The sequence below is a fragment of the Channa argus genome, chromosome 7 (assembly GCF_033026475.1).
Source record: "Channa argus isolate prfri chromosome 7, Channa argus male v1.0, whole genome shotgun sequence".
Taxonomy (NCBI): Eukaryota; Metazoa; Chordata; class Actinopteri; order Anabantiformes; family Channidae; genus Channa; species Channa argus.
The window spans coordinates 14,158,106-14,438,602 of NC_090203.1; the positions used below are offsets into that span (position 1 = coordinate 14,158,106).

General features: G+C 39.4%; 21 protein-coding genes across 65 annotated transcripts in view; 9 read left to right on the plus strand and 12 right to left on the minus strand.

Annotated features, from left to right (window-relative positions):
* fhod3b (formin homology 2 domain containing 3b) overlaps positions 1 to 10,636 on the plus strand; it is a 77,742-nt gene extending 67,106 nt beyond the window's left edge. For 4 of the 6 annotated variants that reach the window (XM_067509651.1, XM_067509653.1, XM_067509654.1 and 1 more), the window contains 12 exons: positions 1 to 66; positions 158 to 1,071; positions 2,495 to 2,653; positions 3,376 to 3,558; positions 4,025 to 4,144; positions 4,905 to 5,066; positions 5,183 to 5,373; positions 5,552 to 5,744; positions 6,783 to 6,806; positions 7,286 to 7,472; positions 7,740 to 7,901; positions 8,024 to 10,636. The exon at positions 1 to 66 is cut by the window's left edge and continues 489 nt beyond it. In XM_067509651.1, coding sequence (XP_067365752.1) covers positions 1 to 66; positions 158 to 1,071; positions 2,495 to 2,653; positions 3,376 to 3,558; positions 4,025 to 4,144; positions 4,905 to 5,066; positions 5,183 to 5,373; positions 5,552 to 5,744; positions 6,783 to 6,806; positions 7,286 to 7,472; positions 7,740 to 7,901; positions 8,024 to 8,106 — 2,444 coding nt within the window. In that variant the 3' untranslated portion in view covers positions 8,107 to 10,636. The remainder of the gene's footprint in view (positions 67 to 157; positions 1,072 to 2,494; positions 2,654 to 3,375; positions 3,559 to 4,024; positions 4,145 to 4,904; positions 5,067 to 5,182; positions 5,374 to 5,551; positions 5,745 to 6,782; positions 6,807 to 7,285; positions 7,473 to 7,739; positions 7,902 to 8,023) is intronic. The other 2 variants (XM_067509652.1, XM_067509655.1) reach the window with 1 other exon arrangement.
* A 97-nt stretch (positions 10,637 to 10,733) lies between these two features.
* Positions 10,734 to 18,616, minus strand: rxrbb (retinoid x receptor, beta b). 4 transcript variants are annotated; one of them, XM_067509661.1, is made up of 12 exons: positions 18,457 to 18,616; positions 17,050 to 17,242; positions 16,709 to 16,862; positions 15,791 to 15,970; positions 15,447 to 15,500; positions 14,127 to 14,275; positions 13,804 to 13,933; positions 13,008 to 13,134; positions 12,886 to 12,927; positions 12,669 to 12,760; positions 12,481 to 12,586; positions 10,734 to 12,314 (listed from the first exon to the last, which is right to left on the minus strand). In XM_067509661.1, exons 2-12 carry the CDS (start codon positions 17,188 to 17,190, stop codon positions 12,167 to 12,169), a joined length of 1,323 nt encoding a protein of 440 aa, XP_067365762.1. In that variant the 5' UTR covers positions 17,191 to 17,242; positions 18,457 to 18,616; the 3' UTR covers positions 10,734 to 12,166. The 4 variants fall into 4 exon arrangements, with proteins under 4 accessions (XP_067365762.1, XP_067365761.1, XP_067365764.1 ...); XM_067509660.1 differs by having other exon boundaries at positions 14,127 to 14,278; XM_067509663.1 differs by lacking the exon at positions 15,447 to 15,500.
* A 5,615-nt stretch (positions 18,617 to 24,231) lies between these two features.
* Positions 24,232 to 37,835, plus strand: c4b (complement C4B (Chido/Rodgers blood group)). The gene is made up of 41 exons (XM_067510059.1): positions 24,232 to 24,387; positions 24,578 to 24,767; positions 24,852 to 25,017; positions 25,103 to 25,173; positions 25,261 to 25,349; positions 25,430 to 25,512; positions 25,616 to 25,703; positions 25,819 to 25,942; positions 26,306 to 26,447; positions 26,769 to 26,881; positions 26,968 to 27,126; positions 27,210 to 27,377; positions 27,473 to 27,664; positions 28,039 to 28,182; positions 28,269 to 28,392; positions 29,232 to 29,303; positions 29,398 to 29,598; positions 29,708 to 29,822; positions 31,428 to 31,498; positions 31,579 to 31,718; positions 31,822 to 32,037; positions 32,171 to 32,222; positions 32,318 to 32,407; positions 32,497 to 32,703; positions 33,415 to 33,493; positions 33,647 to 33,836; positions 33,969 to 34,064; positions 34,291 to 34,453; positions 34,713 to 34,903; positions 35,042 to 35,200; positions 35,300 to 35,359; positions 35,441 to 35,531; positions 35,608 to 35,779; positions 35,890 to 35,980; positions 36,155 to 36,229; positions 36,302 to 36,404; positions 36,505 to 36,594; positions 36,686 to 36,793; positions 36,915 to 36,998; positions 37,112 to 37,244; positions 37,331 to 37,835. The coding sequence occupies exons 1-41, from the start codon at positions 24,320 to 24,322 to the stop codon at positions 37,470 to 37,472; spliced, it is 5,112 nt and encodes a 1,703-aa protein (XP_067366160.1). The 5' UTR covers positions 24,232 to 24,319; the 3' UTR covers positions 37,473 to 37,835.
* Positions 37,836 to 40,882: 3,047 nt separating this feature from the next.
* tnxba (tenascin XBa) lies at positions 40,883 to 47,935 on the plus strand. Of its 2 annotated transcripts, XM_067510061.1 has the most exons (16): positions 40,890 to 41,008; positions 41,548 to 41,596; positions 42,065 to 43,650; positions 43,738 to 43,836; positions 43,971 to 45,131; positions 45,249 to 45,371; positions 45,489 to 45,632; positions 45,726 to 45,845; positions 45,929 to 46,084; positions 46,183 to 46,295; positions 46,396 to 46,528; positions 46,605 to 46,756; positions 46,850 to 46,946; positions 47,039 to 47,200; positions 47,308 to 47,471; positions 47,571 to 47,935. In XM_067510061.1, the coding sequence occupies exons 3-16, from the start codon at positions 42,195 to 42,197 to the stop codon at positions 47,667 to 47,669; spliced, it is 4,179 nt and encodes a 1,392-aa protein (XP_067366162.1). In that variant the 5' UTR covers positions 40,890 to 41,008; positions 41,548 to 41,596; positions 42,065 to 42,194; the 3' UTR covers positions 47,670 to 47,935. The 2 variants fall into 2 exon arrangements, with proteins under 2 accessions (XP_067366161.1, XP_067366162.1); XM_067510060.1 differs by lacking the exon at positions 41,548 to 41,596 and having other exon boundaries at positions 40,883 to 41,008.
* Positions 47,936 to 48,268: 333 nt separating this feature from the next.
* cyp21a2 (cytochrome P450, family 21, subfamily A, polypeptide 2) lies at positions 48,269 to 52,688 on the plus strand. 3 transcript variants are annotated; one of them, XM_067510162.1, is made up of 12 exons: positions 48,269 to 48,446; positions 48,940 to 49,131; positions 49,248 to 49,337; positions 49,411 to 49,565; positions 49,713 to 49,808; positions 50,041 to 50,151; positions 50,255 to 50,341; positions 50,673 to 50,756; positions 50,953 to 51,066; positions 51,156 to 51,322; positions 51,933 to 52,036; positions 52,204 to 52,688. In XM_067510162.1, exons 1-12 carry the CDS (start codon positions 48,314 to 48,316, stop codon positions 52,455 to 52,457), a joined length of 1,587 nt encoding a protein of 528 aa, XP_067366263.1. In that variant the 5' UTR covers positions 48,269 to 48,313; the 3' UTR covers positions 52,458 to 52,688. The 3 variants fall into 3 exon arrangements, with proteins under 3 accessions (XP_067366263.1, XP_067366262.1, XP_067366264.1); XM_067510161.1 differs by having other exon boundaries at positions 49,411 to 49,808; XM_067510163.1 differs by lacking the exon at positions 49,411 to 49,565 and having other exon boundaries at positions 49,633 to 49,808.
* A 2,198-nt stretch (positions 52,689 to 54,886) lies between these two features.
* LOC137130269 (uncharacterized) lies at positions 54,887 to 57,820 on the minus strand. Of its 3 annotated transcripts, none has more exons than XM_067510173.1 (8): positions 57,157 to 57,329; positions 56,516 to 56,871; positions 56,139 to 56,414; positions 55,987 to 56,046; positions 55,711 to 55,890; positions 55,565 to 55,618; positions 55,396 to 55,458; positions 54,887 to 55,297 (listed from the first exon to the last, which is right to left on the minus strand). In XM_067510173.1, the coding sequence occupies exons 1-8, from the start codon at positions 57,216 to 57,218 to the stop codon at positions 55,287 to 55,289; spliced, it is 1,062 nt and encodes a 353-aa protein (XP_067366274.1). In that variant the 5' UTR covers positions 57,219 to 57,329; the 3' UTR covers positions 54,887 to 55,286. The 3 variants fall into 3 exon arrangements, with proteins under 3 accessions (XP_067366274.1, XP_067366276.1, XP_067366275.1); XM_067510175.1 differs by lacking the exon at positions 57,157 to 57,329 and adding an exon at positions 57,720 to 57,820 and having other exon boundaries at positions 54,889 to 55,297; positions 56,516 to 56,845; XM_067510174.1 differs by having other exon boundaries at positions 54,896 to 55,297; positions 56,516 to 56,845; positions 57,157 to 57,327.
* Positions 57,778 to 59,446, plus strand: LOC137130271 (allograft inflammatory factor 1-like). The gene is made up of 6 exons (XM_067510179.1): positions 57,778 to 57,918; positions 58,073 to 58,134; positions 58,270 to 58,336; positions 58,439 to 58,480; positions 58,563 to 58,728; positions 58,936 to 59,446. Exons 1-6 carry the CDS (start codon positions 57,903 to 57,905, stop codon positions 59,021 to 59,023), a joined length of 441 nt encoding a protein of 146 aa, XP_067366280.1. The 5' UTR covers positions 57,778 to 57,902; the 3' UTR covers positions 59,024 to 59,446.
* Positions 59,447 to 59,507: 61 nt separating this feature from the next.
* LOC137130270 (casein kinase II subunit beta) lies at positions 59,508 to 64,076 on the plus strand. 2 transcript variants are annotated; one of them, XM_067510177.1, is made up of 7 exons: positions 59,508 to 59,625; positions 60,051 to 60,126; positions 60,631 to 60,733; positions 60,828 to 60,943; positions 61,042 to 61,117; positions 61,225 to 61,414; positions 61,738 to 64,076. In XM_067510177.1, exons 2-7 carry the CDS (start codon positions 60,055 to 60,057, stop codon positions 61,826 to 61,828), a joined length of 648 nt encoding a protein of 215 aa, XP_067366278.1. In that variant the 5' UTR covers positions 59,508 to 59,625; positions 60,051 to 60,054; the 3' UTR covers positions 61,829 to 64,076. The 2 variants fall into 2 exon arrangements, with proteins under 2 accessions (XP_067366278.1, XP_067366279.1); XM_067510178.1 differs by having other exon boundaries at positions 59,541 to 59,625; positions 59,944 to 60,126.
* LOC137130263 (uncharacterized) lies at positions 62,626 to 95,458 on the minus strand. Of its 18 annotated transcripts, XM_067510143.1 has the most exons (34): positions 95,440 to 95,458; positions 94,203 to 94,424; positions 82,908 to 84,151; positions 82,034 to 82,321; positions 81,792 to 81,896; positions 81,566 to 81,684; positions 81,038 to 81,256; positions 80,740 to 80,827; positions 80,207 to 80,359; positions 79,699 to 79,796; positions 79,351 to 79,523; positions 79,129 to 79,245; positions 78,285 to 78,497; positions 77,889 to 78,020; positions 77,111 to 77,743; positions 76,672 to 76,902; positions 76,386 to 76,538; positions 76,071 to 76,295; positions 75,706 to 75,939; positions 75,396 to 75,608; positions 75,020 to 75,211; positions 74,626 to 74,856; positions 74,221 to 74,412; positions 73,798 to 73,989; positions 73,031 to 73,236; positions 72,679 to 72,747; positions 72,524 to 72,568; positions 71,823 to 71,885; positions 70,323 to 70,502; positions 65,898 to 66,266; positions 65,227 to 65,349; positions 64,911 to 65,030; positions 64,741 to 64,821; positions 62,626 to 64,347 (listed from the first exon to the last, which is right to left on the minus strand). In XM_067510143.1, the coding sequence occupies exons 1-34, from the start codon at positions 95,441 to 95,443 to the stop codon at positions 64,318 to 64,320; spliced, it is 6,957 nt and encodes a 2,318-aa protein (XP_067366244.1). In that variant the 5' UTR covers positions 95,444 to 95,458; the 3' UTR covers positions 62,626 to 64,317. The 18 variants fall into 18 exon arrangements, with proteins under 18 accessions (XP_067366244.1, XP_067366242.1, XP_067366241.1 ...); XM_067510141.1 differs by having other exon boundaries at positions 76,071 to 76,538; positions 78,297 to 78,497; XM_067510140.1 differs by having other exon boundaries at positions 76,071 to 76,538.
* On the plus strand, positions 95,248 to 99,054 carry LOC137130265 (potassium channel subfamily K member 5-like). 3 transcript variants are annotated; one of them, XM_067510166.1, is made up of 5 exons: positions 95,248 to 95,510; positions 97,027 to 97,138; positions 97,533 to 97,699; positions 97,811 to 97,979; positions 98,062 to 99,054. In XM_067510166.1, the coding sequence occupies exons 1-5, from the start codon at positions 95,493 to 95,495 to the stop codon at positions 98,790 to 98,792; spliced, it is 1,197 nt and encodes a 398-aa protein (XP_067366267.1). In that variant the 5' UTR covers positions 95,248 to 95,492; the 3' UTR covers positions 98,793 to 99,054. The 3 variants fall into 3 exon arrangements, with proteins under 3 accessions (XP_067366267.1, XP_067366265.1, XP_067366266.1); XM_067510164.1 differs by lacking the exon at positions 95,248 to 95,510 and adding an exon at positions 95,806 to 96,316; XM_067510165.1 differs by lacking the exon at positions 95,248 to 95,510 and adding an exon at positions 95,816 to 96,316 and having other exon boundaries at positions 98,092 to 99,054.
* On the minus strand, positions 98,904 to 105,586 carry LOC137130268 (serum paraoxonase/arylesterase 2-like). Its single transcript, XM_067510172.1, has 9 exons — positions 105,460 to 105,586; positions 105,169 to 105,236; positions 104,880 to 104,935; positions 104,529 to 104,694; positions 100,451 to 100,574; positions 100,151 to 100,351; positions 99,958 to 100,039; positions 99,349 to 99,477; positions 98,904 to 99,277 (listed from the first exon to the last, which is right to left on the minus strand). The coding sequence occupies exons 1-9, from the start codon at positions 105,540 to 105,542 to the stop codon at positions 99,116 to 99,118; spliced, it is 1,071 nt and encodes a 356-aa protein (XP_067366273.1). The 5' UTR covers positions 105,543 to 105,586; the 3' UTR covers positions 98,904 to 99,115.
* A 476-nt stretch (positions 105,587 to 106,062) lies between these two features.
* Positions 106,063 to 109,699, minus strand: LOC137130267 (serum paraoxonase/arylesterase 2-like). 2 transcript variants are annotated; one of them, XM_067510170.1, is made up of 9 exons: positions 109,441 to 109,699; positions 109,228 to 109,298; positions 109,089 to 109,144; positions 108,687 to 108,849; positions 108,124 to 108,250; positions 107,746 to 107,949; positions 107,575 to 107,656; positions 106,833 to 106,961; positions 106,063 to 106,721 (listed from the first exon to the last, which is right to left on the minus strand). In XM_067510170.1, exons 1-9 carry the CDS (start codon positions 109,515 to 109,517, stop codon positions 106,560 to 106,562), a joined length of 1,071 nt encoding a protein of 356 aa, XP_067366271.1. In that variant the 5' UTR covers positions 109,518 to 109,699; the 3' UTR covers positions 106,063 to 106,559. The 2 variants fall into 2 exon arrangements, with proteins under 2 accessions (XP_067366271.1, XP_067366272.1); XM_067510171.1 differs by having other exon boundaries at positions 109,228 to 109,363; positions 109,441 to 109,698.
* Positions 109,700 to 110,812: 1,113 nt separating this feature from the next.
* Positions 110,813 to 116,718, minus strand: LOC137130266 (casein kinase II subunit alpha-like). 2 transcript variants are annotated; one of them, XM_067510169.1, is made up of 16 exons: positions 116,597 to 116,718; positions 115,751 to 115,841; positions 115,602 to 115,644; positions 115,434 to 115,510; positions 115,094 to 115,222; positions 114,852 to 114,963; positions 114,652 to 114,753; positions 114,504 to 114,554; positions 114,347 to 114,406; positions 114,145 to 114,228; positions 113,923 to 114,033; positions 113,664 to 113,765; positions 112,376 to 112,476; positions 112,116 to 112,264; positions 111,842 to 111,931; positions 110,813 to 111,660 (listed from the first exon to the last, which is right to left on the minus strand). In XM_067510169.1, the coding sequence occupies exons 5-16, from the start codon at positions 115,192 to 115,194 to the stop codon at positions 111,545 to 111,547; spliced, it is 1,179 nt and encodes a 392-aa protein (XP_067366270.1). In that variant the 5' UTR covers positions 115,195 to 115,222; positions 115,434 to 115,510; positions 115,602 to 115,644; positions 115,751 to 115,841; positions 116,597 to 116,718; the 3' UTR covers positions 110,813 to 111,544. The 2 variants fall into 2 exon arrangements, with proteins under 2 accessions (XP_067366270.1, XP_067366269.1); XM_067510168.1 differs by lacking the exon at positions 115,602 to 115,644.
* A 3,474-nt stretch (positions 116,719 to 120,192) lies between these two features.
* On the minus strand, positions 120,193 to 121,453 carry tyrobp (transmembrane immune signaling adaptor TYROBP). Its single transcript, XM_067511895.1, has 5 exons — positions 121,086 to 121,453; positions 120,937 to 120,957; positions 120,696 to 120,839; positions 120,527 to 120,594; positions 120,193 to 120,397 (listed from the first exon to the last, which is right to left on the minus strand). The coding sequence occupies exons 1-5, from the start codon at positions 121,120 to 121,122 to the stop codon at positions 120,341 to 120,343; spliced, it is 327 nt and encodes a 108-aa protein (XP_067367996.1). The 5' UTR covers positions 121,123 to 121,453; the 3' UTR covers positions 120,193 to 120,340.
* A 494-nt stretch (positions 121,454 to 121,947) lies between these two features.
* Positions 121,948 to 124,741, minus strand: hcst (hematopoietic cell signal transducer). The gene is made up of 5 exons (XM_067510117.1): positions 124,608 to 124,741; positions 124,078 to 124,154; positions 123,872 to 123,892; positions 123,545 to 123,679; positions 121,948 to 123,353 (listed from the first exon to the last, which is right to left on the minus strand). The coding sequence occupies exons 2-5, from the start codon at positions 124,121 to 124,123 to the stop codon at positions 123,310 to 123,312; spliced, it is 246 nt and encodes an 81-aa protein (XP_067366218.1). The 5' UTR covers positions 124,124 to 124,154; positions 124,608 to 124,741; the 3' UTR covers positions 121,948 to 123,309.
* On the plus strand, positions 124,587 to 134,883 carry LOC137130249 (NF-kappa-B inhibitor delta). Its single transcript, XM_067510111.1, has 13 exons — positions 124,587 to 124,717; positions 127,430 to 127,644; positions 130,131 to 130,267; positions 130,365 to 130,398; positions 130,499 to 130,689; positions 130,789 to 130,952; positions 131,460 to 131,565; positions 131,665 to 131,811; positions 131,906 to 131,957; positions 132,120 to 132,277; positions 132,592 to 132,708; positions 132,839 to 133,003; positions 133,103 to 134,883. Exons 2-13 carry the CDS (start codon positions 127,629 to 127,631, stop codon positions 133,172 to 133,174), a joined length of 1,359 nt encoding a protein of 452 aa, XP_067366212.1. The 5' UTR covers positions 124,587 to 124,717; positions 127,430 to 127,628; the 3' UTR covers positions 133,175 to 134,883.
* Positions 134,823 to 145,845, minus strand: LOC137130250 (FXYD domain-containing ion transport regulator 6-like). 5 transcript variants are annotated; one of them, XM_067510113.1, is made up of 13 exons: positions 145,455 to 145,844; positions 143,624 to 143,683; positions 143,506 to 143,532; positions 141,827 to 141,850; positions 141,588 to 141,611; positions 140,714 to 140,788; positions 138,916 to 138,952; positions 138,519 to 138,554; positions 138,373 to 138,408; positions 137,261 to 138,293; positions 136,415 to 136,450; positions 135,476 to 135,513; positions 134,823 to 135,380 (listed from the first exon to the last, which is right to left on the minus strand). In XM_067510113.1, exons 1-7 carry the CDS (start codon positions 145,459 to 145,461, stop codon positions 138,918 to 138,920), a joined length of 252 nt encoding a protein of 83 aa, XP_067366214.1. In that variant the 5' UTR covers positions 145,462 to 145,844; the 3' UTR covers positions 134,823 to 135,380; positions 135,476 to 135,513; positions 136,415 to 136,450; positions 137,261 to 138,293; positions 138,373 to 138,408; positions 138,519 to 138,554; positions 138,916 to 138,917. The 5 variants fall into 5 exon arrangements, with proteins under 5 accessions (XP_067366214.1, XP_067366216.1, XP_067366213.1 ...); XM_067510115.1 differs by lacking the exon at positions 138,373 to 138,408 and having other exon boundaries at positions 143,624 to 143,680; positions 145,455 to 145,845; XM_067510112.1 differs by lacking the exon at positions 138,373 to 138,408 and having other exon boundaries at positions 145,455 to 145,842.
* Positions 145,846 to 146,427: 582 nt separating this feature from the next.
* Positions 146,428 to 160,398, minus strand: LOC137130253 (IgGFc-binding protein). The gene is made up of 23 exons (XM_067510118.1): positions 160,315 to 160,398; positions 160,188 to 160,235; positions 157,969 to 159,210; positions 157,462 to 157,808; positions 156,789 to 157,368; positions 156,092 to 156,690; positions 155,429 to 155,996; positions 154,903 to 155,168; positions 154,485 to 154,823; positions 153,755 to 154,328; positions 153,446 to 153,645; positions 153,088 to 153,229; positions 152,598 to 152,926; positions 151,933 to 152,512; positions 151,248 to 151,846; positions 150,332 to 150,899; positions 149,629 to 150,227; positions 148,973 to 149,540; positions 148,684 to 148,883; positions 148,152 to 148,532; positions 147,742 to 148,028; positions 146,881 to 146,931; positions 146,428 to 146,776 (listed from the first exon to the last, which is right to left on the minus strand). The coding sequence occupies exons 2-22, from the start codon at positions 160,231 to 160,233 to the stop codon at positions 146,922 to 146,924; spliced, it is 9,024 nt and encodes a 3,007-aa protein (XP_067366219.1). The 5' UTR covers positions 160,234 to 160,235; positions 160,315 to 160,398; the 3' UTR covers positions 146,428 to 146,776; positions 146,881 to 146,921.
* Positions 160,399 to 175,859: 15,461 nt separating this feature from the next.
* On the plus strand, positions 175,860 to 187,283 carry si:dkey-262k9.2 (uncharacterized). 3 transcript variants are annotated; one of them, XM_067510384.1, is made up of 9 exons: positions 175,860 to 175,976; positions 176,258 to 176,437; positions 180,743 to 180,794; positions 181,232 to 181,267; positions 182,116 to 182,145; positions 183,171 to 183,254; positions 183,409 to 183,477; positions 183,665 to 183,707; positions 184,941 to 187,283. In XM_067510384.1, the coding sequence occupies exons 2-9, from the start codon at positions 176,420 to 176,422 to the stop codon at positions 184,984 to 184,986; spliced, it is 378 nt and encodes a 125-aa protein (XP_067366485.1). In that variant the 5' UTR covers positions 175,860 to 175,976; positions 176,258 to 176,419; the 3' UTR covers positions 184,987 to 187,283. The 3 variants fall into 3 exon arrangements, with proteins under 3 accessions (XP_067366485.1, XP_067366487.1, XP_067366486.1); XM_067510386.1 differs by lacking the exons at positions 175,860 to 175,976; positions 176,258 to 176,437 and adding an exon at positions 176,733 to 177,259; XM_067510385.1 differs by lacking the exons at positions 175,860 to 175,976; positions 176,258 to 176,437 and adding an exon at positions 178,156 to 178,304.
* fxyd5 (FXYD domain containing ion transport regulator 5) lies at positions 186,374 to 193,333 on the minus strand. 4 transcript variants are annotated; one of them, XM_067510379.1, is made up of 9 exons: positions 193,123 to 193,304; positions 191,743 to 191,785; positions 190,079 to 190,135; positions 189,810 to 189,932; positions 189,035 to 189,109; positions 188,633 to 188,662; positions 188,478 to 188,552; positions 188,351 to 188,396; positions 186,374 to 187,971 (listed from the first exon to the last, which is right to left on the minus strand). In XM_067510379.1, exons 1-9 carry the CDS (start codon positions 193,174 to 193,176, stop codon positions 187,947 to 187,949), a joined length of 528 nt encoding a protein of 175 aa, XP_067366480.1. In that variant the 5' UTR covers positions 193,177 to 193,304; the 3' UTR covers positions 186,374 to 187,946. The 4 variants fall into 4 exon arrangements, with proteins under 4 accessions (XP_067366480.1, XP_067366483.1, XP_067366482.1 ...); XM_067510382.1 differs by lacking the exon at positions 189,035 to 189,109 and having other exon boundaries at positions 193,123 to 193,317; XM_067510381.1 differs by lacking the exon at positions 191,743 to 191,785 and having other exon boundaries at positions 190,051 to 190,135; positions 193,123 to 193,313.
* Positions 193,334 to 195,261: 1,928 nt separating this feature from the next.
* nphs1 (NPHS1 adhesion molecule, nephrin) lies at positions 195,262 to 230,939 on the minus strand. Its single transcript, XM_067511836.1, has 30 exons — positions 230,834 to 230,939; positions 228,261 to 228,365; positions 225,474 to 225,668; positions 221,990 to 222,112; positions 216,619 to 216,741; positions 215,882 to 215,963; positions 214,919 to 215,022; positions 213,062 to 213,183; positions 212,670 to 212,841; positions 211,229 to 211,386; positions 210,113 to 210,254; positions 208,825 to 208,949; positions 208,576 to 208,744; positions 208,254 to 208,383; positions 207,914 to 208,086; positions 207,060 to 207,200; positions 206,379 to 206,519; positions 204,992 to 205,113; positions 204,235 to 204,394; positions 203,925 to 204,081; positions 203,379 to 203,530; positions 200,697 to 200,808; positions 200,440 to 200,621; positions 200,253 to 200,303; positions 199,817 to 199,939; positions 199,264 to 199,312; positions 198,817 to 198,949; positions 197,860 to 197,938; positions 197,565 to 197,731; positions 195,262 to 197,397 (listed from the first exon to the last, which is right to left on the minus strand). The coding sequence occupies exons 2-30, from the start codon at positions 228,322 to 228,324 to the stop codon at positions 197,308 to 197,310; spliced, it is 3,741 nt and encodes a 1,246-aa protein (XP_067367937.1). The 5' UTR covers positions 228,325 to 228,365; positions 230,834 to 230,939; the 3' UTR covers positions 195,262 to 197,307.
* Positions 230,940 to 280,497: the final 49,558 nt, after the last annotated feature.

The following is a 280,497-nucleotide window of genomic DNA, read 5'->3' on the forward strand; positions in this document are numbered from 1 at the left end:
CCTCAACGAGTAGCACTCTGGAGAGGGAGGAGCGAGAGGAGAAGCTCACCAATGACCGTGAAGCAGGTATGACTGATGCTAATTTATTGAATTGCTTTAGTAATAAATAACGTAAAATAGATTTCTCTCAATGTAAGTATTGTTTCCACATCAACAGGCGAATGGACTCCATGCATTACAGACGCTGACGTAAATGACGAGTGCAGCAAAATTCTCAATAGCAAGCGCTTCATGCTGGACATGCTCTACGCTCAGAAAACAGCCACCAAGGACGAAGGGAATGCAGGGGAGTCAGGACAGGAAAATTGTAAAAAGGAGACAGAAGTCAGTGACTCCTCTGTGGCTTGTTTGGCCAGCAGGATCTCCACACTGGAGGCTCACAGACAGGCCAGAGAAGAAAATGTCAAAAAAATTGAAATGGGACATCTGGACAACCAAGGCAGTGTTCGATCAGTGGCAGAAAGGTTTGGAGATTTGGTCAAAGGCTTAACGTCTCCTCCTGAGATGGAGACCTCAAAGGAGCAGCAGCAGACAGACAAATTATTATCTGCTGTCTCATCAGCTTCACCCCCTAAGAAAGAGTCGGATTATATCTGGGATCAGCTGATGGCCGCATCCAGGGAGCTGCGGATCAGAGAAATGGACTTCACAGACCTGAGAGATGAGGATGATGTAGACATTTTAGATATGGGCAGCATGATGGGGTCAGGGGACCTGATTCCTCCACCACCCCCCCCACCATGCAATGCTGCCCTGCCGCCACCACCACCCCCATTTGGTTGTCCCCCGCCACCTCCCATGCTTGGCAAAATGATGCCGCCACCCCCACCATTCATGGCCCCTGTTCCTCCACCCTCACCTCAGCTGAGTCGAGGGGAGGTGCCTCTCTTCCAGAAAAAGAAGAAGACCATTCGTCTTTTCTGGAACGAGGTTTGTCCTGTGGACTGGCAGTGTAAGAGCCATAAATTCTGTAAAGAGTCCCTCTGGTCTAAACTGGAGCCAATTAAAGTGGACACATCCAAGCTAGAGCAGCTGTTTGAGTCCAAATCCAAAGAGCTGCCCGTCACAAAGGTAATGTACTGTTGCACAGTGTAAAGCTATACAATATTAACACATGCTAAGGAGAAACCACCTCTATTTTGTACTTTTGGTTTGTTAAATTTCCTAATATCTTTCATAGCAGGAGAATTGTCATGTTGGGTGTCTCAAACAAACAATGATGCACAGGTTAAAGTCTGCATTTAAAATTGTGAATTGGTATATTAATGACATGGAAGAGGCCGTTACACAAAATAGATTAAAAAAAGTAATTGGAAAATGTCATCCTCAAATTATGAATTAAAAATGACACTCTCTTTGCTAATTTGTGGTTACATTTCTGTGGCCCAGAAGCTGGTTTTGATTGAATTACCCCTCTAAAACGCGGGACCCCCAGAGCAAATTGTCAGATATTGAAGAGCACCTTTAATTAGTTAATTCAGTGAATTTCTCCATGGGATTACCGCTGCTCATTTCTGGTGACGCCTTTCATCCTGGCAATTCCAAAACACATTGTTTCTACTTGTACATCAAAGATCTAAACATTTTGAGTCGTGTGTTTCTCCCAGGGCCACCCTCCGACCACAAAGTAAGGAATAATGTCATGCGAATTAACCTTTTTTAACCTTAATTGTGACTGAGACCTATTAGCAAGCACTCCCAGCAGTACAGAGGTATTTGCTTCTTGATTAGCACGTTTTGTAGCATTCTTAAATATTGTAATTTCATAATCACGACTAACTAAAATGCTGTTCAGAGTTCGGCAGAGTGTAGCAGATGAGGGCTTGGCAGAGCAGATTAATTTTGACTCTTATGGTATGGCTGGGTTCAGGTGCATATTGTAGATGTAATGCTCAGCAGAGGGGCTTTAACTTTTTATTAATGTGACTTTCCCTCTGATGCCAATTCTTCACCCACCAGCAGTAACAAACTAGTAAAATTGTGTTCGTTGATCCATCCAACCATTTTTCTAATGTGCATTACAACCTCTCATTGCCACTGAAATGGTAACAGGTAAACCAGAAAAATGATGAATGATGAAGTCATAGTTGCTAACATGAAAGTTGCTAATATTGATTTCTTGCAGTGATGAATATTTTTCTGTACATAAAATAAAAATCACTCATTACATGTTAATTGTTATGGCAGATGTTAAACGTGGTGAAGGAAATATTTGGGCATCAACTCAGGCTGATCTCATGTTTTCATTCTCAGTTAACTAGAGATTTATCTTGTTTTATTCCTTCTATCTATCCATGGATCATCCAGGGTGTTAAAAATATCTGTTGCAGAGAAATGAGTAGAGGTATGTTTAGACATGTGTATATGACATGTGTATGTTTAGACATATTTGGTGCATCCACAAAGTAAGACCTAATTCCACTACTCAAGATACATGAAAAACAAAGGTTTGATATAAGTTTAATTAATATATATTGTTTTATATGTCTTGTAGAAGGCAGCTGTTGATGGCAAAAGACAAGAAATCATAGTCCTGGATTCAAAACGCAGCAATGCCATAAACATCGGGCTGACTGTCTTACCTCCTCCCCGCACCATCAAAACCGCTATCCTCAACTTTGACGAGTACGCACTAAACAAGGAAGGCATTGAGGTAGGCATTTTAAAAGACATCCTGTCTTAAGACACACGTAGATATACGCTGGTACTGCATATTGTAAGTATCGCCCTGTCTAGTGCTTTTCTATCATATAACACCCATTCATACTATTGGTGTCCAAAATAAACATGGTTTTCCTGAATCATATTTACTGAGCTCACCGAAATACGCTGATGGGGTTCACCAAACAAGAGAGATTTAATTCATCCAGGAGAATTATCTACATTGCTGCAATATCATGTGATTTTCTTTCTGCTTAGATGGCTTTCTGGCAGATCTAGTGCAATTAATCACAGCGGTGATTAAAGGTTAGCACCACAGGCATACTTTCAGCTCAATTTAAAAACCCTGTTATAGGCTTTTGAAAGGCTTCAGCAGATAGTGATTAATGTTCATCCTTTTGGTATTATATAACCTGTAGTTTTTAGGGTTTCTCTTGGAGTCCATGCTCAGCAGAGAGGGGTATTTGTCTTTTGAGGTTTTTTCAGTCAGACAACAAAAGCGAGGCTGTATGTGCAGATGTCAAAAAGGTTTTGACGAAGCTGGAAACATCTTACATCAACACAGCTAGAGAAGAAAGAATGTGTTGCCTGTCACTCTTTACAATACAGTCTTGACATGTGGATACTTTACACAGACACTGACTAAATGTTTGAACTGATCCTATAAGCCTATTCCTTTCCCATATCCTTCTTATTTCTTCCTTTTTCTGCCAGAAAATCCTGACAATGATCCCCACAGAGGAGGAGAAGCAGAGGATCCAGGAGGCTCAGCTAGTCAACCCAGATATTCCCCTGGGCAGCGCTGAGCAGTTTCTCCTCATCCTCTCCTCCATCACAGAGCTGTCTGCTCGCCTGCAGCTGTGGGCATTCAAGATGGACTATGAGCTTATTGAGAAGGTCAGGCACATTCATATTGACTCCAACCACATTCAGGTATATTCCACTTTCTGGAGTACCATAAGTTTTGTCTTTAACTTTGCATGATATGTATTTGCTTTCTCACCAGCCTAGTGCTAGATTCATATTCGACATATCCACCAAAGTGAATAAACATATATCTTTCAGAACTATTGCTTTAATGAGTAATAAAAATCAACGCACCTAAACCGGAAAGATTGTATTTTTATTCCACATAGCCTTCTTTGTCAAAATCCAGACCCTACATTACCCCGAATTCAATGGAAGCGCTGACATTTTTGTTAGAGATGAAGTTGCGTTGTGCTTGCAGGAGCTAATGTAGCCAGAGATTCAGGCTACTGAGGTTTAGCTCACTGACATCATCAGAGTTTGCCAAGCTCTCTGTGAAGCCACATAAGATTTGTTAAATGTTTTCAAGATGTTTACACAAACATGGGTTTTTTAGGAGGTGGCAGAGCCTCTTCAAGACCTGAAGGAAGGGATGGACCAGCTACAGAAAAACAAGACACTCCGCTACATCTTGAGCACGTTGCTGGCCATCGGCAACTTCCTCAATGGCTCTAACGTGAGTAACCCTCAAAAAGCCCTTATTGGGCTTAGAAGTTCCTCCTGTTCTACTCCCCCCAACATATCTATTTGCCATAGATAACAGTGGACTGTGTGTGTGGAAGAATGTGCTGTCTGACTGTAAAAATGCTGTTAAGGTCTCTGCTGAACCTGTCTGTCCGAGAAGCAAAAAGCAGGGGCGTTGTGTCTTGTCTGGATGTTTTTATTTGTCTGGTTTGTGTGTGCACTTCCATCTGCGTTTCCTTTTTTTACGATGGGGGTTTCTGTGTTACTGCAGCCTTGCGTGCGCCAATGTGTTCATGCATCTGTGCACAAGTCTAAGAATGAGTGAACCTCCGGGAGATGGGAGCCAAACATGCAAAAGGGGAAACATTAGTCATTGACATCAAAACAAGTAGTTCCGATAAATAATGGCTGCATTTATATTTTGCAGTAAGCCATTTAAAACTGGCAAAAGAACAAAGGAGATCCTGTTAGGATTATGTCTTTCATGATACATTCTGGCTGTTTTTTTTTTTTAGCTTTGCTGTGGTGAACAAAACAGTCGGCCGAGACTAAAGCAGATTGTGGTTACTGATAAAGCCTAATGAATCTAGATACTACATATTTTACTCTGCACCCTCCATTGAGCCCTTTTGTCTGACTGTGCCAAAAAGGAAATTCACTGCAATTTGGTCCTCAAGAATTGACCTCTTGCTCCTTAATTTAAGATTGTTGTTTCCATCGCTTATACAGAGTGTTTTGCATTTGTCTCCTAGGCTAAAGGTTTTGAGCTGGGCTACTTGGAGAAAGTCCCAGAGGTGAAGGATACGGTTCATAAGCAATCTCTGCTGCACCACGCCTGCTCTATTGTGGTTGAGAAGTTTCCAGACAGCACTGACCTCTACTCCGAGATAGGAGCCATCACTCGCTTGACGAAAGTTAGCTCTGTTTACCTATTAAAAACAAAGCTTCACATTTCCTCAACTTATCATTTTGTTTTTGAATATGCAAATGCATAAAAAGTTCTCCCTGTGATTTTGGTGGATTGATTCAGGTGGACTTTGACCAGCTTCAAGACAATCTGGCCCAGATGGAACGCCGGTGCAAAGCATCATGGGATCACCTCAAGGTCATTGCGAAACATGAGATGAAACCAGCATTGAAACAAAGAATGTCTGACTTTCTTAAAGACTGTGCAGAAAGAATTATCATTTTGAAGATTGTGCATCGAAGAATTATCAACAGGTATGTTCAGGTGTTAACTGCAATAACTACAAACACATTTTTCCTTGCATTTGCGTTTGTATGTGTAACATTTAACGGCATTTGCATTTAATGGCATTTTATTCGTGTTATTTTTGGAAGCATGTTTAAAAGTTAAAGGGTCTTTGTACACCAATGTCATGTTTGTCTGCATGTGCAGGTTTCATGCCTTTCTGCTGTTCTTGGGCCATCCAATATATGCAGTACGTGAGGTCAGCATTCATCGCTTTAGCAAGATCCTGAGTGAATTTGCCCTGGAGTATCGCACAACAAGAGAGCGTGTGCTACAGCAGAAACAGAAGAGGGCCAACCACCGAGAGAGGAACAAGACCAGGGGGAAAATGATAACAGATGTAAGTGTTCTTCACCAACAGTCAAATGTTCACTTTCTCCATTTCCTGATCCCTCGTCTTCGTTTAGTTTATTTTTTTCTTTCTTTTGTGAAACAATATGAACTCTCCCTTGACGGTGGTTATACCCTTAACCTGGTTAAAGCACCAAATGTAGCTGGAGCTGACAGACACGGTATAACATTTGCAATGACATCGACACGATCTTCAGTATTCATGTGTTTAGGTTACTGTAACAACAATCGGCGAGCTGTTTTAAGTTGATCTCATTCTGTAGCTTCAGCAGCCTCAGAAAGGCCAGAGCAAACACCTCTCTGCGTGATTAAAATCCTCTAAACCCTGAGGAGCCAGCTGGTCATAGTAGACTCTGCTACATGCCTTGGCAGGGCCCCACTTTCTTCAAAGGCACCCTAATTCAATCACTGTGTGAAAATGTAAACCTTTGCATGTCCCTGAAAGAGAAATAGCAGGACCCACACCTCAACCACACTCTTACACAGTTGTCCAGTTTATCCTCTTCCCTTCCACAGATTCTGTTCTGTACATCTATAGTGTTTTTTTTGGGTGAAATACCCTTATTCACATTCTAGCTGATAATTAGATAAGGAGACTACAACTCTTATCTGTTTGTTCAAATGCTGATGCTGGAACCAGGAGCTGGTTAACTTAGCATAAAAACTGAAAGCAGTGGGAAACAGCTAGCTTTGCTCTGCCAAGGGTAACAACATCTGACTTCATGTCAGATTTTGGTCTAGATCAGACATTTAACCGTTGTTTCCAGTGTTTATGTTGAGCTAACAGTTCAGAGTCATATTTACCCTACAGAAAAAAGAGTAGTATCAACCTCCTTATCTCTCGACATAGAACCAAATACACGCCATTCCTGAAATGTCAAACTATTCCCTAAATGTTTACAGTATATTTTACGGTTTACGTGGAATTTTCAGTCTCTACATGAAACCTTTGTTATATGACACCACCGGTATACTGTATGCACAAAACACCTTATTGCATTCTTTTCCATGTCCTTCACCTGTGTAGAGTGAGGATGAAGATGATAATCAGGTAGGACAGTAACTGTATGCAAACAAGTGCAAGTACACTTGACGCTGTGACTAACATTCAGCCAAGTTGTGTAACTTTGGACATTAACTGGTGTAAATGTGGTGATTAACAAAGGATTAGTCATTTGGAGCATGACCAACATTTAGAGGTTCTTTGTGTGTGTGTGTGTGTGTGTGTGAGCGCGCGTGTGTGCATCAATGTAGAAGCTCAGGGACACAGAAAGTTGTGTTTATGTGGTGTCACCTGAAGTTATGGTGAAATGGAGGTTCTACATTTTTTATGTCCAGAATAAACATGCATGTCTAACATCTGACTCTGAATCTGCTCTATGCCACTAGAAAAAATTAACCTGTACAGCAAGGTTGACGTTTTTCATGGTTCCTCCCAGATACTGAAAGTGCCAGAGCATGGACCTGACTTTCACCATTTTCAACCAGGAGAATGTCAGATATTGTAACCATATGTCCTCCCTTGTACAGAGTGGTAAATTTAGCGGTGCCACATCAGAAGCACAGGAGCGTCAGCCTCAGGGTATCCAGTATGCTGAAGATGCAGCTGAACATGAAAACATGAAGGCCGTACTAAAGAGTAGTTTGCAGGGTGGAGAGAGTGGGACATCCACGATTCCAGGTCTCCGTACACGCACCAGAGCCAGCAACACCAGAGGTCAGTCTCAAAAATATGTGCCCTCCTTAGCTCTCATATCATCATCATTACACTCATATTTCCTTTAGTTGGTCCACATTTGAAAGTGCCAGAGCACTTTCACCATTTAGTTGGTGGATGACTGACAATGTATCAACAAGTCAGAATTTTTTTGAAATTACGGTTCATGATGCTCAGTAAATGAATCCTAAGTCTTATATTCTTGAACCCGTCACACTACACAATATTTTGGATAATTTCATATTAATTTGGACTTAACTGATTTAGGGCGCATTCCCCCATGGTACTCTGCCAATGATGACCAAGTGAACTGCACAGATGACACTGCAGATGAGATCATGGAGAGGATTGTGAGGTCAGCCACTCAGGGGCCCAGCCAGCGGACGCAGCCTCGAGAGAGGAGACGATCGAGAGCCAACCGAAAATCACGTGAGTCATTTATTATCATGTAAAGCACAACGCTATCAGGTCGATGTGCAGACACTAAAAGACATTGATCGAAAGCTCATCAGATTTTTCACTCACTTGTATTTTTCTCCCTGACTGCACAGTGAGGAGGACACTGAAGAATGGACTGACGACAGAGGATGCTAATGCTCTAGGCTTGTCAAGTGGTTCAGAGATGCAGGTGTGAATGGGACCAGGATCCGCTGGACATTAAGATGCTGGAAGCCCTTTCACTGCCCCTCCAATGCCTGTATTCAACATGGAAACCCACTCTTCTCTTTCTAAAAGCCCCCCAGCTTTGATGAGTCAATCCAATCGTTATGTGTTTGGTTTACATAGGCTTGACAGTGCTTCCTACGGAAAGTTGACAAAAGGCAGAAACAAGATTTTGTTTGTGAACTGCTGAAAACAGACAGCAGCAGCAGTATGAGTTAAGCTTTGCTATTGCTGGACAAGACATTGATGCTCTGCACTCACAAGGCTTAATTGCAATCTTTCTTCTAACACAATATTGCATACAAACCCACAAGCAAAAGTGCATTTCTTAAGGCATCAAAAGAGTTGGTTGTGCATATGCTTCAATCTCTATGGCCTCAGTGGAATTCAGAGGTCTAGAAGGTGAAACATTGAATTGACAGACACTTCATCTATTGAATAGATGGCTTTATGCAAAGGGTTTCCTGATGTATACTACTGTGGTAGTTTTGTGTTTCTATTAATTTTGCTCAAGAAGGTGCTCAAATAAGGAACAATTGCACTGGATGTAAAAGTTGGATATCAATGGAATGTGAAATCCTTAACACTGATGAACCACTGACATCTGAATCTGAAAACAGCTTAACCAGCAATTCAAAAGTAGCACAGTTTTTTAATGTCTAATCAAAGCGAACAGATTCAAGCCAGATGATGCCAGTGCATGAGTTTACTTGATAAGAAGGAATTTATCAGAGAAACAGTGCAAATATTTTTTTAAGATCAGTCAATATTTCAGTAACTGTGGGTCAGACCGATGTTACCACTAGCAGTCCCTCCAGGATTTTATGGACATTTTTGTGATTGTTGCTGCGTACAATGCTTGACTTCATGACAGCTTTTCTTTAAAAAGTTATAATAAATCATTGTGATGCATGTTTAATACAAGTTGAATAATTTGTTGCATTTGCAACATGGCAAAATCCTGGAGGGACGGGACTATTTTGTGTAGTGCTTGCTGACATTTTTAGTTGGAACCAATATAGGCAGGTTTTATGTGACCTTTTTTCACTAATGGACTTAAAATGAACTTGGAGACAATTTCAAGAAGAAAGGAGTGATGTTACAGATGAGCAATCTTCAGAGTTATGGAGTTTTTATTTTTTAGGAATTGTGAGCTGGACATTTTCAGAGTGCCTTTCAAAGACAGTTATTTATTAAGATGTTTTCAGGGACATATAACCAAGAAAATGTTGCTAAAGATGTGCAGTCCATCAGGAGTGAGAAGATAATACTGCAATCATTCACGAGCTGTGATTTAATTTTAACCAGTGTTTAGAAATTTGTCCTGACATTTTCTTTCATGTTACATCTTAAACAATTTGTTATAAAGATAGCTTTAAAGTATTTATGACAACATAGGGATTGGTTATGCACAATCCTGTTGCCTTACTGTAGAATATGAACACGCATTGCTCCGCTCTAAGATGTAGGTTAAATATAATGGCTACAAATAGACCAGGACAAAGTAATGCATAGTTCTGGCATCACTGGAGATCTTAGGTTTGCCATCTAGAGGACAGAAAATAGCCTTTTAATCTTTAATCAACAATGAATGTGAACATCAGGAGTTACTTAATTAGTAATAAGGAAGCACATTAAAATTTCCACAATTCATTTATTTTGAAAACATGTAAATTTACTGAAGTGGAGGAAGCATTAAAGGCATCCTCAGCATAATGTTTTGGTTCTGTAGGTGGTTTTCAGCTGTCATTGTGCTTATAATCAGTCTGAAATGGCCTTGGCTAAATGTATGACATGCACACATACTGTTTTTTAACTTGCTCTCCACTTACTGTAATGGAGACAGCCATTCAAACAAGGATTTAGTGAAACATTACGATAAAAGCTACACCAGCAATATATTTGTTTTTTGGTTTGGTCGGGTTCAGAAATTACTGAAAACTTTTCAGCACCTTAGACTCAATGTGTAGCATGGAACTTAAAATGGGAGCAAAGGCTCAATTCACAAATTGTACTGATTTGTCAAAAACAAGATAATAGATGTGTAAATGAATATAGTGGAATTCTGTTAAATGTTGTACATGTCATTACAATGTGTTTTTTTGTTTTTTGGCTCCATGTGTAGAATAGTGTATTATAGTTTAAAAGCAGTATTATTCTAAATATAATTTAAGCAAACCAAGCCTTGCATGGTTTACAAAGGCATCACTTCTGATTGATACAGTGGGAGGTTCATTTTGAGTTGTAGGATTTGTGTTATTAAATCTTTCAACTTCAGACTGTTTCAATTTACCAGCTACTCCTGTGAAATCCCATATAAGCCTTTAATTTAATTGCACTCAACCTTTTCTTTTAATGTTAGCCCACCACACACATTGCTGCCTGTGCCATAACATTACTGTGGAACTTGGACACAAGTGCTGTACAACCAAGGCTTCTATTGCATCTACACCCACGGCAAAAATATAGGTTGCATCTACAATAAAAATGCTCATAAAACATGTTTTGGGTATGTTCTGATTATCTTTCTGGTGTTGTTTTACCTTTCAAATGCAGATTTCCAACAGGGACACTTTCACAGAAGAAAATACAAACCCCTCCAAAAACTTTAGCCTCTTTATTTTTAGTCCACACAACCCATGCTTATAGTCACTTTCATGTTCAAGAGCATATAGGGGTCAGCAAAAAGCTTACCCATAAAGCCCATCTGGTGTTTACACATGGCCATCATATAGACCTCATTTGGTCTTGTTTAAAATTCCTATGTGTCCAGGTGTTATGGATCTGAATGGTATTATGCTTTGCTTTTAATAAACTGCAGAGACATTAAGACAAACAAGACAGCTATCTAAAAAGGGTACAAGTAGGAAATACAAGTGAGCATCAAAAAGCACAAAAGAACAAAAACAGCTGAAACAGGCTCAGCAAATCCAGTGCAACCCAAGACACTTTCTGCTTCATACTAGGTAAAAACTAAAAACAAGGGCACTTGAAGTCTTTCACTTATTTCTCCTGATCAAAATTCTAATTTATCAATATACATTATCCCTGAACAATTGCTTTTGCACAGTACCTTAGAATTGAATAGATAAATTATAAAATGGAAAATTCCCTTTCCACCATATTTTTTTTGTAAAACCCCTGAATGAAAGACAGGCAGAAAGCTCATATGCAGTTAACATCTGATATTGCTCCTTTTTTTTTTAAAGATTAATAAAAGGGATTATCAATTTTGCATATTTCTTCAGGTTTGTGGTTTGGTGCTCATCTGCCCCAATAACGTCAAACGAGCTCTGAAATAGCACCAAAAGACAATCGCCTGATCATTTAGAGGCCAGGCATTTCTTAAAATTAGCTTTTAGAAGTAGAACATAGCAAATGTGCAGTGCACTCTGTTAACCACAAAGTGATCAGATTTCTAAAACGGCAACGTAAATGACACAGTATATTACAAGACACATTAAGCTGATTAAGATGGACAGTTTGAACAAGTGACTTATCTTCTTTCCCATGGTCACTTTCAGGATTTCATATGTTACATTTTCTGCAATTTATATAAGTGAACTGTTTAACACAGTTCTCTGACTGTTCGCTACAATAATACGCTTGAATCTGGTCTGAATTACAAACAAAATTCAGGTTGTTTTCCTTTAAAAAAAACAAACATGTTTTAGTGATCAGCTGAAGAAACAACTGAAGCTTCTTTTTTGAGTTGTCTAGAAAGTTGATATAAAAACGAGTACCCAAATTATAGTTATTTCTGTAAGGGAAATATGCAAATACGTAAAAATACGTTTGTATTTTTTTCTAACCATAGTTACTCATAACAATATATCGACATATAGCACCAGCTTGTAGATCATGCCAAGCCTTGGGTTTGGTCTAAAGAGCAAATCTGTGATGCACTGAAATAGTGTAACCCAGACAGCAGTGAGACAAATTGACAAATCTTCAAACAACTTAAAGTGCCACTCCAGTCCCACTTCACCTTCCCAGACTTCAGCTATCTAACCACAGTACGCATTTCCTATCTAAGACAACTGATGGGGAGCTTCAAGCATTTCCATAAGGAAAGTGTCAATAGGCGTGTCACCGATCAACTTGAAGAAGAAGAGATGCTCCAAGCACTTCAAGCCAATGGATCGCAGTGCTGGCAGTCGAAGGAGGAGCTTAGCAAACCTTCAGGGAGAAAAGAGGAAATTGTTGAGTTTGACAACATAGAAAATGATTGAATTGTTTAAATTGTTTAAAATGTTTAAATTGTACACTTTACATTGCAAGATAAATGCAGCACAGCCAAAAACACTACAACTATACTGGCTTTAATGGAGTTTACTGCATTTACCTTCCTTGCTGCTCTGGGTATCTCTGTTTGCAATAGGCTTCCAATGATGCATAGACCTTTTCTCTAAGGAGCTCCACCTCACTGGTGTTAGAAAGACCTTTGGCATCTGTTGAAAATACATAGAAAATATTTCTATTATAATCAATTCATCCTAAATTGTAAAAAATAAATCTTCATCTGACAAGCACCTGGGTTGAAGAGGACGATGGCTCTGAGGCAGCCCAGCTCTGTTTTGTCCATTTGCATATCTCTCATTTTATTGACAAGCTCAGTAAGAACCCTAAGTAATGACAAACATTGGAAAATAATTTTCTTTAAAAAAAAAAACAAAGGTTTCACAAGGTAATCTACAAAGTGCAAAAAAGGATAATCATAAATGTAATTGACTCAAAGATAAAACATTACCTGTCAAATATGGCTCCAACTTCTGCACTCTGAACACGCTCCCTGCAAAAAAATGTTGTTATTAAGACATTTCAAATGTGTGAATCATTACATAAAGGCATTCCAATTCTCTATCAGTATACCTATCAAAAATGGCTCCAACTCCTCCATCATGAGCATTGTCGCGCTGCAGCTCAGATGCCAGAAGAACTCCATCCTTTAAACCAATAGAGCGATGGGAGAATGAGGCAATGAGAAGCTCATTCCACCCTGACAAAAAAAAAAATAATAATAATATATATTAACTGATGATACAGTTCTTATAGTGAAATTACACTGAAAGTATTTCAAGTCCAAAATTCTTTCCTTTCCTCAGGTTGAAACCGTACGTGTGATTATTCTCCCACTGTTCTAAACACTACAATTTCCCAATGAGATTCACATCGACTGGGTCCTAACGTCATGAGCCAGTATAACATAAAAAACCTAGGATATTACCAGCTTAAGCCTGTTTCACATATGAACACCAGATCAGCTTTGGATCTCTCTTTGTGAGGCCACTGTTATCTCAGTACCAAGAATCATGCTTATCTTGCCACAGCCACATTAGTTGTGGCTGTGTGCAAACCTTGGAAAAAAAAAAATGGATTTACAAAGTATTCTATTAATTGTTAAAACTGTCCACATGTTCTAGCACAGTTGTACAGTTAACGTTTCATAAAGCCATGACACTGTATACAAAAGCTCTAAACTAAGAACATGAAACAATTTTTTTTTGTATGAGCCGTCAGCCCTGTTGCCTGCTGTCTAATTTGTCATATTGCAACCATCATTACCTGCATGTGATACATTTTCAAAGACATTTAATCCACATTAATTGTGTTGAATTTGATTACACTTTCACACAGATCTGCAGACCTAACTGCGGACTGATCATACCTGCACGCAGAAGGATGACCTGATCATCAAGAGGCAGTTCAGAGAAATGGGGGATTCTCTTTGCCCATTCGACCAAGGCAAACAGCTGTTTGTCTGCTGTCTGACAGATGTTGGTAACTGCATCATGGGGCTGAAATGAAATCACATCATAACTTCACAGTGATATTTCCAAAATAAAGATTTTCAAGAATTAGAGTGAGCCTGTCTATTTAAGCATGTTTTAATCAAGCTACTTTAGAAAATGGAGCCAAACCCTAGTAAATGACTGTGGAAAACAGATGTTTAAAAGTTCTTTAAATCTATTGTCTGTTCCGTCCACTCACAGAGCTGCCTGCATCACAATGAAGCTCAGTTTTCTGCTCAACAGCTGTCTCTGCCTCTAAGATCTTTTCCACAGGCATCTCTTCATTCACTCCAACATTGAACTCCAGGTCCCCTTCGCGCTCTCGGTTTCTCTGGCGCTCCTCCTGGACTGCTGCGTATATAATGACAAAAGTGGGGGTGGGGAGTGGGGGGTGAGATGGTCATTAAAAGACTTCTGAACAAAGACAAGACTCTGGAGAATGTAAGCAACAGCTGAAATACATTTGAAAGTTCAGATAAACAATTATAACTGAAATATAGTGTTGGCAATGTCTACAATAAATTCCCCAAGATTAGAAAATGGTTCCTATTGCACAACTCACTTCCATACCTTCTCTGCTGTGCACTAATTCACAATTGCATATTTACGATCAGTTATGACAAAAGTCTGAAGAATTTAGTACTTAAAGTTGTATGATTATTGACAGGTTGAAGTTACATTTGGCCATTATTATACTACTGGACCAGATTAACTTTGTAATACTATTTGCATTACTGCATCATTAAAAGCAGAATCACAATGCATCTAAAAATCTCTTTTTTTTTTTTTTTTTTTTTTTTTTTTACACCCACCTCTAATGAAGTGCAAATTTGTTTCTGACAGGTTCTGTACTAAGCACAAAGGACCGTGAAGACAGCTGAAGAGCCTAAAGGCTTTGAGCATTTTCAGTTTTGTACTTCACAGCATTTCAAAAAAAGCAAATCTAAGTTGTCTATAGCAACACAAAAGAAGTCCACCTCTTAAATTTGTAAAGGAACAGAAGTTGCTTTTGCAGATAAAAAGTATCTCAACGTAATCTGTCTTCAGACAAACCAGGCATTAAAAACAAACAACTGTCACGGGCAGATCGGATGGTCTAAGAAAAGTGACATACTAAGCTGACACAGGAAACCAAGCATACAGACATCAATTATAGCTGAACAGATGTGACAGAGGCATTAACTCTCTAAATCTTTGTCTTTGTCCACATTTGCCCTATCCTTTGTGCCTTAAAACCAACCTTGTGGACCAGTAAAACCTTTTCTATACTAAATCCATTAGATTCTTTACTGCTTCAATACTGATCCACTCCATTAGATATTATATACTGTTACATACTTTGAACAAAGAACACCAGCTGGCTGACTGCTGATTTGAAATTAAAATTGCCAAAAACCACAGTGCTCATTGCTCTGTAATTCCTTTCCATAAACAGATCTCCCAGTCAACTATATTACATGTCATAGTAGAGGCTAAATTAACTTTAACACATAGTATCTTTAAAATTTTTTTGTCATACTCATCCATCCCTCATCTTTTCCATCTTCTTTTATCCAGTTTACATGTTTGATCACTATTGAAAGATGGAGAAAGGGTAGAATAGGGGAAGTGAAGGGAAGATATGGAGAGGGGTTAGTTATATAAACCAGCCCCACTTCACCCATCTCTACACTTTGGTATCTAATCAAGCATCCATCCTCACCTATGCCAAAAATATTGATCAAATCCAATTCTATTTAATTCAACCAGACTTCTTTTGCCATAATTATGTGTATTCAACACTCTGATGTATGCAACCTTCAGAAGCCTAAAAGGTTCATAGTGTAAACTTAGAACTCTAATGCAACCCTGTTCCTTGCATACCTTCCCTCTTCATACCCATGGCCAGGCACTTCTGGTAGCGACAGTACTGGCAGCGATTGCGCTGGCGTTTGTCAACCAGGCATTCCTTGTTATCCCTGCAGGTGTAGCTCAGGTCTTTGCGCACAGTTCGCTTGAAGAAACCTTTGCAACCCTCACAGCTGTATACTCCATAGTGTTTGCCTGTCAATTTAAAAATAAGCAAATGTAGAGAGATGAGAAAGCAAAACACATCATCGAAGTGAAGATAAGAGTCTGAAGTCTTGTTTAGATATGAACTCCAGACACTGTCAGCCCCGGATATTGTCCGGAGTTGCATTTCACACATGTAACAAGCAGCAGGTGATTTTCCAAGGCAAAAGCATCCCCATGTTAAAAACTCTGCTTGATTCACAGACGGAGGAGGTGAATACGGGAGGCAAAACAAGATAGAAAACTTAAGCTGTGGAAAATGGTTTTTTGTTTGCAGCGCATCACAGCCGTGCATCTAAAAAACTTTTTATCACTCTACTGCCAGCAGACTGACAGAAATGCTGTTAACATGCCAATTCACTGGCTTTAACTCTTACCAACAATTCAGTGCAGCATGCTCCATGCACAGACTCACACAGATAATACAGACTTTGTACTAGTAGGTTTGCAGGATTAAAGTCCAGATAATCTAGGGAGCATCTCATTCAGACATTTATGTTCTCACATACACCATCTCCGGACAAAGTAAGGAAAATTTAAAGATTGTGAAAGAGGCTTGACACAAATTTTGTATGGTTACTGGGAAAGAGATCCATTTTGTAGAAAAAACAAAAACAAAAAAACACAACTGACAGGCAGTGATAACACATACTAACATTGCCATGAAATAAAACAGTTTCCAGCTGATCTTTCACTTTTGCAAATCTTGCTCTTAGCGCACACACTCACCAGAAGAGCGGTCTCCACAGATGACACACATGCGTTTCTGAGACAACATTATTCCAGGGCTGTGAGGTGGCATGGGCCTCAGGCCAAACGGAGGCTTGATATCCTCTGAGCTGTTGATTGAATGCATTCCTAATATGGCTGCTGAAGAAGATATCTGGGTACACAGTGGAACCACATAAACCAATTAAAAGTATGTCATGTTGTTGGTTTATTGTATGCAATTACCGTATTATCTTTTGTCATTAGTATCCAATGTGCATACAAAATGCTTACGGTGACTAGCATTATCAAAATATGCTTCCTCCTCTTTTGCAAAGCAGATTAACCTCTTTATTACATACCTGACTGCTGCTGACGGGTCCAAATCCCAAAGAAGGTGATATCACGGGGGAGTTTAGTGAGGGACTGATAACTGAGAAAGGAGAACCTAAAATGTGAGTGGGACTGTTGGAGGCTGAGCTGTTGGGCTGCTGTGAGGACATGTTTAGTATGCTACCCAAAATAGGAGATGATGTCCGTCAGAAGGCTATCAATCTAAAAGAAAAAAGAATGATAAATATTAATAATATTTAGGGTGTTTTTTGACTGTGCTTAAAATGAACATATTCCTTTATGAATAACTGATTGGGATTATGTGTTATGTGTAACGTATTCCTAATAATCTGTCCATTATATAGGTAATACATTCATTGCTGGAGCCTTTCTATCATCACAGCAAACGTAGGAATGTGTTGCTTTTTTGTGTCTTTTGTACAACTAAAATCGAACATTTTGTTTTTATCGTTTCACATAAATCTAGAACAATTGATTAACGGAGTAAATCTTTTTATGTACAAAGTAGCGTTGACAAATTGTGCAACACTCAATACTAGCCAAATTAAATTAAGCATTATAGTGCAAAAATAAACCTGACACGTTTTTAACCCCTGTTCACACAGAAAGAATTCTGTGTGCGCGGATGTGACTGGAACAGCATTTGGTAGCTGACGGAAGGCCCAAATCCAGTGTGTTTTACAAGATTCGCCATGATAGTTAGGCCAAATTAAAGGAAATGCGTAGCGATTTAACAACATCTTGTGTGTTTTAAGTGAGAATCGTCGTACAATTACACAAACTTATTCATAATACATCAACATTTGTTCACACAATGTAGTGAGACTGTAACGTTGGCTGGCTACGGTTGGCACCGCGACACGTTTGCTAAATGTCGCTAAAGACACGCAGTAATGTTGACATCCGCGGTACTGCGCGGAGAGACCTACGTCAAGCAAACGTTACATGCTAACAGCAAGCTCCACTCTAAATATTCAAACCTGTTTTCATGGATCCATATTAGAACTATATATTTCTGCCCACAATACATTAATAATGGCCAGTGTTTGCTTTTGCCGTTAGCTGGTTAGCTGTAATCCATTTAACGATCAAAGGACGCAGGCGAAGTAACGTAACGTTAACGTTAGCTTCCATTGCTATACGTCTGATATAGCAATCTGCGGGGTTTCCTAAAACTATGATAGGAGCATACCTTCTAATTCATCAAAATATAAAAGTCGATACGTCGACAATGTTTGAATCACAGAACTTGCGCAATGTTTTCTAGGTGGCTAGCTAAGATTAGCTCGTTAGCTGCAATCACGGCTAACTTAGCTAATATAGCTATTAGCCTAATGCACGGTTGAGGGCGATACTGTGGAGATGCAGTGGTTGACTAAATTAATCACAGTCGTTTAACGCTTCGGAAAACTTACCAGATACACCTTCGACGCATTGCTGAAAACCACTTCACTGTACTTGTACTTCACTGTACAGCCGCTAGACAACAGGCAGACACTCCAATCCGCTTTACTCCAACTTGACGATGTTGTTGTTTACAGGCCATCGTGGCTCAGTGCCAGGATCCCTTGAGCCAAAATGTCTCGTGGGACCACCCATAACAGCTCTGTCACATGACACTGCTGCAGGAGATGTGTGAATTATAACTTGTTAGGTTTTAGAGCATTTGCCTTAATGATAGTACAGCTGCTGATTTGTTACATATTTATCACTATGTGCTTTTCTGAAATGAAGTATTTTTCTTTTAAAGAAAACCCTCTTATTACACACACATGAAATTTTCAACGCCCAAAAAACTCAAGTAAACCTTGTATTTTTATTTTGTTTTTAAGTAGTGCTCACTAAAATGTATGCACCATGTGGTAAACATAAGTGTTGTGTGGTTGCGGGCAGCTTAATTATGGCACAGTTAGATCTATGAGCAAGGTTTCGAACAGCCCCACCTACTAGATGTGCTGGAAGTGTTGTTTGCGTTTGGTAGGAGGAGGACACACTACTGCACAATGTGTTCTTACTTCAGTCATGTTGTTTAGTAATATTTTCCACTATCTACATCTTGAACACAGTGTTCTGTTTTTGAAGCTCACCTTTATTCTATTTTGTTTGGCAGAATGAAAAATGGGTTGCACCCTATGTTTTAAGTTTAATTTAGTTTATTAAATGTACAATTTTCTTTAACCTTTGGACGCCCAATTGATCTGTATATTTATTTTATATTTGCTTTATTTCACATTATTAAATTGATCAATTGCATATTTTGGAACCTTGAAAGCCATGCCAAAAGAGCTGCCCTAAGTTTCATGTAGCACACTCTAATCTGCTGTCAAAGACAACAGCAAAAGATGTTGGTGGATTTATTAAGTTTTCCAATTTTGATTTTTACATTTTATGAATGGTGTAGATGTTATATATCACATATACATATATCATATTATATATCTCAAACCAGAAGCCTATGTAATGTGTGTGGAAAACATTTTTGTTTAAAAGAGTCACGTAACCTTTTTGGAATCAGAATCATCTCAGGTCATCTCTCCAGAACTGGAAACCTTATCACCAAGTAGCCACTTTAAAAAATCTGATTGTATAGGGGCAGTAGAATGATCAGACATGTAGATGCAATCTGTGGTTGCTTCTACCAATCAATGGCAACACATACTATTGTTACCAGCGAAGATGCAGCAACTGCCATTGAACTTGCAGCACCAAATATCACAAATCTTACTGTATAGCATGTACAGCACCTTAAGCACTAAGCTCAACAGTGTACCTACAACATTGTCAACAGTGACAGCAGTAACAATTGGAAAGAATGCCACGTTACTCTGTGTTTGACTTGGTCAACTAGTAGCTGTTACCAGAACTGAGTCGCTGCTTATGTGTGAAGAAGCATGACTTTGGTGTGACTTGGGCCATCAAGGCCACTGGGAGGCAGCATTGGGTAACTTTGGTTGAGAGAAAAACGAAATTCATTGTGAATATGCTGGATGAATGTGGAGGATTGGTTCCGCCCGAGAAAACAAACAATATAGCAGTTTTCATTGTGCCATATGAATAAATTAGATATTTATGTTGGTGGTATTTACATTTTTACAGCTCTTGTAATATCAACCTAGTGAACCCATGTGATAGACTTCAACAGAGATATCAAGATTATTTTACGACACACTTATGATGTCATACTTTGACTTTTGTTGAGATACAGCTGCCTTTTCTATTGACTGCATTTCATTAAATATGATAATCTCATGTGATGTGCAGGAGTGCGCACTCAAAATCCCAGGCAGAAAGAATAATGTGAGAACATTGATTTGCTCTGTGCCTTTCACTCAGGGGTTACTATTTGCATGTTGACCCCCTGGGTTAGGCCCCAGTATTGTTTCTTTAGACCACCGGGGTATGCCCACAATCCAGACGGCCTGCTGCCCTCACTGACCTGACCTTCACTAGCAACAACATGACAGCCAGAGCTCTCAGATGCTCACCTTACAAGTCTGAACCTTTGAGATACACAAAACATGAACATCTAACCAAATCTATTATTATAACTTGCTTAATATCTATATCTGAAACAAAATCTATCAAATAATTGGAGATGATTTCACACACGTTGTTTTACTGTGTTCTTGCTGCCCCTCTTTCTCCAGACACAAAAATGGGTTTTAGCAGTTTATTCTTCTTCTGTTCTGTGTACAGCTAATTTATACTTATAATAAGTTAGTAAGTTAGTTGTTTTTTTTGTCCTTTCGGCTTTTCCAGTGAGTTCAGGGTCGCCACAGAGGATCATGGTCCGCATGTTGATTTGGCACAGTTTTTACGCTGGATGCCCTTCCTTACGCAACCCTCCCCAATTTCTACCGGGCTTGGACTGGCACTGCACAGCTGGGGAGGGGAATGGGCTGTTAGGGGTTCAGTGTCTTGCCCAGAGACACTTCGACCTATAGCCAAGGCGACTGCATTTACCAACTGAGCTACAGCCGCCCCTTAGTAAACGGCCACTAACTGATAATAATACTACTGTATATCTGTAGCTCAAAACATTCCTATAGGCCAGTTTTTAGAAAGTTACACTATTATTTTCAGCCTTTTAACCTGTATTATACACTTTTAAGGATGTTACTTATACAGATTTAACTAGTACACAAAATGTTTGCTCAAAGGAATAAAATATTCTAATATGACCAGTACTGAATACCAGTATGTGTATCTTGTAATCCACTGCTACATTTTGAAAACCGCTGAAAACAAGGAGGGTCTTGTCACTTGTCAATTACCATGGCCCATTACACATGAGTATGTCATTGCTCAGTTCTTCCCTGAATGGGCTGGTCAGTAAGCCTCCAATCAGTTCAATGTCCCATTGGGTCCAGTCAGTCGGCCTCTGGAATATTCACTCACCTCCTTTTCTCACCCTCATCTCCTCCTCTCTGTCCAGCTGGCTCTGCCCTCTGACCCTTTCATCCTCACTCCTGACCCCCAGGGACATTCCCACGCCACACCCTTTTGTGTACATCTCCCTATGGTCACTCCCTCTTCATTTTTAGAGATTTTGGTTATAGATATAATTGTGACTCTTTCATTGTGATCAGTGTAATGCCGCTTTATTTGGCCAATAGCCTATCCAAATATGGGAAGTTACAAAAAGATATTTTTATTGAAGAATTTCTGGCAAATACATATTGAAACACAATACAAATATGTCATTTATTGTATATATTAGCTTATGATAATCCTATCATCCTATGCTATTTCTCTCTCTAAATACCATACACAATTTTATGACAAAATATGTTTATTAAATCAAACGTTTAGGTCAAACATTCCGTTTATCAGAAATCATGGTCATCAAACAGACCCTTTGGGTATCAATTTCTCGATATATGACTTTAAAAGTTAGTGCAAAGGTAGTTTTCAACTTTTTATGGCTCTACCTGCTAAGGTCACTTCTGTCGTTTCCCCCTCTCCTTTTCTTCTCTGAGTCTTCACTCCTCCGTAGATCCCTCCCTTCCTTTCCTTCTGTCACTTTCACAGTTAATTGTAGAAAAAGAGATTTTCTCCATTGAATTCAAGTCTCTTAGGTAACCCCACTCCTGCATGAAATGAGATGGATTGAGGGGAAGAGGTAGAGAGGGGCACATGGAGAGGCAAACCCCACAAGTAGCAATTGAGGATGGAAGCAGAGCAGAGTGGACTTTACATTATTAAGAAAAAGTGGTAAAGAAAAAAGAAAAGCCTAATATTTCATATGCATAGGGACATGATTAATAGCTGATTCTCTGGGACTATTATCACTGTGTTATTGATGATGCATAATGTAAGTATAAAATAGTTTACTTTTTCAGTTATTTATAAACGTCTATTTATATATATGTTTAGACATTAGAAATAAGGGCTAATGTTAGATATGTATAATCTGGTTTATCTGGATTCCATTTGTGAGTGTATACAATTATTTAATTCTCAAGTTTCCCAACAAGCAGCAATGTCTATAGTTCTATATTATATATTTAGAATATTTTATTATTTCTGCATGTGTTATTCATAATATTATATCAAACCCACCATCCACCACAGGTTTTACTTCTAGTACTAAGAGATGCTATTGCTGTTCCAAGGTTGGGCAGAAAGTCTGGTGTTGATTGTCCAAATGCAATTCTTGTAGTATTTCTCCATATCCAGGAGTTGTGGATGGACATCATGCCCCAGACTTTCCTTTACTCCCTATTTCTTCTTGCTGGGACTGTACAGAGATCAACATGATAAACAATCATGCAGGTTTATGGAAAGAATAGATGCACAATGATTTTAAAAGTTTTACATTGCAAGGCCCTAATTTAAATTTAAAAAGTAAACACGGCTGAAAATTTGGCTCTTGGCTTCAATTAAAAATGTTCAATCTGTGATTCAAAATGAGTTTCCAAATGGTTGACTTTGTAGGTGACTTACTCTATAAGGCTGCAGCAGTGAACTGAGACTTTCGTGTGTTTGTAAATACGATACTATTTCAAAGAAAAAGGAAACAGCAATTTGACATAGTAACGTGTGTATATGTTAATTTGTATCCCTTCACACAGATGAACAGATTAAAAGATTATTAATATAGTACACTGACAATCTATATTTTTTTCAAATTCCACTTTCTTTTTTACATAGGTACTTTTAACATTGACTGTCTATGGAGAAAAAATTACTTAATCTGCCCTGAAATCTTCACACACAAATAGAGAAGTCTATGCTGTATGTCTAAAGTAAGATGTAGCATTAGTGGTCAGTTGGAGTCTGCAATCAAAGTTCACTTACAGTGTTATTATGTTTTAAATGTTTATTTATGAAACAGGTAACTTTCTATTGTAGCAATATGTTTTATGGTCAATATCATGATAAATTTAACTTGAAAGACATATATGATTTCATTACCTTATTAACTGCATCTTTGACCAAACTGTTCATATTGAAAAGAAAAAATAAAGTTTCTGAAAGTTTCATGTCCCTGTTGTTTTTTTATAGTGCACCATTTATCCAGATCAGTTCACTGTAGACATTACAAGTAAGCTATGACAAGTAAGCTATACAGGATTTTATTAAACATTAAATAAAGAGCTTATTAAGTATTGTTACAATATAAAAAAATCGAATTTACTAAACCAATGAAGCTGGGTGTTTAGATTTACTAGAGCTGCATTTTCACAAATAATCTGTAAACCATTTATTATAGAGTCAACAGCAGTCAGTTCAACAAGAGCCAAAACTTGATTTCTTGTAAATCACATGATTTGGAGGAAATCTGGCTGACTTTCACTGACCAATGTGGGGATAGTTACACATTGTGAAAGAGAAACAAACACTTTCCATTTCCCAAGCAAAGCAGTGAATGATTTTTTTCTAAAGTCAAATGTTATAGTCTAAAACGTACTGCATATGTAGTTCACTACGATGCAATGTGATCCCTTTAATTAATTTGTTTATGTTAAAGACTTTTATCCGTGTAGATATTTATACAGTGTTGTAACAACCAGTATTTCAAATGTGGGCACATCACTATAAATAGCTTATCCGAAAGTATGATCATTATTTTAGTTTATGTCAAACAGCACAAGACCTCATACTAAGGAATAGCATATACATTAGTAAGTCAGTAGTAAGCAGTAAAGTAAAACAAAAAAACAGGAGGACACTGTCAGATCCAATGATTGAGAAATACGGGGGGGGGGAGAACTTACAAAACTCCAGTAACTCAAAACCCTGTGGCAGAGCAGGCAAAGAAACAGGAGTTGCACAATGAAGCTCCACATTATCTCATTCCTGCTCCTCTTTACTGTGGAATCAGACTGTTCAACAGACAACAGGTAAATACAGAAATAGATGCATGAATCGACATTTTGTAACATTTACTGTCATGTCAGCCTATTTGTGCTTAATGAAAAAAGGGTTCAAATATACTGTCTGATATTTTTTTTATTGTTACAGTATTTAAATGCTGTTCAGTTTGCTATCTATAGACATACAATAGAAGTTAATAAGTGCATTTTTTGCCAGATTCTTCATCTCAGCCCCTAATGTGTTTCGAATGGGCGTTAAAGAGAAAGTGTTTGTCCAGCTGGGAAAGCGTCATCTTAATAATCTTGTTACTCTCTACTTGGAGCATGAAAGTAATGGTGTAATTGTGTCTGAGAAGAAAACTACATCTTGTAATGATGAGAAGGACACCAAAACAGTTGAGCTCATGGTACGAAAATTGCCACACTCATGCAAAAAGCAATGAATTTAGACAGGACAAATATGGCACTCAACCAACCTTGCCTCTTTGTAGATAAACAGACAAATCATGACAAGATTTAAGGGCACACGTTACCTTTTGCTGGTGGCAGAGAGCCCAACCTTCCCTGTCAGGAAGTCAACAAGGGTCCTGGTATCTGAACACAGAGGATATATTTTTATTCAGACTGATCAGCCGATATACAAACCAAAAGACGAGGGTAAGTAAAATAACAAATAAATATGTATGGAAGGATTAAAAGTGATTATATTAAAAGCCATTTTGTGATATTTTCTCTGTTGCAGTGAAGTACAGGGTATTCACTCTTGACCACACATTCAGACCTCATGAGGAAGTGTTCCATTTATCAATATATGTGAGTAAATATATTTTCTTTGGGAATAAAGCTTGAAGACTTTAAAGAGCTACACAAATTAATTATGTGTTTACCATTTTCTATCAGAATGCCGCTGGAAACAGGATCATGAAGTCCCTTAAGACTGCAAAGGGAGGGATTTTCAAAAGCACATTTACCATACCTGATGTTGCTAAGTATGTTAATAAAGACTTTCAATAAATACAAAGCAGAGAAAACTTTTACATAATAACACTTGTGCATTTGGTTTATAAAGAATGGGCACATGGAATATTACAGCACACTATGAAGGTGATGAAGCAAATGCTGTTTCTCGAGAGTTCAAAGTTAAAAAATTTAGTAAGTTACAACTAAGATCTGGTTAAAGCATTTTACTTTTTTAATAACAGATAATATCTTTTAAATCTAACAAAAAAAACTTTGTTTTTGTTACGCACCTTAGTCTTGCCAAGTTTTGAAGTGAACATTGCAATGGAGCAGAACTATATATTGTTGAGTGCTGAACAGTTTGTCTTCACCATCTCAGCCAAGTAAGTGTTTTCATCTCCCATTAGATCTACTGTACTGCAGAGCCTTTAGCGTTAGCTAATTTGACTACTGTTAAAAAACAACTGCATCATTCACAATTTTACTGTCTTTCTTTAGGTATTCATATGGTGAAAAAGTTACAGGAGCTTACCACTGCCAGATTGGAATGGTGAACAAGACTACAACCCATGGTCAAGAAGTAACCCCTGTCTTTATTAAGGATCTGGAGCAGACTGGTTCTGTAAGGAAACAGATATCTGTTCAAAATTTAAACTTGAACTACAACCACAGTTCAAAAAAGTTGGGAGGATGTGTAAACGTAAATAAACAAAGAATGCAATGATTTCCAAATCTCATCAACCTATATTTTATTCAAAATAAAACATAAACAACATATCAGATGGTGAAACTGACAAATTTGACCATTTCAAGGAAAATATTAGCCCATTTTGAATTTGATGATTTTGCAAATCATTGCATTCTGTTTTCATTTATGTTTTACACATCTTCCAACCTTTTTGGAACTGGGGTTGTAATACCAAGATCTGCAATCAGCTATAATGCAACTCCCAAGTGTTACATTAATATATGTCATGTCTTGCAGGTAAAGAACGAAACTGCAACAGTTTCTCTCAGTCCAGCAAAGATAGACAAGCAACTCAAAGACCACCATAACAGAACCCTCTCAGATTTACAGCAAAGTGGGGCACAACTGTATTTGGGAGTGTATTTCACCGATATACAAAGTAAAGGACACATTTTTACACTATATTCAATATATAGTATGTAGTGTTGTACAAAAGCTCCTAGAAATGTCTAATCACAACGTCCATTATATGAAAAAAATTCAAATAAATTGTTGAATATAACCAGGTAGAAATTCTTTAGAAATGTGTCACTGACACCACAAGAGATAAAAACATAACTTTACATACATATTCATGCATTTATGGAGAACCAATTCTTTTAAATGTCCCATTTTGTATTTAAATAATATTAGAAATTATATGAGGAAATTATTGAGCTTTTGCATTGCAGCTGATATTGCTTTGTGCATTTTGGCCCAGGTGGACAAATACAAAAAGCAGAAGCTTACCTTCCCATCATTTCCCACAAATACACCATGGATCTTTCTCGCACACGCTCACACTTTGTTCCTGGATATCCACTAGATGTGTCGGTACGCATTAAAGTAAAAAACAGTCACACAACCATGACATGATGATTTTGTATGTAAAGATATAAGATGGTTTGTTTGTTTATCAGGTGGTCATGCATCTCCCAGATGGCTCTCCAGCAGCTGGTGTGGAAGTAAAAACTGATGTACAAGCATCGACAGAGAAATCTTTAAGGGGCATCACTGACCAGGATGGGACAGCATTTTTTCTCTTTAATATTCAGAGTGTATCTCAGATTACTATTGACGTTAGTATCCCCAAACTCAATTCAGGGTGTTAATGAATTTGGTTTTGTTCAGTTTTAATTTTTTCTACCCTGGGCTCCAATAGGTGACTGCAGATGACCTGCAACAGAGAAAAGTATTGAGAAGCATTACATCTTCAAGTAACAGCTACCTTTACTTAAGTTTTACCAACAAGGTGTACTCTGTGAATGAATTACTTAGCATAACATACAACACCATGAATGGCCCAGGAGCTGGCTTTATATACTACATGGTGAGACACATTTGATCATATACAGTATGTTATGTGCTGAGAAAGAAGAGCAGCAGTTTGTTATGATTAATATTTTTTGCTTGTCTTTGTTACAGGTCCTAAGCCGTGGGATACTAATAAAACAAGGTCACCTCACATTTGGTAGTTCAGTAAAAGACAACCTGCCAATAACATCAGATATGGTTCCATCCTTCCGTCTGATTGGCTACTTCTACAACCAGCAGGGCAACATCATTGCTGACTCTGTGTGGGTAGATGTCAGGGATGAATGTGGGATAAATGTCAAGGTGGGTAAACATAACAGATAGGCCTGTAGCCTGAGCAGACAGAAAGACTAGAGAAACAGAGGTTTACAACTGTGTGTGTTTTTAAATTGAATTTACCAGGACGGGTAGTGGGGAATTAACAAAATATAGAAAGATTGTACATGGATGGTGTCAAATAACTAATCCACAATTTCTAACACTGCTGTTGTGCATCTTCTTAGGTTGCACGGTTACAATGGTAATATGAATAAGCTGAATAATAGCTGAATATAGCCAATGTGCTTACAAGCCTATGTTTATATTTATATATATTTTTTTGTTTTAATACATCAATTGAATTAGCCTTGACCTTGGACAACAGCATATAATAAATTCTGTAATATCTTTAAAATCAGGTAGAGCATAAAGGACGATATGAGCCAGGAAGACAGGCAACTCTGGATTTTGATTTACATGATCAGAGTGCCACAGTGGCAATTCTCGGTGTGGATAAGGCCATGTATGGTCTCAAAGCAGATAATAAACTCACAGCCAAACAGGTAAGCATTTCACCCACTACACACAGTTGAAATCAACCTAAACTCCATGCATACATAGGCCTACATGTAAGCTCTTTATTCCACAGGTGTTTTCCACTATGCAGTCATACGACCTTGGCTGCTCATATGGTGGAGGAGCTGACTCTGCATCTATACTAGTAGATGCCGGACTGTCATTTGTATCTCACACCCAGTCAGCAGGGAGGAAGGGTATGAGAAAAACATAGGAGCACATATATCCTTTAATCCAGTATACTCACATTTCATGACACACATAAAGTTTTACAGTACCATATTACAGAGTATGAAGAGGGCAGGTTTAATAAGTTGGTTTGCCCAGATAATTATATTAAAATACATAATGCACAGTTTCTCAGTTGTCTCTGGTGGTATTTAGCCATGTAGTTTTGGTTTTGTTCAAAACTAAATTTAACCATCAATAGCAAGTGATTACAGTTTTCGAACTGGCCATATGGACAGTGGTAGCAGTGTTAGTAGTGTTATGACGTTAAGACAAGCATGAAAAGCAGGTAGGTATTTAATTCTATCCAGTAGTTTAATCCACTGGAAATACTATTGGTTTTTTCTTTACATGGAAACTGCAGTTAGGAAAGTGATTCAATATCACCAAAATCACACAAAACCATAGAAAAAAATTACAATGCATCAAAATAAGTAAAACATAAATAACACAAGAAAGATAACACTGGTATGGATTGTGCCAAAGGCAATGGAAAAAACTGTCATCTGCAAGTAAATTGTTTTTAGAGCTTTCCATAAAGATATATGGATAAGAGCTGATACCTGCACCTATGGATATTTGGCTAGAAAAAATAGCAATGGTGAAACTTGCCACCTCTGGTTGTGGGTAATGGTGAGCAGAATGCGCCACGGTTTTCAGAATCTGCAGCTATTAATGCAGATATTCCCTTTTTAGCAAATAATTGTTGACATAATGACAACAACTACCAAACTCAGTATTAAACTGAGTTTATTTTTATCCCATGCTTACTATTTGTGCTGCTATACAGTATATACAACTTTTTCAGGTTTTGGCTGTGATTCACAATCTGCACGACAAAGACGCGATGTGGACCTTCAAGAAGAAATGATGGTCTTAAGTAAGAAAGCATTCTAGCATTAGATAATGTAAGACACTCCTGCTAAGAATATGCTGTAAACTGTGTATTTTCTTTTTTTATATGTCATTTCCAGAATCTAACTTTTCCAATGAAAAACTGCAGGAGTGTTGTGTTCGTGGCTTTTCTCCAATCCCAATGAGACTAACATGTCAGGAAAGAGCAAAGAGGGTCTTTGATCCAGCTTGTGCAGACACCTTTTTAACATGCTGCCTTCAAGGAGAGCGCCTGAGAAAACAAAAGATACAAGAAAATATCCAGAAAGAATTCAGCCGGAGTGAGATGAGATTGTTATTTGGACATTACACAAATAATTATGTAGCATTTAATAACTGCATCCTTAGAATTACAGTTTTAATAGACCTCTGTTAATTTCTCATTTTTAGGTGCAAGCATAGATGACATTGAACACTTCTTCTTGGACCCTGCAGCACAGTACATTCGGCGATATTTCCCTCCAAGTTTTGCATTTAAAGAGTTTCAAGTAAACGGCAAAAAGAGGTAAGTGGATGGTGAATTTCCATAATTTCTTTGGCGATATTTTTGTCCTGCGAAATACAGTGGCTTACAGCCATTAACATCTTTATGTCCTTTACATGTGTTACATTTCTTGCAGCTAAAATTGCAAAACATTTATCTACTCATTGTAAGTGAAACCTGAGTCTATAGTTTAAACTATACATGGACAAACCCCATTTCCAGATAAGAAGGATGTTGTGTAAAGGTTTAATGAAAAATCAACAAAACAATGCATTATTAATCATATGAAACCCGCTGTGATTGTTAGTAAGTACAAAACTCCTCCAATGTTGAAACTAAGAATTTCTATTGTAAATTTTCATTTTGAATTTGATGCCACGGACATGAAAATTGGTGTAAAAAAAGCCTGGATAATAATTTAATATAAAGAAGATAGGAATTTCATCAGCAACAGTTCACAATATCATAAAGGAATTAGGTAAACCATACAAATTGACTATGCAATCTGCAGAGCCAAAAAGATGGCCATTATATTCAGGCCCTGAAAACAGCCACAGAAAAACTACTGTCAGTGAACATGGTGGCTGTATCCCCAATGCAAGTTAAAACCCCCCAAAATCCAGAAGTGCCACCACCTTCTCTGGGCTCTAGGTCATTTAAAATGGTCCGTGGTCTGACAAATTTAAATATAAAATTCCTTTTGAGTATTTATGCTAAAGAAGGGACCAGATTAAAGGACATCATCTCTGATGCTGTGGTGGGGCATTAATGCACATGACACATCTGTGAAAGCACCATTAATGCTTAACAATATGTACTGGTTTGGAAGCAAGACATTCTGCCATCCAGATGACATCTTTTTTTCTTTTTTTTTGTCCTTTCGGCTTATCCTGTGAGTTCAGGGTCACCACAGTGGAACATTTGTCCACATGATGATTTGGCACAGTTTTTTTTATGGCGGATGCCCTTGCTGAACCTCCCCAATTTCTAACGGGCTTAGAATCGGCACTGCATGGCTGGAGATGGGCTGCAGGGGGTTCAGTGTCTTGCCCAGGGAGACTTCTACATGTGGTCAGGAAGTGCAAACCTCTGACCCTATGGTCAGTAGGAGGCCACTCTACCAACTGAGCCACTGCCACCCCACGATGCCAAACCACATACTTTATGTATTACAACAGCATGGCTCCATTGTAGAAGAGTCTGGGTGGAGTCTTCTCTGTCACCCATTAAAAATATCTGACACATTATGAGCCACAAAAATCATAGAAAAAGAGGGCCCAATTTTAAATTAGCTTTTAAATGAAAGGGAAATGGCCTTCTCAGTTCCCAAATGTAAAGTCAAGCCCATGCAACACATAGGTTTATGTGACCCAGTCCAAATCTTCTGAGAGGTGTTGCTGGCATAAAATTCAAAGCATACATTTTTTCAAAGGAGTCACTTTTTGATATGTTGTCTTTGTATTATTTACTATCATCAATAGGTTTCAAATGGTTGGTTTTATTCATTTTATACTAATGAAATGTCCTAACTTCTTTCTAACTTTTCTAAACACTGTTTGTATTTGTCAGATGCAACTGCAACTGATACTGACTGTATCATTTTATCTGAATTTTAAACTCGTTTAGCTATACTTTTACTCTTCCTGATTCCATCACCACATGGGAGATTCAGGTCCTCACTCTGTCCCCAGCCACTGGTAATAATAGCTTCTAACTTTACATTTGCAACTTGGATATTTTGATAAAGTAATTTCAACTCCCTCTATTTTTTGTTCAGGTTTCTGTGTAGTTAAGCCAACTGAAGTTAAAGCATTTAAAAAAACATTTGTGTCCCTGCGACTGCCCTACTCAGTGAGAAAATATGAGCAGCTATCTATTTCACCTGTTATCTACAACTATGGCAATGCCAGACTGGAGGTGGGTATTACCTAATGTTGCCTTTATGTGCCATTTAAACCAGTAACCGTAAATTTCGATGGAGTTTGTAATGTTATTGTCTCTGTCGTCTGCATTTTTAAAGCTGGCAGTTCATATGGAACAAGGCGAAGGACTTTGCTCCCCTGGTTCAGCCACCACTACAGCTTTTGTTAACATTACTCTGGAGCCAGAGTCCTCCCAGTTTGTCTCTTTCTCTGCTGTCCCCATGGTGACTGGCTTGATACCCATCAAAATACGCCTCTATGATATAGAGAATGAGAGTGGAATAGATGCAGTCGAAAAGCTTTTGAATGTGTGGGTAAGTAGCAAAGATAAAGACACTGTTATCTTTCTGCAAAAGTGATTATTTTATGGCAGAGGCCTGGCAGACTAAACAACAATGGCATCAAGACAGAGGTGACACAGTAATTGTCTGTTATCTCATATTCTAGACAGAGGGATTAGAAAAGACAGAAGAAGAAACTCGAGTGGTTAAATTAGATGGTGAGTCTTTTGTGTGAGTGAGAAGATACATTTGTCATATTTACTCCTTATTGTATTATATTTCCTTTAAACAATGTATTTGTCTGTCATGATAGGAAGAAGTACAAAGACTTTCACTATTGATGGAACTTTACCAGATGACACAGTCCCCGGAACCAGCTCCAACATTTTCATTTCAATGGAAGGTTTGTTCTGTCAGACCCAGTTTTTCAAAGATTCACGATTCACAGACATTTGTAAATCACATTTGCTTCCCTTTGTGTTTAAATGACAGGAAATGGAGTTTCCAGTTTCCATGTAAAGAACCTTCTTTTTCCTGAGAAGGTTGCTAAGATGATAGTATTGCCTAGAGGATGTCAAGAACAGACAATGTCAAAGCTGGTCCCTACAGTGCTCGCTCTGCGCTATCTTGACTTGAGTGAGCAATGGTTTGGCCTGCCTGCTGGTACTAGGGATGATGCTCTGGATAAAATTGAAGACGGTGAGATCATGACAAATAGCTAATTTAGTGGAAAAAAAATCAAGTCAGCTGTATTTCTAATACAATAGGTAAGAACTTCATTAGTGTGCATTGCTGGTGCTCCTTCTGCTTGTTGCCTGTCACATAAGAAGAACTGAATCCAATTCAACAATTTTTCTTAACTGCTTTGATACATTTCTCAAACTGTCCTTAACATTTGCAAAACAGTAAGTGTCTTTCTTGAAATAAGTTGTACAAACAGCACCACAATAGATTATCTGTGGTGGCTAGAAACTCAAAATTATTTGTTTACCATAGCTCTCTAAAGTAAATACTTATGTCAGTGAACATGTTGGTGACAAGTCCTTAGGACATTTTTCACATCAAAAAAGTCAAAATGTCACATCATGTTGTAAGTACAACAGTATACTTTATATTACAAGTATTCAACAGAGAACCAGTACATAATGCATTCTCATTATTTTACAAAAGATATTTGCCATTTGTTCAAAAGAATGAGAAACTTTTTAAGTGCCACATTTGGCAGGTGATATGAAGGTTGAACAGGTAGATTTGAGCATTGGATTTGTGTTCTGAGAAGATATTTAAATTGGGGAACATTTATAACTAATGTAACGTCTGTTTTATCTACTTCTTGTTTCATATTATTCTTGTAAAATGTTAGCAAAGCTATGACATTTTTTTGAAGAAAGTAAAAACTTTCTTTATCAGGCTATTTGTGGTTTAAAACAAAACTCACCAAACGCTTTGGATCTTATGGAGTATTTACATCAGTGCCAGACAGTCATTGGTGAGTACTGTATTTGTTTGAAGATACTGTATGAATATTTACATCCTATCACTTCCTGTTTCCCATGTGTTAAATCAAATCAAACAGCATACCAAATTGTCAACCAGCTCTTTCCTTCCATTTTGCTCCCATACTTCAATTTCTCATTCTCAGGATGACTGCTCATGTAGTGAAGGTGCTATCAATGGTGGCAGAACGTCAGTCAGTGGCTTTTGGAGCGCAAGGCAGAAAAGCCAGAATTGTACCTGAAGAAGAAATCAGGATCCCAGTCAGATATTTACTCTCAGCACAAAAAGCTGATGGCTCATTCTCCGATCCACACCCAGTGCTGCACAGAGCCCTGGTAACCTCTTCCAAAAACTAATACACTGTCTACATGTGTAAACATCTATATGTCAGTAGTATTAGATATGATGAAAATTGCAGTAAATTGCAGTGATTTGATTGTAGTGTTATTTTTGTGTGTTTAATCTAGAAAGGTAAAGAACAAAATGCATTCATGACAGCTTTCATTGCTCTTGCACTGAACCGGTCTCTTCAATTCCTGCCAACTGACACACGCAACGATGCGGTGAGACAACGTAAAAAACTTACTGTCCTGGATAATAATTTAGACATGCTGGTGATTTAGTTTTAAAAAGACAGTTTGAGTCCACTGTTTTGGTCCAGACTGAAATATCGGAACAACTACTAGACTTGGTTATTAGTGTAGTTTGCTTTTTAATGTATATGAATACATGCATGGAGTCAATGTGTAATGCGAAAAAAAAGACTTTCTTTTTGTTACTTCCCAACAGGAAGCAAGCATTTCAAGATCGACAACATATCTCCTGTCAAGCTTTCCGGAGCTTCAGCATCCCTATGCTGTTGCCATTACAGCCTACAGCCTCTCAGTTTGCTTGCCTAAAGGAACAGATCTTTCAACTGTATGGATAAAACTTCAAGGAATGGCTACTAAAGGTATGTCTGATCACAGCTATTTTTCCTAAACTTTCACTAGATATAGGCATATTGCTAAATATAGGATAAGTTATGGATAGCAGACATTTGATAGCCATCATGGTATCAGTAGCATGGCAGAATGTCCACCCAGTGACAACATTTTATATTCTTCCAGATTTCCATATCACTCAACCAAGTTGTTTAAAAAAGTGACAGTTTGTGTGAAATTTGTTACCAATTTCCTAATTTTTACTCATGTTTTTGCTTCAAATTTCAGATAAGAATGACTGTTATCTGTGGCCAAAGGATGCAAACACAAATCACGAGAAGGCAGATGCTATTACAGTAGAGGCCTCATCCTACGCCCTCCTAACCGCAATGGCTCTTGGAAAAAATGAGTGGGCAAGACAGGCAGCCTGCTGGTTAGTCACCCAAGAAAACTATCAAGGAGGTTTCAGATCAACACAGGTGAGATTGAGAATTATTTAAACCTAACGAATCCTTGTCTATATTGTCTTTGTGGTCCCACATCATTCAGTAAAATCTAAACAAACTGTCACACTACAACAAGATAACACACTATTAATGTTTTGTCACAATGTCTAGGATACCATCCTGGCTTTGGAAGCACTCTCTGAATATGAGCTCTTCAGGTCCACCAGCCCTGAAGCAAATATCATTGCAGAGTTCACAACACCAGGAAAGAACGACTTTGTAAACCTCATACTGGAAAATAAGAAGGAGAAAGTGGAAACAGACCTGAGGGTATTGTAGAACAAAATGAGCAAGACTTAACACCGAAAACATGAACAAAAATTAACCTAATTCTGAAATAGCTTGCTTTCTCTTGTGTTTCTGTTACAGAAACTTGCAGGGAACAACATTGTTGTGCATTTAACAGGAAAAGGAGAAGCCAAGCTAAAAGTATGTTTGCTTATCTCAATGCCTGTATAGTTGCTGAAAGAGCTATATCATTTACAGTAAATAACCCTTCTCGCTTTTCAGGTTGCAAAGACTTACTATCTGCTAGATCCTAGTACCAATTGCGATGAACTGTCCATCAGCGTCACAGTGGAGGGGAAAGTGAAGTACACTGGTGAGCTTTTGTCAGTTCTAGCAAATCAAAAACACATTTTTGGTAAAAATTATAGCGTTCTCCTTTGTTTCCCTAGCCAAGATTGAAGAAAATTATGAATACTATGATGACTATGAAAATGAGAAGGAAGCTGATGGACGGGTGCCACGATCAGCGATTGAGTGGTTTGATGCTCACACTCGAAACAGGAGAGATCTTAAATATGACTTAATTTCAGAGGAGGCTGTCACCTACACAGTCTGTGTTGGGTTAGTCGACTGAGATTTACATTGCATTTGTTCTTTATAAGTATCTGATATGATCTCTAAGAAGTGTTCAAAAATCCTGAAACCTGTTTCAATTGATTTCATTTGTGTAGTCATACCCCGAGCTACAATCTCACAGGAATGGCCATTGCTGACATCACACTTTTAAGTGGATTTGAGGCTGACACTGAAGACCTGGACAGGGTTAGTAGGCACCTCAAGTCAAGGCCCATTAGTCTTTTCCTGTGACTTATGTATTTTCCAAAACTAACATTGGATATAGGGGAAGAACATCCATCTGCTTTGCAACTCTTTTGAAATTACAACAAAATGCCATTTTGCTTTAATATCAAAAGTTGAATTCTTTTCTCCTCCCAGTTAACACAACCCCCTGAACAATACATTTCCCTTTATGAAGTCTCCTTTGGAAGAGTGCTGCTCTACTTCAATGAGGTAAAGCTGAAATCTAGTTACATTTACCAACAATTTATGTGTTCAGTGCTAGAAAACTTCTTCTCATTGCAGCTTTTTGAAACAAGGGATTGCATCACATTTGATGCCATACAGCGAGTGCCGATTGGCCTTCTACAGCCTGCTCCAGCCGTGTTCTATGACTATTATGAACCAAGTAAGCTTTTTTGTTTTGTAATTATGGTCTTTTTATAATAATAGCTGGGACATCTTCATTTTATTCACCTTTTCTGGGGCTATTTGTGCTTTGCTTGCAGACAAAAAGTGTACTGTGTTCTACTCTGCACCGCAGAGAAGCAAGATGGTCTCCAAACTGTGCTCAGAGGACGTGTGCCAATGTGCAGAACGTAGGCCATTACTGCAACACTGACAAGAGTAGCTTTGCCCTTAAACATTGTGATAATAATTAAAATTTTAACATTTTCATCTTTTCTTTAGGACCCTGTCATAAACAAAAAATGACATTCAAATTGACTGAAAGAAATCGAAGACTCACAAAGAATGACCGTGTAAAGCATGCATGCTCCTTCCCTATAGTAGATTATGGTCAGTGTAAAGTATCTCATATCAACTTGACTATAATCTCAAATCCATTCTCTTAAATAATGACAGTCTACCAAATATATTTAAAATTAATAATTGATGAAAAATTCTTGTTTTATTTCAGCATACATTGTTGAAGTTGTCAGTCTTTCTGTGAAGAGTAACTTTGAGCTGTACAAAACTAATGTGATCGAGATACTGCGTTTACGTAAGTAAACAGGACCCAAGAGACTAGTCAGACCTTTAAGTTGTTATGTGCCATTTACTTTCTGCTTTGTGGACCTTCCATATAAATGACTATCATCTGTCTATGTCTATCAGATGGAGATGTGCATGTGAGCCAGAATTCCGTTCGTGTGTTTGCCAATAGACGCCAGTGTAAAGAAAAGCTGGATTTGGGAAAAGAGTACCTCATCATGGGCAAAGATGGCTCCACAACAGACTCCAATGGAGCGTGAGTATTCTCAATGATATTAACAGAGGTATAATTTTATGCTCATGAATTCTCATTCTCTTTACTTTCACCCCCATGTTTTGTAGGATGCAGTATCTGTTGGATACAAACACCTGGGTTGAAAGGAAGCCTACAGATGAGCATTGTAAAAAATCAGCCCACCAAAGTGCCTGCTTAGGGTTTTCTGAATTTATAAGTGATTACAAGATAAATGGCTGCAGACAGTAATTTTCCTTTTCAGTCAGTTTCTTTTGCTGATTTTTTTCTACAACTCAGCATTGGTGTTGGATATAATTCTTTAGTGTTTATTATGTTAGACCTCTACATACAAACTACTTTGTCATAAAACAGAATAAGAATATGCATAAGAACTAATAAATCATAGCTAACCTAAATGAGACAGAAGGTGGAAAACTGATTAAGTCATACTCCACCACATTACCATTTAAAAATGGGACCAATAATAATTTCTTCTTGTCTAAGCAGCTGCCACTGTTGAAATAAAAATGTAATGTTGTCTAGCAGATATGTTTGTATGTGCACATGCACGTTAAGGTAATTATTTCAAATAAAACACAGCAACACGCAAAAGGAGTGTATCCACAAATTTGCTATTTTATATTTTTCCTAATGATTCACTGTGGTCTGTTGGTTTGATTGACTTTTTCTGCTGAATATTTATTTTTTAATTTTGTATGTATATATTTCTCTTTTACTGAAAGTAAAGAAGCTCAGAGGGGTCTCTGTACTCAATACAGCCCCCCTTAAAGTCTCCCCCTCTATACTTAACATCTGCAGGATGAGGAAAAGGGGAGATGTGAGGCTCAGTGCACATGAGACAGGTCCACTTGGTCTTGGTGATGTTACACATGGATAAGATTTGGTTCAATCATCATGTTATAAGGATAAAAGCTCTGCTAGAGAGAGTTCATGTGTCCTGTCTCTACGTGGTCAACATGCAGGAGAAACAGTCTGCAGCCACAGCTACAGTTGTTTATTCTCAAACTCAAAAACCTGTAACGCAGAGACAGGTAATGTAGGGAAACGTGAAGGAGTGGGAGGGAGCAGAAGGAGAAGGAGGGAGTTACGGGTGGAGAGCTGAGGAACAAGCACAGGCTTTTATGCTTATGTTATTCTAATCTCTGGGGCAAGGTCTAATGTAAGCAACATGGGAGGACTGACCATCACTTCAATCACAGCCAGATCAATGCTTGCAGTGTTTTAGCATTCCCATTAGACATTTTATTAAATCTGACCCAATAAAGTTTAAATAAATATTCAGATTCAGCGTGTGACACTGTTGCACATTTTCATCTCAGGATTACTTTACTTCACCGTTAGTAGCCAACAGCAACAGCACATTTGAAAAAAGTGGTCCTCTTTTAGCCTTCTCAAAGTAATGAGTTGTCATAGCTAAGCAGTGTGGATGCATACTCACAATTAGAATCACTATACAGCAAAAAACACAAAGAGCGTTTCCAAAAGTAGAAATAGCTAAAGTTTATCAAAAGCAGTAATTTACACAATATATTTTCTTGACCGGCTGTTTATATGTTTACAGATAAGTTATGTATCAGGCTGTTTGTGCAACACAATAAAATGACAGATTTATGTTTTGGTAGATCTGTAGATGGCTATGAGAGATTTACTGTAATTACTCAGTAAGTAGAGGCTCATCTTCTCTGACATACCGAATCTGCTTGATCAGCAACTGTGAAATAGAGGGACTTTGAAATGTGCTTGTGTGACCAGGTGTATTTTCTTAGGTGTGTAGCCTAAGACTAAGCTGCTGAAGGCATGTCTCCAACCATTTTTGCAAAGGCCAAGACAGGGTCAGTGGTCTGAGGGTGGTCTATGATGCAGAAAGGAGTAGAGTGAAGGTGGACTGTTCCTGGAGACTGCTGCCATCAGATGTATGCAGTGATGGAGTGGGACCAAAAACTCAGGAGTCCACACTGACAGTTATCTTTTGTTTTTCATCTTGATATCATTTTGACATCACAAGAGTTAAAATAGAGGTTTACATATTAACTTTACTGTGGAAAATTGTAATTTAGCTTCCATAGATCAAGGGTTCTGACAGTGTGTTACAGTGTCACGGCTAATTGAAAGAACAGCATCCCAGTCTATTTGTAACACAAGTGGGTTTTCTATTATTGCAAATCAGAATATCACATGAAAAAAAAGAAAAGATTATTACAGACATACAGTATGTAATACTGTATTAGGTGTGTGTGTGTTTGCATACAGCATATGGGGACTCAACATGCACATAAAGACACCATATGTTTATGCACAAATCAGAAAAAAAGAGATGTGAGTATTTTAGTGTCTATAGCATGTGAGTACATGTTTGCATATAACCACAGTTCCTACATTATTCAGCAGTTTTACAGTATCAGAATATGGTCTACATGTCAAGAACTTCTCTCTCAACACATTTAAATTGTCATGTGGGTTCCTACATCTCTGCACTGTAGTAAAAGATGTAATTATATGTAACATTGACAGAACATAAACGTGACTACTACTGACTAAATAATGTATAGGAAAAATATATTTTACTTTTATCGATATCAGTACAGGTAAAAAAGAACTCATGTAGGATGAGTGGTTATCACATTTTCTTTGTCAGACTGATAAAAGAAGCTTTATTGGTGCATATTCAAACTTTTTCAGAGTAAACGTAGGCCTTTAAATTAATACAGTTTTTTAGGAGCTGAGTTTAGGAAGAACAAAAATAAAGATTAACTATGGCCTGTTATTGAAAACACTAATGTTTTAATCTCTGCTGTGTGATTTCAAAAAAATATAGAACTCATACAAGAAGAAGCACACACACACACACACACACACTTTTGTTCTTGGTCTTCTGTTAATTTAGGAAAATGTGTGCCTTGTTTGCTCTAAACTCTTGACATACTTGTCTTCATGTGGTTTACAAAAGGTGGGTTGGTGGGTGGCCATTTGGTCCGAGATACAGTGCCTTCACAGATCGTTCCTTAAATCTGGTGGATATTTGGTCACTTACATAACTCCCACGTAGTTACATCTCATTACTTACAACAAACGACCGATTCACATGTCGAGAGCTTCCTGTCCCCCAGAGTCCTCACTGAATACCTGCAGTGTTACGGTATGTATTCCAGCTGAATCATAATTCTCTGACCAGGTCTGTGTATTGATGTTAGAAAATGTCTGGTATAAGTTGAGTTACATACAACAGACAGCAACAAATTACTGTCATGAGCCCAGCTAGGCTGAATGCAGGATATTGTTGTGTTACAGTACATGAAGGAACGTGATAAATGCTCCATATTTACAGTGACAAAAATCTCATTATTTCAATCCTAACTCCTAATCAGACAAAAATAGCACAGAAAATGCTATTTGTTAAAACTCTGATTTAATAGGTTCACATTGGATAATTTCATGTTAAATTTACCAGAAGATGTACATTAAGCATTTATGATTAAATACAAGAGAGTATTTGATAATTTTGGATACACTGTGTAAAAGCGCAACCCTTTTTGTAAGTCCAATATAAATATTTTCCATGGTGGATGAAAGCGTGGGATGACTAGGCGTGGAAGAGGGGGGTTCTTAAGTAAGAGCGCACTTCATCACAGTCCTGCTTTCTAGTGGTGGTCCCTTTTCTCACATCTTCCCTTCCAGATCACATCTAGCACATCTATGTGAGCTTTCTCATCACATGGAGGACGCAACACAAAGACAGTTATAACATCTGCAAAATTATTCTTCTGGTAAGTGATTTATTTTGCCATGTAATGATTTCTAAATGCTAAATGCAAATATTTGAATTAATTGGTTTTATCCTCCACTTTGAGTTCTCTTGATAATATAAGCCATTGCAGATCAAAGCTGAATACTGTGAATGGGCCTGAAGGATAGAACATAATGGTGCTGTTTACCAATGTGTTTTAGTTGCAGAAAAAATATAAATATATCATTGCAGCAAGTGCGGAATGTGATTTGTAATATTTTGTGTTCACCCTAAAGTTTAGTATTGTGGTTTCTACTGTAATTTACCAGAACTGACCTTATTTTACAGTCTAAAGATTTTATGCAGTGAAAGTAAAGATGTAAAAAGTGCCTTTTATTTAATTCTATCGGCAGCCACTTATTGCACACATTTCAAGAAAACATTTAAAAGTGAATGTGCTGTGTAGCAAAATATAAGCAGGGTTGAAGGATTGAAGGATTATGTAACCTCTATAGAGAAAGACGTACAGTGTCCCACAGTTACAGTACATACAGTGATGCTCTGTTTCCACTGCATAAGGTGGGTTTCTGGATTTCCCAAGTCACCTTTCTTGCTTCCTGTTCAAAATGTAAGTTAGATTTTACTGAATTTTGGCAGGTCACTGAATGTAAACTATTATGACTGACTGCAATACTGCTGTAATTGCTATATTTATCCATCACCTTTTATTGTTATTCACTTCCAACATGCACAGTTTTGAAGAGTGCATAATATATTTTTAAATGAACATACCTGTATTGTTTAGTTTGTTAATGTAAAATTTGTCAGCTTCCCAACATGCTGCAGTGATGATTTAGAAAATGAATTACTGCAGGAAAAAACTTGTAAAGAAACAGGGACATGCAAATGAAAAACTATTGTCTTAGCCTTTGCTCTCAGTTCACTTCAGAGCAAATGAAACCTGAAATTGCTCCAAGCATGTACTAAAAAGAGCAAATAAACACAGTTAAGTCTTTCTTGGGCTTAAAAGAAGGTCTACAATTATTTTCTGTATTAAATTCAGTTACAACTCAGCTCTTTCTTTTTTCATTTCTAGGAGAGACTTGGCAAATTCTTTATTACAAGTGGTCAAAGAAGTACAGAGGAAGGAGTTCATATTTTTACAATAACATATAAACAGATTCTCCAACGCCCATACCAATTCTGGCAACTGCTGCTGGCTCAAAATGCTGTTTCCTATAGGACTTCTCCTCCTCCTCACCCCATTTTCTTCATTTCAAACCATGACCAATGAGAAAAGAGAGTCCACGGGAAGCAACATAACCAAAACCAATGCCGTTTTCCACCTTTCAAAACCAAAATCCACTGCTCCGCCCGCAAAACAGACCATTCACTTTGCCCTAAAACCAAACACAGTCAAACAAACAGTTCTTCCCACTACAGCCACGAACCAAAAACTTCCATCAGTCAACATTACGACAACAACCAAGAGCAAGCTCACCCCGTCAGTAATTCGAACCATTCCATCAGCAACAGTAAAGGCCACTACACCTAGTGCTACTGTCACCAAAAAAGACAAGCACATACCCTCTGTGAATCAAACTGCTGTATCTAAATCTCACTCCACCAATGATGTGAAGAACCTCAAAAGCAGGCCTGCCTCCAATACACTTAAAACTGTTTTGTCATCTCCAGCAAAGGCAGTTACAAATGCTGCAGCTGACAACCATTATGTCACAGACTCTGCATTAAAGATTAAAGACAAGCCCCAACCTTTGGTCAATCAGACTGTTTCAGTAAACTCGCCTCCAGGCAGTGAAGTGAGGGCTAGGAAGGACAACCCCACACCCACTGGAACACCAAAAGTTCAGACACAATCCGCAAAGTCAGCTTTAACAAGTGGTGTGAAAACTGCCAAAGAAAAATTCCAGCTTTCAGTCAATCAGACCGTTTCACTAAAATCACCTTCAGTCAGTGAAGGAAAATCTACCAAAGACACGCTTGCACCCACTGGAACACCAAATGTTCAGTCAAAATCTAAAAAGTTGGCTTTAGGCAGTGGTGCTAAGACTTCCAAAGAAAAACTCCAGTCTTCTGTCAATGAGACTGTTTCAGAGAACTCTTTAACCAATGATGGGAAGATTGGCAAAGATAAGCCTGCCCTCATCCTAAATCAAAACATTCAGTCAACATCCACAAACTCTGTTCCTGCTAGTGGTGCTAAAACCATCAAAAACAAGCCAAAGTCCTCTGTGAATCAGACTTCTGTAGCAAAATCTCCCTTAACCAGTGATATAAAAAACTCCAAAGACAAGCCTGCCACCAATGCAGTTCAAACTGTTCTGTCAACGCCAGCAAAGGCTGTTAATGTCAATGGCTCATCATCTGACAAGGATAAGGTCACAGCCTCTGCCAATCAGACCGCTGTAATCAAAGCTCCCACAACCACAAGAAAAAACCCTGCTCTTTCACAACCCCTCAAGGTGGTGATCAGTAATGGCTGTGACTCAAGCAACGCTAAGGAGCAGGAACTGAAGCTGCAGCCTGGTGCTCCTCTTGTAATGACACATAAGATCAGCTTGTTGCCCAGTGGCTGCACTGGGGAATGTGAAACTGAGATGTCTGCACTGAAAGGACGAGTGGCCCGACTTGAAAGAGAGATGTACCTTTTAAAGGAAAAATGTATGAATTCGTCATATTCATAAGATTATATTTGACACAAATCTAGACAGGGAATTAATAGCTTCTGTTATTTTTGTTGCTGCCTAGGTCCATGTTCTGGAAATTGTCCAGATGACTGTAGTGGCAATGGGGAATGTGAAAAGGGGAAATGTGTCTGCCATCAGGGATTCATGGGTCCAGACTGCAGTAAGTTTTCCGAAGTGTCATAGAGTGTTATAAAAGAAAGTGAACGTCTGCACTGTTATATGGATGTGGTAGCATTTGATGTTATTTGCCTATTTATTGATTCTTTGATCTTAACCTGTACTCCAATATTTTAGCAACTGTCAAAGGCAAGACTAAGGAAAACATGCAGGAGAAAACCACCAAAGTGGAGCACACATCCAAGAAGAGGACCGAAGTCACCAGACCCAAAGTAGCCTCTAATGCTAAAACAGATGTTGTTAGAACACTAGCAAACCCAGAAGCATCTGGTAAGAAAATAACTATTGAAGTTTCCTCAAATGCCACAAAGACCAGTCGCCCAACTGTTGGTCAAGTCTTCCTAAACCATGGTGTAAAGAAGCCTGAAATGGCCCCCCCAAAAAACCACACATTTGTGATTTATAGTAAGGATCCAAAAAAAACGAACCTTGAGATGGTTAAGGACGGAGCTGCCAATAGAACAAGTAAACATGACCAACTGAAAGATGAACCTCAGTCCAATGTAACACAGAGTATTGAAAGGAAATCTAAAGGCACAAATAAAGTTGTAACTATTTTGACCAAGGGCTTGGGAACAAACAAAACCAGAACAGGGAAGGAGAAGCTGGAGCAGTCAATTTTGGCTGAGAAGAATGTTACCCAGTCATCTGGACATAAAAGCAGTAAGCCAGCCAAAGGAGAGACTACAAATGTACAATCTGTTGACAAAGGAAACACAGAAGATGTCAAAATTGGAAAAGAGAAAGCCACACAGGACAGTCGGCGTGTAACAAATGCAACTGTCCTGTCAACGTCAGACACGGCGAAAGTTCTGCAAAACAAAACAACTCTCCATGTGTCTGGAGTTGCAAGAGGGATAGGAGGGTCTGGATTGGGTTCGGTGAGGGTCGTGAACATCTCCTCCTACAGCTTCACAATAACATGGTTAGCACCTCAGGGAATGTTCAAGAACTTTACAGTGATCAGAAGAGAACCACGGACAGAGGGCGATGAAGACGACCATGATGAGGTTGAAGAGGAAGCTCTTGAGGGAGAAAAGACCTCTGTGGCTAAGAACTCAACTGAGGTCCAGGTTCAGACTGAGAGCACTGACACTGTTGGAAAAACTGATGGACCGAGAAGTAAAGCTGACACCAAGAGGATCTCCATTGTGGTCCCCGGCAGTGTACGGTCTGTGCAATTTAGTAACCTTCGGGCACACACGCGCTATACCCTCCAGATATATGGTACTGGCACTGAGAAAAGGTCAAAGATTCACAGAGTAACTGCAGTCACAGGTAATAAAAAGTTGTTTGTGTTTAGTTCCTCTATTATCAAAGACACAATCAAAGAGTACATATTCTATGATTTCTGACCACAGATGTGAATAAAAGATTCCACTTGTTTTCTCTCAGGTCCTGAGCCAGCCACAAACATAGTATTCAGCAATGTAACAGAGGCTTCATTCAGTGTGTCCTGGTTCAAACCAAAGACCACATTTACAGGCCTCAGGGTCACATACACCAACATTGTCACAGGTCTGTAAAGGTCGTCTTTACATCTCAGGTTATAATTTTCTTGCTGAATGTCAGTCGGGGTGCATCTTTCTTTGACATTGTTTGGGTGCGGTATTTCATGATGGGTCGTCTTTCTAGGTGAGAGCCACTTTGTGACCGTGGACTCTCGGCAGTCTCACGTGGCTCTGTCCAAGTTGTCGGCTGGATCTTCTTACATTGTCTCTGTAACTACTACACAAGGCAGAGCCCAGAGCGATGCTCTCACCTCAGTTATCACCACAGGTTCGTAGTTAGATGAGCTTACTGATATGCGCTACTTTTTGGTTGGCTTGCAGTTTGAAAACGGCGAAAACCATTTTTGACTTTTGATTGCAGTGCCTGCCCCTCCAACGCATCTTCAAGTTATCAATGTGACAGATACCAGAGCTGTGCTACAATGGACCCCCAGTCTGGGCAAAGTGGACCGCTTCATCATCAGCTACGAATCCTCCAAGAGTTAGTATGGCAACATTAACTTAAGGACTAATGACAAAATGCCAGTGACCAAGTTCAGTTATTACTTCTTTGTTTTGTTACAGCTCCTAATGTAACAGTGACAGTAATGCTGTCTGGAAACTCATTGGAGCATCAACTGAGAGGCCTGCAAAGAGGTACCTTGTACACAGTCAAAGTCCTGAGCCAGAAGGACAGCCTCCAGAGTGTAGCCATCGCAACTACCTTTACTACTGCTGATGGTTAGTAGAAAGAGAAAATAATATCAGACCTGTTTATTTGCTTAAGTCTAAAGAGTCTGTGTGTCAATTAAATGCCTTTTGGTTGTTGTGTCCCTCAGTAGTTAAAGCTAGTGAAGTGGGCCCTCGCTCTGCAGTGATAAGATGGAGAACTCCTACTGTTGTTTATCACAGCTACAGATTGATCTACCAGGTGGCGGGAGAGGAGAAAAGGGTGAAGAATGTCCTTCTATCATTGGCACATACATTACAAAACAGAGCACTGACACGAACAGAATTAACTAAGAGATTGTATATTTCTCCCTAAAAATTAGGAGGTGATCCTGGAACCAACAATCACAGAGTACAAAATGACAGGGTTGTTACCCATGTCCCGCTATATAGTTCTCGTGCAAGGCGAGAGAGATGGACAGTACACATCTGTTGTCACCACAGAATTCATTACAGGTAATACAAGTAGATGCATTTCTCTATAATACCTAATAAAAATAACAAATTAATGCATTTTTGTTTTTCTCTTTAGGTAAATTGCGATATCCTTTCCCTAGTGAGTGCTCTCAGGAGCTCCTGAATGGAGCTCTAAAGTCAGGAGAAGTGGACATCTACCCACGAGGAAAAGAGGGACAAGCAGTCAGAGTCTACTGTGACATGGAGACTGATGGAGGCGGCTGGACAGTGAGACACGCTCTCTCTTGAATTTTATTTACCACCAAATAAATGGCAGATTGGATATATAGAGTTGGCAAACATGTGGTGTGTCTTTTTTAGGTGTTCCAGAGGAGGATGAATGGGAAGATGGATTTCTACAGAAACTGGAGTGAATACAGCACAGGATTTGGAAATCTCAGTGAAGAGTTCTGGCTTGGTACAGTTGGACCACACCTTTGTTATTGTAGCATCTGCACTAAAATATTATTCAGTAAATCAGCCTAATCAGTGTGCCTTTACATACTTTAGGAAATGAACTTCTTCACAATCTGACCAGTGTTGCCCCTGTAAGTCTGAGAGTGGATATGCGATTTAGAAATGACACTGCTTACGCTCACTATACCAACTTCTCCATTGAGTCAGAGGAGAGGCACTATGCCCTTACTGTGTCCGGCTATACAGGAACTGCAGGTGAAAACTGTATAAAAGTTGAATTTAACAGAACCTGCAGTGTAATCTATACCAGTCTATAGATGCCTAATAATTTAAACCACATTGTCAATATTTTGCTCTGTCAGGCGACTCTATGAAGTACCACAACGGACGTCCATTCTCTACCCAGGACAAGGACCCTGATTCTCTGGGGATCCACTGTGCCAGATCTTACATGGGAGGCTGGTGGTACAAAAACTGCTACAAGACCAATCTCAATGGTCTTTATAGCATGAACAGTAATAATCAGGTACAATCAATCTCTAATGAATTATATTATAAACAGTTGTATCTTTTGTCGCACAACACACTAACCAAATATCATCACTCTGTGATTGTTCTAATACAGGGAATAGTCTGGATAGACTGGAAAGGAAAAGACTCCTCTATCCCCTTCACCGAGATGAAGTTCAGACCATCCAGCTTCTCTCTTATAACTCATGGCTAAGGATGCACCAGAGTAAATCAATTCTCCAACCTGAAAAGTGTTGCTGCATATCACTTTCCAAATTAAAAAATGCATAAAATGCATGTACAGTGGTGTACAAAAATGTTTTATTGTAACTTTTTGTATAATGTGTTGACCCACTCATTTCAACACAGTGTTGTTTTGACTCTTTGTTCACCATCTTTGTAACCCACCTGACTACTACTGCGATTAAATATGCACTGCCTTGCTCAATTTGGAATAAATGTGGCTAATGTGGGTCTGAACTGTGTGGGTTTTTTTTTTTTTGTTAAATTAAAAACACCCTAAATCATATGATTAAAAAGGGTTCTGCATTTTCTGCACTTATTTTCTACAAGTAAAATAAACACCAGTACGACTGACTGTCTTTGTCAAATGTGATGTGTTATCTTGTCCTTCAGCAAGCCTCTCATGTTTGTCTGGCTTTCTCTTGGTAAATGTTAAATGCATTAATCTTATCATCACATATCTTGACCTAAAAATATTTAGATGTCCTTGATTTGAGTGAAAACGCCAACATTGTGTCAAGACAACGTGCCACGAGACTGATCAGAGGGCTATAAATGGGATGAGCACTGAGATGACCAACTTTCTTAAGTGGGACACCAGCAAGAAAACCCAAAATGGTAATAGAAATATCAGTTACCAATCTGGGAACTGTAGCTCTAGTTATCCTGCTGATATTGGTACTGAGTTGTATTTCTGATCAGAGACACAAATATGCACAGAGAGACCACCACGAAAGCAGGTCTACAGGTAAGCATGATTTTATATGTACTGTCCAGTTTGGTGCACATGTTTGACTACTCTTACAGTATTTTGAAATGGCAAAAAGACATACATAATATTTAATTCACAATTATCTCATAAAATGTTTATTCCTCTGTAATTCTGTTCATTTGTGTTAATTTATAAAAGGGAATGCAAGCATTTGCCTTAATTTAACTCTCAGTATTTAACTATAACCTTTTAATACACTGCTTGACCATTTTTGTTTTTTACTTCTGATGATAAAAGAACATTTGTACCAGGTAAATATGGATTTTTATTATGTTAGTTTACAGTTAAGTTAGCTTTGCCTTACACTGACATTGCATGTTTTTTGTGTGATTTCAAAACAAAGGGACACACTTCAGAGCAGAAGAAAAACTTGATAATTAATGCCACTAGTTTATAAAATTAAAAATAATCATCATTATACTAATCATCTCCTCCTTGTCTTCCATTTTCCTCTTCTATCTCGATTTAGGAGTTCAATCTAGGCTTCTTCATTATCTCTACCAGCTCCTTCCCTGCTCCTCATCTTCTTCTCTCCCAGGTCCTCCTACCCGCTTCCTTATAGGTAACATGATGGAGCTGACACATGACCACCTGCCCATTCACCTGACCAATTTGGCACAACGCTACGGAAACATCTACCAGCTTAAATGCGGAAACACAAGTAATCATACCATTAAGAGGTTTTTTATTTATTCAATTTTACTGCTCACATGCAAACAGGCAGATTAACACTTCAAATGATCACCACACAAAAACTCTGTTGTGTTTTTTTTTCAGCTATGGTTGTACTAAATAGTAGTGAAATCATAAGAGAAGCACTGGTAAAGAAATGGTCTGACTTTGCTGGCAGACCAGTTTCATACGCAGGTAAAGCACTCAAACCTCCTTTCTGTACTGGTATGCTTGAAGTGTTATAATGATCTCTAATGAATTATATCAGGTGATATTGTTTCTGGAGGAGGGTGCTCCATTTCTTTGGGGGACTATGATGATGTGTGGAGGGCACATCGACGTCTAGTCCACAGTGCTTTGCAGCGTTGCTGTCAGCTATCTTTGCATGATGTAATAGAGAGACAGGCACTGCATCTGCGAAAGGTAGAGAAACCAAAAGGAACACACTGTACAGATAAAACAGCATTTTATTTAAATCCTATCAAAGCAGGTATCGGCTTGGCAAACCACATGTTGGGGTATTTCCAAAGTGGTCACAAAGGGATAAAGGATGGTTTGTTCACACTTCAGGTTTTGATGGACTATCAATGCAGTGCTGTGGATCTCTCGGAAGATTTCACAGTGGCAGCCAGTAATGTCATCACTACTTTGGCTTTGGGAAATGAAGTAAGTGTCTTACCACTAGGTAAAATTGGTATAAACTAAACTGCTTTTCATCAATCGACAGTTGTGCCTGCGGCAGAGCTGTGCTTGGGTTTGTGCTTAAGACTGGGCAGTGGCACCATTTACGTTGTCCTTTTTTAGTAGCGTGAACGCATTCATAACATGCTATTTAGTTACTGGACGGTGTATTTGACCTGTGAGATGTATTTAAAACATAAAGCTCTGTGTTTTCTAGTATGACAAGAGTTCACCTGAGCTGCAGCAGTTGCACAACTGTTTGAATGAGATTGTTGCTTTGTGGGGCTCAGCTTGGATTTCTGCTCTGGACTCATTCCCACTGCTCAGGGTCAGTAGATATTATGCATATTATGAGACTGAAAGTTACAGGGCTGACAAACAAACAGCTTTTGAACGTATTTTTAAACATTACGTCATCTGCTCTCTCAAAGAAATTTCCCAACCCTGTGTTTTCCCGTCTCCTGAAAGAGGTGGCCAGGAGAGATGAAATTATAAAACAACATCTCAACAATTACAAGGTTTGTAAAATAAAGAGCGAAGCGACTAAAATGAAGACATACAATGAGAAGGTCCAATAACGCAAAAATATTCAGGTCATTGTAACTTAGTGATTAGATAACACTTGTAATACATTCTTAACCAAATGTCAGAATCACACAAGTCAAATCAAGCAGCAATAAAATGAAATACATTATCTACTAAAGCTTTATATTAAAATTGCCTTTTCAGGGAAGAAAATAAGAAAAACATTAAATAAATTCAAACTTTTCAGAGTTGATTTTCTTTTAGTTTCTAAATCCCTGCTCTTAGATGTAAACATTTATCAAATATTACTTGTTATCTGCGCAGTCACAGGACAACAAACACAAGGTTGCCATCACAGGATTTCTCCTTCAGGGGCTTGACAGACATCATAACACAGAAAGTGGAGTGGTAAGTAAAAATATCTTTGAACAACTGAACCACTTGACTTTGATTTGAATTTGTGCTTTACATATTGTCCCCTGCTTGATGTGAATAAATAATAAATGAATTTTAATCAAACCTCACTGTATTTAGGGCTTAAACTGCAAGCCTTTTAAACAGGTAATAGTGCAATAATAATCATGTCCTCATAATCTATCTCCAGCTCCTTACAGATACTCATGTCCACATGGCCACTGTGGACCTTCTGATTGGGGGAACAGAGACTGCTGCAGCCTGGCTGAACTGGACTGTGGCCTTCCTTTTGCACAGACCGGAGGCACACTTTTAGAAAAATACCTTTAATGAATATGACATCTACACACGATGAAAGTCATCTAAGCAGCTCTCTCTTATTTTAATCCTTAGGTGCAGACTAGGGTGTATGAGGAGTTGTGCACAGTACTAGAGGGACGATACCCCAAGTACAGTGACCGACACAGACTCCCTGTTCTGTGCTCTTTGATCAATGAGGTGCTGAGACACAGACCAGTTGCTCCACTAGCTGTGCCTCACAGAGCCATCAGAGACAGCAGGTCAGCTGAACAAACAATCAACAAAAGGACAAATAATGCATATACACAGACTAACTTCAAATCTAAAAAGGTTGTGGTTCAGTACCATGACAAGTATAATGAATTGTAAAATATTCTATAGTTCATGCTGACTTAATGCAAATCCCTACCTAATATATGATGTATAGGAAGAATGGCTAAAATGAAAAAAGAAACAGAAAGCTGGACACATCCTGCTGCTATCCTGCTGTAAATACAAGGGAAAATCTACATCCGGATCTATATATGAAATAAACTACTACGGAGTAAATATGATTTTACAGATGAAGTATGTGGCTCACAGATAGAGTATACTGTCATATCTACTGTATATAATATTATTACATGTTTAACAAGGCCAAAACTTTCGATTCACCTATTGATATATTGCAGTCTAGTATGACTCCACCACCCACTGTAACCACAACAACAAACACACAGTGGAATTAGAGTATCATATTTCTGACTGTTTCAAAATAAAAACTATGAAATTCTAACTTTGTAAAAGTAGAATTCATGACAGAGCAGCTGTATTGTGTTGCATTAGATTATACAGCTGTTTCTCATCACTGCATAATCTCCACTTGTTTAGCATTGCAGGTTACTTTATTCCTAAGAACACTGTCATCATTCCTAATATTTTTGGGGCTCACCACGATCCTGCAGTTTGGTCTGACCCATACAGCTTCAAACCAGGTACTGCTTTTTCTCCTGGATGAAGTGCTTTCCTGCTGCTTGGCTTAGCAGATCTTAAATAAAGTGGCTACTCTGTCTGTCTCTCTCTCTCTCTCTCTCTCGCTCGCTCGCGCTCTCTCTCTCTCTCTCTCGCTCTCTGTCTTTCTCACTCTCTCTCTTTGTTTCAGAGCGCTTTCTGGAAGGAGGTGGCGGCTCCACCCGTGCTCTGATCCCTTTTGGTGGGGGTGCTAGGCTCTGCCTGGGGGATTCTGTTGCCAAAATGGAGCTCTTTCTGTTCACTGGCTACTTGCTAAGAGATTTTCAGTTCATCCTGCCTGAGAGCGAACCCTTTCTCCCTGACCTGAGAGGAATTGCTAGTGTTGTGCTCAAGGTCAAGTCCTATACAGTCATAGCACGTCCAAGACCAGTAACTAATGTCTGACTCACTGCTTACTTGTTGCTGCCAAACATCCTGCATGCAAATGACTAAACTTTTACATATATGTATTTATCAGAACTTAATTTTTTTGCCTGTATCCTGAATAATTAACGTATTCTGTCAATGAGTTCATAACACTGCATTCACTTGATTCTTAACATCTGTGGTTAGGAAATACAAACTGCATTTTTGCTGTTGAATGTTGAAGAATTAAATGTAAGACGGGGAAAAGAATGGTGGGACAGATTATTTTTTTTCCAGAAAGAAACTGAAAAAGAGGGATGCATACAGAACTGAAAACTGTTACATGTGAATCAAAAACTTTACCGTGCACTGAAACTGGAACTGGTCAAATATGAGTAATGCTGCAAAAAGAAGTCATGGAGGCTGACAGCAACAAACACTCAACATGCTGGTAAAAGTCAAATGATCCACAGTTACTATTTAAATGTTGCTATTGTATTTACATTTTAAGCATTAATAGCAATCTGATGAGGAGAACACTGATGAAAGAGATTAATTAAAGTTAATGTGGCAAACACAAAAATATCACATAATTACCATAAACTGCACTGAATACCTGAAACATTTTGGGTAGTGCTTTTCTGGGTTAATGTGGGTAAATTTAAATAGAACTGATTCATTGTTATTTCCTGTTTAGTTCTGCTAGCAGAACATATAACAATCAGAAGATAATATGTGACCTATGACAGAAGGATGATTTACTTTACACTGTCAGAACGTCTCCTTTTTTATACACATGCAAATGCTGAACTTCAGTTATCTGGAAGTCATTTAACCAAAAAGAAACTTTTGTTTAGGATATAATTTAATGCTCTACCTCTGCATTGACTAAACAGTCAGGGGCTTTATGAGGCATTTAAAAACAATTATTGAATTAGTTAACAATATTACAGCAGTCACACACACACATATATATATAAAGAGAGAGAGTTTTTTTTTTAGTTTTTTTCATTGATCATTTAGAATCTGTTTCCTGTTGAGGGAACAAGGGAGCTTCGATGTTTCCTCAATAACTATAAAGGGCACGTCGTCTGTAACAACACGGATACATATCGAGTGGAGTATTGGGGATTATACACCCCTAAATGGAAATAGGTTTCATTTTGAAAATCCTTCTGAATTCTTCTCCAAACTGATCATCAATAAGAAGCCGACATCATCATGGAAAGTGGACATGTCAACTACTCAAAATGATGAGGGTAAAGCCAGCATCACTTCTACCACAACAGATACAGGTACTAAACTGTGTGTACAAATGGAAAATGCAGTTTAATGTGTATAATAACATGTGCTCCTTTTCCCTCAGATGGTGTAGAGGAACTGTTTGTTGCAGTGGGTGAGTCAGTGTCACTCTCTTGCAACAATACTTCCTGTCTTGGTATCAGGAGTATGATGTGGACTGTGGGTGGAAGGGCACTGACAGATAATATCTTGAAAAGGCCAATCAGAGGCATTTTATGCAAATAAAGACTCATAACTGTTCATTAGCAAAGTGAGTTCTCTGTATGGTGCAGACTACTAGTGCTCAGAGTCCACTCATCTGAAAATGTATTTCACAAAGTCAGACTGCACCTCCTAGATGGCGGGTGCTTAAACTCTTCAACTGACCCAAACAGAGCCTGACTTGTACATAACTGCTATTTTAACATTTCCCCTCGTGCTCATCTTTACAGTTATTTCAGGGTTAGGGCTAGATGGAGACAATCTCACCTTGACTAGAATGCTTCTCTGTGCTAAACAATGCAACAAAGACTTCAGTTTAACTTGGTCTGAAAGTTGTTGTCAATAACAATGAATGTCAATAACAAGCTATTTCTCCCAGTTTGTCCAATGAGCTCAGATGAAATAACCTGCTCTGTGCACATGATGTTGTTGCCTGCACAATTTTATCAGCACATTAAGGCAAAACAAAAATTATTTAAAGTCGACAGCTCTGCTGATGCTCACATGGTTCGCCCTTCCTCTAGGCCTCCTGATTTGCGTAGTTGCTGCAGGGTTCTACATATACACAAAGAGGAAATGCAACAAGGATGCAGGTACTGAATCTGGTCAAGGAACCAGAAATTCAGATTGTAACTGTTTTATAATTGTGTTTTGACTGGGTTGATGAAAATTAAATATTGCTGGTTGACCTTGTTCCTCCTTTAGTTTGCATCAAATTAACAGTCAAGTATAAGAAAAGTAAGAAGGAAACACTTGAGAAATGATAAACTGCACTGCTGAATAAAAATGTTTAAATGCTTTACTTCTTTGTCAAGTGCACACATGAATTAAGGGCACTAGTGTTTTTTTTACAGACTCATGTTTATGATCCTTTTCAAGATGTAAATAATGAGGAACCACAGCAAAGACCAAAACCAGCCATCGCAACTGGTAGTTTCTATGACTTACTACAACCTGTGAACTAAGCCTATTCTTCATTAGTAATTTTAACCACTGGTCCACTAAACACAAGTTTTCTACAAACCTATTTTACAAGGCAATAGTTTTGTGCTATAAACAGATGAGTAGAACAATGTTTTTGACTCCCTTGTCTTGATTATTTCCCTTTAATCAGATATTTGATCATATTGGATTAAAGATTTTATTGAAAGATCACATTTTAAATATGTCTGTGTCTAGTTTAAAACAATGCAGATGATTTATACGATACATTAAGACATACTGAGAAAAAGGCAAAAAAAAGGAGCTGTTTACCTGATGTCACATCATCTTACATAATGCATAAATGTTAGCACGCAATCCAGAAAAGACAAAGAGAAAAAACTAAAAAGAAAATCTTCATTTTCTCGAGTGGACTGTGAATCACTAATAGTGAACTGTAACAAAGAAAAGAACATTTTATCAGGCTACTTAATGTGATGATAAATTAGTTTTATAATACCAGTAACAATTAAATACTTTTACTACTACTTACAGGTACACAAGTTACCATCCTCATATTGTTGGTATATAATATTTTCTTGTTGGTGTAAAGAATCTGTGCAATAAAAGTTGAATGTTGTCAGTGAAATGGTGAACAAAAGGTTTCATAGTGGCCAAACTAAAGAGGTAATAAAACAATCAAAGGATCATGTGGTCCTTACCCCTTGGGCCTGCAAGATTCACATTGTCATAACCATCAGAGTCCCTAACACACCCTGATTTGAAAAAAAGAAAATATGATACTATGATAATAATTCACTGCAATGGGTTAGGAACATAACTGGACAACCTTTGAAACATATCAAACCTGCTTGGTGGTTCCAGGCTTGCTGTGTCACTCTCAGGGTGTTGCGTCTGTGGTAAATGAAAATTCCAATCAGTGCAGAAATTATAACAGTCACAGTAATGACTGAAGCCACAACTGCAATATATGCTTTAGTGCTTTCCTGACTCGTGTTTGCCAATATAGGATCCATCTTTGTCAGTGCTGAGGAACAAAGAAGTAAAACAAAGTCATTTTTGCAACAACAACAACACACTGTTAAGTTAGATTTTATATGTCAAATATTAAATGATAACAGACCGTCCTGAGTTGCTGCCTTTAGTGTAATTACTGGGACAAATGTGGTCTTGACATTTTCCTCTTCAGAAAAGAAATAGTAAAGGCACTGGAGTATAGATTTGTTTTCATTTCTTGTTGATGTTAATATTAAATGAAAAATTTTAAAATCTTACCTTGGACAATCAGCCTAATGTCAAAGCAGGGCTGAGATTGTTCTAATGGGTACTGACATCTGTACCAATCATTGTCATTGTCATTGACAGAACTGATTATCAATGATGTGTCATTTAAGTTAACCCGTTTCGAGTTGACAGATTGGGGTTTGCCTCCTTTCAGCACTGACCAGGACACATTTTTGAGCCCCTGTTGTCCTGATACCATTTCTGCTGGGCAGTTTAGTATAATGGATGTTCTGGGTGCTGCCCTAACTGCTGGAGAGATTTTGCAGTCTGAAAAAGCAAGAATTTTAAAAAAAAGAAAAAGATTTGATATGTGAGGGGGATTCATTTGTAAAATAAGGTGAATACAATGTGTATGTGTGTATTCTTACCTTTTACTTTTAAAGATATGTTTTTAATCAGATTACAGTCCCATCCTTGACAGACTTCACAGCTATACTGTCCTTCATCAGATTTTTGTAGCTTGGTCAGGTAAAAATGCAGCTTTCCGTCCCCACCAGTTTCCCATTTCACACGGTTGGCATTCTGCATATTTTTAGGCCAGGCAAAGGAAATCTTCTTCACTTGACTCCCATCTGTAGCGTACTTTATCAGTCTGACCCTGTAGCAACCCTTTGGATCCATCACAGTAGAGTTGAAACAAGGAAGAACTGCATCTTCTCCTTGAGAAGCTGACACTGTATCAGTGATTGTTTGGTCGGCTTCAAATAATAACAAAGAATCATAACTGTGTAAGAAGCAGATAATGCATATAGATATTGTTCACAACTGCATTCAGCATCCAAACTGTAAGGCAGATAAGTCAAGATTGAACAATAAATTAAATACATATAAGTTATTAATTTCAGTAGGAGGTTTGTTCAATCACAGAGTTGCAGTATAGTGAACACTTCATTTGTCTAAATACATTAAAAAAGAACTGAACTTGTAAAATTCATTAATAATTAATAATTCACTCAATCTAATAAAGATTTGCTTTATTAGATTGAGTGAATCAGTTTCAGTTACTCACCTTTGCACTCTGATCTGAATATTAACAGAGGTAAAAACAGGAGACAGTGTAGATAAAAACATGCCATTTTCTATGTATGTAGTGAGCACCGAGATAAATGACTATTGCCTTCTGATAATCTCCAAGCCTTTGATTTTCCGCCTATTCTCAGTTCTCTAAGTTAGAGACAGAAGTGTCAAAATGAAACGGACACAATTGTAAACAAGTTTAGACCACCAATAGTGCCTCCATGTGTCTAGTACAAAGATTACATCAACTTGACCATTGTTGTTTTTTGCTGGGTTCACATTAGAGGGCAGTTAAGAAAGTCAAAGAGTAACTTTACTCCTTTCTCATTACCACCAAAAAGGTTCCCTGATACATTTAACTCCAAACCGCAAAGCAGAATGTGTGAATAAATGTGTGAATAAGGGAAGAGTGAATAAAGAGCTGATTTTTTCCATATAGTATGTATTGGAGTTTGGAAAGTTGCGAGTCAGTATTGAAATTACACAATATGTATGCTGCATGCAAACTAGCTGGACAAAAAGCTTTTCAATTACCCTCTTTGGTAAAACACTGACCTGTGAGAATGTTATGCATTGCATTCTTCTTTTGAGCTCATTGTGGTGTAAATAGGAACCTCTATAATGCTAACTGAAAGTTTGTTAGTCCACTTCCTCTTCTAGTTCTATTTACAGGAAAGCCACTACAACTTTTCACATACTCAGTGAAAATCTCATAGTTGCTCAGCACTGTACACAGAAATGGACACTGTTCAAGGTAATTTTCCCACTTTCCAATAACATCTGCTTATGGTTTTACTATATTTACTATCTTCAGTGTCATGTAAAGTGTAGATTGAAAAAATCTATGTTCTCTATTTATAATGAATCACTTATTATAATTCTGTGTGTTGGTTGTTGCTTCCCCACAGGCGGTAAAGCATATGGTGCTCTCAAGTCTCAACAGGAAGAAAAACTGAACTCTATCAATGAGGTAAGCTGGGCTGTTAAGGCAAATTTGCCAGGTTACAGTAGTGATACATGTCTTCTGCACACAGGGTCTGGCCGCAAAATAAAGCACCAATGCAAAATATATGATTATGTCTGTCATTTTATTACTCTCCACTAGGCTTTTCTCTCAGATACAAAGTATGCAGAAGAGGAAGACCTTGCCACAAAGCTCGAAATGTTTAAAAGTAAGAATTAAAAAGGCAAACAATTAGTCCTCTGTGAAAAGTTGTATAATTTCTTACAATATTTTAAGCATTGGAATGACATTTCATTTGCCTATGTTGCAGAAAAATACATGGAGTTTGATCTAAATGACAAAGGGGAAATAGGTAAAACTGTTACTTAGTAGTATATGCAGTATATGTTTTCACAGTTTACAGCCCTTCATGGATCAATTTATCAATTTTATAGACATTATGGGATTAAAACGAATGCTTGAAAAACTCGGGCTGGCCAAGACACATTTAGAGCTGAAAAAGATGATGTCAGAGGTGGTTGGGAGTGCATCGAAAGACACCATAAGCTACCATGACTTCCTGAACATGATGTTGGGGAAAAGAAACGCAATACTAAAACTGTGAGTATGACATCTGGGCATTTCAAGAGTTGGGTCATAGGAGGATTACAGCTAATGGGAATTTAAGTCCCCAAATTGTTACAAAGTGAAATTTAAAAAAAGTACCTGAAAGACATACTGTGCCTAAAATGTCTAATGTTCAATGAAAAATCTAAAGTTTGCAGTAATGTCTTGTTTAACCACTGACATGTTGTTTTCCTTATTTAGGATCTTGATGTTTGAAGGCATGGGTAAAGAACAGGAACCAAAAGAGACTGGACCACCTAGTCGTAAAACCTTTTCAGACCTGCCCTGAAAAGCTCTCCATCCTGCTGGCAATGACATGACATTTTTTTCAAACACTTTAAAATGCTTTAAAACACACACAGTTAAAGGGTTAGTAGTATATGAAAGAATATACATAAAAATGTTTATCTTGTGTGCATCTTGTGTGACTATGTGACAATCCAGATTTTTGAAATTATAGAGTTAAATACTTTGTACATGTCATAGTACAATACACTCTATGATGCTGCTTCGGTAGCCTACTGAATTTACTACAAATCATAGTCTTATGGTGTATTAAACGATAATATGCATTTTATCTAAAATGTAGTAGTGACCTACATTTTGAAACAGCTTTTATAATTATAACATTTGTAAGTAATTGACATAACGGTCCAATCATTTAAGATACGTTGTTGTAACTTGACTGAAAATAAATGTAAGTGAATAGAAATTATGTGTAATTGCTTCCCGTTCTTACCTACTTGAATTTTACTTTCATTGCGGTTGCTTAGGCAGCATGAGTAGCAAGGAACTTTATTTTGTAAACCCCGGAAGCCATACCTCTCATCCCGGAAGCGAGGATAAACAAGCCAGGTTTGGTAGTTAATGTGTTAACTAATATAAAGAAGGGTGAGTAAGGGTGACTTTCTGTAAACATATACATTTAGGAGACTTCTATACAGATGTTGCTGTTCTAAAAAATAATTTTACACAACTAGCACTGACTCTGACGATATTTGTGTTAACGCCAACACACGCTAGTTTAGCAAGCTAACGTGTAGCTAAGTTAAGAGCTAATGTAGGTGGAAGGTTAGAAACGCAAATTCATGTGAAACTGAATATTATAAATAACATAACCCTTTGCCGTCATTTCTTCGGCCATCCCAGTATAATACCGTCAGTATATTGTACCTATGTTTTAACCAAATACTTGATCCCTGATTGTAGAGTTGGACGTCTTCTCATTTCAACTGCTGGTTCAACCGCTAGCTATTAACATTAGCCAACCAGTGAGAAAAATCCTGGTTCATCCCAGCTCTGTTTTGGTTTGTCAGGAGGATGAGCAGCTCAGAAGAGGTGTCTTGGATTTCCTGGTTTTGTGGGTTGAGAGGGAATGAGTTCTTCTGTGAGGTTAGTACCCAGTGTTATTTTTGTTATTCCCAAACTAGAATTCATTCATTTATACTTCTAAATGTAAACATTAGCCAAAATCATGCATAAGGTTTATGGGTGGAAAGAGATTGTCATAAGTCATCTACAGGTGCTGAACCAAGAGGGAAAACCATCATTTTTGACGAATATTAAATGCCATTTTGGAGATTTTACATTAAGACTTATTCTATAATTCATAGTAATGAATCTCTTTCATCTTGACATGCGAAAGGAAAACCACCTAAAATAAAAATCCCAGGAAATGTGTGGCCAGTTTTAGCATCAGTGTGTAGGAAAGTGGTTTGTCACTCACAATATCCAATTCTAATTTTAACTCATTTGGATCTTTACTGGCAGCATTGTAAGTAGTCCAGTTATGCTATTATGTAATGCTTCTACATCAGTATGCAGTAAATTTGTGCTGGTGGGACAGTTATTTATATAATTATTAGCCGTTCACTGTCTTCTGTTGCTGTATTGTAGGTTGATGAGGACTATATCCAGGACAAGTTTAATCTGACGGGCTTGAATGAGCAGGTCCCTCACTACCGTCAGGCTCTGGACATGATTCTTGACCTAGAACCAGGTACGAATTATTAGTTATAGAGTTATTAATTGCCTTGTAAAATTTAATGAAGCAGTCAAAGTTCAGTCAAAACTAAATTAATTTAACTTGACAGATGAGGAACTTGAAGATAACCCCAACCAGAGTGACTTGATTGAGCAGGCAGCAGAGATGCTTTATGGGCTTATACATGCACGTTACATCCTCACGAATAGGGGCATTGCACAGATGGTAGGACATTACATAATAAATTCTTACATGATCCATGATAAAAATCTGCATTTCTAATTTGAGTACTTCTATATGGGTAATTCTAAATGTCTTGATAGTTGGAAAAATATCAGCAAGGGGATTTTGGCTATTGCCCCAGAGTCTATTGCGAGAATCAGCCGATGCTTCCTATTGGTAAGTATGACCTTTGTTTAATTCTCGCTTATGCAAGAACCATGCTGGCATTTATCCTTAATTATAAAGACATACTTTAACTATCTCCTTACCCCTGATCGGTGTAGGGTTGTCAGACATCCCAGGAGAAGCAATGGTGAAGCTTTATTGCCCAAAGTGCATGGATGTATACACCCCTAAATCTTCCAGACACCACCACACAGATGGAGCGTACTTTGGGACAGGGTTCCCCCACATGCTATTCATGGTGCATCCAGAGTATCGTCCAAAGCGTCCAGCCAACCAGTTTGTGCCGAGGTTCATAAACATTATACCTTGTGATTCATCATTTATTGTAGCATTAAATAATTTCTACATACAGTATACTTTATATACAGTGTAGGGGGCCAAAAGTAGGCTTGTCAAAAACTGCTTAGTACAGAAAAATCACATTGTTAACACACAGGCGGATTTCTTGATTCTTTCTTGAATCATACTTACTTTTCTAAATCAAAGTGCTTGCCCATTTTAGTTTTGGTATTAGTATAAAAACATTTGCTAACTACCAACTCTTGCCCTCAAAAGATGCAAAAAGTACATTTCATTGTGTCCAACAAGTCATTTTACCCTTTTCTTTCTAGGTTATATGGTTTCAAAATTCACCCAATGGCTTATCAACTCCAACTTCAGGCTGCATCAAGTTTCAAAAGCCCAGTGAAGACAATTCGCTAGAACTCAGCTTTAATGAAGGCAGAGACTCTGTTATTTACTCCTTGTTTTAAGCAGTGGATTATATACTCCCAATAAATGCCTGTACAGTTCTTCAATCTCACCGCTGTGTTGATAGATACATTGGGACTCAGTCACCATCGCTGTTGCAGTTGAGGAAAGCTTGTTTTTCTGTACTTAATGTTATTATAACAGAATTCTTCTCCCACATTACTGATAAATCATTTTCTCACACCCTGTTTTAGACATCGTTTCTCTTAGCCAGAAAAGTGGCTTTAACTCAGTGATAATAAAGGATACAGCTTGCGTTCTGATGTAATTGGAGGTGATTGAATGTAACTCTTAACACCAGCCCTGACCGTTTTGCCTGGTCAGTCAGCACTTCTAAAAGGTAAATCACATTAACTTGTGGCAGAACAGACGCTAGAATGTGCTCACGTTTTTTAGTTTGAAAACCTCTATGTTGAAATATGATAAGGTAATACAACAAACAATGGGCAAAAAATGAAAAAAGAATTATAGACCTATGCTTAATTTCAGTTTTCTTGTATAGTATATTCTTCTGTATAGGCGGCTGTGTTTGCGCTTTATTATTAAGACAACTGAAACAAATGTTCCTAATAATTCTGTATTTGTAGCTTAATGTTTGTTATACATCTAATAAGATGTGTGATTTTTCCTCGAAAGTTTGGTGTTGAATGAACATGCAACAGCATCCACTATGAAACAAATGGATGGCATTAAATAGTTATTTCTTACCAAAACCTCATAGTTTAAGTCATATGCTTTACACATAAACAGCCCGTCACAATGCAAAATAATGAATATTTTATTTTTTCATAAAAAGACAGGGAAAAGTCACAAAGCAAATATTTTCTTAGTCATCTAAAACTTTTCTTAATGTGAAATTCTACTTTTTTCATCCAGGAGAGGTTGCTGTCGTCCATGCAGCTACAATAAATGGCTTCTTTTTGGGTTAAAAAACATTTGCTAACAAACAAGCTTACTAAAGTGGATTTATGTTTTTAGCAATTTCTCTATAGAGAAGTACAGGGGAAAAAAAGCAAGTGATAATCTACTTAGACTATAGGGTAAAGGGCTTGACAAACTTAGTTGGAAATAAATGCAGTATTTAACACTGGCATATCTAATGGAAGTCTGGAAACCAGCTTGTGTTGAAATATCACAGCACACTAAATCACAACAAACAGTTCCTACTTTACAAATAAATTACTGTATAGTAGAACATAAAAAAAGAGAAAAGCCACACAAACTGGGACAGCTGCCTTCTCTTAACACAAGTGGTTACTATGACAAGCTTCTATGTTAAATTCACCTCACTTGTTTGAACATAAATGTACATTTAAAGTACAGATGGATATACATATATGGACATTACTCATACAATCATATGGAGGTCTGTAGTCTTACAAACAATATCAAAACCTGAGATAAACAGACCAAAGCTTGTAAAACATCTTATCAACCAAATATATTCAGAGCAATTCTGACTTCTATGCTACTAAACAAATCAGGGCAGTGGTAAGCAGTCCATTGTCATGTAAGGTGTGATGTTTGACAAACTTGGTGAACTACAAAAGGAAACAAATAAGAATGATTCAAGCCGTCAGGCAAGACAAGTAAGCAGGTTTTACATTGTCGAGACAACCAAACTCTGTAAACAGCACAATTGTAACCTACAATTTAAGTAGATTAGTAATAATAACTTAAAAACCTCAATTTGTACAAATACTATAAAAGCATTGGTTCAATAAGATAGAGTATGTCAAAATATATCAATTTTTAATTTAAAATGTATAATAATGAGTAGGCTACTGGTTGTTGGCTGGTTGGGAAGGATTTGGGTTGTTGTGTTTGTACCTGAGCAATGAACAAACCCAAACTGTCCAAATTTGAGGACAGAATATCTTTTTCCATATATTTGACACGAGGTATGTAATTACAAGAAATGTCTCCTGAATTAAATAAAGACGTAAACAACAACAGTAAGAGTTCCCTTGAATGTAGTCTTAAAGTTTCCCTAGCAGCACCAAGGGAATAAATGCTGATAACGGTGCCTAAACTACAATGAAAACAGTGCATTTGTATAAAATTGACAATGTATAACCACTGGGAGAATAAAAGCATTTAAAAGCAAGCCTAACTGAAACCACTCAATTGTAAATAGAACTTTTTCACCAATAAAAAAAAAAAAAAAATTGTATTGTATTTACTGATAAATTGTATTTACTGAGCTTTTGGAAAACACCAGGATGAGATGAGACATTGGATCAAAACAGCCCTCTTCTACCTAAAACGAACAGCTATACTGAAACAAAAGAAAACATTAAAAGACCCACCAAGACATATCTACCATTAAAAACATTTCTATTTGGATATGTGTGTGCGTAGACAGGGCTGGTCAGTGTGTGTTGAGTGCTGGCATGTCAGATGAAGAGATGTCAAAGGAATGAGTGAGTGTGATGATTCAGTTACAACGCTGATGCTCCGCCTTGTTTTTCCTGAAAGACAGACAATATGTGTACTTGAATTGGTAAAGTTGTAATTGTCTTCATTGGATGGCAACACTTATGTTGCCACTTTTTATTATGACACCACAGGTTGCAGTAAGACTAGTGTGACTCTAGCCAGGTATTGCTCTCAGTCATGAAAGAAGTAAACACCTCCCCTAAACTACGAGCTGTCCTTTCTATGCTCAGATTTTTAGATTTTTTTAAACAAACAAGACACCATGTGATAACCATGGGTTTGGTACATACATACTCTGGCTGTAGCTTCATTTTTAACAGACAGATATGAAAGTTGTACTGATCTTGTTTAACAATTTTCAGGAGAACAAATAAATGTATTCCCCATGTGCTGTCTCCTCCTGTTTTGTTTCAAGGGGACTGTACCTCATCTTGGTCAATGTCAGAGTCGGCAGTTATGACAATTCTTTTCTCCACACGAGTCTCTGAAGATCCGTCTTTCACTACCTGGTACAGGACAAAAAAAGTTTTACTGAAAATGAAACAATTTATTATCATAACCAGATAAAGGCATGAGCTCAAGTTGCTATGCAGACCTTTGAGATGTGAGTGGTCGTGGTGGTGACTGTGGTGCCACTTGTGGTCTCGGAGGTAATGGTCTTGGAGCTGGACAAAGCCGCTTCATCTTTGTCCTCATCTGTCCCATCAACTGTCACCTAGGAAAAGCACACAGAAAAGACAAAGACTGAAAAACACTTTATATGAAAGGACGCTGATCATTGCCCAGGGAAGGTGTTATTTTGGAGCCCCTGGCCTGGTCGTCCCAGACCTGCTTGTTTATGCAGCTTGTACTGACATCTCCTCTGTGCAATATAGCTGAGATCTGGGCTGAGCAGGTGCTGGAGCTCCTACCTTTGAAGATTCATAGGTGAAGGTCTTGGTTGGGACGATAGGGACCTCTGTGGTGGTGATGCCACTGGTTAAGGAGTTGGAGACAGCTGTGATGGTGACTGTCTGGGTCTGCACCAGAGGGGGCTGTGGATGGGAGCATAGCCCCATGAGTGGCTGTTTAACCAGGCACTTTGCACCGCACCGTAATCATTTCATTTCACACCATGCGTTACTTTCCAAGTTACTGCCTGAGCGCAATGATTTTTAGTGCAACAGCCCTTTCATTCCACCTATTCGGTTCGATATGATCAATTTTTAATCAAAAAACAGAATTACCTTGTCACTTTCCTTCCCACCACCAACTATTACAGAGGCAAAGTCCTATTACGCCATAAGTCGATTGGAAACATTTTGTGGTAGAGATTAATGTACACGTGTACACGTAATGTACACATCCATCACCACAGTGGTAGATTTACCACAAATCCTGCAACACCTTTGCAGCAACCACACGTACATCTGACTTGAATGAGCATTATCCATACTGCACTTACATACTACCTGTAGTAGATTTACACTTTTTGACTTATAATGGTGCTGCAAAGGAGTGAGGAAGTGTGACAGTTATAAAAATCATACAGAGGCCAAGCAGAGGCAGAATCAGCATCACCCTTAGGGAGTCAGGAGGCTACCTGAAAGCAACGTATGACCTGCGGACCATCGCTTCTGAAATAGGAGGCTGGGGAGGATCCAAATATTCTCCCAGAATACTGTGATACTCCAGGATGTGATTCTTCTTCCTCCTGGATCACATCTAAAGCCTTACAGGAGCGGTTGAGAGAAGGAGGCAGCTGTGCCATCTCCACCTCTACGATGGGCACCAAGGAGGTTTCAAAAACTACAATCTCATCTTGATCAAATGACTTGTCCTCAATAGGAGCCCGGCTGGCTTCAACACTCACAAAGGGACTGGGTATGCCTGAAAAGCCCACAAGGCTGCTGGTTTCCTCTTCTGCAACCTTTGTCTGTGAACCCTTGCATACAGGACTAATGCACACACTCTAAAAAAGACACAACATAGTCACTAAGTGATCATGGGTATGTGAAGTATGAGGAGTATAATATGGTATATTTATACCTGGATCATTAATTCATATGCAACATTAACACTCCTCTATTGGACAGAGTCAGCATGCGAGCTCCAGTCTACTACGTTATCATGTTTACATGGAACAAATCAAGCAAGAACAATTTAAATAGCTTAATGCAACTAATTATATAAAGTTCCAAGGTCACTTGACTACTGGAGTCTCAAAATTATTCAACTCCCTGAGCTGAATCTCTCAAAAGATGACACAGTTGAAAATCAGGTTATGTCTCAAAGACACCTGATGCAACTTATCAAGGGCTTCATTAGTCGTACCAGATGTGCTTAAGATAGAGCATATCAAATACCTGAGTTAGGGGTTTTGTTGAATGTCATGTTTGAATGCATGTTGGCCAAATATGGCCAAGTCAAAAGAACGGTAAAGAGGATAAAAGAAAGATATCTATGCGTTTGCCAAACAAAAAGGACACAAAAAGACAATGAAGGCACTGATTTTACTAAAGGACACTGGTGAAAGCATAGTTCACAAGTTCAAAGTTAAATGAACAGTGCCTACACAACCTGGATGTTGTAGAAAAAGAAAGCCATCAAGGGCTGCTACCACATTTCTGAAGAGACAGGCCTGCAGCAAGACTTCAGGGCAACAGGTACTGAGGTTTCAGTTTGCACAGTAAGAAGCATGCTAAACTCTGAAGGTTTCCATGCCACAAATCCGGGATCCTATAAAATCCTATAAAACTGCTGACCCAAAAGCACAAGAAATGTTTGCTCTAGTATGTGTAAAATCATATTACCAAGCACCCGAAGTTTTGGGATTCTGTTCTGTGGAGTGATGAAATATAAGTGAAGCATATGCTGAGGGAAACACCCTGCCTATAGTGAAGTATGGCAGTGGCTCAGTGATGCACCGGGGCTGCTTTGTTTCCTCTGATATTGGAAACCTGCATTGTGTGGAAGGCAAGATGGATTTATTCACGTATCAGGACATCTGAGGAGAAAACATTAAGCCGTCTGTGAGGAAGCTGGAGCTTGGGCGTCATTTGACCTTCCAACAAGATAATGATCCCAAAGCATACAGTACCTCAAAATCCACCATGGCTTGGTTACACAGAAGAGGTCCTGGAAGATTCAAGAGTCACCCAACTTAAAACTGATAGGATTAAAGACAGAGGTTACCGCATGTAAACCAAAGATTCCTCAGGAATGTTGCCAGAAGCTGGTGTCTGGCTATGCTTTATGTATACAGCAGGTCAAAACTGCAAAAAGATACTCTACTGACTACTGAAGATTCTCGACATAAAAGGCGTGAATCATTTTGAGACTACAGGAGTTGTCAAAGGTTGCGTTTTGTGTTGACTTTGGAGAAACCACTTGTAACACCAGTTGTGTTGAGCAATTTAAATTGCTCTTGTTTGTTTGTACATAGCAAACAGCTTAATGTTTATGAATTTTGCCAAAAGAACTAATTTATAATGGGGGTTGAATACATATTAATGCAACTGTATATGTAAAAAAATACAGTACTTTTGTTTAAATAAAAGATTCCATTGCTTCACACGAACATTCTGCATATCGAATGCCTTTTATTCTTTGGTCAAAGTTGATTGTCAAAAAGTCATGCAACAAGAACTCTCCTGCAGTTGCTACGTAATGCTTTGCCAAATATTAGTGAAGAACAAAGAGATTAATAGGTATAACAATACAGCTGCCTCGAGGTCACCCGTCACAGGAAATACTACATTGTGACCAATATTGCCAGTAATCAGACTAAAATGCAAGTCTTTGATTAGTGTTTTCTCATGCCTACTTATGTGGTTTCAGGAAAAAATGGTGTGTGCATGTATATTAAAAATCTCCACACATCACAGTGATCGGCTTGTCTAAAAACAACATCCTAAGAAACCTAACAATAAAAATGCATCTTAAAATGTGTATAAAAGTAGGCTCAAGGTGACATGGTCAGACATTAAAAATGTCCAGATAAAATGTCATCTGTTTAGTAACATTGGTTGATTGGTTTATAGCTTTAAAGTCCAAAAGATATGCTGGGAAATTCAAAAACGTAGGGGATTGATTGTCATTTCCAATCGTAATCAGTCTTTGGAGATCAGGTCTGTTTCGGGCTGGAGAAGCAAGGAAAATGATGCTGCAGTGAGGAAGAGAAGAAATAAGTCTTGTTCCAAAGAGGCCAGAAGAAAGGGACAGCTTCTAAAGAGGAAGAATGCTACAGTGATGCTGAAGAGGAGATGAAGGAAGGATGAGGAGGAGAAGAAAACGCTAGAGGATGATGGATGGATGGAGTAGTTGCAGTCTCCATGGGTCACACTCACACCCGTGTGGCGTTTCGGCAGGGTCGAGATGGCCCATCAGCTGCGTTTGGAGTAGAAGTCTAGCAGGGGGCCACGCGGGAGGCGTACAACAAACTGAGGGGGGGAGGAGCAGGAGGGGGGAGGAGGAAAGAGAGATGAGACGAAGGAATTCTAAAATTTTTGCAATGAACGATCAGAAATTGCGATATAACAGCATGCCAAATGTGTTTCAATGGGGGTGTGACTTTGAAGGCAAACTTTGCTGTCCTGAGCATGGAAACTTTACTGGCAAAATCATTTTAACATGCATTTTTTAAATATTCATTTCCATGTCTTACATTTCACTTAAGACTGAAAAGACAGAAAGTCATCCACATTTGTAGAATCTTAATTAAAGGAAGGAGAGACGCTTTTAAGGATGGTGAATTTGGGGCGGATAATTTGTATGTTAATGTATGAACATCATCATGATCATCATCACGGTAGGAGCCTGAAACACAATCACTTTCGCCAGCAGCTAAGTAGAAAAAACAATCTGGACATATGTCAAGTATAAACAATGTGTGTCCACTCCACAATGCAGACAATACTGTCATGTTGTTGATCGCTGCAGTCAGATTGGCTCAGACTAGTTTCCTTACAGTTGTCACTTTTGCTTTGCTTTTATTTTAGTGCAGCTCTAATGCTCACAATATGATGCACAAGGGCATTGACCTCTGAACAAAAGTGGTTTATGTTCAAATGTTTTCTTTTATGCACTTGGAATATTGTCTAGCTTAGCTAAAAGACAAGCAAGATATAAACAGTGGGGCAGAAACTATTAATACAACTGTGAATGAGGACTTGTCTCTTCAATAAAAAAAAAAAAAGCATCAGCCATAAAAAATGCTAAAGTGGTATGAAAGGGGGACAAAGCAAAAGTATTAAAGGCAGATAGAAAGCTTAGCAGCGAAAGAATGACAGAAATGAATGGGAAAGGTAGATTTCTGCTCAGTGTCAGAAAAACGTGCAAAAATTATCCGAGTCATGCTGTACATTTTTCCAGTCCAGTCTCTCAGTCATGCAATACCAACATGTCAGAGCACAGAGGCGTCCAATCCAAATCAGAATGAGTTCTCAAAGTATGGACAACCTGTCCCTTGGTTGCCTCAATTACATACCTCTCTTAAGTGAAAGAGCATAAGTACAGACCATATTCAACAAGTGAAAACACATTCCTCATACACATGCATTCGTTATGCACCACATGCGTCTTGAATTGGTCTGAATATGCACGCAGTTTATTATACTTAAAATGTAACAGAACCAAGAATGATAATCAGAGGAGCCTCATCATCTCTATCACTTTCATTTGATTCTATGTAAACAAAAGCATATGCAGTTATTACAGTGCAATTCAATGCTTAATATTTCACAAACCTAAAAATTACTGACACACAAGATGGTATGTGTAATTTCAGGTTATTCTGTTCCATTACAAATTCATGCACATGGCTCATTTGTTCAGTGACGTTTTTTAATCAAGTACAATAACAAAGACGCAAAACCAAGCAAAGCAAATGTGATGAGGCATGTTAACGCAAATTGACCAACTTAGTTCAGAAACTAAGTCAAATTACAATATTGTAATTTCTTTCATTTACAATCCCTGAACTGACTTACAAGTGTTTAGAGGCTGGTGGTTTTTGAGGAGGACTTACCCCATCTGCACTAGGCAGTGGCTGACCATTGATGCCCAGGGTGCGGAACGGAGAATGTGTGGACAGGCGTTTGTCCCACTCACTGGGCCTGGGCTCTGGAACAGCTTCCATGAAGTTCCTCTTCAATTCGCTGATATTGGCATGATGCTTGAGCAGGTCCTCCTGAGGCTTTTCAAAGTCCTATATAGAACAACGTGGAGAAGGAAAAGACAGTGTGGTGGCGAGAGGCAGGGAAGAGGAACCCAAAAAATGTTGCAGAAAGACAAAAGGGGCGAAAAACAAACAAGGATGATACAAAGTGAGGATATAGAGGGAAGGTTTGATGGGAAGGAAAGGTACAAATGAAGGATAATGTTTATAGTTGGGAGAGAGGGAGAGATCGACAGACAGAGAATCAAGTCAGATTCTGTTGCTTTTTGAACAATGTGTGTACATACTGCAAATCAATAAATAAGCAGAAGCTGGGTTAATTAGTGATTCTGAAGAAGCAAAAGTTAGAAGGCAACTTGCAAATTATATCTAGCAAAATCTGAGGAGTCTGCCACACACAATTATTTTTTAAGTTTTGGTGCATTACTTGGATTTCTGGATGGGCAGAAGCTGTTAACTGCACACCACAGCATTCATAATCTGTATTTTATATCATTTGGTTTGCAGTGAAACACATTGTGAAAACAGGCTGCAAATCAAAGAGTAGAACAGGTGATGATAGCCATCATGGTACAAATTGTCAAAAATGAAGGCTTGTTATAAAGACAAACCTGTTCCTTTAACACAAATAAATAAAAAGCATCAGTAGAAGGCTGGATGTGGCAACATTTAGCACAGAGTTGATCTTTATGGATAACTGCAGGAAACGGGCAACTTACCGTCTTACCAAAAATACTGCAGACAGTGTTAAACTGTCAATCAGGACTTATTGCGAAAGGTGTTAAAGAGCAACTTAATGATAAGTGTTTTTCCAAGCATCATTCCTGTAACAGTACAGCTGTATACTTAAGTTGATTTTTATTTTTATGTGCACAATATGTAACGTGCATAACAGCTGAGACTATGCAAAGTATTAGTGGCAATGAGATGGAGGTAGCATGAGCAAAAGCAGGAACAGGAGAATACTGATAATCTGGAAAAAATCTAGACATTTTTATGCTGTTTGTATATTATTAAAACTTGCTGTCCCTAATTAGCTCATCAACCACATCACAAGGCTGATGACTAGGGACATTTAAAAAAGCTATTCAGTGCAGCATAATAATGAAAGCAAGTGTAAGAACCCTGACAATAACCCAATACTTCTTTGTTGTAAATTCAACAGCACTCTCCTGACACAACCAGATTAGGCTTATGTTGCCACACACACACACACTTATTCTGTAATCTACAGGCAATCATTTACGCTGATGCAAAAAAGTGCAAATCATGCCACATGCAAGCGTGATATTAAACAGCAGCCAGAGAGCAAGTTAATCAGCTAGACACATCTCCAGAAGGGATACAAACCTCCAACATTAAAAGGCTATGTCTGATATAAATTGAGTCACCCTCATTTCTCTTATCTTTTTTCTGTGAAAAATAAAAAGAACAAAAAAGGATGGGTTTGTTTTTGTTTCCCCTTATGTTGGCATCAAACTGCCGCACCTTGGGCATGCATACTAACAAACAAACAGCGATCACTGTTAATACAAGAGACAAAAGGAGCTGTGAGGAGTCTGCATGCAAAATAGTTTGCGGCCAAGTGACCGTTAGGGCTAAACTGCAATGTACTAATGAAGCCCAGAACTTAAGCCTCTAGTGGATAATTTAAACAATGAGAAAAGAATTGAGTGACAAATGTTATAAAACACCATCATGCCTCTTTTTAGTAAAGTGCACTTCACAATCAATAACCATGCATGTGTCCATGACATAGCAAGCAATTTGAAAAAATGTAAAAATGTAAACAGCTTTTATGTGTTAAATAGATATTTTGAGGCAAGCATAATATATCATATTTAAGTTCTATTATTCTGTTAAAACTAGTTACTTACTGTTTAGATATTCTTACTATTTATATATTTTTCCCAGTTCTATTAAATCAAACCTTATGTGGGTTTCATTTAAGACATATCTGTATGGAAGCACAATAGTTTGAGAAGCTTGATGTCCTCAGAATGGAGGTGGAGAAATGGCTACGGAGACACACATGAGTCTAAGAATCTGACCTTTCGCATTTGCGCCATCTCCATGCTCGCCACCTCAGACTTGTGCTAACCCAGGGAGGAGAGATGGACACACGTTAGCATCCTTGGCTTGTCGGCTTTAACACTCACAGCCATAGCAGAAACATGTCTTCTGAGAAGCTGACACTGACACTAACCTGAATGTCCCCATTGATGGTAGAAAACAGTGAAGAGTCTACTTCTCTCTCTTCCCTCCACACTGCTGGCTACAGCAGCAAGAGAGACACAGTTTACACTCAGATACAGAGGAAAATCTCTGCTTAGCATTTTTCTTATTAGAGACTATGAAGCATTTGCATTAAAAAGTTCTGAATACAGTCAGTATGAGGAGGACAATTCATAACTGTTGTATGTTTCACTTACACCAGCTTTACTGTTAGATGTACATTGCATACATATACATGATGCAACATTTTTTTCTGCAGATAAACCTTTAGATCACACATTACAAACACACACTTACTGAGCAGTGATCAGAAAAAAAAATACCTTGACCTCAGCTGCAACCTCAATTTTTGATGGCTCCACAGCTTCTACAGTGACCTCCAGCTTTCTTTCCGCAGTTTGACTGGTCTTGATTGGAGTTGAGGTCTGGGGTTGCTCAAAAGGAGCCATGGGGATTCCTGCCTCTGCCAAAGCAGCCTGGGAGAAGACCGGAGCACTGACAGGACGGGTGCCTCTCTGTGTGCTCACCACTGGATAAAATATAAAGAAAAGTGAATCATTCAATCATCAAAATATAACATGCAGTAATATTTAACAGGGCATTGATGCGAACAGCCACATCATACTTACTGTTAAGCTTCACTGTTATCAAATGAGAGCAAACACTGCAGGGGTATACTGTACCATAAATGCTTCGTTGACTTTAAAAAAAAAAGCACACATCAGAATTGGAGCTGGGCGAAAAGCGAATATCCACAAACTGGAAATGAGCTGAAATGCAGCTTAGTTCTTGTGATGATGCAACGGTGGATGCAAAAGCAGATGACTATTTGCTGCAAAGAGCTAAAAAGCTCAAGGAGGCTGAATTTATGAAATGCGGAGATTAAGAAAGCGTTCTTCAACTGCAAAGCTGAGCACTGCCAGAGGTCCTTAAATGATGGTGAGCTGCATTGTCCCACGTGGACAAATTTGCTTGTGAACAGAAGTTAGTGTGTCCTTTTAAATGTTAATAAGCGTTTCGTGGAACAAAGAAGTCACGACCACGAGCGAGCCGCTCATCTGCAAAAAAAACCCAAACGTGTTGAAAATACCTGACTCTTTGAGGCCAACATCTAGTTGAACAAACCAATCATCACGGAAATGTGTATGTGTGACTGGGTATCCTTCCTCCAGGATCCGTTTCTCAAACTGTGGTCTTGTCTCAGAAATAATGGTCATTGTTTTTGCCACAGCAGCTGGAACACCAACATCTACTGGTAGCTGGATGTGCTCAAGGACAGTGACTAATACAAATATAAGAGAAGATATTATTGTGAAATAAACTGCAAAATTTTACGATACTTGCATTTGCAATTAAATAAACCTAAGCAAAACTGTAAAATGACGAAACAATTGGTGCATGTACTAGGAGTGGGCAGATCAAATGGTAAAGTATAACTATACATTGCAAAACAAACTCAAGTAGAAAGATGTAGTTTGTAACAATAGCTGGACTAAGTCTCACTTGATTATACCTGATTTCTTAGGGGCCACATCTAGAAGAATAAACCAATCATCTTCCATCTGTCTGACTGCTGGATGCAGTTGCTGCTGTACCAACTTCTCCTCCACGACAGTTACTATCTGCTGTGCTCTCTGCTCTGTAGTTGTAAAGTCTTTAGCTGGACTTATGTCAGGATACATACTGACAGATTCATCCACAGCAACTAATGCAAAATACACAAGATACCTTGACAATAAGTTCAACCCCAGCAACAAAATAAAATACGCAAATGTAAAAAACACATACTGCATATGTATGTGTGTATTTATATGTATGTATGTATTTATTTGTTTATTTTAAATGATTAAATATGTTTTAATATTCTTTTAATACTTTGTATAGCACATTGCATAGACACTTTGTCAGGAAAAGGTACCTGTAGGAATGACAACAGGCTTTTCTTGGATGATGTTGAACAGGACAAACCAATCATCTCCTCGTTCTGTCTCTGACTGTGGTATAACTGGACTCAGCCTAATTTCAGACAAACGTGTCTCATCTTGCCTGTTGTCGACACCAATTATCATCTTCTGTGTTCTAGTCTCAGCAGTTGTCACCTCGACCTCAACCACCTTCCTCATATCCAAAACAATTTCAGCAGGAGTGACTGGGACAAACAGACAAAGTCAAAAGGAACTGAGTACCAGTAGTACCATCTACCTCACAAATAAATAGTTTACAAAAGTCGAAAGAAGAAGAAAGAATGAACGCCATAAAAAAAAAAGTTCAGGAATAAATTCTGATTGTCCAAGACATTTTGGACTGAATACCTGACGGTCGTGTAGCTGCCTCTTCACGGATAGCATCGTAAAACACAAACCAGTCATCACTCTCTGGCATCAGCTGGGGAAGGTTTGGTTTAATCTGTTTCAGCTGAACCTGCTGTAGCTCCTGCTCTAAGCTTATCACTTCAAACTGAGGTTTAACACTGGGATAAATTTGGCTCGGTACTGTCAGACGACCTGAAAACAACCAGAATTTGCACTTGAGCTTTGACCGAAAGTGGAGCATCTGATAGAAGTATTTTATTTTTTACATAGATAGTTTGCTTAAAAACCCAGGTTATTTGTTCAGTGCATTTGAAAATAGGTTCCTTTGATGTAGCCTATGTAAAGGAAAATAAAGGCATTTAAAGGCTGTGCGTACCTGGAAGAACATCAGATGTTTCTCTGGGAACATCGAGCAGCAAAAACCAGTCATCATCTCTCTCTGTCACTAACTGGGATATTTTCAGTTTGGGGATATTTACCACCAGAGGCGCCATTTGCTCTATTGGGAAATAGCCCTCCGGTGGTCTTGTTTCAGCCCCAGGAGCAATGCTTTCTTCAGGATAGGCCTGAACATATGTGGCCATGGTAACTGTAAGATGTTTAAGCCAAAGGAGGTGACAAAATAAGTGTTTAAGTCTTTATAAAGGGACATAAGTAGCAAAAGCCCAAGAGAAAGCTGGCAGTACCTGGTGGCATTAATGATGTTTCTTTAATGGGAACATCCAGCAGCACAAACCAGTCATCTTCCATCTCTTTCACAGACTGCAGCAGCACCACTACCTTCCTATCACTCAGCTCTGGCTTTATATTTGTGTCTTCTTCACCAAGCTCCACTGTTTTTACTCTCTGCTCCACAGCTGTCATTTCAATCAGAGAGACACCTTCTTCTGTAGACACTTGAACATGCTCCCCAACAGCAACTGAGACAAAAAGAGTTTTAATACTTAGACGCTATGCACAGTGCCAGAAATGTGAAAGTAAGACAATCTGGCTCCGTAAATTTGCTTTCTTTGATAATTCTGTGGAGCACTGTAGGGAATTTTGGCAATACCTGGCTTTGCATATGTTGTCTTTCTGGGAACAACATCCAGCAACACAAACCAGTCATCATCTCTGTCTGTCACTAGATGTTGTGGGATTTCTTGCAGATGTCTTGGCATCTCTCTTATTATCTTTCTCTCTTCAACAACTACTTCTCTAATCTTCTCATCTACTGCAGTTCCAACCATAGTGATATAGCTTTCTGCATCCATGTAGCCGCGTTCCTTTAAGATGACTGATACGAGCAGAAACAGTTTCAACACAAGTAAAGCACAAAACAAGACCCAGGGAAGCCGAAAAGCAAAATGAAAGGGTTTAGCAATACCTGGTGGTACATCATGTGTTTCTCGGGGAATAACATCCAGCAACACAAACCAGTTATCATCTGCCGCTGGCTGTTGTGGGATTTCTTGTAGACGTCCCGGTGCCTCTTCTATTAACTGTCTTTGTTCGACTACTTCTGTAATCTTCTCATCTGCTGCAGTTCCAACAGTAGAGACATAACTTTTTTCATCCATGTGGTCTCGTTGCTTTAAGATGACTGACAGTTTTAATTCAAGAAGCACAATGCAAGACACAAAAAAGCAATAAAAGGGGCATTATAGCAATACCTGGTGTTACATAAGGTGTTGCCCTGGGAATAACATCCAGCAACACATACCAGTCCTCATATCTGACTGTGAGGGCCTGTGCTGATGGAATCTCTGGTGCATGTCTTACTTCCTCTTCTCTTATTTGTCTCTCCTCTACTAAACTTTTCATTTTCTCCTTATCGGCCGTAATCTCAGTCTTTGAGGTCAAATATTTGCCTTCATCCGCTTGAAAACTTTCCAAAGTTGTAACTAATGGCGAAAGTAAACACAAACAATCTTTGAGCGTGGGTGCAAACATGCAGCGCCAAACGGCACAGAGTGAGATAAACAGGGTCTGGGAAAATATTTTCCACATGAATTTAAAATGTTTTAATTGCCAAAGAGAAAGAAACTGTAGTGCTATTACGACTTTAGAAAGATTAATAGAGCTTTAAAGCTGCACGATGATTTACTCTACCTGTTGATTTGAAAACAGCTTTGTGTGGAGGGTGATCAAACATTATGAACCAGATATCGTCATCTTCAACCTGCTTTTGCTCCTGAGGCTTCTCTTCTCTTCTCACCACAGGATTGTTGCCAACATCATCTGGAGAGCCAAACCTCTCCCTTCCTATCTGGTGTAGTTTATCTCTCAAACTGTCATCTAACAGACTTTCACTTTCCTGCGTTACCTCTTCATCTTCAGGTAGCAAGCCTTCTAAAAACACCTGCTTTATTTGCTCTTCCAACTCATCCACTTCATCTTTTTTTGTCTCTATCCTACTCACAGATATCTTTACCACTCTTGTCATACCTTCCATTTGTTTTTCCTGCTCAAAATCTCCCACTTCTTTTCTTAACTTGTCTACCTCCTCCTTCCCCAGTTTTTCCTCTATCTCATACTGAAGTTTCTCTGCAATAGCATCCACTTCTTCAAGCTTTTCCTCTAAATACTTCATTTCCTTCAGCCTCATTTCCAATACATCCACCTTACTCAGTTTGTCTACTAAAGTCACTGTATCCTGAAGCTTCTTAATGGCCTCCTCTCTGGTTAATTCCTGCATGCCCTGTATATCCTTCTCCAGGTACTGGAACTCGGCTAGGGGAGAAACTGGGAAGAGTGGTAAAATTATGAACCACGAAAGGAGCACAATTTTGTTAATATCGCAAGCCATGAAAATGTTTAACTGGCGGTGATCAAATTCTTAAATTGTCTTAGGATGCATTTCCACACAAAGTCACACAGAGAAACTCACATGGATTTTCACCACCCTCAAGTGAGGTTAGGCCAAAGGTTCGATCAAAGTACAGAAGCCAGTCATCTTGCGGTTTTATCACTGGATCCAAGAGCCTGTCGATAGAGCTTGGTTTTGCCGAGCCGAACTTAACTGACAGCATCAGAGAAACAAGACCAAATGAGCAAATTCATATAAAACTTGAAGTGGAAAATCAAAACAAAGCAGAAAAGCACTGCACGTGTGACTTCTGTGAAAGCCCTGGATGATTTAAAAAAAGCATACGTGTAGTGGCAACATTCACAATGAAAAGAAATGTATGTGCATATACTATACAAACTCAGAGTTAAACAGCTATACAGACTTCAGGCAGTAGTGCAAATGGCAAACTTAAAAAATTTGTTGATGATACAGTACCTGGCTGTTTACCTAAGTCAGGTGGGACAAAGCCTTTTCTCTTCTGTTGTTGCTCATCAGATGCCAGTTCCTGCAATTGCTGGCTGACTGACTGGGTGATTATTTGAGAGTCTGTCTGCGGAATCTCATTGTCCTGCGAAGTTACTGTGACTGTGTGAACCGACTGTCCCTCTACCCAGGACTGAATGAAAGTCTGCTTAGACTCACCTCCGGCTGTGAAAAAAATGACGGGGGTCACAGCATATATGCATTAGTCTAGCTATGGAGAGGATGGCGGCTGTAATTGCGTCACAGTGCTTTAAGCACAATTTTGACCAAAGCATTTGTAACCAGACTATTGGAAGTCCAGGAAACTGAGGTTAGTATAAAGCCGTATGTAAGATGTCCATCATTCTTCATAGTAGCAAGAAAAATGAGTAAAAACTTTCAACGTTTGGCGTTCCATTTTTTTAATGATAGCCGCTGGAGTAGTAATTAGTGAGTCGGCAAGTGAACGTGTTAAAGTAAGACACAAGCTAAAAGCAGATGAAGGAGGAAGCGCCTCAAGATCAGAAATGACCAGCATGAGAGGAAAAGCATGAGAGGAAATGCCTTATTATGTCACAATGGCCAGAGCCACCCTGGGATGATGCCAGGGAAAGTGTGTGTCATAATTTGCTGACATGTTGCTGTTCTGTATGAAAGCTGAATCGCAGTGTATTCAAGTTTTACAGGCAGAGAAGCAAATGAGCCAAAATGGATGGGGATGTTAAACGATGCAGCGAGGCTGTTTGTGAGTGAGAGTAAAATAAATTCTGCAAATATGCCAAAAAGCACTGGTGCAGCTCCACACAGTTCCTGGTACCTGGAAATGCAGTAGAAGACTGAGGCTTGTCAGATGTCTGCATCCATGACCATTCATCAACCTCAGATCTGGTTGATGAGGAGAGTTGTTCCAGAAACTGGAGAGTCTCATCTCCAGCTGCAAGAGTGAAACGGTTCTGGGGGTTGCTTATCGAACCGATGCTTTTGTTACAAATCACACAATAACACTGACATGAACAGTGGTTCACAAACTTGCACGTACCTCCATCTAGGTTACGGGAGAGCCTCTTGCTTGCAGAGCGTGTGAAGCGAGGGGCTGGTCGATCTATCATGGAGCTTGCCTGGCGGGTCTGGGCCTGAGTGCGGCCACTGTACCGGAACTTTGAGCCCAAGACAAGGAAGCGACGTGATGAAGGAGGCTCTACTGTTGAAACCCTGAGGGGCAGAAATGGTCATTTAACTTTTATTTAACTGCCGTTTTATCAATTTGTCAAGTTTACCCTAGCGCCAAGCTAGGGCTTCAAATATAACATTTATCATATTTCAGGATTTTGTATTCCCTAAAAGTAGAGGTGTCGATCAGAATAAAATGCAAACAACCTGATCTTACCTGAAGAATGTATGGTGTTCAACACAAACTTTCCACAGCTTCTTTGATGCCTTGTAGTTGGGCAGTTTGAAGCCTATTGTGCTTTCATACTGCTCTTGCTGTAGGTAGACACAATTAAAATTCAAAGTCACAGCAATTACATTATTCTACCTTGCTGCATGAAATAGGACACTGTATATCCTAGAGGTGGGTTGAATTCATATAATGTAAAACTTAAACTCAATTCTGAAATGAGATCTACTACTACTTCAAATTGAGAGAAATAAAAATGCAGGTTTGTCTGAATTTATTAACTTAAATAAGTGAATTAATAAAGCTAGTCATTGAGTTTAGTAAGTCCAAGGAATGTTCATGATTAAAACCAGTGGTTGAGCTTCAAGGACTAACAGACATCACATTATTCTAAGGCGAATGAACCAGATAAATAGTGTTGGATTCTGGAGGAACTATTAAAGAAGGGGCTGTGTGGGCGGGATGACCTAGAAGACAGAACTTAAAAACCATGTACCTCTGATGGCCTGATTTTGATAAAGAAGCTGCTGCGTTTGTAAGAGATCTTGAGCACTTTGGGCCAAGGGAAACGGTTGATTCTCAGCTTGTCCTTGTAAACCATCAAACCACTGGAGCAAACTCCCAGTGTTATGTCGACACCTTCAAGATCCTACAGGCACAAAAACATGGTCAAATTGTAACACTGCACACCTTCACCCTATGCCTGCATTTACAGTAAATAATCACTGGGAGGCAGACTTGCTCAGACATTGAGGCCATGGAGTTTGAGGTCACAGAATTAAAAATGTTCTCTTATTTCTCTCGTTTTTTTAAAAAGGGGGCTGACATCAATTTTGTAATTAAAATCTGGATGCGACTGATGCAACACATGGGTGTAATAAATACACTCAATTTAGGAAACAAAGGAAGTCCGTAGCACATGTTTGAAATAAAGATTCATCATTTTAGACATTCGATGAAAAATGTGCACCCCTAGTTATCCCACAGAGAATTCATGCAAATAGGTGAAATCATCTGAAATCACTCCACCTTGGCTTCATGCAGATCAACCCCATACATGGCGAGTTTCTTGGCATTTTCCAGAAACAACATGTCTGCCTGGGCTGGACTCATTGACCTGGAAAGACACAGATAAAAGGCATGAAACCTCTCTTTAGAGACATAAGGACATAATCATCAAATTAAAATCGGCACATAAACATTAAAGATGCAGAAGCGAGTTTGTGTCTGCAGAATTGTGATTACACAGAACTGACGCAAGTTGCTGGAGGCCGTGCGTTAAAACATTGCTTTATTGCTGTACTTATTTCACATCCCGTTTGATTACCTGTACGTACGGTGTAGCTCCATCACTTTTTCTTCAAGCTCTTTGCTCTGTACAGGGGCCAGGCTCAGATCTTTAACGTAATCGGTTCCATGCAGCTCTGGGTCATACTCTCCAAGCTCTGATTGGGCTGTGTAGGAGCCCAGCAGGGACAATGTGACAAATGAACAGGGAAGAACCCCATACATAATGTCCTTCCTCAGTTGGAGGCATAGGAAGTACCTGAAACAAATACATTTCATGAGAGAGAATACTTTTTATGTGGTGATGAGACTTATATTCATGCATCCTTGAGACTTACAAGGCTGAGGCTGCTCTCAGTCTGCTTGTTAAATATGATGCTTAAGGCAGGATTAGACATGATCAGCCTTTATGCTAAGCTATCTGGCAATGGGCCTGAGCTTAAAATTGAGAGAGACATGCCTGAATGTCTAGCAAATTGCAATAAATCTCTTACCAATGTCTCAGCAACAAAATGAAAGTGTAGCTTGCCAAAATGTCAAATATTCCTAAAACACTAGAGACATCTACCTGGTGAGGTCTTCAGTAAGCTGTGCTGGATCAGGAGGGTAGAACTTAACACTGAAGTTAAAGTTATACACAGAACCTGAAACCTGTTTCCGGATTTCTTTTGTGGGCTCCAACCACTTCTGTGGATATTATAAGAGAAAAAAAAAAAAAGCTCACAACCAATTGCCTTTAGTGTCATGTAAAATATGTGCTTACACTTCTGCGTTGTAGTTCAAACTAAACGTACCTTGCTGGTTGGGGTTTCGCAGTGAGAAAGGCCAAAATAGTCTCTCTCCAGCAGGTTGACATGGTCACACACCTTTGTAAAAAGTTCCTGGACTTTAGCATGTTTCTAAATAATAAAGAAAGATGCAGACCGAGGGAGAGAGAGAATTATTTTTCAGTTTTCATAACAAATCATTGCTTAATTGGGCCAATGTCTGTTACACAAACAGAAGAGAACATATTGTAACTTGGGAAGTGGCTTACGTCCAGTTCACACTCAAACTGAGTGTCGTCCAGTAAGGTGACGTTGCACTGCATGGTTTTCTGACGTTTAGAAACTTTAGAGTCTTCTGTCTTTCTCTCGCTCTTCTTTTCTTTTACAGGTGTCTCCTTCTTCACCTCCTCTTTTGCCTTTTCTTCTTCTTTGACTTCCTCCTCCTGTTTTGTTGTTTGTTGTTCCTCTCTCTTCTCTACGTCCTCCTCCTTCACTTCTTCCAACACTTTTGGCTCCTTCTGTGTCACAGCGTCTTCCTTGTGTTCCTCTTGAGCTGGCTGTTAGAGTCAACACAAGATATTGTCAAGTACAGAGGAAAGAATGCAGGCAATGTGTACTAATTCAGGAAATGATGAAAGCACTACAATTAAATCAGAAATTAATAAGCAGCAAATACACTGCTGTTGACACTAACTCCAGTTCAAATCAACATTGGTTATTTTTGTTTTGGACAAAGTGCTCAGCTCTAGCCAGCACAGTTACTTTCGCTGAGCAAGTGGTCCACCTCATCAAATATTCATTAGAAACGAAAGACAACACATTCTTCTGCTACCTTCAGATCTGCAGTATGAATCTGTATATAGTTTTGGCCTTTTGTTCTTGATTCTCACACAAATGATTAAAGAAACATTTTGCATTTGGAGTAATGCATGCATTCGCTTTCTTGCTGAGAATCATGCTCACGTCTAAATGATGCTGCAGGAGCTGGTTAGCTTAGCACAAAGAAAATGGTTGAAAACAGTTGCTCTAGCTGGAAATTTTGCTTACAGGCATGAGAGTGCCTCTTATTGCTCTCAAGAATGTTTATTTCACAAAATCTCAAACTATTCCTTGAAGTGTAATATTTGTTGGAGTCACACTCGCCTGAGTCTCTGTGCTGCTCATCGAATGCTGATCGGGGGCCTGTTCAGTGTCTGGCTCGGTTTTAAGCTCAGGCTCTGGAGCAGCAATTGGCGCCTTCACCTGCTCCTCACTTGGCCCCTTCACCTCTTTTCCCCCCTTTTCTTTGTTCTTTGCTCTTTCTGTTTTCTTCCCCGTTTCTTCTTCCTTCTTCTGCTTTTCTTCGGTTTTTACCTCTGTTATTTGCTTTTCTGTCTTATTTCCCTCTTCTTTTACCTTTTCCTCTTTCTTTTTTGGCTCCTCCTGTTTTTCTTCGTCCTTCTTTTTTGTCTCCTTTACTTTGTCCTCTTCTTTCCTTTTTGCCTTCTCCTCTTCCTTCTTCTTTGCTTTTTCTGCCTCTCTGGCTTTTTCTTCTTCTTTCTTCTTTGCTTTCCCTTCTTCTCTCTTCTTATTTCTTTCTTCTTCCTCCGCTTTCCTCTTTGCTTTTTCCTCCTCCTTCTTTTTTACCTTTTCCTCCTTTTCTTTTTTCTTGGCCACCTTCTTGTCTACTTTTTCCTCATTTTCCTTTCCAGCCTCTGTCCCCTTCTCTTCAGCAGTCTTCTTTTCTTCTTTTATCTCTAGTTTCTTCTCCTCTTTCTCTACAGTATGTTGTCTCTCACCCTTTTGCTCCTCTTTCTGATTCACCTTTTCCTCTTGCTTTTTTACTTTTTCCTCCTCCTTTTCATGTACTTTCTTCTTGCCTTCTTTCTTTTTCTTTTTACTGCCCCTCTTTTCAGATTTATCTTCCTCTTTCTTTTTCACTTCTTGTTCTTCCTTTTCATCCGTCTTTTTTACTGCCTTAACCTGAGATTTTTCCTCTACTACTTTAGCTTCCTTCTTTTCACTTTTCACCTCTTCCTCCTTTGCCCCTTCTCCCTTTTCAGCTTTCTCCTCTTTATCTGCCTTTTCTTCCCTGACTTTCTCTGCCTCAAACTCCTCACCCTCAGAGCACTGTGAGCGACGCTTGAGGAAGGAGGCGAAGAGGCGAGACAGGCCTTTGCCAGCGGAGGTCCTTGTTCGGGGTTTCAGCTGTTCCTCTTCAGGGGAGGTATCTAAATCAGCAGGCCCAGGCTCAGAGGAATGTTCCCGGGCCTTCTTGCTCGACTGCTCCCCCTCCGGCTCAAATGTTGATGCCTCTGGTTTTTGCTTGTTCTCTGGTTCAGGTTCGGGCTCAGCACCGCTGGCCTTCGGCTTGCCCTCAGTGTCCGCCTCACTCACTGCAGTTGCCTCTGTTGTCATGGTAGCCACTGGGAAGGAGAACAGAAGGGAGTCATAGAAAGAGAAAGGTCACGATGCTGCACACACTGTGACAGTGCACAGCATGGCTATACTTGGAACACAACAAACAAGATTAGGAGCAGTGGACTATTAGCCTGTGTATAGGAAACATTACACCTCAGCTTGCTGTAAACAGCAAGTGAAAGCAATACGTGGACCATGCAATACTAAAATATGAGATGTGCACTATGAGATTGTGAACTGTGAAAAAACTAGACAGACACATAATAATTTACCAGATTTTTCAGTACAAGAACGCCATATCAGTTTTACGTAAACTGCTGCTTTTTCTGTTTTATACCATTGTTAGTAAGTGAAATTATTTTAGTTTTTGGAAAAAAATAATTTATATATATATATATATATATATATATATATATATATATATATATATATATATATATATATATATATATATATAAAATTTCTGTTTATAAATAATCTGTTATGTAAAACAAAACAATAGATGCATTAATTATTCTATAATTAGTATAATTATTTGAAAAAAAGTTATTTGCAACTTTACAAGCAATAAATAAATAAAATAATTAAAAACCTTTTCCGGGTTGACATCCCAAATGATAATAGAACATGCCTTTGTTTGGAAAGATTTCATTAGAAAAATATGGTAATTGATGAAAATATTCATCAGGGGCAGGTGGGGAATGGTAAGCTGTATGAATGCTTTGTTATCTACCGTAATGTTTATTCATTTTAGCTGATGATCTAATCAAAGCAATTTATCATTATTGCAAGTGATTTTTCAGCTATTTTTTTTTAAATAGGGATGTCAGAGAGAAGTGTAATGACATTTATGTACCTACTAGAACAAAAAGAAGCAAGTTCAAAAATCCGTAAACTCAAACATTCACAAACACCCCTTCATTAGACAATAGCCTTCCTTGTTAAAGAGTGTGTCTGTATCTACATGAGGTTCTGAGAACAAACTCACAATACTGTCTATCGCAGACTCATTACATCTCTCTGACACAAAGGAGGCATTCTGCTCTGGAGCTGCCCATTAGCACCGCCTGGATCATCCTCACCAAACATGCCTGAGACTCACACAAGCCAGACAGGTCATCTAAACCATCTTCATACATACAAATAGAACTTGGCAACAGAATGATATGAACAAGATGATAGAAAATCTCTCAACTAACGACTTTTTTATACTACTTAGTTAGTTTTATATTACTTAGTTATAGTAATATTTCTGGGTAGATTGCATCATTGTGGGCAATGCTGGACAGATATAGCTTGGTATTCAGCTGGGTTAGCCCAAAACAATATTCCTTTCTGTTATTTGTTTTATGTATAAACAGTTTCTAAATTGATTTTCCAGACACACAGGCACTAACTAATTAATTGGCTAGGTAAATATATCGATATACCAGTTTCTGAGTATATGTTTGCCAATCAGTGGCAAGATAAAATCTCACTATATCTGCCACAAAAACCAAAATGCAATCATAAAGTTATATTACGTAAACTGTCTTGTCTTACTGCTGACTAATATGGCTGTTTTGTCTATGCCTTATGTAGTTCAATGTCCCACCCTGTCCTGTATGGATTGGGGGGAGGGGAAAAGCTAGACAGGCAGACATTCATGCAGGCCAACCTTCCAGATGTACAGGGGTGCACCCTGGCCCTCTATACCATACCGATCCTGCTGGCACCACGGAACAACGGGGGGAGGAGGGGGTACACACACAGCCCAAATCCTCTTTAGCCCTCCCATTGTTTGTGTCCAGTGACCAATAACTGTGCTGCACACTATAACTAATCCTGTGTTCCCTTCCCCCCACAAGACACCCCCCCCCCCCCCCCCCCACACACACACACACACACACACACACACACACACACACACACACACACACACACACACACACCACCACCATGGGCCTATCCCTAGGTCACCCCACACACCGCACCCCCCAACCACACACACACGTATGCCTCAGTGCTCACGGGCTCCTCTGGGTCTTTTAAAGCTCTGTCATCTCAATTCTGATTGTCAGGAAACAGACATGTTCCTAATGGACCAGCTGAGCTTGTGTCTGCTGCTTCCTCCATTTTGTGTTTTCTTTCTAACATCTCTGCTATCAGCCAGCTGAGCAGGACTAACCCTCATCATGACTGACTGAAATAACAGCAGCCACATCACAGGAGCTTCCCAAAAGGCATCAATCACTCCTAACATGAGGCTATGTCTTTCTCTTTTTTTGGGGGGGTAATTAGATAAAATATTGCTGTACTGTAAAATCTCCCCTCAATACTACATAATTAGTGTCTCTAATAAGCTAAATTATACTTGAAGTAGGCTACCCTCTAGCAAGCCTGGGCTGGATCAGGTGCAAACAGCAAGGCTTGTGTTGAAAAAAAGATGTGATTTAAAGCATCTAGGACCCCTGAAAGGGAACAGCTGAAGGGTAAATAAGAACAAGGTCCTTTAATTGAATTTAATGTTTCCACAGGAAAACAATTTGGAATTTGAAGAGGGCTCAGTGAAAATCGCTTAAAGAGAATCAAATCAAATTTGGTGTAAGCTGACTTTAAACAATCAAATGACATGTATTTTGGGAAAATATATTTTATATACTTAAATATAAGTAATAATGACATATGAGCTCAATTTATCTATGGTTCTCCTTAAAGTGATGCAAATAAATTCAAAGCCAATGACATCAATCCAAATCATCAGGTTTCTTTTCAGGAATTTGTCTAGATACCAGACGCTTTATATTGTTTGCCAGTGATGCTGCAGTGCAGTGTATGTGTGATAAAATGAGACAAGAGGGCTCAGTGGGGAAGAGCTTGCAGTGAAGGAGGAAGAGGTATTGTTCATAAATAGCTACATGTGCTCAGAATGCAGGGACTCATTAGACAGCCTTTACAGACACACTCTATTTCAGCATACAGTTTACTTCACACAACACGCATACGCACATGGATATACATGTGTCCACAGCCACCAACACATGCACTTAGCACATGTGCAAACAAACTTTAGGACAGTCAAGAAACATCTCATTTGTTTTGAGGCAATTCACTGCTCCTGCTTTACAAACATTGGTCAACATACACCCCAAGTTCCAAAATAACTTTACCTTGAAGGCATACTGGTACATAAAGAAAGCATGTTTCCTGGGTACTCAGAGTAGGCTTAAGGATTTAAAGGGAGTTTAGAGTTAATCGACCCCAAGTGACTAAGTGAGATTATCTCCATCTACCTGCCTACTGTATCTACCTCAGTCTCCCCTCGCTCTGACTCTCTCTCTTTCTCTCTGGGTGTGTGTGTGTGTGTGTGTGTGTGTGTGTGTGTGTGTGTGTGTGTGTGTGTGACAGAGAGACAGGGTGGAGCTGCCAGAAGCACAGTGGTGATCAGCTGTGCTGATTCATGGTTTTGTGTGGGCCCTGCCTACCTGGCTGCCCATCAACAGAAATGAATGGAAGGCCAAAATATCAGTCAACTGGCCACATGGTGGCTCTTATTAACCTCTCTAAGCAAACAGAGACACACATGCCAACAAACACGCTAACATGTGCCTGGCTAAACTGTTTGTATGGTCAATTAGTGCCTGCCCAGCAACATCATGAATACACACAAAATAGATACTGGGGTTATTATTACAGTGTACACATTTATTTACAGATCATGTCTAAAGTACATCTACAAGCTTAGAAGATTAGGAAGAGACATATGTAGTGAGCGTCTCTTGCAAAAAATTAAAAACATGATCAAACTTTCATTGAAACACTGTAATCAGGGATACCCAAGCAAAAAGTAGTGGGCAGAAGAAGGTTCATTTTAGTGTAGTTCACTGAGTAAACTGATCCCAAGGTGCTCTAAACTAATCAATACTCACAGATGGTCTGTGAGCCAGATGCTGTAACACGAACCAACATGGGATAAGAATGAAGTAGCTTCATTGATTTACTGTGGTCACCCTGAAAGCAATTCTGAATCCATTTCCACTATCACCTCAGCCAAAGCCCACTGAAGGAAGAGCCTTTCTGGACATCAGTGCACACTATAAAACAACTATGTTTGGCAAACACAAAATCCTGATCTTTGTACATGGTAAAATTCCTTAGTTGAAGGATACAAAAGAAGAGGTATAATTATTCAATTTACTTTGCTGACATAAAACAAATTTGCAATTGGATCTTAGAACATGTGGAAAGTTTTTTTTCTTACATTGTCTTAAAAGGCAGTCAAATCCACAAGCTTCTGCACGAGGATCTATTATGGAGCCTGACTGTGTATTTAGTATGCTCACACTGAGTAGGAGTCCAACTGCACGAACGGATCATAACTTCCAAAAGAGGATTACCAGCAGCAAGCTCTCCTGGGACCTTAGTGACCTCACTCTCACACAGAAGAGCCAAAAACGTTCTTCAGCATCACTTCAGCAGCTCCATGTTCACAACACCGCTAATTCAGCAGTACAGGAGACCCGGGGCACCCAGGTCTCACTGCTGTTATTTTTAACCCCTTTTTACATTCTGCTGCTGATGAAAGCACTATTGCAGTGATGCTGCTTCCATCTCTCCCTCATACTTTCTATGTCTGCAACGCATCATAAAAGATTATGTAGCTATATATATCCACCAGTATCATCAATGGAGATAAGGCTTATTGGATGAATCCATTATGGCATTGCAATTTTGTGCATGCACAAGAACACACACATTCACATGTGCTGCCCTGTAGCAAAGATGGGAATTTTTAACCCATGCACTCCTCTGAGGATGAAAGCAACAGGGGCAGGTATACAGGCGGGCCAGGGGTGGTACTGGTGCCTTCATTCTCAGAACGAGAAGGTGGTACGTACTTGCTGCAGAAATTTCAGCACAAGAAGATTTGACCAAATCTTAAGCCAAAATAAAGCAGTATGATTATAAATAAAAAACAATTAATAACATTGACTTCTATGCACATTTATGGTGCTTACATATATTTTGTCAAATTTGATTTTTTTTAGCTGTTTTAAAGCAGGCGGATTATCCCTAAAAGGGATGGATTTTTCCTTCTCCCAGACCTTTTTATATCATATGTTTTGACTATTTGGAGTTAAAAATGGTAAATACAAGCATGCAGCATTTCTTACACCAAACAAACACACATTGTTGATATAGAATCTATTAATTTAAAAAAGTTCTTAAATTTTGAGTTTAAAACCTTTGAAGTAATTTTCCTAATGTGGTGATCTATTTTGAGCTTGTGCCCAACTCTGTCCACCACTTTCTAGATCCGAAAAAAATCAAATCCAAAACCGGAGCCATCGCTGAAACAGCATTATTAAAAAGCAACAATATCTGAACATCCGAGTAGATGTTGCTGTAACACACCTGTCACAGAAGCATTGGACACCGAGAACATCCTGACACGAGCATCATCTATTAAACAGAATTACGTGAAATGATGCTGTTGATTTTGTTTTGTTTTTTTGTTTTTGTTTTATTGTTTTTTTTTCCGCAGAAAATATACTTAGAAAATATGGTCTAGGCACAAAAACTAGTTTCTAAAAGTGAGCTTCCCCAATATGCAAGACGCCCAGAGTGATAACTTCAACTGCTTCATCTTCCACCAACGCAGCCTCCACTAACAGGCATCGACTTTGATTTAGAGAGATGTAAATTGCTTTTAATTTTAACAGAGCAGGGGACATAAGTTTGTATTTGTCTTAATTTGCCAAATCACCCTTTAAATGTTGCACATTGATACACCGTAATAAGACTTCAATTTCCAACTTTATTATTTCACTAAAACCGCTAAACAGTGGCGAGCTGCGTCGGGCTTACGTGCCAGGGTATTTAACCAATCTCTGTATGAAAATGGCGCCGAATGGACAGCCAAAACAAACAAACACTAAGTCATCCCCACAACGCGAGGAACATGAATCTGAAATTTGGCTTACCTACTCTGGGATTAGCATCAATGGGGAAAGCAAACAGCACAAATCCGACAAAATCCTAAAGTCCGCCCGTTCGGATGAGAAACAATGTTGCGGAGCGACACATGCTTTGTTGTGCTGAAGGTGTCCGATGCTCGTAAAGGGGTGGAGTCTCCAGGAAGCTTGGACTCGAGTTGACCAACTGAGGACCGCGCACCACGCCTCTTAACCGCATGCCGAGGTGGAGGAGATGGACCCAACTTTCACAGCATGCTGTTCTGAAGCGATCCGTGCTTTCTTATAAAAATGCTGCACTAACCTACATATGACAACACAAGTGCAACCAATGATCTGCAGATAAGTGACAGATCAGTGTGCGCTTTCTGCTAATATGTTTACACCAATCACCCACTTTTAATACTGAACAGAGCTCAATACTATGCTTCAAAAATAGACTGAGCCTCCTAACATAAATTGCCAACAGGCACAGTGGTCGATGTGCCAAAGAGTGCAATCATTAGTAAAGTATAATGTGGAGGCAGAGAGGCAACAAAAATACTATTCAGAGTACTGTCCTGTTAATCATTCATCATTGGTAAGAAATTTTAAAAGGCGAGGTTCATGAGCTGAAAATGATCCGTCCAACAGCGGGCCCACCCTCAACCTCTGTTATTCTTAATCTAGAAACTCAAAAACAAACAAGCACACACATGTGCATCGGATCACTTGCACACACATACACACAAGCTCTCTCTTAATAAAACGTGGCATGGTCCCACCCATCTGCCTGACCCCATTAGGGCCATAGGGCTCACAGGCAGAGGAGGGATGGAGGGGGTTCATTATTCTTCCAGCTACCGGGGGTTAGTCACCTTTGTCTCACAGAGACAAGTTCATGTGGCAGCGTCACATGCCAATTCTGGACAGTTTGTATGCTATTCGTTGAAGGAAGTCTTACCAGTTTAAAGGCTGAAAATCCAGTTATTTAGATTGTGGTCCACAAGTAGTCCAAAGCAGTTAACAAGAAAGAACAGAGATGCTAAATGAGGAAAGAATCAGAAAGTCTCTCTCTCTAACACAATAACAGTTGATAATGGCAGTAGTTGTTTTTTTAGACTTTGATCACAGGGCAAAGTGACGACACATCCGCAGTACTACAGAGCATTCAGACTGGCAGTGTTAAATATTTACTTGAATGTAACGTATTAACAGGAAGAGACTGGGTACAAACTCAAAGCAAGAGTTGTTCTATATAGCTCATTTGTGCAGTTTCTGATTTTCCCTACGTTCGTTTCAGAGGGTACGAGCACATTAGGCAGACAGAGGAAAAGGGAGGAAGAGCAACAAAGACTATGTGAAACTACTCATGTTGCCTCCAGTTGCTTAGGAAGCCCTGCCCTGCCGTGTGCCTACTGCAAAGAGCAGGTGTGGAGCTGGACCCAGGAGAGGGAGGCACTCCCAGACCCGCACTCCCTTGAGACAGTGACAGACTGGAACCACAGACTCTGACACAACGTACACTAACACAATAGACACACCCAAAAGAGTGACGAACACCTTCTGCTTCCCCGGCGCTCTTCCTCATTTGTCCAAAAGCATGAGCAGAGAGGCACATATAACGGTGCAGTGCATTACTCCAGCTGAGAGCATGGGGGTTTATGTTTGTTTGGAACATCTTTATCCCTCTCTGGCTCCATCACTCACTGATTACATAATGTCCCATACCACTTCCACCCAATTCATCTCTCTTTGACTTTCAATACCGCATCTGTGTAAGCATTACACTCTGCACAGCCTTCCCGCCCGTATCTTATGTAAAACAACATTTGCAGATCTGAAAATACTCAAGATACAGATATGATTGCAGCAGGAGGTTTTGTTTGTGCTCAGGATCTGAATTTTCAGGAGCACTAACTGGATAGATGGGAACAGTGCATCAATATTCATAGAGCACCATTATGATATAAAGAATTTATGAACCGGGAATGTTCCATGCTTCTTCCCTTTTTTGCCTGCAGCCATGTTGCCCCTCTTTCCTGTTAGGCCGAGTTTGAATTTTCTCACACCTTAGAGACTTTAAATTACACAGTAGGGTGTTTCTTTAAAGGGAAGAGTCAGGGCACTAGGTTTTAAAGGTTATGTGCTACAACTTAATAAAACACGACAGCACAACCCACCAGTCAGGCAGTTTTTTTCAGCTAGCAAAACTGTCACAATCATTTTCATCTGAAAACAAGTCAAGTTGAGCTTTGTGGGTCAGATAGAAAAGGAAATGATTATATGAATATGCACACACTTGGATGTCATTTGAGACTTAAAACCATTTTTTTAAAAGGCACTGTTAAAACCCTGGGGCTCACAGTACAATGAGCAAATTGTAGCAGACATTCTAGGCCACCTAAGTACATGCTACATTCATCATCCTACACTACTGTAAAGAGCCAGGCTGTCTCAGTTTACACTGCCACCTGGTGGAGAAATAATAAACCCTTCACAAGTGACTTGACAGGACAGTCAGATTGATGGGACTAGTGTAAAAAACGGCTAACTAGCTTCTTTGTGCCATAGCTTACAATATGTTAAACACTGCACCTTATGTACACATTTAATGTTTCTTCTAAAGTGGTCCCTTGAAATACACAGTCCAAGCTGTCCAGAGTATTTTAGTATTGAAAAAAAAAATACACTGTAAAAGATCAGTCCCCATTTCAATAATAATTATATGTTGACAGAGATTAGTCCTGTGAATTCCAAATTCCACTCTACCTTATCGCTGAGCTGCTGTGTATTCTGGGAGCATGTGTTAATAAGAGATAAAGATATGTTTGCATCCAGATGCTTCAGGGTGACACAGTCGCTGCACCCCTCCCAAATCTAGTATGATGAGGCCACGAGCAGGAGCAAGAACAGGCTTTCATAGACTAAAACTCTCTTTTTGAATCCTTCAAACATTCTTGTCTGAATCAGTTTAACCCTGAATGTTAGAGGGGAGGGATGTTGAGCATTTTACACAATAAACAAAGTACAACATATATTTTCTTTGTAAGACCAAGAAATTGTATTCATCTTTTTACCAAATAAATGAAGGATTATATTAGTAGAAACATTCTAACCAGGTACACCTACAGTGAAATTATGCATGCAGATACAGATTCTACAAGTCTGCTGGCAAATCCCGCAGGGAGCGGCACATCAAGCCATCCAGAATTAATATTTAATTGTCTCTATGAAGACTTATGAGCTATGACTATGAAAAAATGCTTCATAAATAGAAATGAAATGCTTCTCTAAGGCTGAGAGCAGGGCTATTTTATAATATAGACTTTTAAAATCAGCTATTTGTACATATTTTATACAGTAGTATAGTGCATAAAAAATAGCAGTACAATAACCATCATATCATTACCACAACACCTCAAAAGCTTAAATTTTCATACAATTTGGTGTGGTATTTTATACTCACATCATGTTCATGCCGTTGTAAAACACACGATCGGTCGCAGACGGTGTGGTCAGGTCAGAAGAGACAGAGACAGAAAATAGGGTGTCAGTGCAGTAAAGTCACATAACAGACAGTATACACAGGTAACACTTACAGAATTTAGGTGATGCTCTATTTTGATTACCACATTGCTACTGTAGCTCTGTCCTAGGTGCATAAACAGCAATAATTCATCAAATATCTTAAGGGCTGTAATCAGAATATGTGTGAATGTGCAGCATATAATACTGGTGCCATTCTGAGAACAATACACCCAGGGTATAGATGACCCAAGTCAAAAAAGCCTAATTTTATACCCCAAATCATCTATATTGCTCAAAGCGTCACTCTGACAGGATTGCTGCTTAGTTTTGAACCCTCTGTATCTGGAAGCTGGGCTACTGAGGTGTGTTTGTTTGTTTGTTTGTTTATTTGTTTGTTGAGGTCTTTAGGAACCTGCGTCTCTCGGCAGGTGAGCCTCCTCACCACAAACCTCTTGCAGACACGTCTTATCATATACCTCCCACGACCCCACAGTAGATTGTGAGTCCTGTGTCTTACTTTCCGTGTAGGCTAACAGCCCAAACATCCCTGACCTGGTTGTGTTTGACATAATACCTCTAAATTTGGTGCAGTGGACTCTCAGCGACGTCCCGAGGACATAACAAGGTGTGCGAGATGAGTGAGTAGGCGAGCCGTACCTGAGCAGACAGCTGTGTCCTCTGTGTCTTTTCTCCACCTTTATGCTGGTGCCATAATTCCGGTGTTTCCCTTCAGAACAAGTTGGAGACTTTCGATCAGGTTTCCACAGAGAGACGGTGACGCAGCAATGACGAAGCACTTGGTGGGTGGAGATAAGAGGTGCGCGAGCGTTACTTTTAAACCTTGATGCTCTTTTGCTTTTGAGCGTAATGAAATACTGGTTGCACACGAGAGCACATACAGCATCACATTATCCCCAGTCATACCCAGGAATTTCTGATTATTCAATGCGCGAGACAGGTCCAGGGTCATTCCTGCACCTCAGTGGTTGTTAGTGCAGTAAATTAATCCAAACAACCTCACACAGAGAGGGGGTAAGTTCCAATAACACTGATCATGTCGTACTACCTTCTTTCATGTATTATATCCGGTATTACTAGTATATATTCAGCTTTATTCTACTGCTGCCAACCTTTCTGACAGGTTTACAGTGGCCACTCACACTCTCAATATCTGTCAATATCTGCACAAAGAGGCCTTAGAGACTGTGTGTGTGTGTGTTGCTATTTATTACAACAAAGTACGCAATCAGTTTGTGCCATTTGATGACCTTGGATATTTCCTTTGTGCGTACCACACCTCAGTGCAGCAGCTGCTCCAGCTGGAACATCTGTCTCTACCTAGTGGTTGGTTCTGGGAATTATGAATATAGGAATACTCAAATATATCAGGGTTTAAAGGTGTACTACCGCAATTTAGTAATGTGCTTTCGGAAAGTGTAGTTAAAGAGTTATTCACTTAAGAAAACAGAAAAGAAAATGACAAAATTAAAGTAAAAGCCAAGGTATCCTGACATTTACTTCACAGGTCAATCTCTTACACTAAGGTAACACTACTAGATAGACGGACAGACATACTGACAGACAGACAGGCAGACAAATAGATACATAGATATATAGATCCTTCAGTCCTTTAACGTGCACTATATTTGCACACTGAGAAGAACACCTCTAATCACACAGTGCAGCCAGGATCCACCCAGTACAAGCAACCTAACACACTGAGCTCCAGCCTTCTGGATGGTCGCTCGTGAAGATAAGACAAACGGTCCTCACACACACACACCACTTTACACACATTCGTGAATACTTACACATAACTATGCGAAAACCTGTGGTCTACTAAAGACATGCTGCCTCCTGTTGAATGCCTCCACAACTGCAGGTAAGAAAATAAAAAAATGACAGACAGACAGAAAGCTAAATAGATTGATAGATAGATAGATAGATAGATAGATAGATAGATAGATAGATAGATAGATAGATAGATAGATAGATAGATAGATAGATAGATAGATAGATCAAAGTCAAAGGGTGTATATAAAAAGTTGCAGTAAAATAAAATCAAAATTATGTATAGCTAATTGTGCATTTAATACTAAAAAGTTGTTTATAGGGCGTTACAAACATTTGCACATGACATGCACATGCCATTTTGTATAGAGTTGTATTTGGTGTAGTTTAATAATATTTGCTAATTTCGCTAAAACTGCTTACACGGGCTGTAACTACCAATGAATGAAGTAAAGAATTTAATGTCACCTGTGAGCAAAAATACGAAGATTGTTTAAAGATCAACTGGAAGAAAAGTGTTTTACAAAGGGTTTTACGGTGTCCGGGAAACGGTCTCACGGAACAAAGGAGCTAAGTTTGAATCGGTCCCGGCAGAGAGCAGTAAAGTTTTAGCAGGAAGCAGGATAGGATAAAAGGAAGGATAAAAACAGCCCTCTGTAGGAACAGCCTTTGAGCTCCTCGGCGTCGTTGGACCGAAGTTATGACTTTAATATGGCCGATAAGGGTCCTCTATTAACTTCATGCATTATTTTCTACCTATCGATCGGGGCTGCAATATTTCAGATTCTTGAGGAGCCAAACTGGGTGTCTGCCAGAGACAAATACATCCAACAGAAGGAAAACATTTTGAAAAACTATGCCTGCTTAACAAAGGAAGGTCTGGATGAGATCCTGGAGGTAGGAGCACATCTGTTTTCCATAGCGTGAGAGAAACACCGAAGCTGTTTTTAAATGACTTCTCCGTTTGTCATAAAAAGAGCAAACTTACATTTAACTACTGTTCTGAATTTGGAGATCCAAAGACTTAGTGAAAAACTGCAATCTGCTCTCAAAACTTTATTAGACAAAAGATATGAGGTCGAATAATGTACAGATGTTGCCGAAGCCTATAGGATTTTTGTCTATAAGGATAAGGACATTTGAGCGTGTAGACACTGGGAAAGAGTAATTGAGCAGCCTGTGGCCGCCAAACCGCAGAACTTGTTTTTCCAGCACAGGACTAGGAAACAACCCTCAAAAGCTGTCTGACGCTGATCATGTCACGATAAAACGACTAAAGGCTGGTTTGAAAAAAATCTAATCAAATAAATGAAAAAAGAATCTTAGTGTTTCTTTTCCACGGGGAATTCGTTAAGTATTTACCATCACATTTTAAACAACACGTGCTGCTGCCTGAACGTGATACTACATGTCGCCTTCACCCACAAATATGTGGAGTGTTTGCACAAGGTGTGTCCCTGCTTTAATGAGTGCACGAGCTGTGATATTTATTGGGCAAACCATAGGCAATTTTCAATTAATCTGTTATCAGTATCGCCAAAGAATCGTAGTAGAAGTTCGAGTAGACGGATTTTGCTAACTATGATTTACTGTGTTTACTCGTGCAGATTGTGTCAGAGGCTGCAGGCCAAGGTGTGACTATCACTGGGGACAAACATCGTAATACGTGGGACTGGGTAAACTCTGTCATATTTGCTGCGACCATTGTCACCACCATAGGTGTGTATGGCTAAGTTGATAAGAAAATAAATTAAGAATATTTATCAGCGCTTGTCATCTAAAGACTCGCATCCCTCATTAATAACATTTATAATGCGACATTAGATGTCTTACAATAGTGATAAGTAACGGATCTGTAACTAATTCTTTGCCAGTTGATTGTTTATTAGAGATCTTAGAAATTAAAAATAACAGCCATAGTCATAGTAAAATATGATACTCAGTAACCTTTTCACAACTCAAAAGTCTATATTGATTTTTTAATTTCCACATGTAAAGGATAAAGACACTATTATTAACCAATAAAGAAAAGTCAGAGATAAGTTATAAACTCTGAAAATAAAATGAAATGTTTCTTTCTATGTTGTAATTGAATTTTCTCCTTTGCCATTAGGTTATGGTAATGTTGCTCCCAAAACTGAAAGTGGCCGTGTGTTCTGCATTCTGTACGGACTTTGTGGGATCCCACTGTGTCTGGTTTGGATAAGTGAACTGGGTTCGTTTTTTGGAAACCGAGCCAAGCGTTTGTCTCAGGTTCTGATCCGTAAAGGAGTTTCCGTGGTAAGAAATGACTGAACGCTGGAGTTTTTGTTGGTCTAAAGACTGTGTTAAAATGTGGATTTTAAACGTAGTAATAGCACTTTTTTACGTTTCTTTTCTCTCTTCTATCAGAAAAAGGTGCAGTTTACTTGCACGGCCATATTTCTGCTATGGGGGCTGTTAGTGCATCTGGTGATCCCTCCATTAATTTTCATGGTAACGGAAGGATGGACCTACCTGGAAGGGCTCTATTTTTCATTCATAACACTCACAACTGTTGGGTTTGGAGACTACGTTGCAGGTAGTTCATAATGTTCATTCATTCTGACTTCTTCTCAGTGGTTATTCATAGGTCTGACATTTTTCTTTCCTTTGATATGAAGGTCATGCCAGTGCATCTACTTCTATTTCAGGTGTAAATCCAAACATAGAGTACTCCAGACTGTACAGAGTATGTGCAGAGTTATGGATCTACATGGGCCTAGCCTGGCTCTCTCTTTTCTTCAGCTGGAACGTCCACATGGTGGTGGAAGCTCACAAAGTGCTAAAGAAAAGAAGACTAAGGCACAAACACATTCATTATGAAGAACCCAAGGCCGTAGAGGTCAAACCCAACCAAGATGTAAAGCCCACTGTTGTTGACATCTTCAACTTCCTATCTGAGAAAAATGATGACTACAGCACAGTCATCAAAAGTATTGGAATCACAGCAAAGTTAAGAAAGCCTGCAGAAAACATAAATCGCTCAAAGAGCTGCAGCGACATCTTGGCCATCCAGACCCTGGAGCAATCGCCAAAGCACAGACGGAGGAACAGTTTCTGTGAACTGTTCACGAATGCAAATACTGAAATGGAAAACGGTGATCAAGGAGAGGAACTTCCTCTTGACACACAAAAAGGCAATGGTGACCCTGAACCTGCTGAATGTGTGAGGACAGCTAATGAAGAGAATATGAACAGTTGGATATTTGATTCAGAAAGTGACAGTATCACCTTTATTGTACCGACCAAAAACACTGTGGAAGGGGAAAGTTTACAACACCCTCGTGGTGGGGGGACTAGGTTTACAATATGTAAGGTCGAAGAGGAAGATGTTTTAAAGGATAAAGGTTAAAACTTTGTTTCTAAAACCTCCTTCACGTCTCCAAAACTTGTGGAAGGGGTTGGATATGAAATGATCATAAACACTGTTAAGAGAACAAATGATACTGCGTTGGTACAGATGTTCCTCCAGTTTTTTACTTTGCAATCACATTATTTTATGCAACTTTACAACATTTTTAATGCACCACACAAAAAGCCAGTGCATGTATCAGGTAAAATATTGGCATTCTTCATGGAAACAGTGAATAAAGATTTTATTTTTTTTAACCACATTCAAATGTTTCTTGTAGCTTTTCTAAACTGTAGTTAAAAAAAAAATGTGGAATACACACATTACTTCAAATTACAGCACAGGGCTTTGTGGAAAACAGAACCAATAAGCAACTTTCCTTCGTAAGGAGCTGCTACTGATGAGGCCATGATGACTTGGCCATTGTCAGTGTACTCCTGGCTCACCACTGGATGCTCTGAGTGTATTTTCTTGATCTGGATAACCTATAGGACACATGAATACCTTTTTTAGATAACCTGAAACAGTGCTGAAAATATATGATTTAAACACTTACCTCAGAGCCAGGTGGATCTTCAGGGTCATACTTGAATAACTTCACGCCATTTGGATGACAGCCCAGCCATATGTCGCCTGTTTTGTGGTCCACTTCAATGTTATCACAAAGTGACCCAACAGCTACAGACTGGTGAAAAGCATTACATGCAGTAAATTAAATTATGTTCTCTATAATTATTAATACAAAATGAGAAATAAAATCTTGTAGCCTATGATTTCGCCTTCACTATCAAGTTGTCAAAAAGCACAATGGTAGTGATGATTTGTTTTTTCTGAGATATGTTTAAAAATGAAACAAATTTTATAGGTTAAATATATAGTTACAGACAGTCTCTGGTAAGCTGAGAAACCACTATCTGGGCTCTGTTCACATGTAAGGATGTCCACCTAACGACACTTCTAAAGGTCCATAATTTAAATGGTTTTACCATGCTTGTTTAATTTGTACAAAAATGAACGAGTAAAACCAGAATTAACCATCTTCTGCCTCAAACTTTACATTAAGCTGACAGATGTGAGTGTCTGTGGAAAGGAAAAGGACAAAACGGAAGATTGTTTAATGTTTTGTTTGCGTGTAAAACAAAAAAAAGAGAAAACAGCATATTACCTTAACATACACCAACTGTTGCCCTTCTTGTCTCTCAAAAATGTCTATCTCATGGTCTAGAATGTCTGAAACATATATATACCTGTAAAAAATAATTGTATTTATTTATTTCAGATTTACATGGGAAACATTTTGCTGTTGAATTGATCCGTTTTAAAATATGCACATGGAAATCAAACAAACTAATAGTAACCGTTTGTCAGGAGATATGTTGATGCCATTAGAAGACAGAAATCCATTGGCTGCCACTCTCACTTCTTCTGGACTATAGAACACCACATCACACCAGGGCAGACCGAGGATCATGGTCAGAAAGTGAAGTGCATCACTGGGAAAGGAGTTATGATTTGTGGCATAGAAGCTTTCTACTCCGACTGCAATAATATCATTCACACTGAAAGATGAAAGGATAATTAAAAAAAAACATTTAGAGATTGTTGAATGCAAAGATTTGTAATAAGGTGAAAGGGTTATTATACAGTATTGTACATACCTGTGGAGGAGGGGATGAGTTATAGTTTTTAGGTGCACAAGTGTGTCCTCCTCCACAAAATGGAAGATCTCTACTTGGCTTTTTTGCTGAGGGTGATTGACAACAAACAGGTATACAGAGTCATCTGCAAAGAAACAGTAGTTTGTGGTTGAGCTTTCTCTATCGGTGTTTGACAATAATTTCTTGTTACAGTCTTAAAGTCAAGCCACAGCAATTTTAGGTTTTGAAGTTGCTAATGAAAAGTTTTGGTAAGAATGAACCACTGTGACAAATACACAGCATTTCCTGAGTCTGCTTCATAACAAAGTTGGGTAGGCATTGCCTGTGACTTAATACTGCTTTGATATGGCTGTACAGGAGAGTGAACATTAAACAGTCAGAGTGCTACAATTGAGATCAAATTACAAACAGATGCAGTAGATTTTAGTGCATTCCTGTCAATTCCATGGAAATCACCATCACCAAAATAGAATTGTAGAGGTGTTTAGCATATAAAGTTTTTTCAGTGGCCTGCTTTATAATCTCTGAGGCTGCAGAGTAAAATCCTACAAAGCTACTGTAAATGTTATTACCTATTTATTCCAGGCCACAACTTGCACTGAAATTAGCATATTTTGTTAAAAATGGGTGATCTCACCACCACCAAACTTATAAGCACATGAACTTTGATATTTGACACAAAACGAACAAAGTACTAAATACAGTATTCACAGAGCTTAGTTAAAGTTGACCAGGAAACAGGTTACAACTGGCTTCCCATAAACTGGTTTATTCTATCTGTAACATTATACCTTTACTGTTCGTAGCAAACCCCAGACACATTTTCAGTCCATTTCATTTGATGAATAGGGTACTTATAACAACCTAAGTTATTTGTCATATTGTATTTTTATACATACGTATATGTATGTTCGTACATACACACACAACCCCAAAAACTTAATGCAATGTTAATAGTAGCTCATTTTGAATTTGATTGCAGCAACACATCTCAAAAGTTGGAACAGGGTGATGTTTGCCATTTTGTAGCATCCCCTCTTCTTTTAACAACTGTCTGTAAACATCTGGGATGTGAGGAGACCAGTTGCTGGAGTTTTAGGAGAGAAATGTTGTCCCATTCTTATCTGATGCAGGATTCTAGCCTTTTAATAATCCTGAACCCTTGTTGCTGGATTATTTGTTTTATGATGGACCAAATGTTTTCTATTGGTGAAAGGACTCTTCTCCTTTGAAGCCATGCTGTTGCGATAGATGCAGTATGTGGGGCAGCATTGTCTTGCTGAAATATGCAAGGCCTTCTCTGAAAGAGATGTTGTCTGAATGGGAATATATGTTGGTCTAAAACCTCTATGTACTCTTCAGCATTGATGGTGCCTTTCCAGATGTTTAAGCTGCCCAAACCATAGGCACTAATGCACCCCCATACCATCAGAGATGCAGACTTTTGAACTGTCTGCTGATAACAAGCTGGATGGTCCCTCTCCTCTTTAGTCCGCAGGATACAGTGTCCATGGTTTCCAAAAAGATTTAAAATTGAATTTATCTGACCACAGAACCATTGCCATTTTGCCTCAGACCATTTTAAATGAGCTTTGGCACAGAGAACATGGTGGCATTTCTGAATCGTGTTCACATATGGCTTCTTCTTTCATGATACAGCATTAAATTACGTTTGTGAATTTCAAGGAGAACTGTGTTCAAAGACAGTGATTTCTGGAAGTGTTCCTGAGCCCATACAGTGATGTCCAGTAGAGAATGATGCCTGTTTTTAATGCAGTGCTGTCTGAGGGCCTAAAGATTACACACATCCAGTTATGACCTTCAGCCTTGTCCCTTGTCGTGAGATTCCTCCTGATTCTCTGAATTTCTTTATGATATTGAATACTTTAGACGGTGGGCTCTTCAAAGTCTTCACAATTTTATCTAGAGGAACATTTTTCTGAAATTGTTCTACAATTTTAAGCACAGTTTGTCTCAGATTGGTGAACGTCATCTTTACATCTTTACATTCCAGAGCCTCTGCCTCTCTGAAATGCTCCTTTTTAACCAGTCATGTTACTGATCCCTTGCCAATTAACCTAATTAGTTGTCAAATGCTCCTCCGTTTGTTTTTGATTTGCGGTAATTACTTTTCCTCCCCTTTGTTGCCCTTCTTCAAACTTTTTTGAGATGTGTTTCTGTCATCAACTTCAAAAGGAGCTAATATTTTCAATGAAATGGTAAAATTTCTCAGTTTCAACATCTGATATGTTGTTTATGTTCTATTGTGAATAAAATATGGGTCGATGAGATTTGCAAATCCTTGCATTGTGTTTTTATTTAGGTTTTACACATCCCAACGTCTCAGGAACAACATCTGACATCTCTGTCCAGAAGATTGCAGACCTAGGAACATCTATGATATTGCACATGACCCTCCAGCTCCCAGGCTGCTAGTAGAGGAGCAGAACTTGAAGGAAAGAAAAAAACTACCCCCAAAGGCGGGCAAGTGGGGCAATTATTATGATCACATGAAAAAGTCTGTACCCTTTTTTTTGTGTGTAAAAACAAAATCAGCTGATCATAGCATGTCTTAGCAATAGGCAAATGTAACCTTGGACAAACAACATATCACTTTTTCCCCATCTTATTATTTAACAAAAGTTAAAATTAAATGTGGAACATGTGGACAATACTAAGTATGCCCTTACTGCTTCCATAGGATTAAAGAGGGGTAGTTGCAACCTCTATTAAAGCAGATGTTTTGGCAGTTTGCTTGTCTGGAGCATTTAGATGTGTGTTAACAGCTAACAGTGCCAAGAGGGAAAGAAATAAGCAATGGTCTCTGTAAGCAATTGTTGCTGCACATCAATATGAAAAGGATTATGAAACATTTCCAAACAATGTGGAGTTAAACGTTCTACAGTGAACCTCCCCGGGAGTGGACGTCCTAGCACATTCATTTCAAGGTCAGGCCATGCAATGCTCAAAGAAATACAAAACACCCAAGAGCTACTTCTGAAAGCCTACAGCCTGACTGAGCATGTTAAATATTGGAGTCCATGACAGGACAATTAAAAAAAGACTGAACAAGTATGGTTTGTTTAGATGGGTGTCCAGGAGAAAGCCACTTCTGTCTAAATAGAACATGAAAGCACAACTGAGGTTAAAACATCACCGGACAAACCCTTAGACGTCTGGAACAATGCCCTATGGACCAAAAGTGAAGTTGTTCGGCCTTAATGCCCAGTGCTTTGTTTGGTTAAAGACAAAATGCAGCCTTTCAGCAGAAACACCTTATACCCACTGTCATGGCGGAGGAGGGGTGATGACTTGGGCTTGTTTTGCAGCCACTGGACCTGAACAAAAGAATCAAGGTGTTGGAAAGACCTAGTCAAAGTCCAGACCCCTCAACGCAATTGAAATGCTGCAGGGAGGGACCTTAGACATTAACCAACTCCAATGAATCTTTCAAGTCCGTAGCTGTTCCTCTAGGGTTCTTTTAACCTCACTTAGCTTTATGTGTTGTGCCTGATCATGGCTGGGCAACCACTTCTATGGAGAGTAGCGAAAGTACCAAATGGTCTCCATTTATCGCCAATATGTCTAGGGTGGACTGATGAATATATAAAGTCTTTGAGATTACTCTGTGACCCTTTCCAGCTACATGCAAATCAACAGCTGTTGATCGTGGATCTGCGATCTCTTTTGTGAGGAATGTCTCACATCAACTGATGCTGGCTGTGACAATTACACTTAAATTTGTCAAGATAGTTCTAAACTTCTTTAATATGTGTGTTCAATAAATCCTTGAAAGATTATGACTAATGTTTTATGTTTTATCAGCATAGAAATATTCTGTTTGTTAATATTCTCAACTTTGGTGAACATTGCATTTCATGACCAATTTATGCAGAAAACCAGAACATTCGATTTGTGTAACACCTGAATTTAAAATATATATTTTAACAAATTTGCATAAGTATACAGTTGAATAAAGAAACAGTAAAACTGCTGTAACAGTAAGAAACAATGTTAATCATTTTATGCACAGATTTTTTGTTTTGAGAATTGACTCCCAATTGATACTGTATATCACCTGTTTCATCAGTGTATACACTAATCCCATGTGGGTTGAAAGAACTGAGGTCCAGCTTTCCTTTGATTTGCAGCTCCACTGGAGTTGGCCATGGGTGCAGCAGATCCAAAACATAGATTTTCCCAGGTTCATCAGAGAATGTAGGCAACTGAGGAAACTTCAACCCCTGAGTGAAAAACACTGCATGTAATAGAAATCTTTCAAACTGTGATGCCATTACAGATAAACTTAAACTAAACTGACAACCCATATTTTGAAATAACAAAGGATTTATTTAGGAAATGTAATTGAACAATTGAACATTTTCAGAATCGTCTGGCTTTGCATGGATCATAAAAATAAAAAACATACCGTGCTTAGAAAGGCCAGTCCATCTTTAAGTATTGTTATATCCTCTGCCCCAAATTCTGTACAAAACAAAACACAGTAAAACATGTTATCCTTTTCAGTTCCTACAAAACAAAATACAAGACCAGTGACACTTGACCTACTAGCAATTTTGTCAGTTTAAACTCTTCAGTTGTGATGACATTTGCACATAATCGCCTCTAGTCCAAATGTATTATTAATAGTAAATGTTTTGACCATGTAAATGTAAAAATTAAGAAACTGGCATGAAAATAAACCCAAAAATGCATACCAATGTTATCCAAGTAATGACAGTTGAGGTGCTTCACAGGCACTTGTCTGGAAGCAAGGCTCATTTCTCTGTAGAGCAAGGTTAAACATGTCAGTCTCTCAAAAGAAAACAAGTCCTGCTAGTTTACCTTATCTTAAATCTGTCGTTATCTAAGTTTGTATACAGAAAAAGTGCTCCCTTCCTGCATGCCCACTGTAGGAAGCAAACTATGAACACTTATGAAGCAGTTTTACTAAATTACTAAACCAACTCATCAACTCTACAATATAAAGTAATGTATGAATGTCTTACTTTAGTTTAAACAATCTATGTCCAAGAAAAGCTACAAATGCAGCAACGGTAGCAGCAAGCAGTGTTTTCTTCATGGTAGCCATGTTTAGAAGTCAAAGGTTAACCGAGCAACACATTCAAAGTACATTTATGTGGCTGCACTAAAGGTGGTGCTAAAGTGTACTTGCCAGGACTGAGCACTTCAAGAACATAGATGGGGTATTTCCTGACGTCCATCATAATTATACCAAAGGAAAACACCCCACTTCTAACATTATTTTCCAATTAGAATCGAATGTCACCTTTGTATAAAATTATAATAGGAAAATACAAAATTACTAAAAAGCACTTAAAGCAAATTATTTGTGTAAAGACATAACAAAACCTGGGATTAATTAAGATTAACTTGACTGTACTGTATTCACAGGATACAGTAAAGAAATTAGAAAATGATGCTTATAAACAGGTTGAGCAGGGCTGAGTTTCTGATTATTGGGAAATATATAACTAATGAAACTAGTAGCCTATTTATATTCAATTTATTTCATGCTTTGTGCAGTTTCCTATCTGACCAACTGACTTTGTTAGTGCATATTATTTTGAATCACAAGAACTAAAGCACAATTGTAGTGTGACTCTTTATTGTAACATTTTCAGTCAAAACATGCAAACATTCACAATTTGTATTAACAGCTGCAATTATACCATTTAGGTATAGAGCACATTGAGTTCAGTTTCAAATGACCAGTGAAAATATTCTGTTACCCAGCAAAGCAAAAAGCATTTTTACATTTCACTGAAAAAAGAGTATTTCCCAAATACATATTTCACAGTAGAGAAAGAATCTAAAGAATCTGTGCATTTCACTAACTTCAATATCTGAACCTACTTTTAAAATTGTGATCCATCATTTTGAGGCAAACTTAAGCAGACTGACAGACTTATGAGTCTACGTAAACATCCTCTTTAGTACAATGGGGTCAATTGCGCTGTAAAACAAGTGCAGCAAATCAAATCCAAAATATATTTTTTCTTTAATTGAACCAATTAAATTAATTCTACATTAAACTTTGACAGTTTTTAAAACCCTTCTTACTGATAATAGCTTCAAGAGTCATCGTCTACTTCAGATCACATACCACAGCTTTATGAAACACCGAGCCAATAACTAACTTTCCCCCATAGGCAGCTGCTACAGATGAGGCCATGATCACCTGGCCATTGTCAGCGTACACCTGAGTCACTACTGGCTGATCAGCATGAATGTTTTGGATGTGGATTACCTATAGAAAACAGTCATGAGAAAGAATTAGTGTAAAAAGGACATTGAACATATTTCTTTGCCGTCACCCTCTTATTATCTACTGTCTGGGAAAAACAATGAACAAACCAACCTCTGATCCTGGTGGGTCCTTGGGGTCAAACATTAAAAGTTTCCATCCATTAGGGTGACAGCCTAACCACAGGTCACCAGTTTCTGGATCGACCTCAACATTGTCACAGAGTGAACCCACGGCCACAGACTAGTGAGGGTATAATTATACAGTCATCATGGTGTTTTCATTACCTTAAAATACAACAACTGGTGTTTTCTACTTCCTGAATTCCTTGTTTAACATTAGTTTAATACATAAAGAGGAGACTATTGGTTTAAAGCAACATGCTTACCAGCCATATTTGACACAACTATCACAAGAAACAGTGTTTCTGTAAAAAATTCTTGCATTAGAAATTCTGCTATTATTCTAAAAGTAAAACTGTCATTCACAGACTCAATGGAACTCTCTTCAGACCATATGGTCATATTGTGCAGTTTCAGCAATTCAGTTAAAAAAAAAAGTCAGTTATTAAAACATTTGCGTTGCACTTTTTTGCAATAAACAGTTTGATTATTTAAATGTGGGATTGCTGTGGGATTTTGCTTTCTGTAATATAAATTTAGGAAATATTTCCCTCCTAATATCATGTAACTGGTCGCATCCATACTGCCTGGTGTCAACATACACGAAACAGTTTATAAGGACAACTCCTTTCTCACTTGAAAACATTAGTTTCAGGGAAATTCAACAAATATAGAGATGTTTATGAAGAATACTAATGGAAAACAGAAATAGAAAATGCTATAATATCATTCACCTTCACTGAGGCCAATGAATTGTTTTCTTTTCGCTCCAAAACGTGCAGACTGTGGCCCAATAGATCCACCACATATATGTGCCTAGAAATGAGAAAGAATATTACAATGAAAAAAATTCACATATTCAAACAAACCAAATCCATATGAATATCCCTGCAGATAATTCTTACCTTTTGTCTGGTGAGATGTTGATGCCATTTGGAAAGTAGTAACCCTGAGAGACCACTTTTACATCCGTAGGGCTGTAGTACACAACATTAGCCCAAGGCTGAGCCAGAAGAGGCTCCAACATACTTTTAAGGATTTTATGGCTAAAATAGTGATCATTGGTGGCATAGAATGTATCCACTCCCATTGCAACAATATCATTTACACTGGAAAGGCAAATTAGAATAGAACATTTATGTTACTTATGTACAATAATAACAATGAGCACTATGTATACATTATTAAGTAAATTATGATTAGGAATAGTTTCACAAATATTGTTTCTGATTAACTACAGGTTTCTAATCAGTAACACAAACACATGTGTCATCATACTGTACCTATGAAGAAGTTCATGTTTTATGGTTTTCAGATGGATCAAGGAATGGTCATCCTCAACAAATCTGAAGAGCTCTACTTGGCTTTGGTGATGAGGATGATTGACAACAAACAGGTATATTGAGTCATCTGATGAGAAACAAGTAAGGCTTTGTAAGGCAAAAATGAAACACAATTAAAGGATGTGTTCCAGATATGGTAAATTCACATTTTTAATTGTATATTTTATGAAAAAAAAAAAAAAACCTGTGCATTTTCCATACACCTAATTACATTTAAAACCACTGCTTTATAAAGTGCAACGCAGCAATCCACTTTATTTCTATCGGACTAACAGGATACCTATGGATGCTTACATCCGGTACACACGAGCAAAACGTAAATATAAACTGACTTTAGTGGTTATGCAGTCTTCCAAAGTAAAAATAAAGCAATATTACTAAAATAAATTTACACACACACACACACACACACAAATACAAAAAAGTGAATCAAACTAAGAAACCAGTGAACCACTAAAGCATGTTTTTTGGTCTTTAGGTAAAATTGTAGCAGTGTTTTTTACCTCTTGGATCAGTGTATACACTGATGCCGTGAGGGTTGAATGACTCCAGGTCAAAGTTTCTTGGCATGCGAAACTCCATCGGTTTCAGCCGAGGATCTTGTAGGTCAAGGTAAAAGATCCTTCCCATCTCATCTGAAGATGGAAGTCCAGGGTACTTCAGACCCTTGGGATTAAATTATTATTTTTTAATATAAAAAGGACAGTACACAATAAACACCATACTAGGATGTTTCTAGAAATGTTTAGTAGAAATACACGTTTATTTGAGGCTGTGCTAGGTGAAAAGGTCAGTTTAAAACTAAGGCTTTGACTGAAATACTAAACTTTTTACAGGCTTGAAAAACGTAGTCAGACGAGTTTGGTCAAGTCCCAACTTGGCTGCTCAGTAACTCAAATACTCACAGTGCTGATAAAGGCGAGCCCGTTTCCAAGGATCGTTATATCCTCCGACCCATAATCTAAAAACACGATGGTTACACTGTTACTTGCAATGTTCGTCGAAGCTCCTTTTCGCTGTATCCATTTACCCAGATTGACCTACCCAGATTTTTGAGTGTAACACAGTTATGGAGGTTTTTCTGGATCACCTCCCTGTTGGCCAGAGCCATTTTCCTGCAATATTTTCAACATCAAAATTACATTAGGGCAGCAGCTGTTGGGTGGCAACAACAAAGCTTCTGTCCAAAACAAAAAAACAGGGGAGTAAACAAGAGAACGAAGTCGACTCAGTATTAATGGTGGTACTCGCTGTTACCTAAAGTTGACAATCCTGTGTCCCAGCAGTGCTGCTAAAGCAGCTACTGCAATCGTGAAGAAGACTGCTTTCCCCATTGTGGACTATGGGTAGCGGAGTTCCTGCAAACCGTTTAAAAAGCGCCCGACAGCTACTATCAAGGAGAGACACAGTAGGCGTGACGCATGCGGATTTGACGACTATCGGATATGTAAATGGTAAATGGTCTGCACTTATACAGCGCTTTTCTACCTATTGGCACTCAAAGCGCTTTACACTGCTTCTTATTCACCCATTCACACTCACAATCACACACCGATGGGGGGAGCTGATATGCAGCTGGCCAACGCTCACCGGGAGCAACTAAGTTGGGGTTCAGTGTCTTGCTCAAGGACACTTCGACATGTGATCTGGAGGAGCCAGGGATTGAACCAACAACTGTGAGATTGGTGGACAACCGCTATACCTTCCTGCGCCACAGTATGTGTGGACAAAGTTTTTTTCTTTGTTGTTGTTGTTGTTTGTGATTGCTTAATATTCCCATCTTGTTCTTTGTGCACTATTGTGAGTAGTAATATAAAAATACTGTTTACAGTGACATGTTGCGGTTCAAACAGCGGCGTCGGTCTTTCGATTTCCGACATTTAAGAAGGTATTGAATGCACCATCATTTTGAGTAGCCGCCGGAGCCAATTACTTTTAAAAAAGAGCTCTAATGCTACAGATTCACTTGACTGCATAATATTTATGGTTTTGTTCTGCTTCAAGTGGTGGTTAGTGTTTATGATATTAGCTTGTATCTAGTAATTACAGAATATATAAATCCGCAAAAGCAATTTAATGGAAGTTAACAATAGTCTCCTTATAATTGCTTGCAACAACTGACCTCTTGACCTACATCCGTTCATGTGTAATATTAGTCATTTCTTGTCTAATTATAACCTTTGCTAAAACTCTAGCAACACCATGACGCTTTTTGGTTCTGCCTAGTTTGTAGTAGTATTTTATTTATGTTTAACATAACCCAGGTGTCTTTCACCTCCCCTTTACAGTAATTTGTAAATTTAAATGATCTGGGAGGTGCTTTTTTTTTGCTCTTATTCCTACATTCAGCTCACATTATTTAAATCTGTCTACAAATATGTACATGTATCATTGAAAATGAGTGCACTTGTATTTTATATCTGTACAAAACATTGGTCAGATACATTCAATGTAAATACAGGGGTGTGAAAGTATTAACATAGGCTGATAAGCTTTGGTGCCAAAACATTTTACAAGACCTGTACCATTTTCTATTTACTATACTGTTAATTAAATTCACTAATACATTGTATTGCCAATGAAAACTGGTCAACAGACATGTGCTCAATAACGTGTAGTGCCTGCAAAACCCTGTTTAAATTGTTTATTTTTGAAGTTGTTTTTTGTAGGCGATGAGTCCTCTGAACATAAAACAAAAAAGTTACAAAATTGTCTATGTAATCAAAATCATGTGTAAGAGATTTCATAAAAAACAAACATGAACACATACATACTTACAGAAGTGAAAGTAACATAAATTGGCAAACTATTGACCCTGTGATACTCAGCATTGGGTGCATGCAACCTGACAGTAGCTGTAGAATATCTACAAAAGTCCAATTAAAGAATGGTAGCATCTAACAACTTCAAAACATCTACACCTCCTGCACATTACATTGTGTGCAACCAGCGAGCACTGTTAGGTGGGGCACACCAGATTCCTGACTCTGTGTTGTGAAATTGTGTAAAGGTTCACAGTGTAATACAGCAGGATCCCCATCAAACAGTTTCAAGCAAGACTGTATATTTGGAACATACAAAATAAATTTTATTATCCATTCTGTTCATGTCTACATCTTATTAGAATTTCTAGACAACGGCATTTTCAAATGACACACCCAAATCAATTTTAATAATCCTGACAGGTGCAACAATACATTTCTGTCAAGTCCTGGTGTCAAAATATAACTGAATGTGAAAAGCAATTTAAATCTTCTTCTTTGTTATTTTCAACATAAAAAGGGGAGCCATGGCCCTGGGCCCCAGTGGGAGCTAGGCGAGACACGGCCATGAGCACACAAACATGGGTAAGGAAGCGGCTTCAGGGCTGGGCTCCAGTGGCTGCAGGGACTTGTGTGGCCAGAGTGTTTGGGGCAGAGATGACTGGTGATCCAGCGATGTTAGCCAGTGGCTGTGAGGAGGACATTGAGGTGATGCCTAGGAGAGACAGGAGGCTCATTTAAAATCCTTGTATACACATCTAATTAGAATCTAAGTTAAGATATTTCACTTTCATGACAGCAATTTCTCACAACCTAACTATTTGTTAATTTACATTTTTTTTTTTTTAAACAAAAGAACAAGTAAGAGACTAAAAAGAACATGGGTAATAGCTTACCGGCCATCATACTCGAGGAGCTGACTGGTGTGGAGCTGGCAGCCATTCCTCCAGGAGTGGCACCCCTTCCCTGATCTTTAACGATGGGATCTGACAATAAAAGTGTATTTGAGCATCTCATGAACCAATTTTGCAACTAAGACATATAAAATACTGCACTGAATTTTGACTGTAAAGCAATATATGGAGGCAAATGTAAGAAATGTTGTCCGCATTTCTTGCTCAACTTCCATTTATTGGCTAGTTGATTAAGCGAAAGGGAAAACAATCTTACAAAAGTAGGGATGCTCCATGGCCTCTCTGGCTGTGAGGCGGACTTGATGGTCATAGCGCAGCAGTTTGTCCAAGAAGTCTAGAGCCTCTGTGCTTACCAGGTGCTGGTTCTCACTGTGCACAAACCTCTCCCACCTTTTGCGAGAGTGTCTAGAGAACAGAACAGAAATAAAGTTTTAATGTAGCACTGATAAGACCAAACCTTGAGTCAGAAAAATATTCTCATACTTTTTTCAGGGCCAAACAGCCACAGTGTTTTACCTCCCCAGGATGTCATTGAACCGTGGATCCAATTCAATGTTGTACTTATCAATGTAGTCGTACAGGTCCTCAGTGCCAAGTACTTTTGCAATCCGCACAAGCTGGAAAATATAAGACACAGTTCAACAATTTACAGAGTACAATTACACATTTGTTCAATTACAAGAAGAGTTCTGACGTCGGAGTATCTATATATAGTTAATTGGGTAGTGGTTTTGTGTGGGGTTTTGCAAAAGTATTAACTTGTGGGAAACAAAGTATATAGGAATATATTAACAAGTAAAATTGATTCATTAAATACTTGTGTAGTCAGATAACATGCAGATTTCATCAATAGGACAATCTCTCACTAACTAATAGCTTGTTTAATGACCCATTCTAATATGCAAATAAATAACATTATCAAGCCATCATTAGACAAACCTAATTTCCATTAAAGCAAACTATTCTTCATTCAACACTTATTTGTATCATGAAATAATACATTAATAAATAAACAGTTTGCCTAAACCAGTTTTAGTATTTAGAATGTGTAATTGTACAAATGATAGAGAAATATAACGGATGTAATGGTGTAGCAATGAAAACGTCATTTAATTTCAATAGAGTGGAAGAAAAGTAGAAGTCCATATAAGCCATGGAAAACAGTGGAAATTCAGTGTTTTTTTCTTTCCTTTTGGCTTATCCTGTGAGTTGCACATCAGTACCACTACTATCGTTATCGTATAGTTCAGGGTCGCCACAGCGGATCATTGTCCGCATGTTGATTCGGCAGTATTTACGTCGGATGCCATTCCTGACGTAATGCTCCCCAATTTCTACCAGGCTTGGACCGGCACTGCACAGCTGGAGATGGTAATGGGCTGTTGGGGGTTCAGCATCTTGCCCAGAGACACTTCGACATATAGCTGGGGATTGAACCATTGACCACTAACCATGGATGACTTCCTTTACCAACTGAGCTACAGTGGAAATCCTGTACGGGCACCATTTTAGAGTTGGTAGGTAAAGTCCATAACACAAAAAACACATCCAGTTCATCAAGATGCCAAAAAGTTTCAAATGTCTGCCCATAAATCAGCAACCCCCATGTGGTTAACCCAGAGAAAGACAAAAATTCCCAGAAACTCCAGTAGGGGGATGGCTGTTAGCGACATTCTGTGTGAGAAGATTGCGGTTTGTTTGGGTGTAAAGAATACTCAAAGTTATTACATGTTTCAACAAGACAACCCTAGACGCACTTGTATTTAAGCCACAAAAGACAATGAAAGTATGTAAATCTTTATACCTGATCATAATTGTCATGACCATGAAAGAAAGGTTCCTTCCTAAAGATCATGCTGGCGAGCATGCAACCCAGACTCCACATGTCCAAACTGTAGTCATACATCTAAAATAAATCATAAGAGAAAAATGCCATACAATTACTTCATGACTGCATTAAAAAAAAATCTGCTCTTTAATAATATAAATCTTATTTACCATTAGGCAAACCTGTTTAAAACTGGTATGCCTGGACACGTAGAGAAAGAATATAAGGGCCTCACCTGGTAGTCTACCAGAAGTTCAGGTCCTTTGAAGTACCTGGATGCCACTCTCACATTGTATTCCTGATTTGGGTGGTAGAACTCTGCCAAACCCCAATCAATTAGGCGGAGCTGAAAGTTAAAAAATATTAAAGTAATAGATTAAATATATAATGTGCAATTACCTGACTTTAAAATGGAAAAACGAAAAGTTACGAAAATAGCCAAAACATGTAATAATACCTTTCTGTGTTCATGATCGATCATTACATTGTGTGGCTTGACATCTCTGTGCATTATCCCCATACTGTGACAGTAATCCAGAGCCTAAATAAGTAAAAAAGGAAAAGTATTAGACACCAAAGGCTTGTATGCATCTGAAGTGTGCTGAAGAACCAATGTAAACAACAAAAAAAGGTAATCAGTTCCACATGCTGTTTCTTACCTTTAAAATTTCATACATGTAGAACCGTATGTCAAAGTCAGATAGGGTTTGATACAATTGCTGGAGGAAAATAACAATTAATTTAAAATTTATGAGGGAACATATTTGTATAAGTATGTGCAAAAATTAAAAAAGGTAAAAAACAAGAGATGTTTACCTTGAAGTCTGTGTTGTTCACATGTTCAAAGACCAAAGCCGGAGTTCGTGACTAGAACATAAAAGAAATTAACATTTGGATATATATCACAGTTTGTACATATACAAGTCCTGGATGGTTACAGGGGAGGTAAAAACCTGAAAATTACCACAGGATCCTTAACGATATCTAACAGTGAGATGATATTGGGACCACCCCTCAGATTCTCCAGGATCTTTATTTCTCTCTTGATTTTCTTTTTCTTGACCGGCTATAAATAAAGAGATTAGGTAAAATACATGAAACCATAACTGAAGTGACAAAAAAGTAAGGAATTTTATATTTCTATGATATTAATCAACTTCATACCTTCAGTATTTTAACGACCACTTTTTCATTGTTTGTAATGTTTATGGCTTCGAACACTTCACTATATTTTCCTCTCCCTAGTTTTCTGACTAACTGATAGTCGTCTTGGTTGCTATAAAAAAAAAAAAAGATAGATAGAAGAAAGAAAACAAAACAGAAGCCACAATTAACAAATGGTTTCCCACAAAAAAACCAACAAAAACAAATGTAACTAAATGGCCAAAAATTCGGCATTGCCGTACCCCCATTCAACAACATGGGATTCATAGTCCCAGTACTCCCGAGGTCTCTGTGTGTTTACGTCAGGGTAAACTCGAGAGCGGCTTGGAACAGGGCCAGACATATTCTACACAGGATCTTCTCTAGAACTCCTAAAACAAAAGAGGAACAGACAAACAAGGAAAAGAACATTTGATCAAATCACAGCAGCATAAATGGATGGTACTGACCAAGAAATAAACATGAATAAGTACCTGTACCCAATATTTACAAATTTCAACGTTGGCATACACGTAACAGCCTTAAGTAAATTGGGGTTGGGGGATGATAAGTGGTAATTTCTTAGATATAAAACAACAATACCTGGGAGGTTTCCTCCAGGATGATGGCGATAGATGAATTAAAAGGAGAGTATTTAAGATGCCTTTATGGTAAGAAAGCTGTGGAGACAGATGAAAAAGGGGGTTGCCTGCTCATTGCAACTGTACAACACCAAATGTAAAAGAGAAATGTTTCTTCAAGCTTTCTTACATTCTATGGAAAGCCAAGAATATTAATCTACAAAGTAATAGAGCTGCACATGTAAGGACAAAAATCAATAAAACAAAAACAATTCGAGTCAAACTTAAATCTTGGAGTCTGGTGTGGCTAAATATGGTGGCGTGTGAAATGGAAGAAACCTGAATGTTAAATGGGGCCTCCAACCACTTCAATCAGGAGGTACGGGGTTCAATACAGTCATCACTGGGGGCTACAACAAGGCGGTTTATCCTGTTGATTAGAAAAGGCAGAAGACAGGTTAATTAAAATCAATTCCGTCAATTAGTTCAGCGAGCATGAGTGAACTAACACTGCGATCCAATGTACGCCAGCTAATACGACTAGTAAGCTGAATGAATGTTTGGTGTTTATGAGAAGAAGCTAATGGAAAAATGGTCTCTCTAATTCGAGTCTCGTTCACTTACGAGTAAGTTTGCTCAGTTAATACTTAAAATGAGAAGGGGGTGTACGCACGTCTGTGGTCGAAGGCCTGCAGTAAGTGCACTGGAGCTAAAAGCTAACAGGCAAACCGGGCAGCTGCTTAGCTGCTTAGTTGCTAGCTAGCTAGTTAGCATTAGCCCCTCAACAGCGGAGGGAAAAGCCGGCACGAAAGTCACAACTAACGCTAGCTCTGAACCACTATATGCGACTATAACAGGAACAAACGAGCAGCTGGGACTTAACGAGTCAATGAATCGTAATAGTGGTCGTTAATAACGTAGAACTAAGTCACATGCTTCGAAAAACACATTTTTCAAAGCTGAGAAGTGCTAAGCTAACAAGCTAGGGGAGTGAATAGCCTGCTGGCTGCTTCTGGCGAGGCAACTGGCTGACAACGCCTTGAAAAAACACCCTACAAACGCCGTGATCGAACAGCGGAGCGGCGCCGAGATGGTGCTACACGTTCCCAGCTTCTCCTGACATGTAAAAAAACCTCAATAGTATTTCCAAACCTACGCCGATTTGTGATCAAATAACACGATTACCTCTCAGCGTTGTTGGGACGTCAATATGGCGATGCTTGGGATCAAGAGCTTAGTGCGAACGGCCTCTCCCGCAGAGGGCGCTCTTCTTTTTTTCCTTTACGTGGGGGAGATCGCAGCTCCGTGTGCCACCAACAGGTCTGAGTGGGGCACGAACTTTGATCTGCGAGTGGTTGTGGGCCTGTGTGTTCTATAATGTTTGTTAGCGGTCTCCTAAAACCCATTTGTTAGAGGCTCAGTCTCCTTCATATGAACCTACCACAGACTCCACAACAAGCTTTGCATTATAATAATGGTGGCAGATATTAAATAGTGACCTGTATACTTGGAATCTGAGTACAGCAGGTGCTGAGACTATAATAGGTCAAGATAAACACATTCATTCCCTGATTCTGCCTGCCTGCCTAAAAGAAGTCCTTAGCAGGCGCCTTTACCTCTACAGAGACACATGTCATAAGTCAATTGCTTTTTATCATCTGATGAATGAATTATTGTGCTCTACATTTCAGAATATTCCATGAGAATTTTCTATAGATGTATGTTCAGTGGGGCCTATTTTTAAAGGTCTTTGTTAGGAAGAAATATAAGGCAACAATGGGCAAATGGACAATGGTGAAATAGTGACACAGAACAACACACAGTCTGTACATGTTCTCATAGGGTCATATGTCTCATACAAGAGGTCATAGAAGAGGCCAGAGCCAATTCCTACGGCAACCGACCACCTGTAATCACCACAAACAAAGACAAATCCACTTTGTGGGAGTTAAGAACGGTTGCTTTAATTTTGAATTGATATAATGAATAGGTCTTTGTGAACTTATCCGGACCCAAAGCCTAATTGTTGCATCTCTGGCTGCAAGTCGTGCACCGTTACACAAAAAAAAAAAGTTTTAGATTATAATCTCAATTTGATACTTCTTAGAGTCTATAATTAAGTCAGTCAAGGTTTTTATTAAAGGTTATATAGCCAGATAAATAGGTAGTGCATAAAAGCTTCCAACACTCTGGCAGCCAAACAGTGGACAAGAAGCTGTACTGAAGTCAACAATGAAGCAGTAAGTTTTAGAACTATTGAATAAATATATTTGTCTTTTCAATTATCAGTCATGAAGATGGATTTTAGTTTCCAGTTGTTAATGTATTAACTGTGATTTTTGATGTATTTTTTTGTTGCAGTTTCATTTGTTGTTTCCTAATTCTTCTCTTTGCAACTATGGGGATAACCGGCCCAGTCAGAGGTAAATCGACAGAACTATAATATGATTTAACTTTTGTTTGGAGTTATACAGATTTTGCAATGCAAATGTTTATTTTATTTTGTTTAGCTGATGGGAGAGGCTTAACATATTTTCTTTACTTGTTTTTACTTTCTTTCTTATGAAGCCCAAAGTGAAGGTGTGTTAAGCTTCATTAATGGTAAAGTTTTTGCATGTTATTTAGCTAATGTTTTCTTCCATGTTTTAAAACATTAAAATCTGTCAACTTGTATCAGAGGGTTTTTTTTTTTTTTTTTTTTACTATTGTCACAGATGCACTTGAAAGCATAGGAGCTAATGAAAAGGCCATACCTACAAATATTACAGGTCAGTGTTCAAAATGAAGCAGTTGGGTGTAATAGTCAGTTTTAAAACAGGAAGGTCTTTGCAGAACTTTTTGTTCTGCAAAAACACAACTGAGAAATTCAAAACCCAGGTCAGAAAAGAGAACAGAGACATGTGGTATTTGTGCATCTTTATCATTACCTCAATCTTAAAGGTGTATTGTAGCAAACAGGTTTGACTTCCAACAACCCCCATGGTAATAACTATTGTCTCATTTGTGCAGGATATAAAAACCCTCCAGGTAAATCTGTAACAAAGGACTCAGAAGGTAAAAATTAGTGTGTTGCATTTGTTTGTTTAATAGATAAAGCATCAGTTCAGTTTGCAAAGTGTCATTAGCAGCAAACTCATTCATAGATACATCAGAGGAATGGTCTGCAGAGAGTTTTGCCATGAATGGTCATACAGGTTTGTGGGCTTTATTTTAAATACAAATGTAGAAAAATCATTCATTACAGATAAATTAAACAGAAAGGTTTGGTAATATTCCAGAACCTGAAGTATCTGACAGAAATGAAGGGAAATACAGATACGCTACCTTAAATCTAAGCTATGAATTGCAGTTATTGTAGTGTTTCAAATTGTGCTGATAATACAATGATACAAATGTTGTAGCAATAACTTTTAGTCTATGCAGATGCAGTCAAAGACCTTGGCAGTGATGAGGTCATGAGTCCTCTGGTCTTGAAAAAAGACAAGGGGCAAAAAGGAGCTGACATAAAGAGTGTGGGGCCGATGGACACAAGCAGAAAGCTGGTTCAGGACCCTTGGAGCATAGAGCAGATTGGGCCTCAGGGGCCACACCGAGCAAGCAGAGAGTGGATTGATTTTCACAGTGAGGAAGAAATGATAGTTGTGGCTCATGAAGTTTCACAACTACCGGGACAAAAAATTATCAATCTGCATGCAGACAAAGTGACAGGTGGCACCAGTCAACGTGCCAACATCCAAAGAAAGGCCGGAAGAGTCGATGTGTTGAATGGCATGGTGGCGCAAGATGAAAGCAGAGAACTGGATAGGGATAGTTTAGAGGACAGACAGAACAATGGCAGACCTTATCCAGTGGGCAACAGCAGGGACAGAGACTGGGATGGTAAGATCATATCCTACATGGCATAAAACTTTTCCAAGTGTTATTCTCTGAGCAATTAAAGGCTGATCTTCGTATTCCCACAGAAACCCAAGAATGTATCAGCTCTGAAACACATTCACAAGGTAAGAACATTTTTGTTTGGCAGTAGTGAGTGTATCAAATACACAGTGGATATAGTCACTGGCCTCCTAAAACATCTGACATTTGGTGTGATTCTCTGTTTCTCACAATGTACGGTCTTTAGCCCCCCCACAACAAACTCCTTTTAGCTCATTTGTTCCAGCCAAGAGTCAAGCCTCCTGAGGATCATACCAAGGTGTATTTCCTTGGCATTTGAATCAGATGGATGCCTTTTTTGCTCATATCTCTATTTAACCACCTTATGTTGCTATGTGGTAAAATCCTTAAATTTTATTTTCATCTATTTACAATACAATGCTACAATGCTTTATGAATGACATGTTGAATAACAATCGATTTTCTTCTCTTTTTTTCAGGTTCTGTTTTTTTCTCATGTTGAGTCAAGGGCTGTTGACTCATAGGAGGCAGACTGTTTCCTAATATATAGTTGCTACTGGAAATTTGATCCATGTTTAGATATTTGCAAGAATGTTATGTGATCATGTGAACAGATATAGGAAACAAATATGTTATGACTATTTTATGTTGCTCGAGCTCCTCGAGCAGTTAAGCAGTAGAAGTTATGATTTTTACGACTTGTAGAATCTACTCTATTGTTGTTGGAGTTTCTTGTATTTTGTTGATATGTCAAAATGCGTGAGTAATCCCTTGGAATATTAATACAAAAGGAAAGAAAATGTAAAGGATGCATATTTGGTCATTTCCTTAGTTTTAAAATGTAGTTTAATTGACAATTGTATACATACAAATACATTTTTAAAGATAGCTTAAAATTTACAGACACAAACCCACACACACACACCTACATTTAGTACAACAGAGTAAGCAAAATATAAATTATAAGTGGCAAAACAAGATGTGAATACAGCAATAAACACAAGACGTTGGCATTTTTATAGCTCCATTGTTTCATTTCCTAAAGTGTCGGAGCTCACTGTACACATCTGATTGGACTCCGTGTAACTCCTACAAAGCAGTAAAAGCAATTTATCATGAAGTACAAATAATATATCATTAAAACATTCAACTATATAATTTCCCAGTATAATCCACATATTTATTGTCTTTGAGGTTTAAATCATAATGCAGCTCTACCTGGTAGGGAGATTCTGTGACCTCTGTAGGCATTTTCATTGATATTGATGATGACACGTTTCTTCTACCTGTTTAAAATATAAAAATGACTACTCACCTGTTCTAGCATCACTCAGCACAATTACAACTACACAATTCACAAAGTAATATTCAAAAATCTAGGTCTCACCATCATGAGAATCCCATTCCCTCCTTCTGTTGTGATGAGTTACAAAGCAGAACACAGAAATCGTGATGAAGATGGTTAAGATAATATCAGATGCAATAATGGCCATAACAGACCCCATGTTTATTAGGTAACAGGAGCCACATTCTGTGAAAAAAGTGAAAACACAAGATTGAATATAAAGCCACAAGACACAGCTTCATTCTTTAGCTTTCAATAGGAGCAAAAGAAAAAAGAAAGATACCTTGCTGTCCTTCTGTGGAACCTGAAAGACAAAAGGGCAATAAAACCTTAGATCATATCAACAACAGTTTGAGAGACTGAACACTCTCATTTACTATTATTTCATCAATCGTCCTATTTGTAAAATACATTAAACAACACATCACTTACCAAACAAGGAACCCACAATACAAAGAGCGTCGGACATCTTAATGTTGGTTTCTGGTTGAGCAGGAAGTGAAAGAAGACCACCAGTCCTTCTATTCTCTTTCAAATGGTTGTGTTGTCGCAGCCATAAACAAGATGTTGGAAATGAGAGGAAGAAGTATCAGGCAACGCTGTCAGTGTTGTCAGGGTTTGTCTGCATGTAACAGTGTCAGATAAGGAGGAGGGAGTCCACTCAGAGAAGAGGAAGCTGCTGTGTTTCTTCTCTCTAATGCCACATTTGTGGATTTTGGGTTGCTAGTCTCTCAATATATTTACTTTGTTGTAGGTGATCATGAGATTGAGTCCTTCTTTTAGCTTTTTAACAGCATACCAATACTTCAAATTATGCCCAGCTAAGGAGATTTATAAGGTCAGGTTCATTGTATGTCAGTTTCTGCTAAAATAAGGGAAATCATATCTCAGAATAGAGCATTTCCTCGTGACCTTTATTTTAGTGCAGATAGCTGGCCACTGCCACTGCTACCTAGTCTCTGTGTTGTTAAACCACAGGTTTATCTTTAATCAAGCTGTGCTTCACTTCCTTTTTCATAAAAGGATACTTTGTTATGTTATTGTGAAACAGATTGATTCAAATAACACGGTATACACATAACACCAACAATGTTTATTTAGATGAATATCAAACTTATTACATAAAAATACAAATGGTTATAGTAAACATAAAAAAACAAGGGCAAATGTTAATAAATTGGCTTGAAACAAAAATTTGAGTTTGATTTATTTTAAGTTTGAGTAGGATTTTTTTGAATTTATGTTCTGACTTATACATCTTGAATTGTTTATTAATTAGTTTTTGCATAAAGAATCTACATCTGCACATGCAATTAGTAACTACAGCTGTAAAAGCTGTAAAAAAAAATTGCAGAGTACAATTACTATATTTTCATCTGTATTTGGACGAAAGTCAATGTAACCTAAAATGGAAATACTGCATACTACTGTGAACTACACTACTTAAGTAAATATACTTAATTTCTTACTACCTCTGTACAGGTTATAGGGGTGAAAACAAAAAAACTAAAATGCAGACAAATAAACTATTTTATTGCTAAGTAAAACTGTAAAACTATTGGCCAACTGCCAGTGTCTACATATCATACAATGTTACATGGTGTCAAAAGCTTCCCTTAAGTTTAACAGTCATGTTACCTCAGAGCGATTACAAGCTTAAGTAAAACATAACACGACTTTCTGTGAACATATATTGAGAGTCTTTAGACCAAAACATTACAACACCATGCCTGGCCTCTTGAGAAAAAATCTGCAGTGAAAGTAATTTCCCTGTCTGTTCGAGCCAGTTAGTGATTACCGTTGACCCCTAGATCAGACAGATAATTTACAACTAGCTTTGGTCCAGAAACCACAGCATCGTCTTAACACACGCCATGGGACTTCACGTCATCTGTCCCAAATCTGATTTCCTGTATTAGTCACAGCTCAGATGTTGCATGCATCCACAGCATTATGATTTGTATGATGTGAACAACCTTTGGCAGCTAAAAAATATATCCGAAAAAATAAAAAATAGAAACTGACCAACATTTTTACACAATACACAAAAGTAGTAAGTAAACACAATATTTGCTGAAAACTTTGTTGACTGTTAGTTTGACAGATGCAACATACATTATGAAACATCTATGTAAAATCACTACGTGTAATAAAACATAATAGACATTAAACACTGCTTTTAAAATTTTAAATATTTACAGATTTAGAGCCAGTAAAACTATAGGTAACTCATTTTGCCACAAAGTTCAACTGCAGAGGGCGCTGTTTGGTGCAGTTACAGTTGCAACACATACAACTGCATATCATTCATTCCTTTATTCATTTATTCGTTCAGATATTTTAATCAGACTGCAGAATTTAATTAGCAGACATGAAGTTTCTGTAGTACAGCATAATACACTTTTGATATATTGAGGTTTATTAAGGTAACTCCTAGCAGGAAGCTGAAGAGCACATATGCATGTGTTTGCACGTAAAAGGTCAATGTAGGTTTTAAATCGTTGGCTGATGGTTTATTGCATGTCTACATATTACTCTTTAACAAAAACCCAAACTCTACTAATGTTTAATATTCAAAACAAAATACAAAGCTTTATAGAGCCGGATCTAAAACAAGAAAGTCATAATTATTTTAAGGTGCTGCACCATCTTTGGTTTAGCTCTTGCAGTTGGCCCGGACATTCATATAAACTTTATTAGCTGTGAAGACATAAGAGAATAGAACTTGTTATTGAAAAACAGAAATGAAAGCGAAAAGAAAAAAGTAAGGGTGTGTGAAATTACCAAAAAACAACAACAAAAAACAGACCAATCCTCAAAAGACGTTGAGAGACCAGACATTCACAATATAAACTACAACAATGAGACCCCTTTCTGAATTTACACCTTACCATTATCTATCTTTTGACGTCGAAAGCTGGCACAGCGGTAGGTCACAATGACAATGATGAGTGTCAACAATACGTCTGCACAAATGATGCCTGCTATTGTGCCTGGCTCAATCCTGTAGCAAGACACAGTGTTGTCTGGCAAACACAAGACAGATAGTGAGGGAACAGGAAAGAAGAGTGGGATGGAGGAAACGAAGGATGTGAACGTAAGTGGAAACACTGATTCATTCTACATGGTTGGTTTGCATTTTTTGAATTGATAATGAATTAATAATTAATAAGAACTGTATTTCAAGGGTATGTGCATTTTCTTCTTGCTATACTCACCTGTTAGTGCCTCAGCCAAGTCTGCAGACCAGAAAGAGAAACAAACAAGACTCAGTCAGAGCTGATACTTTTTTGCCTATAAAACCATGCAGCAACACCTCCTTCAGTTAAGTTTCCGTCGTGCAAACTAAATGTCTGTGGTTTCTTTTTTCCTGTGTAAGACCACCCAAACAACTGTGTCTTTGTGTGTGTGAGCACATACTTACTGCTAAGAAAAAATAGGCCTGCAATGAAGAAGCTGTTGTACGCCATGGCCAAATCTGTCAACTCAGTTAAGTGCTTTCTAAAATACAAAAAGAGACCAAACTTTGTCCTGTGTTACATGCTTTACAAATTTACAAAATTATATTTTCTTCCTTCATATTACACTGTATTTCCTTTCAGTGTTAAAGGTAAATGAACTAAATTGTTTGAAACAGATTCAAACTATTTCTTCTGCAGTAGTTAATAGTAAACATTTCCAGTGTCACAATGAGTCAAAAGTTTCTGTCTGGGCATTTCCCATAAAGAGATGAGAAAGAAAATCATCGTTAGATGATTTCTTTAATATTATTAAAACGTTAGATTAAAAAACATTAAGCTTTATGACATATACTTCCTGTAGCAAGTTCTATATTCACATTTTGTTTAAAATGGCATTATTTTTGTATGTATCTTCTCTTCACACAAACCATTGCAATGTGACAGATACTGAAAGGTTAAAATGTGGAATAAAGAAGACTTAAGATCCTCATACCTGCTCCGCTCGCACTGATGTTCTGCCTGGAAACCACAAGATGATGTGACTCTTATTTCCCATTAGTATTCACTTTTGAGAGCTGACGTCAAAACTCTATCCTTCATCAGGTGGGCTGAAATACCGCCAGTTTGTTTTAGTGCAAACTCAACGCAGATTGGCATATTTGTGACTCCAAATTTAATCTGCCAGAATGTATGGTTTGAGAAGGTGTATTTTAAGATTTCAATGCAATCTAAAATACAACACTTTTAGTTAAAAAAGTTAAAAATGTTTTGTGCGATTCTCCACATCAAGAAACTTTACTATATCTTGTTGGCAGAAGTTGGTATTTACAGTAGAGGACATGACCATGACCATCACTGTGTGTTTTTAGACCATCTGAAAATGAATCATGAAGACAGGAAATCTTAAGTGTGATAGCTGTTTAAATGTCAGCCCTGTGCTTTAAGTGTGACTTTACTGACTCTTAGTGGCCATGCACCATCAATACCAAGGCCTATTTTACTTTAACTGTATTTTATACACAACCACTGAAAATGACATTTAAAGATTTATAGTTTGGTTACTCAAGAGACTTTTTGTTTTGATACTCGTTCATCCAGTGAAGTCCTTTGTCCAGCCAGTCAACATCTTGACTTATGAGTTTAAAAGTCTTGAATGTTGCTGTCAGCTGGAGTTTGTATGACCAGCAGAGAGAGCTGTGAGACTTCCTATAGCCAGAGTGCAACTTTAAAATTTGATCCATTTGAAACTGAAAATCTCTTTATAGCCTGCTTTCTTTCCACACACTTTTGCTCTCTGGTATATTTCTGCTATTTCAACTTCCACTTCTTACTTTGGACTAAAATTACCTCACTATAAATAAAAATGACATCAAGATTCTGTATTGATCTAAAAAATAATACACACTAGATTGGAAATAATTTTCCATTTATAAGTAGTTCACATAGTTATGTTTTCCTATGCCACAAAAGAAATGTATAGGTACATTTACATAGACACACAGACAGAAACATTGATGTATGCATCCATATACAATAAATATTGTGTCCAGACCATAAGAGATTAATGTAATATTATTTAACTTTCAACTCTCTGTCTGGGAATTAGAAACCAAGCTAAAAGTAGGGTTAGTGACTAATCACACTGATGTGGTTACATTGCTAATTGTCTTTCATTATTTCTTTAATTATTGGCCACACTTTGTTTTTTTTCTTTTTGTCTGTAAATAAAAAAATGCAAATGATAAGAAAAGCAGAAGAGGAGGTGGAATTTTAAGTTTTCATAAGTAAGTTGGAAGTCATGAGCCTAACCCCTAAACCCATATCATTCATGTTTCTCATTAATTATTACCTTTAAATCCATGCTGTCCTCTGGCCACTTATTTGTTCTCTACAGAGGAGCAGCTTTAAGTGTATATGTTTTTACCTTTCAAAAAAGTGAGATCCTAGGGCTGTGTTTAGAATACATCATTTCACCTTTCACAGAGTTTTATCAATGTTATGGAGTTTCTTTCTCTGAAATCAATTTTCCCCATCAACCCTTTTAATTCTTCAGCCTTGGCTGAATTATTATTTCATTAACTTGTAGCATAACACACAACTTGTGTTTGATTTCATTGACGTTCAAATGTATTTGAGCAAGATGGAAAAAAAAAGTACAATATTCTGACATACGATTTGTTAATGTGCAAACACAGATTCTACTGATGGACTTTTGTAAATATTCATTTAGGTTTAAGAAAACCTTACATTTTGAAACACTGTTTTTAGTATAAGGTTGTTGTTTTGTTGTAGTGTTTTATTATTATCTTCATTATTATTTTGAGTTTGTTAGTGAAACAAAGAAACTGGCAACTCATTAAAATGTTGTCAAGTAAAATCTCTCTCTATGAAGTTACAGGTTTTGATAGATTCGTTGAGTTGCCAAAACGCTTGTTCTCACATTTTGTAGCATAACAAGTGACAAGTATTGTACGTAAGTACAGAGACCTAACGTTTCAATTTAATAATATACCTAATACATGAGATCAGCTTATTAAACATGATATGTTAATTAGTTAAAATTTGTTTAAATTTAGGGAGCCTCGACAAACATTAAAATGCATCAATATGATTTTCAATATGATTGTAGGAGCCATTGTCCATGATTGGTACAAATACATTTAAAGCTGTAATACATTTTAAAGATGGATCGTACAGGTGATGGAAAGTAAACTGCACTTTTTGAGATCCAGTTTTGATGTGCTTGTACTAAATTTATGCATTTCTATTTCTTCGAAAGCTTTTCCTTCCATACATAATAATCCATGAAAAAATAATGGTAGCTATTTTTTTTTTACTCTGACATTTATCTGATAGCTTTAGATTCAGATTATGTATTATTAGATGTTAAGACAAGACTTGTTGATTCAGAAAGGGAAATTCACAAACAACTTAGCAGGATATAAGGTAATTAAAATTATCCCCACCTTTACCAGCAGCAGCATTACAATGATGCATCAATAACTATAATCAATTCATATAATAGTCAGAAAATGAGTCATCCTATAAAATGACTGCTTTTCCTTTTGGGACTTTTACTTGTAGATTGTCAGTGCCGGACTTTTACTTGTTATTAACATTACATTGTTTTTTTACATTGTGGCATGTTTCTTTACTGTTGTGAATCATAATGTCCCCATTTGTATACTTGTAGTAGTTATTGTTTACATAGCTAGTAAGTGTATATCCCAGCTCTTTTTTCTCACATTCTGTTCTCTTTAATATAACATGCCTTAGTTTGAAGCAATGTTAAATGTGTGGCTTCCCCTTTGCTAGAGGGCGTGGAACACAGCTGGGGGCGGTGATGGGGAACAACGTGCTCTGTGTGTACAAGCACCAGACACAGACTTCAGGCTACCAGAGCATCTCACACACACCACAGATCCCTCCGGCTCTGTCGGTTTATCCAGCTTTGAACAGATCGGTGACCAAGAGGAAGACCTGTTGAAAACTTCAAAGCAAAACCGTTTCTGACATGCACTTTGATAAGTGTGAGTATACATCTTTTCATTTGTTATTTATGGCTGAATACAAGTTACTGCAAAAATCCTACATTTTCTTTATTTACCATGTTTATGGAGAATATACAATGTTGTACTTTTTGTCAGCATTCATCAATGGCAGCATCATAATTCAAATTTAACTCAAATATATCTAAGATTACACACATCTACTATTATGTTGAAAACATCTTTGAGTTTTTATTTTGAGTTTGTTTGGGACAGTGGATCCTAAATCTGAGTCAAATAACCCAGTTTTTCTAAGTAACTATGTCTTACCTATTTGCTGATGGGCTACTATACATCAACTCTTCATTCAGTCATTTCCATGATACCTTCATGTATCTGATGTTCTCTCGGTTCTCATTGCATGAAAGCTATTTGGGTGAATCCAAGAGTTGGGTCATCATTTGGGGAAACCCTGATGCACCTCCACCCTCCATTACTTGTTTTCATTTCCCGTTTTCATTAATGCCAGACTAGCGAGCTGTGTGACGTGATAGCTTTACCTGCTCTGCTTAACATTCTTTGTTCATGCCTTCTTTAACACAAGCCTTAGTGGTGACATATTTTGTTATGTGTGCTGGGTCTGTTAAACCACAAAATGAGGAAACTGACTGTGCACTGCTTCTTTCTTTCTCTGAGATCCGAGCCAAAAGAGAAAGGTCGTCGGAATCCCCACCCTCCCACGCACATGACTCAATGTCCAGGGGTTTCCACAAGCCTTATTTGAATAAAGAGCAGAGTAGCCCAAATACAGTGTGGGGGCAGTTAGTGTTTACCCAACATGGGAGTGTCCTCTTAGTCTTGGATAACAATTAAAAAGCCATTTGTGCCAGTAAACCTCTAGCTTCTCTCAGCTGATGTGAAATTGTGAGACACTTCTATTATGTGGTGGTTTGCTTAACTACAGTTTCATCTACATTGTGTAGTTATTAAGTAATCTATAAAAATGCCAAAGGTGGCTTTTTTTTAAAGATCAAATGAGTCAGGATTAAGTAACCTAGTAGAGTAACACTTCTGAACCCGAAAATGAAACTTGGTGTCAGTGAAATGTACTGACTGATGTCATTTATTCTGATAAAGTGACCTTTTCGTGGTAATGGTACATCACGGAGAACAGCACAAGGGTTTATTGTTAAGGGCAGGTTTTCAGCTGGAAGTGAGATAGTTGTTTTTGAGAAGAGAGAACCACCAGTATACTGGCAAGTCCATGAACTCATATTTCTTTTTCACTCGAATTTGCATTTTTTTTTTTTTTTACACTGTCCTTGTATTTGCTCTAGTGAACAGAGCTGTCTTGTCTATGTTTGGCTTACCACAGCTCACAGCATTCTGCTGTAAAAAGAAAAAGAGAAATGACAAAAGAACACACCACTCTTCTTCTGCTCTGCCTCCCAGACATCAGTGCAATAGAAAGCACAAGGCAACTACACGTGTTGAGGTGACGTGCCTGCAACACAGTAAAGGCAGGAAGATGTGGTTTGCTTTTTTTGTTAGCGTAACGGAGCGAGACAGGAAGCTGTCATAGAAAATAAGCAGTGGCAATCCCATGCAGGTTTTCTGATGAATCTTCTGGTTTGTATGGCCACATGAACTGTGTTCCTAATGGAGGAGGTTTTGTCAGAGCTTTATCTTTGTACTCTGGTTCCACAGACAGGGTGGAAATATCGCTTTATTTTTCACATGTGGGGTGAAGAAGTATTTTAGGAAACAACCTGTGTGGTCAGATTATGTCAGCTGGAAACATCAGAATTCTGTTTTGCAATGTTATTTTCCTATTTTTCTCCTTTCCTTTACCTGTTAAATGGAAATTACAATTATTTTATTAAAGCTTTCTTGCATCATCAGGTGGAAACAGAACACATAATATGATGGATTTGATGTTGATAGCTGAAGGTGAACAGAAAAATGCCATTGTGGAGAAACTGAGCAGGCAGAAATAACAACTGTAGGCTTATTAAAAGGAGTTCAAGGCCGCAACATGAACATGTTTCATATTTCTACTCTCATCACAGCCAAACATCTCTCAATGGGATGCAGATTAAAACTGTTCCTTTTTTTCAGTGTGATTAAAAAGACAGAGAGTCTACCCAAAACCCATTTGACATATTTTGTGATTCAGAGATTCAAAAAGAGAGAACTTATTTTCAGCAGTAAAAACTAAAAGTTTGTCTACATATCATTAAAGGGTTTTATCTTTTCACTTTATTAGTTTTTAACTGTGGTTTTTATGATGTGACTGGAGAAACAGGTTTGCAGTTTTTCTTGTATGATGAGGGATGCAGCTGTTTCCAGAGTTGATGAATTCAGTGATTGACAGAAAATAAATGGCAAACTTTCATAATAACTAAATAATTAACTTCTGGATCAAGCCCGCAAAATCACCACTGATCTGCTGTATAAAATGCAAGCGTTTTGGACCTCCCTCAGCTTTGAAACATTGTACAATTTTGTCCAATCCTTGTTTTTTGCAGCGCCAAAGGAGAAGCCGTGTTGCACTCTGCCCACAGTAAAGAAACTCTTGGAAGAGAAGAGAAGGCGTGAGACATCCTCTGTGCCACCTCCCTGCTCTACAGCCGGCACAAATCCCGTTCCTCCGAATACTGTTACAGTACGTCCCCACACTGAGCAGCTCAGGACTTACTAAAAATTATATCACGTTTAAAGATGTTGTTGTTCATAATATTCCCCCCCCCCTCTTCTTCCAGCAACTGTCCTTGTCAGAACCATTTACCTGCACAGGTAAGAGTCGGACATGTTGTGCACAGCACAATAAATGTGTTTGTAATTATTTTATATTAAGCATAATGACTCACTGCTGATGAATAAAACTCCATCCTAGGTGCATCAAGCAGCTACACAGACATGGCAGTGAGCTATGAGCAGTGGAACCCGACACCAGAGCCTACACTCAATTATTTCACTAACCATCCAGGACCCAGCCATGCAACAGGTTACAGCCTCCCAATGCAATCTGAATACAGCCCACAGCAGCAGGTCCCAGAATTTGGAGATACAATGTTTCCGACATTTGTAAGAGAACTTCCTTTGTCAGCCCTTTAGTTAACATGCTGTATTTAACTGGAAGTGCATAAAAATACTTTTGCTTTTCTTTGGTTTTCTTTTGAACAGATGTGCCCCATGACAGTCCCAGATCCCAATATGGCTTCATCTTGGTCCCTCACACAGCCGAGTTTTACTTCGTCGATAGATACCACCAAGCTTGCAGAGGCCAGGATGTTGCTGAGCAGGATGGACCACAACAGAGCTGCTGGACAGGATGAAGATGGAGACACGTAAGTGCTTATTAGTGTTTGCGTGCGTGTGAGTATATGCTGTTAGTTTATACGAGTCTGCAAACTATCCCCATGAAAAACCTGGGAAATATGGACCTATACACATTTTTCTCTGGGGTAGTAGATTGCAATATTACAGACTACACTGAACATTGGGCTTTTACCATATGTCATGAAAGACTATTCAGAACAGTGCAGTGTTTCTGGATTCAAACACTGCTGACATTACAGTTTTGTATGAATGTGCAGGCAAAATGTACTTACTTCCATAGGAGTTTCACTTTCAGTCACAATCTAAAAGTGGCAGCCACGTGCAATCTGGCAATCCTAGAAAGATAAAGAAAAACAAAAGATATCAGTGAGTCAGCCACTCATGTTTGATGACTAGAAACTAAGATATGACAAAAAAAATGGAGTAAGTTGAGTATTGTGACATCTGTTGCTGAGATTACCATGATTCTTCAGCCATATTTCTAAATAATTTGTTGCCTGTTCTCATTCTATCAGCATTCTGCACATTTACACTGCCAAGGGGTATAGGGAATGTGCCTTTGCTGCTGCAGAGAGGCTGAAAGAAATAGGGAAGCTTGATGCCAAAGAACACAAGGGAAAGGTATGAAAAAAAAATCCAAAATGTGTGAATAGCTTTGTTTGTTGCGTGTTTTTATTAGACAAATAAAATAATTTGTGATTAATGAATGTGCCTGTGCAGACGGCTTTACTAGTGGCAGTGACAGCAAACCAGACAGAGATCGTGCAAGATTTGCTGTTATTAGGAGCCGACATCAATGCCTGTGATCTTAAAGGACAAACGTCACTTCATCTGGCTTCCCATTATGGATTCCCTACTGTTCTGCAGGTAAATGGCAGCATGACTGAACTATGTCTGAGTAAATCGTTATTACAGCAGGTCAGAAAAGCTATCTACATACTGAGCAAGTCTTTTCTCGCAGGTAATTCTATCTTGCAAACCTGGCGTCAACCTGGAGGCTCGCAATTTTGAAGGTGATTCAATGTTATATACTGGGTCAATGATCAGCCAGAAGGGACACTGTGTTACCATACGTTCGAATTTGGGCCTGGTTTTAAATTCAAGTTTAATGGAATCTTTTTCTCTCTTTTCATCAATAAAGTCTTAATACATACTAGTCTTTGTCTTTGCCTCAGGTATGACTCCACTGCACTGTGCAGCCATTTCTCACAGTGTCACCATGAAGGCCTTGTCTGCCAGTGGGCTGCTTGATGTTAGCCTTCAGACCAAGGCGACGCAGAAGCTTTCATGTGTGCAGATGCTGCTCAATGGGGGGGCATCCCTGCATAGCCAGGTACAGTCCTGCTTTCCCTATTTTGAATGTCACATGAGCTGTTGTTCTGTCATAGAGAACTTATAGATAGCTGAATGTAAAGATCACAGAAGCACTAAAGTCCAACACCCTAAACCATGACCTTTTGTTGTATACACAGTTCACAGGGGAAGTGCCCAGGTTTTATCTAACCATAAAAATATCACAGTGGGAGCCAAACCTGCCCTACTCTTGCTTTTGTTTTCACTTTCTTGTTTGACACTTGAAGGTCTCAATCTGATTTGTGGTTTCATTATGTTGTTAATTTTTCATCCCTTCCAATTCTCGGATTCCAGGAAATCAAAAGTAACAAGACTGTGCTGCATTTGGCTGTTAAGGAGGGGAACATTGAGCTGGTGCGTTATCTGCTAAATATTCCCCTGCCCCACATGAAAGAGTTTGTCAACATGAAAGTGAGTCCCACACTGACATGAAACTCAGAACTGGATTTCATGTGTTTAATTCTTTACACAAATATACTCATTGTATACATGCCTGACTTTACACAGTCTGAATCATGCTTCATTTTCACTCTTTCTATAGGCTCATGGTCACACCGCTTTACACATGGCAGCTGGTCTCCATGGTAACCCCCACCAGGAGGAGATCCTACGGCTGCTGCTGAACAAAGGAGCCGATCCCAGTATCCGCAACTTGGAGAATGACCAACCAGCTCACCTGCTGCAGAGTGGCCCACAGGGAGATCAGGTGAGCTATCAATAGCTTCAACTGTAAAGTTCTGCATCGGTTTGGAGGCCAGTTCAATCCCAGTTCTTTATTTATTGAAGTCTATCTTTTAATTTTTAGCTCAAGCTCATGCTGAAGAAACGAAACGCTTCCTCTCGTCGACGCAACGTGTCCTTGCAGGACCAGGAATGATTAAAAACAATAGTAATCCCAATTTGGAGGGAATGAGTCTATGATGTTTCCTCTGTTGAGAAGGGGATTTACAGAATATTGCTATGAGATTTTGGGAGTCTCTGGCCTATATGTTGTAACAAATTCATTTGGCATAATAATACCTAGATATAATTCACATTGGATTACACAAGTGATGCTTTACTGCATAAAGCTTAAATTACCTGTGATTTAGTGTCTGTAAAGAAATAGTTCCGTAATTTATTTTTCCACGCACAGGCTAAAGTATTCAAGTGCGGGCAAAGCATTTCAATCCAAGATGTATTATGCTCCAACTGAGGCTTTCTTTACAAAATGCTCCTGCCGTTCCTGACTAATATGTTTTTTTTAATTCAAAATGGATATTTAATATTATAAACAGAAAATGAAAAGCATTAGTTACCTTTAAAAAGTAGAAGGTATGGATGGTGCTGTGGAAAGTGGAGTAATCATTTTCCAAATAGGCTACACTCCCAGTTTAAAGTTGATTTCTATGAAATCGTCACTTTGACCTCTAGGACAATGTCCCTGAAACCTTTCTAAATCTCTTGTCAAAACCCCCCCATCATAATATGTTATCATATTGATACACTAAGTGATGGTTTTGATCTTAGTCTGCATGGGTGCTTATGTTAAGAGTATGTATTTTACAAAAAATGAAACAATTATCACCAATCTATTACTGAACTTTATCTCATACTTGTTACATTATAGTTGTACCATCAGATACAATTTATTTTCTTTGTGGAAAAACTAACTTTACTATGTAAAATTATTTGAAAGTGATTGTGACAAAGAATGTCCTTTGTTATTACACACATTACATGAGTAAGTGCGGTGACAAATTGTCATGGGCAATGAATAATAGTACAGTAACAGTGTTCCATGTGACTGTTTTGATTTTAAGGGCACACACAGAAATTAGAATAACGGAAAATACACCGTCCCACTAAAAAGTTGTATGAGCAGCAGTCACTGTGTGAGCTGCAGTCACACAGAGCATTCATTTTTTTAAGCCCCACTTCCATCGACCTTTATGGCTGTGACCTGAACCTTAGTCACAGGTGAAATTAGGTTTCATTCTGACTGTATTTTGAGGGATAAATAGTTTGAGCTGCGTCTCATCTACAGTATGTGTCATCTATTTTAGCAGACATGTCATACATTCCTGTAAGCACAGACAGACAAGAGATCTGTCTCACAAGTAAACAATAATGAAATATTGTCTAATTTTCTCAAAAAATTGCTCATAAATTGCTGCATTACATCTGCTGAGATAATTACTATTTCTGATTATTAAAGGAACTGATAAAATCATGTTGAGTGGCTAAGACCATTGTTTCGAAGATTGGTCTTATTCTTTAGGTTTGACATCCTATAAATATATTTTTTTTATACTTTTGCCTTCAATGTAAAATAGGGGACAATGTTGATAGTATAACATCAAACCAACATGTTCATACCCCTTGTATCCATTGTAATATAAAAACATTTTCAAAATGTAATACAGCACTTAATGCCATCTTTTAATATTTATCAAGACATTATGGTAGCTGCTAAATTTTGGCACATGATTTATTTTTGGTCTATTTTATTTATTTATTTTTTTCTATGCTATGATGTCTTACTGTTTGTTTTTGTTTTATTGTTATTGTTTTTTTTTTTTTTTTTTTTTTTTTTTTTTTGCTTTTTAAGCCCCCAAATAGTGGAAATATACAGAAAGATGTTGCAACTGCAACAATGTAATGCATGCGGCTGATAACAATGATCCAAAATGGGGAAATGGGAAATCAAACTCCTAATTTTACTGTTTTACAAGAGTAAAATGTAAAGAGGAGAGTCAATAATTGATGTATTTGAATAAATCAACTAGTCTAATGTTTGGGAGTATCTTTTGTGTCATTTTACATTTCTGTAGACCTCACACAATACGGTGTAATCTATAGACATTCAACCTGAACACTTACAGTCTGTCCTCAGAATTCAGAAAGGCTAAATGAAACCAGCTTGGGATGCATTGGAAAATCCTGTTTATTGATCATCTAGCAAACAGAGGTATATTAGCTGTAAACCAATGTTTAAATCCAACGTGTGCATGTATTGGCTGTTGTGGTTCATGTGGGGACTTCCTCTCTCTATTTTTTTACTTCACCCTTGCACTGTATGTTCTATACAGTTTGAGGAGGTACTGCAGAGGAAGAAGAAACTAATTAGAGAGAACCACAGAAGCAAAAAAACAGTAGATCCAAAATGAAACATTCCCCTTCAGTGAAGTGAACTTACCCTCTGTCTTTGGAATTTGGGTACCAGATGAGCTGGAACTGCAAACGGAAATTAAGGAGTCAATAAAAATGTGCATTAACTTGATCAATAAAATATTGTTGTGCAGTTTGAAAACTGTGGCCACGACTTCAACTTAGAGTTACATTTTATTACGAATATCCATTGTCAGGTTTACAGAATCCAAAGTCAGTCGAAGCCACAGGGTTCTGAGGTAATTGCGTTGTCAACCCCCCTCTTTCCTCTGCTGTGGCCATACACGCATGCAATTAGCTGAGAATATATACTGCCCACACACTACCAACACAAACACAGAGATAAGGAGAAGATCAAAAGCACTACCCACTAGTTTGTCATACAATCTTCTGTGAAAACTCTCTAATGTGTTGAAAGTGTGATTTAGGTTGTGTATGCAGTACAGGAAGGGGAATTAAGATAAGAGGCATCCAGGGCAGGGATAGGAAAAGCTGTGGGAAACTCAATTTTAGTCAAAAAACAAGACTGAAAATTTTATATTTTTCCACACTGGTTGGGGTTCCCCCCGCAAGTCAAGTTCATACAGCATGCACAGGCGGATCATCCACTGAACTTTGCAGAACTCTTACTTGGATGAGGATTTTACACATTTTGTGAATTTTTTACCTGTTTGAGGAATAATAGACTTGTTACAAAGGTCAAATTGCTTATGAACATGCAATAATGTATCTGCACATAGGTCCATTTGAGACTTACTCAGGGCTATCAAAATCCCAGAGACAAACATAACAACAGCGAGAATAACTCCTGTGGTCCGCAATGTCTCATAATCTACAAAGGACCAAATCAAATAGCAATTAATCATTCGGATTCTTTAAGGTTACAATTAACTTAAATCATACTGTACTGAAAAGTGTTTTAAACATGGTGCTGTATTTTTAAATTGGCAAGTGGTATAAAGCTTACCATAATCAAAATCACTTCGGTCTGGAAACATTGTCTCTGCAAAGAAAGAGTCAGGTCACTTATAGAGCAAATAAAAAATTGTGTATTTTCGCGCACAGGGCAGCAATAAGCTTTTATTTTTTAAACCCAGGAGAAAGGACTGCAATCTTTGCAGCTCTCTAGATCTGCAGGCTTGGCTCCACAACTCCTCAGGCATACTTGATTCCTCTGAGACATGTTCAATGCAGCATCTTTGCTCAGCAGAAAAAGATGCACTATGAAAAGTGGGTTACAAGCCAGCAGCAGGATACAGGGTTTTCATTACAACAGCAAAGAAAATAAGAGCAAATACAGGTCAGAAGGTTTAGTAATATTTAATGCAGAATAACCAAGAGACATGGTCACTCCTGACCAATGCAGCAACTTATTTTGCAGATGTGTGTGGCAGGCTGCAGCCTGTGCCAAACTGTTTGGATGTTTGAGCATCAATAATGCGGCTTTTATGTTGCTGAAACCTCGCTCCAAAGTGGCTGAGCTGGCAGTTTGTATTTCTCTTTCCAGTTTTTCCTCCACTACAAAGACTAACTTTTAAAATTTCTATAATTGTGTATTTGTTTTGTCCATTTGGAAGTTCACTGAACTCCTTTTGTTATATTGCTATTTTATGCTTCAGCAGTTAAACTGACTGTCAGTGTAGCAACAATAGCTGCAGGCTAATTGACTATATAAAAATACACAAGAAAATAAAAGTTATTTACGTAGAGATAGAAAAGACAATAAAACTATTACATTTGTCCATCTTAAGATAATAGTATTCTTCTCTATGTGCTACACATTTACATATCCTATTAAAAAGAAGAAACAAACCTGTGGTGGCCATGGCTGCACTGCAGGGATGTAGAAGATCTCTGTCTTCCAGAAGTGTTGCTGGTTTGCAGTGTAAGATGAATGTGAAGTGAGGTAGCTAGACAGGACAACGGGCTGAGCTGCTCAGTAAAACTCATCAACCCTCTGCTGGTCACGCTAAAACATTACATTCACAGTAGTGCAACTCCCTTGTGATAAATATGTAAGGGTGTGGACTACAAGGGGGAAGTGGGCCAAGTCAGAAGAAAAAAATAATTTAATCCTACCAGAAAACAGACAATTGAACTGTATTTAATGAGCCATGAAGAGTGAAAAATGGAAATATGAATGAATATTTAGTGTTTGCTGGTATTATTTGTCTGCTTTTGGCTCAATTATTTCTTAAAGTTTATAATGTAAGGCGTGTGGAGTTGTATGCTCAAATGCACCAGTTTGTTTCACGTGGTGTCATTTGTGCAGTGCAGTCCCCTCTCTTCCTGCAACTCCAGGGAGAAAATATACCCTACACATGTGGCTTTTACCTTTGCAGGGGATTCTAGGCTCACTAGTGGGAAAAGTCTGGCAATTAGCAACACTGATTTGTCAGACTAAGTGTATTTTTAAAGAGATCCTTCTCCCAGAGAAGCACAATGCAGCACTTGACTCAGGCAGTCACTGCTAGTAGTTAAGTCTCCCAACTGCATGTGCAACTGAACTGTCTGCAGTGTCAGCAGCAGGAGTGCACCATGATAAAAGGGCTATGTGAACTGGTCTACTTCTGACAGCCTAGAATACAAACAATAGGCAATAACCAACTGGCAATGACTGATGTTTATAAATGAAAATTTATTTTGCACCAACCTTAAAGTCACAAAAATACAAATCACAATACTGCTACCATATATTAAATTTGGCATGTCATTGATGATGAACACATTAAAAAGGGAGCACAGTAACAATATGAAATTGAAGGAAGCTTATTGTGTTCATGGAAAGATTGTCCTCAGCTGTGATCCTGATATTTGCTGCCATCTACTGGCACTAGTCAGCAACACTGTGGAAAAGAGAAAGATAAATTCAATTCTGAAACAAATAGAAAAAAATAGATGGACAGATGTTTGTGTGACATTTACCAGATTCAACTAGTCATTGGCTCTGTATCTACTAAGCTGGAGAAACAATTTCAGTTTCAAAATAATATAATTATAAATAATATAGTTTTAAAATAGTAATATTCTGACATATCAGTTATTATTATAGAAAAAAATATTATTTACACCTTGTAAAACCAGATTCCACATCTGCACCGCTGGATCTGTGGAATGTTAAAGGTTTGTTACATTGTAACACTGCAATCTAACATTTACATATACACTACTCATAAACAGTTAGGGATATTCAACTTTCGGGTGAAACATATGTAAAATGTAAAAAGTTCATGCTACAGTGTTATTATATCCTGAAATTAGGGCATTAAAGTAGAAGCATGCAATGGTAATTTTCTTGTCTCAAACGATTTATTGAAGCAAAAGCTAACAGTTGTGGGTACACCACAACTAAAAATGTCAATGTCTCAATAACTTGTTAATTGTTATGTGTCATCTTGCTCTCATGATGTCAAATCTTGAAAGAAAGAGTGCAAAAGAGTGTGTTTAATCTGACTTCGATTAGCTTACCTTCACTTGTCTCTCCTTGAACAGGTACATTTCCGGCCTGTTTGGGGAGGGACACACAAGAAACATGACCAAGTCTATAACTTCAACTTCATCGTTGGACAGAAGAGACACAATCTAACTACAACAGTATCGATAACTCTGACACAGTCCGAAACAAAAGATGTTGCTTAAGGCTTTAATGGGTACATAAATATAGTCTTGAGCTTGTCTATATATGCAGCCATCATGGCTCAGGACCCTTTTAAGTGTGCAGCTTGTTGATCCCAGCTCAAGACTGTGTTTATGTAATAAAATCACAGCAAATTAAAAAAAATGTTTTAGTTGAAAAAAATAAGAGCCAGTACCATAAATATAATTGTATATTGACATTTAACCTCTAACCCTTCAGATGTGTTTATGCCGCTTACTGCAATCACAAAACATCATCAAGAAGCCACTCAAGGCTCTTGTGCTCTTGAGTGAGAGCACTGTTGTATTGAGGTACTGTATGCACCAAGCAGGATTTCTCATTATGGACATAAACCTAATATCCAGTGACATCTTGAGCTTCTCCAAAATACAAAGGTAACTTCAGAGAAGGCTCAACATTTTAGTTAGATCAGAATTATGCATCGAAATTTGCTTGAGAATGTAATCAAGGTTCATCATGCAGCCAGCAAAATAGCTGGGAAATCCCACACCAGGGTAGTGACCTACATAACTCTCAGAACTAAGAATAACGCTGTAAGCCATTTGAAAGATAACGTTCATACTCTATACACTCACTTTGACACTGGGTGGCGCCAGAGGTTGTCTCTACAAATGATGCATGTTATTTTAAATCGCCAGGGCAACCTTTAAAATGTCAAACAATAAACCCCCAGGGATTGCTCTCTTTATGTACTCTTTTTATTTTCTGCTTTTAAGACTTCCCTCTGACCCTGGTGCCAATCGATGTCACTCTTTCTAAAGTGATGATTAAATTAAGATCGTCAATCAAACACATCAATTAAACAATGTTATATGCAAGTTGATGTTGTTAAAAACATAAATGGTCCAATTGGTACATTTTACAATCGCATAAAGTTATTTTCAAATATGTCATTTTGTTGAAATTTACTACGTTTTTTTTGTTGTTGTTTTTTATTTTACATTTTTGCAGTAAAAGTGGAAAATCAGTGTAGTTTTTCTTAAGCAAGGCACAGCTGACAATTGGAAAACAGATTACTTCACTGCTTACAAAGACAGCAGATGTAAACAAACATTATAAGTAAACGGTTTATTGGATTTGACAGATATCTTTCGTGCTATCTTCGGTTAATGTATGACCTGTCTTTCAATTTTGGAGTGATAGCAGGCTCCACTGTTGTTGTTTTGACAAAGTGGTATTGTTATTTAATTATACTTTCACCAGCTAGCTTTTATATTTTTGTGAATGGATCAGTCTTAACAACATGTTACAGTCACTGTTCACAACTCTTAGAGAGCAGTTAGGAATCCACTGTGGTCTTGACCCACAGAAGCAGAAAAGGAGTGCTGCATGGTGTGTGGGTCTCACTTATTTATTTATTGGTTGGTTTTGATTTCAGGGCTTCCACTGACAGTAACAGTATGTGCTGGCAGGTAGGAGGAGGAACCTTAGAAATACGCTATGCGTGAGAAAATGTACAAGGTATAAAGGTCAAACTGCTGTGATACACAGAACATGAGGGTGTTTGCTTCCATACCAGACCTCTGTGTGATCCACAAGCAAAGATTGTTTTACAGTGACACTCAACATTGCACATCTGCTCTGTTCTTAAAGTGGATATACACTTACTGACAATAAGAGCAATACCCATGATGAACAGTACCACTGCGAAAACCAGGCCACCGATTCTCAGAGATTCATAATCTGAAAAGGAAAAAAAAAAAAAGACCTTTTGGTGTTTGCAGACATTCATGGAGGCATATCCAAGTCTACAGTTAAAAACTGAACTAACAAATGTTTTTTGTTTGATATCTAACCGCATTCTGACACAAGAGCAGCATTGCAGAATTATTCTGCAGCCCCCAGTGGTCATGCTTGAGCACTACAAATTCCTCAGAACTGCAGTCACCAAAACTGTAAACGACACAGTCATCTTTAACCCCTGAGTTGCATGTCTTATTAAGGCGGAATAAAATGGTGCCCAAACAATCAGACTTGTAAAATGCTTACACCCCAAATAAAAGATAATGTATGTGTTTCCATGAGGAAGGCAGCAACAAGTATGGGAATGCTATTAAATCAGATGAGTTATTATGACATAACTCTCAAAAAAAGGAGTGAAAACCTAGGACCAAAAAAAACCACACTGCTTGAGTGGTCTACCCAGAGGACATAGACAATGACTAGAATGCTACAATGAAGGTATAGAGACCACTACCAAAAACTGAAGGTGACTGATAGTTATCATATTTAATACATCACTGTTCGTTCTATCAGGGCTCTTGGTGGTCTTGGATGAACTGAAGTTCAGAACTACAGCACAGTGACCAGGATTAGAAGTATTTGCCATGGGACTACTTCATAGGCTTTTCCTTAGGGGTGGAAGTTTTCCATCACTTCTGGAAAAACAAGTGGAAAAATACAAACTCCTCTCGACCTCCCAGATGTTTCCTGTGCAGAGGGTGGGCCATTAGAAGAACACAGTCTTCTGCTCAGCACTCACCATAATGAAACGCACTGTCGTAGTCTGGTAGGAGAGAACAGAGAGAGGAAACAAATGAGAAGCAGATTTACCCACTGACACACTTCAGAGAGCACTCATCTTATGGCTATTCGGCAGTTTTAGTCATTCATCTAGTCATTAGCCAGTTCGGTGCCACCACCAATTTATATGCCGGCTAAAACAACTACACAGCTTATCTTAATGTGACTTTTCTAAGCTTCTATTCAAGTAATACCAACCTTCATCCTCATTTGGTCCTGAAGCTGTGAGAAAAGAATAAAAATCATTAGTCTTTAAAAGAAACTAACATGGGTGCAAAAGGACATTTCAGCAGATAATGAGATTAATTCGAACTGCACAATACACGGACTCCAAACCACAGCTTGTCTCTATGTTAAAGTGTACATACAGGATTCAAGACGAATATCTTACTCAAAAATATTTAGATCACAGTCTCGGTTGTGCAATATTTTTGTCACACACACCACCTTTTACATAATGCATTTGTTATAATCAAATTCAGCCCAACGTTAAAAAGACTTCAGAAAACATTTTGCAACATCAAAGTGCAGCAGAGCTCAAAATTAACAACTGTATGGTTTTCCTTTAGATTTATATTTGTTTACCTGCAGCGTATGTATTTGATTGACCTAAGCTCAATGATGTGGGAAAGTACAGACCCTTCTGACCTGTCACATGTCTGCGTTCCCATTATGAAAAAAATACTGGCTGCAGTCATGTTGTGCCTCTAGTTTTAAACATCTTGTTAGGACCTGTAGTTGGTAACAGGCTTAAGTGCAATTCCTCCCTAATGTTCACTGACAAGCAGAATAATTAGACACATTCACCTGTTATAATCATTAATTCACAAATCATTGATGAACACCAGAGAACGTAACCTTGGCGAAACACATTGTAATGTATGTTTGTACTTCAGGTTCCATAAATACTTCCTCATTTGTGCTAGGCAACATTTCACTTCCTCAATGTGTTTTTTACAGCTTCCACTTAAATATTCAAACTGATTATGAACAGGATTTTAAATGTCAGACCATCCTAGTAGTTTTTTTCACGTATGACCTTTACTACTGATGCTGAACACAGTAAAATCATAATCTGTAAGATCATCACCACAGGCAAATAGACTTGAAGTGTAAGTTTGACTATTCCAATTTATGCCAGCAGCTCGTGAACATAAATTTAGATTCCAATAAGTCAAGATATAATTTGGACACCCTGTACGGTAAATAGTGTCATCATATATCATTCACATAAATGTCGATATTAACTGTTTCAAATGACAATAAAATAGAGTCAGAGATATTTTTTTTATACTTGCATCCTATTTAATGCAAAGCAAGGGTTGAAGACCTGGAGTTCACTTTACCCTCATTATCCAACAGTAAATACTAATGTTAGGATCTTCTACTGCTTTGCAAAAACACATTTTACCATCTTGTTGCTGACAAACCTCTGAAAAAAAAAACGTCTGACTCTAAAAGACCCAGGAGTCAGAGAAGATTTTAAAAAATCAGTGTAGGCAAGTCTGCTTAACATCATGCTCAACTGATGGCAGGCAACACACAGAGAAGCGAACCAAAGACCAGGGCCAGCATTAACAATGGAAAACTTGGCAGTCGTCTGAATAAATGATTATTTAAACTGCAGCAGAAGGAAAGGTTTACACTATTCTGACATGGCCTTTTCTCACAGCACAGGCCTGATGTACAATGGTTGAAATGGAAAATTTAAATGTAAACAACTATCTGTGTAATGCTAAAAATATAATGTTATTTTAACCAAAACAAGTGCACGACAAGCTGCTATACCAGCATAGGTAAGCATCTGAATCCCCCCAAAAAATAGCATATCAAAGGGCCATGCTGTGTCAGTGACAGGTCTAATGCAAAACACTTACCTAACATTTCCCTGCCAAATGCAGACCCTGTTATATAGATAGATCATCGTGTTTAGCATGGAAACTAAGCTATAGAGACGGGAAGAAACTGTGGAACAAAAAGCACCGCTAAGCTCACCCAGTGCAGGAGCCACCCAGGAGCAGAATGCCACAAACAGCAGAAGATTCATTGTACCTGCTGATAAGAAACAAAGCTTGTTAAGGATATAACAAGGACAAGTAATAAAAGATTCCTTAGTTAGGACAAATAGTGAGGCATCAGAAAAGAGAGAACCTGCTTTGTTTTATAAGGATTAAAGCGTTTCTTTACACATTTATAGCTTGTTTTTGTTTTTTTAACTTTGGATAGCTCCTTCCAGAGCCACACATTTTACAACTGTTCTCTGCAGAGTACGTAGCCCTCTGATGAGACCATTACTACTGGGGACACTTTACATCTCAGCTAGATGTTACATAAGAGGATCGTTTACAAAATGTGTCTTAATAGTATGACCCAGTAACACTGGTTAAGGAAAGGTCTATTTTAGGCTCGGGACCACAGAAAGTCGGGGTTGGGTGTAGAGAGGTCCGACTGACTGGTGTTGAGTTGCACTAAATATTGGGTCACTGGGTTTGGACTGGTTTTGCTGGTTTATCTTGTTCACACACAGAGCATCAGTCTCCTGGGGCTGTTCATCTGTCTATATGTTATCTAGGACATTCTTCAGATCCCCTGACACTCAAATGTTTACAGGCTAAGGTTCTAAGGGGGACTGCTACTTGTGATTGGATGAGTTGTAGGACACCCACAATTTTACACCACTGACCAAAAAGCATATTGGTGACAGGTTTGTCGGAGCCACATTACAGCAATAAAATCCCAAGACATGACAACAAAAATATAATTCAGGTAGACACTCATTTAGCTCTCTATAAAATCTCTAAAATCTAAGCCATGGAATAAAATGTTTTGTAATGCAAACATCAAAGCTTACATTAGCAGAGCCAAGGTTTCCCTCCCTGGCCCAGAGCACTGCTGGGGATTCATGCATGACTAGAGTGTGGGTGTGAGCAGAGAGATGGAGCAGAGAAAAGTGCTTCAACCCCAGGAGCAACATTAACAACACAGGGCTGCCAATCAGGTTTAGTCGAAGAAATGCAGTGTGAAATATTCTAACAAGAACCAATCCAATAATCTTGTTTGTTAACTTTCTCAGTGATGAAAAGGAATATAATAGGGAGCCGGGAAAGAAGCCCAAAACGAGGTATAAAGATTTTGCTAAAGCAGAAATTGGTATGCGGAGTTTACTAACAGTTTAGTAATTAGGAAGAAAAAAAACTTGAATTATTTAGATCACAATGAACAACTTCAAATGTAAATAGGTAAGTGAATAATACGACATTTAGGGATAGATACATCGAAATTTATAATTTTATGTTACCATTCTGAGTAGCTTTCAAGTCAGTAAATCACGTGAGTTTACGTTCTCACCAATTATCGCGATACAAAGGGGAACACTTTATAATTAGTTTTTGTTGGTATCGCTCGGTGTAAAAGTGTCAACTGAAACTTGGTCTTTTCTTGTGCCTTGTTTAAAGCAGGATAGTACGTCAGCAATCAAATGAAATGTAGCACACTTACATAATCACCATACCACACACCGGTAAATAGGAAAGAAAATACGCTGAGGCGGTGCGTTTATGAGCGGTGCACAAGCGAGAACTTGATGTAATTAAATGGTCACATGTTCACATGGGCATTTAGCTGGAAGTTGGGGGTTGGAAAAAGTTAATCTGTTTTAAGACATGCAAAGTAAATGTCCCTGAGAGACGGAAGTCTTTTAAAACGCTGTGTTTTAGGTCTAAACTTCAGACTGGAGGTGTTTTAAGCTTCTAGCCGCAATGATGCGTTAACGTGTTGAAATGCAGTCATGTGAGAGGAGCAGAAGTCTGAACATTAATGAACTTACCGTGCATCTACTTAATATGAGGTCAACTCTTTATACGACTTCTTTCCGCCCAGTGAGCCAAGTTTTCCAAAAAGAAAAGGGTTTTCCAATTGTCACTCCAGCTAGGAAATAATATATGAACTGCTAAACCTCTCTTGTGCGCTGTAAAGGTTAAACATCAATTATTCTCTATTGCAATCTGTGCAGATAATTCAACGGTATATAGGGTCCGAGTGTGACTAGTAAAGCTCTGTTCCCCCGTCTTGTCTCTGGAATGAAGGTGGTGGGGGTGAGGGGGGTGGGGGTGAACACCAAGCCACTGAAGTTACTCCCAGAAATTACCCAGAGCTTCCCTGCACAGAGGTAAACAACACGGAGAGGAACAGCACTGTACTGTTAGGGGGGATTAGTCCTCATGTGCAGTTTCGTACAAGCACTGGTAATAAATAGTATTCATAATAACCTTAAATCATATTCATGTTCCCCCCATGGCCAAATATAAAAGACACATGCAGCATCAAACAGTGAGCCTGTTGTAGCTTTCAGTGGTTATTTACATGCTTTGGAAAGAAAAAGAAAACATGAACACTTATGTGCTTTCATGACTGCAGTAGTCTCTCAGGGAGACTTTTCTCTAAAACATGTGAAAACTGTTTTCCCAAGGTCTTTCCCACACCAAACTACTAGATTCCTCCCCCTACTAATAACAAATAAAGATCTTAGTGGACTATGCTTTGATGGCAGCAGGCCCTGTCCCAATATGGTGAATGCGAATTCCATGACTGTACTTTTTTTTATTTCCTTCTACACTTAGGGCACTCTTATTAAGATATCAGGTTGACATTATATTTTTTTCTCACAACAGCTGTGGCAGATGCACGAGGAGCTACACACACATTACCGATATAGGAGTAATGCATTTCAAACTTATATAAGTTGAAGTACATATACTTTATAGAAAATAATAAACAAATAATCTAAGCACACACTGTAACACAGTAAAGAAAAAAGTATTTATTGGTCAGAACAGTGATGAAAACACAAATGTTGTAAAACACACATTTTTTAAAATTAACAAGCATTTGATGGAAGATATGTAACTTTAATTCCCAGCTGCAGTTATATGGAAATATGGAAATTGTGCTATGATCTCATTCTCCACCAGATGGAGATGTTGCTCAAGAAAGAGAGATTTCTTTATGACTCCAAAGTGAACAATAGAAGACCAGGCCAGCAGTAAACAACCAAAACCATTTTATGAATCAAGGGGAAGTGTAGTAGTATGAGTAAGACTGACTGTAAACAAGAAACTTAAGCCAAACGACTTCACATTCTTCTTCATCCTGTTTGATCAAGGGAAAAAAAAAGAGGTATGAAAGGTACATTTTACAGCTGCTCTATACACGAGAAAACACCAGTTCACAGCACAGAGAGGAATCGTTTTTACCTGTGTACCCGATGCTTTCAATCACTGCAGATACAACATCTCTACAGGCCACTAAAATGAAGAAGAAAATAGGCAGTCAAGAGGTAGTGAAGCAAATAAGTCATGATCATTCAGGCACAATAGAGATTACATGCAACACGTCTGTATTTTAAAGGCCTATGCAAACACTCAGGGCCGGCACTGTTAATGGGAGAAATGTGTTGTTTACAGTCTGGTGTATCGACACACACACACACACACACACACACACACACACACACACAACAACTAGACTACTACGCTGAATGAAGTCAGATGCACAAAACTTAATTCTCCAAGGGATTGACTTAAGGCTAGAACACAGAACTAAAGACAAGGGCTCAAATTAATATTGCACCCAGATGAGTCTTAAGTGTCCTTGGATGACAAGCAGTGATTGGATTGCAAGCTTGGTAGCTTTTGATGGCCGTGCCTGTCAGCCTCACCTGTTTTTTAATCAGTAATTACCATAGGGGATTCTCTGGCATTTCTTAATTAAATTGGACCAAATGCAATTAAAAACCACACTCTCATTCCTTTAAAGGGGCTCTGTGGAGTCCTTGTTTGCTTCTTGCTGTTAAGAGAATAAGCGGTTGAATGGCCATAGCACCATCCCATCTCTCACTGATCTGTACTTGATTATTTCAGTGGTCAAATTAGGTTTGTAGTTTGCATAATAAAGGGCAAGATAGAGTTTGAGATTCAAACTTCCACTGTAACTACAACTGAACGTTAAAAGTGTAGATGAGCAGGCAATGTTGTATGCATTGTATTATTGTAGCACAATTATTACAATTAAAATTACAATTATTCAGAGGGAATTCAACACTTTAAAATACTCACCATCTGGAAAAGTCTCCGGCGCTCCAGGAACTGACAACTACAGACACATCAGTGGTAATTTTCCCATCTGAAGTCGTCATATCATCTTTGGAGTTGTTATTGTAGTTGCCACAGGCACCGCACATTTTATCGGACAGGCTGCTGTCAATAATGATGCTGACCTCCTGTGAAACCGAGTAAGTGACCCGCACAGCAGATGCCCTCTCGATGATTACAAACTTTTCTGAGACACTGACAGATATTTCACCCGTTACTTTGCTAGGAAGAGACACTTTCTTGCCATTTACCTGCAGGAAAGTAAAAAAAGACATAAATCAGCACAGGGCCAGAGAAAAACAATCTACTACCTTAAAATGATACTACCATGATTGAACATAAAACAATTGCTTAGCTCTCCCAGCCCTTCTTACCCATGTCACATGCTGGCTGTTCACTGTGATGATGGCTTCCTTGAAGAACACATACACAGTGGCAACAGTGGGCGACACCCCTTTACTGCAGACCCTGACATCCACTACCACACGGAACCACAGTGCAGCTGTCTCATCACACAGAGATGCCACTGTAAATGCACCTTGAGCTCCTATTTCTCCAGACATGCCATCAAAGGAGCTGAGGAGGCTAACTTGGCTGATGCCACACTGGCCTTGTTTGACATGGCAACCTCTGACCCCGTCTCTTACGTCACACACCTCCCCACTGGCACAGGAGAGGTTTTCACACTTCACCAGACCAGAGGCCTGGCACACACACTTAGATTTACAGTCTTTGTCTGTCACTGCTTGGCCCACCTGGAAACATAATGATAAAATCTTTATTCCTAGAGGTTGATCCATACTTCTCAAATGCAACTACCAGAACAAAAGTACACCCAGTTTTTATTTGCTGTTTGTTTGATTGTATTACTATGTATGTAAAAGTGAAATCATTGTTTTGTCTTACCATCAGATATTTGCCGTTGTACACACACCCACAGTTGTCCAAGGAAACACATTGGACGCCATCAAAAACATAACCGGCATCACACTGACATCCTTCAAAACAGCTTTCAGAACAGGTAGATGGGTAAATAAAGCTTGCGCAGGTTCCATCACAGGTGTCTGCGCACACCTCATAGTGACTGTGTGGCGGGCAGGAAGCAGCTACAAGAAGGGGAGGGCAATTGTAATGCCTTTTATGTGCATCTGAAATATGATAAATAATTCTTTAGTTACAGTTATTTGTTACTTACGGCAGAAGGAGCCACTCCTCCATGGCTGGATTTGAACACCTGCACTCTGGCATGCCAATGCATAGGCTTGCACACTGTTACACAGGGTATCTTTGTTGCCATCCACAGCACAAACATCAAACACACAATGTGACACGTATACTGCTGGGTCAATTTTACTGTGGCAGGCTTTGAATGGCCCATTAGGTGCACTTATGATGCCACAGGACTCTGGTTTTCCATACAAAGTAGCCTTGGCTTGGTCACATACTGGGCATTGACCTCCACAGCCCCCACACACATACCCAGGGAGGTCCACCACCCACGCCTTCCCAAAGTCATCAACAGTATTTGTCTGTTTGCCATCAGGAAGTATGAAGTCATCACCACCATTGTTGTTGTAGTTTCCGCAAAGACCACACATCTTATTCTGGTATGTGGAAGGCACGATCACCTCCACATAATACACAGTGTCATAGAGGACTATCAGACCAAAGTCAGTCCGGACAATTATGTTGCGACCTTCTTGGTTGACTCTGAGACGCCCATTGTCCAGGGACAGAGGAAGATTTAATAGTTCATCATTTACCTGAGAGGAGGAAAAAAAGTGTAAATACAGAGTTTTGTTCAAAATAAAATAAACTCAAGGTTGAACACTTAAATGTTGTTTAACTCACAACGACTTTCCATGGCATCCCCTGTTGGATGTAAATGACGTAATCATAAACTGCCACTGCAACTGACTTTGTAACAGCCACTTTTCCATTTCCATACTTCTCATTCCCCTGAGTTACAGTGAATCGCGGAAGCTGACCACTGTCGTCGTCACAAACCTTGGCCAACACATAGACACATGTACCTTGGAAATCAAACCGCTTTCCATCAAAGGAAATGTAATGAGGGTCGCCTGAAGCCACACATTTGCTTTGCCCTTCGGGGTGGCAGCCTTTCAATCCATTTTTAACCTTACAGATCTCTCCCGGGCGACACTTGGCCTTTTGGCAAGATACAGCACCATTCTCCCCACAGATGCATTGGTCCACACATTCTGTTTCAGGGTAGAAGATGTCTCCTTTCCTGTAGTATTGACCATTGTAGGAACAGCCACAATCTCTCACAAGTATGCAGGTACCCCCGCTCAGTAAGTAGCCTTCATCACACTCGCAGGCCTCTGCACAATTCCTGCTGCATGCAGCGTGGGAGGTTAAGCTGGCACAGGTGGCTGGGCAACCCGTAGCACACAGTGTATAATGACTGTTAGCAGGACACACCATTGCTGTGGCAAAGGATGGGAAGAGAGAAAGATGAACAAGGTAAAAGATTTAAAAATAGGAGTTGAGACATATTAAAACAAAAAAGTGAAGATGACATCAAACTCACGACAGAATGTATCTGTTCTCCAGGACTGGATGGTGATTCCTAGGCTCTGACAGGCAGAGAGATACACTTTTACTGCATCACACAGTGTTCCATGGTGACCTTTATATTGGCAGACATCATACACACAGTCCTCCATGTAAGGAGCAGGATCCACACGGCTGTGACAATCTTTGAAAGGCCCTGCCTTGTCAGCGATAATGCCACAGTACTTCTGGGCTTGATACTCTTTTTTCTGGGCATCTGAGCAGGCCTGGCACCAAGCCCCTTGGCAGGCTGATGAACAGCCTGGTACAAGGGCCACCTGCCAGCTCTCCCCAAGCTTGGCTCCGTCCGGGGCGTTCTGGCCGTTCGGCATGGTCAGGTCATCCTGCGCTTTTCCATTGTAGTTGCCACACAAACCACAGACTGCACCTTGATAGGTGCTGGGCAGAGTAACACTCACCGTACTCTGCCAGTCAAAGGTCACGGTGATACCAGCAACTGTCTCTACTATAGCTGTCCAGCCGCTGACAAACACGACCAGCTCATTATTGTAATCCAGTGGCAATAAAGCAAGCTGCCCATTGAGCTAAAGAGTGAAAAAACAAGGGAAGGAGGGAGGAATATTTTTAGGAGATTATAGATTTAATAATTCTGTGGTCCTTGCTAATCCATTCTAATGTGCAGTTAAGTCTTAGTTTAATTAAGTCTGCCTGGATCAAAAATTTTAATATGCAATTAAATATATATGCAGAACAGCATGAGGGATGTCAGAATTAGCACAATAATATTTGAATTAGGCTCTGTCCCATTTTTATTTTTAACACTGTAGCATTTTTGTCACATTTCTTCTCCTCACTCCTAATTACTAATTCCTTTTTTAGATCACCTATATGCTTCACATTATTTCCATTTATATCCATACTTCCATACATACCAGGATCCGGTAGGGGTATTCTCTGCTGATAGTGATGGTGATGCCGTATATGGAAAATGTGACAGTCCTTGTGTAGGACACGGCCAGGCTTCCCCGGTGGTCATTCTGCACAGTCACCTTGAACGGTACAAGCCCTGGCTGCTGAGAGCATACTCCCACCAGTTGATATACACATGTTCCCTGGAAGTCATACCTCTGGCCATCAAATGTGCGGTAGTGTGGGTCACCTGAGGCTGTACATGTGGCGTGACTAATGGGTTCGCAGGCACGCTGTCCATTGACTACAGTGCACCTTTCATTGGCAGAGCAGGATGCCTCACGGCATGTCACCATGCCCAGGGTGGCATCACACTCACATAGGCGACCGCAAGCATCATCAGCCCAGAATTTCTGGCTTGGCTTGTAATAACGGCCCTGATATGAGCAACCGCAGGTTTTAGCAGGCACACAGACACCAGCACTCAGGACGTAACCTGAATCGCACACACAGGCCTCAACACAGGCACCATTGCAGGTTTGCTTTTGCTCAGGGAATGGGCAGGATGGCTGACATGGGCTGGCGCAGTCTTCATAATGACTGTGGGGCTCACAGTTCATTGCTGGAACAAAATTTAAAGGCATTAACCAAAAACAGTTAAATATTTGAGTAAAAATGTAAGAATAAAAGCTTCTGCCAAATACTTACGACAGCCAAACTTTTTCCTCCAGTCTTTGATTATTATTCCGTTCTCACGGCACTGTTTACTGTAGGAGGCCAAGGCCTGGCACAGCATCTTCATGTCTCCTTTATTCATACACACATCATACACACAGCTGTTCATGAAGGCCTGGGGGTCCACTTTTCCATGACATTCTTGGAAGACACCACTAGTCTTGGCTGCAAGGGCCCCACAGGAAGCCTCAGTCTCATAGAGCTTAACTATGTTACCGTCACAGGTAGGACAGTTTTTCTCACATGTGTCCCAGCAAGGATGATCCTTGTCCTGGTCAGACGTTTGCCAGCTCTTGCCCCACTCTATTACTGAACTGACAGCTTTCCCAGCTGGATTCTGGAGCTCATCACCAGCGTTACCATTGAAATTTCCACATAGGCCACAGACACTGTCGTAGTAGCTGCTGGGAAGCTTAATGATTAGATACCAGTTCCAGTCGTAGGAGACAATCAGGCCAAAGTTTGTCTCCACCAGTGCATTGGGACCACTTTGAATCACTGATACTTCACCATCACCCAGTCTTACAGGAAGATTCAGCAGCTCCCCATTCACCTGAAGGAAGAGATCAGAACAATATATAGTATAGTGTACAACCTGATTTACTCCAAGTCAAACACTTCAAACACTAACATCTTACCTTGACTTTACCAATCAGGTTCTTGACAATTACAATGGAGTACCCATAAACAGACACTTCCACTTCCTTGACATAGGAAACGACTGTGGATCCTCGATTATCATTTTTCTCAGTGACTGAGAATGGTACTAGCCCATCCAGGTTACCACAGGTCTTGGAGATAATGTAATTGCAGGTGCCTTGGAAGTCATAGTTGTAACCATCAAAAGTGTGGTAGTGCGGGTCTCCCCAGGCCCAGCAGATGCCAGTGTACTCAGGGGTACACACAGCTTCACCGTTCTTATCCTGGCACTTCTCTTTGACCCGGCATTTTGCATCTTTGCAAGGATCTAAGCAGAATCAACAAAGAGAGTTCAACGTGAAAAATTCTAATTTAACTCAACGTTAAGTTAAATTTGACTTCACTTATGTTAAAACAGTAAATATTCAGAGTTTATAGGTCAAAAATAAGTGAGATGGGTAAATAAAAATTAGGATTCATTTGTCTTGCCTGTGTTGTAGCACGCCATGATTCCTTTCTTGACCATACATTTGGTGCTTTGAGGGCAGGAGTGTTTTTCACAAACAAGCCCTGTAGCTGGGTTACAGGTGCACTTGGTGCTACAGTCATCTTCATACACAACATCACCAGGCTGAGGACAGGAAGAAAAATAACAGTGTAGAAATAAGGGTTCACTTTCTTACATGCTTATTTTACACTATCAGCAAACAAAACATCATTGTAAAAAAGTAAAGGCAACATTGTTGCTATGTCAGCATGAATATTGTTGTTTATTATTTATTATTATTGTTTAGGCAACTTTTTGTAAATTAGATAGAGTATGAAATGGCTTTTTGTGTTCTTTTACCTTGTAGGTTTTTCCTTTCTCATAGCATCCACACTCTGTCTCTTTAACACATCTCTGTCCATTAAATAGAAAGCCAGCATCACACTCACAGCCCTCTGTACAGCTGGTGGAGCACTGGACTATCTTTGTGAGGCCTGGACAAGCTGCAGAGCATGCATCTGCACACACTTCATAGTGACTGTTGCTCGGGCATTTCATGGCTGAAATAAATTATCACAAGACAGGGAATACAACTAGATTAGAACGGGGCAGACAAGAAGATGCTGAGTTGTAAGAAAAACACAAAATTGGATTCCCCTTGTCACTTACGACAGAAAGAGGCCGTTCTCCAGTTTTTGACGTCCACTCCTGCCATGTGACAGTTGAAGGCATAGGCTGCTATGCTGTCACAGAGCACCTTCCCATCACCGTTGGAAGCACACACATCAAACACACAGTCATTAAAGTATGGCTGTGGGTTCAGTTTACTGTGGCACACTGCAAAAGGACCGCTGGGTGCTGTAACAATACCACAGTAAGTGGGCTTTGAAAACACAGCTTTGCGAGCTGGGTCACAGTCAGGGCAGGTATTCCCTTCACAGCCATTTTCACACACGACATTGGGAATGGTGACCTTCCATGATTTTCCAAATGCATTCACGTCGTTGGTGAGCTGGCGGTTGGGCATTTGGAACTCATCGTTTGGTTGACCGTTGAAGTTGCCACACAGGCCGCAGACCTTATCACGGTAATTTCCAGGTACTGTGACAGTCACATGGTACACCAGGTCATAAGTGACAACGAGTCCAAAATTTGTTTCAATTACATAATGAATGCCTTCTTGATAGATGAGCACTTCTCCATTATTAAGCTTCAGAGGAAGGTAGTTAAACACTCCATTTACCTGAAACAAAGTAGTGGTTAATGGAAAAACCATCATCCAAACAAATAAAATATATATTTAAGGTAATTTTACACCTCTCAGTTATTTTATTGTATTCCATATATGGATATTGTTCAAATGAGGGACATTAAGTGAAAATAAAATGTTGTTGCTCACCAGGACTCCAAACATATTGTTCCTCATGATGAGGGTGAAGCCGTAAACTTCCACAGCAACCAGCTTCGTGACAGAAACTATTTTGTTCAATACCTGGTTCCACTGCACATTCTCCACCTCAACAGAAAAGGGGACCAAGTGGGTGCCCTCCAGTCCACAGCTCTTTGAGAGTGTGTAGGTGCAAGTGCCCTGGAAATCAAATGTTCGTCCATCAAAAGAGCTGTAATGGGGGTCACCAGAGGCATGGCACACACCCTTACCAACTGGGTGACATTTCTGGATGCCATTCTCTACTTTACACTTCTCATTGGGGCCACAAGCAAACTTCCGGCACACAGTCTAAAAAAAAAGGAGGGGTGTTATAAAATCCACTATGTGAAAAAATTGTGTTTACATAAAAATCAGTTAATATCAGTACTTCTCCATTTTGCGTGCAGTTGCATTCCTCCTGACACTCCCCACTGGGATAAAACACTTGGCCTAACTGGTAGTAGCGGCCATTGTATAAGCAGCCACACTGTGAGAAGGGAAGGCAGACATCTCCACTGAGGATGTATCCCTCATCACAGGAACAGCCCTCCTTACACTGAGCTTTGCAGCCCTGCGGAGGAGCCAGACTCTTGCAAGTGGCAGGACAGGGAGTTGCACAAACTTCGTAATGGCTGTTGATTGGACATTTCACAGCTGAACAAAAAATGATTCAGAAAAAATGATTAAGAAAAAACACTGGAGATGTTTGAATTTACAGACAGACTCAGTGTAGACAGGTATTACAAAGCTGCATGAAATCATAGACACTGAAGTAAAACTAGCGTTCCACTCATAGAACTATGAAACAATTCATATTCATGTTTTAAAAATATTGTTACTGTACTTCCTACCCTTCCACAGTAAATAGTGCTTACTAAGTCTTTTGATTTAATTAAAGTGAATGGATTTCTCACCACAGAACTGGCTGGTTCTCCAGCTGTACACCTTGGCTCCCACAGTCTGACAGGCAGACATGTATGCTGTAATAGCTTGGCACAGCACATCCTTCCTGCCATTGTACAGGCAAACATCATAAACACAGTCTTGAAAGTAGCCACTTGGATCCACCGTAGCATGACAGTCACGGAATGGCCCTTTGGGGTCCTTTAATATGCCGCAGAAATCATTTTGTTCATACTGAACCTTCTGGTTAATGTCACAATCAGGACACACACCCTTACAGCCTTCAACACAGCCTGGGATTTCGGCCACTCTCCAGCTGGAACCAAAATCTGCTGGCGAGACCGGTTTATCACCATTCTTTGGAATCAAGTCATCCTTGGATTTGCCGTTATAGTTGCCACAGAGCCCACAAACAGCTCCCATGTAGTTGCTTGGGAGTGTTACATACACAGCACTATCCCAGTTAAAGGAGACTTTAAGCTCAAAGTTTGTGGTGACAACAGCAGACCAGCCGCTTTTATACACAGACACTTTTCCGTTGTCCAGGGTGACAGGGAGGTTAACCAGTTCATCATTTACCTGAAGAAGAACGCATTGTGCATATTTACATACTGACAATTTTATTTTTATTAAATTATTCATCTTTCATATGCTTAAAATGACGTGGTTCTTACCAAAATCTGGCCTTGGTGTGTCTTAGTAATAACAATGCTGAGGGAGTAAACCTTGATCTCTACTAACTTGGTGTAGGAAACAACCTTGCTTCCCCGGTAATCATTCTGCACCAGCACTTCAAAAGGCACTAACTCGGGGTTTTTAGCACAGAGTGCAACTAGTTGGTACACACACGTGCCCTGGAAATCAAACCTCAGCTGGTCAAAGGTCACATAATGGGGGTCACCTGTGGCCTGGCAGGTGCTGTAGGAGACTGCCTGGCACTTTCTTATGCCCTCAACCACCTGACACTGTTGCCCTGCCCCACAGCCTTTATCCTGGCACTCCACACGTCCGCTTCCACCAACACATTTACACCATCGCTGACAGCCCTGGTCAGCCCAGAATGACTCCCCAGCCGGGATGTACCTACCCTCGTAGGTACAACCACACTGAGCGGCAGGCACACACTGATCTCCACTCAACACAAAGCCTGCATTACAGGTGCAGGTTTCCACACAGGGTCGTTTGCATTTGGAGGGAGCATTAGGATCAGAACAAGTGGCATGACAGGCACTGCCACAGAGTTCATAGTGGCTGTTGGCAGGACATTTAGGCGCTTTAGAAAAAAAGATAGAGAACAAATTGTGATAAATGCTTGAAACAGCAATCAAGAAAAAGTGTATTTTGCAAATCATTTGGCATAACAATACTTACGACATTGTGCAATAGTCCTCCACTCTTGTACTTGGATTCCAGCAAGCTGGCAGGCTTCAGTGTAAGTTTCCAGTGCCTTGCAAAGGAAATGTCGAAGGCCTCCTCCCATGCAGACATCATATTTACAGTTCTCTAGGTATGCTTGTGGATCAATGACAGCGTGACATTTGCTAAATGGCCCGTTTAATACAAGTGTGATGAGCCCACAAAACATATTACCCTCCCAGATCTTTATCAGGCTGTGCTCACAGCTCTCACACTTGCCCACACAGTCATCATTGCACATAGCATCTTTCACCAGTCCTGGCACCTTCCAGCTGCTCCCAAAGGCCACAGCCCCATCTGCCTGGGTGCCAGAGGGTGTAGTGAAATCATCACTGGGGTTTCCATTGAAGTTGCCACAGAGACCACAAGTCTTACCAGCATAAGTACCGGGCAGATTGACCACAAGGTAGTGTTCCCAGTCATAACGGACAGTTAGACCAAAATCAGTCTCAATTACCACAGAGCGACCACTCTGAAACAAAACCAGTTTGTTGTTGTTCAAGGCTACTGGCAAACTCCACAGAGTGTTGTCAATCTGCAACAAGAAAAGAGAATGAATTAAAGCATGATATAATATTTAAAATATATTATAAAACATCTTTTAGCAAACAGAAACAGCAGGTCTTACCCTAACACGTCCTGTCTCAGACCGAACTACCGTGATGGTGACACCATACACCTTGACTGTGACCAGGGCAACATAGGACACCCTAAGGCTTCCTCTGTTCTCATTCTGGGCAAGGACTTCAAAAGCTGGAAGCTGATCATCCTTTCCACAGTTTTTAGCAATCACATATGTGCATGTACCCATGAAATTGTAGTATCGTCCATCAAAGGTACGGTAGTGAGGATCCCCCATGGCCCAGCATGTGCCAGGCTTGTTTTCTGGTGGCTTGGGGACACAGGAAGGATACCCTCCCTTCATCTCACACACCTCATTGGAACTGCAAGTGATACTGCTGCAGGTAAAAGATCCTTGGAAATCACATAGAATTTTTATTTAATGCCCACATTATTCCAGATAAATCATGTGAAATAATTAATCTCTTAAATCACTATACTGTATGTATCTTTTTGGGAAATATTTTTGGTTAGCATAAGAAATTCTTTATCAGCCATATAATGTGCACCTCACCTGGCTGTATACATTGTGCTGGGGCACCATAACCATTCATCTGGCTGACTCCTATGCTGTAGATAGCAAAGTTGGATCCAGAGCTGGACACCTTGTGTCGGTTGTTACCAGATATGTATTTGTAGGACATTTCTGCCCAAGAGAAATCTGTCCCTCCAACCTTTTTCCACTGGACATTGCTGGGCAGGTTTGCACCATCAAAACGCAGCTCTGCCATTGCATTTGTCTTCGCCACAATCAGGGCTTTGTTTTCAAAGCCCTCCAGAGCCTCTAGTGAAAAGGAGGAGCAGAAGCGGTCTGTCGATAGGATGGTCATCAAGAAAGGGTCATAGTATTGGAGCCACCCTTGTGTGACACCATTGAAGAGCATGAGGACCTGGATGCCATGATCAGACTGAATGGACAATATTTCAGGATCGTGGTACTGGATTTCCTTTGTTTGCCCCCTGGTCAGAGTCAAAACATCTTCACGGTTACCATATTGGACGTTGACTCGGGTGGGCTGGGAGGCCTGGATGTAGACACTGTCATATTTTTTCTGAAAGCTGAGGGGAGGAACAATGAAGCTAGATCCCCAGCTGCTAACTGGCAGCAGCTGCTCATAAACATGGTTACATTTTGAGAATTGCCAGGTGCAAGTGTGACCCGTAAAAACAGCAACAGGGCGCTGGGAGCTAACTCTGGAGCCAGACAGGTCGTATGCACTCTGGAGCTGGACACTCTCATATGGCTGGAGGTCTATTACCATGGAGGTGCCACTCTCATAGACGCGACCTTGGTAATTGATTGAACCTTGTGGGAAAATCTCCACTTTGTTGCTCTCCTTTCCATTTGTCACAGAGAACTCTTTAAATGAGCCAAATGGTGATCCAGCAGGTGTAAATATGAAATATTCTGTACCCCACTCAGTGGTTGGATACACCACAGCGGTATCTGCCGTGTAAAGCTTGTAGCTGAAGGATGTTATAATCACATCTGCTGAGGCTTCAATGCGCACTGTGTTGGGAGACTTCTGAATGCCATACATCTCAACAGTATTAGGGAGACAGATGGTCACCCCTTCTCCAGCATTTAGCGTTTTCTCTTCCTTGAAGTTTAAAGGAGGAACCTGCACTGTTACTTTAGCATTTGCCTGAACAGCAGTGATGTAGAGTTGGAATCGAGGACTATCATAATTTCGATCGTAATTCTGCATGTACGACAGGGCAAATTCCCTCCCTGCCCATCCAGCGTTAGATGGACCTGACAGACAGTCAAAGAAACATGGAAAAGAAAATCACCACAAAAGAAGACTTCATTTCAAGTTAACTAATATGAAGTAGTCGGGTACTGTTTTGTTCTTCAAAAATCTTGAGTGAATGACACAATTTGGGCCAATGCAATCAAATGATACACAGACAGGCAACACAAAACATAGCTGGAGACTTCTTGGCTCATGTACACAAAGAAACAATATGACACCTAGGACAAAATAACTGAAAAACACATTTATTTCAAAGTTAAAAAGCAAGGATGAATGCAGGTTTATAATGGATGCATTTCTATTTTCTTGATACCCCTTTGGAGAGATTTAGACAGAGGAATATTCACTTGACTGCTTCTCACCAGCACTCAATAAGTTACCTTTGCAGACAATATAATTGCATAATGGAAATATGATCAATATCTACGCCTTTGCTGTGAAAAGAATGCTTTGTGTGCAAAGTCAGGGCCCAAGGGATTTAGATTACACTCCCGTTTCACTTAGTCAATATAACGGTCCCTACTTAATGGCAGCTAAAGGTAAATGCTATTCCCAACAAAAGCAAATTTCAATTTAGATGTCTATCCTTTATGTGCTGCACTCACAAATTATTCACCTGTTTAACAGCCCGCTTCATTCACACGAGCACCCCGTATGGCTGCAAAACAATGCACTCCACTGATCAGGTAGACTGTCTGGATAAATTGCTTCACTGAACGATTCTTTGGCTTCATACCCAGCTGGGGAATTTTGAGCAACTTTTTGATGAATGCTGGTGTGAGTGATAAACTGAGCAAAGCAAATTAAGTCAGCCTTAATAGTAAGCATGTTTGTTGTGATTTTTATTAAAGAATTTATCTCTGCTGTGTTGACAGCTTAAAAGCATAGCAAACTGGAGAGAAGGTAACAGGAACATTCACACATTTCTTGTCACAGTAAAATACAAGAAAACTATGAGTATTTCAAATATACTTACAGCTGAATAAAGCCCCCAAAGCACAGAGCAGCAATAGAATTCCCATCACTGAAACACATACAATGTTTTAGTTGGAGAAATATTAAAAATGGTCTTAAAAATCTATCACAGAATGAACAGAACTCACCTGCTGAGAATCTTTTTTTTTACAGATTCATCCTCTTATATACCCTGATGGACAAATTCACAACCAATCAAAATGTTATAGCAAACTTTCCCAACAGGGAAAAAAAAATAACCTTCCTCTAAAACAAATTAAGGCAGAACTTGGCAGTGACTTGAAGGTCCTGCTGTATGTTTACATAGGTGTAAGGTGCAATAACTACATGTGTCCAATGAATAATACTACACACCCAATGACATGTACATAGTGCTATTTAACTTGTTCCTATGGATTGATCAAGGATTCTGCATGACTGTCTAGATAATTTGTGTTGCTGTGTAGGCTAAAACAAATTATGTACGGGTAAAACTAAATTCTACATTTCTACATTCATTCTACATTATTTCTATAAACACAGGCAGCTTTTTTCTGCTTCTCTCTAAAGCTGAACATTTACAATAATCTGAACAATACATCTGAGTAATAATGAATACATCATGCATCAGTCAGTTATTAATTGTTTTATTGTGATCCTGCTTCTTTACTGTTTAGTTGATGTAAATTATAATGTCTCTGAACTCCAGGTAGGTACAGGTCAATTTAATTTTTCACCCAGATTCAGTTGTATTGTATATTCTGGTGTAACCAAATAATATTATCCATTTTAGAGTGGGCATGGCAAGAATGTGATAAGGCCAAAATAAAAAACTTATCTTTAAAGTTTCCCAAGAGGGTCTAAGCTGACATCCAACAGTCTAGCTTGATAACAGGACTGGGTGTGAAGAATGCAAAAAAAAAAAAAAAAAAAAAAAAAAGGTAATATTTATGTCATATTACTATTTTATATCATGTCATGGATTTCCAAAAATTAATTATTAATTAATGTCAGTCAGAACCATTTCCTTCGATTTCCTTTCCACTTCAGAAACGTATCAGAAAGTGCCAGGGCAAAATAATGGACAAAGTTATTCCCGTACAGATCACTGAACCAATTCTTGATTCTTCCTGAAAAAATATTAAATTAAAAGCAAACATCTTATGTATAAATTCATGCCTTTAGTATGTCATGGTAATGTGAAAGAGTGTGAATATAGATTTATTATTGCTTATATAACAAGTATATTTGTTGTTACCCCTAGAACACTTCATTGTATAGAGTATCATACAACTTGTGATCAGCCATTCCACCTATTTAAATTAAGAAAAGTAGTCGCTCTGCTGTTTGGTATTATTGAATTCATCTGCATTTAGCACAGGGTAGCTTGAAAAGGATAACTGGAGTCACAGGTTCTAAAATCTTATGCAACTAAATAGTAGGTCAAGGATACCATCATTTTTGTTCGTGACATTTTAATTTTTGTATTTAAAATACTCTGTTAAATGAAAGTACAAAAGCAAAGTCTCATTTTTGTTAATAAGGAATAAATGATGGCTTATGCTACATTTATCATCTTTAATTATTTTAGAGAAAATTGTGGGTTCTTTATTTGTGGAGGGGTACCATCAAATTTGTTCTTGTCAGTAAAAGTTACATTTTGCTAAACCTTGTCAGTAACGTTACCTTCTTTGCTTTAGTTTCAATTTTGGTATTCATCATTAAAAACATATCAGTAATCACACGCCCTATTATGCATCATATTGCATTTGCAAGCCCTCCTGAAATCACAACTTCTGTCAATATTTATAGCGCCCTTTATTCATGTTCTTCCTTGTAAACAAAAATGTGTTTCTTACAAAGCTTGCAAAATGGGTGGATAAGTTCATGGAGCTCATCACTCGTCCCTTAATTAAACTAACATTTCTGTGGAATAGCAGTTGTTGGGCTGAATGGATGGTTTCTGTTGGTTTTGTTCTCCCTCCAAGAATAAACAGCGTGTACGCGAGGGTGCAATAATAATTTGCAGCAGACTAAAAGTAAATATAACTTGGCCATCAAAAGTTTGCCTTAGGTTTCTTTACAAATAGTGATAATAAAGGGCGATAGTGAGCCTGGTTTACTTAATGTAGATTTGGATAAAGGTGTGCCTTTTTCATTGGACCATTATCAACACTGACCACAGATGACCTTATATAAATAAGGTGTATGAGGTATGTGATAACAGCGCTGCAGCTATTATGTAAAAATGTGTAAGGTGGTCATAGATACCCTCCTAAAGAGGTTTGTAAGGTTTCAGTAACTTTCAAACCGGTAACACATGGTAATCTCTCATCTCCAGCTGTGGCTTCATCCTAATGTCCCTCTTCAATATCACCATAACCTCCATCTTGTCCTGGTTCACACCAGATGACAGGACAAGTCTGATGAAAGTGCAAAGGAAGAACTTGTTAGTTTCTGTTTAGAGGCTTTAAAACCCTTAGTAGATTTGTACCTTCGCCAGTAAATAAATAAATAAATGATAAATTATGCACAAGGATCTGACACATGGTGACAATCCTGGAAGAGCTGCAATTACAGGTTCGTAGTTAAAAGAATCAGACTGAACCACTAAAAACTAATCAGAAGGTCACAGAGGGGCATATGACGGCTTCCGAACTAAGTTGCAGCCCTCACGAGACTTGGAGATTCCCCTAGAGTTCTTGTGCCCTGGACTGCGGCCTGCCTTCTCACAAATCCCACCACTTGAAAGGTGGCACCAGCATCTCTCGGTACAGGTCCCAGGGTACATCTATATAAAAACATAGGGGCGATAATTATTTTGAAGAACTCTGTGAGCTTCAATTTGCAATAAAACATTCCCTTGAGAACATGTATGACAGTTTCTGTCATACAAGTTACAAGTGACAAGTTACACACATTTCCTCATTAAACACATTTGCATAACTGTACCAGCAGCTTGCTGAACAGTTGCTGAAGCATCGGGCTTAAGAAGAGCAGGGCAAGAGTTAGAGCTGAAGTCACCGGGCTCCCTTGGGCTGTTGTGGTCACAACCCTGGAGAGCTGGTGGTAGAGTAAAAATTATTTAGATTGGAAACACGATTATACAGCAAGGAGCATGCTAAACATGCAGTGGTATGCAGCCTTGTGCCTTGCACCAGCACAAATTGTCCTGATGCCATGTGTAAATACTACATGACACACCACTGTTTTAATAGTGTCTGAATTCAATATTCTTCTTCTATCCAACAGGATACCACATGGCATCTGAGTGTGCTTTTTGTGAGGACAGGTTACAAGGATAACACTCCCATCCCACTTGGCAGAGCAGTGGCATCCAGGAGCTACTGCTGCCTGTGCAAGATAGCTGTAAAACTTCCAGCAAGACGGCTGATTTTCAGTTTCATCTCATCTTGCCTGTGGAAGATAGCTGTAAAACTTCCAACAAGACGGCTGATTTTCAGTTTCAAGTCATCTCTTATGCCTCTCACTGAAGACTAAAACCCCAAGCTGTGGTGTCATATACAGTTGCAACTAACCTGCGGTATCAGGTAGAGGACACGTCAAATCCAACCCACATAGTTTCATGATGATCAGTCTGCTGCCAACTTGTATTCTTTAAGATATGCCAATGTTAAAAGCCAAGCAGTTGACGATAACCATAAAATATTTGCACTATTAACTAAATAAATACAGATTGCTAAACCTGATGTATTTGGGATATAACTGCAGGGTCAGTGGATATTTCCTTTGAAAGCAAACATAACATATTTCTGCAAGTTGTAAAATGCCCTTACTGCCCATCTAAAGAGCTACAGTATGACTACTAAGGTAGAAAACTAAGCTAAACTAAGTAGCAGAACTAAGTAGCAGAACATATTCATATATATCTTTAGAGGAGAGGCCTGACACTACATAGGCTTAAACTCCATGTTGAGACAGAATAACAGCAAAACAACTGAAGTCAAAGTCAGCAGACACTTAGGATACTGCAAATTGCCAGGCAAGGTGATTATTTACTGAACAGAATCCCATGGGACTCTCCGTGGATTCTCACAGCTACAGTTTTGGCAGTATTCTGTAGAGTAGAAGTAGCCAGCAGGTTGATACCATTCCTAATAAATGTAGCCCCAGTCCAAAACCAGCCCACACTGTCCATCGCTTAGTACATGTCCAGGGTCCTCTTCTACGGTTTGATGGAGAGGAGATCCCAGTGCACACATGCATGTGCATGCACACACACTTAAAGAAGAGAGAGGAAATAACATACTTCCTTATTCAGATGTTTGTTCTTATACATTTTACCTTAATCATACAATGGTTCCAGAAGGTATTAGGACATTAGGAGATTTAAATGTTTATTGAATACATGTCTGATTTCACACATCAATTTACTCTCAATAACCCATGGTGACAAAGTGAACACCTGCAGACTTTCCCTTTATTTACTTTTGAGGTGTGTGTTTGTGGTGTGTGCAGTGCTGTTTCAGCCTTCAACTGTTACACATTTTTATTGTTACAGTGTTATGGATTATGGACATGATTAAGTCATTTTCACTTTCTATAAAATGTTCATAAAAGTCAACATGTGAGTTATCCAGTAAACACTGAATAAAAAACAAACAAATAAAACTGACCTAAAATGAAGCCTTGTTAAATTATGTACCAGGATTATAGACTTACCATAGCCAACTGCAATTGTCCAGTGGTTGACTATCAAAGGCCCACATTACATCCCACAGTGCCCAGAATTGTCGTTCTGCAAAATCTTGGTTTTTCATGCAAAGTAAGTTGTATTTTTGTGCAAACACTAAATGGTTACAAGAAGAGACAGTCTTCTTGGTTGGGTGAGGGGGACACAGCACAAGCTACATGTCTATTCAGACCCAGGGGGAAGGCAGAAAGATGCTGTATCATGTTTTACTGCAGGATAATTCTTTGTCAAACTATTTCAATGGTGGCTCAAAGAAGTCAAGATGTGATGGGGCAGGTCATCTAAGGGAACGAATATTGTATTTCCCATAGAGGTCACAGGTCGTCTTAGGTAAAAGGGGATCTTGAGCAGAACTGGCTTTGGTAGATCTGAAATAAATTTTATTCGACATTGCTCTGAGCTACTGTCAGGTAGGTTATAAAACCCCATTTAGGGCCTACCTAGGCAAATAAACTTGTTCAATTCTAATTCACAATAAAGTTAGTGGAAAAGTGAAAATTTAAAATGCATGCAAAAATGTAACAGATAAATCATGTTGATGGTTGGGAAATCATTCCATGAATTATCTCAAATTCTTAAGAAAATCTTTTACTGTAAGTACACTTTACTTGCAGGGAGCTCTACCTACATGCTCTATAGTTGGCTTGTACAACTATCATAACATGCTTCATATCCAGTTTCTTGTGAGAGCATATCTGCACTAGGGTATAAGTATATGAATCACTAAATGCCTTCCATCAAACATGGTGTACGGGTATCTAGTAACAAAAGGGTTTGCCATTTTTGATTTGGGCTCTTGAATGCTTCTAATAAACTTATATTCTTAGCTTCGCAACAGAACCTTTCATGTCTCTCAGCATCATATAAAAAGCTTTGTTCACATGTACATACCTTGTATCCTGCCCTGAGGTACGTTGCATAGCGAAAGCTGCCCCAGTTTTCTGGACACACACAGGCTGCACTGTGAACTAAGCGTGGTTCACGCAGGCAGTTCTCTACAGTGTTTGGGAGCATCTCTATTGTACTATTCAGCCAGGCAAAGCAGAAGTGAACTGAGAGAGAACTTGTGTTGTAACTGGTGGTAGAGGGACAGGATGGGTTTGAGGATGTGCAGAGAAACATCAGTCACTTAGGGCAGGAAGAGAGGTAAATGTTGTAAAGTTTAGGGTTGGCCAGTGATGCATTAGTACCATCTAGTGGTCCAATAGCAACTGAACCATTGTAATCTCAATACCAGTGTCACTGCATTTAAAAAAAAAAAATCTAGGTTGAATTTTTAACATAGCTACACAAGAAAAGAAGCTGCCACATACATGCCTATATCTGATTTGCATTCCAAATAATCATCAATCTGCTCTTTTTCAATACCAGTAACAGCATACACATGCTGAAATGTTGTGTGCTTGCATTGGCTTCTGCAAACTTTCCATATTTCATTTGATGTGCAATGATGCTGAACTGCAAACAGCATAGTTGCAAATGTAGAGAATATTAATTGAATTCCCTTGCACAACAGAGTGGGGATCACACTCACAGCAGAATCCAGGACTCCTCCAGGCATAAAAACAGTAGCCTTGTGGAAAAGGCAGACAGCTGTATACTCTGCCAGGGGGTGACACGGTGCAGGCTTGAGACCTCCATGAAGACACAGGTCACTGGTGCAAAACTTGTAAAAGCTTAAGGGTTCCACTTTGCCAGAACAATGTTGGAATGGTCCATTAACTGTCAGAACCTTTTTGCAGGGCTCCAGGTCAGTGAAGCAGACCAGACACTCTGATGAACATTTTGGAAAACGCCCTCCTAGATGGACCTCCACGCATCAAGTTATTCTATTCAATTCTCCAAGCTTTACTAAACTTCTCGGAACTGAGATGCACATGTGTGCGATGAGAGGACATCACCAGGATCAGAGTTGAAGTCACCATACAAGTAGCATTAGCATATTAACTGGCGAGACTAATGCTGACTATGCCCTCTACGTTGAGACTAAATTCAAAGCCAGTGTCTGTGCCCCAGAGAAAGCCAGTGCTGCAGAGCTGCAGTGATAGGGCACGGTCCTCTTGACACCATCAACCTGTAGGGGGTGCCAAAATTGCATTCAAAGTCTCCACTAGGCAACAAACTCAACAGTAATCATTAAGTTTTGTTTAATTACCAGATTCACAAACTGATTACAGTGTCAAAAACGATGGTGTGTGAGTGAGATAAAATAAACAGCTCAATGTTCTCAGTGTTTTTGATGTTCACACACAAATCAGTGCTGACTTTTCTGTAAGTGTCCATCTTTCTTTACATGAACCTTAGTAGCACCAAGGCCTTGTTCTGTCTTTGCAAATCATAGTCCTTCTCATAAAACATGACTATGTTTGGGGTAGATGCATATCTGCTGGATGTGGCACACAGTTCCTGAATCTATTTTGACACTAGTATTCGTCAGGGTTCCAAGAATCCAACTGGCAGTTTGTATCAGGAAATAAATCACTGTTAAGTCCATGCCTTATCAATCCAGAAGGTCTGGTTGCTGTAATAGCGGTATCTACTCTTAATACAGTAATACTAGGACAAGGAGACATGGGTGTCCCAAAACTATTCTTGTTAGTGTAAAGAGAAAAAAAGATTATGCTTAGTCTGAATTAAGAAGGAAGAAATGGTCACATCACCAACTGAGCCTTGCCGTCAGTTCAGATTTAACCATAATTCATCAGTTCTTCAATACTGTCTTTAAATATACTAAAATATTGTGTTTTTGACTGTGTAAATACAGCAATATACACCAATATTAATAGCATTCAAAATTCATTCAACCACAAAAATTGCATGAAAAATGCATTCAGCAGATTGTGAAGAGGCATGCCTCTGTTCTGTTCTGCTGAAAAGTTGCTGGGGGAAAATGCAGCCAGTCAGGTCCCTTTGCATGAGTAAATTTGGTCACCAAGAAATATTAACATTAAACTACACTACAGTCTCCACAGCATATTTGTGCTGTGCTCTAGTAATGACACTCAGACACCCTTCGCCTGATCTTGAAGGCCCATGCTACCCCTGCCAGAATGGAGTGTGGAGGAATAGAAATCTTATGCCTACGGATATTTGTTCCTATGAATCACATTTTATGAAATTGTTTCTTGCATTTTAAAAAGACTTACATATCACAACATAATTAATTGGTTACAGGTGTCTTGTTTCTTCCCATTACACGTGCCTAAAATGAGACCTTAATAAAATATTCATAATTACAACTTTCAATTAGCCCAAATCCCTCTTATTAGACTATCAGCTGCTTCTGTAAAAACTATAAATAAATGTCAGGGAATTTATGATGATTAGTCATCTTTTTGCATTCACATCACAATACTAGCAACTCAAATCATGAAAGAATCCTCAGCTCGGAGTAAAATTTATACATTGTGCATCTTTAAAACTCTATGACTGCTGCCAAGATGCCAAGCTAAAACATTTAAAGAATATATTATATTTTTTTAATATTATATTAATAGTATTTTGATGTATATGCCCCTGTGAGTTAGCGTTGGCTTAAGCCTTAGATCATTTCTCACAACATGAGAAATGATCTATGATTAATCCTCCATCATGCTGAGATTGGTTGTGCATATGGAATAACTATCTTAGGCATGTCATGCTGGAAGTATTTATTTGAAGAGTCTCTGTCATCCAGGTCATAACATTCCTGACAGTGCTATCGGGAGGCGCTGTTGGGAATCCTATTGGAGATTTTGTGATCCTTACGCTGTAATTTAGATTGAGTGCAGAGAGGCTGAGAAGACTCAAAGCCTTTGAAACTGGACTAAATTTGATTTAAAAGAGAGTTTTCTGAACAGGCTGCATCTACTGTGGTCATCACATTGACCCAGCTTGGCTACATGTTGAAATGTACCTTTTTAAAGCAGATTTTACCTTAGACAAGCTCATGTTGAGCTCAAAGTCAATAGGCTTTAGATTTCAAGGTCTATAAATAAGTTTACTACATCTATATCTTATCTATATTTTCCTCTTCTGCTACCAACAGCACTTTCCTTACAGGTTGCAACTTAATACGTAGGCTTTAAAAATTGAATGGAACATAAAGTCGGAGTACAGCACTTTATCATCCATTAAGAAAATTCAAGTCTGCTAAATGATGAATGAGTGAACTACGCTGAACAAAATGTTATAGTGCTAACTTATTGACTCTTTTCTCCACTTCAACCCAGTATCTTTCACTGCTGCTGCTGCTGCTATTTTTTAAAAGATAAATGGACATTGTCACACATTAATATTTCTAGCTCCACTGGATTAAAAATGGCAGCTCTGCTCTTTATTTACCAATTCCCATGGTGAATCCTAGTGGCATCTGAGATCTAGTGATGATGGCTTTTTCTCTCACCATACACATGCTTAACTTAGATTTAACATGATTGAAGTGACTCTCATCTGCTGTGCTGAAACCATAAACTCCCATCTCAGGTTAATCAACTCAGTTATAGTTAATATATAATATACTAGTTGGACAGAAACATGCAGACAATCACCACTTAAAACAAACACAGTAGATGAAAAAGTTAAGTTCAAGTAAATTAGTTTAAGCGCAATGCTTTGAAGGCTTTTAACTGAAAATAAAGTACAATTATAAAAACTGCATCATTACTTGTGATTGACAAGTAATGTAATCATGCCAACACCTTTAGGCAGACAGCAGATTTAAGCACATAATGAATGATTTAAAGGGGTGAGGGGTTAACCACAAAGGTGAAATAACAAGACACATAGAAAGACCTTTTGTACTGTGTTTAAGGTTGCAAAACACTTCTGAGAGGAAAAACAAAGTGACATATACAATCTCATAATGAAAAAAAGGGCGAGTGTTACCTGGTGCATCATCCTGAACAACAGTTAGCCTGTGAGGAAATGTCACCCAACCCAACAGAACCAGCTGGGCCTACCTTTCCCTGCATAGCCCCAGGTATTGTTCAGGGTGTAGCTGTCTCCCTGAAGGCAAGAGGCTGGCGCACAGTACGTGGTGGCAGCAGTAGAGCAGCTAAACTGCTCAGAGCATCCATCAGCCCACAATATCTCCACAATCCAAAAAAAAAAAAAAGGAAAAACACAGTGAGTCACTGTTAGTGTGTGTTTCTCAACGGTCCGGTAAATACCAAGCAAACAAACAATTCAGGACAAACAAAGGCCTAAAACTTCATGATTAGTCATGTGTTACACATACAGGTAAGAGCTTAGGGTTGGTAAGACATTATTGAGTCATGTTATCAACAGTGCATGGAATATCTAAGGCTTGTCATTTGTTTAGTTCAACTGTAGCAACCTGTTTATAACTGAACCTGCAGTAGGATCACATGTAAATGTGTCATAGCTTCATACCCTCAGTGAACCAGCAAATTCATCAGAAGTCAAGCAAACCCAATACCGTTCACATCAGGCCACATTTCAGCTATAGACCTTCCCTGAATTAAGCTGTGATAAAGAGAACATGTACAGTTTACACTCACTCGCCACTTTATTAGGTACACCTGTGGGTGGTGGAGTCATAATGGAGTGCATTATATGATTCTAATTCTAATGTTTTTGTCACCTTATTTAAAATGAATGAGGGGGCCAAAACTTTAGAACCACCTCTTCTTATAATGCACTCCATTTCCCACTATGACCTCAATAATAAACAGAGAGTAGAAATATTCATGTCAGAGCTATTCATCCAGAGCTTGGATTAGATTGTACAGGTGTACCTAACAAAGTGGCCAGTGAGTGTATACTGTACATTTTCATGATCCAGCTTTGAGCCAGCTATTTCCACTCTGCAAGCATCCAGAATTATACAGACATCCCTTGTAACAGGGCCATGGGCAGGGGATACTGGAAAAAATACCACAGGACTCAGGGCATACATCAACACATGGCAGGAAAGCACTGTGGGAGCAAACACTCTAAAGCTAGCCCTACATCAGTGTGGCAACGTCACTATTTAGAGCTTGGCAAAACTCTTTTAACTACAACAGAAGTATACGTGAAGACCTGTCTCATTTACATGCACTGACACACAAAACAAAGTAATGAAACAAGACATGTGCACGTAAGAGTCGAGATTAATAATACTCACAGCATTTCTCATCCCTCAATGGTTTCACTGTACCTCCTCCCTCCTGGCATGCAGACAGGTTTTCCCTCACACCACTGCAAAACAATTCCTCATTTGCATTAGACATACACAAGTCATGCACACAGTTCTGAAAAAAGGGCTTTAGGTTCCTGGTGGTGTGGCATCACCACATGCTCTTGCATGAGAAAGCCATCTGCCACAGAAGTTAACGGATGCAAATTCAGATGTCATGGTGAAGTTGCACCCTGAGCACAAACCTCTCATTCTGTAGAGCAGTTTTTTCCAGGTCATGAAAGTCACAATGACGATGCAAAGATGGAAATACCATTTCCGAGAATGCCAGTGTGATATATTTGAGGTGCTCTATGCGTAAGAACAACCCCAAACTAAACAAAAGTCCAGAGGTACAGTTGTCCTGCTAGATAATAACTATGAAGTCATATTTTTACCCATTTTACACATACTAAATATTCAAGTAAAGTTACATCCGCTATAGATGATTAAATGTTTACCACCCATGATTTAAGAGACTGTGACGCATGACATGACCTGTGGCCACCTTGGATGGCCCTTCCTGCTCCATTTGGACGTGCGTTTGGTACATGTCTAATTGTGCCTCATACAGACAGTGCAGATGACATCGCCCATTAGACGAAGGCACTCACAGATTTCATGGTAAACACCATTATATATGCAGCAACATTCAGTTTGGTACAAACACTGGAACAGCCCTATTTGCACTCCACTGCTTGAGAACTTAGGCTGTTTTCCCACACACTGAAGCATGTGACTCAGAGCTGGTATTTATTGAAAAGTGAGCAAGAAAGATCCAAGGAGGACACAAACAGAAAACAATTTTATTTAAGGATTTATGTCTTGTCCACATTAGCATTAAACCCAATAATATGTTGATGGGGTTGCTTAGGAAGACCTCCATTCTCTCATTGACATGTAACTACAAAACTGGAGAGAACTGAAAAAGTGGTCTGGTCAGCATAACAGAGGCCATGAACATGTCATAAAAATCTTGTGGATTTACGACAGCTCCTGAGAACCCCTAATACCTACTGTAGCAGAGGTGGCAATTAACCAAATACATATACTTAATCAAATATACTATACAATTTTGAATTACTTTACTGGAGTATTTCTAGTCTATGTTACTGGTATGCCACTACAATTCAGAGGGAAATGTTTTACATTTACTCCACTGTATATGACAGTTTTAGTAGCTACTTTTCAGATGCACATTCCCAATACAAAATATGAATTAATTAATATGTGATAGTGTACAATTATAGATTAATGACCTGTCAGCACAGAAAGTGATTAAAATTAGCTTCACTTTCCCAGCAGCTGTTTTGTTCCACACCAAATCTCTATAGAAACACAGGTCTTTTGTGCTAATTTCTTTCCATTAATTGCTATAAAGGCTTCTTTGCCACGTTTTTCACCTTTAAAAGTTTGACAAACCTAAAGGGCTAGACTGCTATCGACTGCAGCAAATACTGTTTAAAATATATTCGCTGGGTATTTAATGTATGTATTTGTGTACCACCACTGGTATCTAGTCAGCTTCATCAGAAATCATCTCTCTGATAGTCATTCCCTGATAATAATAATGATAATATTATATTGATCCCCACAGGAGGGGGTTTCTGTGTCTCATGCAAGGACACTTTGACATGTGGTCAGGTGGAACCAGGAGTGGAACCACCAACCTGGGATTCATAGACTGATCCCAAGCCACCCATTTGTGGTTTGCAACCAGAAATGTTCATAGGCACATCCACAGAGTGACTTCTCATTCACTAGTATTTAATGGTCAGAGATACTGGACTAGTCATCAGACAGAGAATATCTGAAGTAGTATTTAAGTTCCCTTGCAGATGACCAGAACAAACCCTTGGAAATTGAAAAGTGGGAAAACCGAGCTGTACATCACAGCTATGCCGAGGTCAGTCTATGTACACTTGAAAAGTCCAGTCATACAGTATATAACTAGCAGGGAGATGGTAAGAACCTTGGTAAAGACAGGTACAGGTAATATACACCAGTCAGTAGACATTGCCTGTTGCATTGGCATATTTCCACACGGTCGAGGGAGCAATTATGAGGGGCCTCTGGGTTGTCACAAAAGGCATTGGAAGCAGAAGTACAACACTCATAGTGACTCACAGGGCGTACCTAGCTGTAAAAGTAACAACACATTCTTTTTTTTCATTAAACCTTGTTGATATTATTTAAAATATACATTTTAAAAACTCAAAGCAGTTGGCTATGGTTCTCCTGTGTTTGGCTCTAGCTCAAGCCTCTGGCAGATGTTGGTTTATAGCGGGCTGTCAAGACTTTGCATATTGAACAGGCAGCTTCACTGATACAGAGGCTGTTTATTCTACTACTAACAATGACTCAGGATCAATACACGTGTAACAATCTGTAAAAGGTCCACTTCTCCTCTACAGTAGAGCACATGCAATTCTCAAGCAGTTGCCTTTTGGCTCAGGAAATATTTGGTTTGGCTTTGAGTGCAAACTGGACATTAAACAAAACAACTGCAATTAAGCCAGGAGTATGTGCCAATGTTCACCACCATGGAAGGGTCTCATGAGTACCATCAAAGCCAATGAGATCTAAGGAGCTTTGATCACAATGTGGATAAGAAGCAGATGACTCCACACAGTTCTGGGTCAACTTCAACCTAGAGATGGTGCTTCATGTTAAATGCAGGGTCAGGGACCATTTTTTTAATAAAAGGGGCATGTTCTTCTATCGATCTAGGAGTATAAATTCAGAATCAGAAATAAACATGAACACATAAAACAACTACAAATATCTACCAATATGAGTTTATGCTAACTTGAATTTTGTCGTATTTAACTATAAGTACTAACTATCTAACTATGCTCGTTAGCTCTGTATGTCTGGTGGTGACAGTTGCACTGTACAAATATGCTTTGGCTGTTAATCTGTAGAACAGATTAGATTCAGAGAACAAAGTGGTTTTACAGCACTCTCGTTTGTAACCACAGTGCAACTCAGTTTACAGGGGGTATTTAGTCTGCCTCACTTCTGCATTCATTGTATTGTATATTTGTAATAAATAACATTTCCCCTTTTGTCTAATCAATCTACATGAAATTCATATTTTGAAAATAAAAATATGTTAAAAATTCTTTAAAAATATGTTGAAACTGAAACTAGCATCGCCACCAGGCCTCTTTATAGCTGGTCATCCTGCCAAAAGGAGTAAGCATGGAGGACTGGGACTTGATGGGAAAAGTGACAAACAACTCTAACAGAGGTTTAGAAGTCCTTTGTAAAGATGGATAGCCTGCTGGCAAGATGACCATCTCAGCAGCACTACAGTCAATAAGGCCTTTATGGTACGGGGGGATATTTAAAGCCACTCTGTGTAAAAGGCACATGAGAGCCAATCTGGACTTTGACAAACAGTCCAACCAAATGCAGACAGAAATCTGCACTAAATTGCATGCAATCTGAGAGGGGAAGATGTTCACAACAGCTTTCCATCCAATTTCCTGGAGCTCGAAAAGATCTGCCATAACAAAAGGGAAAAACTTCCAAAATCCAGGTGTGAAAACCTTGTAGCCTATAGATGCTGCAAATGCTGACTCTTTATGGAATTTGATTTAATAGATTAGGCAAACTTAAACTTCTTTCCACCTGATCGTGGGCTATTAATTGTAAAGTGAAAGGCAAAAATGGCAGTTTATAAATTTGAGGTGAAATCTCAACACTAAGATTTACAAGAAGCGAAGAAAAACATCTTAAAGTGACTATACATCTGTTGCAACCGATTAATGAGACAATAATAATAGTAATCATATAAAGTCACTCAAGAAGCATCAGCACATATTTTCCTTGCAAACATAAATGTAGTTGTCTTTATGGTACTTGGTGTCCAATGTCTGTGTCTGTGGAAAGAGGAATGAGAGCTGCATTATCAGGCAACTGAGAAAAGTTGGCTCTGGAAGAATTATAAAACCAGACCCTAAATCTCCAGAGTACGGGTTGAAGTAAAAATGTTCAAGAAGAGTGTCACTGTGAATGTGGATTTTATTCGTGGTCAAAACTGGCATGACCTTCACAATGCCACTAAAAGGGATGTTTTTTCTTTTGTTTGTAGTGACATGCAGATCAGATTTGAGAGTATTGCCAACAGAAACGTGCAACACACTCCTGTTTACCAAGGGAGGGATGATGTAATCACAACTCCAGTGCGTGACTGGTTTCAGTTCAGCAAATCCACACAGGCAATCCTGAGATGCAGGTTTGGAGCAAGTAAAACCAACCCCAACCCCAACAGATCAGCTTCCTTCCAGCCTCTCTGAACTTTGAGGATACACACTCTGCAGCTCCCCTGTATATTCAACTTGCACACACTATAGGTGGTTGCAATGTGGGTAACAACAGTTTGGTAGAAGTTAGGAGTAATGGGACAGTAGAGAATAAAAGGTGAAACCTCTCTGACCGATCAAGAGCCAAACACCAGTGGCTGTTTAGTTACTCTATGGCAAACAAACAAATCAAACGGAGAACCTCATCAAACATTACTAATCAACATAAGACATTTGAATATGTTCACACATCACAATTGCAGGAAATGTGCACATGGAGTGAAAAACATGGTTAACAAACAATGATAACTGTGACAGCACTTTTATGATCGTAAACACATTTGCACTAGAGCGATTGCATCTACAGCCGTGTATTCACTGTTGACAGTGAGCAGGTTTTCCAGTATGCACAGTATGTCACTTGTGTAACAGAGATAAGACCAGTGGTGTCATATTTCAACAAGCTCACCAGCCAATAAAGAACATAGTTCCTGGTTCCTTTCTGAGTACACCTGTATTAACGTACACACTCACTCCAGCAGTTTCCATGATAACAAGGATCTTTGCGTGGGAGCAACAACATACCAGCGGTGTATAGAAAACGACCCTGAACAATATCATTTAAATGTAAGTTTCTTTTTTTAAGCCTACATTCTGGGTTACTTGCATAACTTTTGCAACTTTTTTAGGGGTTGATCTTTAAACAGAAGCTGACATTGTATGAATCGCCACTGCTGTAAGTGGTTACTATAAAACTGTTTAAAAGGTTATATTTTAAGGCACTACAAGATCAGCAGCAGATGGCAAACTGGCTGTTGGTGTGGTGGCTTTTAAGAGGACAGGTGCACCTCCCAATGCAAAGAGGGTTTCTTAAGACACCAATTACTAACCACAATTCCCTTCAACAGTGCAGAGATTAGCAGGCTTTATTGTTCCAAGGGCCAGGACATAGCTGCACCCCATTCACTCAAAACAACTGGAACTTCTCAGGCTGGATAACACAATTGCTGAGACTTGAGTCTTGCAGGTGAGAGAGGACAATACTACTGCAAGCGTCCTGCAAATTACCAATGGAAGTGGGAGTTAAGGTAAACCTGGAGTACAGAATGAATTTATGTGATCTCAGTAAACAATCTTTGACTGTAACTACAGCTCAACACCCACGAACAATAGCCAATTAAACATTGCACTCAACTAAGCGCGACACATGGAGCATGAGTAGGCTGCACTCTGCAAAAGCGGTTGAATTAAATATATGCATCAACCTTATTTTCTATGCAATTAATACTTTTAGGCCTAGGGAAAGTTTTTTAAAGTAGCAAATTTCTCTCCGTGCGCATCACCGTGGTCTAATTTGGCTGCAGCTGTCCGGTGATAGTCATCAGCTTTACTAATGGACTTCTAATTTTACAGGAAGTTTTATTCTAAACATTTTTGTGTACTTTTTATTTGTTTGTTTGTTTTCAAGTTTTGGCCCGGTTAAAAAAAGAAAGAAAAGAAGAACAATTAACCTTGCTTAGTCTCCCACCTAATCTGCTATATGTCTCCACTTTACTTTTACATTAGTGCTGTTCATTCATGCACAGGCAGCACCTCAGCGTTTGTTTTCAGGAAATTGATATCTGAACATATTTTCCGCAGTAGCAAAAACTTTTACTCAGAAGCAGTTTGGTTCGGCGGCAGTTCAGCGGTAAATGATGTGGCTGTGAATCCCCTGTAGGTGAGAAGACTGAAGACTTAGGGCCGCACGGCAACTTACATCTTTTCCTGTTAACGAGTTGACTCTGATATTAATCATCCAAGCGAAAGGCGTGTGATTGCGTGTGAAGTTTAAGGGCAGACACCGAGAAGGAAACACGGGGATATTAATTCACAACCGTATTTTCACGAAAAGGGATTACACGTGGCAGGTAAATAGTTGTTGTTTGACATGTTAACAGTCGTTTTTGAGAAGCGACCATTTGGCTGCAGTGCAAAGTTCTCACGATCTTTCCTCCTTCTTTCGATTTTTCTGAGGCTTATTCAGCAAGTCCATCCAAATGCAGTTGTAGAGTGTAAGTTATCTGTAGCATCCTCGGCGTCGTGGAGGGGAGATCTCCGCTCAAACAGCAGCTGTTGTCTGTAAAACAGCAAGTGAGTGCGAGAACTACTTGATTTCATCCACTCAAATGTACTGAGTGACTAGGAAACGCGGCAGTTTGCAGAAGGTATAGGGGCACCATGAGTTTAAAAGCCTGACTTGGCACACTGCAGCGCCCTTATCTCACTTATGTATGTGCAAGATTGTGAGGACGTTCACTGCTCCCGGGTGCCTTGTTGCTCTTAAATATTCATCTGCAAATAAACAACAAAGCCCCTTTCTGCAGTTAACCAGGCTGTATGCCAAGGAATCAGGGGTCAATCAGCAGCACTGAATCTTCCCTGAACCTTTTTACATATTTTCTTTTGCAGAGTTTTAAACCATTGTGTGTTCCTTGTGTTTCTTGGAGGACTGATGAGGCTGCATTTCATACAGATTGGATTGTGGAAAACCCTCGATGTGACTAGGATGGGTCTTGTGATAGTCCTGTTAACAAAACAAAGGGATAATAGCTTGGTCTCCATCAGATAAAAAAGTAAAACTGCGGTGTATGTGCCCAGAGTCCTTGATGTCCTAATTCTGCTCTGGTTTGTATTAAGTTGTAAATGCTAAAGAAATATGTGGAACCATACTTGTCCACTCTTGGGTGCATTAACAGATAACATTTTTCTACCACTACATGCAGTGTGAGAGAAATGGAGAGAGAGAAAGGGGCATGGTCAGTACAGGATATGTATCTCTGAGACGTGAGTTATCGTCAGACTCCCTCACATTCTCTCCAAGTCATCCACACACCACTTATAGTCTAAGTGACTGCTTAGTTATCTAACACTTTTACCCATTGTGGATCACTGGTATGTGTGTCACCAACTGAGGTAATGTGAGTTTCACTTTATTTAATGTTATAATTAGTTTCTTTTATTTTGCCCTCCAGTGGCATATCTGGTTGGGGTTTTCCCTCCTCTCCACTATCTCTTTTTCGTTGTTGTTAGAAGAAGTCTATTTTAGCTTTGACACATCCTACACAGTAATCATAAACTTTTTGATTTGCTATCTTCTCCCCTCTTTCTCCCTATTATTCCTACTTGTATTTATTTTTCTATGAACTCTCTAGGCCATAATTCATATATCTTTGCATGTTACTGGTTGTTATCACTGGTGTCAAACTCCTGTCAGCAGTGCACAGTGTCTGAGCAGAGGCATGATATCTGACACACTGCCAAAACAGTGAGAAGTCTGTGTCTGCTGTTTCTGTACATGTAGTGAGTAGTTAGCTTGTGTGTGTATTTGTTTGTGTATTGAATGTATGCATTTAAATGAAGCCTAGTAAACAAGATCTGGGCGTCCTGTTGACTCGTCAAACGAGTGTGAGGTACAGGGTTAATTCTGTCAGTGGAAAAATGGAACAAAAGCAAGATGCATTCACCCTCCAGCAATAGTACAGAACAGTATATGGCCTCCTTGCAGCACAGCATTCCACTTTTGATTTGTAGGTTTCTGCATTTGCAATCTATAATCTTTGCATCTCTAACCAAAAGGCAGCTGGCATGTCTATTTATAAGCAAGCCACTGTTTATTGTATGTTTCAAATTGCGACGGGTATTAAACCAATCGGGATTCAAATGTACAAGAATATATTACCCAATCTGAAAAATAATACAGGCGTCAAGAGCTGTGGACTGGGCTGATAAATATTTCCAAATTGAATCAGCTTATTATTTCACCCAAAGCGACTCTGAACAGCAAATTGGATAAAGAAGGGGGTTTTATTTGCAGCTTCTTAGGTTGTTTGCATTTTGAGAATTACTGCTGCTATTCAATAGGCCAGAACAGCCCACATGACACTCCCTCTCCAATCAGCCTCGGTGGTGTGATTAGCATCTTTTTTTCCCCCAACTTAGAGTCACCAGAACAGTTCTTGATAGTGTGCTGCTGATTTGGCATCAACATAATTTTGTTGTGGACTGTGTCATACTTGTTCCTGTGGAGATTTTTCTCCCATTAAGTTTATAGACATGAATTACCATGGCAGCATTTATAAATAAGATTACAGCTCATGGCCAGATTCTTGATGCCCACGTATTTAATAAAACTGTCAATAAACCTATTTAAAAAACTAACGTTGCGCAATGTCTTCATGCCTGATGACATGTTCGTTTCTTTATCACTTCTATTTGCCAGATATGGTAATTGGAATCTACTTGCCAAATGGTGAGCATAATCCACTTCCTAAATTATATTAATGCTCACTGTAGGAAACTGTAGTCGACAGTTGAGGTGTGAGGGTGGGTGTGCTGCGGTCCCTCAAAGCTTAATTTTGTAATCTGCACCCTAACAATGCAGGTCACCTCAGTCCTTTTCACATCGTCATTAACTATAGAGGAAACAAGGACACAATGGGCATGTCTAACAATGAAGAGCCGCCCATATTATAACATTTGGTGCAAAGGTCAGTGGCACAACTCCCTCTGTGTACAGTATGACTACTGGTTCCTGATCCCAAGCCAATTTCAGTGGATAAATCTAACCAATGAGGCTTCAACTGGGACATTGACCGGAAGAGAAGTCATTCCCATGTTTTCCCATTTAAAAATATCACCATTCATATTGTGTTGGATACAGCTGGGGCTTTGTTTGGCGGAGTAAGCACATCTGCATTTCACATCTTGGTGGTTGTGAATGGGAGCAGAGGTAGAATTTGTTTTGTGCCCTTTGCTAAAAGGAAGTTGTAAGATTTTCCCTTAAGAACAACAACACACAGAAAAGGGAATCTGTGTGAATCACAGCGTTTCTGTTATAAGGCAAAGTTGACAGATGAGTATGTGTTAAAGGTAAATGAAGCCCATCGTTTTTTCTCGCCTCTACCAGTGGCCCTCCTTGGACACTTTGTGTTGCTTAACCTCTGGCATTGCCCTTGGGCTTTGGATAGAGATTGGAAAAAAATGGTGAATAGACACTTGTTGCCAGCTGACGGTGACAGAATTCTCAGAACAAAGTTTTCTGCTGAGCGCTACGGGAAAGGTTGTTTCCATTGACCCTGTCACCACTCACCTCAGATCACTATGTAGATTGTCATGTATACTCTTGAACCACTTGGAATAACAAAGGGCTGACTGGCTTAGAAATTGTACCGTTCCCATAATTTCTAGTATGTGATACTGAAACCCGAAGTAAGAGACAAGCCCCAATAATAGACAGCATTGCAGCTTTCTATCCCACCCTGTCTCCATCCCAAAACAACCAAGATTCCACACACATCAATCACTGAATATTAATCACGGTTATTTTTAACTTGCTTTCTTTCCCCCTGCAGTATTTGAAGATGATGCGATTGCTGTTCCTGTGTCTGCTGCTGCTGCGAGTTGGTATGTTCTCATCTCTGATGCTTTCAGGTGATAAACATCTAATCAAGGTCTTTGCATCCCTGCGCCAACAGGTTTTTCTCACCTACTTACGTATGTGCACTCTCTGCGCTATATTGAACAGGAATAATGTATTCGCTCCCTTTTGAATTATACAACCCCCTAAAAGAGAATGTGCTATCTCAAAAGAAACAGAAGAATAACATTAAGGCAAAGCATGCATGGCAAATATAACAACCATATTCCTATGGCTTTCTCGGTATAACAGATATAGCAACAGAAAAAAAACAGCAAATAGCTTCCATCAAATGTTCCAAATATGAATATACTCTTAAATGTAGCAGCATTCTGGAGCAGAGTTGTGATGAATATTTCAACTTTAAAAACATTAAAAATCACAGTATTGTGATTAGATTCTAATTTTTTACTTTTTTTCCCAGCTCTTTCGGATGAGAGAGAAGGTTCTGGTGATGTCGGTACGTAACCCATCTTTTGTGTTTAACAAACAAAAACAGGGATACTACATGAAGGTTTCCTCAGCTCAGACCAACTGTTAAGCTTATCAACAAGAGCATGGAGCTGGTTCTTTAAGTAAATCTGGGCCTAGCTCAAATAAAAATACAATTTAAATCTCGTATTAAACTGACCAACTTAAAGCTTACATCCACATGCACCAACAAAGAACATATTTTCTTTATATGTTTTGAAAGGATTTTTCATTCACTGGTTCTTTGCTTGTTTTTACTTGTTTCTTTTTAAAACATCTTGTGCCCTCTTGACTTCTGGTTAGCTTGGTGGGACCTTCAGGCAATATATGAAGTAATTAACAGATGTTAAAGCTGGAACCAGACATGTTTGTCATAGACTAGTGATCTTCATGTCAAACAGAACGCCTCAAAACATGACGTGTAGATTAAAAATAGAACCCTCTGGTCAAGTGTCAATCGCTTCCTTAGTTATGTCCACGGCACAATGATTTTGTGTATTAACTTTCTCCTGAAACGCCCATTTCTCTTTTACTGGTTTCCCTTCCTCATTTGATATTTACCCATATTTGTATTCAGTTGTTTGCGGGAATGGTTTCTTGTTTGCAGCTATTGCAGTTTAGACATCTCAAATGGTTTTGGCTGTCTATGTACAATATTGATCCTTATTTAGAGTTTCTGTTGTTGTTTTTGGTTCTCCCACTTTTTGACCCTAAATTGTTAAAAGATCAAAGGTGTTGGTTATATCCTGGCTACTGTACATTAGAACAACAGTGATAATATTTGCAAGAATAATAATATAATATAAAACAATAATCAGATTTCTACCCATTTTACAGAAACCGATGATGAAGATTTTACGACACTAGGTGAGTGACTATACTTTTCCCGAGTGTATAGGAGAACAGCAATAATCTGCGTCATACTCACAAACACTGTAATGAGAGCTGTCCAGAGGAGGATGGAGGAGAATGTGATGGTTATGGCCTATGTAATTATTGTCAGTGGGTCAGCATTGTGTGTAGGGTGTTCTAGTCTAGTGAGATACGTGATGGCCTGTGCCCCCTTTGCCTTTCGTTCCTCACAACCATTAAGCCCTGAATGTAATCAATTAGTTCCCTGGAGGGGCCCTGTGAATTCCGCCGAAAGGCCAGTGAACACGTTGACATCTCCGCCATCCTGCCAGTCAGCTAATCAACATTGGCGTTCCCATTTTCTCTTCACAAATCGCTCTGTCACTCCTCATCTTCGCTTTGATGGACATTTGATAGAATTACAGATGTTTAAAAAAAAAGCAGCAGCCAGCTCTCAGAAGCAGTCTTTTTGCAAAGAGCTACGATTCTTCTGAAACCTCAACCCATTCTCTCTCTGTAGACACAAACTGCTAAGTCCACATATTTTTCAATTTCTTAAGCACATTTTAAATAAGTTGGACAACACTATAGTCAAAATAATCAACTATGTAACTTAAGCCTCTTTCACACATGCACAGAAACTCTGAAATACTCCTGACTTTGTCCAGAGGAAGTGCATGTGAGAGCTCAAATGTTGGAGTTAGACGCTCCTGATATTACATGGAATTTATCCCTTTTTTTTTTTTTAAATTAAGATGAATGCTCATGGCTCTGATGCGCTGTAAACAAAATACCTATGTATGTGCACTGACCACACACATGAACGGAGTTTCTCCCGCTGTGTCAAGTGCAACTCCAGACAGTGTCAAGTGCAACTCCAGACAATGTCAAGAGAAATCAGCCTTGGACATTGTCTGGAGTTGCGCTGAACCAGAAACCAGTTAGCATGGTTAAAAGGAAAATGGCAAAATCGACCGACGTACATGAAACTAAGTGAAGGTTTTGGTTCACATTATTACAACATAACTTCACTTTTTCAGGTTACCTTGATCGTTCAGAGCGTAAAGTCGCATATAACGATCTGAAAGTTGCAAATGAAGCCAAAAGTGAAGGAGAAGGAGAAGGTGAGTCACATGTTTTCATGAGTGTCTTATAATTTAAATGTATGCTTTATAAAACTTATAATACTCAAAAATGTATCATTATATCCACTGGTATCATGTCAGCATATGTATATGCATATTTAATACACTTATACAACTTTGTTTTTTCTTTCAGATAAGCTCACAGTGATCATCATTGTAGTAGCTGCAACTGTGTTGGCTCTTTCAGTTGTAGCAATAGTCAGTAAGTATACTTTTCTCCAGATAAAAGTAATCAAATGTGAAATGGTGATTTTCAAATACAATGCTGCGAATCTTTTCAGAATCACTGCTGTTCCTGTGTGAATTCTGAAGGTTTTAATATTTAAACTTTTTCCTTGTGTAGCTGTTTTTTTTTTAAATGTTTTTTTGTTTCTTTTTTTTCCTCACAGCCACACTGTTGGTGAGACGTCGCATGCACAATCGGCAGCAAGGGTAAGGTCAAATATCTTTACATTGATAGAAGTATACTGTCTTATGTTCTTTATTTTCACAATCTACCCGTGAAACGCATGGATTTTCTTTATATAGTCAATTCTCAGTCTATCAGTGCCTTACTAAGAAGCACATGTTCCACTTGCTACTAAGTCAGCCTGCAGGTGACAGAACCAGTCTGGTGGGTAACAGCTTTTCTGCTGCTTTGCCAATTTTTCCTGCTTCGTCCAATTCGTCAGCATCAAAACCCGAGAAAAACACTCAGGTGGCAAAAGGCAACCAGCATCCGCCCCTCTAAGCCTGCCGCAGCTTGTACAGCAATTAGTATTACAGCCTGAGGCCCGCCGCCGCTGCCACTGAACACTCCCCACCTCTAGCTCTTTGTATCTTAGCCGTCAAACAATAGCCTTAAGACAGTGCTACTGGTTCTGTATGACCAAATAGGACAGGACCTAACCTGTTCCAAAGCTTACCTTATGTACTGTGGCCGAACTGAATGACTCCACTCAGGAATAAAACATGTCTGTAAACATGGTCCTGGCGTCCTGACAACAATCTGTCATCAGCAGTCGGACTGCAGAACAGCCTAAACAAGTTATGCAGAGAGACAATTGCACTTTACACGTTGTCTCTCTTGCACACTTTTTTTTTTCTGTTATCTTTTTTTTTTTTTTTTCACCACTTAACTCTAGTAAGGCTTTCTGCAGAGTAATCAGTTCCTTTTGTTCTGGGGTGAAGTAATACCTGGCCTACAAGTTGGCTCAGAAAGGTTACACAGTTCAAATTGGTCTCTAGGGATTTTGAGGCAGCAGGAGAGCTACTACTATGGGTTAAATTCCTCCATAGGATTACAGACTGCCTCCTGGGGCTGCAGTCAGGTCTTGCAGTGTTTGGTGCTGACTGATCGCTCTGCTGAAAAGAGGCTTAATCACACAGCAACCTTTGGTTGTTGGATCAACAGTGCCTTGCCAGGTTTATAAGTCCCACCTGGGGATGAGCTGTGTTTTGAGGTGATGCAGTCACTGTGCAGCTGTCAGAGCCCTGCAGCATGAGGAAGACGTGCCATTTCCTGAACTTCAACAGGCTTGCATGTTTTTTTGTATGTTTGTGCTAACAAACTGAGAAGGAGCCTAAAAATATCTTAAAGATGACATACTTTTGACTTTGCCCTGTCTCACCTCATCTCGTTACCCCTCTGCCTATATTTCTTTCATGTTCTCCCTCTCTCTTCAGGATTTACTCTGTGCCTACAGAGCAGGACAAGAAGGAGGCCATCTAATTCCTGGTGGTGCAGCCATCCTATAACACACAGGCAGAAGAGGAGTGTTTCACCAGGCCATATCTTCTCCCCTCTTGGACTCAGCAGTTAACCATCTTTGCACAGCCTGCTTCTCACCCTCCATTCATTGCATGCTCTTGCACATATTGTCAGAACCTATGCAGTATATCGTGTGGGTTTTTTCTAACTGTTGTATACTTTTGTTTGTCCCAGCTGTTTGTAATTCACATCGGTTTAGCCTGGGACATTTGGAACACATTCAAACCTTCTAATTGGATTCTATTTGAGGAATTCAAATCAAAGCTAGTGAATATGGCTTAAAGCTTCTTTTGTTAAAAGGGATAATTTAGCACAGCCAGAGCTACGTGAAATAAGAAATTATTCCCACTAGCTAGACAGTGAAACTGTATTTTCATTAGATTTGGCGCGTGTGGAACAGACCTGTCAGAGTGAAATGTTGGTTGAGTGAGACAAACCACACTAAGCCAACCTAGTGCTCACTTCATTGTCCTAGTCACTCATCTGACATCTTCTGTTCCTGGCTCATTAGTAGTGACACAAGGCAGTGCAATAGGAAGAAAAAAAACCTGTTCCTCCTCATCTCCAACTCAGTAAAAAAGAAACAAGTGGCCAATGTGAACACCTTGTCCACAATAATTTTTTTCTTTTCCACTTCTTTTTTTTCTTTTTTTTTTTTTGTGGGGGTTAAAAGGCTTTCACTTTAGTCTTGCAGATTGTAAATATGTCTCTGAATGCTGAAGAGGGTTAGATTAATGCCTCACACATGGTTAGAGAAAAGCTTGGCGGGAGGAAGGGTAAAATCTCACAAATCGAATCAAGTGTTGGGAATGATTGGAGAAAAATAACAGCAATACCTTTGTTTCATTCACATGGAGTAGGATGGCTTCTCCGTTTTCATTTAAATGGAAATCAATCATGTCCCAGGAAGGAAAGCCTTCTATCCAACAACCCAAGGCACTCCTTGCCTTATTTGCTCCAAACTGAGTAGGGGTCTTTACAGAGAATGAACCACACTCTATTTAAAGAGGGGTTTTTCATTTGCGGCTTCATGAGGATCACTTATTACGGAGTCAGCAACACTGGGAATGGCTACAACAGGTTAAACATTGGATTTGTCAAAGGGAAACTCACTTGGCTCTTTCTGTCACTGCTGGGGGCAGGGTTTGGCTCCAGTCCAGGATTCAGAGCAAAAACAATTGTTTTTTACGTCATCATCCAGGTTCAAAGTGACTGTAGCTCTGTGCTTCTTAAATGGTGCATCTCAGTTTATTTTAACACGGACAAGCAGATTGGCAGATGTGATTACTGTTTGTGCATTGTTTTACTTTACATGGAGCACTGTGTTTAAACTGTTTTTCGAGGAGTATAGCATTTCCTACTCAGCCCCTAAAAGTGGGTAAGCAGTTTGAAGGGAGAACAATTGGATGAAGGTTGTGTTACAAAACATTTCAGTTTTTTAATGTCTGTTTGGTCTATTCATATCTAGACATATTTACTATTTCAAACAATTTACAATGCAACAACAAATGGATGTAGCAGTCTTTTCTTTGAATATTTTAACCAAGTGTCTAAATCAATAAACTTGATACCAGATTTGATAGCAACAAAACAAAAACAAATATATTCTTGCCTGATCTATGTATATAAACCAAACTCTTGACTATTCCCTCTTTTAAAGGCTCTGCTGTGACACTATGTATCCCCCCCCCCCAGAAACTGGCCGGTTCACTTCTGTAATAGCTAAATGCATTGTATGACCTCCTGCGATTATTCTAAGTCTTATATTATAATGTATAGAAATGTTATATATCAACAAATTTACTGATTTTATGTTGTCCCTCAGCTAAATATGTGATACAATGACTAAATAGTCTTAGAAGTTGTGGTGGGTGGGAGTCATATATTTGCCAAAAAAAACTTATGTAAAGTATTTGTATTTTATTGTCAGTGCAGCAAAACAAACATTTGAGCTGGGACCTAATGTTTAATATATACATTATGCCTATATACTGTATACTTGTGTGTGGAGATTAACCCTTTGTAATATTTGCACCAAAGACAATCACTGGTTTTTATGATATAATTGAGTATGCAATAAATGACCGTTTCAAAGGAAACAGTAGGCGACTGTGGAATATAAATTAATAACCTTTGTACAGCTGAAATCTCCTTTGTTCCAAAAGCAATTGCAGCAGTTATGTTGCTACAGTATGTTAAATTCTGGATTGTGTTTATTTTGATTTTAAATCTGTTATAAAAAATGTGCTTAGTCTGTCTCAGTTTGTTTCCATAAAGATGCGAAGATAATGTGCCAGTGGATCTTTTTTAATCTAGAGCTTTACTCACAAGCATAGAACCACTAAGAGGCTTAGAAACCCCTTACTAAACATCACGTTTTTGTTAAGATTGACAGTGTACATAGAATGAAAAATGAGAGTGACCCAGCTTCATTTTTACATCCAGATCAAAAGTAAACGTGTGAGGTTGTCAAATATGGAAAGCTGTGGGTTTTTTCTTTATAACCTTTAATAATAATCCTGGCTGTGAGACACTGCCTATGGTGGTGTTATCAGTTATATAATACAAATGTCATTAGAACCAAGCTTGCTTCATGGTTGAATGTGTGATTAAAATATGAGTAATTTCTTCATTATTTGGCAAGATAAATAGTCACTTCTCAAGTGTAGTTTTGCTAAGGACAGAAATAACACAAAGGTTAAGTGGGTGATGATTCCACATTTTTTCACTTGTCTGCATGATTAATGTTTTTTCTGTTTATTCAGTTTATTTCTATGACACTGTTACTAAGCAGCATACAGCAAGTCAGTCCACATGCACACACAAGTTATAAGGTGTTGGTTGAGTGTTTTTCCTCTGATGAACTCCGATTGGTGTTTTGCAGCTCTGTGCGTTCATCGCTACACACAAACTCTCTCTCTTTATCTTTGGACTACTTGGTACGACCTGTGAAATAAACATGCAGAAGATTTTAAGAATCAAACACTATTTGAGAAATTAAAGTACAGTATGAAACACAGATATGAGGAAAACAATCAACATGGTTGGCAGTTGGTCTGCTGTTGTTTCGCCCAATTTAATTATAATCCTTTAAACCTATTAATCATCAGTGATATTTTAGTCAGCATTCTGTTGAGCTATTATATGTCTGACGTGACTGATTGTTTTCCATACATCATCCAGTAGCCTGTGGTATAAATTACTTAAATGCAGTTTCCCAGCAGCATGATAGCACAGCTAAGCTTCACGCACAAAAGACTGAAAGTTATTTACTTTTATCTGTCAGCTTTCATCATGTTTAAGGATTTTACTTGTAAATACTTACCTGGATGACCTCTTCTGGCACTTGGGTAGCCGACAGACCTTGCCACCTAAAGTTAAGAGAAAAGGTAAATTGTGAGATGAGTGGCTAATTTTAATTACACAAAAATGATCTTCAGAGTAACACTTACAGCTAATGACCATTATGCCCAGGATGAAGAGAAACGCTGCAATGGTCAGTCCAGCATGGCGCAGGGACTTATAATCTAGACAAACACAAGTCAAATGCTCAACCACAAACACAACGGACAATGACAGAAAAACTCAGTTAAGCCAAGCTTCTTACCATAGGTAAAATCTTGTTCCCACTTTGGATCTGTAAGAAGTAAAAGTAGAAAGAAATGTACTGAATTTAGTTTGACAGTTGAACACAGGAAGCCCCTAAAGGACGAAAATAGACAGATGATCATCAGGAAACAGTCAGAGATGGCATGACAAAGCTACTGGCCCCATTGACACGCTGTTGATGACGTATCAAACCTCTATCTATTGAAAAGAAGCGCATAAATATCTTTTCTTGCAAAAGGTACAATCAAGCAGTAATCTGTTAATCTGAGAGGAAGCGAGGAACTATCTTCTCTCACTCAAGACAGGGAATTCTGGTACTGACAGTCTGTCTTGAAATAATGATAAAACTGCAATGCCTGTGGCATTTAGGGTAACTGTGGAGTAGAACATTTTTAGATACCGGAGATAATAGCTTGATAGGTCCTAGCGTTGGGGGTTCTCTCTTTTGTGGATGGGGTGGGTGACGTTGTCGATGCTGAAAAAAGAAAGATTGTAAAAACATTTTGTCTTGGGCTTTTGTTTTTCTGAACCCCTTTTACTTTGTATTCAACATTTTAAAAAGTTTATAATACACAGCTTAATGATACAAAGCATAATTTTATATATTGTCTATTGAAACATATTTTTTTCGGGGACACACTGACTCCTTATCTTTGCCATACCAGTCCATACATAATTACTTCTCATTAAATTCAAGGTACACTCCTATGTTGAACTCCACTTTTAATTGAATTTCTGAATATTTCAGTCTTGTGACTCTCAGAGGAAATTTAGGCTGACACTTTTAAAAGCATATCAGCACTCTGTCTGTCTCTCTCACTCTAGTTCTCTCTCTTTCCCTGGTGCAGTAAAATGCAGCAGAAATACTCCTCTATATATATTAACAAGGACAGCGAGTTTAACATTTTCTAATTACTTCATAATTACTTTTGAACCATTATGCACTCTTGATGGGAAAACTTTCTATAGGCCTTTGCCTATAGAAAGGAAAGACAGACATGTAAGGGCAAGAGGACATGTTGTAACCTACTCAGTGTTTATCTACCAAACAATCTCAATGGCTCCACCAACTGGAGGTTTAAGCATGTATGGGCTATACTTGGTTGATGTGGGTTTTGTTTTTGGCTTTTTTGTGTTTTATTGGCTGGAAAGGGGGGGGGGGGGGGAATACACACCTTTTGAGGTCATAAATTGTGAAGTTGTGATAATGTCTGTGCTTGGTCCAACACTTGAAATTTCCGTGAAGGAGACAGCATTAATAGTTGTCACTGTGTTTTCATCTGTTTTTCCTGTTAGGCCTATAAAATAACAGAAATACACGAAGGTGATGGAAAGTTAGATATTGATTGATTAAATGATGTTATTTGTACTTAAGTTATGGGTGATTATGGGTTGTAATGGTTCAGATTAAAATACAGGCATTTTCCAGAATAGCCACAAGTACCACTGGGAGTTGAAGCAGAGAAGTTTTCCATTTGAGCTGTGGGTGTGGAACTTGTATCTGCCAGAAGAAAACAGACACATTAATTACCTAAACATTCAGATGAAGGCTCATAGCAGGGCCTCAATATAGTACACTTTACAGGAAGAAACAAAGGAAAGTGCTATTTGTCCCACTGACTTCCTCAAACAATGCAGCGATGTATTCCTGACAGAAGCTAGAGTCGAGAATGTGTCTCTTATGAAAACTCTGGCTACAACAGAGCCGGATTGTTATGTGAGACTCCAGGACAGTAAAGCCATTGTCTGTTTACTCATTCAACACCTTCCAATTAGTGCTGATGCTCTACCAGACCCCTACTTTGCGGGGATACTTTAATGAACCCATGAACCCATCTCTACATTCGCCCTATATTATAAGGATAATCCACCCTTTGATTACTGGACTTATTCCATCACCCCTAAAACAGCTGCTATAATACCAATTAAAAAAAATTAAAAACGTGTGCCGACCCCAACAACCTAATAACTTTCATCCAATTTCTCACTTTCCATTTAAGAAAGAAATGTAAGAAAAAGTAGTTTTAGCACAGATCTATGCTCATCTTACATCTTACTTGACAATAATCTGTTTGAATCTTTTCAGTCTGGGTTTCATCCCAAACACAGTACTGAAACTGTCAGGGTTTTGTATCGGACCCAAAAGAAACACTGCGAGAGCGAAACGCAAGTGAATTTATTACAATGAACAAACAGGGAGGAAACAAACAAATTAAACAAAGACTTGGCTGAATGGGTCATCAGTACACAACACAAACTACTAAAATAGGGGAAACGAAAAATCAACAGTTAAATACAAATTCTAAGGAAACATAAACCAGGAGGGAAGGGAGTACCAGACAGGGCAAGGATAACATAACAAACAAACATAAAAATAACAAAACCACAAACAAACAAAACCGGCGGGAAATCAATTCGAAAAGTAAATCGGGTGACAAACAACTAACAACAAAAACAGTGACAGAGCTAATAAGAAAGAGAAAAACCACCACCAAACCTCAGACCAAGACACAGGTGACAGAGGTGCACATGAACAGAGTCCAGATAACTCTCAGTCTCTGGTCACTTCCCATCTTGATTTCTGTAATGCTGTGTTATCTGGTATTATCTGGTGCACACGCTTCTCCATAAACTTCAGCTGGTTCAGAACTCTGCTGCTCATATTATAATCCAGACTCCCGCCATACAACATGTCACCCCTACTCTTCAACTACTTTAGTGGCTGCACATAAAATATCAAATTGACTTTAAAATCATCCTCCTTTCCTTTTAGGGCATTAATTACACTGTCCCCCCATCTTTGGGATTCCCTGACAATATTCGTAACACTGATTCTTTATCCCTATTCAAATCCCGACTTAAAAATCACTTTAAAATTGCTTATTCTTTGTGATTATTTTTGTAGCTGACTATAGTTTTGATATGTCAGATTGTCCTTCACAAGTCCCCCAAAAGTATCAAAGCAACAAAGTAAATCCCTTCTGTAACCGTGTAAATAGACTAGCTGATTCCAAATATCCAACTCCAATACAATGACATTTTTCATTGAAAATTATTACCTAAATATTATTATTAAGTTAAAACTTGGTTTTCAATTTTTGCACTCACCTTTAAACAGGACAAACAGGAAAAGGGTCAGGGACAAATAAATCTGAGAAGAAAAAGCATATAATGAGAAAAAGACATAAAAGTAGGTGAAGAATAACCCATGGTATAGCTCAACTAGTGTCTCACTAAACTGTATTGAAAGGTATGAGATTGTAAGACACGTCATCCAATCTACAAAGTAGCTCAGAACCTTTTTGATATTTCAGATCAATTTTGCAAAGGATTGGAGCAAATACAGTAGGAAACATTCACACAAAATGTCTGCTCTTCAGTACACAGAAAGACACTGTCAATTAAAAGAAGCAACACTAATAATGTTAATAATGTAGTTTAAGGACTCAAGTACAAGCAAAAGCAGTAAAATAAAGAATAAAGGATAATGATTAAAGTAAGACAGCATTCACTCTGGAACATTTTGTACAATGCACGCTACAGCCTGAAGTGCAGTCTAACCGACAGGAAGATGCACTCATTGAGGTTAGCAGCACATGGCCACTTCTTCTTTTTCCTGTAGCAAACAGCCAATAACCCACACTCCTCTGGCAACATGAAAAGAAAAAAAAATGTCACTTTGAATGTGAAGCTTTATGAGACACACATACCATAACTGTAGGTTTTTTTTAAAAATGAGCGATTGAGGTTAAGCCTCATATAGAGTCCTCCCACGTGTCTTTGCTAAACTACTGTATAATTGTTGTTGACCTTCATCGCACTCTTTATGTTTGCTAGTGAAACCAGTTAAAATGGCATTGGTGGATGTGTCACAACACTGGAAACACTGTGCCGGTGAGCAGCACTCACTGAATCAGTAGAATAACACACTTCTTCCTTCCGCTAACTAAATGTTGACACAAAACACTAGAAAATAGAATTAGACTAAAACCTGGCCAATAGTGTAGGAATTAATGGGAATGCAAAAAAAAAAAAACTGCTAAGCAGGTACACACAAGATAGGCAGGGTTACAGTTGGATTTCTAGGCCAGTGGCTCGGTTTGAATCCAGCCCAGGCAGAAAATTAATCTTGATCTTTGACCTGCTCTGGTGGCAGCTCATCCTCTGGGCTTGGAACAGTGTGACAGGTGAATTTCTGTAGCCGTCATGAGCTGCGACAGCTCAGATTAGCAGGTCATGCCAATCTTCATTTTACTCCAGAGCATATGTCAAAATGAGGCCTGATTCCCTAGGGCCGTACAGGCGTCTTTCCCTTCACCCAGCCTGACCCGCCTGCCTGTTTGTCACATCGAGCACTCTCACTCACTCTCTGTTTGTCTGTTCATCCATTTGCACGTCATCCTCCATGAATCTCCTTTCAGCGCGCTTCACTAAAACACACGTTCAGCCCTCTGATATTTAGTCATCCATCCAGGCACTTATGCTTACCTTAGTTTTCATTCTGTGAGAGGGCCAAGTGCAGAGGTTTATCCACAGCCTCATCTTCCACGATGCTTCCCTGTATGTCACGTCTGAAAGGGTAACTGCTAACCAACCACACCCATGTGCTCAACATCACTACTTCCTCATCTGATTGTCAGAACTGGGTTTCGCTCTCTTGCTCACCCACACTCTCTCATGATATGGTCTTCTTGTACTCTGGCTCCCAGTTTTTCCACGCTCACTCACTCTGTATGAATGCCAGCTGCAGTTTAGCAGTCTCTTTGTTGTCCTGTACAGCTGACTGTCTGTTTGCATGTTTATATTTGAATTCACATCAAAAATGCAGTATAATGCATAAAATTGCAACTTGTGGAAATTCTAACATTTGTTGGTGAAGACTATTATTCACCATCTTCTTTTGAATGCAGTGGCACTGAGAATGCTGTGATATATGTGTGGCTCTTAAATAGTAAATAGCTCTAACCTGTTTGGCAAGTATCTAAAGGAGCAATTCTGTTTCATAAGTACCATTTAAAAACTTCTGATTTGATTAAAACATCTCCTTTCTACAGTCGCCAACACCAACTCCATCACATGCCACAGAAAATGTAAGTGGTCTAAGATTATCACACTGAATAGCGGTTAAGAAGTGACATTACCAACCTGGCTACAGGACATGTGTGTGTGACTGTGACCCATCAGCATGACCCAACCAAGAAGCACAAGCCTAGACTGTTGTTGCAGACAAAGCCTGCAATTCATCCACACTACTCTTTGTCCAGTGAGCTGGGGATGCTTTTGGATCAGTTTGTCCTCAAACATTTTGTCACATTTCTATGGCTGCTGCAAGAAATCAGAAATACCTTTATATAAGCATTGTCAATACAGCTAGCATTTTGACCCTCATTAGTAAAAAAAGTCAAAGTATAACCAAACTTGACTTGCTTAAAGCACATTTCCTACAACATCACACATTTGGACATATGTGTAACAGCAGAAACAACCCAGCTGGGATAGGCTGCAGCACACAGCATACATTTAATATTTTATTAAATAATATGTTGTGGAAAAAAAATATAATAACGCCACAACTGTACAATTGATTTGCATGATAAATGTTAAAGTGCCTGTGTGCCCAATAAATGTCCAGCATATTTTTGTTTTGACTTTACTCTACAGTCAAAGCTATCAATATTTCAAGAGCCTACCACATTATGTTAATGTCAACGTACCTTCAGATCCACTTCCATCAAAAATTAACAATTCATTAATTGTTTTTACTTTACCCAGTTTTACTTCATGCAACTGTTTATTTATTCTACTGTGTATTTATTCAGTTGCTTTCTTTCATCCACCTTGAAGGGCAAATTACATCTTTATTACTAACAACAGGAGAGCAGAGCCACAAAATGAGTCATAATAACTGCCAGTAAAATCATGTCATAATTTGTAGAACCTGTGGTTGCTTTTGATTTGATTTGTCTTTAGTTCAAATTGAAAATTCTCAGTAATGAGAGCACTGATGGTGTTTGCCAAAATTTTTGTTAAATTTGAGTTAGCACCCCACTGGTAGCTCAACCTGTTAAAGTGATAAAGGAGTATTATTCAATCTTATATTTGCCCCCCCCCCCCCAAAAAAGGCAGATGGGTAAAAGAATGTAAAAACAGTTAGATCTGCGGGAAAGGAATATTTTTTTGTCTCTTTTGATTAAATTGTTCATTCATGCAGCCTGTTTGTTCAAGCTCCCGTGAGACTCTTCTGAACCCAACTTATCAAAATGTTCATGAGGCAAGAGACGAAAAATACAAGTTGACGTACAGTATTGAGCTGTCAAACCTTCAGTTAGCAGATTATCAGTCCTGTCTGAGCTGAAATAAATGCATCATGAACAGGTTTTGGTATGAACACAGCAGTCAGTTTGACAGGACCTTAAACAATTGTTCAGTAATGAGACAAACATACCTTGACAGCTCATGATGGAGAATCGTGAGCCTAATTGAGGGAAAGCAGCTCAGTGGAAACATTGAGATTTATCTACAGTCAGGCCCTATTAAAGAAGGAGCATTTTGTAGCATGGACAAATTTCCAAAGAAAACAGTCTAACCAGGATACAGATGTATTCTATCATATTCTGTAATTAAACCTTTATTCCAAAATTAAGAGTATTTTACAGTAATAGCACAATAAGTAAAATAACATCAAGTACACCACATCATCACAGCTCAAAAAAACAAACAAACAAAAAAAATCATACTTTTCAATTTAGAATACATGAACAAATCTCTTTTTACTGTTTCAAAAAAAGGGAATGCAAATTTTTGCACCAAACTGTATATGCCCATGAGAATGATGTAATGAAACATGCTAGAGGCGATAAGCAGAAGCTAGAAGCAGAAACAGGATACATACGTAACAGCGCTGTGTACAGATATAATGAGGGAACAGTCAGTATTTGTGCAAGCAACAGAAACTTTGAGGAAGTAACTCATCTCTGCACAGTAAATCTTTAAAAAAGTTACAACAATACACAAAGCACACAAGGCCTGTCATGTTCTGTATGTTTACAGGGTTAATGTCAGTGACGGCCATCAGTTTGCAGCTATGAATATGCAGTATATCATCACTTTATACTTGGGCTCTGGATCTGACGATACTAGGCCTATTTAAATGAGTTGTGATGTTTTAAAATCTCTTCTAAAAACATATATTCTAAACCTTTTTTTAACAAGCATGCCTTTACTTTTCCCCGAACAGTTGATGTTACACCATTATTTGGTCAAAATTAAAAAATTTCCACTTCTTGTCTAGTACTTTGGACCATTTCCCTGCAAAATTAATGACTTTTGCAATAGCTGTACTCACTAATTAGCTAACTCTAGCATACTAACATGCTAAGATGGTGAGCATTATAATATCATGTGTCATAAATACAGTTTTATAGAGCTGTTATATTACTAAAATGATTTATGTCTTACTTATATGTTATATAAGTGAAATAGCTTTAATGTTATATGTTATAAAACATAATTAATTGCTGCTGTGAGGAACCTTTGGCTTTAAAAAATGCCCTATAAATAAGCATTATTATTAATATTGTACAAGATATGTAGTAAAAGCCTTCAGTGAACTGTACTGAACTGTAAATCAAAAAAAAAAGGGAAACCAAAGTAAGAGAAGAGACAATTTCTGTAGCAATGGCCAAAGTTGCAGCTTAGCCTAAACACTCTTCTTGTTTCTCTCTCTCTCTCTCTCTCTCTCTCTCTCTCTCTCTCTCTCTCTCTCTCTCTCTCTCTCTCTGACTGCCCACTTTCAGTGAGACAAATCTTCAGCACGGTTTCTTTCTCACACTGATGCTGGGAGCTGAACTTTAATCCCAGAGAAAACTGGATTACAGTCTGGCCCTAGATGTGGCTTTACCTCCTGAAGACATAACCGTGCTAAATGCCACAGTACTATCCTGTTGTAGGGATTCCCATGGACTAGCTGTGAGGTCTCAAACTCTTTTGTATGAGACAAGAGAGGGACAGGCCACTGTCTGCAGGTTCTCATCTGGATACATGTTGGAAAATGTTTTACATCAAATTGGGTACAAAAAGGGATGATATCTGCTTCGGTTGGACTGTAAGCTTAAGTAGCTTTCCCCCAGTGCCAAACACAGCAATGTCTGTGTTTTTTTGTCTCTAACTGACTGATTCATGTCTACCTGCAGGCCACAGAAGGAACAATCGGTAATGCTCTAGGAAAGAGGGTAAAGGTGAAAGAACAAAGCGAGGTCCAGGGAGGAAGACATTATCGTTACTGGGATCAGAGAGGGAAGAGAAAATAGGGTGGTGGTCAAAATATGAGCTTTAAAAACAGTAAAAAAAGTGTATACACCAACATCATGTTAACATTATGGATTGCATGAAGTTATTGGGATCACATTTTTTAAGTTATTCAGAAGTTCTATTTTGCTTCTCTTACACTGGTTTCTTTTGCCTGCTGCAGTTTCCTGTAGGCCACCTTCCTTCTTTTAGGAAAGAGTAAAGAAACACTGTATTATGTGGCATTTTACATCAAACACTCAAAGTTCCATAATGTTCAAAAAGAAAAAAAACAACAACACTGTATTGAATATCTGAATAGCTTAGTGAGTACTGGTGAGTCACAAGCCTTGTCATACTGTATTTCTTTGCTCTGACCATCTCATTCTAGACCAGCTCTCCTTGTAGTTCAAATGGAAGATCAGAATTTCTCTTCGGTTTATGAACATCTGCGAAGCCTCTCACTCTGTCAGTACCCTGATAATAAACAGACAGTGTCTGAGTTATAATCATATACATAATAAAAGGTACAATGTATCCTCTACCTCTATATTTCACCTGAATTGTGATACCTATACAAATGTTAACTAATCAATATAAGTGGAGCTTTCACCATATAGTAGGTTAGGATTTTGTTTACAGACCTGAGGGTAGGCTGCTGATCTCCATTCATTCATTTGATGAGGCATTCTTTGGTCAAACAAGGTCGGGGGGGAAAGAAGGGAGGAAGCCAGGATATCCTGGTACAAACTCTCATCTCTTACATCTTCATACACGTGGCTGTGAGAGTCCATAGGGAGGTGGGCAGCATCTTAAAGAGCAATTGGAAGCACATACCCAAAGCACAAACACAAACAAATACAATTAGAATGTTTCAGGGTCCGGTGCCTGAATACAAGCTAAAGTTTACTGTTGTTTACATGTATATTTTGGTCTCACCAAACTGACGTGTTTCCTCAGTGTGTGGACTGAGAGGCGGTATGTAGTGACCGGTGGGGTAATAATAATGGGAACTTTCCTGAAATTAGTGAAACAAAAGGAATAGCATCGTGACAACTTTGAGCCTATATAACACCAGCCAAATGACAGTTCCACATGTTTTAAATCAAAGCAGAGGGTGGTGCGTTCATTTCTCAGAGGGTCAGTTCACGAAAAACACATTTTCCCATGCAGGAACTATATATAACCCAGCAGATGGACGTTTGTCTTTATATATTCATCTCCAAGATGTCTGAGGTGCCTCAATGGTTTACTAGACTGAACAATTACTAACTACTGAAAAAGACAGAGGATAAAGTCCCTATGAAAATGGTACCCCTGGGCAGAAGGCTTACAAGTTGATATCTTAAATATGGGCAAATACAACCAAAGCAATATGCATCAAACCACTACACATCACAGAAAATCTATTTCTGGATTAGCCAACGCTGACAGCTTCAGAATCTACAGTATCTTTGCAACTAGGGGTGAGATAAAGCTTTTTTTCTGTGGGGATCTGAGGTTTCATTATACCCCATTCTGACAGAACAGTGCTATCTGTTTTCTTTTCCCTCACTCAACAGTTTTCGTTAAGGTTCAAATCCTTGTTGGCCTTTCTGATGTACAAAATGATAATTTTGCTGAGATCGATGTGTATTTTGAATGCTAATTGTGGGGTATTGATCTATGTTCCATCTCTTTGCACAGCTAAAGGTTTCATTAGTTTATCTCTCCATTTTCCTTGTTATGGCTGAATTCTCCACTTCCTCTTCTGTCAGATCTTTTCACCCCCTGCCTAACCTCTTTCATCCCCTCATTTGTTTAGTCAACCTTCCCTGTGTTTCTGCATATTTTCCCAGTTGCCCTTTTCTTTTCGCCTTTTCACACCCTTTACCTCCTTCTCACTCCCATTCTTACCGCTGTATAGCTTTCGTAGACATTGCTGTCTGTTTCAGATCCAGAGTCGATGAGGAGAGTGCGCTGGGCTGCGGTGTTGATCTTTTCCCGACTCTCATACTTATTGGAGTTGCTTACAGTTGACCGACTGGACCTACAATGAGCAATCGGGTTCTGTCATTTGCTTGAAACTCTTAATCCCACTATGAACTAACAGACATAGTAATTTCTTTCTTGCATACATTACTGTCTTTAAAAATACAAAATGTATATTGTGTACTGTATAGTGTGCTACATATTTGTTATGGTGCAGTTTATAAAGACACTAATATTGAAAGATATTTAGAGAAGCTTGTTATTTTGTCTGTGTGGCTGTTTTAGTAGCTGGGTCAGCCAATGTATCAGGTCTTCTCAGAGTGGATTGGATGTTCGTCTCTTTATTACTTCTACTGCAGAGCCCTGACTTACCTGTCCTCACCATTCTTTTTTCCATCCAACACACTGCTTCCTCTACCCCCTGCAGGGGGAACAAAAAAGGGAGGAAAGAGGCTTAGTGTTAGGAAATTAGAACTTGAAGAGGGGGGCATCATCTTATAAGCACTGAAATTGATCAGAGCAATAAAAAGGCCAGAGAGTGAGAGCGAATAAAAGGCAAGTCAGCTGAGAAAAATCTATGTAAAAACTAGAGGACAGGGAAGGTGAAGAATAAAAGAGTAAGAAGGAGAATGGGCAGTTAGAAAGAGACAGAGAGCTAGGACATAAAGTCAAAAATGAGGTAAAGGATGTATACAAAACACAGAAGCAACAGCTCTGAAGAATGAGTGTGGCAGGAGGTACAGATTTAGAAAATGAGCAGAAGGTGAGGAGACAGGATAAATTGATGTAAAGGGGGACATGAAAAGATAGAAAGATCAAGATTCTTTAGAATTTTGTGGAGGAATCGGGAAATTATAATAAAAGTGAGTGATGGGGGAAACATTTGCACAGCTAAAGAGGGAAAAAAAAAAATCATTGTTGCTACCTTTCTGGCTTTGCCTCTTTTTCCACCTCAGTCCAAAGAAACAACCCAGGGAATTTAACACCAGCAGGACTCCAAACACCACGGAGAACACTAGAGTCAAATAGGCCTGCAGTGTGCTTGCACCTGTTTAACAAAACAAGTTCAATGCATACTAGTGAATATTAAATGGTAAGCAAGATGAGATAATTCAGTAAGATAAAAACTGACTGAGACAGATCCAACTACTTTCCCAACTGACTTTATTGATTAATAACTAGCAGAGGGGGAAAAGTATGGATGGGAGCCATGACAACTACTACTCTCATAGAGCAAACATCAAAAGCCTTGGAGGTGCATACATTAACATGATTTAGCCAAATGAAGCCAGCTGCTGTGCAAACAGCAATTTCCAACTGCCCTTAAGAGCTTTTTCAGAGAGTTGTGATAAAAGACGTACTGTGTGAGAGTGAATCATCATCTGCTGGATCTCCTTCTGGCTCTGGCCTCTCTATAAAATAAGAACAATAGTAACAAAAACTTTGATACCACACTTGTAATAATCACTCTCTCATGTTAAAAGTTATTATAAAACGTCACTTATAAACAGTCCTTTCAGTGTCAAGTTGGGGTTACTCCAAACTGACCCTTGGTGGTGATGGTCAGAACTGCATTATTATCAGCATATTCACTCTCTCCTATTGCATTGCGAGCATTGACAGAGAAATTGTAGGTGCTGACGGGCTGCAGGCCTGTGACAGTGAAGGTTGTTGTTCCAGGAGGAAAGACGTCCATGTACAGAAAACTGGGTGACTTGTCCCAACGGTATCTGTAGACCAAAAGGCAATATTAATTACAACTATTGATTATAGGAGCATTTAAACCTGTATTCCTGACTTTTCACCTTATACGAAATCTTTGCCGCAAACCACCATTAAAACCAGGGATCCACTCTAGAGTTACAGAGTCATGGGTGACACTGACTTGACGAAATGATGAAGGGGGATCTGGGTGATCTGAGGATGAAAGAAAATATGAAAAGTGGACAATTCTCTTATTGCTTTAGGTGCTTTAGGTGTTAAGAATTTATGTCTGCCCTGTGGCTTTAGACACAATCATGTTTCTAAAGGTGAGAGCAAGGCTAATGATCTTAAAGACATGGGAGAATGGTTCCACTATTGCCACTGATCAGATTTTTTCCCCAGAGAAGACGCCTTGCCAATCCAGGTTTATTCAAATGTTGTACTTGTACTTTTGTCTTTTTCACAAAAAATTATTTTGTCTTAGAACGCAGTTATTCTTATCAGATAAGTGATCAAAGTGTCAGAAGAACTAAGGATAACTATTTAACGCAGCTGATTTTAATATGATTTGTAGGTAGAAATCATGACACTTAGACTTTTAGAAAGGGAATTTGACAGTAACCATTTAATAAATATTTATTTAGATATTTAATTATTAATAAAAAACAGAATACAATGAAATCAGGGGGAATAGATGATCACCATAGCCAGCACTTGTCAAAGAGCCTCCAAAACCTCTTTTTTTATTTAACAGCTTATCTCTTCTTAATCGGAGTTTATTTCACAAGCTTCCAAAGATTTTGTTTTTGACAGAAACAGCTTTGCATTTTTTAAACAGTGCATAGCTCCTTATCTGCTTTTTCTTAGGCTTGAGCTTTGTTGTATGAATGATCAGAAAGCAGTGCTATAGCTGATCCTACTCAGAACAAAGTGGCTGATTTGTCCAATTTATCCAAACAAAGTCATGCAATAAAGGATGAAGTCTCTTGATTATTATCAATATTGTGAACAAAGATCAAAGTAGTCTAACCAGGCCTCCGGTCTGACAAGAGGCACTGCTTCAGTCAGGGTAGTGAGGGGAAAGTGGATTATTTTGAATTTGGAGCATGAAAAAAAAGAAGGGTGGTTTTGGGGCCAGAGCGAGAGATAGTCAAGGAAAGAATGAGGAGAGATTGTGAGCAGCTACATAAGAAGGGGATGCTCTACTCGTCTCACGCTCCAGGCTGCAGCCCAGTTTGCAGAGTAAATAATTCCAACTATCAGCTCCCCTCATAAGATTCCAGGGCAAAGAGGTCAGCCTTATTTGGATCCCGTCTCCTTCAAATCCAAAAAGCACCATGCATGAAAAAAAATTAAAATTCTCTTTTCCTCTCAGGCTGTAAAATGATAAGGAAGCAAATAAAATGTATTATCACTGCGTCAGATTAATTATGAATATTCACAGCACAAAAAAAAAAAAAAAAAAAAACACGACGGTGGAAAACCGGGCCAATATTGGATTGTATTTTATGGTTTTTATAGTAAACATTAAATGTGTCCAATGATGGCTGTGGGCCTTTGCTGAGAGCAGGACTTTGTTGATAGTGGCAGTGGTGCAAGGATACACAGGTAGCTTGAAGGTAAAAAAGTCTAAGCACCCCAGGAGAGCAAAGTATATCACTGCAGCATTATCTGAGTGTGAAATGAAGTACTGCTATAGGCTCAATGATAAAGTAGAGATTGAGCAATGAAATAAGTTTCTTAAAAGGGCTGACAGTCAGGAACAACAACTCTTTCCAGTTTACAGAATCATGCAATGGTCCTCCTACACCATTGTTAGTTGCTGGAAAAGCCTGATAAACCTTGGACAAGGCAGCACAGACAAAATTATTTTGAGATGCTGCCAAATTAGAACCAAAGGAAAAAATTGTGTTCCACTGCCAAGTGCGTGATATGCATAATCTCTACATGCTGTGTGCCCTAACCACTGACTTTAATTAAATGGACATTCATTTAAAGCTGCCTCAGGTAGGTTTTTACCACTTGGTAGCAAAAAATTGATAGTCACACAGGCCTGACACAGGCCTACTATAGTGATGGATTTTTCAGTTGCATTAACAAACAATTCCTTTCACATTAAGCAGTCACAAACACCACTGTGAGTATGTACACAATGCATTTTTGCCTTTTAGTTATGGTTTAATCAACCATCTTTTGGTCTTTACATCACTGGACACTTGGCTTTCTTTATACTCCACTCCATTAATTTGGCTCCTTGTGATTCCAGCCTTTATGTGGTGTGCACCCTCTTTTCAGCTGGCAGGAGGTGCAAAAGGTTTTTAAAATGGGAAAAGTGCATTGATGACATTAGTAAGACTTAAGGTTGTTTAAAGATTTGGATAGTAGTTTTAAATTTTCAGTATTTCTATTGACCCCTTCAGTACACAGAGTCTTTAAATTATTTTGAGAAAAAAAAAAAAAACATCTTTATATATGGTAATTGTGGAACTTAACTTAAGAATGAAGTGTCGCATTACGTTGTTACAGGGTTAGTTTTACTGGTTCATTTTGGACATACAACCTGCTTAACTACAACTCCACAACTCATCTCATTCTTTTGTCTTTTAATACAGCAACTCTTCCGTAGATGTCCCTACAGAAGTCTACAAAACCAGCATTGACAGCCTCATATAGGCCACATTCTGTTCATATTCTTTAAAGACAGCTAAGGATACCTGTGTAGGCTTAAGCCCCCCCCCAAACACATATACAGACACATGTACACACAAAATGTATATAAATACTTGTGCTGACGAGCTGAATGTCTAGCTTGTCTTCCCCAAGTGAGTTGCGAGCTGTGCAGCGGAAGATAGCGTAGTCCAGAGCTGCGCTCACATTTACTACTTGGACTGTGCTGGTGTGGACAGCACCCTCCCTGACAATCCGCTCCCCATACCTGCAGCATACATGTTTGCAAGTGCACATACACACATGCACGCACGTCCACACACACACACACGCACATCCATACACAGAAAGAGAGATAAATCCCGACCAGGCAGACAGCAGGGATTGTGATGTCCTGCAGATTGCACTAAGTCACCCAATTTCACACATCAAAGAAGCATTAAACAGGTATTTGCATAGTAAAAGGCAAAGAATAAAATGCACTAAACCTGGATTTAGTGGTGAAATAGCAAGAAATGGCAAAAGAATATATTATATTAGGGGAGAACCTAATCTAATTGTAAGGATTCATCAAAATGTAACCAAATGCTGACAGTAGCACTTAAGTTAATAGTGAGCATAATGGCAAGAGAATAATGGAAAATGGAAAAATGCTTTTCTACCTGGGATTTGCAAAATCCATGCGTACACCATTTTTCTCCCAAGCAAAGTCGACACGAGGAATACCTTCTGCTTGACACACTACCTCAGCAGTAGTGGTGCCATCCCCTCTACTTGCTACTTTCCTCCATTGGGCTCCTTTCTGAAGCTCTGGTTTGACTACAGAAGACAAAGCAGGAATGGAGGGTAATTCACGGAGACACAATAAAGGAGTAAATGTGCATGTGTATTTATTGACAGGTACAAAACACGTGCATGGTTCGACAAACAAGTCTTTGTGATTTTCCGTCTAAGAAAATACCACTAACTCACATTGAACTACCAGCTGCACATCTACAGTGCCAGGGGGTGCTATGCCATTATTGGCTGTGCACTGGTAAAGACCAGCATGAGCCCGAGTCACATTATGGATGGTCAGAAGGCCTGATTCGTCTTCCTGGGTCTCCTCTCCCATCTCCACCTCCCCTTCTCCCTGTGGAAGATAGAGTGAGGGAGAATAAGCGGAGGACAGCAACTATCCCTCAATACACACTCCCCTCCTCTTGGGTGAGGGCTACAGTTTGGAGGCTGTATGAAAGCAAGACATGTGGACAGTGAGGGAGAGTTGAGCCGGAACCCATCGGGGCTTGAAGTGGGGGTGGGAAAGGCATTGGGGGAATGAGCTTTGAGGACAGAGAAGGATAATGCCAAAGGTTGGAGAGCCAAAGGGAAAAATAAAAGGCGAGGTTGTGTAGGTTGAAAGCGGGACACACAGTACTGCTGGGGGGTGGGTTAGATCGGAGAAGGCATCAGTAGATAAGGAGACCACGCCATATTGACAAATGTGCCCTTTAGTCACACAGCAGTAATGAAAGCTATTTTTCTGGATTTGGGCTGAGTGTGGAGCAGAAGGAGGTGGGGTGGAAGGATGGTTAGACCCAGTGAAATATATTGCAGCGGTGCATTTAGAAAGGCCAGTGATAAATAGCAAAAACAAGTGAAATGTTATAAAGGAAGCTAGATAAAGGAAATATAATTCAGATGGTGACAGTGTTTCTTTATATATCCGTGTAGCTTATGTAGTCCTCACCAGCCACTTCCAAGAGAACATGCCATGTATGATGGGGTTGGCATCTGCCACACATATCAGGTCTGCTGTTTTCCCCACGTTTACCAACACAGGGTCTTTTTCTGCCTTGACACTGGGAGCATCTGAATGTATGAAAACGGGACAATCCTTAAGGCAGGACCAAAGGTTAAAATGCCAACCTAGGACAAATCATTTGCCAATCAGTTTAACAGGCTTTGGTTTTCCTTTGAAATAGTTCCTTAGCCTCTACTTATTGGCATCTGTGTGTCCTGTACAATGCCATGACCTTTCTATAAAATGCTTGTGCTTGAGTCGTATGTGTCGTGACTGATACGACTCAGTCATATGACTCACGAGGCATTCTGACCAAACCCCCTTCCCTTGGTTTCTCTCCTCATCCATCTATTTATCAAATCAACTCTCCTTCCTAACTGTGTAGCTCCTCTTGTCTTCCTGAGGTTGCCTCTACATCACAAGCTTTTTATACTTCCCATGGGTGTCATGTATTTAGAGTACAAAAATAAGGCCATTAGTGTCTGCTTGTCTAAAGCTACAGCATGTTCACACTTGAAGAGGTGGTGGGAAACACTAGAGAGACATACCCTCTGGGTTTGTGGGATCCAACCATTGGCCTACTAACCGGGATTGACGTTGTTAAGTGGGCTACACTGTCAACCATTAAAGTGACTACAATTCTACATACATAATGAATATCTACAACTGTCTAACCCAGTTGATCAGGATGGCAGAAGCCATTAGGCATGTGCCGTGGGCTTTGTAGAAAGGGGCAGACCTAGATTTTCAACACTTCCATGATTAAATCATCAGTATCGGGGCTGAGGGTCTGGTGCTTGAGGCTGGCCTTCAGGCAGCATTGAAGGTGCATGGCCTTGCATGGAGGCCTAATGAATGTTTTTTTGTGCAGGGGCTAAGAGTCAGTGTTGTTGTCTGGGTGTGTCTTTCTGTGCTGATGCATTAACAATTTTTACACTGAGCAGTTTTATACATGTTTAAAAAACCTATTATAAACATTATATACAGTATGCTATCGTTAACAACAACAACAACAACAAAAAACAAAAAAACGCCCAAATCTCTGGAAACAAGCAGGATTTTAAACAGCTAAATGGTGTGCTTGACTTGTGATTCAGAGAGCCTACTTATATACCTGCAAATATGGCATTTTTGAAACTAAAAAAAAAATTAATTAGAATGAATGACAGTATTTAAAATGGGTATTCACATTTTTATTCTTAGTGAAAATATGGAACTCTCTGCTCTATAATGTTTCCATCAGCACATTACACTGGAAACCTAACAAAATCAGAAAGAAAATCAAATAGAATATATGTGGGCATAACAATGTGTTGTAAGTGAAGGATCTTACACTGAACGTCCAGCATGATGGAGGTTTGATTTTCACCCTCATCATTTGTGCACTTAACAGTGTAAACTCCGGCATCTTTCCTTGTGATATTCTTGATCTCTAGTGAATTCTCGTCTGACCAGTGGTACCGCAGATCTGCCTCTTTATAAAACACAAACACGCACACACAAAAACACACACACGCAAATGATAAATAAAGTATGCATTACACGCTCATCAACCACATGTCCTCTGGCCACTGGTCTCTAAGTGACATCTAATCCTGCATTATTGATTGACCTGGCTGGGTTCCCACATCAAGCCAACAATAGGCTGCATGAGACACCTTCTGTAGCACAGCACTGAAAATGTAATGTTTTTTTTTTCCCATTTAGGATATAGTCATTTTATGGTGGGGCTACCAGAGTTAACAGAAAAAGTGAGTGGGTGCAGCAGGGTCCTGATGACACCGGCCTGGAGGAGAAGCCAGGTTTAGAACCGTTGTGTTGTATTCAGGGAGACAGCAATCCTCATTTAGACTGCATACATTAGAGCCATAATGAGAATCACATTTGGCAGGGTCCCATGCTAGCTAACCTGCCATGTTTTATTCAGACCTTGAATGGCAGAGCTGAGTGCTTACTTGCTGGCTCAGCTAAACTAGGGCCTGGTTTATAGAGCCATCACACAGCCCTGGATCACCTTTGACCAGCTTCTCCCTGCGGTGGAGCCAAATGCAGGAGATCTCCTCTGGGTTAGCTGAGACTAGTAGTGGGATGGTTGCCATGTCATCCTCCACCACCTGGACCTGCGTTGGCTGATCAGGGCTGAACTCTGGTGGGTCTGACACAGAAACAGCGAACAAATATAGCTGCAGTGAGTTAGATTTACACCCGAAATACATGAACACAGGCATGGATAGCAACTAGGGTTCACAGAATGATGAGAACCAGCAAGAGTGAGCAGAAAGACACAAAACATGTTGAGCATAAAAGCTGTAAGAGACACTAATGAGAGTCAAACCAGTAGAAAGTTGACATCCCACCGATAATTCCAGATCTAACCAACTTCACACACTTATACAACGGAGGAGTAAGACAAGCGGGAGGCAGAGAGACAGGCATTAAAACAACGAGTGACAGTACTGTTGTCCAACTGCAGCTCTGCACAAACACACAGTGACATTCCATCATGCTCATACACAGTACCAAGCTTTGAAGCAGCGGCTGGCTGCTGCCTGTGAAATGGCATCAAAGACAAACATGACCATGCAGCAAAGCAAATGCACAATTAGGACACACTGCCGCAGAGCTCAACAGACCCACAAATCACAACAAAAGGTTTCAAGTAAACAAAACACGCACACATACACATACATGTTTTTCTGTGCAAAAAGTACACCAACAAGCTTACATCTGGACCATTATAGATCATCTTTATGCATCATTTAAGATTTATGCAAACCACATCTCTTGGTTCACTTGCCAAGAAGGAAGAAAACAAACACACTGGGAAAGAAAGAAATGAACAAACAATTCATCCTCTATTATACTTACAAAGCACATTGAGTTTGAAGAATGTGTTGACCCCCTCAGCTAGCACAGGGCTGTGGGCCTGACAAATGACCCTCTGGTTGTGATGCTGTGAACTCAGGTTCAGAGATAGAGAACTGCTTACAGAAACACCACCATACTGAGCGTTCTTGGGTGGCTTCTCTACTCCCTGTAACCTACGACACCAATCCCAACCAGCAGGTACATCAGTCCAGTTAAAGTTCACTAAGCAATAGTGCATACTTTCACATTTTACAGAATAAACATCCAGACAAATTATGACACTAAATTAGAGGCATCATGTTTGTCATTGTCACTATTTCCACCCACTGCTAAGCCAAACCTGAGTTGGCCCAAGCTCCAGTAGATGTTGGCCTTGGGGTTACTACTTCCTGACTGGCACTCCAAAGTTACCACCTGGCCCCGACGAAGCTCTTCCTGTGTGGTTGTGATCTTCATACTTATTGCTGTAACTGGAAAACCGTGCAGTACACAAAAAAACATCATGACTCACAGAAAATGAAGAGTATGGAATGCTGAAGTTATAAATCTGTTTGAATGGGCTTATATAAAAACCTATTTGTCTGCTTTTCTCTTGGCTGAGTTAAACAAGAATAAAAGGTCAGCCTGTTTTTATTATGTTTCAGAGCAATAGTCTAACTCACAGTGAACCATAAGCTTAGTGTAGGCAGAGATGGTCTTCTTTGCCTCATTTGTGGCATCACAGCGATAGACGGCCATGTTGTCACTTGCCGTCAGGACCAGGACAAGTTCTCGAGCAACACCCCGATCAAAGGACGTCTGCTTCAGCGCATCATGCACTGCTCTTCCATTCTAAATCAGGAAGGAGAGTTATTAATCACAGATGAGTATGTACACCAAACATACGGACATACATGCTTATACAATCTAACCTTAAACCACGTCAGGGTACCAGTAGGATTTCCTCCAGTGGAAAAGCAGATAAGACGGATTTTGGTCCCCGCATGAAGAGGGGCATCCCGAGGAGGACCATCAAGCCATACCTTTTGAGGGGGGTCTGTTATAAAAGGATCATCACAACTGTGACATTTAGTAAATTTGGTTTTTGGAATGTTTTGGTTAGAATTTATGTTCAACAGAGTTGGCATTAATAACCACTGAAGTCCATACCAGGTATATCAATCAAATTTGAAAATCTGAACAGATGTCCTCTAACTCAAATATGACAAAGCAGGTCTGAAAAATACATTTACCAATGACTTTATTAAGTACACTTGTTTAACTGCTTTTTAACAAAAATATCTAATCGGCCAACCACATGCCAGCAACTCAGTGCATTTTGGCATGCAGACATGGTCAAAAGAATGTGCTGAAGTTCAAACTGAGCATTTCTAAATATTTCAGAAACTGCTAATCTTCTGGGATTTTCACACACAACCATCTTTAAGGTTTAAAGAGAATGTTCTGAAAAAGAATTTGGCATGAACAACATAAAAGCATGGATCCATCCTGCTACGTATTAATGGTTCAGGCTGCCGCTGGTGGTGTAATGGTGTGGGGTGGGTGATCTTTGGGATCCTTGATACCAAGTGACCATTGTTGAAATTCCACAGCCTACCTGAGTACTGTTGGTGACCATTTCCATCCAGCTATGACCACAGTGTACCCATGCTCTGATGGCTACTTCAAGCAGGATAACATGCCATGTCACAAACTTAAAATCCTTTAAAACTGGTTTCTTAGAAATAATAATAACGTCACTCAAATTACCTCCGCGGACACCAGATCTCAATCCGTTAGAGCAACCTTTGGGATGTCGTGGAAGAGGTGATTTGTATCATGGATGTGTTCCGACACATCTTCAGAAACTGCATGATTGTACCATGTCAATATGGACTAAAACCTCTAATGAATGTTTCTAGCACCTTAAAAAATAAAGCCAGTTCTGAAGCAAAAAGGGAGTCCAACCTGTTATTAGCAAGGTGTACCTAATAAAGTGGCCAGTAAGTGTAGTTGGTCATTCAGTGTCAAGGTCTGTATTTTTAAAGAACTACAGTATGTTCGTTTTTTTTGTAGCACTTGACATTGTTGCATTGTAACTGTTGTAATTACAATTTGCCCCTCCTGAACCATGGAAACACTCTAAAAATAAATATAGCACTGCACCAAAATAAAATGTCATTCTCTTGGCTATTTTTGATAAAACTGCAGCTCACTCACAATGGACACTGAGTTTGGCTATTTGGGTCTTGGAGAAGTGTGTGCCCTTGTTGAAAGCCTCACAGGTGAGTTTTAGCCCATCTTCCTCTCTAGAGACCTGGTGGGTCATGTTGGACATAGTTGTCATCCCACCATAGTTTCCCTGCAGACAAAGCACACATGAGAGTTCAGTGAGGGGACAGACAGTGTTGGTCTCTGGCCTTCTGGGTCTTGGAAGAGAGAGACAGTCACAGGGAAAAACAACACACACTTGTTTCCCTGGGTGAATACAGATGGCAAATTAGCTGCTGTAATAACTGATGTTGTGCACGGTCTAGGATAAATAAGCATATTCATCTGACTCTCCTGCTTTGCACATGGTCATAAATTGAGCAAAGCATCATTTTGCACCTGCCCCATAGTGGTCATGCCTATGCAGCACATCTGGTTATTAAAGCTATTATTGTGGTGATTACTGTAAAAGCCATAGTCAGAAAGACTAACAAAGACACTGGACATGAGCGTCAGTCTTCATTAACTTCACACTGTTTCAGATGCATTAAAGCTCACACACAGCACACTGAGTGCCTTGTGTAAGATCAAATAAAAATGCTGCTGCCAGATGAATAAAGAGCTTGTTTAATAATGCTCATCTTCTGTGTCAGCTTTTATTCACTTTGATCTTATTAACATACACAAAAGAGGAGAAGAGCAGCAGAATACTCCTTTTGCAATCGGCTGCTGATTTATTTGGGAAGCTGAAGCAGATCTATTCAGAGATTGCTCATGGTCATACAGTTTTCTTTCATCTATAAAGGTTCACATGAGGTCAAATTTCATATTAAGGATTCTTTTAATTCAGTGGGAGGCATTTTAATAGATTTTGTTGGTGCCCTAAAGGCAAGATTGACTGGAGGGCAATGCCTTTGCAAATTACTTTTCATGCTTTTTGCCTTGTGTTCACAACAATGAAACAAAAGCAAACAAATGTTTAGTATTCTTTTTATACTGACCAGCATGAGCACCAATTAAAACCACTGTGTACACGGTCTGTTGCCAGATTTGTTGTTTATTCATCTATTTGCTCAGATGGACAGATTCTGATTTGTGGAAACAGCATGCTTGGCGAAGTCTCACCTCTTCCATAGTGACAACAGTGGTGTTGAGCTCCTTGTAGCCCAGCCACCAACGAATCCAGACAGGAGGATTACTGGAGGTGGCAAAGCAACTGAGATTCAACTCCTCTCCCTCAATGGCCGTAAATGTACCCGACACGATGACCTTCTCAGGCTCGACTGATGTACATGTGCACACACACACATATGTAGGTAAACATATAAAGACACGTCAGTAAAAATATCATTCCATGAACAGTATATTGAACAGCTACCTATTCTGATCACAGTAGCAGCACAACTATTTTTGGATGTGAAACATAGAGTTGAATAAAGGGTGAGAGGGAAAATCACTTTGAGTGGCAACTTGTTTTCTCAGGAGGTTTTCAATGTGGTTTTTAAAGTATGCTTCATTTTAACCACAGGGGGAGACAGGGTACTATAGCTGCAGGCAAAGTGATACAGCTGCAAAAAGCCTTTAGGGGAATACAAAGGACTGAGATTGAGCTGGCAGACACATGGAAGGAGGGGTCATGTATGCAAATCCTATACATATTCGTTTCTATCCCACAGGAGACAGAATGTGATGCATTTGTGCATACCACACACACACACACACACACAAAGTCTTTTGAAATTACATAGATGCTGTAAGGTAAAATAGGGCATATTCATTTAACACCAGCGAGGCTTTTTCTGTGCCCTCCAGCTTCTGCCAGTGCCTAGAGCGCAGTCAGCAGCTCATTTTCAATATCCATGAATGGATCACTGGGAGGCATGGCATCAGGGCCTGATGGGGGCTTTGTGTTAAAAGGAACAGCACTGGTATAACTTCAGCTCCCTTTACATAGTATGAGTTAGGTATTTCTATAAGGGCTGAGTCGAATTCTAATTAGATTTAAATAAAAAAGGCCTATCCATCACATAGCATTCAAAGCTCTGACTAACATTGTCTGGCTCTGTAGTGGAAATCAGGCTATTGTTAGACTCTATGCAATAATGCTTGAATTATAATTGAATATTAATTCTGGATTTGTTTAATTGTTGCTGAAACAAACATTTTATATTTAGAGACAAAAGTATAATCTATTAAGCCCGTGCGTTACTGTTTCACAAAGTGTATGCTTTACTGCCTCGGGATTGTGCAATGAAGCAATTCAGCTAAATTAGTGTAGCAGCTATGAAGAAGCATGCGGGGATACTAATCTGGAGGCAGTCGGAATTATGGGCTACAGCAATAATAACCATTAGTTTCATTAATGATATTAGCATTAGAATTTATGCTGTGACAGCAAAAGAATTGGTTTTGGAGGTAAGAATCTTATTATATTCCTCTGCCTCATGTCCATATCCTTAATAATCCATTGCTGCGAGTCCTGCCAGGGGTTTGTGTGTGCAAGCACGTGTGTGTGTGAATGTGTGTGCTCCAACAGTGCACTATATTAAGCATTATTTTCACTCACAGAGCACAGTGATTTTCCGGCTGACAGACTGAGGCAATGGGGACACCAGATTCACGCTTTCACAACATAAGACTGCGTGGTTGTCAGCAGGGGTGATCTTGAGGTTGAGCACACTGCTCGACTTCTGTACCACAGTGTCCTCTTCCCAAGTTGTGGACAAAATTTCTCCATTCTGACACAAAGATGATAACATAAAAATAAAAAAACAACATTAAAAAGTTGTTTGTGTCATAGTCCCATATGTTGCATTTAAAGAAGTATTGACATTTTATACAATTGGATACCTACACTGCAAATCCTAGAAGTAAGCTTGAGCTAAAGTGGATCATTTTGCCACCGTGACACTGTGTTGCAAAGCCTCCTTAACAGATGGTTTAGAAGATTTACAGTACCTTGGTCCAGTGGAGAGTGGCTAGAGGATTTCCACCATGAGACACACACTCTAATCTGAGTGTTCTTCCTGATCTGACATCTTCTCCCTCCAGACCTAGAATAAATGGAGGCTGAGGTGGGACTGCAAAGAAACAAAAGGCGAGAACAAAAATGGACAATAGGCAATGGAATAGAAGGCAACTAACAAAAAATGAGGGGAAGATGGAGTGTGAAGGAAAAGGGATGTGGTAACTCAAGGAGAGGGGGTGAGGACTGACCATCACCGGCATAACATAAAAAACCACTGTGTTGAGAACAATTTTGGTAATTGAATAGGAAGCATCCGTATTTGTTGAGACAAGGCCAATAAATACGGCACATTCAATGGGTCTGTGGGATAAGAGGTCCAGATCTGATGAAAGCATTAAGTATTAAGACAGCAGTGAGCTGGATCCAGTCCATAAAGCAAAATAACAGATGTTCAAACAGTAATAAGCCAATGTGAAATATGAATAAATTACAGCCTCCTTGAATAAAATATACCCAGGAAAATAAATTATAGGAGGACGGGCCTTTGTTATTGCTGCAATCAGTTTCACAGAGCAAGCTGCAGACCCTGGGCCAGCGTGACAAATTGCCACCTTGCTAACAATCTGGCTGGATGAAAATGGCCACCGAGCTGGCTTTGATGGGCTGGCATGCTGAGTAAGACTGCAGTGGTGGTCCCACATTCTGCAACATTAGCACTTAGCAGATATTTTTTAATACAGAGCAGAGAGATAGAGAACAAGGGAGGAGAGCTCATAGCTATTGGTGATTGTTAAAACAGCAGCGGTTGCGTCTAATGTGGAGGAGTATAGATAGAGACAACATTAAGGTGTCTCGTCAGCCTGTGGATAATATGGCAGCAGTGCTGTAGCAAGCTGGTTGCTGAAGGTGTCAGCAGCCCTGCTAGACTTTAATCATCAGCAAGATTTAGGCCTGGGAGAAGCATGTGGGTAAACTAAACAATCAATTACTTCAACTGATCAACACAGTACAAAATACAAAACCTACTGTAGTAAACAGTAGGTGAGGTGACAAACTGTTTGTGCATTCACCAACAATGGCTTTCACTGTTGCCTTGCCAAATAAGAGCAGAAATGAACACCAAATGCAATGAGAGAAAACGACAGCATGTGTGTCAACCCACCTTTGTGAGCTGCAGTAACAAATTTATTATTACCACAGTTTGTGTTAATAACATGAAAGAAAACTGCCTTCTCTCTTGCCTCAGTGGATTCTAAATTTAATTTAAGCTGATGAGCACAAAAGTTGGTGGGCAAGTTTTTTAAGATTCATTATCATTAACTGTGGTGGCCTTAAATTCCCATATTAGCTATTATAACACTTTTAAATACTGGTATTGACGCCTTGCTGATATAATCCATCACAGTTGATGTAATAATTGGTTTATGTTTTCGGGCATTAGGGAGACGTATGGTTTAAGTAAATCTACAATTACTCAGTTTAACATTAAATCTAAATTAAAGAAACTAAAGAAATTCTAATTGAATTGTTGTGTTGGTGTATGATTTTACACTGCTAGCCAATATTATGGAAACCTCTTGATTTGGTCATATCAATCTCAGCCCACCAGGGTCAAACTCAGGTTGTTTCGAAGTAGGTGTGAGTTTACCTTCAGGTTGAATTTTTCTCTTCTGACCACTAACACAGACTGAGTGCACAAGGTCGGCCACCCTTGGGCCACTCTGAGGCTTGGGTTCCTGTGTGGTTGAGTGTGTTTGTATGCCAGTGTGTTTTTTTTGTTTTTTTTTGTTTTTTTTTTTAAAGAGGGGGTGTTGATTGTCAGTTTACAGACAGGTTGAGACACTCACAGTACACGTTCATGGTCATTGTGGTCTCCACAGGCCGGAAAAGAGCGGAGTTCTTGGCTCGACATGCCAGCTGCCTCCCGTTGTCAGAGCTTAGAGCAGTGACTCTTTGAGAGGTAACAGAAAGACAAGAATTGAGAAGGATAAAAGACTCATACAATGTGCTAAAGCTCAAAACATCACACAAAAGCAATGCCTAGGCTTGGGATTGCAAGAGGTTTTCATATTCTTTACTTAAATAAAATTGCTGTAAATACATATCCATTGCAAATGCTGGTATTGCTGCAGGCGCATCTACCCAAATCACTTACCATTTAACAGAATGTTTATGTGAATAGCAATTAATAAGTCAAATTATACTCAAGTAGTTTTTGTAACTACATAGTTACATACATGGAAAGATCCACTAGTCCCTACAATGCAGTGGATTTGTTCTGAGTCTAGTTTACTTTTTCAGTTTATGTCTTGTATATCAAATTACAGTACAATGTCAACCATAACAATCACACATGGCCGCCTGTTGTGTATGCTCAGTGTGAATATGAGGAAGGAGCATCAATATTGCTTAAGACCTTCGCGGTTCTGCAACAGAGCTGAACAACACTGCAGCTTCTCAGCACCAATGTTATCTCAGAATATGACAAGAGGTTATTATCTTTGACACAGAGGAGACAAGCAGGATTAAAGTAATCTATGGCCTTGTTTAATGTATAGGCACCTGGCAAACCAGCGAGGATCGGATCGGTCTTGCTCCCGGAATGTAATTTTGTGCATTTGACAGAAGCTAATTCAATCGCACAGTGCCAAGTAACAGTTTGCTGTGCGCAGAAAATCATTGTACTCACTAAGACAGAAGGAGAAAATAAGAGTGGGGCGAAAACAAGGGAAACAAGAAACAAAGACAGACTTGAAGAGATTGAGCACGTTGGTGAGGAGAATGAGTCTGACAGGCGAACGAACACATACGTTACTTCAGCATGCATGTTCAGGAGCTTATCCTTTGAGCCAGACGTGGTGAAAGACTGTGCACCTGTCAGCTCAACTCCGTCTAAAAGACACAATGGGGGGAAAGGCAAATGAAAAGGGGAGAGAACTGTGTAAATGTGTTCATGTGAAACAGAAACACTAGTGTTATTCTCATGTGGAATGGTAAAATCTGGAATAAGATTACAACATACATCTTTGTGTGTGCAATCTAAAAGTGTTTTCCAAAATAACAATATACACTGTCTTAACTTGTGTTTGCAGTCACATCAAATCAGTTTTGAGATTACGATGTCACAACAATCACTTAGATGCATAGCACCTATAGCCAAATTTACACGGACCCTTTCTGTTTCAGGAATATGTAGTATATTAAGTGTAATGAAAGAGCAAAAGGTAAAAACAGAAAATGGATAGATTGCAGTTGTTTATGTAAAACATGTGGAACTTGTTATACAGCCACTGTACGTGCAATTGTAAAGTCAGTGGAAATTGGAAATTCAAATGTTCAGGCATTTTCCTCCTACGCAGAGTCTGCTCTTTTCAACTATGCAATGAGAAGAGTATGAAATAGCAAATCTTTAGTGAACCTGCATTATATCCTTGGCAATATTTTTTGTTTGAGTATTTAAGTTAAAACCTAAAGAGATGTATAAAATATCTGGCTGTTCTCTTTGCCCCAGTCTGACACACTTAGTCCAGTTGAACGGGTGACTCACCTTTAAAAAGTGAGATATCGGCCACTGGCTTTGCATCTGGGGCAACGCAGATGACGACATACATCTCGCCTGCCACCCAAGGTGTTGCCATGTCCACCTGAAAGTATGGCTTGGATGGAGGAACTGAATAACAGAAATTGTATCTCTTGATTCATGTTTATCACTTCTATAACTTAATATTTATCACAGTAATTTGAGGTTAGTGGAAGTTGGTGCTATCTCAGATAGATATTATCTTATACAATGATATGATAACAAGCATTTGTAACATTTGGGAGTCACTGAAATGTCATGCTGTCAGTTTTTGAGTGATTTACTACAGTGAGGTTGCTGTTGAGTTAGATTACAAAAAGTGGACAGGAAGAGAATACAGAGATGAAATAGTGATAAAACCAATCCCGCGCTAATCTATCATAGCAAACACCAAACACTTCTCTTCTCAGATCACCCCCAAGCCAAATACGTGCTTTCTGCACTGATCAAAGCAGCCTTCACTTCTCCACTGTTCTACACTACAATCCCTTTAGCTGACCATAAATAGGAACTCCAGAAAAAAAAAGAAGAGAAAGAAAAAACAAAAATTAAAACACAGCTTTTAAGACAAGGGACCAAATTTGTTTTGTAGTAAATTGGGAAATCTGTCATCAACTAATCATAAAAGAGATTTCTGCAGATCTATGAGCCATTCTTAACCAAGTCTATCACGCAATCATGCACCCACTACAGAAACCTTATCATCTATTGTGCCACCTTTTAGTGAGTGGCTGAGCCTGTAGATTTAGAATCTGTGGTTACTGTTATGGTTGTTTTTCTTTCATCACAGATCAAGTGCAAAGGCTGGCTGCATTCAGAGACAGAACTGGGAGATGGAGAGTATAGGAAGGATACAACTGTGTGAGAGAGACATGAAAGAGTCTGGCAGAGAAGTGAAAAGATATGGCAAGAATGAAAAGTAAGTTTAAGAGAGTCTGCAAAGAGAGAGAGCAAGGACAGGGAGATAGCTGCTGCTGAATTCTGAGATAAATCCATTGCAAATGTGTGAGTAAACAGCTGGACTACAGGCAACCAAACCAGCTCCACTTCACCTCTCCCCTCCTTCTTTTGGCACACAAAATCAATTCCTGGCCACTAAGAGGAGCTGTTGCTGTGTGCAGAGTCGCCCATTGGCTCTAGTCTGCTATTGAGACAGATGAGATGTGGCTGCAGCTTCAAACTGATTTAAAAGAAGCAATTGAATCTGTGTGGACTGTGATGGGTTACCCAGAGCTGCAGTGGCGCACACTGCAATAATGAGATGCATTTGTTTGTTTTCACCCCCCTCTTCCCTGAGAAAATGACTCCATTGACAGACCCTGCACTCTCAATCTACTCAGACCCACATGATTCACATAGGAGCATCACTTGTTGTGCTCAAGGAGTGTCTCGCCTCCCTAACAATTTCTAAAATAAGAATAATGATATGTTATGTTCGCAAATGAGGCAGGCAGGTATGTAATTTTTTCTTGGCTCGCTATTGCTGGCCCATTCCTCTTATCTTTCATTCACGCCATTATTCCTCCCAAGCCACCCGAGCCCACCCTCCTCTCCCCACGCTATCCTTCTTGACCATTGCAGTTAAACTGCAGAAGTGCAGGGGAAGGTGTGTGTCAACTTGGACTGGAGACTACAGCCCTCCATCCATCACATCTATTCAGGCAAACCATGTGACCCAGCCAGCCCAGTCAAACTGAACTTAGGCAATACACAAATTTGTACAAATGTGACAATGTGTTTCTGCAGTCTACCTGTATCTCTTTTATGAAGGTACATACATGAACACAAAAATAGACAGGCAACCAAAGACGTGCTTCTGCCATTCAGACGAGAAACAGTGAGCCGCAAAATTTGATTCATTAGACAAATACAGTTGGATGGATGGATAATGCAGATAAGAAGCAGATTAGTAGACTCACATCAGTATGCATAAGCAGCTCTTTCCACCTATCTTTCTCTTTCATTCAAATACAGATGCACACACTCTTTTTTTCTCCTTGGCACACAAACACCCAAAGATAAACTCAAGCCTATAGTGCATGCAGATTTGCACGCACAAATACACTGACACAGACGAGTGAATGTTCAGACAAGCTACATTCATCTCACTTCATTCTAAAAACAGGCGCCAGTGTGTGCACAGCCTAACATGTGATCTCTGGAAAATATTGGAAAAGGCCCAGAGGATAAAGCAGTCTCTAAAAAGCTTATTATGCTGAATTAGGAAAATAATAGAGACCAGAAGATCAGGCTTCTCAACACCAGACATCTCATCTGATTTATCTCTGAAAGATAATGATCAGTTGGCTGAAACCACACATGCATGCACATTTGCATGCATGCAGACATGGTTATTTACTCATGTGTGCATGAAAACACATGGACTCACTAATTCACACTCACACACATAGTGTAGGTCTCAGGTGTGTGATCTCTGGCAAGTCTCGGAAACACAGCTCTTTTTTCAGCCTTCCCTTCCCCCCCCAATTCCCCTCTGCATCTCCTCTCGAGGGAGAAGTGGAGCAGGTGTCTAGGACAGAAATAAGACCCTCCCACCGTACACCCTTCTACCTTCATACCCACTCCCATCACCCCTCACCCACCGCCACACCACTTCTGTCTATGTCATTCCTCTCTTACCTTTTGATTTAGGTTCATTAAAATTCTTATTTGTCAGCATCAATCTCCCAAATAACCATTCATAGATACACATAAGTTTTCAACCCACGTAATTGTAAATCTACCATAATGATTCAAGAACCAACCTTTTATCTCATTTTCCTACTTAGCAGAACTTCCCCAACTAATTGTAAAGACCCTGACACTGTAACATTAGTCTGCCATTGTAATATACACACCGTCACACCAGTGTATAACACATCGTCCTTTGATGGGGTTATATCTTGGGTAACTGTCAGAAATTTTCTTGAACGAAGATGAATAAAGCCACCACTTTCTACTTGTGCCCCCATTTATAAGTTGTTCCATTATTCATAGCAGGGAATCATAAAATGAAGGCTCATTATATACTCTTCAACTGCTAAACTCATTAGCTACAACAAAAACCTCACCATAGCCCTGGTTCCTAAAATGTCCTCTAACCTCCAACCAACACTGATAATAAGCTTAACCACATGGGCTATTTCTCTCACATACACACACCAACACACAAACAGACACACAAACACACTGTAAGGCCCAACTGAATGAGTAACATTCTAAAACCAGAACACATCAAATGACTGTTTTGAACATTTGCAGGAGGCATCTGTACAGGCATGCAATACGGTGAGGGAGAGAGTTGTTCATTAATAGGATTAAACGCTAAGGCTAATGGTATAAAAACCAAGACATAGGATGTGTCAGGTATGTGATGGGTACAGTGCGGGGTAAGTTTTAACCCAGGAGGGGGGTTTCAGAAGAGGGGGTAGAGGTTGTTATTGTCATGGATTACTCACTGCCACTTGATCTGTCTATTGCAGTAATCCCCTATCTAAGCTCTGCAGGAAGGCAAAAACACACAGGAGTTATGTCGCACCAATGGAAATGTCTTGAAAACATCTCTTTGTAAGCCCATGGATAGAGCTTATTGACAAATTTGCCTCCATTCCTGCTACTTACTGCCTGTGGTGATCCATCTTGAATTACCCAGACAAGATACCACTCCCTCTGACCCAAAAATCGAATTATATGACCAGCAATCTTTGTTTTGATTTCACATTCCTCCCCTCTCCCACTCTGCATCTACTCATAAAGAGTTTATAGTGTTTTGATTTGATACAGGGCTTGATGGGATATGGCCATGGTTGACTGGCCAGGGGTGTGGGGCCGTGGGAGCTTTAGTTCAGTGATGGAGAAGTCCATGGGGAACTCATCAGAGACAGTGGTTTCAAACGCATTCACAGCTTCCAGTCCCACTTCAGCACTAACAGGAGATTAAATTCATCAGCTCATTATCAAGCCCCAGATTAGTCACGTATTTTGAATCAGTTGAATTGGTGGGATGGAACAAATGACCTTTTAAGACCAAGGCAGCAGTGTTTTTTAAGTCAGTTGCTTTACTCTTTGCCCTTTGCAAAGAGTAAAGCTGCAACTGTCCAGCTGGAAAGTGTTCCCACAATGCTGAAAAAGAAAAAAAAAAAACAGCCAAAGTAGAGGGAGAGGACTCAGTTCTGAGCATGTCAGGGACACAGGGTAGCAGTAGGCTCCATGAATGGTCAATACGACTACCAGCTATCGCTGACGCTGTCCAAAAATAATTCCCACACATTTTGACCTTTTTGACAAAGCTTAAGGCAAATGTGTAGACCTTGCATTTGGGAAAGTGCAATAGGCATTTCCCAGTTAATAAATGTGGGAGTTAAGCCTGCTGTGGCCCCAGGTGTGGGCCTGCTGTAGGACATAAGACTGCTGCAGTGTAGAATAAGGCACAGTGATTCAAAGGAGTCTGGGATCTATGTCTCCTCCTATCCCTCCGCAACTCACCATCCCTCCCACTGGCTCAGTGATGTCAGAAAAACCTGCTTTCTTCCCAGAGAAGTGTGAGACCACTAGAATTGCCACAGCAACCCCCACCCCCACCCCCCAAAAAAACTCTGCATGAAAGCGAGGGAGAGAGGAAGAACTTGTGCAAAGGAGAGAATGGGGAGGGGGTGTAAGTAAATGAACTGCGCCTGGAGAATAAAGGTTCTTTTAGAGTCCTTTCCCTGCCACATATGGGCTTGCTCCCACAAGCAAGGAGGACAGGGAGAAAGAGATGCTGGTTGTTATAGAGTGACAACAGGTGCTCTATGTAGTTGCACAATTACATCCATTCCAGCTGCCTGAGTAGGAACTTTTCAATCACTCGTGTTATAATGTATTCCTGTGCAAGGGAGAGACATGGATCACCCTGAGGCTTGCCAGGGAATCCAGGTTGTACGGATACTTCATAATGCGCAGCTGCTGTGTAAAGCCATGCTCCTACTGGAACATGTGGTGATAGCATAGTGCTTGTTAAAGAAATAAATACAGTCTGAAAACTTACGAAAATTGTGACTTTCTTCATGGTTCATACATTTTTCAAATGTGATTTGTACTTGAAGGAAACCACTGAGGTACACTGTGCCAAGTGATCCCTTAATTTAAACTCTGCTTCAAATGCAACTGCCTTATCTTAAGCAAATTAAGGCTCTTTCTCAATAAAGACAAATATCTAATAGTTCTTTATATGATGATTACTGGTTAAGAGTTTCTAGAGTACTGAGAAGCCTCTGTATGCATTAGTATTAGTGTTTTGTTACTTATGTTTATAAGCCCCCATGTACCCTTTGTTCACAAACTTCATGGAGGTACTCACTTAATACGTTGAACCAGGCTGTATTAGAAACAATTGCTCCACTGCTCTCAGACTGGCTTGCTTGACATTCATAGAAGGCATCATCTTCCAGTTGGGAATTTTCAATCTGAAGATGATATTGTCCTGTAATAGAGGTAAGGAGATACATTTTTAGGAGATGTTATGTGCTGATAAAGATGTACACATTAAATAAACAAAAACACTTTTTAAGGTTCACACTTTTCTGAATATAAAACTTACAATAGGCACATGTAGAGTATATCGTCAAGTATTTCCTGTAGGCCCTTTTTCATCTGAGTCGATTTCAGAATGTATGAATTAAAAGCAATGTTCAACTTGGGAGATGGGAAAATTAATAACAATTTGTACTTGCATTTTAATTTAATATGGTAATATGCTCTACTACTGACATTTGGGTGTTTGAATTAGTAATAAAATTTTCTTACTTGTGTAGGATAACAACATGTCACTTGCAGAGAACTTTGTGCTGAAGGCATTTTCAGTGGCATGCAGATACTTTTTCTATACTCATAGCAGATACATTTTGTTTCAGAATGAACTTCCAGTAGGTAAATAAAATGCAATGGAGAATTCACAGGGCCAACTAAATAAACTGTCTATTAATTGATGCCAAGCAGAGTCGTTCTCTCCGAATTTCTGGCATGCCATCGGGGCTTGATTTGTTTGATGCACTGCCATAACCTGTAGGGATTAGATGATGTTCAGTGTTGGTTTTCCAGCTCCTGATTTCCTGGCTCAAAGCCTACTAATGTGCAAAATAGTATCTTGGTCTGACAACCACCCAGGCCTAAAAATGTATGTGTCAAGTAAGCTGGCAAGATAATTAACACCAACCAGAAGCAATTTCCACATCTAAGTTATCATTGAGTGCAGAGAGAGAGAGAGAGAGAGAGACATTGAAGTTATTAATCATATTCCTCATTCCTGAAATTACTCACAAATAGTGCAATCAAGTTGCAGAGAGTTTGTATTTATGTATTTTATATTTGCTCATTACTCTGTATTTATTTCAGCTAGGGCATTCAAAATTCTGGGATACAATATACATATATATATACACATAGTCTTTATGTCTCCAGCAAAGTATATTTTCTCATCTGAGAATCTGTATTTGTATATTGGCCCCAAAGCTGAAACGGCAAAAGAAAACTAACCAGTGACGGTGTTCATTTACACAGTTTTTAGTCAGGTAAGTAAAATCAGAATAGTTAACCTCACTTTATTGGTTGCTCATAATTTGTTTATAAATGTGTTCATGCAACATCACAGTTCTAAACAAACTAAAGTTTCTTAATACATTTTTTTTTGTCTCTGTTTAAAAAAAAAAAAATCTAATACTATACATAGGGAAAAAACATTTGAGCATTTGTCCCAGGTCTACAGGATCTAACATGTTAATAACTTCATAACTTCAAGACATAGCAGTTTTGCAAACATACAACACATGTATGTTGACACATACAACAAGTAATCCCAGCAGGTGGCTAAGATATTATTTATGTGTCAGTGTGGTTAGCGAACTTATAAATATTTGATATTAGTTAAGAAAATGTGCACGATTTGCAGTATATGTGGTGTTATGTCACTGTTTTCATAAGTGTTAATTCATAATTCAATTTTACATGTCTGCCTGACTTACTAGCTGTATACACAATTTAATTACACCTTCTGGATCATTATCTTGAACCAGTTATCCTTATCAGGGTCACAGGGGGCCGGAGCCTATCCGAGCTGTCACTGGGCGAGAGCTGAGTTACAGCGTGTAAAGGTCGCTAGTCTAACTCAGGGCCAACACAGAGAGACATACACAGAAAGACAACCCTTCACAATCATATTCAAACCTACGGCCAATTTAGCGTCTTTGGACTGTGGGAGGAAACTGTAGTACCTGAAGGAAACCCATGCAAGCACAGGGAGAACATGCAAACTCCACACATGATGGCCACAGCATGCAGGTAGTTTCAAACCAGGGACCTTCCAGCTGTGAGGCAACAGTGCCAAACACCCCACCACTGTGCTACTGAATCAATCATTGAAAATAAATTTAAAAGTAAAACTTAATGTTTTGGTGTCTTGATCAAATCATTTCTATGTTCGTCTGTGTTTGTTATAGGATGTTGTTCTGCATAAATCCCCCAAAACCTAGACCTGGATTTGTCAATAGACATTCACAATACCACCCAGGCTTTGGGAAACTGCAGTAAGTATATTGAAATCAACGCGCCCTTGTGTGCAACTATGTTATTTCACGCTATTCGTAAGCAACAGTAAACATCACTGGTGATAACAATCAATTAACATTAGCACCATATCAAGTGTTGACAAGTTTCAACTTAAATTATTTTGTTCTTTCTGTGCAGTGTAAAGTAATTTCATACATCCTTCTGCTTCTTTTCTTGGAAAGAGCACCTGTACTGATAGGTATTTTATTCATGAGTGTATGTCTGGCAGCTTGTGTGCTTGTATTCCTTATATTCATTTGTATTTTTTTCCATTGGTAAAAAAAAAAAGGGAAGAATTTTTCCAACTTTGTACCTGCTGTAACGCTTGATCTTCATTTACACAACCTGCTTTTTTGTCTTTTTATGTAAAATCTAGGTATTAATAATTACGGACAATGTGAGCCTGGGCATCTATGCATCTTAGAGTGTTTGTGTGTCGTTGGTGGCCTGCACACTGTGCAACAATGAAGTGCAGCTTGTCTAGTTGTGGGCTGATCAGGAACAGATGCTCTTCTCTTACTCAGGATTGCCTTCTAATTGGCTATTACTTTTTATAGACTGTGGTGCAGATTCTGCAGCACACTTTACTTCCTGACACATCTCACTGATTTGCTGACACTCTGTTGCTTTAATTTATTTTTTTGTCTTTACATGTGAGTGACAGTATGGGGGATATGTGTGAGGCTGTTGACAATCACATCACCTCATCGGTCCCAGATGCTCCCTGTATAGAGAGCTAGTGTGCCATAAGGTTATCATAATGTCTGTGCTGCTTTATTACAGCACTTTCAAGGCATAGCAACAACATCATCTCATTTGTTGTTTGAGTAGCCAACATCAAGACATATCGCTGCATACTTCCTGAACTGACAGCAGCTCTTTATAATCAAAATCATGTAAAAAAAAAAAAAAGGATTCATTTATTACTAACAGCCTGTTACTTTCTTTAGTACATAATACTTTTTGAATTCACCCTTTACACATTTGCCATCACAGTGATTTAGCAGTAACCCAGATTGTTATTTTTATCTATTCCAGGATCTTCTGTGCTTATTGTTTCTGTAAGATGTTCTTTAAAAAAACCTATAAATCATAGGCAATCATAGGCATTTTACAGTATGAATAATAAGTCTGATGTGTTTTAATGGTGCTTTTATCAAACAAGTTCATTCATTAAGCTTTAAAAGGTCCATTAAAGCCTAATAGGCCATAGACCATATGCCAAGAGTATCCCTGTATACCTCTGTCAGGGTTTCCAATCATGCTGTAGCGTGGAAAGCCTGGCAGACTTCTTTGAGGTCCCAGGAGGAGGCCATCTTTCACCCACTGCACAGTCCCTGAGGCCCGCAACACCTCACACTTTAACACAGCTGTGGCTCCCATCCGCACAGTGAGGTTCCTGGGCTCAGACCTAAAGGCCTGCTGGGCTTGTGTGCCTTGAAACATAAGACGTGAAGTAGGAAATGAGTTGGAGTGGAATAAGCAATGTGATTGTGTTTAATGAAAAGAAATGGAGAAGAACCAAACAAGGAGTATTATGGTGGAAATAAAAGTAGAGTAGAGGGAGCATGACTTTAATAAACACCACAGGGATGCAGTCTTGTGGTCTTTTGTCTGAGAAGGTACCCCATGGTGTCAGGCCACATTATTCATCCTGGCATATGTTTTATTGATGGGAAACTGCAGTGATACGGCCCTGAAAATGAGTCAATAAAGTAATTACTGCGAATTAAATCCCCCCTCGGCCATGCAGATTGGGTATGGGGAGGTGGAAAAAAGCATGGGGTATCAGAGACCTTGTTCACCTGCGGTTTTTCTTCAATGTCGATGTCCCACAACCTAATTCCACCTGGGAAGACTAATGATTATCACTTTAATCCCCCTTGTTTGTCATAGATGGGGATGGCCATCTTTCAACCAAGCTCTTTGGAGTCATTCTGCAGTGCAGTGTGCTTGAGGAAGGCAACCTTTAAGTAAAGTGTCCGTGAGCCTTTAACACTGGAGCTAGGATTATATGGTTATTATACAGAGAGGTTTATGAATAAATTCAGTTCAAGGAGCCAAATACAACTGCATACACCAATTAGTGGCTAATATCTAAGCGTGAATCTTGTTTAAACAATGCCCCACAGAGAAGCCAGCCGGATTCTGCTAAGCTGTTTGAATCTTGACCTTCACTGAAGCAATGACCAAGTTGTTTGTGAAGTACATGCTCTGTTGCATCTGACAACATGAGTGAGAGGCAGACCTCTCAGATCAAGGCTGAACCAGTCACCTCACGTCAAATATGAAGGGCAAGATTGGCCATTACAGAGGATGCATACAAACAACCAAACACAGAACCACATTTGCATACAGTTTCCATAAATGAATACCCAGCAGTGGTCTACAGTGGCTGTTTAAATAGCATTATATTGTGTTATTCTTTGATATAGAAGCAACAGATACCATCAAAATTTTGTCATGATACTTTTTATGTCCTATAATGAGTGTAGGAATGGAACGTAAATCGAAAATCCTTCAAAGCCTGTAAGGTAAAACATTTTGACCTGCATAAAAGCTTATTTTAAACGTCACAGAACAACATCAGTAGCATTGTAGTCGGATGTAATTACAACATTCATTTCTTTTAACTCATGAAACCAAAAATAATAAACAAAAGGGGCTAAAATGCTTCACATAGCTTCAGGGAAATTTACGCAACAAGGGCCAATTCAATGTTCGTCTCCTTTCAGATTATGTATAAAATAGTATCTCACCCAGTGTTAATGTAAAACCAATTTAAGACATGTCAAATTGTCTGCTGTGAAATACTGACTTTCATTCTATGTTCAAGACTGGATGCATACAACTATACATATGCAATTCACTTGCTAGCCCCTATCTCTCCATTACTTTTTAATTTGTAAGATAAAGATCTCTTGTAATACCAGATAGTATCTCACACCTTTAGGTACAGCATGCAACTCAAATATCAATACTAAGTAGCCGTCTTTCGATGAAAATGTATGTCTATTACTATATCTTCCTCTTTTGTCATAAGTACAATATCTAATTCAGATTGCATTGTCCATATGTTGTCAGATAACTTGGATAAGAGTTGTGTTTATGAACTTTAATTCACTTGGGTAATCACCATGGAAACTAGTGAAGAGATAAATAATACCCAGTAGCAGTGAAATAATGTTAATGCTATTTATTCTCTATATAAACTTCTCAAAGCCAGAGGTGAAAACAGGAGGGATGTGTCCAGTCTTTAAAAGCTGTCAAGGATAACATGCAGATTACAATACTGTTCACTTTGGACAGATTCACCTTGAGCTAAACCATATCAAACAACAATCCTGTTGTTTGATAAGAGCCACCATGGTGACGTGGTATAACCCTATTGGCCATACTACAGTTGAGAGAGTATCTGGATTAAAATATTTGCTTAAAACATTAATAACATAAGACTGATTTTCAATATGCCATTAACAAAATGTTCCTCTCTACCTGAGGTTGTGTTCATAGGTAGAATTTTCCCTACGCCAAACACAGGGGTAAAGGTAAAGCTGCTAGTTTATTATTTGACTGAGCATTAGCAACAGAGAAAGGTAACCAGAAGGATGTTTTCATATGGTCCACCACCTTTCTAGCTATTGTCTGATTTGCTTAAATAAACAAAATAAAAGGTACATAAGTAGATGCCACAGTAAGACCATTAATACTGAAATAAACCTGGTAAGATTTAAAGATTAAGGTTTTTTTATATACGGGATTAAGACACCAGTATTGGCTTAACCAGGTTAGTTTAAACAATTTTCATTTACACTGCAAGTGTCACTGTAAACCTGTGTTACTTGAAGAGCCAGAGCAAGCAACTCATGTAAATTTACAGTAGCTATTATGTTAGAGTAAAAATCTAATTAAGGTTTCAATAAAGTCAAGGTTCTCAGTGCTCAGCTGAATGGCCTGAACACAGATGGAACTTGAAAATGCCAGAGTTACTGTAATGATAGCTCTATGGTGACATTTGATTCTCTCACCCCAGATGAGACAGAGCAACAGTCGTGCTGAAGGAGACATGATCCATGCTGACAAGAATTCCATTTCACCACTGACACCTGGCCTTCGACAATCCTGAAAGTATCCTGGAAAAAAAACATGAAGCATACAAAAAACATCCCGTGCAAGATGAATGTAGGCATATGATTGAGTTTCTTACAATATACTGTCGCTTCTTTATCCAGTAATATTTAAAATATAGCTGATGATTGCAAAAACCTGTTTCCTAAGAACATTGTTGGACATTTGTGTTTTAGATGGAAAATAAATGCAGAGGAACTCTCTGTGTGTGAGTGGCTAAGTTTGTTAAGCTAATGCTCTGATGAGTCACAATTTCCCTTAGAAATGTACATTTGAATTTATGATTAGTTTTTGCAAAGACCTCTGTGGCTTCTTTTGGCATTTGTTTTCTTGCTTCTCATACAGGAACAGCTGAAGGACCGAAAAACAGAGGAGATTTGCACAATATGTCTGGTATGTCTCAAAACACCTTTCTTCACCAAATTTTATGATACTGCAAGTTCTGTTTTAATGTTTAAATAAAAAACAATGGCTACATGGAAAATCTATTCAAATATATATTTTGTCCAACAAAAAATATGAGATTTTTTACATTCAATGTAAATAGTATGAAAGTGTGATCCACTGTCATTACAGGATCACAAGATGCTCTTGAAATCAGTGTTGGGAATTAAGACTGTAGGCTCTGCGCTCTGGGTCGGTGCCCATTGCATCCAATACTGTTCCTTATTTGACCAGGAAGAGCCCTCTGTGGATTTTAAGTCACTTTGTAATCACTCCAATTTATCTGCTGCAGGAGTGGAACAAATAATAGTGATTTACTTAATTGAAAACTAAATATTTTCTCATCTGAATAGACAAAATGAATTGAAGGCAACAGCTCTTTGACGCATCTCCCCTCAGTCTATTAGTTGCACTCCAACAGGCTTTGATAAGAATTAACTCACACTCAATTATTTTTTCGCTCTGAAAACATTTGTGTATTTCAGAGCCCCCAGTATACTCTTTGAGCACACAAGGGCAATTACTTCCCTCTTCAATGAATAGAAATTCTTTTCTGAGGGTGAAAGTGCCCTTTTTATCATTGTCTCTTAATGCTGTATGTAGTAAACAAAATTATATCCCACCTAACATCTACATGTTTTTTCATATGGTTTGCAATTTACAGTCCATCTCTTGATATAAAATACTGCATTTATTACAATTGTTTATGCTATGGAAAAGCTATAATTTGGGAATTTAGGTTCAAACAGCAGGTATTCCCTGTTAGGAAAAAAATGTGTCTGGCCAACACAGGAAAGTTTTTGTCATTAGTCACGAATTTTATTGGGACTCTTAATGAAATAAGACACAGCCTGCTCGAACTCCCCACATTCCCATTACCTAGTTAAACAACCGCCTTAAAATCTTTATAAAAACACCCCATCACAAGAATGTTGATTCAATGATACATGTTGGTTCAAACAAAATGGTGTGGCATTTGTGGAATAACTGTGTCATTTAGCTGCTGATTAAAACATTACATTAGATTAATACCAGACTGAAAGGCAATTCAATATAAGAAAGATCATATTTTACTACAGAACCACTCATTGCCAGTTTTTTTTTTACCTTGTTCTTCACCATCTACTTGCAAATGCAAATTAGAAAGTTTGATTTGAAATTTGATTCACTTTCAGAGACAAGGCTGCCATTTTCCCCGCAAGGGCATTAGAGGTAGCTGAACCATTCTGCGTGACCCCCGATTTTTAATAGCTCCTTTCATAACATCATCAAATGACTCAATACTCTTAATCCTAGACCAATTTAAGGTGAAACCCCATGAAATCAGTCAATGTACAGAAAATTAAGTTTTAAGTTCTGCAGCCATCCAATTCAGATGCGGTCCTATATCTTAATAAGAAAATATCCCTTACCAATCTCCCTAGTTGCCTTTTGGTCCAATTACAGTAGATTATGGAAGTGGTGTTGTGAACCATTAATGCTTCAACACTGAACTGCTGATAAAAATGGTTTTTAAAAGATGCAGATTAGATTATCAACATAATCTAATCACATCAGAAGCACTGCTCGCACACTCAAACATTCTTTAAGCAGTCTGATTAAGTCCTGACTGGATAACACAGATAACAAAGACCTTGAGTGCACACAAGCTAAATCATCAGCTTTGTCCAGCAATTGTCCACTACAACTTCAAGGGAATCAAAAAAATGTTAGGTGGCTGTGTGATTTGTCTCTCCTTCCTTTAGCTCAAAATGTTCAGGTTTACTAGATTACTCTGACTTTGCCACACACACACACACACACACACACACACACACACACACACGCCAGCTTTTCTCAGAAACAAAGTTTCTGAGGCAAAACCTTCTTTCAACCTCTACCAACTCAAGCACTTCTACCTATGGGTGCACAGAGTGAAAACCAGTGAGGCAGGCAGACACATAGAGAGGGTATACCTGCTCCTTAAAAAAAACAAGAATCTTTGAATAGGGTGCGGATTTGCATGAGAGAGAGAGAGAACTGTGCTTACCTGTTGAGTGACGCCAAGGCTCAGGAGCGTCTTTTTGTTTTCGTGATCTACAGATGGCTCTCTGAACACAAGTGAGCCACGGAGATGTTAAGGAATGCCAATGGGACTCCCCCTTTCTTTCACTCCTTAGTCTAAGATGGAAGCAAACTGATATGGAGAGAGAGAGAGATAATATTTGAGAATGAAGGAATGTGAGTACAGTATGTTGGTGGGCCATGGTTACAAAGGGGTTACATCAACAAAAGAACAAATGTACAACAATTTCATGGCATTTTCAAAAATACTTGTAGGGTTTCACATTAACAAAATGACCATTAAAAAGTTGTTAGATCTCCTGTCCTAGTAGAATATATCTAAACTATAAATGCTTGAGCGAGCCAGTTACAGGAGCAGAGCAACATGCTTGTAGTTTCTATCTTCTTTGCTGAGGAGGATTCATGGATCCCATTGTTCAGCATTTCACTGTGCTGGATTGGAAGAAGCACATCAGCCCTCAAAAATACAGATGCAACATGGACGTCTTCACAGATGCTAGTTTGTAACATTTATGCTCATACATAATGAATAGAATAGAGTATTCACATAACTGTATTTCCTATACTGAATACTCCTGGGGTGATCTGCTCGGATGCAGAGATCGAGACAGGCCAAAGAATTGACTTTCAACAGTAGAATATTTGATTTTGTTTTTGAATAGCAATCCCTCAAATTTGTCAATTATACATATACTCCCATCTGAACAGTGGCTGGAGAATACAAGCATTTGCTCAGTGTAGCATTGCGAAACCTCTTCTAGCTTAACAACTTGAGGGTCGTTTTTATTTTCTACATGCGGATCTGTTGTTAGATCTGTTGTTAGTTCACATGTGTGCTGTGACTCTATATGTACAAGCAATATAATATAAACATAAATGTAAAAGCAGTAATACTGCTGCATCCACTGTTCCCACTATGGGTCAGCCATGCAGTAATGGCAGACCAATCACTGTCTACTGCTAAGAAACTCCCACATTTGTGCAGCAGGCAATGAAGACAGAGACGTAATGTCACACATCCTTACAATGGCTGAAATTCAAGCACTGTAACATTCTGCACAGTGCCAGTGTCCAGTATCTGTTCTGTGTAGTGTGTGGGTTTATATGTATTGGCTGTGTGAGTGGGTGTGTGTGGCCCAGATGTTAGCAGCTGGATTGTGTAGTGTTGATCTGGCCCTACAGACAGTCATTAAGTCCAGGGCTGGAAGGTTAATTCTCCCGCCTAGAGGGGTATGTAGGTGGGATGCAGGAGGGGAACAGGGAGAGAGGTGGAGGATGAGGAGGAGAAATGGCGGGGTGAGCAATGGGAGGCGAGGGGGCTGTGAAGCTCAGCACTCAGTTCACACAAACAGCACTGTCAGCAAGAGTAGTGCCTTTCCACTGCCAGATGAAGGAAGAGGAGGGAGAGTGCCGAGGCTTGACAGAGAGGTGCTGAGGGAGGGAGGGAGGGAGGGAGGGAGATGGACAGAGGACCTGAAGATGAACAGCAAAATGGGAAATGCAGGGAAGAAGAGAAAAATACAGTAAGAGGGTAAAAAGAATTCATGTCAGGAGGCTGGACAGGCAGAGGGTGAGATGAAGGGGACATGAACGAGCAAGGTAATGGAGCGAGAGAAACGGATGGAGGAAGGAGACAGAAAGATACTGTAAAATGGGCTGGGGAGTGATGAATAGAAGACGAGGGAGCGGGGGGAGAAGGGAGATGGGAGGAAGGAAGGCTGACATGAAGGGTTGTTTTGAAAACAGGAAGTCTACTGACTCAGACCCGTACGGCAGGGAAACCAAAGAGGAAGATTAATCAAAGTAAGCAATAAGCTTTACATGTGGAGGAAGGTAACACAATATGTGGAAAGATAGGGTCACATCCACCAGATTGATTCAAAAAAGAGGAGTAGGAGTTCTGAATGAACTTGTGAAATGAAAATATTTGTCTCAAGGCACATAGTGTGTGTTTGTGTGTGTGTGTGTGTGTGTGTGTGTGTGTGTGTGTGTGTGTGTGTGTGTGTGTGTGTGTGTTTGCGTGTGGGAAGTGGGGCATGCCTAATCATCTGGACCGCCATAATTAATGTACAGGCTTAGTTTTTGTCAAAAAAAAATGCTCAATTACAAAATGAATGTGGCAGCTGGGAGTCAGTAGCAACAGTTAGCAGAAATAAGCAATGCCCAATATGAGATCTGCACAAAGATTTATCTGCTACAACAGCCATGGTTTTAGTAGCATATTACTTAAAACTTTTTTAAAAAAAAGCCCATTACCCTTCGAGATGTCTGAGGGTGACAAAATTGCTAAATTGTCTTTGTGCAGTGAGTTGCAGAGTACAACATCCACACTCTAAGCTTTAGCATTAACTACAACCATCTGACCTGATGATCTGATTGGATCCTCAGCTTCTGTTGCCTGCCACAGTACAGCTGCCATATCACTGATGTTTCTGTGTTCTAAATCTGTAGACAAGGTCAACATGTTTTTCCCCGGGCCAATCTGGCTCACAGTTGACTACAGGAGAAGGAGATTTAACAGGCAGTTGCAGACTTAGAGCACTGTCACCAAAAACCAGAAATGACAATTATAGGCATCACTAAAATAAGTCAAAGGCACAGAGCACTTTAATACTGACAGCATAGATGGTTATTTAATTCTTTAAGACTTTCTTTGAAGTCTGTTGTAGTGATGTTTAAGTGTGAATAGGAACATCAACCTTGTCCTATTGCGGACAAGAGTGAGAGGAGATTCTCAAGTTGCTCTCTCTGGGTGACCTGTGGACCAAGTGATGCCAAAGCATGTGGAAGGATATGTATCGGGGTTAAGACGGATTTGGAAAAACCCAATTAAACACACAGACACACTTTTTACTGTTCGCCTTCAATCTCTATCCCTGTGGCCTATGTATGTTTGGCACCAACAAGGAATTCAGAGTGGTGGGTGTGTGTATGTGTGTGAAAATGCGTGTGTATGTATTAGAACGGATGGAGAGGCTTGAGAGAACCAGCTGTGGGGTCCAGATTGGGGAGGGATTATTTCCCAAATCCCCCTCCCATTTACCTCAGCTGCCTAACGAGCTCCTACATCTCCATGTTAATTCACTGATATTGCAACTTTGATCCCACTGTTAATAATGAACAAAAAACTGTCAACCAATCAAATGGTATCATGTTGAGGACGTTTTGTACAGATTTTTGTCAAGGTAAGGCACAACATGAGGACATGCAAGAGGGTCAGTATTAGATAAAATCCTCATCAGACTAATAAACAGCATTAGATACAGCGATATTAGTGATGGCTGAATTATCAAAATTTAACTGCAGCAACATTTAGACAGAACTAAATATCATTAAATTGCTGCAAGGGCTAGAGAAGCTTTTTGTTTCTGCCTAGGCCCTGGTATGTTCAAAAGTGGACATCTTTGGAAGTTTTCATCTAACATATTTCTGTGTAAAGTCATGAGGTCAGAGGCTGGACAGGAGCACTGAAACAATATTATTAGGTCGCTGAGGGAAGAGGAGTAGGGTCAGATAATAAGACTCAATCCGGCTGAGTGAAAATGCATGGGAGAAAAAATGCTGACGCCTCCCTTGCTCTCGCTCATCCAATTCCCAGCGCTTACTCTGTGCCACTGATATTCATGCCGAGCTGTCCATCCACGGCCCACAAAGTTTAACGTTTGCGATCTCCACCGCCCCATCTATCACCTCACTGTGGTGATGGACGAATGGAGAGAGAACACAATGATGTGTGGGGGAAGGAGTGTTCAACCGACATAAGGGGACAATATTGAAATTTGTTATCAGAAAAGACAATTGTTATATCCATTCTTGTGTGTCCTGCTCACTTATTCAGAACTACCTCAAGCATGTTCAATATATGCATGCACCAACAAGTGCATAGAGACACACATGCGCATGGCACGCGCACAACACCAGACCCTCCTATCACAAGCAATTCAATATAAACATACACAGAACTCCGGCAATAACCTGATACTGGTGAGAGATGCGGGGGACAGGCGGGGCTGAGCCACACAGCCTAGGCTGTTCTGCCAGTGTCACTAACAAAACAGAAGGATTAAAGGATGAAACTGAGCTAAATCTGGGCAAGCTAAAAACCGGTGCAAAAACAAGGCATAGCAAGAAAAAAATGAATAGATCCAAAGCAAGCCTTTAACAAAAGCTATTAAGTAATAAAAGACCAATTTAATAGCAAAACCCTTGTTTTGAGGTATTAATGTTTCATTTGCCAAAAATGCACCCACACACACTGCACATGTACAGTATATACTAATGTACATGCACCCACCCCAGATACACACACCTAAGAACAGTACATTTATTTCTTTTACAAAAGACCCTTGAATAGATTCATTCTGCTACCAACCCGTTCACCGAGGTCAGCCATAATGTTCTCCCTCACCTCATCCTCACAGCATTAGCATTACCAGAGGGGTGAATTTTTTTGCAATTTTACCTTTTTTAAGAATGTGATATTTTTTGGTTAGAGAATGAGATCTGCTACTGCCTTCTGTCTTACTTCTCTAGTTGAAAACTTTTTTTCTTAGCCTACAAATTTTGCAGCAGGTAAAAAATGTATACGTTCTGGCTTACTCCAGAATGCTTATTTTAAATTCACATTAGCAAAATTTAACACAGCATTTAACAAACTCAGTAAGCCATATACTGCAAATATCTAAGAGATGATCCCTGTATATCCTCGTAAAGGAAACACCTACCTTACGTTTATTTTACCTGTGCTGGCTGAAAGAGGCTACTACAGTCTACTGTAGACTGACATACACACATTATCTGCTGCCGACCAAGTCATTTCAGGAGGACCAAGGGTACATGATTACAATCAAGGAATTACAATGTTACATTATATACTGCAGTAAATAGACTTTTTTACTTATACAACAAATGACTTGAATTGTGACGCAGTCATATATCTTTTATCAGACCAAATGTAGAATTTTGTGTACACTGATACCTTTTTAAATAAGACCCTTGCTAAAATTACCTTGCCTCACAAATATTTCCTGGTTCTGAAAGGCTGTAACTTGTTCTTACAGGGACAGAAGTACAAGAGCAGAGAGACATTTAAAAAAAAACTCAATCAGGATCAAATACACCTCTGCCAACAGATGGACTTATGGCTTTGCTGAGGTAGAGTTTGCCTCCTGTTCGTCCCATTTTCAGAAAATCCACTTTAATTAACATATCAGAGGTCCAAATGAGGCTAAACCGCTTCTCTGAGAACTGTAATCTGTCAGTTTGAACTGACCAACCATAGAGCCTACATGATAAGGCTTGCCAGCCAAAACACAAGGATAATCCAGTTATACCTGCTTATACAGTGCACAGCTAAAAGCACTGATCTGACAGGTTTTCCCTGAAGTCCTATAGCTTGCATTTTGATATAACTGAAGTGGTTTGTGCACTTATATCATGGGTCTCAGTCTGATGGGCTTCTTTAAGTCATTTTATCTACATTCTCTAGCATGGGCTCCACTTGGACAATCTCATTAAATATACAGACTGCTAGTTGCATGCGCCTTTATTTTATTTATCCCCTGTGCCTGCTTTTACTTTATTCCCACCCACACAACTTCCTCCCACCATGGCTCTCTGTCCTAATCATCTTCTAACCCTTAACCACCACTGCCTCGCTAACACTTTATTCCTCATAAAACCTATTTATTTGCCATCTTTCAGGTTTACTCCAACAAACAGTCCACCACTCCCTTCTTCTACTGGCCTCCTTCTGAGTATCTATTTTGATCTGGAGGTCTCACGGGAGCAATGGCAGGGTGATTGTGGTTCTCCCACAACCCCCAGGGGACCACCAGAGAAAGTTGAACAGGCCAACAGATGGAGGCTATTGTGTGAGGGAGGATGCACGAGTGCTGCAGAAGACGTAGGAACTAGTGAAAGTGAGCGTTTGTGTGGATGTGATTAAGTGTGCTTGTGCATGGGTATGTTAAGTCTTCATGTGTTTGTGTTTGTGTGTATGCGTGCCTTTGTGGTTGCGTGTGTGTGGTGCGGGGGTGGGTGTGTGTGTGTGTGTGGGGGGGGGGGATGTGCTAGGTTAGGAAAGGGGGGCACAACAGCTTAGCACAAGATGCTTGAAATCTGTTGGCCTGACAGCATGACTGCTTGGTAAATAGAGTCTCCTGGAATGTCTTCTCCTGCGGTTTTAATGAACTCCAAGCCAAAAGGCCTAATGAAGCGTGCTCCGTTTGCCAAAACAGTCCCTTTGGTTTGACCTCCCCTGATCCAAACCACTCCCACACCACTTGAGGGTGGGTCTCCATGGTGACCAACGTAGTCTACTGGGCCAAAGTTGTCAAAGGGACAAAGGAAGGAGCCAAGTTATTGAAAACCAAGCACTTAAGACAAAGGACACCAGCACATGTGCCTGCATATGTTAAAAGATTGAGGTGGTTTCACCAGTTTAGGATTTTAAATGTTGCACATTTCCTGTCCTCTTTGTTATCCTGGCAAAAAGGCCAGTTAGTAAAAAGCTGTTGTTTTCTGGCCAAGAAAACATTTTTCTTAACAAGCTCTTTCCCCTTGTCAGCATCCAAAAAGACACACATATACATACAAACACAACAACACACATCCACTTGCACGCTGGTCCTCATTGTGCTTTAACGATTCTTTGTTCGGGCTACGCAAGAGCCTCATTATTCAATAAGTTAAGACTATAACGCAGGCAAGTGTGTATTCAGTAGGAATGGTGGTTTGTGTGTATGTGTGTATACATCTGTGTTAAATATGAGTTAAGGACTAATAAAGTGCAAGGCACCTAATTAAACAGTCTTTGTTTATACTCTATAGCAGTGGTATAAACTCAGCAGGCACATTGCAGGGTGGTATGCCAGGTCGCTATGCTCTCATTTGAATAACTACAGACAAAAGCAATGAGAGGAAAGGGGGCAATCAACTTCAAAAGAAAATTTTGCTTAATTGCAAAAGTATGAGAATACCAGCAAAGACAAAGGAGAATAAGCTGATTGAAGTTTCACTGAACAAAGTCTACACAACATACAACTAACCTACACAACATACAATTCTGATCTGATTTTAAAGGTACACTGAATATCCTCAAGGGATGCAAGTGTTATTTATAACATAGATAATTTAAATAATTATTAATTTTCTATTTTAATCATCCTGGCAGGTCCTAAACAAAGACTGTGAATTCTGCCAAGGACAAAATGGACTAAGATGAACAGTCTCTAGATGGAATGATTGATTTTAATTAATGTTTTTGTAGTTTTGCTTTTTGTATTGATGCTGTGAAATTTTAAAGCACAAAACAAATGAAGTTTGCATAAAGAATAACAAGCAAGAAAATGCCATGGTTCACTTCCAACACATGGACTTTAATTATACTGTGAATCAGCCCTGAGACCCCACCACCACCACCACTCCCCTGCACACCCCCTTTAAGAAAACAGGGTGGAAAACCTGAATGGGCAATCAGTGGAGTTCCGCCTGTGCACATTCCTGAATTCAGCACTCTAATAGTGCCATTCATTAAAAGCCTGGTTAAAATAAACAAACTTTACCATATAATAACAAATAAGCTTGGCTGCACATACTGTCATAATTGACAGAAATTAAACGTGTCCATGAACACTACACTACCCCGGTAACCTGTCACTCTCTCTCTTCTCCCATCCACAAACATATGCACTCACTTATACACACAATAGCACATACATAGACACATTGAAAAAGTAATCAAGGTTATTTAAAAGACTATGCAGGCTGCATAAACATGGTCAACAGTAAATAACATTCACCATGCATTCACCATCACACAAGGCAAGTAGGCATGTGCAAGGTAGGTGGTAAGGGCCTATTTAAACACAGTTGAAACCACAAGTGAAGCTATATACATGTTAAGGAACCAGAAATAGTAAGAAATGTGCAGAGTTTTACGCACTGCCTTAAACAATATCAGCTAAATTTTATTATACATTCATTTCACTATGCTTAATCTGTTTATTTCTATTTTAACTTTTTGTTTGGGAACAATTTACATACTGCACATAGACAATATTCAGGGTGTCATGGGATGCATGGGGCTGGATTGGAGATGTAGTTTGATTTGGCTGTGTGTTTGTGACAGAGAGCTGGAGAGAGCTGAACTGGAGGGATACTCAGCACTACCATCTGACATTCCACTGCAATCCAAATGTTTATTGATTAAAGGATTATGAACATGTGTGTACAGAGATGCTATTGAATGTGCATGTGTCCATGGCAAATATAGGCCATATGGAAAAGGGATTGCACCTTACGTAGTGAGAAAGGGGTGACTTTTATTCAGCACTGCCTTTCTGGCACAAATACTATATGCTCAAAATGTCAGACTTGTGGTAAAGCTGACTCCCTCAAAAAACATGCCAAATACATCAACATACATAATCATTAAGTCCATAAACCTGAATATAGATTTGAAAATGTTGAAATACAGGATTTTACTAAAACAGTACTTTAAACAGACCCCTTTAAGGAATATTACCATCCCATAATGGACAATGTGTAGTCACTGAATGCTCTGCAGAACTTCTGTACCAAAGTGAGGATTAGCCCCATTTTACAGTGCCGTTTTATTGTAGTATGAATGTTCATTGGGGAGACTGCTGCTGGATGAATTGACGCTACTAAATTGAACTAATTGCACTGTTGCCTGCCCAATGGACCCCGTCTGGGACTCAGGAGAGCAAAGAACTGAGAGCAGGAGAGTACATTACTCAGTCCGACTAATTGCTCACACCTGTGTCTGCCCTAGAATACCCACCTCTGCTGGGTATGCTGGGGAACAATAAAGAGAAAGCTGGAAACATATGGGTGTGGTAATAAACGTTAAAGTTTAGCCTACAGATGTCCAACTCTGTTCCTTTATCTTTCTATATATGGACAAGTCAAAGTTAGTGATGTGTCCATCTACTGATGTAGTAGATTTACTGTCAGGTTCCACTCAGTGAACACAGTGGAAGAGGAAATGGGTGAATGTGTGCCTTCAGAGGAGTATTTATTGTTGTTTGGTTCTGAAAGCCAGCAAATGTAAGTGGCCTGTTTTGCTACCAGCTCAAATACCCGACCTCAACCAACACTCTTAGCAAAAAGAAAATAAAAAGACATGAGGTGCTTTCTTAGGTGCAGCAGCAAAGAAAGCACTGACTCTGGACTACTATGTTAGGAATCTGTTTCCAATCTCAACCTCCCCTGCTTTAAGTTAAACCGATGGACATACAGTATATCGAAGTTACAGCACATAAATAAAGAGACAAATTGTATTTTAATTGATTATTTTTGTGTAACTATTACATATATCTTTTTAAAACTGTCATTATTTAAAAAAAAAAACAACTTGTGGTTTTACTTCATGTTCTTTTAGCATGTCGAACTTTTCTCTTCACATTTAAAGTACAGACACTATTTAGAGTAGGTAAGCAAAGAGAGCACTGGAGAAAGAAGTGAAAAATGAGTGCGCTGAGCTAGCTGTTGTCTGACCAGAGGCTTCCTGGGCAGAGCAGAGATGATCTCTGAGTCTCACAGCATGAATTCCACACACCCGTCAACACACAAACACCATGAATCCATTGCACCACATGTTTGCGTCTTGTGGCTCCCACTCCATGCTGTAGACTCACATACACTGAGCGAAACCCATGGACAAAGAGTCACTCCTAGCAACACCTCAGAGTCTGACAGATATGATATGGCATCCAGAGTGTTTTCATTATAACCACCAAAGAATGTGTTCATGCGGAGGCAAAACAAGCTTTACAAAAAACATATTTATCTGTAAAACTTTTTCCATTCAGACCGATCCATGCTTGATGGTGCCCTTCCTTATCGCCTACGCGGAAACATCATATCAGTAGGATAAAACAGCTGCTCACCTGTAATTTAACGATACAGCTTCATGTAAGAAACACCCAAGCAAGCACTATCTACCACTATGTATTCATCAGCTACTTGACTGTGACTTTTACTGGGCAGGAAATAACTGCTATTGGATTTGGTTCCAATTTCCCCTGGTCAAGATATAATAAAATGTGCAGTATATTGTGCTTATACAATTTTCACTGTGTATAACTATCGGTTCCACTCTATTGTGGAAACTAATTTTTTGCCCCCACCTCAGGATTTATACATCTGCAGGCACAACACATATCCACTAGGTCTGTTCACGTGTTTCTTTGTATACCTCTTTAATTGTGTCAATTGCTGTTTGCCATCCCCACCTTTTGCTTTTACCTTGGTATGGTTAACACATCTCTCAAGGGGTATAATGTACTATGCTTTATGTACATGTATATAAGAGAACACCATCTGTGTGAGTTTGGAAGCTTGGGAGGTTTGTGTGTATGTGCACATATATCTGGGCATAAGGGCACAAAGCCATCCCCTTGTGGCCCATTGTTTTGGAAGGGTATGCCTCCTGCACCCCTCCCCTGCATGTTGGGGGAACAGAGCACAGTCTGGCTAATATTTAACTAATGACTGTGCCTTCCAGCTTCGACCGCCCTCCTCTCACCAACTGCCAGACCTGAGCCATCTCTGCAGTGATCGTCACTGAAGTGTGGCTGTGTGAAATAGAATGTGGAGAGATGGGGCTCTGCCTAGTATCAGGGGAGAGGGGTACGGGAGAAAATAACTATTGGAGAGCCCATAAAAGAGCTGCAAGTGAGAAGAGATGGATGCACAATGTTGTGTAGGAGGCCAACAAGTCCAGCAGTCTGGGAGAAGGCCATATGCTACCTTGAGGCAGGCAAAGTCTGGCAAATGGCGAAGAAGGAGCAGAGTTGGACAAGAGTGACTGGCTTCCATCAGCACTGATATTATATGTCTGGCCTTCACATTTATGATGAAGGAGTGCACTTATCCCTTCTTATCCACTCCTTTTTACAGATAGAGGGCATGCTACTGACACAGGGGAAACAAAGGAAAAGAGCTGAAAGAAGTGGCGAAAGAAGGGACAGAGATAGGGAGATGAGTGAAAAGGCATAGTTAGATAATGAGGTCCATGTGCGTCAAGTGGGAAAGACAGAGAAGGACTAAAGAAATCTGTGAGGGCAAAATAACAAAAAGAGTTGAAATTATCAGGAAGTCTGGGAGACAGGGAGAAGTGAAAAGGGAGTATAGATATAAAGAATGCAATAGGCCTGATTATTGTTATAGTGCCACCAATGTGAACTGAAGCCCCTGGTGCAGCCAGGCAAATGTAGTATTAGTCACGTCAATAATTAATCACCCTGGAAGCATGTCTTTGCAGCCATGCACTGACCCATTTCTCTAACAATTTTTTAAGAGTAACATGCCCACAGAGCACCTCTTATTCCATAGCTTCATTTAGTGAAGTGGGGGTGCAGGCCCCAAATCCTCTGGGTCAAGCCTGGTCATTTATTAGCCACATTTCTCAGGAGAAATAAAAGTAATCTCACTGCTCTTTTCAAAGGCTACTAAACCATGCAGGGAGACGGAATAGCGTTCTCGGCTGTGGCCCAATGGGCCTTGCTGACTGTCCTGGTGAAATACGAAGCCCATATGTAGGACGGCCATATGAAAGAGGGACCCAACAGGGTTCCTTCAGGCTTTGATGCTCATCACCACAAAAGCAGATGGTGGTGTCCGGGTCTTAAAACTTTTTTTTTGCAACAGCCCCCTCCCGCTTTCTTTTATCCAGTCCTATCCGGCCTATTAGCCCCCTGCCTGTCATGGTCTAGCAGCCTATGCTTAGCCCCCGGGGGGCTTCCAGAGCTATGGAATGAAGTCAAGCTTCCCATTGACACAGGTTTCACTGGATAGCTTTGAATAGAAGTCAACAGAGTGAAAAGGCATGTTTTAGAGGACAAAAATGGAATAAGGTGTGCGGTGGATCAATACTGCAGGGTTGTTTGGACTTGAAATGCTTTGCTTTCTGTGTGCTCAGACAAAGCAGTCCTGACTGCAGGTGGCAAAGATTTTTTCCGGACATTGGGTAAAAAGTAACAAAGGATGTTTAATGGAAGAGAAACCTGCATGCATCTGTCTGAAAGATTGTGATCAAAGTGGAGAGATAACCCGCTGTGTGTCTCTATATCCATCTCTGCCCTCTTCACCGAAACGGGCAGGATTTTTCACCAAGGTCCAATTCCAACCTATGTGCTGCTTGCACCCGAGCAATTTCTGAACCAGAAAAGCAATTAAGGACTTAAAATCAGACACAATGCAAATAGGTCTGAGAGCCCATCTGTAGTAATCCAACAGTTCCTCCTGCACCAGTCTGTTCCCGTCTCACCCTCTCTGTGGCACAAGCCAATTAATTGTTTGATTCAGAGCAAGGGATGAACACCCTAATTGATTACATGGCAATAGTCAATTCAATTATCAATTTAGGTGCAAAAAGCTGAGCAAAGACATAAAGTCCAGAAGTTTGCTGAATGATTATAGTTACCATTTATGTTTGTTTAAGGGCAGGAATGAAAGGTAAAGGAGGAAGGCGGTGGAGGCAGAGGTGGGAAGACTGACACTTACTGAAACTACTGCAGGTTGTTTACTTGGAGTCTCTAACTTACACCTCTTCTGCTTCTTCTTTCTCCTCAACACAGACAGTCTCCATTGCCTGAAGCACACACACACTCACACACAAAAAGAAAAACACAGCAATGCACGCAGACACATAAAAACACAAATATTTGCATAAATACAAACACACAAGCCCAGAAATATATTATATGGTATATATGAATATGGACCCACTTTATACAGGTGTACTGCCTTAAAAAACTCATAAGGAAACACACAGCATAAACATAACTATGCAAAATTAAAACTCAGAAAATAATATTTTCAGTTGCACACACAAGTGCAAATACACAAACACACAAAATCGCATAAGTATTGAGGCATTTGCAGCGACTGAATCACATGAAAAAACAAAAACTTCTATTCTTCATCATCCTTTTGATTCTGTTTTGTTTACTCTGTCATGGAGAGTTGCTCTGTTCGATCAGGCTGGAGAGTCACTAGGTTGGATGGTTGTGCTAACGAAGTCTCAATGTGCCGTCTGTCGACAGGGTAATTTCCCAGGATAGCTCTGTGTCTCACTCCTCATGGTTCCGCTGGTAAAGATAGAGGAAGATCAGCACCTGAGTCACTGGAGAGGAAAAACCACATGGGTAAGAATTTCTACCTCAATCCACTGAAAAATAGGAAGGTGATAATCATATTGTAAACTAATATAGATGGTATCAGAAATGTAAATATCTGGATCGTTTGGGTCATTATATCAGTTACAAAACTACATGTTTATTCACAGACCATTATTGGTAGCACAGACCACAAGCTACTGAGCCAACCACAGCTGGAACAAATGTGGACCACATGTTTAATATTTTGATAAGCACCAGTGGTCTAATTTGGATGCTCACAATAATGCATGCTAGCACATCAACCAGTGAAAGGCATACAGTGGCTTTCACTTGCTTCTGTTCCTTGTAAAATGCTGACTGACAGAGAAAACTACCTTTCGTTCATTATACAATGTCAGACATTGATTGCTGCTCACACAATGACACGAGTTACACCCCCTTTCGATTAACAGGGAATGGTCCCAGAACAATGACCTGCTCTGGCTGGACAGAATGTAGACAAGAGAAAGAATCCACACTGTTGAAAGTGATTGGGAGGGTCTCTGTGCTGGACATTTTTTTAGGATTTAGGGAGACAAAAAGGTGTGCCAAGAAGACATCTGAATCAATCTGACAGGGTCCTCTTTGGCCCAGCAATGATTTCTAAGGATGCTGTGTACATGTGAATACAAGGCTGCACAGCCTGGGTCTGCATGGATAATCAGTAATACACTGCAAGTGGTCCTCCCAGATGGTCGTGTCCCGCTGCTAGTAGGAGGTTAGCAGGAGGTCTGCAGCCTTTATCTATGACAGGCACTAGGTCTCAACATCCTCCACACACTGCCCTGCTCCATGCTTGAGACCCACAGGGCTGAAGTTATGACAGAGGCAGGGTGTCCCAGTGCAGAAACAATTCCCTGCATCCCCTCAGCGTTTTCTTTTTCTTTTTTTCTTTTACTTGATAAAGAAAAAGACCTCAATGACAGCCACTGCTCAGAAACACAGGGGACTGAAGATGCTCACTCTGTTCTTTGGCAAGGACTGTCTTCCCTAACTGCCACACACACACACACACACACAAACACACACAAATGCCTGCACTGACAATAACATGCGCAAACGCCAGAGCATGGCTCCTTCTTCCTTTGAGTGTTGAAGCTGGTCCAGAGAATCAGTATTGTTGGAGGGGCTTAGTGAGAGAGGGAAGCAAAATCTACTAGAAAAGAACAAGTAAGACTGAAAGATAAACGGAAAGACAGACATAGATGCCAGGAGACACTGAGCCACAATGCATTCCTGATCGACTTGCTGCCGACTTGCAAATCCAGCATTCTCCTCTAGTCGAAACAATGTCAGCTGTGAAATGTACTGAAACAAACTAAGGGAGACAGAGGAAAGAAGACTGGAAAGGAGTGGACAGTAACTGGTGCAGTGAATATCTGTTGGTAATAGATTGGCAGTGATCGAGGTACAGGAAAGAGTATATGCTGCTACATAAGGTGAATTTAAAAAATGTCATCAATGTCCAACACAATGCCACCTTGGTACCACTCAAATCTCCAGGAAGTCATTTTTAGGAGTTGCCGTTGTGTGTGTGTGCGTGTGTGTGTGTGTGTCACACTGGATAGGGGTGATTCATTTTATCCTTTGACCCAGATTTTAGGGAGAACTGAACAGGGGACATGAAAGACACAGCAGAGCTGGGGTCATGTGTTCCATGAACACAGGCGCACACCGGCACAGCCAGCCGAGCAGAAAACACTATTATGAATACACACAGTCCATTCAGACACACACAGAGCAAAACACAAATGCATATACACATTAAATAATAGCTAGTAAAAAAAAAACCTTAAAAAAATATGCTCAACACCAACAATAACAGGGCTTCACATGGAAATGCCGTCAGACACAGTTGCCACAGCTACCATCACCTGTACCATTTCTTCCTCTATACATGCAGCATTCTGGCTCTGAGTGAATCACATCACCGATCAGGCATAACATTATGACCACCTGTGCCGTTTAATGCAATCCAATACAGTGGCTCTGCCATGAATCAGAACATGCAATAAAACATTAGGACCACCTCTTATAATGCACGAAGTACGACTCCACTACCAATGTGACCTCAATACCAACACATAGTAGAATTATCACCATTCTGACAGTTTCAACCTAAAATTGAGAAATTATAGCATGTGTAATCAGAGATCATTACTGACAAAACAGCCCTTCTCAGCACAAAATCCATTTGTTTGCACTGTTGTACATATTTACGAATGTTACTCTGCAGATTTTTCAGTTATACAGTAAAGACACACATGCTGACAAAAATGTCAATGAGCTTAGCTGAAGGGGAAGGACTGCGAGCTTTGCACTCCATAGATACAGCCAAACTGTGATATAACCACCCGCAATGAAGTTTGTGAAACCTATTTCATCTCACTCACATCGAGGGACAATGGTCAGTGTCTCTGAATGTCAAATGCATTGTTTTCTGTTTCTTCTAATAGAATAATGAGAACGGAACTGATAAAAAAGTGACACACACACACAATTAAATGTACATTATTGACAATTGGGTTAGAGATTATCGTCTGTCTGTGAGCTTTCTTGTTGATAAATTATAAATATGCACATTTACAGAAAAGATCTGGAGCAAAACGAAAAGATTTACAGTGGGAAATTTGTAGACAGAAAGCTGGATGCATCACAGACAAACTACTGGGCTTCTGCCAGTGTTAAATATGGTCCCTCACCTACAACCAGATGGTTCCTCACTTCTGACCACTACTGCCACAATTCTGTGCTTCTACTTCTCTCAAATTGTGTCTCTCCAACAGTTTCCTACTTCTCCCTCAGGGAGGGTAATAGCTAAATGTGTCATTTCAGCAACTCAACTTAGTGCCACAACCGATTGTTCTGTCACAAAAAAAATTGTCTTTATTCTGGATATGAGTGACAGTCTTTGGCCAGGCTCCTACGACTACTACGTATGACCACTAAAATTCCTCAAGGTACACTTCTTGTTAGAGGTGACAAGTCAGCTTGCAGAAGTAAGCCATTACCAGAGAAGAAAGGTATCAGGCAGTCTCCTGCTGGTATAAACTGAAACCAAATACAATGGCTCTGAGTCAAGCAAGGGTTCCAGGAAATCTAACAGTCCCTTTTCCTTGCCTTGCCGGTAATTCTAGTGAAGTTTGCTTTGCCTCTTATGAGAAAACTCTTTGTCAAGATTTTTTCTTTCAAAATTGAAAGGCAATTTTTAAATTCATTTGATCTATAAAGTATATATTACAGAGCAGTGTCCATAGTACAGCTTGTCCATTATTTCTAACAGATTATTTATTTCCTGACAGAAATTCTGAAATCCCTTGTTACCTTGTTACTTAGCAAATGCAGCCCTCCTTTTTTCCTTTTCTGTAGTCACAGTAACGCCTGGGAGCTTGGCCACATGGTCCAGGCCTGGGCTACAATACACAAGGATGGGGGGTGGGGGGGAGGAAACTAGTGGGGGTTCAGAGGCATAAAAGTTCCTTTCTTCTTCACCCTTGCCTATTTCTTTGAGCCAGAACAGAGGGTTGCCACGGCGATGAGGTTGGTCTGTCTCCCACGGCGTGGTCTGGGAAGAGCAGCAGCTTGCTCTGACATTTACTCAGGCTGAAGGAAACAGAGACGATAGAGGTGAAAAGCACACAGATATAAACACACATACAGGAAGACAGGAGTGCAAGTGAGAACAGAAAGTGGATGGATTAAACAATAACAACTGTAACATCATATGGTTGACGCACACAAGGAGAATTGACTGTCACTGCCTTTATCTGAAACTTTTTATCTTCTTCTCAGTGTCCATTCATTTCCCAATTCTATTCCTGGAGTCTTTTGCTATTTTCTCTAATTTAGGTCTTGCCAGAAAGTCAGTAAGCCAGCACATACTTCCATTCTGATGATATTCACAGCCAAACTCAACCAGTACACAGCTATAAGCACGAGCAAACAGACAGTTCAGACGTCGGACACACATGTACATTCAAATAGTTGGGCCCATCCTACGGAGAGGACAACGACATTAAGTTTTGTAGTTAAAACTGGGAAAGTTGGCCAGAGATTCCAGTATTCACAGCTCTTTAATCTTTGTTTCACATTTTATTGAAGGAAATGTGAATAGCTATTGAGGACATCTCTTCATACTGCTTCTTTTTGTGATGTCTGTGCCTACTTGGCTGTTTGTAGAGCCATGCCATTGTGTGCATGTGTAGTTTTTAGGGGTGAATTGGTTTTGGACCTTGAATTCACCAATTGGTCAACATAGTAGATTTCCATATTAAAAAAGCTTGTTACGCTTCCAAAACTACAAATACTCAAAAACACATACTGTTTTTTTTTAAAAACTGTTCAAACCAGAATTGTTTCTGAAAAAAGGAAGCAACAGAGCATAACATAGGGCATTAGGTTTTTTGTTTTTTGCCTAAGTTAGCATAAAATCCAAAGGAGGTTAAAAAAACAAAATAAAATCACATTATTCCACAGTGCAAGTCCTGCAACATTTAGAGTGTTGGTGATAGAAGTGGTAGCATTTTATGAGATAAATCCATATGTGCCACTTTAGGGAATGTCTGTAAGGCTATGCTAATGTGCACTTTTTTGTGTCTGACGATGAAATACACAAGAACTCTGTCAGTTGAGTTTGAATGAGCTGAGACTAGAGCGCCAGTAGAAATATTCACTTTTAGCATCCTTCTGATTCTTCAATTTGATTTTTGTTACCCTTACCCACATGAACACAGAGGCAGAAAGACACAGCTCAGATGACTTGACAACAAAAACTTTTTCTCTGCCATCCACATTTTGTTGTAGATCACCCCTGTACAATGCAATACAATGCATGTTGGCTTGTAGCAAGGTCGCAGTTACATTTTAAAAATAAAACGCACAGCATTTCGAGATAGAGGTCCCCTTTATCGGTCTGACTTTGTCCTTCAAAGCTGCTTTTAGTAATTCTTGACTCCCTGAGAAATTTCAGCAGAAAAAAACGTTAAGCAGTGTGCCTTGATAGGCCATATGAAGGCCTTAGTCTCAGGTTAAATGCAATGCATTAATGCATTTCTGAATGAATCATACTGATGAATTGATGAATTGTGTTGTTGAATGTTTGTTCAAGAAAGCATAATTTTGTTAGCAAACAAGTTGGTAGTCAATTAAAATTAAACCAGATTTCATTACTAAAAGCAATAATGAATTATAAACTTAACTAGTACATTACCTTTATACAACTAGAGTATTACCAATTGATTTCCAGTAGGTCGTTCTTGCTACCCATAACTGAATTAATGGCAAGGGACTTCCCTTAAAATGCAGTATGCTGACCACGTCTTTCATGTTTCATGTTTCCAGGAAACAAGTGAAACAGCACCCCCTGGGCTGCAACCGCAATTGTCAGCTGGCCTGTGTACCTGATATTACACTGATTGTTTTTTTTTAAATAGGTGAAACTGGAAACTGATTAAAATTACTTGACTAGTTCACAGAACTCTGGTAGAGATATCCAACAAAAGAATGAAAATAACTCAAACAACCAGGGGCTGGCATGTTCCTTGTACTGCTATGTTTTTAAGACTAAACTAGCTTAGATGATGTTAGGATATTGCAGCCTCGGACATTGTGGGAATTGGAAACAGTGTTTTGTTTACAGCTCGTCGTATCTAAGTAAATCTAAGAAAAAAAAGTTCTGTCACTAAACTATAAGGGCACTCGATAGAAACATCACCAACACGCCCATTCATTCACATCAAATCCTCCAAGTCGGGATAGAGCAGCGTGCTATGCACAGACTCACGCTTATATGACAGATATTGTCCTATGGGGCTCGAAGGATAAACGCCGGATAACGTCGGCAACGTTTCACCCAGACATTTACGTTCACACATACACCTCCTCTTGATGAGGTCAGGATAATGTCAGGATTCCAGTGCATCTATGAAAGGTGTTTTAGTTAGCAGCAATGAACCAACAAGGAAATTAAGAGTGTCTACAAACAAACAAATGCCCACCTCAGCAACAAGTGCTGCTGGTCCCGCATAAAAGAAAGCATAATAGGTGTGTCCTGAGTCAGCCCGCCTCCCTCATTCTATACTCCCTCTGTAATGTACACTTAGTAGTTCACTCAATAGTGAGCAGGTGACAATTCGTACACTTACTAATCGTTGTCACGTTGCGTCATCGCTAATAGCGGAAAGAGTCACAAAACGCACTGCATTGTGGAATTGATACAAGAAAGTAGCGTATATGCTATGTACTCTAGTGTTGCATTGTGGGATTCTACACAATACTATGCAGTATATAGTGGATAGATTTTCACACTTTTGGACAATTGGACACTGCTATAAAATAGTGAACACACTATATATTAGGTGATTTGATTGAAGCGATTTGTGAATAAGAGTGTGCAAAGCTGTCGAAATGCTTTCAATGTTTTGTTTTTTAAAAGTGCTTTATTCAGTAAATTGTAGGCTTTCATATGTTAACTATATGGATAAAGCAGTTGATCTTGTATTTCATTTATTTATTTTTGATGTGACCTAATCCTTCAAAAGCTATTTCACCTTTTTCTCATTTACAGTTTATCGTGTTGCAGATAACATGGATTCTTAACCATGAAATTTGGTTCTTAGATTTAAAGCTAATTTGAAAGACCACTTAAAACAATAGGGCAATATTGGGCCCATACTACCACTGAAGGTAAGTCAGGAATCTTAGCCTAAATAAATATTTTGCCTATTATTATCCTCATTATCCTACAATGAGGATTTTTCAAAACTAGAAAATAAATCATAAAATTAACTTTGCTTTTAATACAGATGTTAAATATAATTTTCTCTTTTATTTGGATGCTTCTCTCTTCATTGGAAACTCCCTACAATAAACACATGCTGACCTGGTCATAGCTTCACTGTATTTATCAGTTCTTCTGATTTTCTCTCTTGCCAAAGGCACTTTGCTGCAAACCAATGGGGGTCTGAAAGTTGTTCCTCTATGCCACGTGTCCTATCTACCCCTCAGTCTCAGGGGGTCACTCATTCTGGCAAGGATGAACTCAGGGGGCTAGAAGCAGCAGGAGTGAGATGAGCCTGGAGGGGATCTTCTCACCCTGAGATGAGTGATTACTTCGCTGGGACTAAGTTATGCTAATGCATTCATCTCCAAAAGCACCGTGATTATTTAGAGTTCCTCACCAACTGTTTTAGATTTTGCTCGCTTGCTATTTTATGCAAAGATGCCTTTTTTTCCCCATCATTCTGCTGGCACGGAGCTTGAGGGAGCTGAGGGAGATAAGAGGGGAGAAAATTCAGAAGATTGTTGAATTCTTTGCCCTTATTTTAATGTGCCCTTGATGTGTGAATGAATGCAAATCAAAATATGTCTCCTTTTTTCCTCCTGAAAGTATCGCATGTTGCAATTTCAGAAAATGACAGGAGTGGAAAGAGCAGATCATATTGCATACAGTATATGATTTCCATTATTCTTCTAGCCCTCTAAATTGCCCTATGTTTTATGTAAAAGGGTCTAACACTTTTACTTTAATCCGTACAAACTTGTGTGTGTGTGGATTTCCTTCCTTCTGCTGAATCAGAAGTCAACCCCCTGTAGTCTCATTTGGCCAGTTCTGATGCCATATCCCACCTGGTGCTTTGCATGCCGTTTGCAGTGATGCGTTGTCCTGGCCTGGCGGTGGTGCTCCTGTGAAGCAGCGTCAGGGGATATCAGCATAATAACAGACTGAATATGTTAGATCATATTCCCTCTAATCCTGAGCACACTGTAATCAGAGGAGACTGGGCTTTCTACCACTGTGACTGCACAAACACATGCCATTGGCCTACTGAACTATGCAAAGGTGTGTGGGTTTGGGAGCTGTGAAGAGTTGAGTGGAAACATAAGTGGAGGTTGCAGAGGCCTAGAGAGGGACTTTTTGGGTAGGGTACTAGCAAATATATGAAAAAAGCCGAGAACAGATGAAAAAATGTTGAGAATTAAATGCAGAAAAAGACTCGGGACAAAGTATGCTATACAGGAGTGAGGAATAGCTGATGGTCAAAAAACTGATCCTGAAGCCCTGCAGGGATTTGCAGAGAATTTGGAGGAGATTTTCGGAAATGAGAGCGCTGCCCAGATGCGCTGCAGAAAGCAGCATCTGCAGCATTAATTACAATAGCCCCCTCCCTCACCCCCGCTGTACTCTGCCACCTGTTTCCTTTCAATGGCCCCTCTATACGTGAGTAAAATCCAGGAATCCACATTTAGCACTATGGCTGATGCAATCACATACAACCTGCATCCCCATCCCACCCCCTACTCGCCTATCTCCACCCGTCCACCATGATCACACACACACACACACATACACACACACACACACACACACCACACCAAACCAAACAATTCCCTGTGGGTATCTCGATGTCTTATCTATTAGGAGATGAACTTGTGAAAGAGAGCAAATAAAAGCTCTCTGTCACCTAAGATGTCTTGTCTACGCAGTTTGTTTCTTTCTTGCTGTTGAATTGATTTTGTTAGTCAGTGCTTCACTGATGGGAGAGATTGTCAGACCCTAGAGGACAGAAACACATGCTGTTTGCTGCGTGACGGGTGCACTGCCATCTCAAAGCTGTGTTTTTGTCGTTACGTATTCCTACTACCTAAATTTTCATGGCTACATATGCTTAGCTGGGATTGTTTTCATGTTGTGCTTATGGAAGGATGGTGAAATTGTATCCCAGATTAAGGCCAGCCTATATCACAGCATCAGATAACTGCAGAGAAGCTAAGATTTGGGTTGATCTTTACCTTCAAAAGTTTGGGGATATGAGAAGCACAGTGTCAATAGTCTAACATTGTGCAAATGGTATGTCAAATGTCTCTAACAGAATGATCTGCAAAGAGGATTTGGAGTGAAAAAGCATGAGATCAAGTGTGTGCAGATTTGCCTCATAAGACCAAGTGGTAAAGGCCTGGGCTTATCTGAATGGAGGTGAAGGATTGATGTGGGATGCAAAAGCAGTACAAGCCTCTTATAATTGAAGATCTCTTGGGGAGAGAGAGAGCAGAGAGGATGATCATATGACAGACCACACCTCCCTGCTTATCCCGCAGGCTGTCAACTCTGTTGCCCCTTCTAGCCCAAATACTGCTGGGCATCTTCAACTGATCAAATAAATAATTTAGTGGCAATTTAGAAATTTGCCAGTTACATGTTAGATCAATGACATGGATTACAGCAGTCGGAGTTGCATTTGATATGTGGCTGTTGGACCAGCACAGTTTAAAAACAGAAGCAACATCCAGCAACATCTTTCCCTCTTTTATTATCTCTCATTCTCTGTCTCTGTCTGTCTTTCTCTCTCTCTCTCTCTCTCTCTTTTAAACACAAGCACACCCACGCTGTACACACACACATCCTTGCACAAAGGGGGATGAAGGGTTGAAGTGCTTAGGGAAGAGAAAGATACACAGACTGAGATCAACAAAAGAGGAGGGAATATAAGAGTAAGCTGCAGTGAAAATAATATCAGTTTTCACTACACTAATGAACACCAACACAGAGACAGAATAGAAAACTACATTTCCTTTTTTCTGCTTGACCTCCTGCTGAGATTCAGAGGCTTTAATTCTCCTGGTGATGTTGCGATCCAAAAGCTACAGTGAATAAACAAGATTACCCATTTGGACATGCCAGTAAATCTTATCATATTGGAGCAGGGAGAGGGGCTGGGAAACAGGACCAAAGCAGTAAGGTTGACAGAGGCCAAGATGCAGGCAGCTATGGTTGTTAAACACAATTCCTCCTTAAAACCAATCTTTCTATTTCCTTTTGTGACTTGCTATAGATTTCGTTCATTGGCTAGGCAGAGACAATAATGTTTTATATGATGTGGCAGCAAAGATGATCACTTTTCAAGCATAAAGCATATACTATATCAAAAAATTTCCTGTCAGACATTAGTCACCATTGGATATGAAGGAAGGCTTCATTATGCAAATTTCTTTCTTCCCCTTTGTAGTTCCAATTCATACTCAAAACATAAAATCTTAGTAAATGCTGGGGGGAAATGCCTTTCCTGAAATCTGTACAACCATATTATTTTACAATGCTCTCATCAGTTTGAATTGGATTTGGAGAAGATAAAAGTGGGGAATCATTTTGAGCCCCTATATGCTCAGATTCTGGCCTAATTGTCTTGCTGAACATTAAGCATTACAGCTCAGAAGCCTCTTGTTGTTAAGCGGGCTTGTGCCAGCTTTGGGTCTTAGCATGAGGCAAACAGAAGCCATGCAGCGTGCCGTAGGACTGGGTGTGATGAGGGTCGGGGAAGTCAGAGATAGCAGGCTGGCAAAGTGATTCTTGATTCCATCATAAAAGTAACAACTCGCCATGAGGAATTGTTGTGACTAAGATCATGAGAGGCAGTTTTTATAGGACTGTAACCTGTAAATAAGACGATTACTACAGGAAATAGTGTGGGCTGGGGGCTGGGCAAGAAACAACATTGCGCAAAGCATACATGACAACAACAGTGATAAAGGATTTGGGGCTTATGAGAGCAGAAATATGTGGGACTTGTTACTACAATATATTTGACATTTACATGTGAAAAAGCTTATGAGAAAAAAAAAGGTCTGCAGCAGCACTTTATGCTGCACTTGATACAGGGATGACAAAAAGAAAGAAAAATATTTTTTCTGTCCCTCTGATGCCTCTGAACAGATGCTGATCTTCCCAAATCCCTGTGTATCTTGTGTTAAATCCATGTAATGTGGATTAAGACCTGTTGAAACCCACATATATGTATGTATTTGTGTGTGTGTGTGTGTGTGTGTGTGTGTGTGTGTGTGTGTGTGTGTGTGTGTGTGTGTCTATATATATATTCATATATCCCACTCGCCCCCTCTTTTTTGGGGGGCCTATTCCCTCTATCAAGCTCAGGTCCTGGGAGCTCGAGGGTCCTGCGCAGTATCTTAGCAAAACAAAACGCGAACACACACACACACACACACTGAAGGTTGACTAGAGACAAAAACAACATACTTCTGCAGCAAACACAGCAGTTAAGACATGTAAATATTTTCTCAGCCAAAAAAATTAATAAATAACCACCTAGTCTTTCTTGACCACGTGTCCAGAACACCTGCTAGATGCTGAATAACTGCAATGTCCCAACTCGTGATGTTTTCATCCTACAAATAAATAGCAGCCAGGTGAAAATGTTTTTTGCTCCCAACTCCACCACGACACTGGGCTCAACCCACCAAAACAGCTAGCAGCTGTTGGCTGCAAGTGAGCATAAGACTGCAGAGTCAGTAAAGAAATGAATATACCAGATTGGAGTATCTTAGACTTACTAAAACCTGCTTAGAATATTTGTATATATTTCACAATTGTGGTGATAATTCTTAGTTCTCTGCAGACTTCTCACTTCGTGTTTGATGCCTTTTGATCCTGACATGGGCAGAAAGATGAATGAAAGTGACAATTTGGGAGTCAGAGAGAGACTGAAACATGGAAAATCTATGTGCGTGTGAGAGATTTTGAATATGTTTTTGAGGTCATGATGGACTCACATATTTGACTTTACATAAATACAGTACTCCAGAGATGTTCCCATTATGTCTCATGTCACATGCACCTCAATTTGTTTTGATGCATTGCATGTATAAAGAGATGCTCTAAGTGTGTGCAGATACTTGTGCGTGCAGAGGGAAGAATGAATTGAGCTGTTCTGATACAACCACTGATCCAGTCTTGGCAGGGAGAATGACCACGCTTATTGAATGGCTGCCTGAGTACTCTAATGAGGTAATATTACCAGACCAAATGATGAAAAATTCATGTTACAAGTTGGTGTTGGTGCAGACGGCTCTCAGGAATTGCATTTGCTGTTTGATATTCTTACTTGCCAGCTCAGCAGGCGCTATTGTATGATTGGAACAGAAAAAAAAACACACTTAGGGCTGAAAGCCCAAGCTATTATTGTGAATAGCCTGTAGACACAGCAACACAAGTGGAAAAGTGTGTGTGTATGCCCCTGTGCTTTGTATACAAGTTCATGTACTGTAGGTGTATGTGTGCGCTTGTTTCTGTGTTTGTGTATCTGTGGGCAAGAGTGTGTGAAACACAGGGCAGTGCAGGTGAAGCCATGCATACTGAATGCTAAGTGATCATCCTGCCGATCTCATTGGCATTGGAGAGCTTGTACAGCTCTGATAAGTGCATTTATGGAAAAGTCAGCACAGCTTTATCTCGTCATTGCAGGTTAGATCACAGATAAAAGGATTGGATGCCAAAAAGTAAATAAAAAAATCAAGCCTGAGATAAGACACCATCTTCTTAGCTATACCAGCTTGCCTCGAACTCACACTACACCGTGACTGCTCATCAGAATGGCCCTATCACTAACCCAGGGCTCTGTATGGGGCCTCACTAAGACCGCCAAGCACACAGATAACACTTTCCTGGTGAAGCTACTGATGTTAGATTGTGCTGCTTATGCTTGTCTTGGGCTGAATTTTGAAGTTTCATGCAAAGGAGTCCATCCCTCCTAAGACTAGAGAAGAGCAATGATCCTGGGTAATATTTTGCAACATCTGCTATGTAAATTCAGATATCTATAGCTTCAAAGTATTTAATCCCACTCTGGTTTTTATAAAGAAAATGTTATTGCTTTTGAACACTTAGAACTATTTTTCCTCTATTTTCTCCTCATTCTCTGCATCCGTTTTCATCTGTACTGTATCTCCTGGATGCAAACCTATCTCTCATCCACCTCAACATATTCTTCTGATCCCCTTCTGTCTAATATAAACATGCTTTTGCCCCCAATCCTGTCTGTCCCACCTTTCCTCCATGTGTCGATATAAGACTGTAGCAGTGGACCCTTAGGGTGACGGTGATGGAATGCATTTGGGGGGCCAAATGCTTTCTCTTTCCAACCTGCATGCAAAATCACACCAATGGGAATCACTGGTTCCTGTTTACAACACAGAGAGGGGTTCAAAAACCATGGTAACACCATTGGTTTCCCTAAAACCCTTGACAGATAGGTCTGCACAATCACCCCCAGTTAAAATGTTTTACTGTTGGATAAAGAAAAAAGCTGAGAAAGGGAAAAAAATTGGCTCAAAGTATGCTGGCCCACATCCAGTCACAGTGGAAGCTTGTTTTTTAATTCCTGTTTCATGTTTCTTGACTTAGAAATTAAAATTATGAGCATGGCAGAATGAAAGATGCCTTTCTAGTTGCATAAAGCCATAATGTACACATAAATCCTCCTAGAATCAAGTCATAGTTATGTCTGTGAAAAAAGTACAGTCAACTGTGCAAAAGGCTTAACAAAGGGCTCACAGAAAACAGAAAATTACGAATACAAAAATGCAGCCAATCCACACATGCATAAAAACTCTCATATACAATTGTAGTCGGATGGTTGTCAGGAATTTCTGCTTTTTCTCCCAGGCAGGGTGTTCAAGAAATTAAGTTCAGGGTAATTTATGGTAGTTGGTTGAAAGGCTTTACCCAGGTTTCCATTAATAATAACTATTTATTGATTCCCATATTTGTTTTTTCCTTTTTTTTTCATGTGACCTTGGCAGTTAAATATTCATAAGCCATTAAAAACAAAAAATGCACATTTTGTACATGTGACCTGTGGTTGTACAGTTAAGGCTATAATCTGTTCTATCCGGTATACTGTCACACTCAGAGGTGAAGCTGCTGTTTTGCAAACAGAAAAACACAATTAGTTTCCCCACATGTTCATGGTTGATTAGAACTGGATGAGAGACACTGCAATCTCCTCATTTGGCAGATAGAGAGCCTCAAAAATATCTTCATAACATTATGCTGTTGCTGTTGTTCCAAAAATGCAGTTTTTCTCTTCAGATTTAGAAAATTGCCTTCCATTATAGCATTTAGATAAGATAACTGAAGAAAAATACAAAATGAAACTTAGGAAACCCATAAAACCTTTAATTAAGATGTGGATAAGTTTGTGAAGAGAGAATTGCAGAGTGTATGCTTGAGCATCCCTTTATGGAGACTGAGGGAGATGAAGGAAAAGACAGAAGGATGTAGAAAGCAGGCGAAACAGGAGATGGGATAGAAATGTATTTTCATTCTTTAGAAAAAAATATCCAGATCGTATATATTTTTAAGCATTGACTTTGAATTATATTAAACCTGTCACTCCATCTGAAAGGTCCCTGTTTTTTTCCCATCTGCTCAATAGTGTCTTATTTAGCTCAATAAATGTATTGTATGTTTGCTATAGCTGGCTTGGGATTCACAGGCTCAGTGTGAGTCCCCCCCATCTTGAGAAATTATGCATTGGCTGCAGTGCTCCCTGCTGAATCCCTGCTGGGCCTGAGCGGTGTTCTGGGATGCAACCCAAGTCTAATCATCCGATACAAGTTTAAAAGTGGCCACGGGTAGTTTTGCAGTGGCAAGGAGGGGGGGAAAACTATGAGGGGGCCCTGCAGAGATGCTCTGCAGAGGCAGTAGGCACCTCTATCCCACTGCCCTCCCATGACGCAGGGCAGGTAATGAGAGGCAGGGACATAGATGAGTGATCTGCCTGCAGGATTCACCAGTCTTGATTAGCCCTTGTGTGCGTTGTTACTGCAAGTGTGTGATTTGTTTCTAGAATCATTAAATCACTCATCGTACATTACATTAATAGAATTGGCTCAAAATGTTCCCGGTGGCCATTTGGTTTGGGAACATTTTGTCCATCTTGAGTGTCTTAACCACGTGAGCACTTATGCGTCCTGTGTCACCATGCAAATGTGTACACATGTTTGCATAATCAGGAAGCTAATTTGGATCTTCTCTGAATTCATCATAACACTACAGTTGAACATATTAATAGAAGTAGGGTTCATTTTCCTATTATATTAAACATACAATAGGTTTTATGATCTTCGCTCTGGATGTTATTATAGCTGTTTGACATGAGCATGAGTAAAGCTGCATCAGAATAAATGATTACCTGAGTGAGTGTAGATTATATACCATCCACTGCAAAAGAGACATTTCAAGAAAGTGAAAAAAGTCTTGTTTCTAGGTACAAGTCTAATTTTCGTTCTAAAAAGAAATGTAATCTTCTTAAATATGTTTTGCATTAGAAAAATAACCAAATATTAACTTATAAATATAAAACTATACTAGTTATTCAGAGTTGATTTAACCAGTAACCAGCTAGATCAATGGTCTGGACATTGTCCCAGCAGAGGAACACAATTGGTTTCCTTATTTTAAAAACATGAGCACAACTTATCAATTTAAGAATCCTATGAAATGGCACCATTTGGGGGCCTAGTGGATCAGTGGTAGAGTATTGGTTTGGGATGCAGAAGGCCACAGGTTCAAATCCCCGCTCGGATAAAATGGAAGGGTTGCGGCAGGAAGGGCATCTGGTGTAAAATCTCATGCCAAATCAACGTGCAGAATACGTTCTGCTATGGCAACCCCTGAAGGGACAAGCCTAAAGCTGTTCATCTATGAAATAGCACCATTTAAAGTTGTCAGAGAGCACAAGTACTGTCAGTGTCTACAATCATAATGTTAGAGAAAAGAATCTGCTGCTTCACATTATTACCATTAAGAAACTGCAAACCAGTCTACGCAATACTGAAAATCTCACAAACACATGTAGTGATGGCCCATTTGAAAAATACAATGTTATATATACGCTTCAATCTCACTGTAATGCATTTGAGCCAGCTTTGAGAGAGACAGAAAAACAGAGATGGAGAAAGTGGTTTCCAACATCAGTTTGTCTGCTGTTGCTGTGATGTTACCTGCAGCCGCTGTAGGTTGTAGTGAAGGACTAACATTACTGGAATCTGCAGCTGCTTTAGCTCCGATTAGCTGTGCAGCAGCTGCAGTTATGCTAACTCAGTGGATTGTCATTATCGTTTGGTCACAACTAATCTCCTCAATGTTCTGTTACTTTTTATACTTATGTGACAAAATTTTAAAATAGCGTTTTGATTGACAAATTGATTGACCTAAGTTAAGGATCAATGGATTTAGTTATCTGCTGACCCAAACCAACAGAAAGACTCAGTGGATGGTGACGCACTGTGGAGTAACTACAAGGGAATAATTTTGAGTGTCTTATGCTATAACTATAGAAAGTTATTATTCCTATATTATTTATACACATTAACATTAAGTTTTTTTTTATCTTCAATTAAGTGTAAGCTTATTATTAGTCTTATGTTAAGTTATAAATTCTTAAATTCAGCTCCAACAAGAGCCTGAATAACAAATATTTTATGTCAGAGGTTAGATTTCTATGCTTGTTTTAAGAATTCTAGCCAAGAAAATTTAACTAATTAGAAGATATTTTGACCTTATTTAGATATATTTTCTTATTTCTACTAGTAAACCACAAAACTACTATTAGTTTCTAGTACCTTATTTCTAGTTCAGTGTATTGCTGCACTTTGAATACCCTTTATCAGTGCACGGTGAGTAAGATTGGGTATCGTTTACTACCAGTACCTGGGATTCAGTATTAGACCCCAGAGGTACTGTGCTGTCTCTGTAATAACAGAAAATTACTGCAGAGCGGGCAGAAGACAGGCAGAAAGACAAAATAAGCCGCAAACAGTCTAAAATAATGCTGTAGAAAGCAACTTATATAAACTTTTACTGGTTTCAGTTTCAGTTTCAGTGTGTGACTTAGACTTAAAATCAAGGCAACATCACTCCATATTTTCTTTCAGTCACCAACTTCACTGCTGCAGCCATTTACCATGTACATGTGCTATTGTAAAAAGCCAATTAGAGACCTAGTTGTGCGCATACATGGCAAAGAAATCATTGTTCCCCAAGGAAAGTCTACCTGGGGAATACAGGTCAGTCTGTCCGTCATGTTGCTTTCATTAGTACCACAGTGTTTTCATAGTGTAATATTTCTCCGTAAATGGTAGTATTACTGGTTTCACATATAAAGTTTCTGACATCTCATATAATGCCACAGTTTGTTTACTGTTAACAGCATGCTGCTAAAGAATTTCAATGCAGCAAGCAACACAGACTCACACCAGTAAAAATCCTATAACATCAACCAAAACAGTGGAAACAGTCCTGTTTTCTCCAACAACAGTGTATCTAACTAGCTAAATTTTTAGCTAAATGAAGCCATCCAGAAGTGTTCAACTTCTCTTTGGCACCAACTGATTTAACGTGAACTGATACTCGGTAAGACAAGCGTAATTAAGTAAATGACCCTAATAGTGATAGACACGAAGGTCAGTCTCTGATTAGTAATGATTTAAGTTCTCCACTGATGTAACTGTTACACCACCTCAGCTGGGTCCAGTGTGTCAGCTGGTTCCTGGGCATCCCCACATGTGTAACTGGGGATGAGCTTGCTACGGGATACAAACGAATTACTGTAAAAAATATCCATATAACTGGGTGATGGACGTGAGCATTGGATTCAATAAGTAAAAGGCAGCATATTCTAAAATACACAGTAGAAACCACACAGCATTTCTAAAAGAAAGAAAACACACAATGAACCATGAAGGTCTTTTATAGCTCTTTGCCATCTAAAAACTAACTAGCCCTAACTAACACCCTGTGACTGCAGCAAAGTAAGACAAGAAGCACAACACCCCTGCCCACTGCTTCCTCTGTCTCTTTATCCTCTTGTCATTTACTGCTGAGCCCTCATTTCTTTTGTAAGCCGACTTAGCTTGGATAACCCTGTAAATGCTTTGAGATTCAGTTAGGTTATCACTCCTTAATATGCTTAATTACAAGCAAGGCTGTGGATAACATGGATGTGTTTACGCTAAATCAGGCAAAAACAAAAGGACTAATAAACAATGAAAATGTAGAGCAAAGATCAGATGACGCAAAACCGGTCCAGTATGTGTTCAGTCCATCACTCAGGAACACAGTACATGTTATTGTACCCAATGGTCCTGTACCTGAAATAAGCAACTGCATGGTTTTACTAACTTGTGATGTGATGATGTCTGTTGACTCTTGAAAAACTTCTAGCTGGAAACACAATTTTAATAAAGCAAAATTATTTCTGCTTCCATCTGCTAGCTACACACTTTCCAAGTGAACCCCAAACACAAACTCTTAAGGCTGAAAGATATTTGTGCATTAAGCTGTTGAGTTACCTACATGCTGTTGTAAGCACCTTCTCAGAAATGTAATTACAGTAACCATCAAGGTTGCGGCAATGTGTGGAGATTGTGAATTACCCTCTTGAGCTGCTTTGTATGTTCTAACACACAACAGGTTAAAGAAAGGCTAAGTAATTTTAGCTTTTTCCGTAATTTCCCATAAATTCCTATTTTGTTATCTAGCAAAGCCATGTCCAGCTCAAACCCAGCTTCTCCCTCCTGCATTTGTCATTCGTTCACAAAGTGAATGGGAGAGTGTAAACATGTTTAAAGAGCCACAGCACGGCCTGATAATGCACACATAAGGTAGTGTTGTGATGGCACAGTCAGTAGTTAAACTTCTGTGTTGAACTTTAAATGGATCTAAATAGCAGAGAAAACAACACCAACTGCTGCAACGCAGTTGTGTAGAAGCATAATTCATCTTTCAGTTTGTTCATGCTAGGGATGCAGCTGTTGAGATGAAGTGGGCATCTCACCCCCACAAGTTATTTTACTCTTTAAGTGACTTCCATTTTTTTTTTTTTTCTTTCAGAAGCTCTGACATATGGAGCTGTGCTGGAGAGAACTAACAGAAAGTTAATCTGCCCCTGATTCCCATGGCTTGGCCAAACTCCCCCCTTTTAATAAACTAGGTCACAACTAAGCAGGGCCAATCTGGGAGAAGAAAAAGCCCCACCAACTAAAAATAAAGCTTGGTGCAAAAAGCAAGGAAAACAACAACATTAAGGAATCAAAACTGGATCTCTTTGTTCTGAATTTGGATCTTTCGCAACTTAATTCTTGTGCTGCAAAACTAAGGGGTGGAAATTGCTTGCAGGCCAAGAACACTATTGTCTCTGGACTAGACAATAAAAGAAGAAAGCCTTGTATAGCCTACAACACAAGGCAACTCATAGCAAGCTGCTTTAATCCACTATAGACATAAGCTGCAGGATGTAATTGAAACAATGCTGACAGCAGTACAAAATATGAAATACAGACAATTAAAGGAGGGTTAAAGTGGCAGCAGATGGCACTTTTCCTGTGGCATGTGATGCAGCAAAAACCTTGTGTAAGTTTTACTGTGTCATCTGTTCTGTTGAAAAGTGTGGTGGACACATTTCCTTTGTCAACTCTGATAACACAATAGTTAGGCTTGTGTCTTTCAGACTGCTGGCCACCTCTCTTCCCCACTTCTATCCCTTTTTTCTCCTCTCCCGGGTCCTTTCTGCACTTTGTCATGGCAACCCTGCAGGCATGCTGTCTCCCCTCCTGAGCTCAAAGATTCTGCAGCACCTTGGATGTGGATCTCGTGGGAAACAGGACGAAAAGAGAGCCTAAGAGCCAGAGAAAAAAGTAGTGCATGAAGAAGCAAAAGATGGAATAGATGGGGGAGAAAAATGAGTTGTGTTTTCATGTTCACAGTCTGTCCTTTTGATGTACACACCAAAACAACCTGAGGCCCACAGCAGCCAATCCCAGTGCCTAACATGACATTCGGCTTGGCAGCCACTCTGCACACTCGAGACTTTATTCCGCCTCTATTCCCGCCCTGTCCTACCATGCTCGCAACCATCTCCTCCTGATCCTCTACCTCCTGACTTCCCACTACCCAACCCTCCATCTTACATGCCAAAGCACATTTGGCACCCCAGGACCCAGCCTTCCATTGCTGCCAAACAGTGTCACTATGATGCCAATAGTTTTGGAAACAAGTCCGCACCATAAAACTGGCACACCATATGCAACAGAAAACACTGCCCACTTAAACTCAACTTTCTAAATAAAAACAATAGGTGGGGAGAATCCTCTTTGTGTGAGAGATCTCAATTGAACTGATCAAAAAGAACTTAGAGAAGAAGAAACACTGAAAGGTGCAGACCGACATGAACACAGCTGCACACAAATGCAAACACTCTAAGCATTATTCATTTTTATTACAGTATTCATATGATAAGACCACCGCCAAAAAATAATTACAGCAAAGGAAAGAATACTAATTAAGATATGGATAATCATTATATGCATACATGGCCAGCAGTGTTGTGATCATCACTGTTATTTAACTGTTGTTTTTTTAATTGTCTTTCATCTCTGTTAAGAGGCGATGAAAATCAATGGCAGACTCTCCCTGCGGCTTGGCAACCGACAGTAACCGACTCAAGACAATGGAAATGGCTGGCTGTTATATCTCTCTTCCTGAACACACACATGTCAGGCACATGCATGTGTGCACTCACATACTGAACATACACACACAAACACACACACATACACAAATGTCTCCCAACATTGGCTGCTGCAGAGGGAGATTACTATCAGGGTGAGGCAGGGTTTTAATTGATCTTGGTCACAGTTTAATGTGAGGCAAGGATTAGCTGTTATCGGTGGAAGGGAAAAGGAAAAGGGAAGGGTTTGGGGAGGAGATATCACAGTCCCATATGTTAAAACCCACTGCCCTCAATGACAGGAATTCTGTGATGTGACCCACAAAGATGTGAGAGTGCTGCTGGGAAAGTGCTAGTAGAAAGCTGGACTGGAGAGACGAGTGACATAAAGCTAAACTTAATCCCAATTTCCCTGTGACGGTTTTGGCCAGATATTGGCTATTTCTAGCCCCATCTAGACCGAGGGATAGAGATGGTCCCAGGGTTTGGCCAGTGCTATTTAAATCCACAACTTGTTATTAAGCTTTATTGAACCATACATAGCATGGAAGTGAGGTAGGTTTGATTATTGGCAGGTGAATCATCAGAGAGCCAAAGGGCATAAAAGAACAGTCCGGAAAGAGGTACGGGACTCCCTTTGCATCATACTCGCTCACTCACTACTGGCATCCAAAGTCTGAGTTTCTGCAGTCTTTGTGATTCCCTGTGGTTCAATAAAACCAGAGATAAATAAGGTATAGGGCAGACAGGGTCAACATTAATCACCAAATTACACAGGTTCAAAACATGGCGGCATGTCCCATGGCTGCCACACATCAGTGGGGACGGAAATAAGTAGTTTTTTATTTTCTTTTGGTGCCACAGATTTCAAAGAGGGCTTTCGCTGTAGCTTAAATGCCAGGGCAACATGAAAAAAGCACTAGAGTGTGCCAGTTGGTGAAGCTTCAAACTGAATTAGGGGGAGAAAAACATCACAGCTGAATGGGGATAGCTGCTTCATTGTTTCTCTGTACAGTGATGCTTTTTTTACAAAGAGAACATTGTTAAATTCCTAATCAGACAAAAAAACAGTGAACTTAGGAACAGAGATGGAAAACAACAGAAAAAGCTAAAATCATTATGAAGAGAGGTAAAGCCGATTTAACTCTCTTACTCTATGACGTTGCATATGCTGTAGAGCTGCTTGGTTTTGCTTAAGTGTATTTCACCGATAGTGGAGCCTGGCAGCTTCAGGGGGTGTAGGCAAGCAAAACAAATCATCCTAGCCATGAATCTGTTGCTTCTTCTGCTTCTCTTTTCTCCTCTTGGACAGTTTTCACATTCAGCACTCTCCACTGACAGTAGACTATAGTTCAAGAGCCTCTTAACAGTCTCCCTCACCCCACTCCACCCCCAACCGCCTGCTTTTCTCTGAGTTCCCAAGACAACGCTTAACCCAAAGGATGGATGAAAAAATCAGAGGCAGCAGAATGTTCAATTTCTCCACAGAGGATCCAGTAAATGAGACAGGATTTGATTTTAGAGTGTTGTGTTGCATTGAATGCATTTGTAACTTTGTTGTGCAAATGGTCAATACAGTATATAGTAATAGCATCCTCTGTGAGACAGACCGAGACACAAGATGGTATGAGCAATCAAGTCCTTTTTTTCCACTGAAGTCCTGATTTATGATTTATAACATGTTAAACTATGATTGACATCCTATTGATTTTCAAATTGTATAAGCTAATTTAATTAGGAATGTTTTATAACCTCCAGTGTGAAGCATTACACTATACAGTCTAGCACACACACCTTTATGAGCACCAAACATCTCTGTGCCCCAACTCATTCAGGGCCATAAAAACATATTTATGAGAGCATCAGGCCATTGAGCCACAGCAATGTTTGCCATTTTCTCTGCGCTCTATGATTCCATCCAAGCATCAAGATTGATTCTGAGAGCTCCTACTGTGTCACCCTCCATAAGGAATATGTATAATTCAACAGTTTTTTTATCTTTCTTGTTTTTTTTTTATAAACATACATGCATACTATTAGCAGCCCTCAGCGACAAAGCCATCCAAGGAAAAAAGAGGATTGTCTGCTTGGGGGACGGAGCAGATAGTAGAGGTGGTGGTAGTGATTGGGGGGGGGGGGTTATTCCCCTCAATAGCCAGAGTACTGCGAACACAAGTCCCATGTTGTTCTTCATGCAGACATACTAACAGACTGTCACATGGTAGGACAGTGCCAGCTGAACAATCACCAACACCAATCCTGCCTGGTAGTTGTCAACGTGTCATTTCTAATGGGCATGTTGGGCCAGATGCTCGCAGAATAGGCAGGGCAGTGGAACACGCTCAGCAGCCAGGGCTTTGTACCTGAGCTTAGTAAGGAAGCCACCACTGTGCTGTGTTGAGATACTCATTTGTGCCCTTTTGGGGTGAACAACTGTATAAGGGGTGTTTGTTTGTGTAAGTGTGTGCATACATAAGTTAGTACATGCATGGGGATGCATGTTAGTGTGTCACTTTGTGAGCTTAGTAAGTGTGTGTTTCTGTCCAACGCCTTCCCAGCAACAGAGGGCTCACTGGGCTAGGCAGGACTACAGTCATTACATCCACGCTCTCGCACAAGCAGATGGCAAAACAGATGATCCTCGCTCATCTCACTCATGACCATCCATATTTATTTCATGGTTGCTGGCCCACAGACTCCCCATGCCTATCACTTCTCCATGAGTGCCTTGGCAGAGAGAGAGCTGCCGACGCACACAAGTGTTTGGAAAACAAAATAGGCATGAAAAAGGAAGCAAGTGAGAAAGAAAACAAGTGAGAGTGAACACAAGAAAAAACTGTGAAAACCAAAAAGGAAAACAATGGTACTCGTTGACGGTCGCCCATCAAAGCCATTAAATAACTTCACATTGATCAAAGGCAGCAGCAAATCCATGTGTTGTTGTGAACGGCTGTTCATGACTAAGGCTCTGGTCGATGCATGTTGACGTGATTTATACCGCTTCTGGGAGTGCCAATAAATGAAAGGTCTGATTGGCCCACTGGACGGAATGGCTCTTCACTCACTGCCTTTGATCTTCTGCTACTTACTGGGGAAATGAGCAACCTAACCTAAGACAAACTCACAGAAAGCCCCATACATTACAGTCCTATCCCCTGGAGCTAGGCCAGAGCTAAAAAGCCCAAATTGGTCCACACCAGTGCTGTTAATGGAACATGGTATGACAAGAGGCCATTTTTAAATCCACTTGACTAGCTCAATACTATGCAACTAGACTGTGCAACATCAATGCAGTATAGCTTTTGCTGAGGTAGGGAAGTTAGGCCTTTTTACCTGGTCTCCTAATTATCCTCATCCTAACTTCTCTGTTTTATGTATAGATGTGCGCATTAATAGGAAGATTTATTCGGCCACCATCATTAAATCTTACCTTGGCCTTCTGCTCTTTCCACTTTCCTTTTCCTCTCCTTGCTCTTTTATTGTGTATGTCTCAACACATACTCCTTGGCCTTATCAGATCTGGCAGCCGTCCTGGACGATGGATGAAATTTAGGTTAATCATAGGAAGTGACACAGAGGTGTCCCCGAGGGCCAGTGGCTGAATGAGCAACTCAATTAAGAGCAAACAGCCTCAGACAGGGCCACCAATGCAGGCTTCATCTCTCTGAGCTGCAAGGGAGAGGGAGGGGAAAGCAATCAGCAACGTCTTGCCTACCCTCCCTTTACTCTCCTTGGGCAAGCAATGGATTCAGCACTGGCACTGTTAAGGCAGAGCCAGGGGCCAGAGTGACCGTGTGCTCCAGTTACTCTGTCGCAGATGATTCACCATAACTGAAAGCGGGGGGTGGGGGTGCTTTAAGCAGGACATGTGACACATACAGATGAGTGGACAGCAGCTTTGTTCCATTATCAGTCAGCCATGGGATTCTGAGAACGGGAGGGTGTGCAGCAGAAAAGGCCACCAAGAGCGGGAATCATAAACATCATCCAAAGCACCATATCCATCAGTTTCCTCTGAGCCAGACTGAGAGGGGGCCATGGTGGGTTTTGTGATAAGGGTAGACTGTGGTCACACAGTTAGTGGGAATATGGAAGGAGAGGCTCAGAGTAGATAGCTAGCTCTATCAAGACCAAGAAAGGGCCCTTGAGTCTAAGAGGCATCATTTCAAACAGCAACAAGCAGATAAAAACAGCTGGTGCCCATGGCAAGAACTCTGCTACTGATTTGTTTAACCCAAGGACAGAGGACAGGTAAAGTGTTGCCAGAGTAACAGAAAAATATTGTGCTAATTTCAGAGTGAAAAGTGAACTATTATTTTTGAACTGTTTTTATAAGATTTATAGATGAATAACTCCTTCAGCTCAACAAAATTCAGTGCTAATTGTATATTACCAATTTTTGTTATACTAAACTGAACTAATTTTCAGTCTAGTGGCTTTTAAAAGAGAAATTTGCATATCAGGTAAAGAATGAGGAGCAAATAGCCATTCAAGAGTAGTGTGCTGCTGAGTGGGCAGAACATGACTAATGGGTCAGCTGTCATTTTACTTAGGAGAAGGTGAATATGAGACGAGTTTGCAACTTTGGCTGCTTCCTCGTTGTGACACATAGCATGCAACATTTCTACCAGAGAATAAACTCTGACTATATATTCCTGGGGTCAGGGAGTTTTTACAGTGGAGGAGGTGCATTTGGTGATTCCAGGTGATTCACCTGGACTGGATGATGATTCTGAAGGCTAGACTTACAGAAAAATGTGTTTTGGCAGCTATCAAGACCTTGTGGCGTCTCCATAACATTTTACTTTTCATTTTCTACATGACCATACTAGTTTGCTCTTCAGTGTGAGGCTGACTGCCTGTAGCTTTATCAATGCTCTCACATCCATTCCATGTGATAAACATGGTCAAGAGGATGAGCTCCATAGATCATGTTGTAAGTTAGTCTGCTGGGATCTTTGGTCCAAAGACAGTACAGGCAGATTGTGTGTTTTTAAAGTCTCTATACATCTGAGATTTTCTGATTTTTATCTTCTTTCACATTGATTTTACTTATATTTTGCTCTTGTTACCAAGCATTTGAAGTCAATAATGCATCAAGGGTACAATCAACAGAAAAATATGTCTTCTTTTCAACAGAACAAACAATGATAGCAGGTTCTTCTGTGTGCCCGTTCAAAGAAAAGAGCCAGGTCTTTTATCAGCTCAGGTGTACCGTAACAGGTTGAGATCCACCACATCCACAATAAATTCAGATGCAAGAAGCCCATTATAGCAATCGAAGTTGTGTTTTATCAATCACAGCCTTTCCTTGTGAACAGAACATTATCAATTATGTATTTTTTTCTGTTCCATCTAGCTGTGGGATATTGCACCAACTCACAATTTGCATGCACAAATATCAATCATCCAAGCTCATAGTGACTGGTGACTGTCAATCCATCCTTTTCTCCTCTTAACTCATTGGCTGACTAATAAATAGGATAACAACAAAAGTAACGTCACCTCTGAGTTCTGCAGGTCTAGTTGCTGTGGCGATTGCAGAGGGCAGGTTGTGGTGCCCTGACCCGTAGTCTCTCCAAAAGGATAATGAGCCTCATGGCTCCCCAAATGAATGGCGTAGGTGGCCAAGGTTCAGCCTGTTTCCCCATAATGAGCTTCCATCCTTTCAAGAAAAAAAAACAAGGCTTTTTTAGTCTTTTTAATTTCTTCCCTATCCTGGTTAAGTCCATACCAAATAACTATAGACAAAAAACAGAGTTCAAATATGCAAAGAGCCTTAAGCATGATCATGCACACCAGTGCGTGGAATAGTGAGAGTAAACAATAAGAAATGCAACACCAGCTGACATTTTGAGGTCAGTGTCATTCTGCTCTTCATCCCTGGCTCCTCAGCATTCCTGATTAGCAGCAGTGGCTTTGAAGGAGCACATTCTAACTGTTTGTCCATGGAGCTAATTAAGAGTGACATACAAAGCAAAAAACAACACAACATATCATCTACATTAAATCTACTCTGAAGGCACTGAGCAGTACAAACATGCCACTCACTCATCCCCACAGACCCCCCTCCCCGACCACCTTAGGCTGTGGTGTGCTCGCTGCTGAGGAGACAGACAAGGTAGACAGTGCAGTGATTTTGGCCATCAAACACATGTCATCTTCCCTGAGTGGGCAGGGAACAGAGGTGGCCGAGGGAGACAGTTGCTGCAGCACACTGTGGTATGATTGGCAAAGAAAAGTTTGTGTGTGTGTGTGTGTGTGTGCGTGTGTGTGTGTCCGGGGCTGAGGGGAGCAGATAAGGGGTAGACAGGAGAGAGGACAGTTGCTCACAGCACAGGAACTTTTCAAGTGTGAGCCTGTCAAGCATACACTTCTGTGACAGCCACGCTTAACTCCTGGTGAGCTACTATTTCCCCCACCATGGTCAAGATTACATTGATTGTCCTGACTGCAAAGGCCTCCCATAAAGTTGTAGTCACCGATGTTTAGACAGACAGGAATGGATGTTTTTTGGGGGGATATTTTGGCGGCTGATTTCGGACAGGAATGCTGTGAAATCAGCATGTGAAGCTGTGTGACACCTGACTCTCCTGTGGTGAATTATGCAAACACGTTTTCATGAATTAGCATTTCAGGTCCATTCATCCATGCTCAAGATTTTGCTAGAGTGAAGAAAGAGACATAGTTCAAGCAATGCTTTTACTTCAGTACAAAAAGCAAAGTTTAACTAACAATTTTATGTGAAGGTATATTTTACTTGTCTTTTAGTGTGAGAATTCATTATGCTGCCCTGCTGAGAAGACGAAATACAAGTACTAATGCCAGTTTCATTGTAGAGATGAAGACACCCGTGGAGCAGTGATTTAAATAACCTCTTTGATACCATCATGAGTTCAAAACGCCTCCATTCCTTGCCTTATTATTTGTTAATTAGTAAAAGTAACAGGTGTGAACCTGGACCACTGAAATTAATAGTAAACGGCAGTTGCTGCTGCAGAGTCACAGAGCACTGTGGGATCAAGGGATATCTGGAAGTTGGCCCTGCAGACTCTCAAACAGCCCTATAATGACAGCTCTCAGTAAGACTCTGATTTCATTGAGGATTTGATGTGACCGCTAATGGCTGCTGACAGATAGGCTCACATGCCACTCATCACGCTGCTTCTTATTGTATTTCCCCAGCCTCACTAGGACCGAGCTCTGCCTTTACCATTTAAGTGGCCATTTTACCAAGAATTGATTTAATCTGACCTTTGCCAGAGTTGTGTTAAATCCACATTAACTCATCTAGGATTGATGCAGAGTAGAAAAGAACCTATTTGTTAGAGTGATACAACAAAGATAACTCAAGCTGGTGACATTAACTCTGATTGTGATATCTCCCCATGAACTGTTACATTCCCCTGGTTCACTTCCTTCTGCAATCACGTAATGTACTGTAACTGTGTCTGTCAGTGGTCAAATTTGTACAATGCCATGTTTGTTTAAAACGTGCAAACAGATGTTAGGAAACATTCAATTCTGTCACGTTGTATTATGTCAGCCAAGACATAATACGGCCAGTCATTTCACACTTGCATCCAAATGAATACACACACACACACACACACACACACACACACTCACACACGCACGCACACACATATGCACACTCTGCCAAACATGGGCATGCAGTGTCAAATACACCCTCTAACCCACAGTTGGCTGGTTGTGTATATATTTCCCATCCATCTCAAGCTGTAGTCTGACCAGCCAACCATTATATTTGCCATGTGGCAGTCACAACAGGTTTTACTCTTCATTCAGCCCAGTCTGTGTACATTGAGTTGAGGGCAAGTCAACCCAAGAATGCACTAATCAGCCATATTTCACTTTAAGCACGCTCGCGCTTAACCACAACCTACCATCATCCTCCCTCCCTCCTACAGTTCTTTCTTTGCTTTCTCTGTGTCTCCTGAGCACATAGTACGGGAAACGCCTAATGAATTAGACAAGCTGTTCACATGGACAATAATGAGCAGGTTTTGGTTGAGGGGAACCACAATTTCTAGTTTCCACTAAGGTACTTGAGCTAGTGTTACAACAATAATGAGTAGTGCCACGGGGATCTCTGTTAAATATGCTCATATTAAGAGGTCAGTACCAGACTTGAATAGGGAGAAGTGATAGGCAAAAGCATATAACATTTTATGTCACTAACTTGAATGACTTGATGCTAAGAATGTAAAGCCTAAACTCTTAAGGAATTCCTCTCAGCAAACTAAATTGGGTTATACAATGTAAACAATGAAAAAGCATATCTGAAGCACTAAGCGACTTTAGGAGGCTTTGATGTATTCATGGATAAATTGCCATATCCCCCAACCCTTCACAATGGCCCTCAGGACAACATCTTAACTGATATAAATCAGCTCTACTGCAACTGGTCAAAATTTACTTATTCACATCACAGAGCTTTCAAGTGATCATCTATCAGCAAAACTAATCTATTTTCCTCTCAAAAGAGCCCCTTTTTCATTTCAATTCATGGGTCCACTTAATTTGAGCACGACCTGTTTTAATACAACACATATTATGTGGAACGGTTGTACCCTTGAGCAATGTATTTTACCTGCATTTCTCTGGTGCAAAGCTCAGCTTTGCAAATGGGTTCCAGAATTTGTGAGTCACTTGGGATGAAAGTCTGTGCCAAGCCATGAAATAATAAAACTAATATTTACATAGATCTCAATTCCTTGTCCCTTTTTTATTTTTTATAATGGTTTGGAAACACTGATTGACAATTCATGTAATCCATGTGTTGTTCCCTGTGCTTTTGACAGACACTGGTGCGCAACCTTGGTTTACAACCTCCAGTGTAAAATATAATTAAGTGACAAAGGTAATTGAGGCATGTCTCAGAGGAAGTTAGGGGCATGTTGCTTGGTGTGGCAAGAGCACAATGAACTTCTTCTCAGATCCTATTTTCTGAAAACAGTTTTAATCATGGCAAAAATGTCGTTTTATACCGGAACTGCCAGAGAAAGTAAACAGCACACAACAACTGGGGACGTGGTTGAGACAGGCATGAAAAATGTAATCAGGAAATACTGGAAGGAAGGCAACTGCTGCGAGTGAGTGGCTAGCTAATAATAGAGCTGATAAGAGAGCAGTGTAACCTAAACAATATGCAGACTAAATACCTTGAATTTGGTCTTGCAGGAAAATGAGTTTGTCATTTGCACATCTTCAGCAAACCCTAGGAGTTGGATGTGCTAGGCTTAATATAACTAATATTATTGCATTTTATAGTTTTTTTTTCTAATCTTAATAGCCTACAACAAGATTAGAAGGTTCATATAAGAACTAATTACGTTTTGCATCATAAAAAATGATCAGAGAAATCCTGCAAAACATTTATTTTATTTTTGCCTACAAAAACAATTTTGTTTTTTGCTGTTTTCTGATCCTGACTACCTGTTCTACAATGCAATCTCCAGTAAAAATCATAATTTGTTACATCCTCCACTAAAGGAAGGTCAAGAGACTGACGGGAAGCCTATGTAAATCACACCTCCTTTTTGAATCAAAACAACCTTTTCCTCATCCTCAAACACAATCTGTTAGGCTGCCCTATCTCCCAAGATGTCCCCAGAAACAGATGCTTATCCTGAGCCTATTGAGAAGAGAAGAGGGACTGAGGCAAAAGTAACCCATTCTCCAGATGCGTAGAAAATAAATAAGGTCCACGTTTGTCAGTACCCTGTCTTTTTTAGTGATTCTATTTCCTGTTAAAACAGGATATCTTATCTGTTGTTTGATGCTCAGTGGTTTAGGTTACAGTAGACATTTCCACGTGCTGAAGCTAGAATTTCATATTGTTGACTTGGTCCCGTCATTTTGTCCATTACATTTATTTACCAATGCTGACTTGTCTATTTCAGGACAGTGAAGATTGTGAGCTCATTTAGTGGGTGAAAAGAATCTCCAGACTCCTCCAACAGCTGAGGTACACTAGTAGATCTTAAGCTCCCTTTCTTGGCCAGTCTTTAGCCCTGAACACAAGTGACCTTTGTGTCTCCCTCTCTCCTTTGGCTGGCAGCTGTGGGCTAAGCACTCATCCATAGATCTACACATTTGCAATTTTGAAGAGGTAGAAGCAACACCAGTTTATCTTTTTTTTCCTTCTTTCTAATCTCAGAAATCTTGGAAATGAGGCACGTTAAGCACTGCCAGGGGAGGCTGATTATTCTAGCTGCATATTTACATGGGTTTTTCTTTAGTGATGCTGTTTTTCCTTTTTGAATAGCACCAAAATACGAAAAAGACAGAGAGTAGAGGAGTGATGGACAGTAACAGTCAGTCTGATAATATACAGACGTCTAATGGATTCACTTTGCATTATAGTATGTCTGTATATTCATGCTTATGGAGAAGCACCATGCAGTGATCGTGGAAATGTGGTTATGATAATCATAGGAAAAGTAACATACATATTTATGCCTCTACTGAAAGAAATGTGTTGCTGATTTAGAGCATATGGGTATTAACTTACATGCTACTTAGAGTTAAGTAGGGGAAGTAAGTACGCTGGGTTTTTTTTTTTTTGTTTACATCTTTGCTATTTCATGTAGGAGCATGAAGGTATGAGCAATAAGTATGTCAAAGCCATTCCAGATGTTACATTTTAAATCATGTCATCTCCACTTAGTGTAACAGCCAAATGCCCCTTAAACAAGTCCTTTTTTAGGGCATTAGGTGGGATCAGCAGTCTTTCATCCTTTCTGTTCCTCCCTGACCATTGGCACCACTGACCTTTTGTAAACCCAATGTGACATCCACCTTTTGAGGTAAGATAGTTTGACAAATAAATGATGACCGTTCACATTTTAATTTAGAAGTATGATGAAAAATTAACTGTGGCCAAGTCAAGACCTTGATTTTTTTCCAGCAGCCTATCTATATCCTTCTTGCCCTCCTTTTCCTCACTCTTTTCCCTGTGCTCAGTCCTCTGCACCCACCTCAGCTGATTTTGTCTTCTACCCCCCTCTTCTCCACCCCCTCTTCCTGCCCATAACCAATCCTTATTATGCCTCTCACATAACTGTGGGTCTGACACCAGGCTTCCCAGCCACACAGTCTAACAGGAATGAGGTGGGAGAGGACATTAAAGAAGTTTTTTTCAGATGCAACAGGCCAAGTGGTGCAAAAGATGCTCTGCAGACCTTGTTTCCCTTCCTCATTTGGGACTTCTTCCATTATATTCCTCTGTCATCCCCTACTCAGCATAATAACTCCTGAAAGGTAGATAACTATTAATAGAGTTCGCACAGCACTGCAGTCATATGGATTGCCCCGCAGCGCTGTGACTAAGTAGAACTGATGTCTCCTGTGACAAGCACTCGTGTTGCTGTCATCCAGGACGTGCAGACACTCTGCATACATTACTGAATGCTGGCTTCCCCCTCTCCGTCCCCTCGTTTGGATGGCACCACAGCTGTCCCAAAGTGAATCCCAAATGAGTGGATCTGTCAGGGTTTGTTTGCTGCGGGCCTTGATTTGATGCTATTAATCTGCAGATGGAGAGACTGGCTCAGTCTGCGGGAGCTGAGAGCTGCTGGTGGACAACACTCGCCTTAGGCCTGGCCTGGTGGCATCGAAGCACATTTTTGAACAAACAGAGCTGAAACCAATGAGGGTTTTCGAACTGTTTCTTCTTTCTTGGTGTCTCCCTCTAGAACAAATACCTCCTCTGATTCCTCAAAACACCCTAGTGTTTGTGTTACAGAGGCCAAATGACGAAATCTTTCTCATATCTTTCTCTCATATTCCCCTTCATCCAGATGTTCCCCATTTATTTTTCTCAGAAACAGCTGCGTATGTAAATAATCCATGATTTCTCCTGCTTGATGGGTGGATCGGAACATATTGTGAGTCTGCTAAGTAAGCAGTCTTCCTTTGCGCCAGGGGTGTAGACCTGTTTTCAAATTTAAAGCAAAGTTCTTCATTTTTCATTGGGTCCATTGGTGACAGAAAGTCTATCTTGAGATGATGAGGTCAGTCCCTAATTACAGCCCTGGCAGCATCTTAGAACAGGGTATCTAACACAAGCCAACGGCTGACATCTTAGCTGAAACTGCTTAGCTACCTGTTACAGGTCAAAGCATATTTCTTGCTGTTGCTCTTCTAGCTGAGACTTGCTGTATCACCCATCTTGTTTCAGGCCGCCAAAGCATCTCTTTCTTCTCTGTGGCAACGATCAACTGCACCAACACTGACTGACAGGCGACCTTCTGAGTAGGTGTGCAGGCAAGTCGACCAAAACAATAACAAAACTGGAGTCAGAGGGAGAAAGGGGAAGAGGATAGACCCTAATAATGGCCAGGCCGTGCCTTGACATGCTATGAAAAGTGACAGTGGACAAGTCATCCATTATTTATAGCAGAGGAGAGCTGGGTTATTTATTTTTTCAGCAGCATGAGCAGCAAGGGATCATGGCATAAAACAAGCAGCCAGTCACGGCCTATTCATGTGATTGTCAGCAGACGGCAAGGCAAGCCCAGTGGTGAAGGAAGCTGTGACTGTTACTGTGGCCTGGTATGGACACTGCAACAGGATGGGATTCACCTTGACTATTGCTGACTTTGACTCTGTCCCTCTCACTGTCCCTCTTTCATGTCATTTACATAAGAGGTCAATGTCAACTTTGGATTGGTTAAAACAATTTGGCTGCTCACCTTTAACTTGCATATTTAACATTATGATCAGATCTAAGTGCCCTGTTAGAGAAAGTACAATGTTGGAATATAATTCTATTCATCAGATTGTTTTTAAGCTGGTCTAATTAAGATGTTGGCAGTTTAATGTGGAGGCAGCTTACTAAGTATTTTGCCTCATAAAGCTACCCCACTGTTCCCTTATGTAGTCTCATAATGTAATATTCACCAAATAATCATGAACGGTTGAAAGAGCCAACTAACACATTCATCAGTAAGTGGCAGAACTGCTGATGTCAGTCTTACACTGCAGTAGCCAAATCTATGTGCATGGATTAGCATAAGTGTTCAATAGTTCTGTCCTGGTGATTGGATCACTATCGTCTTCACAAGATATTACCTTAGCTGAGTTTTAACAGTGAGAGTCTAGAAATGACTTAGTACAGCAGAGATAACACGGACGCCATCAGGGCATTTCTGGCACACACAAACGCGCATGACATCAGGAACAGATGTTGCACATGGTAAGACCTATCAAGGGACAACAACTCTGCATCAGTGCATGAATATTTTAGACAGCTTACTGCTGTACTTATCAGCAAAGACACAGTGCCAGGCTGGCCAAGGACCCAGTCGATCAGATCTTAAATTTGGGGAATGTTCTACAGTAGAAGACGACTATAGAAGAAGAATATATATATTTATGATCTTTAAATTAAATGAGGAAAACAATGCTTCTCAAGTGCTCAGACCATGACAATTTTGTCAAAGGTTTGGTCTTTGACCAAATGATACACATGTGAGCTACAGGGTATATGGCTTCACTGTGTAGTCCTGGCTGCTGTAATGTCAGAATGCAAATCTTTTCTATAAATCTATGGAAACTGAGTTCAACAGCCACATTCCTGTAATCCACACCTTTTTCTGAGCACAGCTTGAACCAGAAGCTTCAACCTCTCCTTGACCCCTGAGGAAAAGAATCCCTCAACCAGATCCCCAGAGAGACTTTCATTACAGACAAAAACAGAATCCATGGGTGGCCAGAGTCATATTCTGATATTAGGGCAGAGGACATGGATTTGATATGAGTATGGAAAAAGTCCTATAGACTGCAGAGTGAGTCCCTGGTTCATGTTGAGCATTAATGACCCTCCTCCTGCTCGTCAATCACACATAAAGAAAATGCTTAATTGCAAATTTCAAACCAGTGCAGGGGAATGACGTCATATTATTGCAATGGGAGAAAGGAGACAGGTTTTGAATTGCTCGTGAGCTCGACAGATGGACACCATTGCCTAGCAAAGGTGTATGTCCTTATGAGTTACGAGCTTGTAGCAGCATTTAGAGTTATGGTTGACACAGATCAGCTCAACATTCAATATCACAATTACAGTAAAAGCTGGTGTAATGTTTCTCGTATGGGGAGCAGCATAAACCTTAGACCCCTGGGATGAACATACACTAAAACATATAGAGCAAGAAGTTAATATTCATCACTCTATCTATAATTAAAATCCCACCATTAAGCATATTATACAGATTATTTACAAAGAAATGTGCGTGTTTCATCAATAGTAAAAATATGCTTAATCTAAACGTTTTAAAATGAACATCCAATAAAGAAAGTGAAGCTAACGTCATGTTGAATTTAGGTATCGTGTACCAGGGTATGAAGATCCCTCTCTCTGTTGGTGAGTGGGAGTCTGTGTTCGACTTGACTGTAAAAGTGTTGCCCCATTAGCTCAGCGCTGCGGTAGAGGAGTGACAACATAATTTTCCCCATCTTCATCAAATTTGAACAATTTAAACAACTTTTTTCCAAACAAAACAAAAGGCATGCAGGTAAACCACTGTGACCACCGTAGTAGGCTGAGTGCATACCTCACAAGATGGCGCCTCTGTCCCCCCACAGTTAACACTTCAAATTCTTAATCTGTGTTTTCATTGAAAACAGTATGGTGTTTTCTCACAGCATTAGAGGGTTGTGAAACAAAAACATAACTCACATTCCTCAACTTCTAACTCATCCTATGCTGAGATCAATTTTCAGAGAGAAGTGTCTTCTTTTTTAATGGTAGGTAATGAAGTTGATTTTATTCAGATTAATATTCATTCAAACTAAACACATGGCTTTTGTAAGCATGAATACATTTTTTCTCCACTTGAACGTTAGATCCACTTTCCAGCCAGACAAAAGAGAAAGCAAGCAATTGTAATTTTAAGGCCCAGCATGCCGTTCACCACAACTGACATCTTTTTTTTAATTGACCCCAGGTCAAATAGGGACTGGGATAATATTTTGTTAAATTATTCTCATTTCCCTGCGAATCACATTTCCATATATCTGCACTTCATGCCTTATTTATTACCTTCTTGCAATTACCATGCAAACGACATCTTAACTGTCACCCCTTTCTCCCTCTGAACACTTTAGTAAATATCAAACCATATTTATTATTAATAAACCCACAGCTGAAAACCCCCTTTTTATTTATAAATAATTCACACACTCAAAAGCTTAGGGAGTTAGGGCGCCCTCCATTTGATACCACAGAGGCCAGCAAAATTAATACTGTTGGCTCAAACTGATTCTAGTGCATGTGTCTACAGCTTTGCCCTCATCTATTTGCCCATCTGTGTGATCTGTAGGAGATCATACATTTCAATCACAGTATCATGCCTGGTGACAGACATAGCACGATGGATGTTGATTTTATTATCACAGCACAACTGGCAGAGGCACCCTGCTGTTTTACTGCTCACCCAAGCCCCCTCCTTCAGTCACTTATTGATGGTTTCTCACGTGCACACTACAGCTGACAAACACACAGACACACAAAATCAAAAAGCACATTTTGTTTGGTTACCCTCAGACTGTCACATTCAAGCTCCTACACACCAAATTCTGACATACGCAAAGCAACAAACAATCGATATATTTTTGCACACACACGTTGAGTGGTGCTCATTTACCCATGTGCTCATTCACACTAACCTGAGTTGGCTTCCCAGCTGTGCAAGCTGTTTCTTCCATCAACATGTGTTTACTGGCAGGAGACCCTTATGTTTGCATTACAGGGGGGCAATAAACAGGAAGGCCAGCCCTGGGGTTTGAAAACTACTGTTTGTAGGGGGGGAATCCTCATGAGGACTGAGCCTAGTTGTGTAGCTTAATTAAATGCAGTGCAAAATGTCAAAACGATGTTTCGTTTAATGTTTGTGGATTTTTTTTTTCTGGAATGCACACACACACACACTAACGTCCTTAGTGTCCAAATCCACAGACTTTGATTAATGTTTCACAGTCTTGTGGTGCACTAACCACCTGGTCGAGTTAATAGGGCACATGTGAGTGTGTGTTTTTGTGTGTATGTGAGAAGGAGAGGGGTGTGTTAACATTAAATTAAAGTTGTTGCTTGGGACAGTATGCAAGTAAAACACTGA

What these genes read in the sequence shown, in the direction of transcription:
- c4b (XM_067510059.1), top strand. Translation starts at nt 24,320, where the DNA reads ATGAAGCTCCACATTATCTCATTCCTGCTCCTCTTTACTGTGGAATCA. An exon ending in CAGTGCTGCACAGAGCCCTG is followed by an intron (nt 33,837 to 33,968) that starts GTAACCTCTTCC and finishes TGTTTAATCTAG; the next exon opens with AAAGGTAAAGAACAAAATGC. An exon ending in GGGGAAAGTGAAGTACACTG is followed by an intron (nt 35,532 to 35,607) that starts GTGAGCTTTTGT and finishes TTGTTTCCCTAG; the next exon opens with CCAAGATTGAAGAAAATTAT.
- tyrobp (XM_067511895.1), bottom strand. Translation starts at nt 121,122, where the DNA reads ATGTCCGACGCTCTTTGTATTGTGGGTTCCTTGTTTG. An exon ending in GGAATGGGATTCTCATGATG is followed by an intron (nt 120,595 to 120,695) that starts GTGAGACCTAGA and finishes TATTTTAAACAG; the next exon opens with GTAGAAGAAACGTGTCATCA. An exon ending in TCACAGAATCTCCCTACCAG is followed by an intron (nt 120,398 to 120,526) that starts GTAGAGCTGCAT and finishes ACTGCTTTGTAG; the next exon opens with GAGTTACACGGAGTCCAATC.
- LOC137130267 (XM_067510170.1), bottom strand. Translation starts at nt 109,517, where the DNA reads ATGGGGAAAGCAGTCTTCTTCACGATTGCAGTAGCTGCTTTAGCAGCA. An exon ending in TGTATACACTGATCCAAGAG is followed by an intron (nt 108,251 to 108,686) that starts GTAAAAAACACT and finishes GTTTCTCATCAG; the next exon opens with ATGACTCAATATACCTGTTT. An exon ending in AAACATGAACTTCTTCATAG is followed by an intron (nt 107,950 to 108,123) that starts GTACAGTATGAT and finishes TTGCCTTTCCAG; the next exon opens with TGTAAATGATATTGTTGCAA.
- hcst (XM_067510117.1), bottom strand. Translation starts at nt 124,123, where the DNA reads ATGGCGTACAACAGCTTCTTCATTGCAGGCCTATTTTTTCTTAGCA. An exon ending in AGGCCTATTTTTTCTTAGCA is followed by an intron (nt 123,893 to 124,077) that starts GTAAGTATGTGC and finishes TCTGGTCTGCAG; the next exon opens with ACTTGGCTGAGGCACTAACA. An exon ending in CTTGGCTGAGGCACTAACAG is followed by an intron (nt 123,680 to 123,871) that starts GTGAGTATAGCA and finishes TGTGTTTGCCAG; the next exon opens with ACAACACTGTGTCTTGCTAC.
- LOC137130265 (XM_067510164.1), top strand. Translation starts at nt 96,131, where the DNA reads ATGGCCGATAAGGGTCCTCTATTAACTTCATGCATTATTTTCTACCTA. An exon ending in GACCATTGTCACCACCATAG is followed by an intron (nt 97,139 to 97,532) that starts GTGTGTATGGCT and finishes CTTTGCCATTAG; the next exon opens with GTTATGGTAATGTTGCTCCC. An exon ending in GTTTGGAGACTACGTTGCAG is followed by an intron (nt 97,980 to 98,061) that starts GTAGTTCATAAT and finishes TTTGATATGAAG; the next exon opens with GTCATGCCAGTGCATCTACT.
- rxrbb (XM_067509660.1), bottom strand. Translation starts at nt 17,190, where the DNA reads ATGTCCTCACAGCAGCCCAACAGCTCAGCCTCCAACAGTCCCACTCAC. An exon ending in CATGGGTATGAAGAGGGAAG is followed by an intron (nt 15,501 to 15,790) that starts GTATGCAAGGAA and finishes ATCTTTCAATAG; the next exon opens with TGATCAAACATGTAAACTGG. An exon ending in GTTGGAGCCATATTTGACAG is followed by an intron (nt 12,761 to 12,885) that starts GTAATGTTTTAT and finishes GTCATTACTTAG; the next exon opens with GGTTCTTACTGAGCTTGTCA.
- cyp21a2 (XM_067510161.1), top strand. Translation starts at nt 48,314, where the DNA reads ATGGTAATAGAAATATCAGTTACCAATCTGGGAACTGTAGCTCTAGTT. An exon ending in AACATCTCAACAATTACAAG is followed by an intron (nt 50,342 to 50,672) that starts GTTTGTAAAATA and finishes TTATCTGCGCAG; the next exon opens with TCACAGGACAACAAACACAA. An exon ending in TCCTTTTGCACAGACCGGAG is followed by an intron (nt 51,067 to 51,155) that starts GCACACTTTTAG and finishes TTTAATCCTTAG; the next exon opens with GTGCAGACTAGGGTGTATGA.
- LOC137130270 (XM_067510177.1), top strand. Translation starts at nt 60,055, where the DNA reads ATGAGCAGCTCAGAAGAGGTGTCTTGGATTTCCTGGTTTTGTGGGTTG. An exon ending in GATTCTTGACCTAGAACCAG is followed by an intron (nt 60,734 to 60,827) that starts GTACGAATTATT and finishes TTAACTTGACAG; the next exon opens with ATGAGGAACTTGAAGATAAC. An exon ending in GCCAACCAGTTTGTGCCGAG is followed by an intron (nt 61,415 to 61,737) that starts GTTCATAAACAT and finishes TTTTCTTTCTAG; the next exon opens with GTTATATGGTTTCAAAATTC.
- si:dkey-262k9.2 (XM_067510384.1), top strand. An exon ending in AAGTGAAGGAGAAGGAGAAG is followed by an intron (nt 183,255 to 183,408) that starts GTGAGTCACATG and finishes TTTTTCTTTCAG; the next exon opens with ATAAGCTCACAGTGATCATC. An exon ending in TTCAGTTGTAGCAATAGTCA is followed by an intron (nt 183,478 to 183,664) that starts GTAAGTATACTT and finishes TTTTCCTCACAG; the next exon opens with CCACACTGTTGGTGAGACGT.
- LOC137130269 (XM_067510173.1), bottom strand. Translation starts at nt 57,218, where the DNA reads ATGTTTTTATCTACACTGTCTCCTGTTTTTACCTCTGTTAATATTCAG. An exon ending in CATATCTTTAAAAGTAAAAG is followed by an intron (nt 56,415 to 56,515) that starts GTAAGAATACAC and finishes TTGCTTTTTCAG; the next exon opens with ACTGCAAAATCTCTCCAGCA. An exon ending in CATTAGGCTGATTGTCCAAG is followed by an intron (nt 56,047 to 56,138) that starts GTAAGATTTTAA and finishes TCTTTTCTGAAG; the next exon opens with AGGAAAATGTCAAGACCACA.
- LOC137130249 (XM_067510111.1), top strand. An exon ending in GATTCCCTACTGTTCTGCAG is followed by an intron (nt 131,812 to 131,905) that starts GTAAATGGCAGC and finishes CTTTTCTCGCAG; the next exon opens with GTAATTCTATCTTGCAAACC. An exon ending in GTGGCCCACAGGGAGATCAG is followed by an intron (nt 133,004 to 133,102) that starts GTGAGCTATCAA and finishes TTTAATTTTTAG; the next exon opens with CTCAAGCTCATGCTGAAGAA.
- LOC137130250 (XM_067510114.1), bottom strand. An exon ending in CTGGGTGGCTCCTGCACTGG is followed by an intron (nt 143,533 to 143,623) that starts GTGAGCTTAGCG and finishes TCTATATAACAG; the next exon opens with GGTCTGCATTTGGCAGGGAA. An exon ending in AGGACCAAATGAGGATGAAG is followed by an intron (nt 141,612 to 141,826) that starts GTTGGTATTACT and finishes CTCTCCTACCAG; the next exon opens with ACTACGACAGTGCGTTTCAT.
- LOC137130263 (XM_067510140.1), bottom strand. An exon ending in GAGCTACACCGTACGTACAG is followed by an intron (nt 80,828 to 81,037) that starts GTAATCAAACGG and finishes GTGTCTTTCCAG; the next exon opens with GTCAATGAGTCCAGCCCAGG. An exon ending in AGATGGCGCAAATGCGAAAG is followed by an intron (nt 71,886 to 72,523) that starts GTCAGATTCTTA and finishes TATTTTTCACAG; the next exon opens with AAAAAAGATAAGAGAAATGA.
- tnxba (XM_067510060.1), top strand. Translation starts at nt 42,195, where the DNA reads ATGCTGTTTCCTATAGGACTTCTCCTCCTCCTCACCCCATTTTCTTCA. An exon ending in CTGATGGAGGCGGCTGGACA is followed by an intron (nt 46,757 to 46,849) that starts GTGAGACACGCT and finishes TGTCTTTTTTAG; the next exon opens with GTGTTCCAGAGGAGGATGAA. An exon ending in CGGCTATACAGGAACTGCAG is followed by an intron (nt 47,201 to 47,307) that starts GTGAAAACTGTA and finishes TTGCTCTGTCAG; the next exon opens with GCGACTCTATGAAGTACCAC.
- LOC137130268 (XM_067510172.1), bottom strand. Translation starts at nt 105,542, where the DNA reads ATGGCTACCATGAAGAAAACACTGCTTGCTGCTACCGTTGCTGCATTT. An exon ending in CATAGATTGTTTAAACTAAA is followed by an intron (nt 105,237 to 105,459) that starts GTAAGACATTCA and finishes CTTGCTCTACAG; the next exon opens with AGAAATGAGCCTTGCTTCCA. An exon ending in AACAGTTGGTGTATGTTAAG is followed by an intron (nt 99,478 to 99,957) that starts GTAATATGCTGT and finishes GCTTTTCACCAG; the next exon opens with TCTGTAGCTGTTGGGTCACT.
- LOC137130271 (XM_067510179.1), top strand. An exon ending in AAATGACAAAGGGGAAATAG is followed by an intron (nt 58,481 to 58,562) that starts GTAAAACTGTTA and finishes TCAATTTTATAG; the next exon opens with ACATTATGGGATTAAAACGA. An exon ending in AGAAACGCAATACTAAAACT is followed by an intron (nt 58,729 to 58,935) that starts GTGAGTATGACA and finishes TTCCTTATTTAG; the next exon opens with GATCTTGATGTTTGAAGGCA.
- nphs1 (XM_067511836.1), bottom strand. Translation starts at nt 228,324, where the DNA reads ATGGAATTCTTGTCAGCATGGATCATGTCTCCTTCAGCACGACTGTTG. An exon ending in CACTAAGCTTATGGTTCACT is followed by an intron (nt 208,384 to 208,575) that starts GTGAGTTAGACT and finishes ACGGTTTTCCAG; the next exon opens with TTACAGCAATAAGTATGAAG. An exon ending in ATGGATTTTGCAAATCCCAG is followed by an intron (nt 203,531 to 203,924) that starts GTAGAAAAGCAT and finishes TGTATGCTGCAG; the next exon opens with GTATGGGGAGCGGATTGTCA.
- LOC137130266 (XM_067510168.1), bottom strand. Translation starts at nt 115,194, where the DNA reads ATGTCTGGCCCTGTTCCAAGCCGCTCTCGAGTTTACCCTGACGTAAAC. An exon ending in TTCAATGACATCCTGGGGAG is followed by an intron (nt 112,265 to 112,375) that starts GTAAAACACTGT and finishes TCTGTTCTCTAG; the next exon opens with ACACTCTCGCAAAAGGTGGG. An exon ending in CTCCTCGAGTATGATGGCCG is followed by an intron (nt 111,661 to 111,841) that starts GTAAGCTATTAC and finishes TGTCTCTCCTAG; the next exon opens with GCATCACCTCAATGTCCTCC.
- LOC137130253 (XM_067510118.1), bottom strand. Translation starts at nt 160,233, where the DNA reads ATGGGAATTCTATTGCTGCTCTGTGCTTTGGGGGCTTTATTCAGCT. An exon ending in ACTGCACGCAAAATGGAGAA is followed by an intron (nt 154,824 to 154,902) that starts GTACTGATATTA and finishes CTTTTTTTTTAG; the next exon opens with ACTGTGTGCCGGAAGTTTGC. An exon ending in GGATGCCATGGAAAGTCGTT is followed by an intron (nt 149,541 to 149,628) that starts GTGAGTTAAACA and finishes TCCTCCTCTCAG; the next exon opens with GTAAATGATGAACTATTAAA.
- fxyd5 (XM_067510379.1), bottom strand. Translation starts at nt 193,176, where the DNA reads ATGAGGCTGTGGATAAACCTCTGCACTTGGCCCTCTCACAGAATGAAA. An exon ending in CCTGTTTGTCCTGTTTAAAG is followed by an intron (nt 190,136 to 191,742) that starts GTGAGTGCAAAA and finishes TTCTTCTGGCAG; the next exon opens with ATACAAGTTCCACACCCACA. An exon ending in CTATCAAGCTATTATCTCCG is followed by an intron (nt 188,663 to 189,034) that starts GTATCTAAAAAT and finishes TACTTCTTACAG; the next exon opens with ATCCAAAGTGGGAACAAGAT.